This window comes from Lepisma saccharinum, chromosome 10 (assembly GCF_977018435.1).
Source record: "Lepisma saccharinum chromosome 10, izLepSacc3.1, whole genome shotgun sequence".
Taxonomy (NCBI): Eukaryota; Metazoa; Arthropoda; class Insecta; order Zygentoma; family Lepismatidae; genus Lepisma; species Lepisma saccharinum.
This window is the reverse complement of record NC_139238.1, coordinates 82,782,232-83,070,589: the sequence shown is the minus strand read 5'-3', so window position 1 is coordinate 83,070,589 and position 288,358 is coordinate 82,782,232. Positions and strand designations below refer to the sequence as shown.

At 38.7% G+C, this 288,358-nt stretch overlaps 3 protein-coding genes and 1 non-coding gene across 8 annotated transcripts; all 4 read left to right on the top strand.

Annotated features, from left to right (window-relative positions):
• Positions 1 to 22,536: 22,536 nt before the first annotated feature.
• On the top strand, positions 22,537 to 23,160 carry LOC145994167 (uncharacterized). Its single transcript, XM_083130261.1, has one exon. It carries the CDS (start codon positions 22,537 to 22,539, stop codon positions 23,158 to 23,160), a length of 624 nt encoding a protein of 207 aa, XP_082986387.1.
• An 8,650-nt stretch (positions 23,161 to 31,810) lies between these two features.
• Karybeta3 (karyopherin beta 3) lies at positions 31,811 to 112,333 on the top strand. Its single transcript, XM_083130035.1, has 23 exons — positions 31,811 to 31,923; positions 42,643 to 42,792; positions 47,625 to 47,854; positions 48,411 to 48,507; positions 52,313 to 52,417; positions 53,891 to 54,016; positions 55,360 to 55,571; positions 60,092 to 60,214; positions 68,412 to 68,520; positions 70,431 to 70,584; positions 77,598 to 77,707; positions 78,203 to 78,303; positions 84,135 to 84,252; positions 86,727 to 86,853; positions 88,719 to 88,892; positions 90,420 to 90,611; positions 92,851 to 92,963; positions 94,158 to 94,298; positions 96,586 to 96,735; positions 97,956 to 98,163; positions 100,575 to 100,737; positions 104,006 to 104,225; positions 110,839 to 112,333. The coding sequence occupies exons 1-23, from the start codon at positions 31,843 to 31,845 to the stop codon at positions 110,926 to 110,928; spliced, it is 3,294 nt and encodes a 1,097-aa protein (XP_082986161.1). The 5' UTR covers positions 31,811 to 31,842; the 3' UTR covers positions 110,929 to 112,333.
• A 16,621-nt stretch (positions 112,334 to 128,954) lies between these two features.
• TRNAR-UCU (transfer RNA arginine (anticodon UCU)) lies at positions 128,955 to 129,029 on the top strand. Its single transcript has one exon. It is a non-coding gene; the product is annotated as a tRNA-Arg (tRNA).
• Positions 129,030 to 131,258: 2,229 nt separating this feature from the next.
• On the top strand, positions 131,259 to 264,282 carry Pcyt2 (Phosphocholine cytidylyltransferase 2). 5 transcript variants are annotated; one of them, XM_083130029.1, is made up of 9 exons: positions 131,259 to 131,633; positions 174,843 to 174,970; positions 238,678 to 238,786; positions 246,182 to 246,298; positions 247,174 to 247,325; positions 250,208 to 250,429; positions 255,771 to 255,938; positions 257,446 to 257,564; positions 263,598 to 264,282. In XM_083130029.1, the coding sequence occupies exons 1-9, from the start codon at positions 131,543 to 131,545 to the stop codon at positions 263,704 to 263,706; spliced, it is 1,215 nt and encodes a 404-aa protein (XP_082986155.1). In that variant the 5' UTR covers positions 131,259 to 131,542; the 3' UTR covers positions 263,707 to 264,282. The 5 variants fall into 5 exon arrangements, with proteins under 5 accessions (XP_082986155.1, XP_082986158.1, XP_082986159.1 ...); XM_083130032.1 differs by lacking the exon at positions 131,259 to 131,633 and adding an exon at positions 167,645 to 167,892; XM_083130033.1 differs by lacking the exon at positions 131,259 to 131,633 and adding an exon at positions 167,655 to 167,773.
• The last annotated feature ends 24,076 nt before the right edge of the window (positions 264,283 to 288,358 follow it).

Genomic DNA, 288,358 nt, shown 5'->3' with positions numbered 1-288,358 from the left:
TCGAATGATCAGTGACCCCTTGATTTCAGAACACATCGTAATAAAGTAATTGCGATCTAACCGAACTAGAAAATGTACTTGAATGTTGTACTTGTCCCAATGGAAGTTTATAATGAAAAATGGAAATTTTACTCTTTACGATTTCGGTCGAAATGCGTCTACCGTACTACAAAAATCTAAGGGGGGCACAGGGGGGGCTTCAGCCCCCGCAGCCTGCCAGTAGAGCCGTCCCTGCTTGTAGTCAAGGGGTCCCGGGTTCCATACCCGGTGTAGCTACATAGTTGTTCGGATCCCACTTTAAACTGTAGGTCCAGTCCCAATTAGCCTTTCTGTGCAAAAAACACCAAGCAACACAAATATGAAATATTAAATCTAGTTTTTTTATTTTCATTTGGTTTATTTCACTTCACTTTTCTGCCACTTTTGGTTAATTGCGAAGATGGGGATGAGTCATGATGATAAAATTGATGAATGGACACTCACAAACATCCATACCCAGGCCTGGATTCGAACCTGGGACCCTTGGCGCCGTAGCGCGATGTACTAACCACTCTGCCACGGATGCCGACTATTAAATCTACGTGGAAAGAGTTTCTGCAGTATGTTTCAGTTGGGTCAAACAAATTTCATAATGTGTATTCTCGCGACATGTATTCAAATGTGTACTAATACAGGGCTATAGCCTACCTACCGACTGCCGGCCTTACTTCCACCTGCCGAGGTGGGAGATAATCCAACCTGTTACTAGATGAGTGTGGTCAGCACGACGACTCCCCACTCATGTTTGTAAGTTTCCATGACCGGATTACGCTACTCATTCGTAGCTCTCCAATTTCCTCAGAATGGTGGGTGGCCACCGGTCCCACATACAGTCTGAAACCTCAGAAGGAAAGTTGTTACGCTTCCCCTAGGAGACTCGAACCTGCGCGTTCCGTAGCCAGAGCTCAAAGCATGACGTCTTAGACCAAACGGCCACGGTGTGCAACTAAATATGCACGAAGTTTTAAAAGCAAAAGTACCTTCTGCGCGTTGTATCATGCCATGAATGAATATAGGGTTTAAGATTCACAATCTCGACCATTTATAATGGTGGTGTTAGTATCTCGTTCCGGGCCCCAAAATACTATTTTTTTTGACCCCTTGTGAACCTCAAAGCAGTTTTCATGCAAGGAAGTTGCTGAGAAATTCCCTCTCGAGACCAACCACCCTGGGAACAGAATCCTCGTCTTCTGCTTGACAGTCAGATTATTTACCAACTGAACCAACGCGGCTTTTTAAAGCCCATATAAAAGAAATTAAAGAACAATTTCTCAACAAACGCACATAAAGTAAAGTAACACAGCTCAATTGTTAATTATTGTTCGCTACCTACGAGATTTTCAAAGTAGTATTTTCGCGGGCGATGTTTCAACTCCAAAGCTAATAAAATCTTATCTTGCACTCAATATTCAATGAAGCAATACTTAGAAACTGAGTTCCGATTGTTTAATGGTCTTTGAAAGTTGCATACGTGATGATACGGAAGGCGAGTGTGAAAGTAAGCCCAGAGGCGCAACCAGGAATTTTTGTCTGGAGGGGGCAAGTACCAGAATAAACCCACCAATAATAATAATGATAATAATAACAACATTAATAATGACAATATTATTACTAGTGGTAGTAGTAGTAGTATCAAAGACGTTATTATCATCATAAATTACGCAAAAGGGGGCTAGATGTCTGTGCTAAAGCATTTGTTTGGAACAAACGATTTGAAATATTTTTTCAACACCATAAATTTTACATTAGCTAATAATTGAAAACAAGCACAAACTGTATTATTGAATGGCAGAAAATGAATGATAAATGCATGCCGAAGATATTGTTTTATACATATAACATGTATAACTTTCATGTACAACATATGTTTTACACATATGCAACATGGAGCGACATAAAATAAGAAAATACATATGCAAGATGCTAACACTAAGTTATGTACGTATTCAAAGTTTATTCAATACATATATACAAAACGTATTATTTACATACGTTACATTACAGAAAACAAATATATTGCGAGCGAAGGGAAAAAGAAAATTTTTAGATCCAATTTTTACAATTTAAAACAATATTGATTTTATAGGGAGCAAATAATATCACATGGCGCCAAGGCATTCCCTCTTTCACAACTTTTTTTAAAATTTAGATCATTTGGCGTCCATGGCCGACTCCCGCCGCCCCCTATCTACGGCTCTGAACTTGACGAGACTGAGAAATGCAGGCACTGCAAGCGAAGCGAGCAAGAAAATTTTACGAAATGTATTTTTATTTGTATAAAATTTGAAATAGAACGGGGCAATTGCTCCTCTGTGCCCCCTGCAGGTGCCTTTGGCTATCAATATTTGCCCCTCCTAGAATTGACTTCCGTCGAAGGTTGGGGGGGCAATGTCCCTGCCTCCACCTGTGGTTGCACCACTGAGTAAGTCCGAAATTTGGAGGAACAAATTGAATCAATCCTGCTACAGCAACTTGTTTTTTAGGAAGCAATGATCACTTAATTCCAGGAAATTTTCTTCTATTATTATTGCACGTGGCAAGAGCACAAACAGGCTGATTTTTATCTCATTCTACCGGCATTCAAAAAAGATGTGTATAAGTAAATAATCGACCCATTTATCTCAAGCTTCCGTATATGCTAACGAAGTAAGTTCCATTCTGTCCTCTTAATGACGTCATAGCGCGCACAGAATCATGGGAAAAAATCTCGGAACCTCGGGAATGGCATACCTTATAAAGGTACCTTGACTTCTAACAACCTTGGCTAGTACCATGTCGGAAAGTTTATCTTTTCAGTATTGTTCAGGTCTAAAAGGGTAAAAAAAGCAAAGTGCTCCCCTGTGCATAGCACCACGCCATGAAGGCGTATAGGGGGTGTGGGGGTAACGCCCCACACTTTCTTGATCCGGTCGTGAGTAGGGGTGATGTGATCAGCATCACGCTGTATCTTCAGCTAAGTTAAAAACAGCAATTGCTTATGTAATTGTGCGATAAACTCAAATAAAGACGCAATAAATAACGTGTAAGAAAGTGTATCGTAGAAAGAGTTGCTGGGGCTGCATCCCCTTTTCCAAATACATGAACTAATAAATAAATAAATAAATAAATAAAAACAGGGAATATATGTGGGATTTTCCTGGGTAAACAAAAAAAAATCGATCAGACAATTTTATCGAAGGTGAAAATAGAACTTCCGGTTTGACCAAATTCGAAATGTAACAAGTGGGATAAACATTATCTTGAAGCTAATTTTGTTATAAAAGACTATATACAGAATGTATAATTTGAAATTTTTAAGCAATATATAAAAACAAAAGTATCTGGAAAAGTTGGGAAGTTCTAGGGTTATTTCCATTAAAATTTAATTAACAATACCTAATGGTGATCATCTACCTCTCTCTCTCTCTCTCTCTCTCTCTCTCTCTCTCTCTCTCTATCTATGTATACATACGATAAAAACTTTCTCTTATTAAACAAGAAAGTTCTTTCGCTAATAAATTAACACTTTTTTATTAGAAAATAATTATCATATTAAATTTTTAATGGTAAAACGAAGATCAAATACACCAATGCAAAACAAGGATATTCTATATATTAGTTATAATGTGTACATTTCATTTGTCATTAATAAAACCAAAAAACATTTTTTCCATAATAAGTAGGTTCTAATTTATGTTTGGCCGTTTATCATTCTTTATAATTATGAAGTCCTAGGTATGTACACCAGTTGATTTGTAATTTCACAAAAATGAAAAAGCGAACAGGCGTTTCCACATATGCAGGTAGTTGGGGCCTCTCCGATGGCGCAGTGGTAGCGTACACACTTATCTACTTATATATATATATATATATATATATATATATATATATATATATATATATATATATATATATATATATATATTAAATGTGTCAATTACTAAATAATCAAATTATATATGAAAATATACAATAGATTATATATCAACTGTCCTTCATTCAAATTGTAATTGCAAATTGAAGATTTGGACGGGTTAAACTTACAGTGGTGTAAGTCACTTTTTTTTTAAAAAAAAAAAACTTATATAGATCTGGTTTCTGTGTCTAAGTCAATCTGTTAACAGAAAACGTGAAGTAAATTCATTCAACTGTCAACAGATGACAGTTTAAGGTCTATTGATAAAGGAAACAGCTGTTGTGTTGATCAGCAAAGTGCTGTGAGTCAAACTTTTTTTCTTTTTAAGAATGTGACTTACACCACCGTAATTTTAACCCGTCCACTTTAATGTACTACTGATGCTATGAACAATGATTTGCCTGAGGGGTACAAAAATTAAGGGACATTAAGAAGATAATAGTTTCCTCTATAAAATTAATATATAAATGCCATTACGTGTTTTATTAATATATTTATATACTTCGCAGTTGCTAACTAAAGGCGATGAGAGAAGAAATAACAAGTCGGTCTAATTTCTGTGTTCTGCGGATTGCTGGGTTTAGTGTTCTGCTTAGGCTCTTTGTTGTCTTGTTTTTTTTTGTTCTTTTTGTATGTTTTCGATATTATTTCAGTCAAGTATATTCGAGTATATTGTTGTTAAAAGAAAAACTCCCTCACCACCCCCGGAAGAGTTTGGTGGGAAATTTTGGGGGAAATTTCTGGACAAGATCGTTAGTGGGGCGGGAAATTAATCCCCTGTCCCCTCCGGGATTTCGCACCCTGGTTCTTGCCATGTAATCAAAAGGTCTCGGGTTCTCAGGTTAAGTCCCGATTAGTCTTACTGTGCATAAAGTGGACTTACAACACCAAATCAATCAATCAGTCAATATGCAGGTAGTTTGAAGATTCTGCAGGCTGAAATCAAGCTTATATTAATAATAAACATTCGAAACTTCGAGACCTCTCCGATGACGTGGCTGTAAAGTCGTTGCCTTGTAATCAAATGGTACCGGGTTCGACACCCGGTGGCAGCACATCGTGATCCGGATCCAACTTTAAACTATAGGTCCAGTCTCGATTGGCCTTACTGTGCATAAAGCGTACTTAAGAAAATAAGAAGCCTCAAATAATTCAAACTACAACAGAATGGATATTTTTTTCGACGTTGTGTAGCTACCTGAACACAACCCTCTGAAGTCCTAACTATTCTTTCTTAAACTGTTAATAACATGCATGATTGTAAACAGTTACATCTTTTAAATCTGTTATGCCAACATATGGGCGTTAAACAATTATAATTTTAACACACATAAAATTATTCATTGGGTTTATTTACCGGGGATGGAAGTGTTGGTTCCCAGTGCCGGTCATTTCGCTAAACTGCCCGAATCCGCTGATTTTACCGTATCGGGGCTGTCGGAAAACGATGCATAGATACTTGAGAGAATTATTCATTCCCGACCTCATGTTGAAACCAACAGCCATGCAATGCTTACCTTTACCTTTGAAATCCAAGTTATTTTTTCAAAACCAGAAGCTTTCTCGCCCGCGCCAAACACGAACGAAAGTGTAAACATCCAGTGAATAGCCCCCATACGTGACGTCACCGAAATACATATTATTGTGGAAACTACAAAATCATACACGATCATGCTCGCCTCCGGTAACTCAAGAATTTTGTAACTGGGACTACAAAGTGGAAGCCCGCTCTGTCCGACGACTGGACGCAGTCGAATTCCTTGTTTGTGACCACAACCTTCGACCGATTTCCTGTCATAAACTATTACCCCAGAGATTAAGGCGCCATAACGTGATTCTTTGTAGTAGCCGATACCCAAAATTTCAGGGTGCTCATGTTTGGCCTCCCGCATTTGGATTTTACGACATAGCAAAATTGATAATAGACGAAAAGAAGAGGTGAAGCATCTACTGAGATCAACATGCTCTCCGACGTGTGACCATGCTAAACTAAAAATATCGGTGGAAAAGATACATTATATTGTCCTTAAGGGGAAGTTATACAGAAACCATCAAATAAAACTCAGTGTGGGTCCCGGGTTCGAATCCTGGTCTGGACATGGATGTTTGTGAGTGTCCATTCATCAATTTCATCATATCGTCACTCATTCCCATCGTCTCAAATTAGCCGAAAGTGGCACAAGAAGCTAAATACAATAAAGGAAATCAATCAATTAATCAAACTCAGAGCGAGAAACTTAAAGAGAGTACAGGAAGCGAAATACCCTGGTATAACCAACCAAAGGTTGGGTATACATCCCCAATACATACAGGCAGCACTCCACTCCAACCAAAGTACAAGGCCAATTCAATTCAGGTAAAATTAATAGGAATAGACATTCCCAGATATGTTAAGATTAACAGAAATTAGGCCTAATTAGTAAAAGTATGATAAAACATCAAAATATTAAGTAAATAATAAGCCCCAGACCAAAATTCATTGGTTATCAAAAATACATCCCTTTTGTTGATAGGTAGAATTCAGAGAGCACATGTTACTTTTCATGCAAATTTTTTATTAATACAGATATTTCCAGGATAATATTTGTGCAAGCACAAAATAACTTGCTTTCCCTGAAAATAACTCCAAGTAACAATTATATGTGCAAACAAACCACAAAAACATCAAAAAATCGATGTTTTTGGACAAAAGACAATCGGTCTCACAGCACCAGAGCCATCTGGTGAGAGTCAGTGGAACTAGCCCTGACTAGACTGCCATCTATTGGGCTTCTCAAGGTACTTGATGAAGGCAAGTAACCCAAGGTGCTGTGGACCAATCAGATGGCCTCATGGGCGTGGCTACCAGACAATGAGTCTGTGATAGCTTTTAACATGTGAGGAAGCCATCTTGATTTCACTTCTTGCTAACAGTTGGTACAGTTAACATCGCTCCAAGTTTTGGGCCAGAGTAGGCCAGTGGAGAGAGGACAATGGTGTCACCAGTGTGTGAAATATCCAATAAGGGCTTGGGAATAGTCCTGTAGTGTATAATATGAACGAATTACAGCACTGGAAGTGTCTTAAAGTGCATGGAACCTATATCCATGAAAATTCTGAAATTCTCAAAAGCACATGGTGAGGACAATGAGCCTCCAGGAAGCCATGATGCTTTGTATCCAAAGACATCCATAATTAATCGGCACATCCTTTGTGATATAGCTCCCTGAAACCGTTCATTTGCAAGACAATACCCATATGTCTTAAGATACCGCTATATTTTTCGTGTAAATTCTCAGAAAATCTCCCCATTTATAGTTGGAGTGACATGTGCAACAAGGCCCAGGTGTGGTAAGGTGAATGCAGAATATGTAAGTACAGTGTTTTTATTACCCATTTTGTTGGGTCCAATTGTAAAAACAATCTTATAAGTTTGTGCAGTGCTTGTATATAGTTAAAATGTATTAGTACCCCGAATATTAAATGTGTCTTTCCAACATCTTGATTTATCAATTCATATTTGGGCGGGTAAGTCCGGGAAGCGTACCACTCGCTCCGGAATAACTAGGCTGAAAGTCCCTATGATACACCAGCAATCATTCCTCGGAATGGATGCTGGTCTACTGGGGACATCCTCCATGTTAATGGTCACTGGAGGACAGCGTAGAGCTGCATGGGGATGGGTGCGTCCAGGTTGCACAGCAGAGTAGTTTCATAGGTTCAATCAAGCCCAAAGTGGGTGAGTAGGTTAGGTTAACCTATCCTATTGTTCGGCAACGTAACCTGGAGGCACGTATCCCTGGACCAGCCGCGTAGACAAAGCCATTCAACTCCCGAACCCATCGTCTGTCTTTATGTCTTTGTCTTTTGTCTCTTGCGCGGATCGCAAGATTATGAGACTCAGTACCGGCACTCCCCAAATATGAATACCAGATCAAGGTCGTTGGAACGACCAGCAGGTCGTGGGTTCCCACCCAACGGTAGTGCAAGTACCAGTAGTAACCCCCAACTTGACCTCATTGTGGCAATGCTCCAGGAGCAAGCGAAAGTCTCTGAAAATGTTAGTCAGAAACTTGAAGCACAGGGTCAGAAACTTGATGCGCAGGGTCAGAAACTTGAGGCACAGGGTCAGAAACTTGAGGCACAGGGTCAGAAACTTGAGGCGAAAATTGATGTTCAGGGTAGGGAATTTGCCAAGGCATCGGCTGAAGTAAATAAGAAACTTGAAGCCGTAAGGACGGAATTCCAGGCCAGACTGGACTCCATCCACAATGCCACCACGAAGACCTCAGAATTGTTAACTAAACAAGTAGCGACCAACACCAATAGAATTAACCAAATAGAGATCCAATGTAATGACCTAGAGTTAAGATTAGGTAGGGATTTTACACAAGTGTCAGGCCAAATTTCGGAACTGAGGGAACTCGTTAGCGAAGTGCAAGGCGGTGACAATCAGACCACCACAGCTCAGATTCTAGGGAGGTTAGATGCCCTAGAAAACATATGCAGAGAGCTCACTTGCAGTGACCACATGGTCACGATCGAGAACAGGGTTCTCGAGCAAGTGAGGAAGGAAATGCCGAACTGTCAGGCGGAAGGCCGCAGCTCGCATGTATGCATTTCCGAGGGCCAAGTCACTGAGCAGCGCACCTCCTCACAACAAAGGGTTGGTGAGGAGCAGCTGCCAGCAGAACAAAGGTCTGACGATGCAAGCCTGATGAGGATTCTTGCTTGCCTGGAAGGGATGGAGAGACGAATAACTCAGTCCGCCCTTCCACTTACGTCAGCCACCATGCCCGTCTCACCTGCACGGAATGTGTCTGTTTACCATGCCTTGCACAAAACCAAACGAAGACCTAAGGGTTACGAAAGCTCTGACCAGAGCAGTGGCTATGTGTCTCCCCCTAACAAGTACCACCCACTTGGTAACTCCCCGGAATCCAATTCCGAAAGCTCGGATGCCGAAGTCCGCAGCCAAAGGAAGAGGAAGAATCGGAGGAGGAACAAGAGCAAACCTAGGGTTAGGTTTGCTGATCTCAAACAGCTCCCAACCTTTAACGGGCAGGGGAACAGGCTGGCCTCAGATTTTGTGCAGGAGTTTGAGAGAGATCTCACTCTCCTGGAGGTAGATTTGGCGGATGCCCTCCAAATAATCTCGTTCTGTCTACGGGACGAGGCAGGGCAGTGGTACGAGAGGAACGAACGAAAGTTCAAGTCCTACTCGGATTTCAAAAGGCAGTTCCTCTCATATTTCCAAGGGGATGGGTGGAGAGCTTCTTCCCTTGCGAAGGCTCTCAACGAAAGGTACAACCCATCCCAGCACAGATCAGTGCACAAATATTTCTGGCGACAAGTCAAAATGATTAGGCTTGCGTTGCCAGAAATCGCCGACAACCAGGTTTTCACCCATGTTGTGCAACAGCTGCCGCGCAGCTTGAAGGACCAGTTAATCCTGGCTCCCTTCGTCTCTCTTCAGGAGGTGGCCAACTCCATACTTCGGTATGAGAGTGTGCAAGTGCCACAATATCCTGAGAGGGAAGTTGCAAGGCCAGCACGACCCAATTACGGGAAAACTACGACTCGCATTAACCGGACCTATGTGAGTCGTGGTCAGGGTGAAGCGAGCGGTTCGTCCAAAAAGGAGGACGCTCACATGTGCAAATCTGCGAGGGGCTCCCGGCCTAAGGAGTACCCAAACAGAAAGGTAGACCGGAGAAAGGGTGGAACGTCCCAGCGTAAGAGTTCCGCCAGCTCACACGGGTCTTCCGAGCATCTCGCTGAGGTGCATCCAAATGTGCACAACCAGGGAAACTAGGTAGGCAACGTCCTGACGTGGGGAAGGGCGATGCCAAACCTAAACCTGTCCCACAATGTTCAGATTCATGCAAGCACACTCCACTGATAAATCAATATCAGGCAGTGGGTGATTCAATGTTGTCACGTCTTGCGCAAAGAAAATTCGGGTATCCTGTCCAAAGAGACAGTGATGGTAATTACCACATCGGACTTTGCATATCTGGACAAACCTCAGCGCAGTTGCTCAGTGCTTTGAGAAGGGAAAAGTGTGTCCATAAAAATGTGTTATTAATGGTATCCACAAATGATATGCTCCGAGGGAAGGACACCAACCAGGTGTTCCGGAACCTCCAGGATATCATTTACACCCTAAAGAGGAAAGGTGCTCAGAAGGTCATTGTTCTGACTCCTCCACCAGTTCCCAGGTTAGCCAATGAGAACCGACACAGGTTCTGGGCCATGTATGACTCACTAATTGCAAAAATATTATCCCTTGATGATAATAGCAAGGTGAGGGTTCTGGATTCCTCATCGAAATTTGTGCACAAGGGCCAAGAAATGAACATGTCGCTGTTCGAAGAAACCATGGGTTACGGTCAAAACATGAGACCCGACCTGGTTCACTTCAGCCCACGAGGTATGGATGCCATACTCAATGCACTCGATGAGGTAAAATGGTTCACCAAACCAGGTCACACACCCAAGGGTAAACAAATGGAATCTCAACAGAGTGAGATGAATGCCATTCTGCCCTATGAGCAACCCTCGGGAAACTAGCCTGTGCTATTCTCGCTGGGGGTGATGGTGGCCAGGGTGTAACAATTCCTACTCGGTTAGTAAGCATGGAATTTAATAGTGAGGAAACTCATTGATATATGTTTTGTACATTTTTCACTTCCCCAAAGAATCATAGTAGACAATGGTCCCCAGTTAGGGCCAAACAATTCACTCAGGAACTCAGTTATGGAACACTTTCATATTCCGACAGGTGAACAAACCGAATGGGATCAGCAATTGTTCATGGCTGTATCCCGGACGGCCGAAAGGCGAAACAAAGCCAACAGTAAGGTAAATAAGTCACAGCAAAACAGAACTGTGATCAAAGTGTACGACTTAGTTTTTCTTAAATCCCATCTCCAAAGCAAAGCTCTAGAGGGACAGACCCACAAATTGTTCCACACCTTCTTCGGTCCATTAGTTTGTAGTGATCAGGTGACGGATAACATATTTAATCTTGTTCATTGTGTTAGCGGTAAGAGCCTACCCAACCAACATGTCAATAACATGAAGTTGTGGAGGTGTAGCTATAAGGTGTATAGTCATTACATCGTATCATGCCCAAGGCATGACTCGAATCCGGGACCCCGGGCGCCATAGTCCGATAGCCTAATCATTTCATAAAAAGGGCCCGAGTATGAAAGAAGCTGGAAAGAGCTTCTTTCAAGCAAATGCCACCTGCGATCTTCAGCGGATGTAAAAATCCGCTGATACGAATTCTTCCGGAATCGCAGGAACAATACTGCAAACACAGCTTTACGCTGAAAGCACCGTTATTGAGAGACGCGGTCTCTCAACGGCCGAAGTTCGAATTTCGTTTAAATAGCTTGAGAGAATATTTCTCCCCCCAGTCGGTATCTGAAATCTATCGCGTTCACAGTTAGCGCCTCGGAATTATACAAGTTGTTGAACTAAGAAAGTTATGGCGTGATTAGTTGTTACCAAACGTTACAAAAGGAGTTACAGCGAGGAGTAGTACGCTATCGGAAAGGAGTTTTATTTCAGGAGAGTTTCATCAACGAACCAGAGAGTCGATCGTCACTTCCAGATCTACAGGTAACGAACGTTCCTCTATCCTTGTCTTTCATTCTCTCACACCCTTGCCAGACCAGTCAATTATAGTGTTTAAAGTTAATCGTGAGTGTTCTTATTTCACGGGGCTAGCCCCCTTGCTTGGTTAAGTGTAGACGTAGCTTTTCAGAGTAATACCCCCCTCTTACGATACACCTCTCGCAGCCAAATAACTTCGAATATCAGGCTTCACATAGCCTATCTACGATCCCTTAATATACACGAGCGGGACTTTGTACGACATTGAGAAGCTCAGACTACTACATCCGGTGTTAGCATCGAGAGTACCTCAAAGAAGTTAATTCAAGCCAAGGGGCCTCTGAATTCAACGAGGACTCAACCTCAATCCCGACGGGGTGCAGCCGTTTCCCTACGACTTGCTTTGTCTGTTGGTAAGACGAGTAACTGCGCACAAATGGCTCCACCCTCGTACCCTTGTGATACTTCCCCATGGAAACTGTAGATGTCTGCTCGTCAGCTCTACGTTTCTTCCTAAACCCGATATCAGTAGGACCTAGGAGAGAAGTACGCGACGGTACGGCTCCTGCGCTATAGTATTAGTCGCATAAGAGGTATTGGTATCCCTCTAGCGCATCCAGGGTAAGACGCACGGATAGGAGTGTACAACAGGTACAAGATGAGGAGAAAAAGCTACACATTTTTCGAACACTAGTATTAATATATGTTAAAGGTCAGAGGTTTTGTGGATGAGGTTCTGTCTGGTCTGTGACATTCACCCATTTGTACATAGGGTAGAAATTTTTTTTGTCAAGATCATGTGAGGGATTATTTTATCATTGTATGCAAAAGTCAATTTCAGTGTTGTATACCAGAGTATTTCATTGTTGCATACAAAAGCCTATTTCATTGTTGAGTGTAAGAGTCAATTTCATTGTTGTATACAAAAGTATTATTTCATTGTTGTATACAAAAGTATTACTTCAGTATTATATGCCAAGGCAATTTCATTGTGGTATAAAGGGTAATTTCATTGTTGTCTACCCAGACCATTTCTTTGTTGGACACAAAAGTGAGTCCAACCATCATATAGAGGTTTATTTCCCTATGAGTACAAATCTATGCTAGATCACTCACTACCAATCAAGCAAAATATTGCTTAGTAATCATTGGGTATTTGCACTACCGATGGGTTGGGTTCGACCAAACCAGGGTTAGCAGTAATGGAAATATGCGAGCACCCCCAAACATATAGGGTTGTTTATAAGGAACAACCCAAAAACCAACAAGGGTAAGGTCAAAGCCTGCGTGTGAAGTGGGGCCAGTGAGTACATCACTCCAACTCCCCCTCAGTGTCACCACAAAACCCCGGAGCAAACATACAAAAGTGCATGGTGTCATAGGCAGCAGCAGACCCCCAAGCATATTATACCAGGAACTAGAGACAATCTGTTCAGCGTTCCAACAATATGGGGAAGCAGGGAGTGTGTCAGGGGTTCGTAATCGAACAATGACATCCAGAAACGAACCACCATGACAATCCTACAGACTTCACAAAATGAGTGCATTCCACAGATTGTACACAATCCCAATGGACAGCCAGGTCGAAGCATTGTTCCGCTAAGCGAGCAACAAAAACATTTGATGGCAACGCAAAGTGCACAAAGCCAGGCGACAGCTATCTCCACCTAAGGAGATATTGAAGAACAATTGTGAGGTGATCAAATGTGGACAACATACCAAGGCGTATGGTGAACATTTTTTGAAGGTACTGCACCCTCAAGTGAATGAGGGGCAGAGACATTAGATACGTACCTAAAAACTACTAAGCAGTTCGAATACAAAAACTGTATTCAGTGCGGCAATAAGCAGATATAACATGAATGACTAAAATCATTTATTGAAAACTTTTAAGTGTGTTATATTAACCATGTATATACCGTCTAGGAAATCGTTCGATATATCGGACAGAACAATATCTCAAACATAGATCCGAGTGACGGGCAAGAATAATTGCAAATTTATTTTCTTTCATGTATATGTTCTTTTCGGACCAGCATGGTCTTAACAATTCAGTGTGTATATAAATATTTTGTGTATGTATTTGGGTATAGTGTAGTAAAGGGTAAAGAAAAATGATCCGCTTCACGTATCCTTTTTCTTTTCCCGAGGGCCCGGGATATGTATAACCAACCAAAGGTTGGGTATACATCCCCAATACATACAGGCAGCACTCCACTCCAACCAAAGTACAAGGCCAATTCAATTCAGGTAAAATTAATAGGAATAGACATTCCCAGATATGTTAAGATTAACAGAAATTAGGCCTAATTAGTAAAAGTATGATAAAACATCAAAATATTAAGTAAATAATAAGCCCCAGACCAAAATTCATTGGTTATCAAAAATACATCCCTTTTGTTGATAGGTAGAATTCAGAGAGCACATGTTACTTTTCATGCAAATTTTTTATTAATACAGATATTTCCAGGATAATATTTGTGCAAGCACAAAATAACTTGCTTTCCCTGAAAATAACTCCAAGTAACAATTATATGTGCAAACAAACCACAAAAACATCAAAAAATCGATGTTTTTGGACAAAAGACAATCGGTCTCACAGCACCAGAGCCATCTGGTGAGAGTCAGTGGAACTAGCCCTGACTAGACTGCCATCTATTGGGCTTCTCAAGGTACTTGATGAAGGCAAGTAACCCAAGGTGCTGTGGACCAATCAGATGGCCTCATGGGCGTGGCTACCAGACAATGAGTCTGTGATAGCTTTTAACATGTGAGGAAGCCATCTTGATTTCACTTCTTGCTAACAGTTGGTACAGTTAACATCGCTCCAAGTTTTGGGCCAGAGTAGGCCAGTGGAGAGAGGACAATGGTGTCACCAGTGTGTGAAATATCCAATAAGGGCTTGGGAATAGTCCTGTAGTGTATAATATGAACGAATTACAGCACTGGAAGTGTCTTAAAGTGCATGGAACCTATATCCATGAAAATTCTGAAATTCTCAAAAGCACATGGTGAGGACAATGAGCCTCCAGGAAGCCATGATGCTTTGTATCCAAAGACATCCATAATTAATCGGCACATCCTTTGTGATATAGCTCCCTGAAACCGTTCATTTGCAAGACAATACCCATATGTCTTAAGATACCGCTATATTTTTCGTGTAAATTCTCAGAAAATCTCCCCATTTATAGTTGGAGTGACATGTGCAACAAGGCCCAGGTGTGGTAAGGTGAATGCAGAATATGTAAGTACAGTGTTTTTATTACCCATTTTGTTGGGTCCAATTGTAAAAACAATCTTATAAGTTTGTGCAGTGCTTGTATATAGTTAAAATGTATTAGTACCCCGAATATTAAATGTGTCTTTCCAACATCTTGATTTATCAATTCATATTTGGGCGGGTAAGTCCGGGAAGCGTACCACTCGCTCCGGAATAACTAGGCTGAAAGTCCCTATGATACACCAGCAATCATTCCTCGGAATGGATGCTGGTCTACTGGGGACATCCTCCATGTTAATGGTCACTGGAGGACAGCGTAGAGCTGCATGGGGATGGGTGCGTCCAGGTTGCACAGCAGAGTAGTTTCATAGGTTCAATCAAGCCCAAAGTGGGTGAGTAGGTTAGGTTAACCTATCCTATTGTTCGGCAACGTAACCTGGAGGCACGTATCCCTGGACCAGCCGCGTAGACAAAGCCATTCAACTCCCGAACCCATCGTCTGTCTTTATGTCTTTGTCTTTTGTCTCTTGCGCGGATCGCACTGGTATTACTCTCCAAGAGAAAATGCATTTTACCGGACACAGCCCTGGCCACAACCCAGGCCGAAAGAACTATAAACAGCAAGTAGAGCCACATTGATCTCCCCGCACTATAATTTTCCACTATCACACATACACACATCAAAACTTATCACATTATCACAGGGTCGTTTCATACCATTTGAAAAAGCTGCAATAACCATAAAGAAAGAGCACTTATCTTTGAAGAAAATGTTTTTTGAATCATTACATTTGGAATTATAGAACAGAAAGGTCGTAAAGGTCTGAAAACGCTAAAATCACAGATGATTGAAAATGGCTGCCAGATCCAAACGCAAGCCTGAAAAAAATTCAATGTCGGTTTTGAGCACTTGAAAGATGTAGAGACAAGTGGTTAAATTATCAATATTTTCAAGAATGGTGAGGTGACAAATTATTTCAAAATTTGTCGAAATGGTATGGAATGACTATGAATACTATGGTTCGCCCTTACGGGCAAAGGAAACAGTAAATCAAGAAGAAGCTATAAGATCTCCACAAAGCAAAGCGATACTTACTGGTGCATTTAGAACAACATCTACTCTGGCTCTTCTAATAATTACAGGCCTACAGCCTATCGAAATAAACATGAAAGTTAGAGCATCAAAATATTACTCTAGAAATGACCCTGCTACAGTACCGGACATACACCACTACTTACTCAACGTCTGGCAACAAGAATGGACACAAGCTACTCAAGGCAGGAGACTTCATACCTTCCTGTCCAACGTAAAAGAGCGAATAGCAATGGACCACTTCCAAGCAGATCGACCAATGCTTGAGATGAAGGACGCACCGGAACATAAAGTCTTATTTTCACTGACGTGCGGTGACGTCGACACTTGGGGTAGCAATCAGTGACGTGCTCAAGGGGGCGGGGTGTGGCTCATACCCCTCCCCCTTCAGGGCCCAGTATTCCTAAAATTAGAACGTAAATAACAGGAAAAGATTGCAAATGATGAATCAGTACTAAAAAAGTACACGTAACCCCCACCCCCATTTGAAAATAAAAAAATATTTGATTTGACTACTAAGCGAGAGATCCTGGGTTCGAATCTCGGCTTGACATGGGTATTCTTTGAGTGTGTCCCTTCATCAATTATATTGTATTATCTTCGCGATTAGCCAAAAGTGGCGGAAAAGCGAAGTAAAATAAACCAAATCAAGCAATCAATCAATGATTTGACTTGATTTTTGTTACTTAGCTGTTTCTTTTCTCACATTTGGTTAATTGCCAAGATGATACGATAAATTCATGAAGGGACAAACACAAAGAACACACATGCCCAGGTCGGAGTTCGAACTCGGAACTCCTGGTGTCCTAGCGCGCTGTGATAGCCACTCCCCCACGGTTGGTTGATATGGTGTTTTAAGTCCACTTTATGCACAGAAACAAAACAGGTAACAAAACACACTTTTTTGTAGTTTCATCAATAATATTCATTTCGCTTCTTGAGTTCTGAGATACATTTTTCATTTCAAATTATTTCATTATTCACTGCAGAGTACAACACAGGAACAAGAATGCACGCTCATCACGGGTTCGAATCCCGGCCTGGATTGTTCGAGGTCCCTTCATTAATTTCATCACATCATCCTCATTTTCGCGATAACCAAATGTGACAGAAAAGCGAGTAAAATAAACCAAACCAACAACAATATGAATGCGCGTTCTCTTGCCCAAATAAATACATCCGTTGGAGGCCAAGAGATTAGTATATTAAAAAAAAACACTACTAAAACGAGAGCAAGAGAGAGCTTGAGCAAATATTTGTAATTTAATCATTATATATTCCATATTTGAAAAAAAAAATAATAAAGAAAGCATAACATTATTGTCTGCACATAACACGTTCCCATTTCATAAATAATAAAACTACATCCCATAATATACATACATGTTATACAACGTGTAAAATGTTGTGTAAATACAGAGAACATAAGTACTGCAGAAAATTTTCCCTTGAGTTCTTTAGAGGATTTAAAAAGGAATCGAAGGGAAACCAATCCCCTTTCTGTCCTATAGGAGATAGACTGAGGGACCTGAAAGCACGGGCTTTCAACCATTGCAGCGGGGGCCTGGGGGCAAGGGAGGTAGAGGCAGAAATCTTCCCTTTTCATTCGGAAACCCGTTTCTACCTGGAACTGCTAAGGCGGAAGAAGAGCGAGCTAGGCCAGTTTTGTCCTCGGATCACAACGAGGGACGAGAAGCACGTGAAAAAGAAAGTGTTGCATATGAACTGTGGCTTTAACAAGACAATAAATAGTGTGATTTGAAAATAATTATAGATGTGAGATTGATTAATCTATCTCTGCTAGACTAGGTACTCCTCAGTGCACGTCACTGCTTATTTTGCAACACTCCGGAGCGGACCGAAGCATTTCTCTCACATACACTGTCACGAAAGCATTTTCTGTTATCGCAGTGGAAACCCTTTCCAGGTGGTTGCCACCTCGGGCTGCAAGTGGCAATCTTCAGGACAATCTCGCGTCCCGGTATAACTGACGCCAGGGGCAGATACTGTGCCATGGTCCGGGTTGAGAAACTTTAGGGACTGCAGGTGCACAGCCTCAGCCTGGACATAGGAGTTCATTCTTGTGTGCTTTCATGGTTTCCATCTACATAATCATAAGTCATCCCAATTAGTCAAAAGTGAGAGGAGACCGATGCAAAATAATGAAAATTCAAAAAGTTTTCTTCCACGCTCTTGACAAAAACAGATAAAAAAGAACAAAAATCAAAAACAAAAAACGAACGAACGCATTGAACCCAAAAATACATACAGTGACGTAGATACTGAGCTCGGAGGAGAGATTTAATTTCTGTTTCTTAACTCTACAGAAAAGTTCGCTAACATAAAATTGGCGTTCGACAAAAGGTTTGAAATAATGATTTGGGATTAGACCTACATATTTCCAGCAGGGTTGTTAAATGTTCAGGAATTGTAAATACATTTAATTTCGGTCTGGAAGAGAAAGTCAGTAAGCGTATTGGTGTCGTGCGATGAGCGCACGACGCACTTAATCGTATTAGTGTTTGTTTTGTGGTGCGATTACGATTACGTGCGCCCTCCTGTTTTCGTGATTTTTCTATCAATGTGAAAGCGAATTTGGAGTTATTTTCGGTTGTGCAAAAATGCTGCATATGGGGAATTTCCATATAAATGAAACCGCATTTACACTAGTCTCTGTATGTGCTTTATGGAGAATGACACAAAATTTCCATATTTCATCCCTCCATGAGATTAATTCACTGCGTTAATACTTCACTAAGGGAGGTTTATGAATATGGCCCATGAGAGAAAAACAGCGTTGTCATTTCTTCCCTACAACTACTACCGCGGTGTGTGCCATTCCAATTTAAATCGAACTTGCGGATCCTTTTAGAATGTAACTTTAAATCGGTTCAGGCAGAGCAGATAAATCAATTCAGAATCCATATAGAACCTTAAGTAAAGTGGACCAGAACTTTTTTCCGGATCAACTCAAATATGGTCCAAGTTTGGTATTGAAAGAAGTCAATACGCAACTTGGACTGAATGTAAATTTTGCGGGTAAAAAGGTTCCGGTCTTATAACGAAACCCAATAGAACCCATTAGAATTTGTGTGTTCTTCCTGGACTTTTAACAACCCTGATTTTCGAAAGAGGGACATTTACGTATTAAAAAAAAAAAAATCAGTGTGATAACCTACGCTAGTTCATAATAAATCAATTGGCATTAAGTTGCTACATGTTTTATTTTTAATTAATTTGGAAACAGTAAACCCGAAAGTAAGATTCATAAACTTATTTTAAGATCGTCCAAACGAATCAAAACTTGTGTTAACTTACTCCCACCCCCCTTTTCTGCTACGATTTTTATAGAAGTAAACGACTTAACGACTTGAGCGCAAACAAAAATTGATTGGTTGATTGATTTGCTATATTTTACTTCACTTTTTGTGCCACTTTTGGCTAATTTGCGAAGATGGAGATGAGTGATGATATAATGAAATTGATGAATGGATATTCACAAACATACATTCCCAGGGTGGGATTCGAACCCAGGACCCCTGACGTCGTAGCGCGATGTGCTACGACAATGTAAACTCTTCTTTCCTCTCCCATTCGTGCCACATGGCCTACCCACCTAAGTCTTCTTGATTTAATTATTCTAATAATATCTGGACATGAATACAAATTATGTAGTTCTAAATTATGTAACCTTCTCCACTCATCTGTCTCCTCATCCCTTTTACGTCAAAATATTTTCCTAAGGACCTTATTTTCAAATACTCTCAATTTATGTTCCTCTTTCAATGTAAGGGACCAAGTTTCACACCCATATAATACTACACGCAAAATTACTGTTTTGTATATTTTAACTTTTAGTTTCTTAGATATTAAACGAGAAGACAAAAGTTTATGAAGAGAGAAGTAACATGCATTTCCTGAATTAAGACTACTTTTTACGAAATACATAACTTTCTTTCGTTAATAACATCGTATTAGAACTGTGAGTTCTAAGAAGTAGCAATGTTAAACATCAGGAAGACATCCCAATGGAATGTATGTATAACAGCGGCGTAGCAGCCCCCCCCCAACCCCCGCAATGCAGGGGGGGCCCGAGCTGTAGGGGCCCCGCTATGTTCTCTCTCTGTGATCCTGAAATTTTATATAATCCCAGAAATTCAGCAGTTAGTGTCGCTTATTTAAAAAATGGATTTACTAAACGGAAAGTTGGTTCCCAGTAACATATCATATGACGACTTCTGCGATAATAAGCTGTATGATAATGATGTGTTTATTTTAACTTTGAAATGTCACATCAAGAACACAGCGCTTTGCGCGCATAGCAACATGCATTTGTTTTATTTATACGTACGCCAGTAAGAACATGTCTATGGTAAGAACGTTGCGCCAGTCAGGCGAGAGCTCGCGAACAGTGTAGCTGCCCGGAAGTTTATGCAAAAGCAGCTCCGGTGTGCATTGCGATATACATACACCATAATATTTGTTATATGTAGTACTCGTGGTAGTGAATAAAACATCAAAAAACATAAACATATGGTCCTCCGGGCCGGATAGTGATGCGAATCAGTGCACAAACATTATCACGCGTATGTACAAGTTGTGCAACGATCATTCAGCAGACTTCAGTCATTACGCAGTTTCATCCAGCAGCGTTGCCGGATCGACCACCAGCGACACCCGGAAAGCATCGCTTCACACAGCATCGTAGAGCGCCGCAGAAAACACCTCAGCGACTTGGCAACAAGCAGGTCAGTTGCATACTCATTGTTTATGTCTGGCTCTTTTTACGTCAATTTCAATTCGTTGTTTTCTTTGTATCCCGTAATAAACACGCACAACAATGGAAGAATTACAAACGTTAGTAAAGCAAAGGGGAACTCAAAAGGGACAGATGACAAGAATGCAAACATTTATTGTGCTTTTGACATTGAGCATGGTAACGTAGAGGAAATATGCACCCGTTTACAGCATTTAGAAACAATATGGAATAAGATTCAAGACGTGCAGCAAGAGATAGACAACTTGTCTACTGATTCTTGTCAGGAAGAGGTATGGGAGCAAATAGAACAGCTGAATTTTTCGCTTAAGTCAACAATGAGAACAATTATTAAAGATCACGAACTCGATAACACAGCAAAGCTTCAAAACAATGTAACGTAGGCTTCGAGTTCACACTTGAAACTTCCAACCGTGCATTTACCTACATTTGAGGGCGATTATAAACATTGGCTGGTGTATGAAGACACGTTTCGTTCGCTTATTCACGACAACAAAGACATTCCGCAAATACAGAAGTTTCAGTATCTGCGCACTTCACTCAAGGAGGAAGCGTTGCGTCTCATTGAAAATCTTCAGATCAGCGAAGCAAATTACAAGGTTGCATGGGAGCTATTATTAAAAAGATATTCAAACGATAGGTTGATTGCAGCTTCGTACATTGATGAAATCCTTCATATTAAACCCGTGCATAAAGAAAATGCAACAGAACTCAGGGAATTTGTCAATACAGCGACGAGTAATTTGAATGCACTTCGAGCGATACAAACAGACGCGTCGTTAGAAGACATGATTCTTAAGCAACATTTCGTTTCAAAAGTAGACGTTGCAACTAGAAAGGCATGGGAATTACAATGCACAGAATCTTCGTTTCCCATTTTCAAAGACTTTTTGTCATTTTTAGAAAAAAGATGCCAAGCGTTAGAATCCATCAAAAATACTGTTAATTCAACTTCTGATAACAAGCAAGCAGGCAAAAAATCATATGTTAATGCAAAGCAAGACAAATTCACAAGAGCATACGTCACTACGTCGTCTCCAACGTGTCCATTTTGAAAACTGTCACATGCCATGTCACATGTAAAGACTTAATTAATGCAAATCAAGTGCAGAAATATCAATGTTTGTAATATCTGTACTAATTGTTTAAAGAAATAACATTTTTCAAGCGTATGTAAATCAAGCTCATCTAGAAAATGCCGAGAGAACCACAACACGTTATTGCACGTAGATCGCGCAACAGAAGCTTCAAAAAGATGGCAACAATCAGATACTCGTTCTGGTAACTCAGAGCCTTCTAACACAAGTCAGTACAGTCAGAATAAATTTGCTTCAAAACAAGCTTCGTATTGCACAATAAATGGAAAACCTCAGTCACAAGTTTTGCTAGCAACTGTGTTAGTTAAAGTGAAAGATCGAACAGGAAGATGGATAAAATGCAGAGGGTTATTAGACAGTGCCTCTCAATCGAATTTCGTAACTTCAGATATGGTTCAACAACTGGGGCTCGAGAAACAAAGAAGGGTCGTTCCAATAAGAGGAATAAATGGTGCCACATCAGAAACCAGATCAAGTGTTGAAGTATGTTTGCAATCCACAATAAACGATTATTCTACAACCATAGAATCTGCAGTGTTGCCAACCATCACGGGAAATTTACCTACAGAAAAGGTTTCGTATGAAGAATGGAACATTCCAAAAAATATCGCATTGGCAGATCCTATGTTTGCTATTCCAGGCAAAATACAGTTATTGTTAGGTGCAGATGTTTTCTTTCAAATTTTTAAGCCAGAACGTATGACTCACCCAAATAACTTTTCAGCACTTCAAGACACTGAATTGGGCTTCATTCTATCAGGACGCATCCCACAACAATGTAACTCCAGCACATCGATTACTTCATGTTTTACAATGACAGATGACAACCTTAATAGGCAGATAAGAGCCTTTTTGGAGCTTGAAGAATTAGGAACATCGGTGACAACAAGAGAAGAAATGGCATGCGAGCAGCACTTTGTAAACCACACCACTCGTGACCATACAGGGCATTTCACGGTACATTTGCCATTCAAGGAGGCTAAAGAAACATTAGGACAATCATACAACCTAGCTTCAATCAGGTTTCATCGACTTGAAACGAAATTGCAACGTGAACCAGAATTACGTCAAGAATACGTAAAATTTATGCATGAATATGAAGAACTTGGACACATGAAACAAGTTGAAGAGGAACGTCACACCTCAGAAGGAGTCACGTATTACATGCCTCATTACTCTGTAGTAAAACCTAGCAATTCTACAACAAGGGTACGTGTTGTATTCAACGCGTCAGCCAAGACAAACAACGGAAAATCATTGAATGATATTCTGATGATTGGACCAACCATTCAACCTGATTTGATGTCCATAGTCTTAAAATTTAGAACACATCCAATCGCTTTCACGGCAGACATCGAAAAAATTTATAGAATGATACAAGTGCATCAAGATGATACTCCGTTACAGGGAATGGGACAGCGCCAGCATCATTTTTAGCAACACGCTGTATGCAGCAGCTAGCACAAGAAGAAAGTTGTAATTATCCTCAAGCAACGAACATTTTAGCAGACAGCTTTTAGGTCGACAATTTAGCTAGTGGATCTCAAAACGTACAACAACCGGCACAATTGCAAGCCGAACTCATCCAGTTACTAGCTAAAGGAGGCTTTGTATTACGCAAATGGTGTTGTAATAACGCTGAGTTATTAAGATCAATTCCACCAGAATACAGAGAAGATAACTTTCCAGTCCAATTACATTCGCAAAAAGGAATAAACACACTAGAAATCTCTTGGAATCCTGTAGAAGACAAATTCATCGTTAGCAGTAAATTTACTTCTGGCTCTATAACTGTCAGCATTTCCACTAAGCGTCAAATAACAGGCGTCATTTCATCCATTTTCAATCCATTAGGGCTTGTTAGTCAAATACAAAATGTTTCTTCAACGTCTTTGGCAGAAAGAAGTTGAGTGGGATCAACAACTGTCACCAAAATTAATTACTGAATGGCAGAAACTGCAAGTGCAACTTGTACTTATCAATGAAATAAAAGTCGAAAGATTTGTACTACAAGAAGGTAACGTGACACAAATTCAATTGCATGGATTTTCAGATGCAAGTGAAAAATCGTATGGTGCATGCTTATATATTCGTTCCAGCAATCAGCAAGGTCAAATTTCAGCCAAACTTCTTTGTTCAAAGTCACGCGTAGCTCCAATAAAGAAAGTAACATTACCCAGACTAGAACTTTGTGCAGCATTACTTTTAGCAGAACTTATGCATAAGGCAATGCCCGCATTGCATTTGCAAATTGAAAGCACACATTTATGGACAGATTCTCAAATTGTTCTGTCCTGGATATAAGCCTCACCTGCAAAATGGAAAACATTCGTAGGAAACAGAGTTTCTAGAATTCAGGATTTAACAGAAATCAGTAATTGGAGACATGTATCTTCAAACGATAATCCAGCTGATTTAATATCAAGAGGTGTTGATGCAAGCATCATGAAACAGTGTCCATTATGGTGGCAAGGGCCCGAATGGTTGAAAGAGAATTCAGATTGCTGGCCTCACATCATTGACAAATTTTCAAAATTGTCTAAATTAATAAGTGTAGAAGCATATTGCCAATGGTTTATTTACAATCTCAAGAACTCTCATGAGAGACTGATTGGGCATCTCAAACAGAATGAAGTGCAACGTGCATTACACACATGTATAAAAATTGCACAACAAGCGTTCTATTCAAAGGAAATCGAAGAACTTAACTCGAACCAAGAACTTTCAAATAAAAGTTCTTTGAAAACATTGTATCCATTCTTAGACAAAGATCAGATGCTAAGAGTTGGAGGACGTCTGGAGAACAGTCAATTATCATCATTTGACAGCAAGCATCAGATGATATTAACACCAAAAAGTAACCTTACAAAATTGATTGTCGAAGCAGAGCACAAAATACTTCTACGTGGAGGACCACAGCTATTAGTAAGTTCTTTAAGAAACAAATATTGGATTCCACGTAGCAAACAAGTAGTTAAGAAAATACTACATAAATGCATAATCTGTTTTAAAGCACAACTTCGTCGCAATTGATGGGGCAATTACCTGCAGCTCGCGTTCAACCATCAAGACCATTTACCAATGTGGCTGTAGATTACGCTGGTCCAATACATGTCAAAACAGGAACCGTAAGAAGCAAAACAGTTACCAAATGCTACCTCGCAGTATTCATTTGTTTATCAACAAGAGCGATACATTTAGAAGCAGTCAGCAATCTCACCTCCGAGTCTTTTATTGCTACCCTTAGATGTTTCACATCACGAAGAGGAAAGAGTAGTAATATATACAGTGACAATGGTACCAATTTTGTTGGCGCGAACAATGAGTTACAAGAACTTTTACGACTATTTCAATCAGAAGCATTTAATAAGAAATGACAGGACTACTTATCACTAGAAGGTCTACAATGGCACTTCATGCCACTGTAACGTAACAGTGTGGTCAAACGCGATCGCACAAGGTAATTAATTGGAAACGACTGGGCTGCGATCGCGTACAAAGGTAAAAAAAACTTTAATGTCCACACTTCACGCTACAAGTTTTTATCTTCTTGTGTCGTACTTCCTGCACCGTACTGCGAGAGTTTACGGGCAGCAAGCACAAGAAGCACGAGACAAAAAAGAGGACCCTGAAATAAAGAAACTTGTGAATTACGCACACTTATGCAATAGTTTCGAAGGGTTCGTCAGTGGATAGCAATACTTGCCTTCTCCGCTGTAATCTAGGTTTAATGCTTATGTTCTCCCGACGTAATATCCTTTCTCCTTCCCCAACGTTGCCAAACGTTTAGTCTAACAGTTGTCCTTTAACGTTAACTTCAATTTGGGCTTTCGACCAATCCTTTTTTTTTTTGTTATGTAAATCTTACTGTTTAGTGCATGTAACCAATATAAATTAAATGATCTCCACAATTCAATTTAACAAATGTATATATATTCAAAGTTCCAAAATAATACACTTAACGAATACACACAATCCCCCAAAAGACTAGAGTTGGGAGCAATTTTAACAAGCAATGTGATATTAACAACAACCCGCGCGACCTGCGCGCTATTTTAATCTTCTCACATAAATTTTCATTTTTAATGTTAACAAACCACGAGCATGCACATAAAATGCAGTTTAATCACAACCTTGTTCTTTGCTGGGTGAGACACTAGAATAGTTGGCGTGCACAAATTTGTGTCTGTAAATTACCTTAAAAGTGCAGTTTATAAAAAAAAAAGCACCCCGCTATTATTATTTAAATCAAGAAATGCCTCTCTTTTATGCTTAATCAAATGCCTCTCTTTTATGCTTAATCAAAATGCCTCTCTTTTAGTTTTTAAATTACCTTACTTTTAGTTAAATTGCACCTGCTGCCTTTTATTTTTTTATTTATTTTTTTTTTTTTTATTGCATCGCTAGTGCGACCGAAATGCGGACAGGTAGGTTATTAAACTACGAGATAGTAAATTGGGACAAGACGGCAAGAGTCGCGATTTTCTACTGGTTTGACTATCAAGTGCGCACGTGCGTGCATTTAACTTCACTGACACAACTTTTGGGCGATCAAAAATGGTGTGCTTCACTGTCAATCTTTATGCGCTGCCTGTGCGTGGATAAACTTTATTAAATAGTTCAATTATGCAGCTAGTCACGTTTTGTGTAGGATTTTTGAGAATATCAGATTATAAAACGCGTCAGCAATATAGTACAAGTTCACGCGTGCGTACACACGCCTTCTTTCCTTTGCTCCTTTTTTTTGGTTAACGCGCGCTCACCAATACATGCATTGGTTTCAAACACTTATCAGAAAGTTCACCGAGAGAAACGAAAAAAGGCAAAAAGGGGGGGGGGGACAACTGAAGGAGAAACTACTGTTTGTTTTATAGAATTCGTTACTCAAGGTTCCATCAAAGTCAAAGCAAGTAATCGAATATTAGCAGCGAACGGCAAGATCGCAAGATGTAATCACCATTCCCATATCACGGTCAAAGAGATAGTTTTTTGTACATACCTCCACTAGCGTTCAATACACACAAAGGCCCACGCCATCCTTCCGCTATACTCATTCAACAGGCTTCTACTTGTTAACGGTTGGAATGGCAGGCTTCACTTCAGCAAGCTGTGGTGGAGTAGTATCTCTTGCCGACGAAGGATTAGACGTCGTGCCCAAGCACAGGCACCTGCCGTTCGGAGCGGGAGTAGGAAGTAGCTGCGAGAGGCGAAACGCACACGCCGACTAACTGGAGCAGCGTATTTTACGAGCTGACCAGTGCGGCAGAAATCGCCGCTAGAGGCAGCACCAGAAGTCATCGTGAGGTAAAACGACCTCCGATGGCTAAAAAAAAGGGAACGTCGCTTTTTCTTCACTTTTTTTTTGAATGTGTAAGGTTTGTAAAGCAAAAGTAAAGCAAACGTTACACCACCTGGATCACCACATTTTTCAGGACTCGCTGAGGCAGCAGTTAAATCAATGAAACATCATTTGGTAAGAATAATAGGCAACTCATCGATAACATTTGAGGAATTGACAACATTATTGTGCCAGATACAGTAGAAGCATGTTTAAATCTAAGACCCATTTCTGTAATCTCACAAGATCTAACAGATCCAACCCCACTTACACCTGGTCATTTCCTCATAGGTCATCCTTTATCCTCGTTACCCGAGCCAGACATCTCCGAATTGCCAGTCAACAGACTGACAAGATGGCAGAGAATTCATCAGTTTTACCAACAATTGTGGCATCGTTGGTCGAAAGAATATTTACATGGATTACAACAGAGATCCAAGTGGACTCGTCAGCAGAAGATTCAAGCAGGTACCGTTGTGATACTGAAGGATGAAAGACTTCCTCCCATTGTATGGAATCTCGGCATCATGAAGCAGTATATCCTGGAAAGGATGGACTTGTTCGCGTCGTCGACGTCAAGACTAAAGGAGGTGTATACAGAAGACCAGTCGTCAAGATTGTACCACTTCCCATCGAAGATGATTTTGAACAATAGTTTAGTGTTTAGTGCAGTTTAGTGTCAATATAACAATTTGCAGTTATAAAGTGATCAAGTTTAATCACGTCACAGTGAAGTACAGTATAATATTATTTTGGTCTATTGTACGACCAAGAGGGGGGGGGATGTATGATAATCATGTGTTTATTTTAACTTTGAAATGTCACATCAAGAACACAGCGCTTTGCGCGCAGAGCAACATGCATTTGTTTTATTTATACGCACGCCAGTAAGAACGTTGCGCCAGTCAGGCGAGAGCTCGCGAACAGTGTAGCTGCTCGGACGTTTATGCAAAAGCAGCTCCGGTGTGCATTGCGATATACATATAACATAATATTTGTTATATATAGTACTCGTGGTAGTGAATAAAACATCAAAAAACACAAACATAAGCAGTGGTGTGTTGTCTCAGCCAGAGGGGCTCGGGCAACTTGGCATTATGGGTCTCCTCCGAAATTCAGAATTAAGTTACTTATTCACAGATTACAATCGATAGGAAACTTCTCTCATCTCATACCTTTATAGCTACGTAATTTTCGGAAAGGTAGTGTAGTGAAGTGTAGTACAGTTGTGAATCGAGTAGAAAGATTCAGTTGCTCAACCGATAGATACCTTATACACAATACATAAACAAACAAACTTGACAATTTATGCCCTTTTTTATTACCAGCAATATTACGTGATATTTAAAATGTAACTTCCCACCAAATATTTTCAAAGGGGGCTCCAAGCCTCAGTACGAGATTGCAGTAAGATCTGAGATAAATTTCCCACATTGTCCACACCTATTACGTTTTACTTTAAAGGAACCCAAAAACTCAGGATGTTGAGTCCAGGGGCAATTTTTCCATTGCCCTTAGGTCCAGTAGCCCCAATTCCGCCACGCAGGGTATACAACGTATACAGTGCTCGAAGTGCTCCAATCCCTCCAATAGGCATTTCATTGAGTGACAAATTTTCGGTGAATAAAGTCACGTCGCTGCTTAATTTTCTATCTCTCACGACTTGAGTCCGCCTCTAATTCTTCGCAGCAGATTGCAATTGACCCTTTGATATTAGGTCACCATCGACAATGTAGAGGTCCAGTTCAACCCCCGTAACTGAAATGATAAGTTTGCTTGAGTATATAACTCCCAATTAGTATTAGAAGCGTAATGTGAGCGCTCTTACGTTGAATCTTGGTCTGACATAGCCAGAGGATGGCTTTGTGGGCTGAAGGTGCATCCACCTCTAAGTCCAAAAAAGACATGTTTATTATCCTCTTAAATAATTTCCCAAAACAGTATTTTTAAATATATGTGTATTATATGTCACGAACATAAACTGCATTGTTGTTGTTTGAGGTAGAGGATCATAGATGGCAGCATGCAAAAAGAACGACGCTTATATTTGATGATGAATAAAGCAGTTTAGAAAGTGGGCCAGAGATAGCACTCAAGAAAACGTCTACCATTGTAAAAAGAGAAAAAGGAAAGCGCTGATGTGGTGAAATAATGATTGTATATATTAATACTAATTATAATGAAAGAAATAAATGAACTTAGCTCAATAACAGGATATAAATAAGGTGGAAAGGGTAATTAATATTCAGTAATAGCATAAGTGATCATTATATAAAAGTAGAGAAGTCGAATTGTAATTACGATTCTGGGTCTATTCCGGTTCCCATGAACTGAGAGTTTTGTGCGGGTTTTGGGTTGGTTTCTCAGGTGTAGCGCCATTTCACGGCAGGCACCCAAGCACGTTTGGTAGGCGCATCTATTGCAGCTCCAAGTTAAGGTTAAGCGCCGGCCAGGCGACGATCTTTAACTAACCCCTTTCTCTTTGTTTGTCTGGGAGATCGATTTTCTTAATATCTTCGTTAATTTGGGTAAGGTAATGCCAAAGAAACGAGGGAAGAGAGGAGGCAGGAAAACGAGAGAATCTATTCTGGCAAGACGAAAAAGGGAAGGAGGAGAAATCATACAACCTCAAATCATCAACTATGATCCACTGGGTCTATTGCACGACGTTTCCAAACGAGAACATGCATATAAGCTGCAGAACCTAGATATACATACCCTTCCAGGAAGTATATACAAAGGGAAACGTATCTAATGATCCACGTACAAGTAAAAATCAATCCAGCCAGGATCTATATGGTTCATTAGCAAGACCAATGAACGAACCAAAAGATGTAAATAAAGAATAAGGAAAGGACTATGTTACATAGATGAAGAAACTTAAGTAGCATCAGGAATTTGTAAATAAGGATGTAAATATACAGTATGTAATAATTATAAGAAGAAGAAGCCTTGGTAATTATAAGAAGAAGAAGCATTAGTAATTACAAGAAGAAGCAGCCTTAGTAATTATAAGAAGAAGAAGCCTTAGTAATTATAAGAAGGAGAAGCCTTAGTAATCATAAGAAGAAAAAGCCTTAGTAATTACAAGAAGAAGCCCAAAGAAGAAGATTGGCTGCAATTAATAAGAAATAAAAATAAAAGATAAAATATTTTATGAAAAGATTTACAAAGTTATCTAGTATTTGTACATGTTATTCAAGAATATATTACGAATTGTACCCTCCGTAGTGGATTAAATCTATTGTTTCTTTCCATATATTCGTAGTGTTAGTCACTCTGATCTATGCTAAGCTGGCAGATGCTCACGTGAGAGGACGTGGCATATATGTAACCTACATTAAAAAGAAAACGTTTCGAACAAAAAAATACAAAGGATCTAGAACAAAATAGTTGGCTGTGTGAAGCCTCCACCCTCCTTAAAAAAATAATGCAGGCTGTGCTACCGCGTTGAATAACAGAAAATATTTCTAATTTCTTCATCCAGTTATTTATCAGAGATTCAGACCACCCTAATTTAGTTTCGACAAACTACTAAACTGTAGTCTAAGTCGATGACAAAAATTGGGAAGGAATGGTTCAAGTTAATTAATTTTACAACTGGAGGGGGGAGTTGCTAACTATTGTGTGTTCGTTCCACTCTGGCATCATCTCGATGTTTCTTTTTTCCACTGAAGGAGTCCCAGAGAACTGCGCTACGCCACTGATGTATAATATTGTATGTAAGGACCCGTTACGCAGTACATTTCCCAATGTCGAAATTCTCTTTAGAATGTATTTTGTCTTGATGGTAACAAACTGCAGCGGAGAAAGATCTTTCTCAAAAATGAAATTAGTGAAAAACAGACTTCGTGCTGCCATGGGATAGGATCGCTTATCCAATCTTTGTTTATTAAGCATTGAACATGAACTTCTTCGTGAATTGGACTTCGATGATAGAGTAGATGAATTTTCGGCGAGAAAGGCAAGAAAAGTGTGTCTACTATAAGTGTTACGCCCTTGGGAATTTTCTTGAAGAAAGTGTAGTTACTACAATTTCCACAATGAACCTGTCGGTAATTGTCCAGTAGATAGACCGTGCATATGTAGTGACATATTTACTCTTAATTGTAAATAATATAATTTATAATAAATTATGTGCGTAAGTACAGTCTACTGCTCAATTCTGTTTCCGTCTGAACCCCTTAATATTTACTATATATTGTAGTTACGGTGTTCACTCTTCATAATATACTGTAGCCATTTAGATGGAGAATTTTACTGCTGCTATAGCGCTACAATTTTCGTCCTGTAACTTTATTTTACTGCGCTATTCTCCCTGCAAACTTATCTGCGATATGTTCGATTGTAAATGACAACTGATTCTAAAATCAGGTCTACCATTTCAACTGCTGAAAATTGGTGGTTAACACATTGAGCTAATAAAGTTCCTAGTAAAAAATAATTTAAAAAATGGGGGTTTCACAAAACATTTTGTCCAGGTGCCTCCACAAACCTTGATACGGCCCTGAATATAGGATATAATTGTAAAGATTAGTGAGAATTCCAGCTAGGAATGTGTTCCGTATTTTTCACAGGGGGCAGTTGCCCCCCTTTAGCTACGGGCCTGTTTCGGACACAGCCAGCCTTGATTTCGTTTGCTTGCTCCAGAGATACCCAGGACATGCCCGAGACAGAGTATAGTATGCATCACTGTTCGCCCGATATACTTACCCAAGAAACCGCCGCAGATAACGCGGGAAACGAGCCGGTCATGCGCAGTTCTTTATAGTGTGGAAGACATGGCGTCAAGTGAAGAACAGTTTCGAGAGCTATTAGCCGGTCTTCTCAGTACGGACAATGTCATACGAAGTCAAGCTGAGGTATGTTTCAGTGTGGGATATTTGATTGTGTTATTCAATGAAAGTAAAAAGATGGTTGCTCTTCAACGAAAAGGGCAAGGCGTTGCTATTGCATAGTTCCCACACAAGGGCTACTTTGACCTGCCATGTATTGTCAAGGCGGCGGCATGGCCTTGGGCACACATCATATTATTGTCTTGTGCCTTTAAAGAAGATTATCTTTAAAAATAATGTTAATTGTATTACCAGAAGTAATTCATCCAATGATATAGTACAAATCGTCTATTCTCGAACAATTTGTTTCGCTGTCAGTATGCTGCAACAGTTCTTGCCATGTGATTTTCGTGTCGAGATAAATCTTCCACTGTATTTGTTTCCAGATGCAGTTTCATAATTCCTCATGGACAGAACTCTTGATTAGATATACCTAATTCTAATCAGTTCATCCTAAGAGATTATATGCTAATAGAAAATCATGTACTTTGATAATAGGGAATGATTAAATAAATTCAGTGGCAGGATAATTCGGTGATTTCGCGTGCAAAGCACTTCAGATACATTTGCCCGCCACTCCACTCGCACATGCTTGTGCATGTGGAATGCGTGACACTGGGATCTGGAGGGAAGAAGGAATCCGTATGTTACTTGAATTGTAGTTAAATTTTCGTGGGCGTAACAATTCGATGTAGTATAAGAGGTTGATATAATGCAAGAGAAAGATTGGCCGGCATATATGAGTTTTCCCCCGAATTTTCGGAATACCCCCCCCAACATAAAGTTTACTCAAATCCTCAATGTACTATTATAGTAGGGGGGTGACACCTATAAATCATAAATTTCACACTTTTTTACATTGCTAACGTACTATTTTGGAATGTGGAACATTTCCTAAGGTGAAATAATACATTTCTAACTAAGATAATGTCTATTTCTTACATTTACGAGTACTTACTGTTACTTGTTATTTCGATTCTGTAACACATTATGGCGACAGTGTACTGGTTCATCGCGCGTTGTGCGAGTGTTTTGTCGATTTATGCAGTGTTTCATCCTCGTTCACCGGAAAATACCTACTTTTGTGCCCGGATTTGAAATTATGCTAATACCTCACAAACCATTGACGTTAGCCCCAAAAACCATTTTCCGTAAGGTTAGGTTAGGCAAGCATAGTTAAAAAAAATAATTTAAAAATTAAAAATACTAGACAAGTCATGGGTAACACTTTACTATACCGGAGATGGATTTCTTCAAATTTACAGGAGAAAGTACTTACGCAAATCATTTTCTGTAGCGTTGTTGATGTTCGGGAATGTAGTTTTGATCCATTTTAATGTGAATGCATGTGGTTTTCTACGAAAATCTATTTGCGACGTGCTATTGCTGCTGCTGCCATTTGCTTTCTGCACGAGAGCACAATATGCGCTATTGCTGCTGCTACAACATGATGTGTCGAGGATGCGTCATGAAGTTGTTGGCGGGTGTGGAAGATGCCGTGGAATTTGTAATTCCGATGTCCGTATATATGAGCGAAAGGAGTGCTAATGGAACCTAACCTAACCTAGTAGGCATACCTCGTCCCAGTGATGGTTCGTGGGGCTATCGTATGTAAGAAATACATTATTATCGTTAGAAATCCATTATTTCACCTAAAGAAATGTTCTGCAATGCAGAATGGTACGTTATCAATGTAAAAAATTGCGAAATAAATCATTGATAGGTGTCTCCGGTATAGTAAAGTAGTACCAAGTCATGTTCTAGTGAAAACACGGCGAGTTTGAAACACTGACTACGGGGTTAGGTCATCTTATACACGGAACATTTTTCTGTCATGCAGAAAGCAAATGGCGGCAGCAGAAACAGCATGTCGAAGAGAGATTTTCGCAGAAAACTACATGTATTCGCATTAAAATAGATCAAAACTACATTCACGAACTTCCACAACGCTACAGAAAATGATTTCCGTAACTACTTTCTCCTTTAATTTATAAGAAATCCGTCACCCCTATAATGTTACCATCCTCAAATTTACATGTTGCCTTGTATTCTGTCCCTGCAGGTGAGCATTGTGTATCTATAAGTTTTCAGTCTGTTATGCCACATGATAACGTAACATACATAATTTACTTCACAATAACACATTTCCATGAGCTAAAAGCAACTGAAAACGTTCATAAACAACTTAATCTTCATAAACCATGCAAAAAGTTTAATTTGGGGGGAGGTACAGAAGGCCAATGGTACTGGGGGGGGGCAAGAGCCTCTTAGCTGATGTTCTTATGCAGAACACACAACAGCTGTTCCACACCATCATTTTTAGCAGGAACTAGCTAGTGTTAACGAACGACATAGAAAAGTTTTCAGATGTTCGAGTTGCCATGTCCAGGTTACATATTTGAACTTGTATTTAATGTAAACATTTTTTAAATAATATATGTTCATTTTATTAAGTTTATGCATGAACGTTGGGTGTACACATCCAAATTCTTATTTATTGACTAGAGAGTAGCAAGGGGCTCAAGTTCCTTTTGTTTTATTGTGATTTCATCATGCTACGTATGCATTTTTTACACCGTTAGATTTCGATTTGTCTGTTAACACATACTGCGAACTTTTAGCAATTACTTACTGCTTGTTTCCTTGACACTGATTTTTCACTTCTATATAATTCTGTACTTACCAATAGCCATTTGTTTACTTACTTGTCGCACAATGCGAGGCCAACCTTGCGTTCTGACGTCTGACAAAATGTGTACGTTATTAGGTTTGGTTTTCTTAGCATAAATACACTGTAAATGTATTAGGGGCTAAGAGAACTAAACCTAACAATCCTCACCTAAGAACTTGGGCCATAACAATAGAGTATTCCCCGGTGACGTTGAAACGCAAGGTTGTCACCGCGTTGTGTGATAAGCGAGACATGCTTCCGAAACCAGGAGTTTTGCGCAAGTTACCTCAAACATCTTTACCCATAAATTGGACTGTTTCAAAATGAAAACTGTGCTGTGTTTCAGAAAGGTTCCAATTTACTTCTACATTCATTCCCACTAGTCTACGATACTTACTGTCGCTTCTATTAATGGAGAATGTGTTGTACATGGAAAATGCACATGCTTGGGAAAGGTAATTTTTAGTTTTTTTTTTTCCAACAACTTTTTTTGTAAATCCAAGTGGTGCTAGTTACTTTAAGGAAGGTTCAAATTTCGAGTGACAATGATTGGCAAAATTCTACGATAATTGGTCTTTCTGCTAGGAGAATTTGAAATATCATGAAACAATGTGGAATTGTTACCTAGCCAACTTTTAGACTTCTTACTGAATGAAAAACACTCATGAATGATTTATATTTTATATCCCATAAAGTTAGAAACTATAAATTTGGTAGGGTAGAGCTGAATTCAATGTTGTAGATGCAGACATATTAGCCCTGTCTAGTCGGCTGCACTTTTTAACACTAGGTGCAGTGCAGGTGTATCCAGTGTCAGAGTGGTGCAAGGAAATTACGATCAACCGACTAGATGGAGAGCGGTGTTAGAGTTCAGAACTTCGGCATGATAGGGATTCAACAAATGCCTCTCTTTCTTTAAACGTTCATTTGATTAGTTAGCATGCACCATGTGACCATACACCGGTCCAAAAGGTAGTGCAGACACCAAATACACTACTTGACTAGACGACTCGGTGTTGCACCGTGCAACCAACTAGACGCTTTGGTGCAAAGAGAGTCAAAGCAAGTCAAAAAGTGCAGCCAACTAGACGGGGCTATTATTGCCACAGCAACAATGTTGGAAGAAGTGTAAAGTGAAAGGTAAAGTTACCGGTGCATATAGCACCATGCCGTGAAGGCACATTTAGGGGATGTAAGTGGTAGGGCCCAACACATTCTTGACCTCTGCCATTTTGGAGGTAATGTCATCAGCATGATGCTCTGCCCACCTTTACCCCACCCCCCTTCCCAGGCTCATTGATTTGAGGCTGGGTGAGTTCCAGAGCTGCTTTCATGAGGGAACAAGGCTGGAAAAATTCCAACCTTTGATCATCCACCCGGGAAATTACTCTGGTCTTCCGTGTCGAAGTCGGAAGCTTTATCGACTAGACAGCCATGGCTCTCATTTAAAGGAATGTTGTTCCTAATTTTGGCAGGGATTGAAAACTTTTGATCTACACACTCGAATAACGCTGAAAGAAGGCATAATAAATACACGACAACTTAGAGGTCATGTGGGAATGTGTAGCAAAATTAGCAGCAAAGAATCTGACCAGAATGTTTTCAGTGTCTTTTATAAGAATGATGATGATTGTGGCTCCAACTTGGACTTGTCAGAAATTGAATATCAGGATCCATCAGTTGACAAAACTGAGGTTTGCGTTTTTTATGTGAAATTCTTAGCTGGAGGCCACAGTCTTAAGAATATAGACTATCGCAGAATTGTGGCAATGATTGTCACACTAAATTTGAACCTTCCTGAAAGTAATTAGCACTGTTTGGATTTACGGAAACCAGTATTTGTGGTTGAAAAACTTTAAAATTGCCTTATGCAAGCATCCATGCTTCCTATTAATAAGGCATTCACTGTTCATAGAAGAAAGGGCAAGTATCGAAGACTAGTAAGGATGATTGTCAAATTAAATTGGAAGCTTCTTGAAAGTAATAGCACAGTTTGCTGTTTGGAAGTCAAATTTATAACCAAAGAAAAAAATGTAAGAGCTACCTTGCATTAACATCCCTGTTTCGCACCGATGAGGTATTCTACAGGCAAAACAGTTATTCACTAGCCTTGTTGTTAGGCTAAGTGTAGTATATTTATGCTATGATATTTAAACCTAACAAGCCTATCCTAGCCATGAAAGCATTCCATGCTAGCATCAGATGATGAAACATGTCACTTGGCCGAGATGTTTGACTTGCGTAAGTCATGCCCATAACTAAGACGACAGTAACCGAATACCTGGTGTCAAGTAAAGAATTATATTGGTGTACTTTATGTGACCTCCCTTGTTTGTAATCACATCATTGACACGTTTAAGCATGGATGACACTAAATTTGCACAAATGTTTTTAATTTCTTCATGGTACCACACGTAACAAGGGCACAAAGCATTTTCTCCTTGGTTGAACAATCCACTTTTGCAGATAGACCATAAATTTTCAATTGGATTTAAGTCAGGTGAGTTTCCTGGCCAGGAGAGTACTTGTACATTGTTATTTTGTCTGTCGACGATAACAGAATACTTCAACAATAGACTCCACTTCAGGTCTTCAACATTGAACTATTGAGTAAAAATGAATCGTTGCTCATAGCACAGGGCATTATCAAGAGAGAATGTGCAGTTATTTAAAAAAAAAAAAAAAAAAAGTGAAACTAAAGCTTAAAACTGCAACGTATTTTAAACTTATTGTATACCTAGAAAAGTATGCATCTTGTTTGGATTAATTCTTGCACAATTAACAAATTGTCATAGATTAATATATCCTGTAACATTTGTAACTTGTGTTTGTAGATTTATTTTGAGTCTGAGTATTTGTAAACTCTGTACCTTAAATTAAATATTGTAAATATATATACCGTTTAATTTAATTGAATTAGAATTTTTGGATAAATTGGAATCGCACAGACCCTGTAAATTAATATATTTGTGTGTGTGTGGTACAAGCTGGTAAGCTACCAGAAATTGTTGATGAATTTATAAAATATAAGTTGCATGTTCTGGCACTGCAAGAAATAAGATGGCCTGGGAGTGGTCAGATAGACAAGGGAAACTGTACAGTTTTGTACAGTGGTGCTGAAACCAGAGGACACAGTGGTACAGGCTTTATAATAAGTAAAGAAGCTAGGAAATCACTAATGGAATTTATACCAGTAAATGACAGACTGTGTAAAATTAGACTTAAAGGCAAGTTCTATAACATCTCCATCATCTCTGCTTACGCACCTAATGAGGATGCAGAAGAACTGGACAAGGAAAAATTTTATGAAGAGTTGGACTTGTTAAATGAAAGTACAAGTAGACATGATATACTACTTGTCATGGGTGACTTCAATGCAAAAATTGGAAGAGAATCTGAAGTCAAAGAAGTGGCAGGAAAGAATTCTTTACATTCAGTCACCAGTGAGAATGGTTGGAGATTAATACAGTACTGTATACAAAATAAAATGCTTGCAAAAAGTACCCAATTCCCCAGGAAAGATATTCATAAAGGCACCTGGAGAGCTGCCGGCGGAACATACACAAACCAGATAGATCATGTTCTGGTGAACAGCAGATATGCCACATCTGTTATAGACGTTAAAACACGCAGAGGGGCCAATTGTGACAGTGATCACTTCCTAGTCAAATCTATATTGCGGCAACGATTGTCTAATATAGGCAAAAACAGGGGAAAAAGGAGAACTGGTTGGGATATAGAAAAGTTAAAGAAAGACAGCGATAAGAGAGCTTTTCAGGAACAAATACACCAACAATTAAGTGATGAGAATGAAAATAATAGCATTGAGGAAATATGGAATGATATGAAGAAAACTCTTGACTGAAACATCAGAAGAGATATTAGGGCTAAGGAAGAGATCTAACAGAAAAGATTGGTATGATGAAGAGTGTAGAGTACTAATAGGGAAGAAAAATGAGTTACGGAAAAAGGTGATTCAAAGAGAAACAAGAGCATCGATGAATGCATATAAAGATGCTAGGAAGGAAACGACTAAAATCTGTAGGAGGAAAAAGACATATTGGATGGAGAAGCGAGTAAGGAAAATAGAGGAACATCAGACAGAGTGTAATACAAGACAAATGTACAAAGCTGTTAGAAATCTTAGTACTGGATATCAACCAAGGTTAAACGTATGTAAAGACAAAAATGGGAAGCTTATTACGGATCAAATGTCTGAATACGTATATTCTCAAGCGTTTAAATGCTTGTCATATTTTACAGGTAGCTTATGTTATATTTCGCAGACAATTGTTGTATATATTATGTTATATTTCACATACAATTGTTATGTACCAGAGTGGATGTATTGAGTAAGGTTTGATAGTATTGGATATTCATAAACCTTTAAGAAACATGTGCATGCAACTTGTATATACTTACTGACGTAATAGTACTCTTGTTTGTTTACTAACATTTGTCTTCTCAATCCAAGAAGTGATTTTGATTTGATTTTTATTAACAAAAGCACACTAAGTATATATTGAAATATATCAACTAGTAACTAACTAGTTTATCTATTTTAATTTGTTTACCCTTATGAAATAACTAGATTATAAAATAATGGAAATCAGGTCACTTTAAGCCTATTTATTATTATGTTTTCACGATGTCATTTTTAGAGATATTTGGCAGCCTGTAACATGAACATCGGTGTGAACCCCAAAATGAAATTCACAGGTTTTACTAAGTACTAGTAGGAGTATCCATGGCCAAAATTTCTAATTTTTGGCAGGTCCCCCTTTAGAGATATTTGACCTTGAAATTCACAAATTTTGGAAATTTTCGGATTTCGGAACTAAAAATCGGACAGAAGGGCTTACAACCCCGGATTTGTTTCACCATGGCTGAAAAGCCTTCCACTCATAGTTCTTGCAAAAATAATTCCATCCTGTGGTTTCAAGCCCTTTTGATTTTACAGATCTTTAAAATTGGCAAAATTTCCCCTTACGATGGTTATATTGAAACCCATTAAAGTCCCAGTTACTTAATTCTTACCTTACATATATATATACATTTTCTGAAAGGCCAGAATCTCTATTTTCAGGCAGTGAAAACTAGAACATTCCATCTGTAATAGAAATCACACAGCAACCTTTTTTCAAAACCCTTGTAAACGCTCATTTTTGCTTCACGCAGTGATGAAAAATGAGCAGAAATCCAAGATGGCGGAAGATTTTTTTAAAAAAAAATTCTTTTTGAGCAGGTCACTAGCAAGACCACCTATGGTGAAAATATAAAAAATTAACAAAATGGTCAAGCAACCACCTCTGGGTGATTGGACATGGAACGACTCAGAAGTAAAGTGTGCAATATCAAAATTAAATAATAATAAAGCACCTGGAGAAGATTTGCTCCCTGCGTAGATATTTAAAAAGGGTGGAGAAACACTTTGGAAGAAGGTTCATGAGTTTGCATGATATGGGATCAAGAGAAAATACCATGTAGTTGGAAATATGGAGTTATCTTCCCCATCCATAAAAAGGGTGATAAAAGGAATTGTGGCAACTACAGGGGAATAACACTATTAAATATTGAATACAAATATTTTCCAATATCCTATATATGAGAGCAGCTAACCAGGCAGAAGAAATCCTAGGGGAATATCAATGTGGATTCCGTCCAAATAGATCTACCATAGATCACATCTTCACCATATCTCAAATTATGGAAAAATTCTATGAGCAAATTATAGATCTACACTTTTTATTTATAGACTATCAACGAGCATTTGATAGCTTACACAGAGCTGGGATCATGAAAGTATTCAAGAAAGTAGGATTTCCAGATAAATTAATAAGATTGATAAAGGTAACCTTTGAAAATACAACAGCGGGAGTCATGGTACAGGGAGAAGTCTCACCAACCATTAACATAGAAACAGGAGTGAGACAAGGGGATGCTCTGTCCACCCTAATTTTCATTATTGTACTACATGATATTATCAGTCCACTGCAAAAAAGGGGGAGTATATTCTACAAAACAACACAGATACTTGCTTATGCTGACGATATTGTGATAATATCAAGGACACTTGCAGATCTTAAAAGCACGTTTTTAAAGATGGATAGTAAATCCAGAGAAATAGGACTATTAATTAATGAAACTAAAACAAGATATATATATATATATATGAGAATGTCCAGATCGCCAGCCGGACGAAACTCTCTGGCTTTGAATGTAGGTACATATCACTTTGAAGGAGTACCCACTTTTACTTACCTTGGAGCTCTTCTACATAACAACATAGAAGAAGAAGAGATTGTTAACCAAAGAATACAGGCTGGAAATAGACAGTATTATGCACATATAGAATTATTTAAGTCAAAAAACCTCTCTAGAAACACAAAATTAAGACTGTATAGGACACTTATTAGACCAGTTATAGCATACAGTGCAGAATCTTGGAAACTTACATCTAAAGCAGAAAGCAAGGTAATGTGTTTTGAAAGGAAGATATTACGTAAGATCTTTGGCCCCGTTAGGAATGAAGATGGATCCTATAGAATTAGGAATAGTATGGAGTTAGAAGGATTGATTCAATATGAACATGTGGTGAGATATATAAAATCTCAACGTTTAAGATTGGCAGGACATCTGATGAGAATGAAAGAGGATAGGCTACCATGCCTGGTATTCAATCAGAAATTGTGGGGAACAAGGCCAAAAGGAAGACCGAGGGGAAGATGGATTGATGCGGTTGAGGAAGATTTGAGAAGGATGAATATACGCAATTGGAAAAATGTAGCTCAAAATAGAACGAGGTGGACGTAGATTGTTTGGGATGCCAGAGCCCACCAAGGGCTGTAGAGCAAAAGAAGAAGTGTGTGTCTGTGAAAGGAGGTAATATGTAAGTCTGAAATAGAGAAACATCTGCTTGTACAGTCACGGACACTGCCAGCTTGTAACGATTCCATTGAACGTCAATGTATTCATTACAAGCAGTGTCCGTGACTGTACCAGTGGCGGCGATATACAAAAGGAAATATACTGTTTTAGCAATCCAGTTTTGGCACCTTGCCCCCCCCCCCCCCCCATGGGTTTTGAAACCCAATCGCCACCACTGGCTTGTACCCTTGAATTTTTGGAAAGTTTGCCTTTGAAAACTGGAAATTATACTTGAATTTTATCAAGGTCCTAGAATAGCCACCCCGAATTCATTTTTTCAGGAGAGGCCTTTAAAGTTTGACATGATATACTTATTGAACCTTTGTCACCATCGAGCTGAAAGTTTTTATCATTGCAAAGGCTGATAAGTTGAAGCCTCTAAAAAGAAGTTGTTTCGTTAGGTATTTATGCTGTAATTACTAATTGAAATTTTAGTTAGAACAATTCCATACAACTCTAGCTTTGATTTGAGAGTTCCAGTGTTCTATCTGCACTCGTAAACGAGGTGGAGATGAAACAATTTCATTATAAATTTGTCATTCGGTAGCAAAGTAAGGTAAATTATTCATGTTTCGGCAAATGAGGGAACTACTTTGATTCCACTATTATTCAAAATTTTTGTCCGTTAGAGGACCACTGCTATTGCTAAGCATTTCTCAGAAGTGACAGGTTAGAATGCAAGTGGTTCAACTCATACTCTGATGGCACTTGTGGTTGGTTGAGGAAATTGATTTTGAAATGATTTGAGTTTGCATTCACGTGGCTGCATCTAGATTCTGCACATGGACCAAAAAGACCCTTAATATATCAATATTGGATGCACGTAGGTATCAGACGATAGCAGAGATGAAACCATTGCATCCTAAATAGACCATAGCCAAAATATATCGATTTGTTTACAATTTGGAGATAAAACATTTGCATTCTCAGTGGACGAATTGCATGTAACTTCAAGAAACCAGTGGAACTTGAGCACATTGTAATCATGTTTCCACTAAAATATACTGTTAAATTATTGATGATTATTATTTAGAATTAACATCCACTATTATTTCTCTTACTTTGAATTATGAAAAGGAAGTTTATGTATACGAAAGATTTGTGTTCCATGAATTTGTTTGGGTGCTGAAATTTTGTTTTTCCCACAGGAAACTTACAACAACTTAGCAGTAGAATCAAGGGTATCATTTCTACTCAAATCACTCCGTAATGATTCTCTGGATGGAGGAGAGCGACAGATGGCAGCTGTGCTGCTTAGGCGGTTATTCTCAACGGAATTTATGGATTTTTATCCAAAGGTATGTATAGATGAATACCTCTATTGTCCCCTATTTCAAACTTGATCAGTTATTATGCCCCAATAGTTGACATCCTGATATTTTTTAAATCCAAAGTATGTGTTTATGCTATTACCATTATGTATGAACAGTTTTGTACAACAGTACAATATGTGTACACGTACAAGATGATGTTTGCCTTCCTCAGCCCGAGCCAATTTTCAAAAGGATCTTTTCATGATTCGTCAACAAGAAAGCTTCAAAACTGACGTCATTGATGTGTTATGTTAGTAAGCACTCGGTAGCATTGTAATTGTGAAACTAAGTAACGTGCGTACAGTGTCTGTTTAAATTACTTAAGAAAGCCTGCTCGCTGGCTGAGCTTGTTGTCAACCTTTGGTTGTACCACCACAGTTCCCTGGTATGAGTGCCTGGGTGCACATTGTGAAGTGTCCCTTCATCAATTCCATCGCATCTCTCCTGGCAGAAACGCTATGGGGAGGGGGGGAATAATAAGATGATTAGAATTGTTAGATTTGATAACCTGCATGACAATGTTACTCCAGTTGGGGAAGTAGGGTGGGTGAGTTAACGAGCAGCTAATGACAGCTATAGCAACTTGCAGATAAACTCACAGTGACTGTTATGTAGTGTTGGACATTATATTGTCCAGATGATATATCGTGATTGTATCGCTGATATATCACTAATATGGTATGGAAAAATATATCGTATCGTTTGCGACGATATATTGCAATATCAAATTTCAGATATTATTTATCCCTACTGTTATGACATCTTGTATTGTCTGCTAAGTAAGCTACATCAACTGCACTAGCAAGGAGAGGACACAGCTTGGGAAATTGAGTTTGGGACTGGACTTGGGGTAGTAGTAAGGTAGCTAGCTATCTTACAGATATTGATATGCAAGGTAGTAGTGTGCATTAGCCAGTCATTTCTGAGAAAGAGTGCTTAAAATTTTTGAAGATTTCCAAGCGCTCCTCATGAGACAAATCAGGCTGCCAGGTGGTAGCATATCAGCTTCACATGCCAAATGTTCTGGGTTTGATTCCCGTTTGGAAATGGCTGGCTAGTGCATGCTAGTACCTTCACATATCAATACCTATAGGGTACCCTACCGCTACACGAAGTCCCATCCCAAACTCAATTTTCTCTGTGTAAACCTAACCTGCATAACATATGCTCATGTTTATTTCTGTGCATGTGCGAGTGGGTTAGGCAGGTCAGGTTTGGTGCTCTTACTATATATAGTATGTATCTCAAAAGTAGTTAAAACTATTGCTACAGCACCTTGAATAACGTAGTGTGGAAAACGACCCAAGAAACTGGTTCCCCAGACGGATGAGAAACATAGATGGCAGTGCGATCAATCTTGGTCTAATTTTCTTATGAAAGTAATGCGGCTTTGTTAGTTTTTGGAATATATTATGTAGATTTGTTTGCCTTGAAAGGCGGTACGTGAATTGATGGAAACAGTTATATTTACGGAGTGATTTGCAGTCACGAAATGACATTAATTTGGAAAGAAAAGTAAAATAAAATTAATAAATAAATATCATGCGTAACACAAGAAGAAACATCGCAAAGTGATTCCGGGCGTCAGGAGTTGGATTGTGTACTAGAGTTTTATTTTTCTATGTTATTAGAATGTAAATAGTATCCTGAGAGAGATTTCATACCGAGGCGACAAACCACAAGTGTCGCTTGGAAGCAAGCAGTCCGTAATCAATGCAGCCTTTTGAACCGTAGGGACACAAGCTCTGACTGCACAGTTTCCTCAAGGAGATTTCACACAAAGTGACATGGGTCCTTTGGTCCAAAGCAACTTTCACACCGAAGCGACACATGTTGCTTGGAAACGAACCAATCAAGAGCAACAGTTCACATCGTAGCGACATGACTGGAAGCACAGGTCAGCATTCGGTTGGTGAAATCCTCAAGTGATAAGTGTCGCGTGCCCCTTGTCGCTTTGGTGCGCAATCTCCCTAAAGCAAGACACTCATTGCAAAGCGCGTGCGCGAACAACAAACCACGGCAACATGTTGCAAGCTATTGAGGAAATGGCCCAGTTTGAGCGACGCACAAGCAACAAAGCGACACGTGTGACTTATCGTGTCGCCTAGATCTGTTGTTGTAATGTGCAGTTTTTCGTGTCGCCTATCTGTTGTTCGCACAATTAGCAGCGAACGCTTGCCAATAGACTGAAGGCAACATGTCGCTTGTGACTTAGTTGGGAACTCCCCCTGTAGCATGTCGCTTCGGTCTGAGCACCCTTCCTTTAAGGAGCTTTCCGACCGAAGTAACAAGTAGCATGCGAATACGCCATATGAATGTGTCGTTTTCTGTTTGGACCCTCATGGGCAATAAATGCTATTTTACAGTCTGGAAGTGTGTCACTAGTGTGACAGTGTGAACATCCCTTGTTGCTTGTCCCATTGGTTTGAAAGTTGCCTTACACTCATGTCGATGGCACTAAGAAAGTTTTGTGGGGTTCCCCTTGTCGTTTCATGCAATCATCATTATCATCATCGCCGCGATTAGTTTAAAGCGGAAGAAAAGAGACAGTAAATTTCCAAAATACAAATGCTTCAGTGTGTATATCTTTAAAAGAAACGATGATGATGATAATAATGAACCTAATTCATACACAAAAATTTAGTTGCCAAGATCATTCCACGCGTATTGTTTCTCCCGTATTATTAACGAAAGTATGACGATAACAGGACGTGGTCGACTGTCTAGAATGTTCGTTAATATCTTCGCGACCACTGTACCAAATATCATAGCAATTATCACATTCATAGAAATGATTCATGTAAAAGAATCAGACGTTGAAGCGAAAACTCCATTTACTTCCATTATAAGCAGACGAATACCAAGCACCGGGTTCAACACCATCACCTCTAGCGGATCATTTTCGAGTGGAACCAGCCAGAGCGCGCAGAACTGTGCCGTTTTCCACACTACGTTATTCAAGGTGCTGTACTATTGCTAAGCACTGGGAATGAGTCTCACTCCAAAATTAAATTACACGTTGTGCACCATGCTAAAAAAAAAAAAAAAAAAAGAAAGACAAAAAGTCTATGAATATTGCAGTAGTTAGGCTTCCCGAAAGCTAACACCACTCTCATCTTCAGGGATTGAAGTGCAGAGATGTCAGGTTAAGGTTATATGTAGGAGGGGGTTTTGAGAAGTTTCCGGCCTCTGAAAGAAATAGTGGTGTCTATGGCAAATGAATGTCATTTGATTCAAGATAGTTCCCTTTCAGGTTGACACACTTGGCACAACCTTCTTGCAGCAATTATAACTCTTGGTAATAGAGCGGTTATGTCTTGACGTCACTGGTGTCCCTAAATTCAGTACGTTTGAGGTGCATTTTGAGTTTAGTGAAATGATAATAGCCTGAGGGGCCAGATGGGGAGAATAAGGTGGAGTATTGTTTCAGGGGAAGAAGATGTCTTTAGACAGTTTCCGTTGCCTCTTTCCCTTCACAGATGAATGTAATTTATCCAACAGGATCACATAACATTCAGCATTCAAGTTGGTGCAATTTTTTAGATATTTGCTGAGTATTATCCACTTGCAATCCCAAAAAAATTACACCTATTACTTTTCCTGCAGATTTCTTTCGGCGACACTTTTTGGCCCATGGCGATCCATTATGGCAGCACGGCATGGATTGATATTTTGTCTCAGGATGATACACAGTGCAGTGGAGTTTATCCCCTGTTGCTATTCGTTCAATAACACTGGCAGCACTACATCAGAAACGGCCCTTTTTTTCTGCTTGTGATCAGCTGTCAAGAGTTTGGGCATCCACTTGGCAGAAAGTTTTTAATTTTCATGCACAATGTAAGGCGCCAGCTCTACACTGATCCCTAGGGTGTCTGCTGTATATTGCAGAACAATCCTCCTGTCTGCAAGGATCAGGTCGTGGATACTATGAACAGTTTTCTCAGTCACTACTGGTTTTCCTGGCCATTCCTCATCTTCTGTTCTTATCCTGAAATCTGCATCCATGATATCACGGTGCTGCATGAAGGAAAGTCATTGGGCAGTGTTTGTGTCAGTTCAACGTATATTTCCTTGGCTTCAATGTTCTTCGAGAAGAGGTAATTTACGACAGCTCTCTTCTCCAACTTGGAAAACTGCACACGCTGCACTGCCATGGTCACTTCAAACCCATAACAGAAAGTATTGCTAGCGGTATCTGTCTGAAATTTTGACTCTCATCATACTAAAAGTATTTTCATGTATTCCAATGCTTCCCTGTCAGGCCGGAAACATATCGAAACCCTTCGTATTGATGTGGGAGAGTTCTGGTGTAGGTGCCGGGCCAATCAGGTGCCATCTCTCCAATGTCCGCACTTCGCTAGGGACGTCCAAAATCAAGTACATATAACCTTACCCTGACACATCTCTGCACTTCAATCGCTGAAGATGAGAGTGACGTTATCTCTCGGAAGCCTGTCTGGAAATTATCTGGTTGATATACTGAGAAAACCTCTTCATCATTTGCTGCCAGGAAAGCTTCAACAATTATTTAACTATGTAATAGATTCTAATATATGGTCGACTCTACCATATCACTGCAGATTTTAAAATGTAGCTAGCAACAGTGCAAAAAACACACAAACATTACTTGTTTAATAAATTAATAAAGGTAATGGCTGTCAAAATATTAAAAGGTTTTTTTTTAGCTGAATTTGAAAATTAAGGCACTAGGTGATAATTTTCAGGTACCCTGTATTTGTCTCGTGCTGCTTGTTCTTTGCTCTGGTACAAAATAGGACCATTTCAGATTTCCTTCTCATTGTGGTAATGTTTTTCAGCTGCCTCATGAGGAACAAGAACAGTTGAAGGAACAAGTATTGCTGGCCATACAGAATGTTCTTCTGAATGAGGCCATCTTGAAGAAGGTGTGCGATGTGGCAGCCGAAGTGGCACGGAATCTGATTGATGATGAAGGGAACAACCAGTGGCCCGAATTCCTTCAGTTTCTATTCAACAGTGCCAGTTCGCCAATACCTACACTCAGAGAGAGTGCACTTCGCATGTTTACGTGAGTTTCTTTCATGTTCAGAATTTTCTATACATTTTTAAAAATAATTACATAATGTGGGATTGTCCAACACTTTTGTGTGCAAGTGTTCATCCTTAAACCCGACCAGAATGATTTGTGAGAGTCGTCTTATCTTGTTAGTTCTGATTAGTCGGTGTACATTGTTTTCAATGTTGAAACGTGGCAAGTATATTGGCTTACCATTAATCACGAAATTCACTTTACTATATGATACTGCTGTAAAATTGTATATTTTACTAATTCTGCAAAAGTGCCACGTAGTATTGTGCAGAATCTGCAAATTAACAAAACTGAAAAAATGCAGTGAAACCCAGATTTTACATTTTCATGCATTGCAGATTCAATCTTGATGCTCGCAACATAGCAAAATGCTATAAGATTTTCTTCAATTTTAAATTTTCCCAAATTTAATTTTTTTAGCTTCGGTTCTCTGAAAAACATAAAAATAGAGGTTCCACTGTACTTCCCCATACTGATACTTTTGAGCCCTCAAAAAAGAAGTCTTTGTTCATTGTTAAATATATCTCAATTACAGTGCAGTTCCTGGTGTGTTTGGAAACCAGCAGTATCGCCATCTGGACCTCATAAAGCAAATGATGCTGCAGTCTCTTTTGGATGAGTCAGGCTATGAAGTAAGTATCTTTTCTACAATAGAGAACACATTTTGGTAATTGATTTTTCTATATACCCGACATTGCAACTTGAGTGGAAATGCAGCCATGTTCTTATAATTTTAAAGTGTCCTGTTTGTACATTCCTGTGCATTTCTTTGTTTATCGGTACCTGCGCTATAACTCTTCTTTTTCTGGAGGTTAGGGAGCCATTTCTCCCTTTGTTGTATGACATACTGGTCAAGAAAGAAGGGTAATTTACTTTTGTGGTTCAATGGAAGAGCAGATTAGTGAATGTCAAAGCTCCAGAACATAAAGTCAATAGCATAAAATTATTAGTAGAACTCAGAAGTTCAGGCATTTATTTTGGTTAAAATAGACATGCAAAAAGGCATTTATAATGTAGGAAGTAGGTAACAAAAGCAAAATGAAAATAGGCAAGTAATAGAAGTAAGAATTTTTACTTTCCTCTGCTGCCTTGATTGCACATAACTTTTTTCTTCTTTTATTTTAAGTAAATGGACCCTACATGAAACAGACTATTCTAATATTCTGATTTTTATGGTGCTTTGGATGAACGAAAAGATAAGGAAGAAGAAAATAATGCAGGAAAACCTTGTTAATACGATATTGGTTAATTTGAAGTACCCTTTAATCCGAAGTTCTTCCCATTCCCCAGCCGATAAGATAGGATATATAATGTATTTTAGTACGGATAAATCGAAATACAGATAATTTTTAATAGGAAGTTGTTTACAAGACCTTACAACACCCTTCGGCAAAACTGGTTTCGATTAATTTGAAGTAGACACCTGCGTAAGTCGACAAGAGAAGATCGAATGTGGAGATAGCTTGGATATTTTAACTTGACCTTGACATATTTCCTTGTCCTAAGAGCTGCTGACAACTCGAGGGAAGCACTCCGAAATGCCCGCTAGACTTGCATTCTTTGTCAATGTGCATGGCAGGTCGAGCTCTTTCACCACTCAATGCACCACCTTGGAAATATTCACCAGTGCCAGATGAGAAATGCGAGATAAGATCGCAGGAATGTTCCAAAATACAAGGTGCGTGGCACCTGGAAGTCTCGCCCATCTGTCTAGCTCTGAGCTCGAGATTCAGCAGTTTCCCGTGAGCAAGCAACTCTTGGCCTGGTAGCCGACAACTTCTGGTACCACTTCCATTAAAAACTTGTTCTTTGTGCCCTGTAGAACTTCATAAGGAAAGGAAACTGTTACAGATAAACAAAGCCACATAGGCCAACTAAAGATCGTCAACCTGCTTAATGCGTTGTCATCTAGGTTTCCGCAAAAGTTTACCTCGATCGTACGTATGTTGTAATTGCAGTTTGCTGCTTCATAAGTTTCCCAATTGTGTCGGTCATATTATTTGCCCCAAAAAAAGTGTTCTGTTGGCTGAGTGACTTCTCCCTCTTTTCCTATCAGCAAACGGGGGGGGGGGGGGGGGGGGGAGTTGATCATAATTGTTTCAGCCATGATTTCTTGTGCGCACACGGGCTGATTCCAGGTGAGGTTGGATCTCTCCTTTCCTTTGGCGTCTACTATGAAGCAACCAGTTCTGAATATGTTCTTCAAAATGAACAAAAACTGTAGGATAAGAAATAAAGTGACCCCTCCTCCTTTCTCCTACAACAGCTCATTCTCCGCCACTGGTGTGCATGGCAATGCTATAATTGCAGAATTCAGGTCCCTGTTTCTTGTTTGAATGCAGCTGTCGGGATAGGAAATATTGCCCGTATTATTGTCTGTTGCATTGTAAAACTTAAAGCAAGCATCATTTCTTTCTTTTTCACACTGCTGATAAATGTTCAGTATTCGAGAATTGCGTTGTTTTTAAAATGCGGAGGATTTTCCCTTCTGCCACCTGCTGTTCTAACTTCCAGCCGGTCTCATTGTGTTTACGCTGGAGCTGGCGCCAGTGTTTCGTCTAGCTTCTCCAAAGCTGTCACTGGCCAATGACTCATCCAGCATGAAGGAAAAAGCATAATTGTTTTGAATCTCGCAAAGCATTTTTGATTTGACGATAATGAAATTCGATCTCCAGAAAGAAAAACAAGAGTTAAAACAAAACAACTTCATGATGCACATAAACTTCGTGTATATGTACGTATAATCGCTGCTTTTCTTCAGAACCATTTGAGTGCTGTAAAAAAATAATAATAATCCCGCAATGCTCAATGTAGGAATTGACACAAAGACCAATAAAAAAAAGAAGTTATACAAGAGGATCTGAAAATTGCAAGTTTCGTAAAGCTTGTCTTTGAGTTCATTTTATGCTGAAGAGCTAATCGGGACTAAATATACAGTTTAAAGTGGAATCTAAACTAGAGTGATTATCTTTAATCTGTCCTAGGATACACATTTGGTGCAAACAGATCACAAATTGCATGTTTCCTTTTTCACAGCGGATTACAATGCAAGTTGAGGAAGAGTTTGGACTGCTCTCTTTAAAAGGAGAGGGGTCATATTGACTGAAGGAAAGAAAACTCGACTTTCTTTAAAATAGGTTTGACAGCCAAACCAGAATGAAATTTATAGCCCCGAATGTAGTTTTTCTCTCTCTCACTCTCTCTCTCTCTCTCTGGTGCCAAGAAAGGTTGTGTTGTCCCCCAAGGGAATCTTATTTTACCAGTTAATCCTGTAATGGACGATGTTCTAGTGAACTCACATAAAATCCAAATTCATTGTCCAATTATCTCCTGCCTTTTGCTCTTTCCAGTGTGGTTGATGTCAAGATTCTTCCGAGTTTCGCTTCTTGCAATAAATGAGAGATTGTTTTCCTTTCCATAGGTCTCCGTGCAAAAGGGTTTCTTATGAACTAGAATTGTAAGAATTTCGTGTAAGAGCAACAAATGTGCATAATTGAAAGAAAATACCATTTTTTAAAAGACTTTTTTGGTGAAAACTATTTCATGTTCTATTTTCCTTCCCACAACATGCATCCTGTGCATAACAGGTTGTATAACTATGCAGGATAAATGGGTTACTGTCTCCTTGGAATCTTTGTGTCTGCATAAGCTCCGTGTGCTCATTTTGTGGAACATTTTTTACACTTTATTTAAAACGTTATTATATAGTATATGTAAAGCTTATTTTCTGAGCTACTTCCAAGTATGAAACATCCGTGGTTTGGGGGGGGGGGGGGTAATTCATACCCTACTTTATTTACACCTGAAAAGTTTGGATAACTCAGTCGTTTAATTCTAAGTTGACATTTTTTGGTCCCTTGAACTTCGTATTAACAAGGTTTTCCTGTAATTAAAATGTATCACTGGCCAAATAATATGACATATTTGGAGTGTGTAAATGCCTTAATGGAAGAAATCTTTTGCTGCTAACTGCAAATTTGAAGGTCCTGAATGCACCTCCTATATATGTTACGTTAGTCATGGGAAAAGTATATAGTTTGAAGTTTTTTTAGAAAAAGTAGAGGTAAGTAGCAAAATTACATATAAAAGTTGAAAGGTCATGTCCCACAATTTTTCACATTGTAATGTAATGTTCTGCTACAGCAACAAAAGCAGTCCGTTCTGGTGGAATTCATGCATGCACCTCCTACAACTAAGAAAGCCATTTCTTGCACCTGAATTATACTGTGCATTATATACGAGATATAATTGTTTGTTACTTTTCCCTATCAAAAACCAGGGTGCGCATTATACACGCATAAATACGGTAATTCCAGTCCACTAAAATCACAAAACAACTTTCTCTAAACAATGGCACACAATATATTACACATTATACTGCGGTAACATGTTAAGAAGTGTCCTTGCCTTGATTAATGGTCTTTTTTTACTTGTTAGGTGCGTTTCCAAGCTGTGAGAGCCGTAACAGCATTTATTATGTTGCATGAGAAGGAGATGGTTATCCACAAGCACTTCTCAGATCTACTGCCTAGCATTGTTCAGGTGAGTTTTGTTTATGTAATTATTATGCAGATGGTAGGACTGAGCTGCAGATTTTTTACTGATCTGACATCTGCATGTCTGTAGCTTGCTTATATAATTAAATTTTGTGTGCGTATGTTTTAAGAAGTATCTAAAACAAGCAGTTTCCTTTCTAGCAATCTCCTTTAGGTATTTTGTTTAAAGATAACAAGGTTGAATGTATTGTTCAAAATTTGTACGAAATCTTAATTTGAGACCCAAGGTAAATAACTTTTATTATGCTGTTTCAGTTTTGTTTAAATAAACTCCTCTGAGGAGCTCTATATGAAATCATATCTCCACTTCTAATCCTTAGCAGTAAGGTAGAGTCACAAATCTTGAATTTAGTGACTTTAAAAACCAAATTCCTAAGAATCCGTCGTTTCCTCCCTCCTGTAAATTTGATAAATTGGAATTCTCAAGACAAAATGTTCCTGTCTTCATATTTATCTGGCCTGTACATTGTTAGATTCCTGAGGTCTGCACTCAGGATGGGTGATTTCAGTTGGGGTGACAATTTTCTGCCATGTCCTTGCGTAGGTGGCTGTTCAGTGTGTCCAGCTTCCAATGAATCTGGACCTCTGGGCACACCTGGTAGATGGTGATTGGAGGTAAAGGTGGTCGGAGCACAATGCTGATCACATCACCTCTTCTGTGGTAAATCTCGAGAATGTGTTAGTACAGTGGAACCCTGATTTTACGTTACCCAGTTTTTGCACTTTTCTGCATTATACATTCAATCTTGACAGGCCCAATATATCAAAATGTTATCAAATTTTACTTTGATTATATATTTTCCTGTATTTTAAGTTTTTTCAGCTTGGTGCCCTGAAAAACGTAAAATCAAGATTCTACTATGCTACCTGGGCAGTGAACAGGGGGGAGCTTCGCAATTAGGATAAGAGTTTTTACTGTAGTTCAGAATTTTTATAAAATAAGGTAATGCCCATGTCACCACACCAATGCCAAAAACATGATATTTTTCATCATGATTTTGACTTTTTCACCCAAGTGCAATTGCTGAGTCTCTTTTGTTGATGGATTCCTCTGCCAACTAAAATGAACTAATAAGCAACTATACATGGGTACACGTTTCCTTACGTCAACATTTATCTAAATGTAAAACTGTTTTTTTCCCAGGACCTTGAATGCTTTTTATCTCAAAAGTAAGATTAACACATTCATGGTTTTGGCATTTTTGGTGCAACAATCTGAAATAACCAGCATTTTAAAGTAGCTGTTATCTAATCACACAGTACTGGTGTAAAATTAATGAAAATTTGTATTATTTGTATTAGGTTATTTTGACTGTGAAAGTGTTGTGCAGTTTGCAGATATGCCTTGCAAGTTATCCAAACTTTGCAAAGTATCTGTCTTTGTCAATGCTTAAGTTACAACCAATACATCTGCCTTTGTTTTAGGAACTGATGTGCAATCTGGAATTCTTTATTGTAGGTGATGGCAGAAAGCATAGAGAAACAAGAGGACGACACCCTGCTAAAGTGCTTAATTGACCTGGCTGAGACGGCTCCTAAATTTCTCAGGCCTCACCTGGAGCCCATTATTGAACTTTGCATGAAGGTGAGTAATGCTTACATTACTTAGATCAACCTTGAGGCTGTGCTTATATTCTTGTAGGTTCCTCTGATACCGGTAAAAGCTCCCATGATGGTCGTACCTGCTTGATGCCAGGCATGTCAGATTTCTCATGGCAAAACTGATCATTTGGGACGTTCATACCAGATTCATTGTGTTTGGTTTGATTTTTCTTCTGGAACTACAACTTCATATATAAACAGCTTTCCTCCATTTTATTCTGTCCTGGAAGCACATTTTCCTGCGTTGTATAAAAATGAAACACAATGTATTGGTAGAGCCACATATCTATGGTGAATAAAAGATCAAGATTTTGGTACAAATAGCATATATCAGGATCAAAAGTGGTATATGAAATGGCATTTTGGTGTTAAAATGGTGAATAAAAACCTAAATTTGATTTAAAAAACAGTAGTTACTACACAAAATTTCACTTCTAATAGCTAGAGGCATGCATATTTAGTTTTTCACGAAAACACGAAATGTGAAATAACACATTCTAATGTTAATTTTTCATGTTTCTGAAAGGTGTGAGGTGCATTTTCCTAACCTGTTTTGTCACGAAATGATGCGAAATGAACTGCAAAATGCGAAACAGACTCTTAAGCACGAAATTTACCGTTTATATACCAACGCGACACTTTCTGAAGTCTGAAGTATCCTGTGAGTTATGCAATTCACGGAAAATTGATTTGAGAAGCAAAAATGGACCCCTTTTTACAGGAATAAACTTAATATTCTGGTAATGATTTAATGTGCTATTAGAAGTGATATGTTTAATTTGTGTAATAGTGCAGTTTTTAAATCAAATTTTGGATTATATTCACATTTTTAAAACCAAAATGTAATTTTATATGCCGCTTTTTCACGGCTATAACAGTGAAATTTCATTTTATTTACCGCTTTTGAACCGGAAATTGACTGTATAAAGGGGTCAATTTTTGCTTCTCAAATATTTAGAGCAGAATTAATCAATTTTCCGTGAATCGCATAACTCGCAGGATAATTCTGACTTCAGAAAGTGTTGTCGGTATATAAACGGTAAATTTCGTGTTTAAGAGTATATTTCTCATTTTGCAGTTCATTTCACATTATTTCGTGACAAGTGAGGTGCATTTTTCTTTGTCACCTTTCAAAAGCATGAGTAATTAACACTACAATGTGTTATTTCACATTTTGTTTTTTTCATCAAAATATGCCTGCCCCCCTATACGCCTTCATGGCGTGGTGCTATGCACAGGGGAATACTTTACCTTTTTTACCCTATGTATTCTTATTTCATTTTGAGATTTTTGCTGAAAATGACATTGTACAATGATTCCTTGCAGGTGTTTTCTGACACAGACATGCCGGACTCCTGGCGACACCTGACACTTGAAGTGTTGGTTACCCTCTCGGAAACTGCTCCGGCCATGATGCGGAAGGTTGGAGGGAGGTTCATCCCAATCTTTGTTCCCCAGGTACTTCAGATGATGACAGATCTGGATGATGGTCCTGAATGGAGTATTTCTGATGAAATAACGGAAGAAGACAGTGACAGGTTGGTAGAGCTGCATAATATTCAACCATTCATCCTAATCTTCTCAGTTAGACAAAAGTGACACAGAAACAAGGTAAATTAAGTCAGTCAATAACAGGAATTTTTTCCTGCACATGACAAAAAAACATACTTGAATAAAACAGACTACAGGAAAACCTCGTTAATACGAAGTTCAAGGGACCAAAAAATGTCAACTTCGTATTAAACGACTTCGAGTTATCCAAACTTTTCAAGATGGCGCCTGTTTTCAGGTGTAAATAAAGTAGAGTATAAATTACCCCCACAAAGGATATTTTGTACTGGTGGTAGCTCAGAAAATAAGCTTTATATGTACTATATAATAATATTGTACGTTTTAAAGAAAGTGTAAAAAATGTTACACAAAATGAGAACACGGAGCTTAACGCGGACACAAAGATTACAAGGCGTCGGTTAACACCATTTATCCTGCCTAGTTATACAACCGGTTATGCACGGGATGCATGTTGTGGCAAAAAGTCTTATAAAAAACAGTATTTTCTTTTAATTGTGCAAAGTTGTTGCTCTTCCACGAAATTATTACAATTTTAGTTCATAAGAAACCCGTTTCCACGGAGACCTACGGAAAAGAAAACAATCTCGTTTATTGCAAGAAGTGAAACTCGGAAGAATCTTGACAGTAGTCACACTGGCGCGAGCAAGAGACGGGAGATAGGGAGATAATCGGACAGAATGAATATTGGATTTTATGTGCGTTCACTATTACATTGTCCGTTACAGGATTAATTGGTAAGAGAAGATTCTCTTGGGAGAGAACACAACCTTTCCCTGGCAAAAAACAAAACAAAAAAATCGGGCCTGTAAATTTCGTTCTGATTGGGCTGTAAAAACACATCGTAAAAAAAGGCACGTATTCTTTGCTTCAGTTAACTTCATATTCGCCCCCCTCCCCTTTTTCAGGGAGCAGTCCAAACTCTTCCTCAACTTGCATTGTAATCCACTCTGAAAAAGTAAACACACAACTTGCGATGTTTGCACCCAATGTGTATCCTAGGTCACATTAAACAGTGCCGCACTTGATAATCACTCTGGTTTGGATCCCACTTTAAACTGTATATTTAGTCCCGCTTAGCTCATCAGCATAAAATGAACTAAAAACAAGCTTTAGGAAACTTGCGTATTTTCAGATTAATCGACAATTTATTGTAGGTATCAGGAGTATTATGGAGGTCAAACACTCGCTCCGCCAAAACTTTTCCTCTCGTATACCTACATTGAGCATTGCGGTTTTTTTTTCTTTTTAACAGCAGCACGCTAATGGTTCTGAAGAAAAGCGGGGATTATATGGCTTTGCGAGATTCAAAACAATGAAGCTTATTCCTTCGCACTGGATGAGTCATTGCAGTTATCAGCAAGCCAGAGCTTTCCAGACGCTAGACTAAACACTGGCGCCAGCTGCAGCGTAAACACAATGAGACCGGCTGGAAGTTAGAGCAGCAGGTGGCAGAAGGGAAATCGTCGGCATTTTAAAGATAATGAAGTTGTCGAAGACCGAACTTTTATTAGCAGTGTAAAAAAATCACATTACCATGCACACCAGTGGCGGATAATGAGCTGTAGAAGAAGGAAGGGGGTCACTTTTCTTTTACTTATCATGCGGTTTTTGTTCGTTTTAAAGAAGGTTTTCAGAACTGTTTGCTTTTTTTTTAGACTCCAAAGGAGCCCGTGCGCGCACACGAGCAAGAAGATCGTGGCCGAAACAATTAGCAACGCCCCCCCCCCCCCCCGTTTGCTGATAGATAAAGGGGAGAAGTCACTCAGACAACAAAACACTGTTTTGGCAAATTTTATGACCGGCACAGTTGGGGAACGTATGAAGCGGGAAACTGGAGTTGCAACATACATAAGATCGACGTCAACTTTTGCGGGAAACCTAGATGACAACGCATTAAGCGGGTTGACGATCTTTAGTTGACCTATGCGGGTTTGATTATCTGTAACTTCTTCTTCTTCTTCTTTTTTTTTTTTTTTTTTTTTTTTTTTTTTTTTTTTTTTTTTTTTTTTAGGAAGTTCTACAGGCACTAAGAACACGCTTTTAATGAAAGTGGTTACCGGAAGTTGTCGGCTACCAGGCCAAAAGTTGCTCGCTCACGGGAAATTGCTGTATCTCGAGCTCAGAGCTAGACAGATGGGTGAGACTTCCAGGCGCCACGCGTCTTGTATTTTGGAACATTCGTGCGATATTATCTCGCATTTCTCATCTGGCACTGGTGAATATTTCCAAGGTGGCGCATTCAGCGGGGAAGGAGCTTGACCTCCCATGCACATTGACAAAGAATGTTAATGTCCAGCGGGCATTTCGGGCTGCTTCCCTCGAGTTGTCAGCAGCTCTTAGGACAAGGAAACATGTCAAGGTCAAGTTAAAATAACATCCGAGCTCTCTCCACATTTCGATCTTCTCTTGTCGACTTACGCAGGTGTCTACTTCGAATTAAGCGTAACCAGTTTTGGGGAAGGGTCTTGTAAACAACTTCGTATTAAAAATTATCCGTATTTCGATTTATCCGTACTGAAATACATTATAAATCCTATCTTATCGGCTGGGGAATGGGAAGAACTTCGGATTAAAGGGTACTTCGTATTAAGCAATATCGTATTAACGAGGTTTTCCTGTAGTATCAGATATTAACATTTCAGAAAATTTTGAGGATACTAAAATATGAGATTTGGTCAATCATGGTATGACATCATACTATTATATATGAGACTGCCTGACCAACACAATCTTCCCTTTTTCTTTTTTAAGCATATTTGGTTATTTTTTAATCTTTTAGTTCCTGATACTGCTGAGGAAGGGTCTAGAAGTGTGTTCTGAGTGCAAAACATTCTACTGAAACAGAAGTATCCACTTGTAAATTCAACCCCACCCCTTTTTTTAATACTTTTTATGTCTTTCAAATTACCTACAGTTAATTTTGTGTAGACATTGCAAACTTTCAAGCAAGTACAGTAGAATCTCATCCAACATAAACGGGCTGGCAGAATGTCGGATAAGCGATAATGTCTGATAATCTGGAGGTGTTAAGAAAAAGCCTATTAAACTTCAAACTAATGTTATAATTTTACATATCACAAACCTAATACAGTAATCATGTTTTACAACACATGAGTCATAGTGTAGGCGGGCATGCCACGTGGTAGTCAGGATAAACTCAAAATAGACTACGCTCATGCTCGCAACTTGCAGTTCTTATTGCCGATTGATGATTTTTTTCCCCCGGATAAACGAGACACTACTGTACACCTGTATTTGATGAGCCTCTTGATGGGTTTCAGGATATACAATCATGGGTCACTTCTGAGGTGTAACAGCTCCATTGACTTCCAATGGTATCATTCCAGCAACAAATGCTTGTGACTGTACATGGTTTCTCTATATTGACAAGTGAAAGAGGAAACCCTAAACAGATATAGGAAAGCTCCAATTTTTTGTGGCCGCGAGTTTCATCTCCGTCCATGACGCTCAGTTCATTACCTTGTTTCTACACCTGAAGATGCCTCTCGTAGCAGCGAAAATTTGAATTTTTCCTATGTTTGGTGAGTGTTTCCTCTTTCACTTGTTATTTAGCCCTTGTGGCCTTCCTTCCTTTTATCCGTTTCTCTATATTACAAACTTATACCAATACCTAACCTATGACAATACCAAATACCAATACTACAACATGTTAACAAATTATAGCAGTTTGGAATATAAATATATAAGTATTCTATTAGAATTACACCATATAAATCTACCCGACGTTTACTTTAAAACATTTCTATGTTTATGTAAGAGATACTTTTATCCACACAGTATATACATAAAATGAGTAAAAATTGTACCCTTTGCTTAATTCCTAGAATATTTAGACTATGAAAGAAGTGTGCGGCATTTTGCAGACCCTGTGAGATGGGAAAGTATGAATGATAAAATTTAAACAGATGCATGAACTCAGTCCTTGAAGACTGACTGGATATTTTTGCAGATTCTTCAGGGTGCCGTGTGACACCCTTGAAATTAATATCCTGTAAATTATGCAAACTGCACACTTATAATTAGTTTCCCACAGACACTGGATTTCTATTTGAGTATTCTAATTGTTTTGTACCTGAACGTACGAATGTTTGAAAACATCATTTTGGTAGATCGATATATTATAGATGAAACTGAATGCCTTTTACATATCTATTCAAGTTATTTGTGAATATTGTGTATAATTTGAACTGTGTCTATATACTCATACTCAAAGCACATACTAAGTTACATTTTGGTGTTAGGCCATAATTTTGATTTGTTCCAGCCTGACCCTAAACCAATAACACTACATAGAACAAGTTGTTTAAAAGAGATCAAAAGAATTGTGCCTGTGGTTCAATATTTGCTTCATTATACATCTGAAGGCATGTTTGCAATATATGTATAAGTTGTTTTCTTATTAGTGTACATGTAACTCATTAAAGGGTAACATTTTTTTGTGTTAATATCTGTGTTTATTTTACAGTAACTCTGTGGTAGCCGAATCTGCCCTGGACAGGCTAGCGTGTGGTTTGGGAGGAAAGACAATGCTGCCCCAAATAGTGCAGAATATACCTCAGATGTTGAGCAACCCTGATTGGAAGTACAGGTACAGGATTCTTTCTTGTAGCAACTGTTTACTCTGTAGTTGTTCCTAGTCTGCATGATTAATATTTAACACGAACAAGGAAAAATAAATGTTTGTATCAAGAATTCAGTTTTAAGGCTGAATGTTTTTTTTTAGCTACTTGTAAAACACTATTTGTGTTGGATTGAATATTAGTGACATTAACAAGCAGTGTAATATAGAAGTTGGTTAGAATGATATGGTGGAACATAGATTGTAATTTTTTCAATCAAATGGAAGAATTGTACACCCATTCACCTGGAAAAGTCGTGGGATTTACTTTTTTTGGAAATCTCATGGAGGTTGACTGCTTATTGTAGTAGTGCACTAAAAATAGGTGTTTGAACAAAGAAAGAAAAGAGACGCAAGAAATTTTTAATTTGTTGTGGACACACTATACTTCAATTTGATATACTAAGTATTACCAGTAGTTAAATTAGAAGTTGTATACATGTATTAAACAACCTAGGAAAAGGCCATTTTGAACTATTTTTGAGTAGGAAACTACTGCAATAAGTGGCTATTGGAATTAATCGCTTTCTTGTTGTATTTTTTGGGTTGTGTTGGGTAGATATTAGGATTACTAGAATATTACTTAGTTTTAAAATAATCGTGTATTATTAGAGGCATGCAAATTTCGTTTTTGACGAAAACACGAAATATGAAATAACATGCTGTAATGTTCATTTTTCATGTTTCTGAGAGGTCTGAGGTGCATTTTTCAACCCTGTTTTGTCACGAAATAATGCGAAATGAACTGCAAAATGCGAAATTGACTTAAAACACGAAATTTACAGTTTATATACCGACACTACACTTTCTGAAGTCTGAAGTATCTTGTGAGTTATGCAATTCATGGAAAATTTATTAATTCTGCTGTAAATATTTGAGAAGTAAAAATGGATCCCTTTATGCAGGAATAAGCTTAATACTCTGGTAACTACATAAATGTGTATTAGAAGGGATAAGTTTATTTTGTGTAGTAACTGCAGTTTTTAAATAATATTTAGGATTATATTCACAATTTTAAAACCAAAATGTCATTTTATATAGCACTTTTGATGTGATTATTCACCGCTATAACACCGAAATTTTATTTTATTTACCGCTTTTGAACCCGAAATCGACTGTTTTTGTACCAATTTTTTTTTTTTTTTTACCAAAAATATGTGCCTCTGTATTATTTATGCTAAAATTGTTAAAAAAAAAAAAAAAGGTAAAGTGTTCCCCTGTGCATAGCACCACGCCATGAAGGCATATAGGGGGTGTGGGGGTAACGCCCCACACTTTCTTGATCCGGTCGTAAGTGGGGGTGATGTGATCAGCATCACGCCCCTGACCGCCTTTACCCCCCAGGGTTTCCCCCAGGTACCCATGTTATTCGACGCTGGGTGGGTGCCGGGGCCGCTTCCACCGTTAGAAAAGTTCCCGGATTTGAACCGGCCGGGGATCGAACCCGGGACCTTTAGCATGGTAGTCAGACGCGTTACCGACTGAGCCACCGCGGCCACTATATGCTAAAATTGTTATGATTTTATATTAAAAAATTATTCTTTGTTAACCCATCCGCATACCATTTAAATGTCACTTTTTTTGGCCATGAAATACCATTTAAATTTGGCTATCTCCTGTGGAGGTTGCACAGCAAGACAAGATGTCAAATATTGTTTAAAATATCCAAGCAATTTACGTGAAAATTTTATATATTGAAGTGGAAGTATAGTAATAAGTATGCACCTACAGTCAACTCTCGATTTTACGACCCCAGGTATAACGACCCTCTCCTAGTAACAACCCTTTTCCCGGGAACCGTGAAAAATTTAGAAAAAAATAGAAAAAATTGAAGAAAAAAAAAGTTGAAAAATTGAAGGAAATCAGCCGAAAAATTCGTTGTTTTTTCCTCCACTCATTCCCTTTACGAGCGCTCTACCGCTCACAATTAGGTCTGAACTAAAAATAGACACCACCACTAGGGTGATGACTTTTTTACAACCTCATTTCCCTGTATCATAATTTGATGAGCTTTCATTAAAGATTAGATAAAATCTTACTTTCAAGGTGATTAGATAAAAAATCCTCATGCACAAAATGATTTTAAAAATTTTATTTATCAGTTTTTTGCCCAATTTTTGAAGTCACTGGAAGCAGATATAAAATTGAACACAAGCTTTAGAGTCGCATACAACATTTTATAGGGTCATCAAACACATAAGGAAGTCAATTATTCACGATAATGTCATTGGACAGGATGAATCTCGGTGGGAGGTTGTCCTTGTTGCGGCAGGAGTTGTGCAAGTCTTGCATAACTTTGATCGCACGCTCACAGCACTGGTTGCTTCAGGCAATGTTGATTGGAGATGCATCTGTTTTCCAGTGGGTTTTCAAGCATTTGAGACCTGTTGGGTAGTCATTCATAACTGCAGATAGTTCATCAAAATCTTCAGCGTGGAACAATTGACTGCTGAACCAATGGTCAGCCCATGAGTAGGAAATGAATAAACAAATTTTACGCAGCCTGTTCCGGGTTTCAAGCATCAAAATAAACGCAAGAAGGGCTAGAATGGCACGAGAGTTCCATCGTGCATTGCTGATGTTTGGGATCTGTTAAAACTTCACGAAGGGGATCTCATTCCTGTCAGTGAAGTGACGGAAGACACGAGTGAGGTGGTAGAGAAACTTCATGTCGTCTCTCCAGCTGCCTGTTTCCTTAATCTCAGTTTTACCGTTGCTGAAGGCTGCTTTCAATTTATCATAATTGCTCATCAAATCCTGCACAAAGAAGTACTCGATGTTTGGTGATTTAGTCGAACCATGGAGCTCATCGTCCATGACAACGCGAAGAACGCGATCCAGCACATGGTGCTGGCAACTGATGAACTTGGGTTTGGGGTGACCTTTCTCTTCGAACATTTGCTGCAGCCGAACAACGCCTGTCTTGTCGGTATTCACGCTTGTTGTGTCGGCAACAATCATCACAATTGATCCCCACAGGTTGAACTCCTCTAACACATCCTGGAGTCCTTCTGCTATTATTTGAGCTTTCCCATCTTTCAATTTGAGTACAGACAACTTAATTTCTTTTGCTTCATTCTTGAGGACCACGGCCTGATATTCAAAGCCATCAATGTGTTTGCCGTCAAAGTGTATGCTCCAATTCTCCAGATGAAGCGTGCTCACCAAGTTCTTCTTCATCTGAGCAGCTCTCGTGTAGAAAGCCTTGTGGATTGCTGACTGACGTGGGGTTGAGATTTCAATGCCCTCATCAGAAAGCTGGCGGCACACCTTTGCTGCTCCGTGGGACGACAGCTTTGAGCTTGTAACAAGGCGTCTTGCAATGCCTGTTGGGTTATGCTTCCTTGTGCTCGTTGATACTTCATTCTCATCCTTCCAAGGACTGTCTTTGCTGTTGTCGGAGTCCGTGTAACTGTCGGAACAATCAGGTGGCGCTGAGCTGGTAAGTGTGAACACAGTCGCTTCCATTGCCTTCTTTCGCTTGGGTGGATGGTCTTTGCACTAGCACGTTTGCAACTGGAATAACCAACCTGGCCCTTGGTCTCAATTTGCAGTTTGTAGAGGTTCTCATCCTCTTTGCACATCCATTCGCCTTTCACCTTGGTCACGTCAAACAGTTCATTCAATGAATCAAAGTTTTGTTTCTTTCTGCATCGCTCATAGTCTTTCAGAAGGTTTGCTAGTTTTGCACAAATGGCTTGATCAGATACATGCGGGAAGTTCAATATTTTGCTCCATAGGGCTTTAAGCTCCACAGCAATTAGACTGATCCTCTCTCTCCGTTCTTTGGCAGTGGATTCAAGAAATTTAAAGCGTCCAATGACGTGGCTTTTCAGGGGCATGCGACTCCGTTCACTCAAGGGTGCATCATAAATTGACACGTTGCCTCTTCCTGATGGTGCTTGAAACTGGACTAAGTTCTTTGTCCAGGTTTCCTTGTTCTTCTCTGTGTTAGAAGAGCTCTTCTTGAACGACATGTTGTCTTCTACTCAGCAACTGAAATAGAAAAGGCCTTAACGTAAATATTAAATACGTAACAAATTAAAGAAACTGTTATTGAGTTTCCATATATTTTATTTAAAAATAAGTAAAACAAATTATAGAAAATAAAAAAAAAGACACTAATAATATATTAGATGCTCAATTATAATTAGCGAGAGAGTTCAATGTAGCTCACCAAATAATACAAGGATTTCTTTATAATATACTCTGGATGATGCGCAATTTCGCATTAAGCAATAGTTATAATAAGGCAATAATAATGTTGACACCTAATTAATCTAATTAAAACTCAACTACCCGCTTTGAACACCTCGCTTATATAGCAGTTTATACCACACTGCGAAACAGCTGAAGAAAATTTTAGTACTGTACAGAACCTTCCCGAGTAATTACATCACCGTGACGTCTCAGTCCGGCCGAACGGTGCACAGTGGTCTATGATTTTCTGGAATATTCCATACAATTCTCTGGTGCATAAATTATTGCACAACTCCGTTTGCTGAATTATATTATATATAAATATTGTTATTACAATTTTATGAAATGGTTAAATGGCATACATAAAATTTAAAAATGGTTTGTGCGTGACCTTTTTCAATATTTCAATGGAATATACCTCATTTTAGTCATTAATAGGCAAAAGTTCATCCATTTGTGCTACAAGAAATAATTTTTGAGAAAAAAAATTAAAAAGTCATCACCCTAACCACCACACCATGCTTGAGTGATATCCAATAGCACTTGACCTCTGCCCTCCCCTCCCTCAAGTGCACCAATGTTACCCCGCACCCGACTGCCGCTACCCAATGCGCCAGGTTTGGTTTGTCATGCTTGCTCTTGGATACGCGAGAAGAGAAGATTGAATGTGCTTGGATGTTATTTTAAATCGACTTGACTTGTTTCCTTGTCCTAAGAGCTGCTGAAAACTCGCGGGGGAGGGTGCGAGCAGCCCGAAATGACTGCTGGACTTGCAGTCTTTGCCAATGTGTATGGCAGGTCAAGCTCTTTCATCGATAAATACACCACCTTGAGAGATAAGATCGCAGGAATGTTCGAAAATACAGATGTGTGGCACCTGGAAGTCTGGCCCATCTGTCCAGCTCTGACCTAGAGTTCAGCAGGTTCGTGAGTGAGCAACTCTCGGCCTTGTGCCGACAACTTCCGGTAACCGCTTTCATTCAAAACGTGTTCTTTGTTCCCTGCAACACTTCATAAAAAAGCGAAACTGTTAGAGATAATCAAAACCACATAGGTGAACTAAAGATCGTCAACCCGCCGCTTAATGCGTTGTCATCCAGGTTTCCACAAAAGTTTACTTCGCTCTTACGTGCATCATAACTCCCGTTTCCCACTTCATACGTTTTCCTAATTGTGTCGATGTCGTAATTTCTGCCAAAAAATTGTTCCATTGTCTGACTGACTTCTCCCTTTTCCCCTGTCAGCAAACGTTGGGGGGGGGGGGGGGGGTGGAGGGCGATGCAGATTGTTTCAGCCACGATTTTCTTGCTGATGCGGGCTGATTACAGGCGAGGGTGGAAAAGGACCCACCCCTCTTCCTTTCCTTTGACGTCTGAAATGGGGCAACCAGTTCTGGTTATATTCTTGAAAGAGAACAAAAAACATAGAACAAGTAAAAAAAGTGACCTCTACCCTTTCCCCAGCTCATTCTCCGCCACTGGTGTGCACGGCAATGTTGATAATTGCAGAATTCAGTTGTTTTTTTAAATTTACTTATTATATATTTTTTTAATGCTGTTGTCTGCATAGGAAATATTGCCCGTATTATTGTCTGTTGCATGGTAAAAACGTAAAGCAAGGGTCATTTCTTTCTCCTTTACACTGCTGTTAAAAGTTCCCTCTTCGACAGTTGCGTTATCTTTAAAATGCTGGGACTTTTCTCTTCCGCCACCTGTTGCTCGAACTTCCAGCCGGTCTCCTTGTTTTTATGATGCAACTGGCACTAGTGTTTTGTCCAGCGTCTGCAAAGCTCTTGCTTGCCGATAACAGCGATGACTCATCCAGCGCCAAGAAAAAAGTTATTGTTTTGAATCTCGCAAAGCTGTTTTGATTTGACGATAATGAAAGTCGATCTCCAGAAAGCAAAACAAGAGTGTGCGCCTTCTGATAAGCAAAACTGTAAATTTAATTTACTTTTCTTCAGAACCATTCATGTGGAGGAAAAAAAAAGGTGTTCAATGTAGGAATGGTCGCTGAGACCGATTAAAAATACATTATTCAAATTATTCAAGGGGAAAGCGTTTGGAGGGGTGGGTGTTTGACATCGAGAATACTCCTAAATCCAACATTAAATCGTCGATTAATGTGAGAGTAAATAATGATCTACCATTTTGATATGTGAAATTGCGCTACCATTTTGATATGTGAAAATGCGCAGTTTCATAAAGCTTGTTTTCAGTTCATTTTATGCTGATTGGCTAATCAGGACTAAATATACAGTTTAAAGTGAAATTCAATTCCAAACCCGAATGATTATCAACTGCCACGTTGTTTAATGACCTGTCCTACAATACGCATTGGGTGAAAATAGATCGCAAGTTGCACGTTTCCTTTTTCACACTGGATTACAATGCAAGTCAAGGAAGGAGTTTGGACTGCTCCCTTGAATGCGGAAGGAGGGTGAAGCAAAGAAAAGTGACTTTTTCTTTACAATGTATTTTACACAGCCGAACCAGAACGAAAATTACAGCCCTGCCTTTATTTTTTTTGTCTGGTACCTAGAGAGGTTGTGTTGTTTCTCCTGAGAGATCTAATCTTACCAGTTAATCTTGTAACAGACAATGCTCCAGTAAACCCGTATAAAATCCAACATTCATTCTGCCCGATTATCTCCCGACTTTTGCTGGCACCAGTCTGACTGGTGTCAAGATTCTTCGAGTTTCGCTTGCAATAAGCGAGAGATTGTTTTCCTTTCCATTGGTCTCAGTGCAAACGGGTTTCTCATGAACTAGAATTGTAAGAATTTCCTGGAAAAGCAACGACTGTGCACAATTGAAACAAAGTAACATTATTTTAAATCCTCTTTTGTGAAAACTTTTTCATGTTCTATTTTCCTTCTCACAACACGCATCCTGTGCATAACAGGTTGTATAACTACCAGGATAAATGGTGTTACCATCTCCTAGGCATCTTTGTGTCCGTTTGAGCTCCCTTTAAGCTGAAAATTGGTGCAAATTCCAATAACGACCCCTTCGAAATAACGACCCTTTTCCCGGGAACTGTGAAAGGTCGTTTAATCGAGAGTTGACTGTATGCAGTTTACTTGAAAGATAATTAGAAACTCACCTAATAAATTTGATCACACACATCTTTGCATTCCATTTCCATTCCTCAACCTTTTATATTCTTCCTGCCACAGCTACCTCTTCCTCAGTTTCACTACATTCTTCAATTTCACTAACACAAAATGAACCCCAGTGTTCATCTCCACTTCCAAAATCCACATTTTCCTCTTCATCGCTATCAAAAAGCAACTTTTCAATCACAGAATCTTCTACAACATTCTTATGCAACATGTTTGCAAGACGTAACAAATGAAGGTTTGTTTACATGAGAAATTACTGAACAAAACATGCTTGAAATGGTATGAAAAACTTAGCAGCACAAACATACACGTCATAGATTTGAAAGATCATACAACCTCTGCCATCTATTGAATGAAAAAGGAACTACTTGATGAAAATCGGGAACCCGTCGATTCGACGACTAGGTATGGGAAGCGAATGTCCAGTCAGGCCATCGATTCGACAACTAGGTAAGCTGATGGGTTAACAAAAAATAATTCTTTGTTAACTTGTTAACCATAAGTCACTACGTGCAAGTATTACATAAAAGCTTACCCCTGATACCCCTTTACAACAGTCAATTTCTATTTAGTTTCTCTTCTCATTACTACTTTTGCATGTGAAGTGAATATTCTAGAAACTTGGTTAAATGAGATTCAGTGTGGTTTAGTTCTCAAACACATGTTTAAATACATGAATTGTCCTAATTTTGCTTCTTGTCTGGAAAACCTGGAAAAGTTGGGGAATTTTGTTTTTATGAAATTGTAGAGACTGTTTTTACATAAATTTTATTGCATATAATCTTGAAATATACTATGGTTTTTCCAGTGATATGATTTCCAAGTGTGTCTTCTTGTTTCCAGGCATGCTGCATTGATGGCAATCTCAGCTGTTGGGGAAGGCTGCCATAAGCAGATGGAGGCGATGCTTCCGCAAATCATGGAAGGTGTGCTTAATTTCTTGCAAGATCCAGTAAGTTTGTATTTTAGAAAATTATTGTTGGAGTAATTAAGGTTTGAATTTGTGAACATAATTTCCTTTCACAACTATTACTTCTGGATTTCTGCAGTCACTTCATTCGTCTCGCTTACATTCCTGTTATCTCACACCATGAGCAACACTGCCTTAAAAAAAATAATGCTTGGAAGTTGGAAAATGCTCACTAACATCAGTTCTTTCATCTTGGTTTTTAAATTATTTGTTTTGTTTAAAAAAATTAGAGCATTATTTCTGCATTTTGTTGAGGGGGAGGGGTACAATATGTCTTCCAAACATGATGGAGGCTGCTGATGAAAACATTAATTTGTTCAAACACAATACACAGCACAAATATAGGCACTGTAGTGACGAGATTCAGACTTCGTCCTGGAAATTTGTGATTGCAGATAGTACATAAGTGGTCCATAATTCAGTTTTGTTGAAGGTAACTGAAAGAAAAATTGAGGTAATGAAATGTAATGCAGTAATAAGTGCAATAACTACTGTTGTAGCGGTTGTCCACAGTACTGTGCCTGGCTGCAGAGTTCAGTTTCCTTCTGGAAGTATCATGGAAATTATATACTGGTGCGAGATTCATGAAATATATCTTGGAAATTATTTTCATCATACTATTTTTCCCCCTTAATTTCTGATATATCCTATGGCAGCTACCCTGGACAAATACATTTTAAAAAGGAGTAGTTCAGAGATGGGATAATGGCAAGAGAAAAACCGTGGACCAGATACATTGAGGCACCATAAGTTATTGCAGTGTTAAGTATCAATATTGGTGAGAATCTGCATCGGCAATACTGTATTTACGCATGTATAATGTGCAGCACACTGGTTTTTGATGGGAAAAAGTAGACATGGGCCGATATGAAATTTTGGCCGATACCAATAAAGTACAGATATAAAATTTATCGATAACTGATATTCTACCGATCCGATAAAAAATTAGATATGGTACTTGAAGGACATGAAATGTTCCTTGATCTCCTTAACAGATGTGTGTTTCGAGGTGACTGCAGTGCAAAAGAAGTTGAATATTTAGACAATTACTTTTTAGAAAGTAGGCATACTTTTTAGAAAGTAGGGCATCGAGATTGTCCATAAAAATTACAACAAAATGGCAGAATTTTGCACTAAATTATAAGATATTTATAGATATATCAGATCGGTAAAATAATCGGTAATTTTACTGATAAACTGATACACCGATATGCCTATATCGGCAGATACCAATAGAGTACCGATTAATTGGTCCCATCCCTAGGAAAAAGTGAGAAAAAAATTATATCTCATACATAATGGACAGTACAACTCAGGTTCAAGAAATGGCTTTCTTAGTTGTAGGTGGTAAAGTTGTTGCTATGTGGACCAAAATGAGAATATCGTCTTTTGTATACAATGAATCACCAACACATCCCCCTCTCCCTCCACTTTGCATCCCAAAGCTTTCACTTCTGTAACCATCTTGTCTATTCTGTAGAAGAAAGTGAGACTAAAATGTGAAAGAGCAAGTTGTACTGCAAGTTCTGAGGTATATCCAGGAAAGCGGAAACAGGGTTACACCAAGAATGGCACCACTTTACTCCAATACCAAGTGAAAAATCATGGAAAACAACTATTTCACAAAATTGTTATTACTAAAAAAGAAACACAACGTGGTCATTTATATTGGCACCTGTTGTTATATATGTGTTACATGCAGTAACATGTTGGCTGTCTCAATTATTCCATGCATATCACCACAGTTTTTGGGGGGGAAATTTTGGAAAAATGTGTTCATCATACGTGAGTAAATATTGTAGTTCATGGTTAAGGTGCATACATCAGGGGAAATTCAGTTCTTCATGATAATTCATTTTGTTGAATGTCTGTATTGCTTTCCTGTTTTTCAGCATCCTCGGGTAAGATATGCTGCTTGTAATGCCATAGGCCAAATGTCTACAGACTTTGCACCTTTCTTCGAGAAGAAGTTCCATGACAAGGTGATTCCTGGCCTTCTGATGGTCTTGGACGACAACGCGAATCCCCGCGTTCAGGCTCATGCTGGTAAGTGGCATACTTGGTACGCTAAATGTGATGTAATGTTAATTTTTCACGTTTTTGGAAGGTGAAGTGCATTTTGCTACCATGTTTTGTCACGAAATTATGACTTGCTGATTTTATTGAGGGATGAAGGAAGAAAGTAAAGGGGGGGGAGAAGAAAGAAAACTGCTAACCAATACCGATATATTGGTATTAGAAAGCATCAGTTTGATGTCACAACTAATACTCCATGCTACTCTTTCCAAGTCTTAATGCATGGTGCATAATTTTAATTAATATTATGGAAACCATAACTATTTTAAAGAAATACTCTGGTAGCTTGACATGGTATACTTGCAGTAAATGCTAACTAACTCTCTAGCCTTCTTAAACCCGAAGGTTCATGGCTGCAGCAACACAGGCCTTCCATCCGTCCCTATCTTGAGCAAGACCTATATACTCTTTTCCATCCCTACCGATTTCCTTTAGGTCCATCTCAACGTTGACCCTCCATCTTCGTCTTGGCCTTCCTACAGGTCTCTTACCATCAGGTTTCCCAACAAGAATCCTGTAAACTCCTCTTTCCTCTCCCATTCGTGCCACATAGCCTGCCCACCTAAGTCTTCTTGATTTAATCACTCTAACAATATCTGGACATGAATACAAATTATGTAGTTCTAAATTATGTAACCTCCACTCGCCTGTCTCCTCATCCCTTTTAGGTCCAAATATTTTCCTAAGGATCTTATTTTCAAACACTCTCAATTTATGTTCCTCTTTCAATGTAAGGGACCAAGTTTCACACCCATATAATACTACAGGCAAAATTACTGTTTTGTATATTTTCACTTTTAGTTTCTTAGATGTTAAACGAGAAGACAAAATTTATTGTGGTTGCGGTAAACGCGGTTTAAAATTACTTACGTGAAATTTAAAGGATTTCGTAATTCCGCGTTGCACAATTTAATGGTTCAATCCTATTAATTTCGAAGATCCACTGTCTTCATTCACAAAAGGGTACGGCGTTTGAAGCGGAGATGGTACCGCGTCAGTACATTGTTTGTTCCCGGGCGGCGGTGGTTGCGATTTTTCCCGTTCGGCAGCACTGGCGCGCGCATCTTGGTTTGCGTCGTCTGCTTCCTGTTGTCCGGTGGCGTTGCCAGTTGGGGGTTGGGGGGCTGGGCCGTGTTGCTCGTTCCTGTTCCCCGCGTGGCTGGAGTGGGGTCGAGTATGTGTATAGCATCTTTTCTTTTTCAGGTCGGGGATCTTTCTGAGGACAGGGTGCCAAGTTGGGTGTGCTTGTCCATTGTCCAGGTTTAGTGCTGGTTTCTGCTGGATGATAGCATGGGTTTCTTTGATGGTGTTTTCTATGACAGAGCCGGTTGGGTGAAGTATGGATATGGAGGAGATGGTGTGGTTAGTGGAGTGGAGGTGTTGGGAGAGGCCTGATTTAGGTGTGTCGTTTTTGGAATCTTTTACATGTTCGTTAATCCGTTCTTGGACGGTGCGGATGGTTCTGCCAATGTAGGTGTTGTGGCATTGGCATGTGGTCTTGTAGACACCGGGGGATGCAAGTTTGGGTAGGTAGTATCTCTTGAAGTTGGGTAGTGCCCTTCCGATTTGGGATATGGGTTTGTGTGCTACTCGGATGTTGAAGGGTTTGAGGGCCTTGGCAAATTTTCCAGATGTGGTGGGGTGGTATGGGAAGGCGATCCATTTGGGTTTAGGATTTTGGTTCGGGTTATCTCTGTTTTTTGGATGTCTGAACTGGGTTTCTGTTTTTGCGCACCACATGGATAGTTGGCGCTCGGTGTAACCGTTGTTTAGGCCTATTTCCGTTACGCACGCTATTTCATCTTGCAGGTCATCTTCTGTGCAGCTGTGTGTGAAGGCTCTTCTGTAAAAGTTCATCCATACTCCAGCTTTCTGTTTTGGTGGGTGGTTGGATTTTGCATGGATATACTGGGTGCCCGAACCTGGTTTCCTGTATACGGATGTGACGAACTTGTCTTGGAGTCGTCGGATGCTGAGGTCGAGAAAGTTGAGGCGGCCATTTTGTTCCCTTTCAACGGTGAAGTTTATGTTGGGATGTATGTTATTGAGGGCAGTTAGGAGAAGGGTTAGGTCCTCTTCCTGTTTGTAAATGACTATGGTGTCATCGGCATATCTTTTGTATCTTATATGAGCAAACTCTGGTTGGGTGAGAATTGACTTCTCGGCCACATGCAGCACTATGTTGGATAGGGGTGCAGAAAGGGGGTTGCCTTTTTGTAACCGTCAGAGTTTAGTTTTGCTTGCTTGCAAGGGTAATCAATACGTCATAATGGGAAAAGGCCAATACAGTGACAAAATGCAAGCAAAACTAAACTCTGACGGGTACAAAAAGCTGAAACGTGACCCCACAAGCAGATACAATACAGCCATCCGCCGAGCCATAGATAACTGTGCCCTCCTTCAAGATAGTGAAAAGAAGAAACTAAGGAACACCCACCCCAGCCTTCCCTGTGCATATGGCATACCAAAAACTCACAAACCAGGAACCCCCTTGAGAATCATAGTGGCCGGCTTCAATCAACCAAGTGTCCACCTAACCAAATGGCTCCTCCAGAAACTGACCGCCCACAATGACAAACTCACCTACTGCCTAAAAAACAGCCTCGAGGCAAAAGAATTTGTCACCTCTTTTGTCAAAGCCGACAACTGCAAACTAGCCAGCATAGACGTAGTGGACATGTAATCCTCCATCCCGATCAGCCTTGCACTTGACTCCACCAGAACTTGGCTACTCAGCAATAACACGCCTCCATTTGTAACTGATGAAATCTGCAACCTTCTACAAGCCTGCCTCACCCACAACTACTTCCAGTTCGAGGACAGTTTCTTCCACCAGACAGGGGGCCTAGCGATGGGCAACCCCCTTTCTGCACCCCTATCCAACATAGTGCTGCATGTGGCCGAGAAGTCAATTCTCACCCAACCAGAGTTTGCTCATATAAGATACAAAAGATATGCCGATGACACCATAGTCATTTACAAACAGGAAGAGGACCTAACCCTTCTCCTAACTGCCCTCAATAACATACATCCCAACATAAACTTCACCGTTGAAAGGGAACAAAATGGCCGCCTCAACTTTCTCGACCTCAGCATCCGACGACTCCAAGACAAGTTCGTCACATCCGTATACAGGAAACCAGGTTCGGGCACCCAGTATATCCATGCAAAATCCAACCACCCACCAAAACAGAAAGCTGGAGTATGGATGAACTTTTACAGAAGAGCCTTCACACACAGCTGCACAGAAGATGACCTGCAAGATGAAATAGCGTGCGTAACGGAAATAGGCCTAAACAACGGTTACACCGAGCGCCAACTATCCATGTGGTGCGCAAAAACAGAAACCCAGTTCAGACATCCAAAAAACAGAGATAACCCGAACCAAAATCCTAAACCCAAATGGATCGCCTTCCCATACCACCCCACCACATCTGGAAAATTTGCCAAGGCCCTCAAACCCTTCAACATCCGAGTAGCACACAAACCCATATCCCAAATCGGAAGGGCACTACCCAACTTCAAGAGATACTACCTACCCAAACTTGCATCCCCCGGTGTCTACAAGACCACATGCCAATGCCACAACACCTACATTGGCAGAACCATCCGCACCGTCCAAGAACGGATTAACGAACATGTAAAAGATTCCAAAAACGACACACCTAAATCAGGCCTCTCCCAACACCTCCACTCCACTAACCACACCATCTCCTCCATATCCATACTTCACCCAACCGGCTCTGTCATAGAAAACACCATCAAAGAAACCCATGCTATCATCCAGCAGAAACCAGCACTAAACCTGGACAATGGACAAGCACACCCAACTTGGCACCCTGTCCTCAGAAAGATCCCCGACCTGATAAAGAAAAGATGCTATACACATACTCGACCCCACTCCAGCCACGCGGGGAACAGGAACGAGCAACACGGCCCAGCCCCCCAACCCCCAACTGGCAACGCCACCGGACAACAGGAAGCAGACGACGCAAACCAAGATGCGCGTGCCAGTGCTGCCGAACGGGAAAAATCGCAACCACCGCCGCCCGGGAACAAACAATGTACTGATGCGGTACCATCTCCGCTTCAAACGCCGTACCCTTTTGTGAATGAAGACAGTGGATCTTCGAAATTAATAGGATTGAACTATTAAATTGTGCAACGCGGAATTACGAAATCTTTTAAATTTCACGTAAGTAAGAGAAGACAAAAGTTTATGAAGAGAGAAGTAACATGCATTTCCTGAATTAAGCCTACTTTTTATTTCCTCTTTAATATAATTTTCATTTGTTAATATTACTCCTAAGTATTTGAATTTGGAAACTGGTTCAAACGAGTTGTTATCAATAATTAGATTTTGATTATTACCTAACACTTGGTTTCGGCCTGTAAGCATATATTTAGTTTTCTCTTTGTTAACTTCCAAACCTATCTCTTTACCAGTTTTGAAAAATATTTTAGCATTATTCTTAATTGTATTTATATCATCCCCTAATAAGTCTACATCATCTGCATATGCTAACAATTGAGTCATACCATTTAATTTTAGTCCTTCTTTAGTTTCTTTTACCTTCCTAACAGCATATTCTAAGGCAAAATTAAAAAGCAATGGAGATAATGCATCTCCTTGTTTTAACCCATCATGAATTGTAAATTTGTCACACACATTAATACCCACACGAATTTTACTTTCGGTTTCACTGGTACATACTTTTATCATATTAACAAGCTTCTTAGGAATTCCAAACTCTACTAATATATTATATAATTTATCTCTTTTGACCAAATCATATGCTTTTTTGAAATCAATGAATAGCTGATGGACATTTTGATTATATTCCCACTTTTTTTCAAGTGTCTGTCTGATATGAAAAATTTGATCTGTAGTTGATCTGTTACGTTTAAATCCACATTGATAATCACCTATAATTTCATTAGCATATGGGGTTAGTCTTGTTAAAAGAATGTTAGATAATATTTTATATGTTGTTGAGAGTGGAGAAATTCCACTGTAATTATTGCAGTTCATTTTATCACCTTTCTTAAACACAGGAACAATTATGGATTCTTTCCACTGTTGAGGGATTTCTTCTTTATTCCATATTAAACAAATTAATTTATGAATTTGACATATTAACGAATTCCCACCATATTTAATTAACTCAGCTGGTATTAAATCAATGCCAGGTGCTTTGTTATTCTTTAGCCTTTTAATAGCATCTTTAACTTCAGTCAAGTTAGGTTCTGGAACTAAAGGTTCTGCTGTGTGTACTTCATTTACTTCTGATTTATTTATCTCCTACATGAACATTTAAAAGGTCATTAAAGTAGTTCTTCCATCTATTTATAATATCGCTTGGGTCAGCTAGAAAATCACCGTCTTTATCTTTTATCAAGTTTACTTTAGGTTGCCACCCCTTTCTAAATTCATTTACACCTTTATATAAATCTCTGATATATTTTTTTTTTTTTTTTTTTTTGTTTCAATTTCGTTAATTTTGCTTTTCAAGTAATCTGTTTTTTTACTTCTAAACGTGCGGTTAACTTCTCGCTTTATTCTATTATAATTGCTTAAATTTGTATCATCAGAGTTATTTAACCACCTAAGTCTAGCCTGATTTCTTATTTCTATTAGATTATGACATTCATTATCAAACCATGGCTTACTTTTTCTCGGTTTATGGTATCCTATACTTTCTTTAGCTGCTGATTCTATTGCATTACGTATGTGCTCCCAATTCTTATTTACGTCTGTTTCATTTATATTTTCATCATCATTTAAATCCTGCAAAACATCAAATCTATTTGACAGTTTAATTTGATAATCTTTCTTAATTCTTTCATCAGCAAATTTTCCTGTATTAAATTTTATAACTTTTAGATTTTGTTGCTTATGATTTATCACTGCGAGTCTTTCTCTTAATTTAGCAATTACTAAATAATGGTCACTGGCACAGTCAGCACCTCTATGTGTACGAACGTCAGTTATACTAGAATGCCTTCTCTTATCAATGAGAATATGATCTATCTGATTATGAGTTTTACCATCTGGAGAAGACCAGGTATATTTATGGATATCTTTATGTTTAAAAGTGGTACTTTTCACAATTAAATTCTTTGCGGTTGCAAAAGTAATCAATCTTATACCATTATCATTACTTAATTCATGAAGACTTTCTTTACCAATCGTGGGTTTAAATGTCTCTTCTTTGCCAATCTGTGCATTACAGTCACCTAACAGAATTTTCATATCATAAAATAAATTATTCTATATTAACTATGTATGAACTGATATGAAAATTTTACATGTTGCAATACAGCACTGATATAAAATCTATGGATATTATACTAATCAGATATAAAATTGCAAACTTTCTATGAACTGGATTGGGTTGTACATGTGAAAGAAGAAACTGCACATTTAGATTTTTACAAAATGGCTATTACGTAGTTAAATAGATAATTTCACTGATAGACCGATGTGCCAGGGTATATTGCCTGATACCAGTATGGTACTGATTAATCTGGCCCATCCCTAACATTTAACATTTCTGAATATTCTGAACAACTTTGAATAGTTGCAATGTTCAAGCATCTATTTGTAATGTGTAAAACTGTCCATAGTATCATTGAACAATAGGTAGTTCCTTAGCTAAAACATAACTATGGCAAAACTATAGAATCTTGTACATGGCTTGGTCTTTCAAAGTTTTAGTAATACAAAGGGTAATAACACAACATGGCACTGAATAGAACTCCACGGTACTATAATTCAGCTATGTTTACTTTAACTACGATCTTCATACAATTGAGTGCAGTATCACTTGAATGGTGTTGCCAATAGACTTCCATTCGATTGAGAAACAAGTTCAAATGTGTCATGTTGTGGTTTTCATATGTATTATTGTGTGTTAATTATTTTTCGCACTATAAATGCTTAAATTGTGCTCACAGGTGATAAAATATTTTTTAACTTTCAGGTGCTGCTTTAGTTAATTTTAGTGAAGACTGCCCCAAAAGCATTCTTACACAGTATTTGAATGCTATTATGGCCAAATTAGAAGCTATACTTTCAACCAAATTCAAAGAGGTATGTTTTCCTGTAATATTTTAAGCAATACATAACATTGTAGAGGAGGCTAAGATTTGATTGATACAATAGAAATGTAGAATTTGGTTTTACAATAGGAGTAGGAAACCTGATCAAGGTTTAAATTTAATTTACATGTACATATTTTTACTTCCAATATTATAAGTTTTCAAGCATTTTTTTTTGAAAGTTCTGATTAATGTCCACCTCACAGATAATATAACTTACTAGGGCCTCCCTGGTGGCATAGTGGTAACGCTCTCACGTTGCGCAGTGGTCCTGATCTCACTTTAAAACTGTAGGTCCAGTCCCATATTGAGTATAAAGGGGACTTGACAGACTGAATATAACTTACTGAAAAGCAATGGTAAATTGTGACTCAACCAAGGATCAGACTGATTTGGTTCTCCTAGCTACAGTGTCTCCCTATTTGTTACGAGTTTTGAAATGAAAGTCTGAATTATTACATGGTATCTTTTTGTGATTCTATTCCAGTTGGTTGAGAAAGGAAATAAATTGGTCCTTGAACAAGTTGTCACAACAATTGCTTCAGTGGCAGATACTTCAGAGGAGCAGTTTGTAGCTTATTATGACAGGTAATTTAAGTTTTAATTCAAATATGATATATTGGTTGCATTAAGTGTATTTCAATTTAGTAATCCTAAATGTCCGTGAAAGTTGATATTTTCAGTTGTCTGTGCTGTTCCATGACTTTCTTCTGGTTTTCCCAGAAGTTCAAAACCTTAAATATTAGTTAAAAAAATAGGGAGAAAAGTTAGAAACTTCTTTGATCCATTTGTAATGTTTGCAACTTGTGTAGAAAAGTTATGGAAGTGGGTCCAAAACAACAATATTTAGGGCCAAATCCACACTATGTAGTAAGGATGGGCCGATATGAAATGTTGGCCGATACCGATCAAGTACCAATATAAAATTTACCGATACCGATAATCGATATTCTACCGATCAGATATAAAATTAGAAATGGTCCTTGAAGAACCTGAAATGTCCATTGATCTCCTTAATAAATGTGTGTTTCGAGGTGATTGAAATGCAAAAGAAGTTGAATATTTAGACATTTACTTTTTCAGAGAGTAGGGCATGGAGATTATCCATAAAAATTACAACAAAATGGCAGAATTTTGCACTAAATTATAAGATATTTATAGATATATTTGATCGGTAAAATAATCGGTAATTTTACTGATACACCGATATGCCTATATCGGTCGATACCGATAGAGTACCGATTAATCGGTCCCTTCCCAACTATGTAGTATGTTGTTAATTTATTATTATGGAATGGTAGGTATGTGAGCAGTCAAGAAATTGTTTGCAACAATTTAAATCACATTTTTTTTATTTTGCTTGCATGTTTTTGGCACAGTACATGTAAATGTTTTATTTTATTTTATGTGAAAGGGGTTTTCTGATCAACATTTCCTTTCTATACTCTATAAAATATAGTCTGCACATCAAAAATAACTTTGTACAAAAGACTTCCTGTGTAGTTTCGTAGAAGTTACGGTGTTTTCTCGATCTGATGCTGTGTCAAAAGGTTAAAACGAATGTTCAAAATGTAATTAATTTTACAGTCTTCGTAGCTTTTTCTGGTGATAATTTTCAAAATATCAGCTGCCATGTGTATTAAGAGCTTAAGGATAATAACACTTTTTACAGTTTAACATGATTAGTATTTTGTATTTTATTTTACACAAAATATTTGCTTCTGTAGAAGTAGAGAATCTAGTTTGAATTTGATTGTAGATACTTGCTAGTGATTTTCTTAAGTTTTTGAGTGTCCTGTAAAAATAAAAGGCCTTAAACTGATTAAAAGTAACTTGAGAATTGTAGTTTGTAGAGTTTTCATAAGTTTTGCACCAGAATTATGGGGAAAATTAATTTCGTTATATCAGTGCAACCTCAGTTCTACATTTCCTACATTACTCATTCAATCTTCATGGTCCCAACATAGCAAAATGTAAAATTTAACAGGTTTTACAATTTCCTGCTTTTTAAGTTTTTCTACCTTGGTCCCTTGAAAAATATAAAAGCAAGGTTCCACAGTATTCTGAAATTAAGTACTCGCTCATCCCTGTAATTGACACTCATGTTGCTTGGTGGGCATCTTTTCCCGAAGCTCGAATTGAGTTTCTGTTCATGTTCTGGTTTTCTAATAGTCACTTACCTGGCTTACTGTAACATTTTTCTGCTTGCTTTTTTTTTATTTATTTTTTATTAATTTAAACAGTATGATGCATGTGAAATTTTATTATTTTTATTTTAGATGGATTAAAGGTGTCATGAAACTTTATTATAACTGAAAGTTTTTTAATTCTACAAGTAAAAAATCACTATTTTCTCATTTGAGCTGCTTACAGCTGGTTCATGAGTAGGAGACAGATTTACATGCACTAAAAAAGACCAAAATATGCATTAAAAACAGGCAAAATATGCACTATCAATTTTTGAAAAGTGTCCTAAAAATGGTGTTACAATCTATATATGATTTATGACTGCACCAATACTCTCCCACTTTCTAGGGACATGTCACTGCCCACACAATTCAAGTATTTGAAGCAATTCCTTTCTATAGGCCCATATTTATTGCATAGTTATCTAGTATAATTCAACAGACATAGTGAAAAATATGGCATTTCTGTCATTTATATTTGTACGGATCAAGACTGTTTACAAAGTAGGAAATTATGACTGGTTACTTTGGCTTAATTTAGGGTTTTGTTTCAAATACAGAATCATCATGCACTAGATATTAACAATTAAACAACGGTGAAAATACCCTCCACTACATGCAAAATTTACCTTCCATTACTTGCAAAATTTGTGAGAGAAATTAATAGAGTTGGACATATATACATAACTAGTCTTAAGAGTCAAAAATTATTGTTGAATACACTGTTGCACATGGTTTACAAAGCCGTGAAATATTGGCCCAAGCCCAAATGTAGATACGTTGCAGGTATGAAACTATTACATAAGATCATTAATGGAAACATAAGATGCAGCATCCCACTCCACGAACTCTCCCTCAGAGTGCCTAGACATAAAACACAGAGCAAGGAAACTTTCAACACTGGAACTCCCAGGCTTTCACTCATACAACGTTCATTATTCCATAGGCTACCGAAACAATTCAACAGCATCTCAAACCAAGTAGATACTCTGTGATCAGAAGTATCTGGACACCCACCTGAAAATAAAGAACAAGTGTGGGCAACGCTCCATCGGGAACACTGGCAGTCAATACAATGTTGGCCCACCCTTAGCCTTGATGATAGCGTTCACTCTCACAGGCAATCAGGTGCCGGAAGGTTTCCTGAGAAATGGCAGCCCATTCCTCGCAGAGCGCCAAAATGAAAAGAGGTATTAATGTGGATCGGTGTGGTCTAGCACGAAGTCGGCATTCCAAAACATCCCAGAGATGTTCTATGGGTTTCAAATCAGGACTCTGCGCAGGCCAGTCCATTAGTGGGACGTTGTTGTCGTCAAACCACTCCCCCACAAGCCCTGCAGTATGGACGGGTGCTCGGTCGTGTTGAAAGAGACAATGGTCATCCCCGAACTGGTCTTCGACGTTAGGCAGCATGAAAGCTGTTAAAATGTTAACGTAAGCTTGTGCCGTGACATTGCCATGTAAAGCAACAAGGGGCCAAGCCCCCTCCAGGAGAAACATGACCTCACTGTAACCCCGCCACCTCCGAATTTCACTGTCTGCACTATACAGGCTGATACATGTCGTTCACCAGGCATTCGCCACATCCACACCCTACCATCGGATCGCCACATTGTGTACTGTGATTCGTCACCCCACACAACGGTTTTCCACTGTTCTATGGTCCAGTTTCGACGCTCCTTGCACCACACGAGGCGGCATTTGGCATTTGTTTGTGTGATGTTTGACTTATGGGCAGCTGCTCGGCCATGGAAACCAAGTTGCCGCACCTTGCTCCAAACAGTAATGGTGCTTGGAGTAGATCCTGATGCAGTTCGGAATTCCTGTGAGATGGTGGCGATGGATGATTGACGATAATACTGTACGACCCTCTTCAACACTCGATGTTCTCTGGAGGTCAACATGGGAGGTTGGCCTGCAAGCTATTGGGTTATACACATCCCTCCACTATAACATCCGAAACAGTGGACAGAGGGATGTTTAGGAGGGTGGATATCTCACACACAGACTTCATACAAAAGTGGCACCCAACCAACTGACCAAGTTGGAAGGCTGCGAGTTCCTCAGACCATCCCATACTGCTGTCTCACACTGTCTGCAGACTACTGAGTTCGCTGACTATGTGTTCCATGCTGTAGATGGAAGTACTGTGTCGCCGTCTATGATAAACACACGTTTCGCGGTGTGTCCGGATACTTTTGATCACAGAGTATATTCAGTTCATATTAGTCTATTATCACCAACTTAGAAAAAAAATGTACATAAGTAATGCATTGTGAAAATAATATGTTTACCTTGGTACTGTCTGGGCTTGTTTATATTTATATTTTTTTTTATTTTATTTTATCTTGTTTTGTGTTCTTTTTAACGCTAGTGTACTGTTTTACTGTTGTTTCTTTCTGGTTTAAAGTGGCTTATGTTGTACTGGAAATTTCAATAAATAAATTAAAAGAACAAATTTCCCACAAAAGTATTTATATATATAGGGAATACATGGAAAGAAGTGGTAATAATCAAATAATTCATGAGGATAAATACTTTGAAAGCGTTGTACTTAGACTAGACTTAACGTTAAACAACTGTGGCATCAGTAGTAACCACATCGTCGTCTATTATTGTTAAATAAATTTTCTCTTCAATCTTTCGGCAGTAGCAGCAAATCGCTGTCAAAATATTGGGAGGGGAGCAGATTATTTTCTCTTGGTAGACAGGACACTGCTTAGCATTAAGAGACCACACAGGGTGGGGACAATACTAGCAAGAGGTTGGGGGTAACTGCCCCCCCTGTCTTTGTGTATTACAAATTTTTAACTATTGTCCGTCCCCAGTAAGCATGCAGTGGATATAAACAGTTGCACATAGACCGAGAGACATTTAATGATTATTTCAGATTGCTGCTGTTCCAAAGTATAAGAATGTAGAGCATTTGACAAAAGGAGTGCCATTTCCCTAAGCTCCTGTACTGAAGGAGGGTGGGTTATTTCACTTGCATTATCTAAAAATAAGCCAATGTCAGCATTATGGAATGAAGTCTGAAACTCACAAGTCACACTCTTGTATTTGCTTTGTTCTTACACTGGATGAAGAATATCACACACTGTAGTATTTTAAATATTTCAGAGTCTGTAGGGGAGGTTCTGGTAAATCCGAACAGTTGCAGCCAGGAGGGAAATGTATGCTTTATCCCTTCCTCAAACAAGTACCACTCATACACAGGCACCCACACAGATTTACGAAGATAGCGTATAAAGAGCAACCCAACAAATAATGCCACCCTCCTGTCACTGGTGCCTGGAACTATGACTCATTTCTCTTTTGTGTCTGTAATTGGTGGTTTTCTTTCTTTGCAACAACTAGTTTCCTCTTACTGGATGTCCTTGACCCAACTAGGTTGATTTAGGTTAATCTTGACACAAAGGACAAGAACTGAAGATGCAAACTTGAAATAAATTATTTAATTAAATTACTTCCAATATATGCAAACAAAATATGCCCAATAAAATTTTGCTAAATTGTTTCCAAACAAGTGAAATGAATGAATCCATTGAAAGCATATCAATTTTCCCCCAAGGCAAAAAATGTGCAGAAATCCACCCCCTATTCATGAGATACACAGCAGTGCAAAAGTTTTTCAAACTCCACTAAACGACAATATGTGAACTGTGTGTAATTTACCTAGTCATTATTCATCGCCTGTGTTGCAAGTAGTCTGAGGGAGTAACAATGCAATGTAAAATGAGATAAAACTGCATTCTTACTTTAACCAAGCTGAGAAGGGCATTATATTTATGCTAAATAATCAAATCATCATTCTTCTTTGACTCTTAGCAGTTTTACAGTGCTTATCATGTTCAAGTTTGCCGCGGAGCGGCGGCTAGCATGCCGGGAAGTAAGAGCGCATCTGCCGGCATTTAGACCCACAGCCGTATGCTGACCTTCGTACTGGATGCATCAGGTGTTTGTGATGTGTTAAGGTGTTAACCAGTGTTTTAGATGGTTTTGTTTCACTTTACATATTACTGGTGTTTTTCTGCAGTTTAATAATGCCATGCTATATGTACAATTAACTGTTGGCTGTTGAATGCACGCCATCTGTGGAAGTAAGGTGATTTTTTATTTGTAAATCAGCGAAGTACTTGAATAAAATTTTTGAAGAAATTAAAGTTTAAAATTTAAATCTTCACTGCATGGAGTTACTTTTTTAAAGTGATTTAACAATTTATTGTTTTGCAGGTTGATGCCATGTCTGAAGTATATAATCCAGAATGCCAATGCTGCGGATCATAAGTTATTGCGAGGCAAAACAATAGAATGTGTTAGTTTAATTGGACTTGCAGTTGGTTCGGAAAAGGTAATGTCCTGGAGGATGTTTGTAATTTTGTAGTATTTGCATGTGGTTGAGAGCTGACTCACAGGATATGTGTAGTTCTCTTGATGTGTTAAGGAGCTTTCATAAGAATCCTACATCACACATGGCACTTGTCACTTGGAAACGAACCATACAGAAATACATGCAACCTTTGTACTGGAGTGATATGACAAGCTGAACCTGTTGCCTCTGGTGTTAATGCATGTGCAGTGAATGCTTTATTACAGGCCCTTAATTGCTTGTCATTTCAGGCTGAAAGCTTCCTTAAGCCAAAATTGTGTTATGGAAAATTCACGAAATTTTGTTGAAGGTTTTGCACTTTTGTCAAGTGCTGTGTTGAATCCTCTCTATATTAGCAGGTTTCAACATTACCGATGTAAAATTTCCAGATACTGATAACATACTCAAATGATCCAATATAAAATTAGAAATGTTCATTGAGGAGCCTGAATGGTTCGTTCACTTCTTTGATGCATGTAATCAGGTCATTGCAATATTTCCTAGCTGAAACAATGGAAGTCCATATTTTGACATACTGTGGAAAACTGGCATACTAGTTACTCCGTCACCTTGTAATCAAGGGGTCTCAGGTTCAACACACAGTTGAGGGACGGACGTTCAAAAGTTGTTGTATGCAAATGTTTTATCTTTTACTGAAATAGTAGCAGACCCACAATCGCTGAACCTCAACCAACAGGAAATTTATTGTATGCAATTCGATATGTAGTCTGATTCTGGGTGAGGATATAAATTAAGATTATTCAAATCCCACTTAATTTACAATGAGAGTCAGAAGTCAATTACCATCTATGTATAAAAGTGAACTTCAAAACAAATTATTTATTGGTGATTCCTGCAGTGTATTTATTCCTTTAACCTTTACTGGCCCGATGATACCATATGGTATCATCAAAAGTAAGGTCGTACTGGCCAGATGATACCATATGGTATCATGGTGCTGATTACGAAATGGATGTGCTTTTTGGACCTTCATACTCCCTGTGTTTGGGTGGAAACTCGGACACAGGTCTGGAGCAAGCCTGGGAAATTCACATTGATGATCCCCCTCTCCCTCCTGTCTGCAACATATCCGTGCCACATTTCCGAACAGAGTTTCACATTTTGGCTCATTATTCAACTTGTATGGCACCCAGGAACATGAAACATGTTTCATTCTCTTGAGAAACATCCAATCTTTGAAAAGAATACTAAGGTTTGCACCTTCTCTCCAAAATAACAGGGGAAGAAGGGGCAAACTCCAGATTTTTTTTCCATTGAAATTTGGGGGTCGTGCCCCCCAAGCCCCCCTTCCTTGGTCCGGCATTCTGAATTGTACACGGTTGCATGCACTGATGTTTTAGCTGCAAAACAAAAGTTATCTGAAGTAGATTGCTCCCATAGTGCCAGAGTTATAACAATTTTCCTCCAAAGAGTGTTTGAATTTAAAATTCCCGCAGAGAAGCCTGGGCCAGAACGGGTTTACTTTCATAAACCTGCTCTGCCGTCTGAAGGTTAACATCAAACTACAAAGCATGTAGTGAATAAAAGATCAAGATTTCGGTGTTAAAATGGTGAATAAAAACTTAAATTTGGTTTAGAAACTATGCTTATTACATAAAATTAACATTTCACTTCTAATAGCACATTTATATAGTTATCAGAGTATTAAGCTTTTCTGTGTAAAGGATTCCATTATTGCTTCTCAAATATTCACAGGAGAATTAATCAGTTTTCTGGGATTTGTATAACTCTCAGGGTAATCCAAACCTCAGAAGATATCTAGTCTGTAAATAAACCATAAATTTCATTTTTAAGAGTTTATTTCGCGTTTTGCAGTTCACTTCATGACAAAACATGGTACCAAAATGCACCTCACAATTTTCAAATATAAGAAAAATTAACATTACAATGTCTGATTTCACATTTCGTGTTTTTGTCAATAATGAAATATGCATGCCCCTAGACATAATCAAATGAAGACCATTTAATTTAGTGTGTACATTTATCCACAAAGATACAGAAGCAATTGAATACCATCAGCCCAGAACTTTATTTGTATAGCCAGGACTGTAAGCTGGGTTTCCAGTGAGTGTCCACCGGCACTCTTTATGTTCAGCAGCATACAGACAAGCATTGTCTTAAAAAATAATCACTCCACTGGACATCAATGTTCAATACACAAATGCATTTTTGCAATGAATTTCAACTAGTTGATGCCATCATTTGAATTGTTGGTTATCATTAGCTGTGTTCAATAGATGCCTGCCACCTATACCCCCCTCACTACCTGGAACCAAAGTGTTCTTGATTGTGCTACATCATGTGATCTCATTTCAACAACAGTTGTCCACTAGATAGAGGTGAATGAGATTTACTTGATCACACCTCGTACTTTTACTGTCGTGTGAAATATTGCCAAGCTTATTCTTTTTCTTAATTGGTTTTGTATTTTTCAGTTCATGAGAGATGCAAGTGATGTGATGGATATGTTGCTCAAGTCCCAGACGGAAGGGGACCTGCCAGATGATGACCCGCAAACATCGTACCTGATTTCAGCATGGGCCAGAATATGCAAAATTCTTGGTTAGTACCAACCTATATTGTAGTTTTGAACTGTTGTTGTGTGGACAGAATTGTTTTTAAACTGTATTTTTTTAAAAAAATTAATCCTTGCTGTAAATTTCTGAAAGGCCTAAACAACAGCGAAGGTATGGATGTAAGAACACAAAAAAATAAATTTCCGATATTCATGGTTGTCAAGTTTCCCAATATTTTGTGCTTTTTCTCAATTCATTGCAGAGGTTTCAGTTTACCTGAAATTTCTGCTTAACACTTTAATGCAGGGTTGTTTTTGATGTTTGAGCTATTAGCCTCAACATTGGTGCTGTTTTGACATGTAATTTAATATCTTTTAAAGTGTTGATTGTAGTGTTCTGAATCATATCATATATATATATATATATATAAAAATCAAGTAAGGTAAAAGGAAACACTCACCGGACAGTAGGAAAATTCAAAATTTTCGCTAATTTATAGCATCATCGGTGTGAGAAGAAACAGAAGACGGAACCGGAAGCTTCCGGGGTCCTGCAGAGTTGCCAGGTCCCCATTGAAGAAGAAGCGGTGCGTAGAACGAAAAAAACACTGTTTCGTCACCAGGCTCGTCGTAAACTGTGAGTGTGTAGGATGAGTTGGGAGGGAGGGCGGGAGGGTGGGTGAGGGTTGGGCATTACTGGGTGGCCTTGTTCAGGCCAGGTGGAGTGGTTGCACTCATGGCCGATATATAGGCCCTCTCCCATCTTTTGCGAACAGAGGTGTTGGCTGGTTGGGGTAGGAGGTGGATGATCGCAACCCGGAAGCAGTCGTTGAAACTGATGTTGTGGTGGTTGGTGTGGACGGCGACAGTGAAGTCCAGGTTGTGGGTGGAGGAGCGGTGGTTATTGATGCGGAGGTTGAGGGCCGTTGATGTTTCCCCCAGGTAAAAATCACCACAGATGTTGCAGGTGAGGATGTAGATAAGGTTTGAGGCATGGCAGGTCCCTTTGGGATGGAGGGTAAATTTGCCAGTGGCCGTGTGCACCTGGAGGGTGTGAGAAGTGATGAGGATGGGACAGGTCTTGCACCTGGGTCGGTTGCATTTATGGGCAGGGGGGTGTTGGATGTGTGGTGAAGGAGTGTTGTGGACCAGGATGTTTTGGAGGTTAGGGGGGCGTTTGAAAACCACCCTGGGTTTGTCGGGAAATATGTTTTTGGTTTCGGGATCACTGTGGAGGATTGGGAGAAGAGAGTGCAGTGTGTGCCTGATTTTGTTGCGGTGGGGATGATATTGGGTGATGAGTGCAGGTGGGTTGGTGGCAGCAGGTTTCTTGGTGGCTGCCTCACATACCACTATTAGCGAAAATTTTGAATTTTCCTACTGTCCGGTGAGTGTTTCCTTTTACCTTATTTGATATATATATATATATATATATATATATATATATATATATATATATAGTTCATGCAAGCTCTGCCTCTGTAGTCTCTTTTTTTCAAAAGGGATTTTATAATGAAATAGGAGCTATTTTAATATTCCAGTTATCTCGTAAAAATATTTATAATAGTTCTGAACACAAGTTTGTTACAAATTATAATCAAGCATTGGTATCAGTGGAAACTGGTAATATTGTTGTTATGGGTTATCATATTCATTATAAAGCACTTTAACTTTATTTCTTGTTTTGGCAAAATTTCAACATTCAAATGTTCCTCTTTTTACCCTTGTAAATCTTTTACAAGTTACAAAGCTTGATAAAGTATTGTGCTCTTGTTTCCAAAATGGTGTTGAATGTAATTTGACTTTTGATTCAGTTGGAGTGCTAATGTTGTTTTGTACCAATTACAATATTTATATCAAATTCAGAAAGAAAAATGTGATGTATTTTAATCCTGTTCAACTCTTTTTCCAGGTAAGCAGTTCGAACAATATTTGCCTTTGGTAATGCCTGCTGTGATGAAAACAGCATCACTGAAGCCTGAGGTTGCCCTCTTAGATAATGACGACATGCAGAGTATAGATAATGATGTAGACTGGCAGTTTATCTCTCTCGGAGAGCAACAGAATTTCGGTATCAGGACATCAGGTATGCCACTTTCAATTCTGTGAAATTGTATTTTTCTTTTGATTGAAGGCTACAGGGGCAGATTCTACAGTGGAACCTCAATGTTACGTTTTTCAGGGTTCCAAGCTGAAAAAAAAAACTTGAAATGCGAGAAAATATAACATTTTGCTATTTGGGGACCATCAAGATTGATTGTATAATGTGAGAAAATGTAAAATCTAGGAGCAGAACTCAAAATTCCAAAATTTTGGGAAAAAATGGTCCCCCCTCCCCCCCAAGAAAAAAGTACATGACAGTGTCAACATGCACATGGAAATAATCGCTGACATGTAAGGAACGCAAAAATATTTACATTATCATCATATGACCAATGTAATGTGAGTTGTACCCCCAAAGGAATAGTCGGCACACCACTGATTCAAGCTTCAAAATGCAGCGGTACCTTGAAATGACTTTAGCTCAGAGACTATTTGCCCTGAAGATATGAACGATATACCGTTGTACGCAGAATGAATCACAGATTCAGACGATATATAATTTATGCACATTCGGCATACATATGGAGGGGGAAAGGGGGGAAATCCCATGAAAAACACTTTTTTTAAAAAAAAAAGGGTTTCTCCCCTTCCACCCCCGAAAAAAAGGATATGAAAAGTTCAAAATGCACATAGAAATTATCGCTGGCATTTAAGAAACAGAAAAAATATTTGCATCATTGTCATATGACCAATGTAACGCGAGTTGTACCCCTGAAAGGAAAGGCTTGTACACCACTGTCTCAAGCTTCGGAATTGAGCGAATTGCAGTTACATTGAAATGACTATAGCTCAGAAACTAAATGCCCTAGAGATATGAAAGATATACCGTTGTACACACAATGAATCACAGATTCAGACGAAATTCCATTCTCACAATGCAGATTCAACAACCAGTCTTCCCCCTCCCCCACCCCACTCCCTGCTTGCGCCCGCACGGAAAACTTTGATTTTGACATCGGATACTGATAAACAAGCTTCCTTCGAATGCAGTTACCAGGTGGGAGTGAAAAGCATTGCTTTAGAACAGCAAAACCGGTCTTCCTTTGTCGGCAAAAATTTGCCCTGGAAAAGACGCAAAAGAGAAGTCCCTTTTCCTGCCTTTTCCCCTCCATTTTCATGAAGAAAAAGAAGTTCAAGAAACATTTCTGTTAAATACATATGTTAGGAACAATATTAAAAAAAATTCTAGCCAAAAATAGAAAAGTTATAACGTAAAAACTACGACCTTGACACAGCATCTCGATGGAGATGCTTGGGAGCGCGAGGGTTACATTTGGGTATCTCTACAGAGATGCTTGGGGCCCAAAAGGTTAAAATATCTTGAAAATGCCACACAGCTTTTTGCAGTATCTGATGCTCTTGGTTAGCACTAGTATTGACTGATAGTGATACATAAGTATAGACATCAGTCCAACCCTAGTCTCTAGCTGTCTGCATGCATGATTCACTTTTTGGATCCCCAAGTTGGATATTATTGGATATTATAATTTTTTTGTTGTTCTTTCTTAAGGTTTGGAAGATAAAGCATCTGCGTGCGAGATGTTAGTGTGTTATGCAAGGGAGCTGAAGGAAGGTTTTGCCAACTATGCAGAGGAAGTTGTCAGACTCATGGTGCCTATGCTGAAATTCTACTTTCACGATGGTGTGAGAACAGCAGCTGCCGAAAGCCTACCATTTCTCCTTGATTGTGCCAAAATTAAAGGTGAGCATCTGTATGCTTCATTTTGATTCTTTACTATACTGAGCACAAGCCTAACCGGTGGCTGACCTACTTTTTGCTACGTAGCTCTATCTGGGCACCAATCGTCTTGGGAGTTTGTCTCACTAAGTGTTGACAACCTCAGTTGCAAACTAAAAGCTCTAGGAGTAATATCGCTCTCCCGTTACAATGTTGCCAAGTGCACGTCTGTTTTTGTCAGCTGTTTTTATTAGCTGGTTTGTACAGTGTTGTGTGTACTATTGTACAACTTTTATCCGGTAACAAGAGCTGATCAACTCTCTCCCTCCCCCATTTTACAGTACGTTTGGTAAGATGCTGTGTATCAGATGCTTATTTATTGCGGTGCCTTGTGGTTGGAAAATGCAGTCGATGTCAGTCAAGAGGATTCATCTGATCACTGATTCGTTGTTTCCCAGCTGCCAGTTGGAATTGCGAGCGGTATAACTGCTGGGAAAGAAAATGCAGCTTTGGAAGTATGGCCAGTGTTTGGCAACAGGCAACTGTAGGGGTGGATATTAACCGAAGCAATAGTGCTACATGTGTACCTTCCATTTGTTTTCCAAATTTTCAGATCCTTATTCAGAGCTGGAAAGGTATAAACTAGACATGTTAAGTAGAAGTAAGTGAGTTACTAACTTTTTCTGCGAAACTTACTTGTAGATATTCTATTAGTTGGCCACCCACTTGAACTTGTTCCTTTACAAACACATGGTCAGGCATACATTTGCACATGCTCGTTGACACCAAAGTCAAGGAGTTGCATGGAATTATGCATTTTCCACATGATCTGAATGTAACAGCGGTCAGGTGCATCACATTTGGCTCCCGATACTGCAACAACTTAAACCTAACTCATACAGCAGACAAAGTGGCTACAATGGAGCTCCTAGCAGCATTCAGGGAAACGACAGGAACTGGAAGCCAGCCCAGCAGTGAAGCAACGAGTTCCCATGTGGATGGTGGCAGAGGCCACCGAAATTAATAGAACTTCTACAATTAATTCATGCGGTAGACGCAGTTTAAGAATTACTCGCGTGAAATTTTGTATTTCCGCGTTGCACAATTTAATGGATCAGATTAATTTCGAGGACACTCTGTCTTCGTCCCCTGGTGTCTACAAGGCCACATGACAATGCCACAACAGCTACATTGGCAGAACCATCTGCACTGTTCGAGAACGGATTGATGAACACTTAAAAGATGCACCAAAATCAGGCCTTTCTCAACACCTCCCCATCCTTACTTCACCCAACCGGCTCTGTCATAGAAAACACCATCAAATAAACCCATGCTATCATCCAACAGAAACCAGCACTGAACCTGGACAATAGACAGGCACACCCGACGACACCCCATCCTCCAAAAGATCCCAGACCAGAAAAAGAAAAGATGCAGTGCACATACTCAACCCTCTGCCCCCCAATCCAGACACGTGAGGAACAGGAACTGCACCACACCGAGCAGCATGATCCAGCGGACAACCCAGCCCCCCCAACCACCACCTGGCAGCGCCACCTGATAACAGAAAGCACAGCAGACGATGCAAGCCAGGATACACACACCAGCACCACCAAATGGGAAAAAATTAAATACCGCCACCCGGGAACAAAGTAAGTAGTGAAGCGGTGCCATCTCCGCTCCAGATGCTGTACCCTTAGTGAATGAAGACAGTGTGTCTTCAAAATTAATCTGAAATATCCATTAAATTGTGCAACGCGGAAATACACAATTTCGCGTGAGTAATTCTACAATTAAGTTTTGCGGAAAAAGTTAGTAACTTGCTTATGTCTAATTACCGGTATTATCAACCGCATCTTTTATTCCCCAAATATGAATAAACATGTTAAAATGTCAAGACAAGAAAAAAAGGTTGGTTATCTTGATCTTTGGTATCAGCTTAGTTTCTGAAATAAACTATTTTGTATTCATGTTAATGGAACACCACAAGGAGTCAGGATGGTCCAGTTGGTAGTGTGCCAGATTGCTATGTGAGAAATGTAGTTTTGATTTTCAGGGTGGATCCCGTCAGGCTAAACAGGGTTAAATCACATCCATTGTTGCCAAGATAAGTGCCACAGAGTTCTGGAAATTTATTCTAAAATTGTCTGGAAAATCATGGAATTTGTTTTTGCCAAATAAGTGAAAACTTGAATTTGTATGTACTTTGTACTTTGAATTAATATTTTTTTATATATATAAATACATGCCCTTATATTTTCAGGACCAGATTATCTGCACGGAATGTGGGTCTTTATCTGCCCTGAGCTACTCAAAGCGATTGACACAGAACCTGAGAAAGAAGTGCTCTCAGAACATATGCATTCACTAGCAAAGGTATGCACTTATTTAAATTCATAAGGTAACAAATCATTTTTAAACCAACACTAAATCTGTGTTAACAATAATAATGGTAACTCAGAGTTTGTTGAGAAGCACCATGGTAGAAGTTGCTAAATTTCAGATGTCGCTACTTGCAGTACCTGATGATGATGACTCTGGGTTGAGGTCAAAAGCTCGGACTGACTTTGAAAGTATCTTTTTTATCATGCTGTTTATTTGTTTATTAGTAAAAAATTAAAAGTAAAGTGGTCTCCTGTGCTTGGCACCATGCCATGAAGGCGTACAGGGGGTGTGGAGTTAGGGCTCCACACTTCCTTGATCCAGGTCAAAGGTGGAGGTGATGTGACCAGCACCATGCCCCTGGCTGCCTTTACTCCCAAGAGTTTCCTCCAGGTACCCATTTTATACATTGCTGGATGGGTGCCGGAGCCACTTGAACAGGTGGAAAAAATCCCGGTTCTCCCCGACTGGGCAGATGCCAGATGCTCTAACGATTAAGCTACCGTGGCTCTTGTTTTAATTTTTAACAATAATTTGAGATGTTGTTTTCAAGCATTTTATAAAGCAATAATCCAATGTCAGTTACAAGTAATCTATAATATATTATTAAACCATTAAATACTAACAGTTAGATTTTCAAGTTGTAGTTGTAACTGATCTTGCATTTCATTCCTTTAATTCATGTCATGTTTCATAAAGGTTTCAGCAGAGCATACAATTTAAACACAAATCACTAAGGAATTCCAGCAGCTTAGTCTGTCACACCCGTCCCTTAAGTTTTAATTCTTAAGGCGTAGCTGGAACTTTGACCAATGCCAGTTTTCAAAATTTCCTCCTTTCGAAACACCACTATGATATTCTAAATTCTGAAAAATTACATGTGCTTAGAATTCCTTTTAGATCATTCATGTGAATCGTGTGGTAGGCTTCACTGTTTAGATATTCACAATAGTTTAATAAGCTTACGTAGACACAACACTATTGTGAGTAAGTAGACAATACTGAAAGCGAACTACAAGATGATTCACATGAATGGTCTAAATGGAATTCTAAGGAGATGTAATTTTTCAGAAATTGAAATATCATAGCAATTTTTCGAAGGGATTTCATCCAGGTGGATCATGGCGAAAGGTCCAGTGGAGCCTTAACTTGACACTACTGAAATGTTACTCACCTTTTCTCTTGCAGTGCATTGAAACTTTGGGCGAAGGATGCCTTGCAGAATCTGCAATGAAGGACCTCATTAAAATCTTGGACAAAATTCTAACAGACCACTTTGAACGAGCAGTTCAGAGGCAGGAAAAGAGGAAAGATGAAGATTACGATGAGGTAAGTTAGTACGTCTACTAAGTTAGTGGTGTGATGAAGCATGAAATATACCAATTCAGATGTACTTGTTGATAATTTTTTGGGCAATTCTGGATCCTAGTAGTTAACATATGTTGATATACAGTGATAGATTTTACTGTATTGGTTGATTGAAATTAAAGTGTCTGTGTCAGTACTTAGGCTATTTGCACCCGTCACATTATACTTGGTCCAACCCCATACCGTAAGTAAATTGAACTTTCATTTCTGAGATCTAAAAGCTTCGTACTTAAGTTAAAAGTACATATAAGGACAAAACACAGGGCAACACTCAGCCCTACAAAGGATTATACTGGCCGTAGGACCAGATGCCAGAGCCTTGTTAGCCTGCAACCTTACAGTTACAGAGGTGCCTTCTCAGATGTTAAACTGTAGGTCCAGTCCCGATTAGCCTTACTGTGCATAAAGTGGACTTAAACAACAAATCAATCAATCAAGCATCTGGGCACTTCCAAGGTGTGAATCACATGTTGAAAGATGTGTGGCTCCAACATCAAGCACTTGCCCACTGCATGTTCACACACATCTTTGTCTTGGAACTGCCTAATGACAGAATGTGGTCCATGTTCCAAAACAGGTGATATTGAAATGAGGGGTGTGGTTGATGAGGTTGAAGGGGTTAAGCTCTGAGGAAGATATGATTGCTGCCACCACAAGCGTGCACCATAAAAGCAGAAGCGGCTTTTGTGAGGGTGGGGGATGTATTTGAGCAACATCCATCCACTGTACCTGACCGATGGCATTTGTTGTACCAGGCAGTTAGAATTAAAGTTGCCCTACTCAGCATTCTGGAGCCTGTTCGAAGCAATGAATTGTGGCAAAACTTGGTATAGAGGCTATGCAAACCATGGGGAAGTGAATGTTGACGAAAAACGTTAACATTTTCACCCTTAGGAAAACAAGGCAGGTCCAAAATGTTGCAACCCTTGAAGTTGGATGTAACTAATAACTGATAGAGATTGTAGGGGGTGGGAAGCCAATGTTCTTGACATTTGTGTCTTGTCACAAATCTGCAATCTCGATTTCAATGTTTCTGATCTGTTTTGGAATATTTACATATCACTAAGGATTCCATTACTTTCAAGGTCCTAAAAATTTAATTTGTTCTTTTTTATTTTTGCTTGGTTACAAGAAGGAAGTGATTATATCAAAATCAGGGCCATACTCATTACTAGGAAGCGGAAATTGATGACCTAAAAAATATAGGTATATGACCTATAGTATGTCCTAAAAAGTGGGAAAAAATGACCATTAAATTTGTTAGTTTCAGGTTAAAAATTGAAATGAAAAGCAAATTAAACAAAATGCAATCTTGCTTTCAAAAAAAGGCACAAAATGATGCCACGTGCATATTCAATTAAAATATGCAACGAGGATTTCCAATGGAAACAACCGAATAATTTTAAAATAATTTTATGAAAAAATTTTATACACTGAATGAATTGGTGTAAAATGCATTAATTTCCCGCATCTTTGCCTGGTGTGGTGCATTTCTGTGGCACTGTAAAGAAAAATAAATTATCACGATCCACATAAGACATTTTTTGTTTAGAAATTTAACAAATTTTATAAAAAATAGGGAAACCAAAATCAGGGACGCATCTGGGAAAGGGTTCATAGACACCCCCACCCCACCCCCCCTCAGGAAAAAATACCTTGGAAAGTACACCTGGTAGTTTCCCCCGACACAACAAAGACTGTCACCAGTTCAGCATTTATTTTGCTCGTAAATTGCAATCCTCCGAGATATATATATATATAGACCTATGTTCACCTTGGTGAAAAGACTCAAGAACATTACCAAAATGAAAGAAGTGACAAAATATGACGAAACAATGCACCGAATATTGCGAAAAATTGCGGGAAAATGACGTAAAGCCTGAAAATGGGCAAAAAATGCACTTTAAAATTACCTTTTTTGGGTTCTAGACGAAGTGTAATACTTTGTATATTTAATGGGCATCGTGTGTGAGATGTCAAAAAAAAGATGACATTTCATCAACTTCCGCTCCCTACTCATTACATTAGTCTGTGCATAAAGTGGACTTAAAAGAAAAATTCAAATCCAAATACTAATTATTAGAATGCAGTTTAGTTCACCTGTTGCTTCTTATAATGGTATCTAGTCACTTTTGTGTTTTGTTGTAAAATGTGCTCTTTCTGTTTGTAAATAATATATTTCCCCACACATTGAGCAAGTATTGCTTTGCATAAACTTAATATTTACACTGCTTATCTTTTGTTTCAGGTTGTGGAGGAGCAGTTAGTAGATGAAAACAATGAAGACGTGTACATACTTAGCAAAGTAGGAGATATTATACATTCGTTATTTTCCACATATAGGCAGACTTTCTTTCCATATTTTGATCAATTAGTTCCACATTTTGTTAAACTGCTGGTAAGTTATATTCTTTTAATTTTTTAAAAAAACTTTTCTTTGAATCATTTGCTGATATATATACTAGGGATGACCATAAAATTCTGATAATGATATCCGGATGTCAAATTATCCGATATCTGTTTGGATGCAACATAATTCGGATATCTGGATAATTTGGATAATATAGATTTGATGAAGAATTTGTAGAAAATCTGTACAGTGAAATGAGAACATGACACATAAAAGAATATGTGGAAAGCCCATAAAACGGATAAACGATAAAACTGTCTGGATATTGCACACAAGAAAATTATCTATCAGTATAAAATTTTATCCAGATTTGGCCATCTCTAATTTATACCAATGCTGTTACTCATACTGATACAATACTTGAAAATTGCAACACTTTGGAGATTAAGTTTTCCATTCGAACTATACCATAGAAATTGCTAGAATTTTGCTGTAAAATATTGTTTCACATGTGATGATAATTTAATCTCAAAATCAATTTTTTCCCACAATGCAATTGCGGAAATAATGAAAATTATTCATTTTGCATCATTTCCAGAATATTTAGGCTTCAAAAGTGTGAGATCTCCAATATCAGTTCAACCCTAGTAATAATAAGTGCATAGTTTCAAAATCAAATTTGGGATTTTGTTAATATTAACACCAAAATTAAACTTTCATATACCATATTCACTGCATATTAATTGGGAGTTATACATAGGTTCTGCATGAATTACTTTCACAATTGTGAGAGAACAGCAAGTTTGTTCCAAACAGTTGCACTGAAATATATTTACAAAAAACAAAAGTAAGTTAATGTATGTTCATCATACCAATTTTATTGGTACATAGAAACAATCTTTTTCAATTAGCCATGTCTAAGATCTGGTAAACAAGGAAGTGATGTTATTTAAAAATATATATTTGATCTTTCATACAAATTGTACAAACTAATCTGAACCCTACAGTGCAGTCCAGGATGTTAAAAATTTAATTTCATTGCAAGAAATATTAAATTGTTTACCTTAAACTTTTAAAATGTTTTACAAATTTTCATGACATTGGAATGACCACGGAAATTTTGACCTAAATTTGGTCTGTTTTTGCACATCTTCTTTATTTTTATTTAACCACAAATATGCATATGTATCTGTAAATAAATTAGAATAATGTGCATTGTGTACAATGAAGGATAATTGGTATTAAGGATAGTTGTTCTTTTCATTTAGGCACCCGATCGGATGTGGTCGGATCACCAGTGGGGGTTGTGCGTGTTTGACGATGTCATTGAGTTTGGTGGGCCAGAATGTGTCAAGTACCAGGACCACTTCTTGCAGCCTCTGTTAACTTATATCAATGACAAATCTCCGGAGGTTCGGCAGGCAGCTGTCTTTGGTTTTGGAGTTCTAGGGCAATTCGGTGGTGGAGCTTTTGCAAGTAAGTTTCCAGCTTAATTTGACTTTAGTGTGCATAGGTGCACTAAAGTCAAAACAATGCAATTGTTTTTCCAAGCAAAGCAACCATAAACAGACTTAAGAAGGGGGGGGGGGAGAATTTTTGAACTGTATTTTATCCTCATTCTTTCCCAAATGTTGCAATTCATACTTATTGCTGTTTTAAAAGTAAATACAAAACAGTTACATCAACAAGTAGTTAACAAATTCTGTAAACATCATTAAAATATTCAAGCTTTATAATATATAAATATAATAATATTAATAATAATAATAACCCATGGTGCAACACAGCCCATTGAGAGCCCAGGCCTACCTATCGTTGACCGGCCTCACTCACCCAAGGTAGGAGATTGTCCAACCAGTTACAGGCTGGCGTGTGGTCAGCACGATGAACCTAAATGGTAGTTGTAGGTTTTCATGACCGGGTTATGCTATTCATCTGTGGCTCCCCAATTTCCTCACGATAATGGGTGGCCACCAATCCTATACACAGGCTGAAATCTCAAGATAAGTTGTTATGCTTTCCCAGGACACTCGAACCTACACATGTCCCGTAGCCGGAGCCTACAGCACGGCCGCTGTTGAAATGATAATGCTGCAACAACAGTCTTAATCATAACATCATTAATGGGGAGAAGTATATGTCATGACCCCAAATAATAGCCCAGCAGCCTGACTCCGCCCACAGTGATGTTCATAAAATGCAGGCTTTCTGCCAACCAGGAGTTACTGTGTTTCTGGAAAAGTAAACATCTTTCTGGTAGTGCACTAGAAGTAGGCTTTGAGCAAAGAAAAATTGGACAAGCAAGATGTATTTTACCACTCTGGAGCGTGCGCCATAGTGCTGGATACAGTTTTTGTTTTATATAACTCCTATATGATAACACACTTGCACATAAGCTGATGCATTAAACTCAGGTAGCCTGATGTGACAAAATGTTTCTGCTGCAAGCCAGCACATACCATATTGCATCAACATCACTCTCCCAGAGTTCTGTGCGAATCGAACAAATGAGAAGCACGTAGCACTTAATAGCCTTAAAACAAGAAATTTTAAATTTGTTGTGGACACCCTATATACTTCAGGTTGATATACAGAGTATTACCAGTAGAAATGTTAAATAATCTAGGAAAAGATGTCTGGTTTTGAATTGTTTTCATGTCGACTACAGTAATTGGCTATTGGAATTTACCAATTTCTTGCTGCAATTTAGTAAATTTTATGATAATGATGTGCTATTTATGCTATAATTGTTATGATTTAAATGGTGTGCTATTTATGCTATAATTGTTATGATTTGTCATTTTAAACAAAGGGTTGTCTATGTATTACTGAGGGGCATGCATATTTAGTTTTTGACGGAAACTTGAAATGTGAAATAACACGCTGTAATGTTCATTTCCCATGTTTCTGAAAGGTGTGAGGTGAATTTTCCTACCACAGTTTGTCACGAAATGATGCAAGTTAGCTGCAAAATGTGAAATAAAACCTTGAACATGAAATTTAATTTTTATGTGCCGTCACTGCACTTTCTGAGGTCTGAATTATTCTGGCAGTTAGCAGTTCACAGAAAGTTGATTAATTCTGCTGAAAATATTTAAGAACAAAAATTGACTTGTCTTGCACAGGACGAAAGTTGATACTATGATAACTACATAAATATACTATTAATAGGGAAATGTGTATGTTGTGTAATAAGTGTAGTTTTTAAATTAAAATTAGGGTTATATTCATCATTTTAACACCGAAATGCCATTTTGATCCTGAAATGTGCCCATTTTTTGTACCGAAATCTCAATTTTTTATGCACCAAAAAATATGTGGATCTACATATTACATAAACGATCACTCAGTACCCCAACACGCACAGTCAATTTTTGTTCTCATTGGAGCGAGTGTTTGAATAACTTAGTGTAGTGAAATTCTAAGTATGGTGTTTATCTAAAATATAGTGCCCTTATAAATATGATTAAATATACATTAATTACCTGAATGACTTTGGAAACCTGGATAAGTCAGGGAATTTTGTTTTTATGAAATATTAGACACCCTGAAAATGGCAGAATTTTACACTGAAATATAGGCTTTTCATAGAAGTAACACATGGGCAAAATAGCTTCTCCGATGGCATAGTGGTTGCGTCGTTGCCTTGTAATCTAGGGGTCCCTGGTTCGATGCCTGGTGGAGGCACATAGTGGTTCGGATCCCACTTTAAACTGTAGGTCCAGTCCCGATTAGCCTTACTGTGCATAAAGCGGACTTAAAACACCAACTCGATCAATCAAAACATGGGCAAAATTATCAGCAATCTAAGCTAAAACATTTCCAATATATCCAATATGCCACAAAAATACGCACTTAAATGAGAAATATTGTTTTGTGTCTTATAGATGCGTGTGCAGAGGCGGTGCCAAGACTGGTGAAGGTCATTGCAGATCCTGATGCAAGAACGGTAGAAAATATAAATGCTACAGAGAATGCAATATCTGCAGTAACTAAAATTATAAAATACAACAGCTCGGCAATTAACGTAGAAGAAATCCTTCCCCATTGGTAAGTTGAAAAATGTTAGATGTAGTTAGCAACATTGGAAGGACCAAAGAAAGAAAACTGCATTTATATCCTTTGGTTATCAGTTGCAAAATAACATAAGGTAGATGTTAGAATTAATAGAGATAACAAGTAATTTTTTTTTGCATTTACATTGGTGAATCAAAAAGTAAGTTACACCCGACCCGTCTTCCTGTACTAAGAGAGAGAAAATAAGCATGCTTGGTGGCAACACTGTCTGGAATGATTTCTTCACACACCAGAAGCAGCCGTGCTTCAGGTGGTTTAGTATGCGAGTAGTCAGTGTGAGTATGGCGCGTCATATAGAGGTGCACTCCGTCGTCAGATTTTTGTGGGCACAAAGGCATAATCTGAGTAAAATCCATTGCCAAATTGTCGAGGTGTATGGTGAGAATGCGATGTCACGCCCCATGATCGCAAAATGGTGCCAGATGTTCGAAGAGTGAAGATCGAACATGAACGAACCGCATGTCTGGCAGCCTGCAACTGTGAACACTATTAACAACGTAGAACGTGTGAATGCAATCATTGTTGCTAACAGCCACGTGAAAATTAAAGAGATTGCAAGTGAACTGAACATATCCTATGGTAGTGGGTCTATACTGATTCGTGATCAGATGGGTTATCGAAAACTGCTCTTGCTGGGTTCGGCGCTTGTTAACAGACTGGCACAAAAATCAACATTTTGATGCTGCGCTGTCATTTCTTTGGCATTATTGCATGGATGGTCTGCAGTTTCTGAGCAAAATCATCACAGGAGGTGAGTCCTGGGTGCACCAATACACTCCCAAGACAAAGAGGGCGTGCATGGAATGGAGACACAAGGATTTGCCACCATCAAGAAAAGCCAAAACCTGTCCAACGGTTCAAAAGGTCATGCTGACGATATTCTTGGATTCCGAAGGCATTGTTTACAGTGAGTTTGTGCCCCAAGGAACAACAATCAATGTCGCAACATACTGTGAGACTTTAAAGAAGCTGAGAAAAGCCATTAAAGATCGAAGGCCCGGAAGATTGAGGGATGGGGTTGTTCTTTTTCACGACAATGCTACCCCCCATACAGCAGCTGTCACACAGGATTTACTGCAAATTTCAAGTGGAAAGTGTGGTCTCACCATCCGTATAGCCTCGATTTGGCACCCTGTGACTACCTCCTTTTCGGTTTTCTCAAAGAAGACCTAGGGGGTCAGCGTTTCACGTCAGATGAGGAAGTGCAGGAAGCAGTCTCAAAGTGGTTCAAAGAAATTGGACGGAATTTTTACACACAAGGAATTGAAAAACTAGTCTCACGATACGAAAAGTGCTTGGAACACCTTGGTGACTGTCGAAAAAGTTAAATGTTCATCCGTTTTCGTCCAATAAATTTTTCTTTCTAATGTGTTTTGTTTGTTTTTTAAAGGGGGGGTGTAACTTGAATCACCATAGTATAAAAATTGGTTACGCGAACCTTTAAATAGAACTTGATCAGTGTTAGTAAATTTTTATAATGGTATGTGACTGGTGTTAGAATTTATTTCATATCTGTGCATCTCTAGCTATAAAGTCTGAATTGTGGATTCTGAATTTTTATATACAGTAGAACCTCAATTTTATGTTTTTCTGGGGACCTAGGTGAAAGAACTTAAAATGCAGGAAAATGTAAAACCAAGGGAAAGTAAAATCGGAATCCCACGGTACGTCACCTTGATTTTACGTTTGTCAGGGGACCAAGCTGAAAAAATGTTAAATGCAGGACAATATACAGGGTGTCAATTTAATGGCACCCATGGACCACGGAAACGTATAAAGGACATCAAAACAAACAACATTTCTCAGTAACATTTTTCTCGTTGGTGCGTCATTTCGGCGCTACAGTCGTTCAAAAAAGACTGTTTTGCCGCCTGAATGCTGGCAACCACACACAACATTTGATTGCATTTGTGACGTCATATCCCATCGTGGAGCGATGCGTTCCAGGGTTGCCAGGAACACTCATATTCTGTTAAAAATTTCATAGCTACAATCAGCCACATTATGTACCATAAAAGGAAACGAGAAAACACGTTCTTTAACCTAATAGGAAGTAAACAAACGATACGAAAAATGGTAGAAAGAAAATAGAATTCAAGTGGAAGTGCTCATATCGAATTTTGTCTCAGCTTACATGTCAAATATTTGCAAATCTAGTTACCAAGTTGGCATCTACAATTTAGTTTATCCACTTCGTCCTTCTGATACTAGTTGTCTGTGACACACTGAACAAATGACAAAGTAGAAATGAAAGGAACTCAAAATGCCAAAGGTAAGCAACACAATATAATTCAGGACATTATGAGGCAAGTGACAAAAATGATTGAAAATACAGGGATATAAGTAGTAGTAATACAAGCTATCTGACGACTGTGTTTATCTACTCACCGGATACACATGTAATAGTTTGCAACTGTGAACAGAGCAGTATATTAGCTACTGATTCATAATTAGATTGTTACTGTGGTTCTAGGTGTTTTAGCCGTAATGTAACAACGTGAACCTCGGATACATCCGTTATCAGCACAAAAGTACCACAGGGCATCTAGACACAAACCTGTAGATATCAACCTTGCACCGAGATGCGCAAATATGTAGCTGGGCGTAAACAGCCACATGTAAGCTGTAAGTTAAATAAAATGTATTCTCGTTGATATTTGACACATAGGCTGAGACTAAATTCGATATTGACACTTCATTTTGAATACGTTTTTACCATTTCTCATACCGTTCGTTCACTTCCTCCTTCCCCTGAGATGACTGCTGATCTTCTGGCTGGTAGGCTATGATGTTCGGTCTACTGGACGCATTTCTCGATTACTTTTACATCTAATCATGTGATTGGTAGTTTGTCAATTTTCACAAAATTTGTGTGTTCCTTGCAACCCTGCTGTGCGCTGTTTCGCTGCAGGAAATGACGTCACCGTTACGATCAAATGTTGTGTTGGGTTGCCAGCATCCAGGCGGCAAAATGGTCTTTTTTGAACGACTGTAGCGTCGAATCGACGCACCAACGAGAAAAATGTTACTGAGAAAAGTTGTTTGTTTTGATGTCCTCTATACGAATCTGTGGTCCATGGGCGCCATTAAAATGACACCCTGTATATATATTGATGAAAATATTATACCATTTTGCTATGTTCGGACCATCAAGATTGAATGTATAACGTGGAAAAATGTAAAATCCGGGAACATAGAATCGAGGTTCTAATGTATTAATTTGTTGCTTCTGTTTTACCAGGCTGCAGTGGCTACCTGTGTGGGAAGACGTAGATGAGGCTCCACATGTGTATGGCTATCTATGTGATCTGGTGGAATCTAATCATCCAGTAGTGTTGGGTCCGAACAATGCCAATCTCCCACGGCTAATTGCAATAATAGCTGAGGCCTTCGCTCGAGATGCAATGAGCTTGGATAATGACATTTCTAAAAGGATGCTGAATCTCGTTAGACACATCCAGGTGTGTATATTTAATATAGATGGGGCCGATTAATTGGTACCCTTATTGGTATTGGCTGATAACAGTATATCACCAATCCGATATATCTATAAATATCTTATGATCTGCAATACTATGCAATTTTGTTATAATTTTTATGGATTTATAAATATGTAATTTCTATAATTTTTTGAACAAAACTGAAAATTTGCAAATCCTTTTGCATTGCAGTCATCTTGTAACATACATTTATTAAGGAGGTCAACGAACCATTCTGGGTCGTCAAGGACCATTTGGAATTTTATATTTGATAAGTAGAATACCAGTGTCAGTAAATTTAATTTTGGTACTTTATTGGTATCAGCCAAAATTTTGTATTGTTATTGTTCCATCCCTAATATTTAACAAGAGTGGGAGAAATGAATTCATACCTAGAGACACATATTTTTGGCAAATAAAAAAGCAAAAAAACAGAATCAATTTCAGGTTCAAAAGCGATAAATAAATTAAAATTTTGCTGCTATAGCGGTGAAAAGGCGGTATATAAAATGACATTTTGGTTTTAAAATTTTGAATATAATCCCAGTATAAAGGGGTGCATTTTTGCTTTTCAAATATTTACAGCAGAATTAATCAATTTTCTGTGAATTGCATAACTCTCGGCATAATTCTGACTTCAGAAAGTGTCGCGTCAGTAAATAAACTCTAAAATTTCGTGTTTGATTCTTTCGCATTTTACAGTTCATTTCACATCATTTCGTAACAAAACAGGGTAGGAAATTGCACCTCACACCTTTCAGAAACATGAAAAAATAGCATTACAATGTGTTATTTCACATTTCATATTTTCGTCAAAAACTAAATATGCATGCCTCTATCCATACCATGTTGGCATCAGCATAATGCTAACTGATGTAGTAACAGGCACGTTATGGACTGTGTGTGTCAATTGATTACTAAGCCCTCAGGCAGAAATTTTCAACAATACTGGACACACTGATACCAGATGAATGCTTCACAATTTATTGCATTGTGCAGAAAAGATAAATAGATGAGAAACCTAAACATAAGGATACAGAAATGCTTTTTTCTTACAGAAAGTATTACACCAGTGTCCTCTGCAGAACAACACATGTTCCCGGAGTGGGTGTTCTAAGGTCTGAAATTTTTCAGCATAAAATTGCTCCGGGGCTCACCCAGCCTCAAATCAGTGGTTCGGTTGCCTAAGCATGGTGCTGATCACATCACCTTCAAAATGGCAGAGATTGATAATATGTGGAGCCATACCCCTACCTACATCACCTAAATATGCCTTCATGGTACAGGGCTATATGCAGGGGGAACTTTACCTTTACCTTACCTAAATGAGCATAAAAATAGATGATTTCCTATTTGCACTTTTGAATCAACACTTGTAGATTCCCAACATGCTGATGCTTGACCATAGTAACAATTGAAAGTTGTATGCATCAGTTATCATTAAGATTGCTGATAATTATAAATAACAGGTAATTTAGTGTAATTCAGCCATTTTGTTGTTTTATGAATTTATAAATGCATGATTTATATGCCCTAGTTTTGTGCAGTAAATTTCTAAATGGGTGGTCCCTTTTTCAAAGGGAGAAAACATTGCAGTCACATTCATTGTGCAGGTTAATGAACCCTTAATATTCTTAATGCAGCATTTGTAGTTTTATATCTGAACACTAGAATGCTAGTATCGGTATATTTTATCACTACGTAGTAAAAATTTCATGTGTCGACCGATAATAAATATTAATATACAAGTGCAGAGTGGATACTCACCGGGAATTATGCATGAATTATTGGCTCCGTGAATTATGCGTGAATTCTACTTGAATTTTTCTCCGTAGATGTGAGAATCCAATTCCTATTCACATTTTATGCAAATAAAAATTATTTGTGAAATTTTCTTAGTCTTATCAAGTTTATAATCATAGCTAGGGGGCGGCGGGAGTCTGCCCTGGGTGCCGAACTATCTGAATGGAAAAAATTGTAAAATTGATTCATTGATTTGTAGTTTTAAGTCTGTGTTACGCACAGAAAGGCTACTCGGGACTGGACCTACAGTTCAAAGTGGGATCCGTGCCATGTGCCTGCACCGGGTATCGAACCTGTGACCCCTTGATCACAAGGCGACAATGTTATCACTACACCATCGGGAGGCACAAAAGTTTTAAAAAGGAGAACGCATTGGCGTCCTGTGAAATTATTTGCACCCTATTAAATCAATATTGATTTCATCCTGCAAAAAATTAGATCCAAAAATTTTCTTGCTTGCTTCGCTCGCATTTTTTCTCCATAATGCATTGTATTGTGAATTATCAGACAGAGAAATAACACATCTCTTCATTGATTTTCTTTTAAATGCACAAACAATTGTTTTGAGGAAAGGGAGTGTGCACATTTCAGACAATTTGTCATTTTTGCTGTTGGTTTATTGCGAGATGGTTGAATTGGTTTGTATAATGTATTTAAATAATATATGTTGTATAAAATATGTATTAAAGAAACTTCGAATACATACACAATTTAGTATCCATGTTGCATATATGTGAAACATATATATATATATACCAGGTGGGCTGAAAAGTTCGTAGGCTGACTCATAAATGGCGTTACTAGAATTAAATCCATGTGATTTTTACTTAGTACTAACCTTCAAAAGATACGTGTATAAATTTCACAGCTGCCGGATAATTAGTTCGTGAGATATAGCATTGTGAGTGAAGCAGCTTTTGTTATTGTGAAAAAATGGATAAAAAAGAATTTCGTCTGTTAATAAAGCATTGCTTTTTGGCGAAAGAAAATACTGTTGAAGCCAAGGCTTGGCTTGATAAACATTATTCGGACTCTGCACCAGGAAAATCAACCGTTGAGAAGTGGTTTGCTAAATTTAAACGAGGCGAAATGAGCATCGAAGACGATGCACGCAGTGGATGCCCCAAAGAGGCTGTTACCGACGAAAACATCAAAAAAGTCCACAAAATAATTTTAAATGATCGTAAAGTGAAGTTGATCGAGATAGCTGAGACTTTACATAGCGTTGTTGGAGCGTTTAAAGGATGAAATCACGAAAAAACTGCCTCATTTGAAGAAGAAAAAAGTGCTGTTTCATCAAGACAATGCACCGTGTCACAAATCAATGAAAACGATGGCAAAATTATATGAATTAGACTACGAATTGCTTCCCCATCCACCATATTCTCCAGATCTGGCCCCCAGTGACTTTTTCCTGTTTGCAGACCTTAAAAGAATGCTCGCTGGAAAGAAATTTAGCGCTGAGGAAGAGGTAATCGCCGAAACTGAGGCCTATTTTGAGGCTAAAGAGAAATCGTACTATAAAAATGGCATCGAAAAATTGTATGACCGCTATAATCGTTGTATCGCCCTCGAAGGCAACTATATTGAATAATAAAATCGAATTTTGTCAAAAAAATATTTTTTACTATGTTAGCCTACGAACTTTTCAGCCCACCTGTTTATATATATATATATATATATATATATATATAAATCAAATAAGGTAAAAGGAAACACTCACCGGACAGTAGGAAAATTCAAAATTTTCGCTAATTTATAGCATCATCGGTGTGAGAAGAAACGGAAGACTGAACCGGAAGTTGGGGTCCTGCAGAGTTGCCAGGTCCCCATTGAAGAAGAAGCGGTGCATAGAACGAAAAAAACACTGTTTCGTCACCAGGCTCGTCGTAAACTGTGAGTGTGTAGGATGAGGCGGGAGGGTGGGTGAGGGTTGGGCATTACTGGGTGGCCTTGTTCAGGCCAGGTGGAGTGGTTGCACTCATGGCCGATATATAGGCCCTCTCCCATCTTTTGCGAACAGAGGTGTTGGCTGGTTGGGGTAGGAGGTGGATGATCGCTACCCGGAAGCAGTCGTTGAAACTGATGTTGTGGTGGTTGGTGTGGACGGCGACAGCCACCCACAACCTGGACTTCACTGTCGCCGTCCACACCAACCACCACAACATCAGTTTCAACGACTGCTTCCGGGTAGCGATCATCCACCTCCTACCCCAACCAGCCAACACCTCTGTTCGCAAAAGATGGGAGAGGGCCTATATATCGGCCATGAGTGCAACCACTCCACCTGGCCTGAACAAGGCCACCCAGTAATGCCCAACCCTCACCCACCCTCCCGCCCTCCCTCCCAACTCATCCTACACACTCACAGTTTACGACGAGCCTGGTGACGAAACAGTGTTTTTTTCGTTCTACGCACCGCTTCTTCTTCAATGGGGACCTGGCAACTCTGCAGGACCCCGGAAGCTTCCGGTTCCATCTTCTGTTTCTTCTCACACCGATGATGCTATAAATTAGCGAAAATTTTGAATTTTCCTACTGTCCGGTGAGTGTTTCCTTTTACCTTATTTGATTTTTAGTTAGCCCTTTTGGCCCTCCTTGCTTTTATCCATTATATATATATATATATATATATATATATATATATATATATATATATATATATATATATATATATATATATATATATATATATATATATATATATATATATATATATATATATATATATATATATATATATAGTGTATGAAAGTTATACATGTTAATGTAAAAAAGAATAATATTTGGAATGCATTTATCAAGCATTTTCTGTCTTTCAAAAATAGTTTGTGTGCTTGTTTTCCATTATTAATGTGAAATTGAACGTATTGAAATAAAATAATTCAAATAGTTTGTTCAAACACAAATGCTTTAGCACCAACTTCTACCCCCCCCTTTTTGCATAATTTACGAGGATAATAACGTCTTTGATACTACTACTACTACTACTACTAATAATAATAATAATAATAATAACAACAACAATGTTTGTCCAGGCAGGTTGGAATCCCGGCTTGGGCATTGATGTTTGTGACGCCTATTCATCAATTTCATCATATCACTCATCCCCATCTTTGCAAATTAGCCAAACGTGGCACTAGAAGCAAAGTAAAATAAAACAAATCAATAATAATAATAAGACTTATTATTAGTACGTTTATCCTGGCACTCTCTCCCCACCTGCCCAGACAAGAATTTGTGGTTGCTCATCTGATTGTAAATAGAAACTCAGCACCGTAAATTAAATATTTTAATTATATTACGTATACTGTTAAATTGAATTATAATTTTTGGATGTTGGAACCACATAGACCCTTTACATTATTAAGATATTTGTGTGTGGATGTTGAGAGACCGTAATACGTAAGGTTGAAATAGAGGAAACATCTCTTTCAATTTTTGGAAAGTTCGCCTTGAAAACCAGGAATTATACTTGAATTTTATCATGGTCCTAGAGTGGTCACCCTGAATTGCAATTATTCTCAATCAACAGGAGGAACTTTCCTTAACATGTTGACTGCCACAATAAAAACAAAAGTTTCCCTGAGCCCATGATGTTTTATTACAAGAATGTAATGTAAACGTTAAAAGCAGTATGTTTCTTCATTAGATGAAAATTTATTTTTTATTATTTTATGCGCATGACTCATATGCAACTCTTGCGGTGCTAGAATCAATTATTACGCTGCACACCATGCGAATTATATTTGGCTCACAGCATATTGCTTTTTTTTTTCCTGAGCATTGTTGTTTTTTATCTGGTCATTGAGTCTCTTGTTATTTGTAACGTGACTGCAGTATGCTATTGCATCAATATCGTTCGAGAAACTGGCCAGCAATAATTCAAGGCCAAATGCACAATCTGAAAAACCTGAAAACTTTAAGAGTGAAAATGTTTTTTTTTTTTTTTGTTAACTTGACAGATTTAAGTGAAATTTAAATGTAAAAATAAATATAAAAAGTTAAATGTTAATTTGATCCATGCTTTTTATATTGTTTGTATTAATTGTAACAATAACAACATCACTAAATAATATTTTCACGAACCATCTGCAAAATTTTGTCCACGGGACCACTCTTCACATAACATGTGTGTTATTGCATGGTAGCGTGAGTTCCTGTTCACCACGAGATAAGGAGACGTGCGAGTTAAATATGCTTCATGAGGTCCCAGGCGTAAAACTAGCATGAGGTAAATACAACTCCCATGGCAGTTAACTGGGTAAAATATATTTTAGCTACACATTGTTGGTGAATTTTACATAATTTCCAGAATATTTACTCTCTCCTAAAGTTCCACACAGGATCCTGCAAGATACCCTAAACTTTGGAAAGTATCTTTTGATTAAATTTGAACTGATACTTACACCACTATGAAATACTCAATATGTTAACCAAGGCAGGAATTTATTTTATTATAAAACATAAACTAAACTTAACATTTCAACCTTCTAGCAAGTTGAAGTTGTACTTGGTACAGAGTCTGAAGAAGACCTTGCTGGAAGGTTGAAACATTACGTTTAGTTTTATGTTTTATAATAAAATAAATTTCTACCTTGGTCAGCATATTGAGTTTTTCATATCATAGAAACAAGGCTTAATGATGTTATAATTACACCACTAGTGTTAGCTACATCTGCATCAGCTCAGCCATAATAAAGTTATCCAGGAAGACCGCAAGTTTTACATGAATTGTATCTGTTGTAGACCTCTCGATATTTTATCTAAGAGACACATTTTTGCATTACAGGGAAATGCAGAACTATTTCAGGCTTGCATTCAGCAGTTGTCGCCAGATCAACAGCGAGCCCTTCATGAAGTCTTGAGCGTGACTCAATGATGCGAGGAGGACGAGCAGCAGAAACTGCAGCTTATTTGAGATTAATTTATTACATGGTAAACATATGACTGAACTGCATTGACGAGCAGAGTTTTGAAAAGGAGAAAAACACCCACCCTCTCTTGGGAGTAAGTTAGTGAGACACACCAAACTGGGTTTACGAAAGACATAAAATTTGTGAATCAACTTTTTTCAAGAAACAATGCCACCTTGTTGTCAGGGTGCAGTAATTGAAACAAAATCTTGCTTTCCCCCTTTGCTTTCAATTGAAGGAAGTGCATGCGAATAGTGAAAAGGAAAATATACTGGTTTCACTAAAGAACGAGGCAACCAGTAACGTGATGTTAAAGAAAAAGTCATTATGAATGATTGTGTTTATACAGGTTGTTCTTGCTAATGGATGTGATAATTCTTTTCTTTTTTGTTTTTTTGTTGAAAGGTATTTCAACTCCCCCAGGCAGTTTTTTTTACATAGTATGGTGGTATTATGTTGCTTTTAGTAATTGGTGTATACCATCCTCAGCTGGTGACCAAATTTTTGACAGGGATAGTATATATGCCTACTTATTAATCTAAAGGTCTCCCCCCCCCCTCTCCCATTGTGAAACTTATACTACACATGTTTAATGCAACGTGCCACATACTCATCTGTGATAGAGGTGTCTTTATTTACAACTCGAAGATAATGACTACACTTGTAAACGATAACAATGAACACATGAAGGAGAATCCAGCCAATTTAACGTTTGGACATCACAAAAATATTGAACAACTTAACGAACATAGATGACTTCCAAATTATTATAGCCCAAGGCAAAAATTAGTGTTTCTATATTGTTAGAACACTCTGTACATATAATTGGTGAGAGATAGTGTCAAAAAAACTCACTCACCACATAAATGTTATTTTCTTAAGTATGAAGGTAAAGTATGATAGCATTTTTTTAAAAAATATATATATGTGAGATTAAATATATATATATAGAGGTATGTATAGAGATAAAAGAAGTGATGCTCAAAGTAGTGTTAATGCAGTATTTTCTAAATTTTGGAGGATTGTTGCGAAAAAAACAACTGTTGAAATGGTTTTTACCACATAGCATAATGTATGTAGATATTTAAAAAAAATGAACGGCTATGTATTGGGTGTGCCACAATGCATAGGGAAATTTATTTTGCATGACAAGCATTTGGTTCAAGCCATACACCATATAACAAGACTGGCCTAGAGATATATTTCTCTGTGCTGTGTTCCACAGAATGCAGTACTGGGTGTCGAAACTGGAGAAAACATTGTTAGTAATGATTGCTAGAACTTTGAGAGTTCACTATTGACTTTTTTAAATGTAAGTTGTCTTGTTATATATAAAATTATATGCAAGAAACATGAAAGTTTTGAGTTTTTGTCTTAGTGTACCACTTTCTTAAATGTAACTTGGTATCTAAAGATATCTGTTTGGTTTACTCTGATAAGTTTCTTTTAATTTTTTCGTGCAAATTTTCTTCGCGATCGATTTCGCCACCCATCTGGTAGGTGGTGCATGCCTGATGAAGTCACCAGATGGGTGACAAAATCGATCGCCAAGAAAATTTGCATGAAGAAAGGAAAAGTAAACTTGTAGAGTTTGTATAACTGACCATGTGAATTTGGTCCGAAACGTCAATGTTTCAAACCTGTTTCTGTAACCTTCACGAGTTTCTTCTTGATAATTAAAATATTAAAAATACCATGAGGTCGAAGATGTATTATGGGGGAGACCCAGATCTCCCATGAAGGTATGCTTTGTTAGCATTTGCTGCATAATAGAGTTACTGGTTTCTGCTGAACTTACTGAAAGGTAGGGATTACATTGGAACCGTACACCTCTCAATGTCGATACAAAAGAAGATTTATACATGAATTATAAGCTGCGGGAGTTGTGCATGATTTTTTCTCTGTAGATGTGAAAAATTGCAACTTATATTAATCCAAATTCCATATAATATATAAATATTTATAAAACCCCGAGGTAAGTTTTCTTGGTTTATCTTTTATTTTTATCGAAGAGGGAAAGAAAGCTGCATGGAAAGCAACAAAATTCTCTCAATCAATAGTGTCCTTTGCAGAACAATCTATCGTGACAAATGGAAGGTTATTGCAAGATAAGATATCTTGAAGTTGAATAGGCAAATTTAAATTTGAAATTCTTGTACAATTAACAATTTCATAGATTAGTATATCCTGTAACATTTGTGACTTGTGTTTGTAGATTGAGTATGTGATATGACAAATCTAAATTCCACACCGTAAATTAAATATTTTAAATATCCAGTCTGTAACAAAATAACTTCACCACCACTAAAAATGAGGGAAATATTGAAATATGTTTAAATTGCCATTGTAATAATGTGCAAAACAATGGCAAATTGCACCTGGGATTGTTCCTTGATTCTTTTTTGTTATTTTGCACTGCTGTATTTCATTCCACACTCTGCCAACAGGTGTGTCTGACGTCTGTGTGCAAATGGCTGCAGCCTGTTCCTGGCGTGCAGCCGTGTTTACTGGTGGAAATCATGTGAATAGTGGGTGGAAAATCTGGGTAATGGTTTCACTCTATCGCTAGATTACTAAAGTGTGTTCCAGTGGTGTCTGAGAGTTAGTCTGGACTATTCTCAGTTACTAAAGTGCAGTAACTGTGACCATTGTACAGTCATAGAGAAAATCCTAAGTGACACTTCACCATGCAAACAAGGCAAGATTATGGCTCTGAAATCCGCTGGTTTTTCATATATAGACACATAAAACACAAAAAAACAAGGCCCAGGATTAATCTAAAGTAAAATATAAGTGATAGGGATGGGACCGATTAATCGGTATCGGCCAATATAGGCATATCAGTTTATCGGTAAAATTACCGATTATTTTACCGATCCAATATATCGATAAATATCTTATAATTTAGTGCAAAATTCTGCCATTTTGTTGTAATTTTTATGGATAATCTCCATGCCCTACTTCCTGAAAAAGTAAATTTCTAAATATTCAACTTCTTTTGCATTGCAATCAGCTCGAAACACATATTTATTATGGAGATCAATGAACATTTCAGGGTCTTCAAGGACAAATTCTAATTTTATATCGGATCGGTAGAATATCGGTATCGGTAAATTTTATATCGGTACTGTATCTGTATCGATATCGACCCATCCCTAATAAGCGGTATAATTGTCTACATATCACCTAAAACACAGTTTTCATTCCATTGTGTTCAAGTGCTGCAGTTATTTTATTACAGACTGTGTGTACCATTTATTCATATTAGAGGGAATAAAGAAGGAGGTTGATAAATAGAAGACGTAACCAAGTACTAAAAAAGATTTCCGCGAAATTGGCTCCCGCTTTTGCAACAACTCAAACCTATCACATGCAGCAGAGGAACTGGTTCCACCAGCGCCCCTAGCGGTAAGCAAGGAAACAACAGGAACAGGAAGTCAACCCAACAGTGAAGCATCGAGCTTTCCCAAGTGGATGGTGGCAGAGGCGACCGAAATTAATAGAACATTTACAAGTAAGTTTCGCTGAAATCTTTTTAGTACTCTCTTACGTCTTCTAAATATGCCATTTAATTGAATTGAATTAGAATTTTTGGATACATTGGAATCACACAGATTCTTTATATTAAAGTGTGTGTTGGTGGTGTGACATAATACATAAGGTTGATGTAGAGAAAACATCTGTTTGTATCTTGAATTTTTGGAAACTGGGAATTATATTTGAATTTTATCACCATCCCAGAGTGGCCACAAATTATTGTAGAATAGGTAAATATGTACGAGCTCTTTGTAACTTTCGAAACAATTCGTAAAAAAAGCAGTTTCGACAGAAAGAACAATCAAATGAAAATACAAAGCTACTTTTGTACAAGGGAATATATTGGGTAACTTGCTATGTACAGGAAAGTAATTTTCTTGTCCATCAATGCCAAGTTTCTAGGTTCCTTGCCTAAGCCTAAAAGTGAAACAAAAATATGTAACTAGAAGGGTGGAGGTGGGGAAGAAACTCCAGCATCTTTTGATAAATAACAGGTCCCGTATTTTTTTTTCTGGTCTTCAGCCTGTTTTTCGACTTTGCAGTCAATTTTAGGTGGCTGTAAGCACTATGCATCTCATTGATTAGAAAATATGACCACATGAGCTACAAATTTTTTTTTCATGTTCAGAGATTGAAAATAGAGGAAGAATGATCAAGATCGGAGAAAATACCAAAATACGTTGTTTTATGAAACGTAAATTAGTAAATATGTAATATCTTGGCAAATACGTGAAAATATGTATCATAAAACTTTAGCAAAAGCATGTCAATTACATAATTCGTTGACATTTTCCTGTTCAAGGTATATATCTAGAAAGGAATATAATATGTAATTACATACAAGTTCGGGCTCTAGGTATAATAATATGCATAAAATATTAGTCAGGAACTTTACTTATCGTCAACTGGATCTAACATCATTTTTTGTTATTCAATTCATCCTTTTGACATTAATTTCCTTTGCAGGACAGTTATTTTTGTAGAATTTGACAATTTTAACTACACGTAAAGTAGATAATGGCTATTGTTATGCCATATTAATTTACATGTTATTAATACTTACGTGAAATTTTGAAATTTCGTATTTCCGCGTTGCACAATTTAATGGTTATATCGTATTAATTCATGTGGCCACGGTGGCTCAGTCGGTAACGCGTCTGACTACCATGCTAAAAGTCCCGGCCGGTTCAAATCCGGGAACTTTTCTAACTATGGAAGCGGCCCCGGTGCCCACCCAGCGTCGAATAACATGGGTACCTGGGAGAAACCCTGGGGGGGGGGGGGGTGGTAAAGGCAGTCAGGGTCGTGATGCTGATCACATCACCCCCACTCATGACCGGATCAAGAAAGTGTGGTGTGTTACCCCCACACCCCCTATACGCCTTCATGGCGTGGTGCTATGCACAGGGGAGCACTTTACTTTTTTTTATATCGTATTAATTTCGATGACTCTCTTATCTTCTTTCACTAGGGGTACGGCATCTGGAGCAAAATTAATAGGATATAATCATTAAATTGTGGAATGTGGAAGTACAAAATTTCACGCAAGTAATTTTAAACTGAGTTTACCGCATCAATCTTGTATATTATTAATACACCTATAAATTATATCAATGTATTAATTTAAAACATTTATTTTTCTGAAATGCTTGGTTTGGACCCTCCCCTGAAATATATTACATGTATCATAAAGGAAGGTTTTGGAAGCAGAACAGAAATGTTTAGTACCTTACACCACATGTTGGGAAAGAAAATTTAATGCACAACAACAAGAACCATGTGAACATTCAAATAACTTTGTAACTCATGCAGAAACGTTTGCCTTCATACAATACAACCAAATTGAAATTGAAAATCGTTTGACATCCACTTGAACATGCCAGTACCTGTTAGCGCAGATTGACTGTATCAACATCTTACTACTGACATAGCAAGTAGTGACAGTGGAGTTCTCTGCATTTCTCAACAAGCCCTGATGATCGAGTCAAAAGCTTGAACAGATTGTTCATTTGTTTTGCGAGGTGGTATATTAAATGACTACGTATGTCCTTACTTCATATTCTTGTAACAGTGTTATTGTGATGTGTATAGAATGTACGATGAAGATTTGTTGTAAATATCCCCATAAGGTAAAGTTCCCCATGCATATAGCACCGTTCCTTGAAGGTGCATTATGGAGATTGGGGGGGGGGGGGGGGGTAGGGCCCCTCACATTCTTGATCTCTGGGCCATGAAGCTAGGTGAGCCCCAGAGTTGCTTTATGTGGCCAGAAAAGTTCCAACCTTAGATCACCCACACTGGGAATCAAAGCTAGGTCTCCGCATGGCAGTCGGATGCCATACCAACCAGACCACCAGGGCTCTAAATATCCCCATTATTGTGATAATTAGGGACCTCAATTTAATTTTCTCACTTTTGCATTATTTTTCCAATATTCGCATTTGCAAAAAAAAAGCAAGCTGTACTCGGCATGAAAATTATTTAAAAGTTGAATCACTGATTATTATTAGCCCTTTGTAGTGGCTATGGAATCTGATTGACAGAATTCCCAAACAAATCAACATTTAACTAGTTTGGGACTTTAAATAAGGAATTAAAAAAATATTCTGCTTGTAGTGATTTACATTACTTGCGTAGCACTCGGTGAGAAAATGAGACATTTTTTTAAGTCATGTCAAATTTAGTGGCTATGCAAAAGACAGTGGACTGAAAATGTTTCGATTTGCAGTCACCATATATGAAAGCCGGAGCTTAACACAGTCTAAAGATTAGCACTCATAATGAAATCCTTATTCAGTGGTTGAGGTTCAGGAGGTGCTTTTCTCCAACCTAACACAATTATAAAATTAAAATGAAAAGACAACAAATATGTGTGGATAATCCATGTGTATATATGTGTGTGTGTGTGTGTCCAAGCAGAGCTAACATAAGCTGTCAATTTTTTTATTCAAAATAAAGTATTCAATAACTAGAATTCAATAAAAGCTTTAGCATTGATTCATGGTGGGTTTAATTTGTTTGGGTGTTATTGTGTGCTGGTTGAAAATCCATGTACTGAAAATTACTATTTTGAGGTGCTACTGCATCCACTCATGTGGAGTGTGAGTGTATTTTAATCCATGATTTCTGAATGGACAATGTGATTTAGTTACTTTAAGAATTTTGTATGTGAATGTGATATAATGTGTTTGTCTTCTGCTGGCTCATTGCTAGTGCATCTGGTTGAAACCCTAGACCACCGGTCTCCAAGCCATAGATCGCGAGCTACCCGTAGCTCACGTCGTGGTGTTATTTCCAGTAGCTTGCGAGGGGTTGTCTCCAATACTCTGTAGATAAGCACAGTAATATTGAGGCAAACCTTGACAACAACACATCTTCATGGAATGCACCCAGCCACTTCCTGCGGAGTTTCCTAAAACTTAGTCTCTGTAGTCTTGCTGTGGTTTCACGGTACATAGTTATGGCAAGTGTAAGTAAAAACGGATGATCTATCATTTTCATTTGGAATGGGAGAAGTATTGTGTGTCTGTGGGAAGAAAGGGAACATTAAAAAACGCTTCAAAACAGTTCATTCACAATTCGAAAAGAGCTCCCCATCGCAGTTTGAGATACTCCACTTTTTATTGGTCGAGATTTTGTATATGGTAGCATGACACTAGCCATTTGTAGTCTTTGGTGTTGTCCGTTTGCAAAGTATGAGTTGAATCATTTTATTGCTAACAGGCTGAAATTATAATATCAGAGTTTAGCTAGTTTTAGTACATTATCAAAGCTTTACGTAGTTCTGGGAGGACTTATTCTGTGCAATCTGTCCCTGATAAATTCCAAACTTTCAGTAGACTGGACACCTACGTGAAAAGAAGCTGCCGGTTCCAGTCTAGGTAGCTATATAACAGTGTGGATGAGCCAATCTTTACAGTACTGGATGTTTCATAATTAATTGAGGGGTTACAAAATATATTGCAAGTAAACTTTGAACTTATGTTAATGAAACCAGTCCAGAATGATCTACTATCAGTGACAAAAATATTGAGCCCTCGGTTTACGCACTTGTAAAATTGTACTCCGTGGGAGGAAAAAATTTAAATATACCTCATTGGAAAGCTTCAAGTATCTACTTTTTAATAAGCTTTATCAGAAAATTAATCTTAACTTTATCTTACTATAATAAAAAAAATCACTGAAAAGTATAGTTTTTCTTCCAATTTTCACGAACTGGGAACTTAACACCATACAGTTCATAATAGACTGACTGTACATATAATTTTAAGATTTTGTGTACTTGAAGTTTGATTATTTCTGCACCTCTGTAGAAAAATCAAATGCATATTTTTACTAGATGCTTCAAAAATTGGCGTTTTACGGAAACTTGCAAACTTGAAATGCATAATTACAAATTCAATGAAATTGCAAAATACTGTTGATATAACGCATATGATCAAATTCCAGAAGTTTGGCGTGTGTACCTCAAATATGGTTCCAGATATTAATTATTCTTTCGCACTCCTAATATGGTAAAGGGACGCATGACATGCCCGGGTGCATCAATCTCAGACTCCGCGGGCTGCAGGCGACTTCCACAGCATTGCCATTTCTCTGCACTTCGCTGCGAGAATCGCGCAAGTGCGTTCCGTCTAGCCGATCCAAAGTATTGTCGCAGCATAAAATAATGAATGAAATATTTCTTATTGCAAATGGAGTACTGCCGTACTGCAGGGTTTTTTTTGTGGGGGGGGAGGATTTCTTTAGCTGTTAACTTCATATGAACGTCGTCTTCTCATTCGATACCCGGTGGAGGTACATAGTGGTTCGGATCCCACTTTAAACTGTAAGTCCAGTCCCGATTAGCCTACCTGTGCATAAAGTGAACTTAAAGAAAGAAAACAACTCCACTCAGCTTTATATGAATGCCATTTGTCCAGTATTATTTTATGTCGCACATTTAAACACATATATTGAGTGCAATGATGTTCGATGAGAGATCCAGTCTTCTCTGTATACAATAAAAGCGCACCTGCTGTGCACAGAGATTTCATAAGCAAGGGAAACAGAGCTGGTGTGTACTAGCGATAGCAACACATAAAAATTATATTTAAAAAATTGCACATTTGAAGCCTTCACGCCAACTAACATTATAAAATATATTTCGAGCAAAAATGTATATAAATTGTGTTTATCTCGCAAAATTCACTTAAGCATTGTATCGAGTAGCGGTGGTGGTTTCAGCATTTAACGTGTTGCTATACATTCCACCTGAAACATTGCTTTTGTATTTTGGTCTCTTGCACAGCTGCAACTGCTGTAATAAGCAAGGAGTTGTGGGTTCATTTAGAGAGACAGGACTGAAAACTAATAAATTTTCAATAAATATAATGAGTGAAAGGTAAAAGTATAAAATGATGTTCATAATGGATTCTGTTGATGTGGATAATTAAAATAAAAGTCGTGTATCTTTCTTCTCGTAACATCTTGCAAAACTCGCCCAATAAAATATTGGGTCGATGCAAATTTTTGTTGTTCCCTTCTTCTTTACATACATTTTTCACTGTGCAGACAGACTACCTGGACAGAATGCGGGTAAGAATTATTATGGCTATGTGGGTGTTCAGGCAATATTCATGGCAGTAATGTAAACAAAATTGACAAAAGAAACATTCGGCATCTCTACAATGCTTTTCTTTGCATAACACATTGTTTCGGTGCGTTTTCTGTGTCAAAGCTGCTTGGACGCGGAGCTTATAGGACAAGCGGAAACATTTGGCAACAAAGCTCACTTGTTCTTAGCAACGATGTGAATCACGCGAGAACTGGTTGCCATGAAAAATAATTCTCTGTTGTTTTCAATTCGCACAGTGTGAAAGAATGAGATATGGAAATTTGATTTTTATTCCACGGCCATCTTTTTGATATGCATTTCCTGACCATTTCCGAGATTGCAACATCATAATTAATCATTAATTGTGCCTGTTCTACAAGTGATAGTACCATTATATTTGGTTGAGATATTTCCTCATAACCAAGCTTGAATCACAAAAAAAATCATATTTTTAAGACTGTTTTACATGAAGCTACACACAATTGAATTCAACTAATGTAAAAAATCACACGAAAAAGCTACAATTTTACAAAAAAAATTGTCTGAATAGAAAATGGACAGTTAAAATCACTTTGTCTTGCTTTTGTCTAAAACCAGACACTTGTAGCTTTCCAGTGAGGTATATTTGACTTTTTTCCTCCCAAGGAGTACAGTTTTAGAAGCATGCAATCAGAGGGCTCAATATTTTTGTCTCTGATAGTAGGAACGCAAATAGTTTGTGCATGTGAGGTTTGTTAAACTGAGAGGTTCATATCCCTGCCGCTAGGTGACACTCGAATCACCCACATCACTCTGCGCTTTGTGCATTGTTTGGTCCTAAGATCACTGGACCTTTCACCGTATGACTTCATCAGACAGGGTATTCGTCTCACCTATGCCGCGTGATATCGCAGCCTTAAGGGAGTGCATCATCACAGCGATAGACACTATCGACAGGCCTATGTTGGTGCGAGTGTGGCAAGAAGTAGACTATCGTGTCGATGTGTTCCTAGTCACCCATGGTGCATATTTAACATTTGTAGGTGTAAACAAAAAAAAACTTGAGTTCCTAGTTTCTTCTGGACTGGTTTCATTAAATAAGGTAAGTTGAATAGTTTACTTGCAATAAATTTTTGTAACCCCTCAATTATTTATGAAACACCTGGTATATTTAGCTTTATACAAGTAAACAAGCAAATTTGTTTTTTTCTAAACTTTGTACATATAAAAAAATGTTAATTTTGTTTTTGTTTGCCAAGAATAGGCAAAATCTATCCCCTTCCTTGCAGAAACCAGTGTGTACCACTGGGTATGGTCACTGGGTTGCCCAGCGGCATGTATATGAGAGGGGGTTGAAGAGACAAAGGTTAAAAAGAAAGGGATTGGACTGAATCTTTGCAGTCCTTGAAAATATATATATATACACAGGGTGACTGGTAATTAGAGGTATTCCCTGAAAGGGGTTAAAGTAGAGACAATTTGCAATAAATTTGACCATATGATACCCCGTCCGAAAATTAGTAGTTTTCGAGATAATCGAATTTCAACTGTTTTTTTTTTAAAATGACAATTTTCCACATAAAAAGATGAATTGAGAAAAAAACTGCTCATTGTATGGAACTTCTTTCAGCGTTTTCTGATAGCTAACAAATAAGTGGTTCGTTGAAAATTAAGTTTTTCCCAAATAACAATCACATGTAAGTAACGGGTGGGTCTAAACTTACAAGTGATGATAAAAAAATTCACTCTTAGTTTACTTGGCAACGTATTAATAACAAAAATGGTATGACACGAAGCGTACAAATTACTTAAATTACTTCCTTGTGACATCTGCTATCCAACAAGGTACAAATGTTCTTAACATTCACATTTGTGTACAAGAAATAATACTTCATTCATCTTCATGTGAATGGAATCAATGCACAATACAATTAAAGAACATTACACGTCTTGCTCAAAGTGGGCACCTCCGTTACGAATGCAGGCACGCAGGTTTTTACGGACATTTGTTCTCTTAACTCGTGATGTGATGGTGTCCTTGATGTGTTGACCAGCTGTAAAGATCCTGTCCCTGAGCTCTTCTTACGAGTTTACCGGTGTCTTGTCATGTGGCTCCAAATGTAAAAGTCGTAAGGCTTCAAATCGGGCGATCGAGCCGTCCAGGGAATCAAGCCGCCTCGGTCAATCCATTTCTTTGGGTGATTTTCATCCAGCCACAGTCGCACGCCCAAGCAGAAGTATGGATGGGCGTAATCAACAATCATTTGATTGGGCCATTTTTCCTGCCCCAAATCTTAAATGGCATCACTTATGAACATTTCTTGAGGAACGGGATGGCAATGTTGTTGGAGGATATGACTCTAGCTACAAGACGTGACATGATTTATCAGCATGATGACTGCCCAGCTCGATCCCCCGATCGATTTGAAGCCTTACAACTTTTACATTTGGAGCCACATGACAAGACACTGGTAAACTCGCAAGATGAGCTCAAGGAGAGGATCTTAACAGCTGGTCAGCACATCAAGGACACCATCACATCATGAGTTAAGAGAACAAATGTCCGTAAAAACCTGCGTGCCTGCATTCGTAACGGAGGTGCCCACTTTGAGCAAGACGTGTAATGTTCTTTAATTGTATTGTGCATTGATTCCATTCACATGAAAATGAATGAAGTATTATTTCTTGTACACAAATGTGAATGTTAACAACATTTGTACCTTGTTGGATAGCAGATGTCACAAGGAAGTAATTTAAGTAATTTGTACGCTTCGTGTCATACCATTTTTGTTATTAATACGTTGCCAAGTAAACTAAGAGTGAATTTTTTTATCATCACTTGTAAGTTTAGACCCACCCGTTACTTACATGTGATTGTTATTTGGAAAAAACTCAATTTTCAACGAACCACTTATTTGTTAGCTATCAGAAAACGCTGAAAGAAGTTCCATACAATGAGCAGTTTTTTCTCAATTCATCTATTTATGTGGAAAATTGTCATTTTTTAAAAAAAACAATTGAAATTCGATTATCTCGAACTACTAATTTTCGGACGGGGTATCATATGGTCAAATTTATTGCAAATTGTCTCTACTTTAACCACTTTCAGGGAATACATCTAATTACCAGTCACTCTGTATATATATATTATTACATATACAGGTTGTTTCTAAAGGTTGTTTACAACGCTTGGGAGGTGATTCTTCACACAAAAACAAGCAATAAGTGTGAGTTCCATTTTTACGACTGAGGCTTAGTTTCCGAGATAGGAGCCTCACAAAAGATGACAAAGTGAACATCACACCTAACTGGGACGAATACTATCACAGATAGAGAGACGGTTCCAAAGGGAATCATGAAGGAATTGTATGTGCTCAGTCCGGAAGTCACTATGAAAAGTTCACTGCACGCATGCGCAATGGAATCCTCAAAGGAATTTGGGATTTCCAGCAAGAACAATGCATGGAAAGGGTATGTAACGCAGCAAGAAGGACTGACAACGAGAAATGCGTTAAAGACAACACATCCCGACCTGAAACATCAAAACATGAGCACGGAACACAAATTCCGAAAGGTTGAGCACGGTTACATACCCCAGTTACATGCGAGGAATGAACGAATCATGTCATGTGGCATAGGAGAGACACATTACTCCACCAGGAAGAGGGAAAGAAAAACACAATATCAGATGATTGCGACAACGTGTATTTTTACACGCGACAACTACGTAATACCTCCGCCCCCCCCCCCCACACACACAACAAACAAGAAATGCTACAATGTCTTTTGCTCAGACAGTGCATGTCACTGTACACCAACTGAAGATGTCACTTTCACCACACAAAGGGAATGGGGAGCAATACGAAGAGTGTTCGCATGCGATCACTGCGACGTAAAAGAGACCAGTTTTGGAAGCTCTGAGCAGGCAAGTCTGGCTCTTGTAGTCTACGTTTGACCTTCATGACTGCTGTACCCGCAAGAAAAGCTCGAAGGGTTGGTTCTCTCCGGCAGTCGCCCAGTCGTGTTGCAGGTGCTGGGATGTGATCAGCAGTTCGCTCTAGGTTGTCATACGCATTGAAGAGTACTGGTATGTTGTATTGAAAGAAGTTGACGTGTTGGAGTGGGCAAGTGAAGTATCGCAACAATTGGTCTGTGGTGCTCGTATGGTGATACGGCCAATTTGTGCAAAGTGCCAGTGTTAAACAAAAACGATACTTTGAGTTCCAGCTCCCTATTACATAGTTGGCTGCGTATACGACCGAGCAGCTAACAGACATGCATCTATCTCATGTATGGGGAGGCACGTGGTAATAGCCGTGAGGCAAGGCATCTTTATGGAGAACGCTTTCCACATACACATTTACCTTCTTTCAGGTAGTGGACAGTCGACTGCGTGAAACAGGGTCAGTGTTACCACCACGGAAAGAAGTTGGAAGACCTCGAAGTGTACGCACACATCAGTTTGCAGAAGATGTGTTAACAGCGGTTGCAGAATATCCTGCCACCAGTACGCGCATGTTTGCTCGGGCACGAAATACGTCTCATGTGAATGTTTGGCGAGTGTTGTCAGAGGAAGGAATGCACCCTTTTAAACTGCAGAAAGTACAAGAACTGTTACCTCATGACTTTCGCCCTCGTATGGAGTTTTGCCAATGGTTGTTGCATCAGCTGGACACAAACCCTCACTTTGGGGCAAAGGTATTGTGGACAGATGAAGCCATTTTCACCAGGATGGATGTCTTCAATAGTAGAAACAGTCATGTCTGGGACTTTGACAACCCACATGCACTATTTGTGGCCCATCACCAGCACAGGTTTTCAGTGAATGTGTGGTGCGGGATAGTACATGATCATTTAATTGGACCATACATTCTCCCATTTTGCCTGAATGGTCGCACGTATCATGCATTTCTTAGTGAGGTTCTGCCTGAACTGTTGGAGACCGTACCTTTGGCACTGCGGCAAGAAATGTGGTACCAACACGATGGGGCACCAGCTCATTTCGATCGTAATGTACGACCTGCATGACGTGTTTCGTCAAAACTCATCTTAGGACGCCAAATAGGGCCATCTAAGTGCATATCAATATAAACTACTTCTCTACGGCACACCAAAATTTAAAAAATACAGACTAGGGATGAGCCTGTGCGTTGGCCACCGAGGTCGCCGGATCTCAACACACTCGATTTTTTCTTCTGGGGAGAAATGAAAACCATCGTATACGACACACCTGTCACATCAGCTGAGGACCTCGTTGCTTGCATCAACGTCGTCGCCGCGACGGTAGCAGATACACCTGGCTTGTTTGCTCGTACTCGACAATCCTTGATTCGTCGCTGTCATCTCTGTGTCGAAGTGAACGGCAGACATTTTGAAAACAGTCTGTGATTATCGCCCTCGGCAAATCCCAGTGAGAACACACTTGGTATTGCTCCCCATTCCCTTTGTGTGGTGAAAGTGACATCTTCAGTTGGTGTACAGTGACACGCACTGTCTGAGCGTAAGACACTGTAGCATTTGTTGTTTGTTGTGTGTGTGTGTGTGGGGGGATATTACGTAGTTGTCGCGTGTAAAAATACACGTCGCAATCATCTGATATTGTTTTTCTTTCCCTCCTCCTGATGGAGTAATGTGTCTCTCGTATGCCACATGGCATGATTTGTTCATTCCTCGCATGTAACTGGGGTATGCAACCGTGCTCAACCTTTCGGAATTTGTGTTCCGTGCTCATGTTTTGATGTTTGAGGTCGGGATGTGTCGTCTTTAACGCATTTCTCATTGTCACAGTCCTTCTTGCTGCGTTACATACCCTTTCCATGCATTGTTCTTGCTGGAAATCCCCATTTCATTTGAGGACTCCATTGCGCATCATGCGTGCAGTGAACTATTCATAGTGACTTCCAGATTGAGCACATACGATTCCCTTGGAACCGCCTCTCTATCTGTGATAGTATTCGTCCCAGTTAGGTGTGATGTTCACTTTGTCATCTTTTGCGAGGCTCCTATCTCGGAAACTAAGCCTCAGTCGTAAAAATGGAACTCTCACTTTTTGCTTGTTTTCGTGTGAGGAATCACCTCCCAAGCATTGTAAACGACCTTTAGAAACACCCTGTATATATATGTTCAAGGGAAGCATATTAACCTTCAGGCCCAGATAATGATATCACTTTTTTGTCATTTGTAGCTGTAATTTGTAATGTCTTTGGCCAGATGATTTGTTGTTGCATTACTCTGTCTAGGCAGACACGTCATTTTGTGCATTCATATTTTATTTCCGTGTGCACTGAATTCGTGTTGTATTTCTGTTTTGATTCTTCGGTAATTATTTTATTTGACGTAATTCATTTATTACTGTCACTATTCTGGCTAAATGAGCTTTGAAACCCTATTTTAGTTACAAATTAACAACTTCAGTTCAGAGCATGGCTTGCTGAACTGAGTGATGAGAAAAGGAGAAGACTTGGGTAGTGCGTTTGATTCCCAGGGCATTCATTGAAAAGCGATAATGATAAGAACTCTGATCAAACTCCTTATGAAGATGAGCCATTTTTAAGTTCTTTTCCCTCAATATATTTGTCAGGATGAAACTAGGAAGTAAAATGTACATCTCTTTTGTCAACAAGTAATAAATTATTTAATTTATTACTAATGTGCAAATTAGTCAACATCAAAAGTAAATTACAAATAAAATTACAAAAATTTTTGTGTATTTGGTGATAATTTGTCTCATATTAGGTCATCAGTGATATTGCAATAAAGTAATATAATTTTGATATTTTAACGTATAAGGAGAGGAAAAGAAAATTAAATGATATATGTTAGTCAATATACAGGGTGATTGCTAATTTGACCTATTCCTGGAAAGGGGTAATACTAGAGCACATTTGCAACAAATTTGATCCTTTGCACCGGGGGTCGGAAATCAATGGGTTTCGAGTTATTGCAGTTTGTAGATTTTCGTGACATATTCCGACTGGCGACCAAAAAACTACTACACCCTGGGCACTTAATTGACACGTTGCTAACAGCTGACAAATGAGTGACTACTGGGAAAAAAATTCATGCCCAAAATTCCCATACCCACAGAAAGAAACAGTCATTGGTGCACACGTCATGAAGAAATTTGGAAATTATCGTTTAAATCGAAGAGGATTACTCAAAAAATTGGTAACACACTTAGCGTAAAAATTACGGAAAAAACTTCCTCGTTTCATAAACTCTCCAAAAAGATACAACTGTTGTCAACTGGCACACGGCTTGGGGGAAAAATCTGAATATAAAGCGGAGAAGGCACGTTGTAGACCTCTTTGTAAAGTGAAAAGAAGTTGTCGGTTGTGAGAAATAAAGGAACGAAAATGAGTGAAATAATGTTATTTACCATTCACAATATTCCAGGTTGTCAGAATTAACTGTTACAAAAACTACAAATCCTGTTAAAATTGCCTCCCCCGGTTACGTATGCAAGCACGCAGCCTGCGGCGTACTTCAGACACAGTCACTCGCGTTGACACTCTGTCTCTTATGTCTCAATTCTTCTTGGGAATCCATTGGTGTACTGAAGACTAACTCTTTCATGTGACCCCAAATGTAAAATTCGCATGCTATTGAGGAGGGAGATCCTGTCAGAAGGATCGATTTTTGTCGATTTTTACTACATACCATCACTGAAGACGGACGAATCCAAATTCGACAGCAATGGTTTTACAAATTTTCATAATGCGCATTTTTTGGCCTCTAACGGTCATAACCCAAGAAAATCTAAAGAAAATGCTCACCAGAGAGAATTCTCACTAAATGTGTGGATGGGAATCATCCACAATCATGTGATCGGGCCATTCTTTCTGCCACAAAACCTAAACGGCATTAACTACGAAAACTTCGTAAGGGAAGAATTGACGACGCTGCTGGAGGATGTGCCGCTCGCCACAAGATGGGGTATGATTTACCAACTATTTCCGGGGTGTGCGACAGTGGCTGGACGACAATTATCCCATGCAATGGATTGGTTGAGACGGCCCAAAACCCTGGCCGGCGAGGAGTCCGGATTTGACGCCATGCGACTTTTGCATTTGGGGTCACATGAAAGAGTTACTCTACAGTACACCAGTGGATTCCCAAGAAGAGTTGGAGAGAGATAAGAGACAGAGTGTCAACGCGGGTGACTGTGTCTGAAGTACGCCGCAGGCTGCATGCTTGCATACGTAACCGGGGGAGGCAATTTTAACAGGATTTGTAGTTTTTGTAACAGTTAATTCTGACAACCTGGAATCATGTGAATGGTAAATAACATTATTTCACTCATTTTCGTTCCTTTATTTCTCACAACCGACAACTTCTTTTCACTTTACAAAGAGGTCTACAACGCGCATTCTCCGCTTTATATTCAGATTTTTCCCCCAACCCGTGTGCCAGTTGACAACATTTAGATCTTTTTGGAGAGCTTATGAAACGAGGAAGTTTTTTCCGTAATTTTTACGCTAAGTGTGTTACCAATTTTTTGAGTAATCCTCTTCGATTTAAACGATAATTTCCAAATTTCTTCATGACGTGTGCACCAATGACTGTTTCTTTCTGTGGGTATGGGAATTTTGGGCATGAATTTTTTTCCCAGTAGTCACTCATTCGTCAGTTGTTAGCAACGTGTCGTTTAAGTGTCCAGGGTGTAGTAATTTTTTTTTTCACAATTAGTAGTTTTTTGTCGCAAGTCGGAGTATGTCACGAAAATCTAGAAACTGTAATAACTCGAAACCCATTGATTTCCGACCCCCGGTTCATAGGGTCAAATTTGTTGCAAATGTGCTCTAGTATTACCCCTTTCCAGGAATAGGTCGAATTACCAATCACCCTGTATATTTCTAAACCATTTTGAATAAAATGAGGGCCTCCCCCATGGCGCAGTGGTAGCGTCATTGCCTTCTAATCAAGGGGTCCCGGGTTCGATACCCGGTGGAGGCACATAGTGCTTCGGATCCCACTTTAAACTGTAGGTCCAGTCCCGATTAGCCTTACTGTGCATTAAGTGAACTTAAAAACTTCAAATCAATCAGTCCATTTCGACACCTGGCCCCGACCTTTTGCCATAGTCTGATGATAAGCTCAGGTTGAAGCCCTACCAGTCCCGGCGCTAGTTATTTTGCCTGCTGATGCCACTCCCTTTCGAATGCCCCCCCCCCGACATTACGCACCAACGGGAAATAGAAAATCAATATATTCCTAAGTAAAACATCAAACTATAAAATAATGAGACTTGTTACGCTATTTTAATACTATTAAGCACAAAAGGGTATATTGCTCGACCACAGTTAAACTTTAAAAAAATGCGACACTAATTTTATATTATTATCATCTTTTATGAAAACTAACACACACACACACTCTCAAACGTTAAATGTAACAAATATTAGAAAATAAATGAAGGCTTGACTTCATATATTTACCGTTGTAGGTCTGCGATATATGATTGGATTTTTAAAATAATTACATGTAATATTCCCGGACCTCCCGCGTGGTGATCTAAGGTATCAATTCTTTCTTGCGTTGTCCCCGCATAAGGCGGCTCAAATTAATGGGTACTTGGGGGCAACCCTTGGAGGTAAAGGCGGCCGGAGAGTGGTGCTGATTACATCACCTCCAAAATTTTCCAGATCGAGAATATGTGTGGCCCTACCCCCACATCCCCTAAATGTGTTTTCATGACATGGTGCTATATGCACGGGGAACTTTGCATGTAATATTCTTTTTCGTATAATGCTATCTTGCGTAAAATGGAAACAAGCGTGTTTCAGACATGATTAACCGAAGATAGTATTTTTATTAGCCTTAATTTCCCTTTATCAGTTTAAGGTCTCCTTTGGTGTAATTGTTTTATTATAGCCGAAAGCACTTTTAGTTCATCATTTAAATTCAGTAGCCTTCATGTGTTAACATTCCGGGAAGTTTTCTACACTTTTCAGACAAAAGATCAGATGCCATGTATTTATGCTTCTAATATCATAAAAGAAATTGAAAATTCACTATGATGTTTAAGGTGCTCAAATCTTTCTCGTATAGATAAAATAATCGTCTAGGACCTGGTAAAAAAAAGGTAAAGTGTTCCCCTGTGCATAGCACCACGCCATGAAGGCGTATAGGGGGTGTGGGGGTAACGCACAGGTACTAGGACCTGGTAATAAAAATCAACTTTGTACCCTTTTTGTGGATCTTCAACAGTTTCGTCATACTGAGACTGCTTCTTCTTTCGATTTCGGCCCTGTACAATGTTGCTTATCTTTGGATCATCTATATCTAAATTCGATGTAAATTCTTTCTCTTCAACCTGGACTCTCACAGGTCGCCGGCCCCCCGACGCCTCCACGACTGGAGGGGGGAGGCCCTGCCAGGCTGTCAAGTGGCGTCTAAGAAACTTTGAAATTTTTCATCACTCCTGCTTTTTTCAAAGCGCTGATGTTTGCAATAAATCTTGTAATATCATCTAACACATCGTAGATTAATGTTTTGAAGACATTTGCTCATTTCATTACGTGGAGTAAAAAGTCATACCTGATAACTAGTGAGCAAAAGAATGTAAAGCCACACAACTGGTTTGCAATACACTGAGCCTCGTGTGCGACCATTCGGACAGTTTTATTGTCAATTATTTGAAGGCATCGAATCTGCTTTTCCACCTTGCGACACTCAGTGGTTTTCAAGTGAGACTACTGATATGTTCCTTCAAAACGGTGGGTTGGCATATATTAACTTCCAAGTTTTATAATATAATATAATAACTTTTCAATAGGCTTATTTTTTTCCCTTTTAAATTTTGCCGGTCTGGGCGGTAACACGGTTCGCCCCCCTTCCGCCGGCCCTGAGCCCTACCCACAATCCAGGCTTGGTTGTAGGCCTCCAGTGTGACACCGGCCTAACAGGTTTGCACTGACGTCAACTGTCGACAAGAAATCGACAGGCATGCGAATAGACTAAATAATTACTCACAATGTACACAGTTATCGCGCACTTTACCATAGCTCTTCATACAATCGATACGCAATTACATACAACGGAACCAATTGATATATCTAGATTCTTTAAGATCAATGCAATTACGCAGGGCCGGGGTGCTTTAATGATAAACGATGACGTAGACCGGAAATATTTGTGAGGTTCGTACGTAATCAGTTGAGTAATCCACAAGACGCTGAGCTTGCCTATCTTAGCCGTGCTGTTATGATAACTCCGTTTTCCGTCTTTTTCGTCGTTCTTGCACAGTCAGGTTTGTTTTTACTGCTGCAGTGTTTACCTGTTTGTCCTTCAAAGATTCTTGCCCGGGCTCTGTGCCATGCATGCAGTCAGTGGTTGCCTTCCGATCGGTGACGTCAAAAAAGCTGCTTCGTATTTTTAGCAGGAAGAAACACGCCTAAAAAGATTTGGCAGAACATAACGGTACGTTGCAGTGCGTGGAACAAGTGTTGGAAAAGAGGGTCACAAAAATGATCGCCGAAGAAACAGTGGTGAATATTCCTAGCGAAAATCCAAAGGAAGACACTAGTGCAGATGTAGAAATTCAACCGAGGCCTAAAGGTAAGCTAGTTTCAATGTAGCCATTACAACATAGCTATGTTCGAATAGCAGTACGTTTTATGCCACGTCTTGTATTAAAGTGCCGGTTTGTCAGTGTATTTTTCAGGCAGTGAACTTAGCTGAACTGGTTTGCGGAAGTTGAATTACTCCCCTTTAAAACTTGATAACATCTGAACTGCAGGCCATTTTAAGGAAAATAGCAATGTTAGTACAACTATGTGTGTTTTTGTGCTGAGGCCTTTTTTATCTTTACGTAAGACATTGAACCAATTCCATTAAATTCAAGGGTTTTTTCTTTCACGAATCTAGCTCGTGTGCAAGGTCATTGTTATTGAGGCTTATAAATTTGGGTTTGTCTTTCCGTGTTGACAAATCGGAGACTTGAGTTCGTATTCCTTGCAAGAGGAAAGGTTGGTTTTATTTCCCCTTTCATCAGTTTAATCTTCATAATAATCCAAAGGCGTAGTGAAAAGCGAAAGCTTGTTTGGATTGATTATTTTACGTCGCTTTTCTTCCACTTTTGGTTAATCGTGACCAGTGGCGGCGATTGGGTTCCAAAACTAGGAGGACACGGGCAGTTATTTCCCTTGGTACACTCAACGGCGAAAGAAACAGTAAGCAAATTGTCCACCACCATTTTCATTCGATCTGTATTACAAAATGCGATGATAATGAATTGAAATAATGACGTCAATAAGCAGAGAACAATGCCTGCTTCGAATCAACATAGTTTCATTCCTTAAAACAACACAGGATGTAGATTAAAAAGTAATGAAAATATTGGTGGACAATTTGCGTACCATTATATTTGCCGTTGACTGTACATAAGGTTTAACATAGTGCGGGGGCAAAAGTGGCAAAAAAATGGGTGGTGTGCAACTGCCCCCTGATCGCGACAATGAGTGGTGGTTTTTAGATGAACGTGGAGACAATCCCAAAAACACACAGATCCAGTGACGACTTTCGAGCAGGAAGCAGTGATTTTACCACACCCAAAATTGTTCGCAAGCCCAAATAATGATCATTTACTCTAATTTGTCACTAAATTGTAACCTTTAAACCCGCTAAGAAGACAGTACAGCCTCAGATGGAAAATTCTGTATAAACCTCTGGAGAGGAGAACCACACAAATATTTACTTAAATTAAGAATGCTCTAGCTAGATAAGTCTACAGTTTCAGAATTTCGAGTATTTTCGAAACGGGTCAAAGGTAGCAGGAGGGGCGGGTTGCTAAATTTCCAACAGAGAAAACTAGACAAGTAAATGCTATTTTTATGAATGCTCATTTTTGTTGGTGTTTGTCGCAAAATCACGTCGTCGATCATAATTATACATGAGAACATGTCGTTCAAAGGGTGACCTTCCATGAAGACATCCAAAATTCATTTGATTTGATTAATTTATTTTACTTCCAGTTTTGTGCCTCTTGGTTAATTTGCGAAGATGGGGATGAGTGATGAAATGATGAATGGACATTCACAAACAACCAAGCCCGACCGGGATTCGAACCCGGGACCCTTGGCGTCGCAGCGCGATGTGCTAACCACTCGGCCACAGGGTCGGGCACATCCAAAATTCAATCTGAATTCCAGGTAGTAACTACAATGTTGCGGGCTAACGAGGCTCTGGCGCCTGTACTTAGTGTAGCTCTGTGTAATTCCTGTCGTGTGCTGTCCATGTGTGTTTGTGGTTGTCCCTTCATCAATTCATCTTAGTGGCGTGCCCAATTGGGGTGGTGCACCCCCCCCCCTTCCTCTTTGTCTCAGCACCTCTAAAAGAAATAACTTTAAATACTGGAAAATACGGCAAAATATAGGGCACACTTAATGGCGTACAAGGACGTATTTGGGGATGGTGTCCGGACCCCCCGAAAGACTTACAAAGTACTAAAATTAAATAATGAAAATATAATTATTTTAGCCTTTGTTATATGGTTATTTTTTTCCTCTGAAGGCAAGGGATTGGAATCATACGGCTTTGAAGGAGAGCTCCAAAGATTTATGCACACTACTACTACTCATAATATGTATAAAATATTAATCAGGAATTCTACTTTTCATCAATTGAATCTAACTCCTTTTTGTTCTGCAATAAATATTCAATTTTTTATCTATATTTGACATTAATTTCCTTGCCAGGTACATGTTTTTATCCAAATGTTTGCGATCTTTACACGTAAGCTAAATAATGAATACGTTCTGTATTCTTATACCTTCTTTTTACCTACTCATATAATAATACAATACTAATTAATGTACATACTTATGTTATTAATATTATTTTAATTAAATTATTATTATTATTGAGACACTTGGTGGACTCCCCCCGTAATACATTTCTACATACGTGCCTGGCGGCGTATCCTGAAAATTTAGTCTGGTTTACCGCAACATTTCTTTTTTATTGTAAAAGAAATATATTTATATATACACATCCCCATCTAGATTAATTAGATACAATAAAAATAAAACACCAATGCAACTATAAAACAAACAGAAGTTCGACAACTTCAAATTTTTCGTCAATTTTGATTATTTCATAAAATTTCACCAAAAATTGGATCTGGATTTTTCTTCCATTCATGTGGCAACACTGTCTCTGCCAAGCGCGGCACAGAAACAAGGGAACAGGCAGTGTTTTCCCTCCAACGCTCTTTCCAGCGGTGGAACTGATCACACGCAGGCCATGTGTTTTTAAATAGCCATTCGCTTCGCCTCCCTCAACTCCGGAAACTCAGTCTTCAGATGGGTGCGATGAAGAATGATTAGTGGTATACATAAACCGGTCTTAATTCCACGTAGTACACCCAACAGCAAAAGAAATAGTAGGCGAATTGTCCACCGTAATTTTCATTCAGTCCGTGTTCCACAATGTTATGATCATGAATTGAAATAAAAACGTCAATAGAGAGGACAACATCTGCTTTGCATCAACAGAATTCCATTCCTTAAAACATCACAAAATATAGAATAAAAATTAATAAAAACCAAAACAGTGATGAACAATTTGCCTACTATTATATTTGCCGTTGACAGTACACCCTGGACTGCATTTTGCAGACTAACGAGGCTATGGCGTCTGGACCTATGGCCAGTATAATCATCTGTAGGGCTGTGTGTGTGTGTTGAACTGTGTTTTGTCCTTATGTGTGCTGAGTGCCCCTTTACAGCCTCAGATTTTAACGCAAGTAAGAATATTTTAGTCGTTAGATATTACACTTATGTTACATTAGTTTTATTATAGTTATGGTAAAGGGCTGGACTCTGCATAATGTGACGGGAGCAAAATAGCCTAAGTGTTGACGCACCCAAAATTCAATAAATCAATCAATCGAAACCCAGTCTTAAGTTTTTACAAATATAATTTACTTCAATTCTGGTTGAAAAGCTTATTTTAATAGTCTGCATAATATATAATGAGCGATTACCCATGTATTATAGCTACATGTAAGAAAAATAATATGAGAAAAGTCAGTTTACCGATGATAAACGCGATAACATAAAGAATACGCCACTGGGCAGACTACTAAAAAATGACATTTTTCGAAAATCCTAGACTCTCTCGCCAATGATTCATCTCCATCGTTGCGATGAGCCAAATGTGCCAGAAATTCGACGTTAAATAAACTAACCGGAAGGAGGAGGACCATTCCTGGAAAGTTAATGTCAATCTAAAAATTACATAAGGTACCTCAAACCAGGGGTGCCCATCCCCCCCCCCCAAGGCCAATGGCGCATCCTCCCAAATCATGTCATGTGCCCACCCCCCAAGCCATGTCATGAATCCCGATAATTATTACAACAGCGTGTGCCAGCCCCTGTGGCGGAGTGGTTAGCACATCGCGCTACGACGCTAGGAGACCCGGGTTCGAATCCTGACCTGGGCATGGATATTTGTGTGTCCATTCATCAATTTCATCATACCATCACTCATCCCCATCTTCGCAAATTAGCCGAAAGTGGTACAAAGGGAAGTAAAATAAAGCAAATAAAAAAAAAATAAACAACGAAAGTAACTTTTTTAAAAGCTGTACTCCACACTATACTTGATCTGCCCCCCCCCCCCTAAACATAGGTGCCAATCTTTCCCCACCCCAGACGTTGGACACATTATTCCCTGGAGTCGTTTATCATAATCCCCCCCCAAGAAAATGGATTAATACGCAAGAATTAATTTTTATTTGAATACAATAACCTGTTAAACTGTCGATGTTTTTTCAATTGTTCAAATTTTCTAAATAACGGAAACCTAGCACATTGATTGGTTAAGTGTTTAAGTGAATCTCAAATGCCATAAAGTAGCATAACAATAATTACATGGATTTTATCTTCAGTACAATTTTTTCCTGCTAAAAAATAATTCTTCACAATCACCTCATCAAGACGTAAACACGGATGTTTGTAACTCATGGTTGCGAGCGAAGCGAGCATGAAAATTTTTAAATCAATTTCTTTGAAGGCTTGCAAGGATATTAATTTAATGGGCTGCCAATAGGTACTTTCATAGGATCCCGCGATAATTACTCTTTTCCAGCTTCCATTTTCGCACGTTCGGCGCCGAAAACGTGTGCATCTCATATCGCTAAATATTAAAATATGGTTCCCAATACATAATGTTCTATCTCTCCCCCACTACAGAAATTCCTTAACAATCTACAATTTAACACTTTATCAAGAGCTTTATATCTTCCCCCTTGTCGTCGCTAATCAAGGGGTCCCGGGTTCGATACCCGGTGGAGGCACAAGTGCTTCGGAACCCACTTTAAACTGTAGGTCCAGTCCCGATTAGCCTTACTGTGCATAAAGTGGACTTAAAACAACAAATCAAATCAAATATCTTCCCCCTTAAATTTAATACTAAATATTTCCATACTCGATCATCCCTAAGTAAAATTTCCGTCATAATCTAAGACTTAACACAGATTATCAAGGGTTGGATATTGAAATAATATTATCCGTTACAATTCCTTTGGCAGCAATGGTGAATTGATAACGTAATTTAACTTCTGTCCAATGCTGTACTGTTCACTCAAATTTCCAACACAAGCCCCCCCCCCCTTCCCTCCCGAAATTTGGGAACGTGCGTCCAAAAATCCGAATGTGGTCATCTGCCCCTAAATACTTCATTTTCTTTACCTAATGGGTTAAATATGGTTCACTTAAGCTGTAAACTTTTCTACATATATTTTATAGAGAAATATATATATGTACATATACATGTTGAAATTTATATAATTTTAGGGAAACAATCTCCCCTGCCTGAAACCAATATGTCATACCTAAGGTTTACGAATGTTCTCTAATGGTGTACACAATAAGAAAGATACAAGTAGTGGAAAGATTCGAAAGAGGGAACATTTCTGACCATTTGCTGAAAATTGAAGCCAGTTCCAAATGATATGGGTGCAGTGAAGATTTTATTAACGTTTAGACCATGTTGGGTACATATGTGATATATTTCGTTCTTTCACACCAAAAGCAACATAAATTGTACAGAAAGTTATCACAATGTTACTTTTATAGATAGATAAGTATATTGACACACTGACATTTTATTTAGACAATGACATGAGATTATACAAAGAAATAACATCGTTTACAAACCAATAAATAAGGAAATGACGTGTCACAATTTGATGCCAGAAGACCATGGATTACACATCAGTCTGAGCAAATGAAAGTCCCTTATTATCCTTAACAAGTCCCACACACCTTAGGTGAACATAAGAGTAACAAATGTCACATTTGCGCATATCTTTCACGATATCTTACTATGTCGATTGTACCTTACAATGTTCATTTTTTTTTCCTTTTTTATAAACAGGACTTTAGACTAAAGTCTGAACCAAGTACATTGTTGGTAAGTGCAAATGATTAACTATCATAATATGGATTACAGAGGCCTCCCCGATGTGGTAGCGTCGTCGCCTTGTAATCAAGAGGTCCCGGTTCTATATCCGTGGAGGCGCATAGTCATTCGAATCCAACTTTAAACTGTAGGTCCAGTCCTGACCTACAGCAGCCTTTCTGTGCATAAAGTGGACTTAAAACAGCAATTCAATCAATCAATATGGACTAGAGCATTGGTTTCCCAAACTTTTTCGCATCACGGCCCAAGTCAGAATGTAGGCCTATTAAACACTTGTAACGATTAGTTGGTGTGGTTAGATTGCATGCCTTATGTCCAATTTAGAAATATTTTATGTGTATAAAGTACTAAATAAGAACATATTTGGAAAAATCGTATTAATATTCATAACATAAATCACATAACTTAGAAGTTAGAAGATACCAAGTAATAACTTGACTATGCAATATTAGATCACATAGAATAGAACACAATCCCGAGGTCCAACTATTTTGCCTCTTTATCCTCAAGTTACTACACTATAGGTGCAGCCAACAGGTCCAATCAAGTAATTTGGACAGTGTGAATGTCATACTAACGTCGTCTGTTGAATTCACCATGTACCTAACCTACTTGGAAATAGCAAATAGGCCATATTGGGTGCAGGTACCTTAGCTCACATGAAAACCGTCATAGGCATTGGCGGAGTTAGATGGAAGTATGTATGACCAAAGAGTGGTATGGCTAAGTACTATGAAAAGTGATTTTATCTTTATATCTCTTGGATTGCTTACAGCAGCAGCTTCAACATTTTACTCCCCCTACATGATCTGATTCTTCCTTACTATAGTATATGTACCTACTCCACCTGTGGCCTTCCCGATGGCGCAGTAGAAGCGTCGCCGCCTTTTAATCAAGCGGTCCCGGGTTCGATACACTGTAGAGGCACATTGTGGTTCGGATCCCACTTTGAACTGTAAGTCCAGTACCGATTAGCCTTACTGTGCGTAAAGTGGACTTAAAATGCCAACTCAATCAAGAAACAACTCCACCCACACCAGTTTCTTTTTTATTGCAGAAAATGTCCCGATTTCACGTTTTGAAAGTATTGTATGTTTACTTGACATGCTCGAGAGGGGACCAGGTGTTTATCTCAGTGGCAACTCGTGGAATTTTTGGGGGTGTGGGAAGCTAAGGTAAACAGACTGAGGAAAGTTTTCGAAAATGCGTTCAATTACACAGTGAAATGTGTCGCCTGTACCTTGGATTAGCCATTGGATTTGTAATGTTAGTTGCAGGCCCTCCCTGCCTGTGATGTGTGGATTAAGAACAGCTTTGCCAATACCAACCTCCTGATAAGAAAAGGTGCTGTTCCTAATCATAAATTACGCTATATGTCATAAAATTATGCTAGTGTTTATTATTATTATTATACAATTATTATAATTTTCTGATGACTGTAGTAGTTTTAAGTTCAATTTTATTTTGCTATTTTGAAGTTGTGAACTGCGTTATTGATTATTTATTGTAGTTAAGCAATAAGCAACAGTAGGAATTTCAACCATTCAATAAAATGGGTTTAGCATAGAGCTTGAAAAAAGTTGAAGAAAATTCCATGACTGGTAATGGCGTCCGTTTGTTTTATTTGTGACCTCAAACTCTTTCTACAGATTTCCTTTTATGAAATGTTCCTCCCTTGTTAAATCGGGGAGGATAACGAAATGATGAAAACAAGAGGATGGATCATGGCCTGTAAAAGCTTGTCACTTTGTCGGCATACTTCCTTTTGTTCGAAACAAGTCCGCTAGAGATGTACAAACAAGATCTGGAGATTTTCTTAAAAATAAATATTTCCTCAAAATATCTTCATTAGAATTCAATTGCTCTTTTTCCTTGGGACGCCCGTTTTTGAGATGATGCTGGATTTTCCATTATGCCAAACACTAGGCGCCGACTCCATGGGGCCCCCCCCAATGTTAACGATGTGGGATCAGAGCCCCCCAAATAATTTTGCTTAAGAGGATCTAATGTATTATTTTGCTTCTCTTGTAAAGTTTACTCTGAATTGTTCCACATGAACTTAACTTTAAATACATATTTGATGTTCTAGACCATCAACTTTGGGGGGCTATGACCAGAGACAGCAAGACACATGACTTATTACTATATACTAAGTATGGAATTATGAGTATTGTTAAAATTTTTACTAAAAAGAGTTTCAAAAGACGCTGTGCATGAACTAGGTAGTGTTGCTCACGGGACGGGACGGGTTTTGAAAAGTCTCGTCTCGTCTCGAATGTCTCGAAAAAATAAAAGCAAAATTTTTAATCAGTTGCAAATACTTGTTTGCTTGGAATAAAATATTTCAATTAGAAACGTTGATAAGCGTGTATTAAGTCAAAATAAGAATACTATTCCAGAGAGAGGCATGAATGAATACCTAAACTTATTTCCTATACTCTTTCGAAACACAGCGTTACTCCCCATTTAAAAAAAAAAAAATATATATTCCAGGTTAATAACTTTATGTTACGATAGTACTCCAGATACTAATACAATTCTGAATAACATCAAGTAAAAGGGCAGGTAGAGAAGGTGGAAGGAGGGGCCAAAAGATCGTGGAATGTCTGCGTCCGAGGTTTATCTTGTAAAAATAGTCTCAGATAAATGGACCGACAGTAGACCTAGTGTCCCGGTTCTAAGCCCTCAATTGGGGCTCGAATCATCATGTGGGGCTCGATCGCCTTAATGGATTTCTCTCGTAAGGCATGATCTCCACTTGATGGCGCAGTGTTGCCAACTTCTTACCCGAAAAAATCACCAAGGTTGTGGCGCTCGTCGTAGCCTTTTATGATGTATATTTTGAGAGCAGAGTTGGCAACACTGTGGGTTTACTGTAGCCTTTTATGAGGGGGGGGGTTTATTGCCCTCTGTTTACATCTGGCAACACTACCGTAGATTGACAGTGTTGTTAACCTACTGGGTTTTTTCACTGTAAATTTTTATTAAAGGACCTGAGGGGTCCATGTAATTTTTATGTCTGGCAATACTGTTGGGGGGCCTAGTGTTGGCGACACTGTGGGTTTTTACTGTAGCCTTTTATGAGGGGGGTCTATTGCCCCCTTTTTATATTTGGCAATTTTATTGGATGTTTTTTTGAGGCTTGGGTTTTGCCAACCCATCCGAAGAAAATTCCACTATGTGATCTTTTACTGGCTAAACTAACCTACAAATAGGAATTGGCAACACTGACGAGGCTCGAATTATTATTTGAGGCTCGAAATCATCATTTAATGCTCGTCGGTGTTGCCAACCCACTCTACAAAAATTCCACTATATGATATTTTGAAGCCTTTCACGGTGTATGTTAACCTCACAAGCAGTGTTGCCAACTTGGGGGCGAGGCGTAGCCTTTTATGGTGTATGTTAACCCTACCAGCAGTGTTTCCAACTCGTCGTAGCTTTTCACGGTGTATAATTTTTACACGCGCGCGCGTGTATTGTGACGAATGCACTCTCTCATCCTTGAAGGATGAATGCACCTTATCGTAATTTTCCAACTGTGGGACCAAATGTTTATATATCGTGACCTTTGTAAACCTCTTTCGGGAACAATGTGTCGCACACACACACGCGCGCGCGCGTGCCTGTATTGTGACGCAAGCAAACAAAAAAAACTTTGCCTGTTATTACAAAAAAAAACTTTGACCGTATTCTTAAATAACTAACAAGAACAATGAATCTTTTTGGCTTCCGCAAACAGATCAACATGGAGACTGCACCGCCAAATTTCAATAACCTCTTACCTTCCGTGTTATCTAAACTCAATGGTTTACTGATTGTTCATCTCAACAGCATTTGGACGAAACTGTATGACGATGTGGGCAAGATCTTTTATGTTTTTAATAACAATTTACATTTCTACGAAATTCCGATCGACGGGAAACTTCAAATCACCGTGAATCCGGAAAACGCAGGCGAAATCAAAATTTCTACCGGCAAGAATATTTTTCGAATCAAGCACGACAAGATGCTTTCTAACATTACGTACGATGTTTCTGCAGGAGATTATCTTTACATGGAACTTCTCGGAGATTACGACAAACTCATTCCTCTTTTTGTAGAATTACGAATCGTCTATCCTATTATAAATAACCGTTAACCAAAAATGCCTAACGACATTTTCGGCAACACCAAGCGTGTAGACCACGCAGAAGAGATTCTCATGTTGGACATTCGAGTTAAGAAGTTGAGGACCGATTTGATTGCTTTGCAGGAGACCTTAAACAAAAGTTTAGAGTCGGAAATCGCTACGCTCCAAACGCAATGTCTCGACCCCATTCTGAAAATCGATTCCGAACTGAAAACGCTCATAAAAAATTATGTCGACGTACCTTCTTACGACAGCGTTCAAAATATACAGTTGAGCGTGGATTCGCTTCAAAATGATTTGGCCAAATTACAGCAATTTCAATCGAAAAATGAAGATTTGGAAAAACTGAAACTCGAAATCGAAGAACGAACTTCCGCAATAGAAAAGAATTTCTCTGAACTTCAAACCGTCGTGAACGATATAGATGCAGAACGCTTACATGTCGTCGTTTCCAAATTACAAGAAGAATTCACCAGCACGTTGGAAGAAATTAAATCCAAGTTGCAGACTTTGGAAGATACAATGACGAACCTACCATCGTCGGACGAACTGCAGGTCATCGGTAAAAGCGTCGCGAACATAAAAATTCAATTGGAGGCCTATCAAGATTTCGAACACATTCAAACCACCATCGCCACGCTTCAGGCGTCCTTGGAATTGATCAACGAAGAAATTAAAAATATTCACGCTGAAGCAAGAGCGTTGACGAGCATTCAAGACACGTTAAGCACGGTTCAGCAGAAGATCGAATATTTAGAAAATTTGAACGTCGAAACGAATCTCGCTCATTTTCATCACGTACTCGACAACATACAGGGTGACTTGGAATCGTTACGGACGAGCGTGCCTTCGAGCGAAGATTTGGAAAAATTGAAAACGGCGGTGACGGCACTATCCGATTCGAACGACATCAAAAGTTCATTGAGCGATCTCGAGAGTAGGGTGGCCAATCTCCCCACCTCCAAAGAATTGCACGCTTTGAAAAGAAACATATCTCGAATGCTGAAACGACTAGAAACGGAAACGGCGAACGTGGAACAGATTCGAGACGAAATTAGTTCGCTGGTGTCGACGCTGCCCACTTCGCAGAGCGTCGCCGACCTTCACACGCAGTTTACAGAGATGCGAAGGATCGTGAACGATCTTACCGAGAAGAGCTCGAAATTGAATCAAGTCGAGAACCTTCAGAACATCGTCGTCAACATCAGAGATCAAGTCGGAGTGCTGGAATCCACGCAGGAATCGACGCTGGCCTCTTTCGGTGCCAAGTTGCAAGAACTCAACGAAAACTACAAGCAGTTGAACGTGGAAGTGAAAATCAAACCGTCGTTTTCTGCCGTAACGGATGCCATAATCGAGCATTTGCTGCCCATCGAAAATAAACTCGGACAAGTTCACAGTAATCTGCTCGGGGTCGACACTAAATTCGCCAAATTGTTCACCTTGCAAGCCATCGAAATCAACAGCATTCCCAATCAACAGAGAATCTCCACGTTCGTCGAAGGTAACAAACTGTACATGTTGCATCCTTATCATCCGTACTACAAGTTTCTCCTCGATGGCACGATTCAGATAAACGAATTTTCGTACTGGTCTCACGGTAGAAAAGCTAGCGTTCCCACCATGACTTTGATATCGAATCGTGGTGTCCAGAAAGCAGGAAACATTCCTCTGGCACGTTGGAACGAAACGCGCAACATATATGAAATACACGAAGACGAAGATCTTACCGTTTTCGACGTGAGTGCCGGCGATAAGCTGATCATTCAAAACACGAGCGAAGTGCCACCCTCTTTGAATCCCATCACGCTTGTGCTTCTCTTGAAACGTAATCTCTAAAAAAAAATGTCTAGGCAAGCCATCGTCGAAGAATTGCATAAACCTGCACGCCGCAACTACGAACGTTTGGCTGTGGTAACCAAGGGCATCGACGACCTCTGGCAAAGCGACCTCGTGGAGATGAGTAGCGGCAATTTGAAAAACGTACATAAATTGAACAAGGGCAACAAGTATCTTCTCACCGTCATAGACACATTTTCGAAATTCGCATGGGCTCTACCTTTGAAAGCCAAAACGGGAACATGCGTCACGGAAGCATTCAAGACAATTTTTCTCGAAAGCGGTGGCAGACGACCACGGTTTCTGCAAACAGACAAAGGGAAGGAATTTTATAACGCTGTATTCCAAAAGTTTATTCAAAAACATGACGTTCGACATTATTCGACCTTCAGTCACATCAAAGCCAGCATCGTGGAAAGATTCAATCGAACCTTGAAAACACACATGTGGAAACGATTCACGCTTCGGGGAAATTACAAATGGGTCGACATCCTGCCGGAACTCGTCGACACCTATAATGATACGGTACACAGAACAATAGGCATGAAGCCAGCCGACGTTACCAAGTCCGACGAGCAGCGTTTAATTTCTACAGTTTACTGTCCAAAGTACACACCCACGACAAAAAAAGCTAAATACAAAATTGGAGAACAGGTGAGGATCAGCAAATTCAAACGCACCTTCGAGAAGGGATTCACAAAAAATTGGAGCACGGAACTCTTTACGGTGGTTCGAGTTCTACCCGGAAACCGACACACGTATATAATAAAAGATAGTAGCGGCGAGATTTTGAAAGGAAGATTTTACGAAGAGGAACTCTTTAAAACAAAACACCCCGACACGTACCTCATCGAGAAAGTATTGCGTAGGAAAGGTGACAAACTGTTTGTCAAATGGCTGGGACTTCCGGAAAAGAGTTGGATCGACGCGGACGAAGTGATCTTGTGAGTACGTGGAACGTGGTGAAGCGTCTACCGGATCCGGAAAGTCAAACGAGAAAAAAAAAGAACGGCAAGTTGCTTCCCGACAGCATCCGCTGTCTGATCGTAGGTCCTTCGGGGTGTGGGAAAACGACACTGCTCGTGGACAATTTTCTCCTCGCACCGAATTGGTTAGATTGGAAGAACAGGCACCTGTACGTGTTCTCGAAAAGTTTGGAGCAATCCAAATACCAGCAACTGATGAAACTGTACGATGGTCTGGACATTGCAACGTTCGCCTCGGAAATAAAACCACTCGACGATTGTCGTGAAAATTCAGTCGTTGTGTTCGACGACGCCATCCTGGAAAATCAAAATGAAATTCGCAACTTTTTCACGCAAGGTCGTCACAAAGAAATGGATTGCTTTTACCTAGCTCAAACGTTTTCCAAAATTCCAAAACAGTTAGTACGCGACAACGCTAATTTCATATGTTTGTTTCGTCAAGATCACACCAACCTCAAGCACGCGTACGATGACTACGTAGGCGGAGACATGAACTACAATCAATTTTCGGAACGCTGCTGCTCTACTTGCTGGAACGGTGACGATTTCGGATTCGCGACGATCGACATGACGAGGAAACCCAACGACGGAAAATACAGAAACAAAATCAACGACTTTCTAAACGTTGCAACGTTGTGAGAAACGACGTGTATAAATAACGTCATGACGAAACGAAAAATCGAAGACGAAAATCTCAAGCTTCTCGATTACCTCGCGAAACGCTTCAAAGGTTGGAAATCCGAGAATCGCGGATTCTACGAAGAGAAGAAACGTCAGGATCAACCCGTGATCGATGCCATCAGCAGTCTAGGTAAAGAAATTAAAAGTGTCACGGAACAAAATAAAAATTTGATCAACGAACTCGTACCGCTCGCAGCTAAAAGTTACGCCGTACCCACACCCATTTCGAGCATTCCTTCGACGCCGTTCGAACTGAAGGATGCACCGGCACGACGTCGAGCCATAGGCAGCACGTCTTCGGATAAAATCGAGTTGGGACCTTTGGCACGAGACTACCTGAGCACGGGGAAATTCGACAAGGATGAAGTGTTCGGATTGTATCCCAGCATGGAAACCAGCGAAGGCGGCGGTGTGGTGTGGAAGATTGGGAAATCGAAGGTGACCTTCGAAGGCAACGATATTAAAGTTAATTTAGGCGACAAGGATAGTTGGAACAGGTATCCGGGTACGGTGGGACTGTGGGAACTCGTCGCCAAAAAACAGCCGAAAGATTACACCGACGAAGATTACCAAAGTTACAAGGAAATTCTGATCATGACGGATGCCTTGTACCAGAACAACGACGCCTCGCAGAATAGGGTGAAATCGAGCAGCGGCGAGAAGTACAGGAATCTCATCAAACCGATTTGGAACCAGGTCAAAACAGGCAGCGGCGTCAAACGCTACAACACGTTACCCAAAGAATTCGTTTGGGTGGACGACGTTAGGAAACTCGTGGACCGATTGTTGGTGATAGCCGGCGAAGAGAATGCGGGCAATCGTAATTTCTACAACGAGAAGGTTGGCATCGTGGACATGATCAGCACGAAACTTTCCAACTTCATCGTGAACGACGACAAGGGCATAGGTTACCTGATCAAAATCATCAACACGCTGCCTCCGAAATTTTGGAACGTGGCCGAAGGAAAGGGACTCGTGAACGACATCATCAACAAGTTACCTTTCGAGATGCATCTACCTGGCTACCAGTACTGCGGACCGGGTACCAAACTCGAGAAAAGATTGGAGAGAGGAGACAAGGGTGTGAATCCGTTGGACGCCGCATGCAAAGATCACGACATCGCTTACAACACCACGCAGACGGATCTGGATGCACGTCACGAAGCAGACAGAAAATTGGAACATGCAGCTTTCGAAAGGTTCGTGAGCAGAGACGCATCGCTGGGTGAACGGGTCGCCGCACTGGGTACCACCATCGCCATGAACACGAAACAAAAATTGGGGTGGGGTATATAAATAACATACCGTAAAAAAACTACACAAGAAAAAATCTCAGAATATATATATAAATAACATACCGTGAAAATAACACATAGAGCATCAACATGAAGCCCAAGGGTGTCGTGTACCAGATACCATACTCCAATCTTAAAAATCTAGGTGCCCTCGATGGGTTACTCACCAAGAAACAACGCGAGAAGAAACGTTCTTGCTTGTCGAAAGGACACGGAATGAAATTGCTGCTCAGCACACCTCAATTGAAAAGATTGCAGCGTTCGCGGAAACAGCAAAAGATCGGAGGTTTCATATTCAGCATCGCGGCCATCCTAGCAGCATTGGGGGCCGTTGGAAGTGCCGCCATCGCGAAAACCGTCATCGACTCGAAGAAGAACAAGGCCGAGTTGGAAGAACAGAAACGTCACAACCTGGCCATGGAGAAGAAAGGGGGGAAGGGCGTGATGAAGAAGTTTAAAAAAAAGAAACAACAGCACTCACCAACCGAGACATTGAATCTCTGATCGAACCGTTACAAATCAAACACTTCAGAGGAGTTTTCATGTCCGACTCGTTACCTTCAAGCGCTAAAAGAAGAGAATGCGGAGTAGTCAACTTGGACGGTCAAGAAAATCCAGGCACGCATTGGATATGTTACCACAAAAATGATGATAAAGCATTCGTTTTCGATTCTTTCGGAGGTGTTCCACCTACAAATTTAATTCATTATCTGAAAACAAACAAAACCTCTATATACTACAACGACGAACGCATTCAAAATTTCGGAGACGTGAACTGCGGTCATCTCTGCCTCTCCGTGCTCGCGTTTCTCTCTAAAATAAATAACCCTACGATCGAGGATTTCCAGAAAGCATTGTGGAACCTCAAACAGCATCACTAGGATGGGCGTGTTCCATCTCACGAGCGAATCTTCAATCTTGAAACTCACGCTGCACGACGACATCGTCTATCCTAAATCCGTGGCTCTGCGTGCATTCTACAGCATGTACCTCATACCTAACGTCACGCAGCACAACAACAAAATTAGCGTCGGAAACGAACACATCGTCGTCACGCCAGGACAATACAATCTTTCCACTTTGCAAGCTCAATTACCCAAAGGCACATACCTTTCTCAAAATTCGGTCACGCACAGAGTGGAAATCCTATCCGCGACGGAGACCGTGGACCTGGGCACCATGGGAGAACTTTTAGGTTTCGAGAACAACCACCCAAAACTCGAAGCTGGCATCAAGCACGTAGCAACCAACATTCCTAAATTCTTGGCCATAGAGACTCTGAACGTACACTGCAACGTGGCGGAAGGTATGATCACGAAATCTTCGGACGGATTATTAGGAAGTCACAAGCAGACGGGAATCATAGCCACTTTCAAACCAAGTTCCGAGTTCATGGAACCGATCATCTACACGCCCTCTTCGCCGATCTATTTTCCAGTATGTCGCAACCGCATAGACGACATAGAGTTGGTGGTGACGAACGAGAAAGGAGACGTGGTGGATTTCGCAGGTGCCACTACGACGGCCATCGTGGAGATCAACGTATAATAAATAACCATACATGTAAAATGGAGCAAATCGAAAGTTACGAATTACAATCTTTCCCTCCCAACCGTCGCACGTTCGCCAATCTGAACGAAGCGAACAGGGAGATCGAATACGACGTGGACGTAGGCGACGGGTTCATTCATCCTCACAGAGCGGACCTCTACCTTCAATTCGACGTGGTGAAGAAGGAAAGCGGAGACGCGTTTCCTGCAGCAGCAAACTTGATACTCGTGGACAACTTCGTGCCTCACCTGTTCTCGCAGGTGGAGGTGAGGAAACACAACACCGTCATCGACAGAATAGATTATCCAGGCATCACGTCGACGGCGGTGGGAACGTTGAAATTATCCAAAACGGACGCAGCGTACTACCAGGCCGGGGGATTCGAAGCCGGAACCAAAATATCGACGAAAAGTCACACGGTGCTCTTTCCCATGCGTCTGCTGCCTGGTTTCTTCTCGGACTACAAGGAGATCATGTGGAAGGGAGGACTGAGGATCACGTTTCGAAGAGCGGCCAACGACAACGACGCACTGATGCGATACGCTACTTTGGGTCCGGACGGCACCACGCCGATAGCCAACACTTTACCCGAAGCAGCGAAATGCGTCATCCGGAGCATGGAATTGAGAATTCCGGTGGTGGAATACGAAACGAACTACGCCCTCAAGTACAAAGCGGAGATCTTGAAAAGTCCGCAGGTGCCGATTCACTTTCACGGTTACCAGTGCGTGCAGAAGATGGCGTCGGGAAGTCACATGGAATTCGACGTGACGACGCAGTTCAACAACATACAGTTCGACATGCCAGATTTCGTCGTAGTGCTTTTTCAGACCGGACGCGATAACGATCAGGAAAAAGATTCCAGCAAGTTCGACGACTGCAAGATCAAGAACGTTTATCTGAAGAACGTTAGAAACGAAGTGTTCCCGCGCGAGAATTACAACCTCGACGTGACCAAAGACGATTACCTCAAACTTTACGAAGCTTACACGGCTTACAAACGCGTGACCGAGGGAAGCGTGGACGTGTACTACGCGCCCAGCGAATTCAAAGCACGGAGACCCATGACCGTCATCAACACATCTAAGAGGAAGCAAGTGGTGGTCAACGATCGTACCAACATCAAGATTGTATGCGAGTTCCACGATGCCTTGCCTGCAGATACTCTGTGCAGTGTCATTCTTATTGCAGAGAAAACATTTGTGTATGACGTCAAGAATGAAAGAGTAACTGAACAGTTTTAAATAAATAAAAAAAAATAGCACACAATAAGAAATGTGGAATTTTATATATATAAGTACAAATTGCAATTAGCAGTTTCCAGAAGTTTAATTTTGCTGTGCCATGCATGCATGTAATCGAGGAAGTGGAAGTAAATTAAAATTGTTTTTTTTTCGCATTGCCTATTACTTTTTGTTACACTCTGGGCAGGTCTTACTAGTTTGGAGGCGATAGTGGCCCCACGGAAGTGTATGGACCCCACATTCAAGAATACACCTCTTGTCGTCGTGTGCATCCAGAGCAACTTTCCTGACAATATTAGTTGTAAGCACATGATCGACGCTTTGGATACGATGCTCTTTTTGTAGAATGGGCGATTTTGTTCTGAGGCACTCGAGGTAATCCTCAAACTTGAGGTGCTCCCGAACCACTTGCCTGCTTACACCCTTTGCCTTTTTTGTTACAGAACCCTCAGCTCGGATCGCATAGGCTTTGGCACGAAGTCCAGCAAACTCCACAATCACATCCCCGTCTTTCTCGTCCTTGAGTTTGCCGGGTATTTTTTTGTTCCGGGGCAGAATTCCATACCGGTTTAGCTGGGGATAGCCCGATGTGTCGAAGAGCTTGACAAGAGCTGGAACTTTGGCTATATCACCATACGCATCGGCCGTGCGAACATGGTACACCAAGCTGTCTGTGTCTGTGTAGAGGAGCGAGATATTGTGGTTGTAGTGTGCACGTAGTATGCCGTAATATGTCTCGAACATGCACAACTTGCTCAGATCCAAAACTGCAGCTCCCACATAGATGGGCTTGTTGAGTAGCACCTTGCCCCGGTTCATGTGAATCAGAGACATCTGTTCGTTGTAAATTGTTCGAGACCCGAACAGCGGGCTTGCAACAAGTCGACGACACTGTGTTTTCTTCGTCACCAACCTCACATCAACGCGATTTCGCACATTCTCCATGGTCTTCCCAAATACCGCATTGTTCATTAATTTGAAAAAATCGCGATCAAGTTCCGAAGTGGCATCAGTGCGATGGTTGGTATTCAGTTCGATGTACGGCTTCAACCATGGAGACTGCCTGAACAAGAGCACGTGGTAAACTGCTTTGACCGAGACCCCTTGCTGCATTAACCACTGGCGGTTCCGGTAGTGTAGCACATAATGCTTTTTGGGCTCCAAGTCCATGACGAGCTTCGGTTGATCCGAGCCAGGTGGACACTTGACTTCCGGAGCAGGCGAGAGGTCACAGAATGTATCCTGCAGCTTCTCGGGGAAGTCAAGGTCCACCTCGGCAAAAAACCCAAACTCGTCGCACTCTTTTTCGATGTCGTGGTATAAAGGATCAACCCACTCAAACTGTCCTGTTGGGAGTGGCTGCATCATGGAGTGCCCGTAAAGATTATTCACGTCAGTGTACATGATGTAGCTTGATGGTTGGGAGGGGTCGTAACCAGTGGCCATGGGGTGATTGTTGGCGTGTGCGAAGCGTTGCGACACTTGGACCATGCCGCCCCGGATAGCTCTCTCGATGAAAAGCATGATATCATTATCGGAGATAAGTGAAAGTTTAACTTTAGTCAGCAGGAGCATGGCCGACCATGCCAGTCCAGGAAGGCTGTAAAAATATACAGGGTCCAGGTTGTAAATATTTATCGCAGTCGCCCGAAACGCCTGGAACACATCGGCAAGAAGCGTCACATCAAGCTTCAGGTATGCATCGTGGTAATCACCGAAAGTTCGGCAACCCAACTCGACCCACATAGACTGAGCATGCTTGTACTCCTCGTCGGTAATACCTGAACCTCTCAGCTGGCTGTAGAACTTATCCTGGGGAGGCAGCAACTCTTCTTCGAACTTGGAAGGGTCTGTGACGTATTCGTAGGGGTAGACCCCTTTACGCCTGATGAGTGCGACATCTAAGTTCGGGAAACTTGATGTGGTAATGGCTAGTTGGTCGTCTCTGAGCTTCCCAGCAAGAGCATCGAGGCTTGCCTGGAGGAACCTCAGAGAGTCGAGGAACCGAAGCTCGATGCTGCTGCTTGAGTCGGGGATCGCCACCCACTTGCTGATGCTAATATAACGCTCCTCGTTCTGTGCCAGGACATTGATTCTCGCATTGTCGTACCCTAGATGTGTGACCAAGTGATGGAAATCATATCCCGAGCCATTGTGAAAAAAGACCGGTATGAAGCGCGGGTCCCTGGCTCTCAAGTTACATCTGTTGCATCACGGGCCAATGTAGCTTCCGGTCCCATAATGGTCATGGTGGTGGACCTTTTTGTTATCGTCAGTGAAGACCGAGTTGCAAACAGGACAATTTAGAGCCATTTCGTGCTGATGCTTGTCTTCCGGAGACAGAGGCAGCATGGACTTCGGGGCCAACAGCACCTTCCCTATCTTGATGGCTTCCTGTTGCATTCTCTCCAGGAAGTGTTTGACCGGGTCGGGACCGCGATACACATAGGGCTCGGAGGCAATATGTTGGTCTCGCCACACCACAACATAGGAGTAACTCGAGGCCTCGTGGATTTGGAAAGGAATGGTAGAGGATGTTTCGGGGTTGGGCTCGCAGTTAGACAGAGGTTGAAGAAAGGCCTCGAAGTCTGCTACAATATAGGCAGGATGCTTCACCATAGCACTGTGCATGCGAAAGCACTCTACTGCACCAGGTTCGGGCAGGATAATTCGTGCAGGCTTGTTGGTACCACAATAGAGCATGTGGCGAGCTAGCTTCTCAGCAGCAATGTTGGGTCCTCTGATGTACCGGTAATCCTGCTGTTCTCGATTATAAAATATAGCCAAGCACCTGCGACACACCTCGACGTGGTGACTATCACTGCTTCGTTGGCTCGAAACAAGCCGAGAGAGGGAACGGATAAGGGTGTAATGGTGATGGGTCTCGTCCTTGATGAGCAGGAGGTTGATTTCTCGTACCTCGTTGTTGTTGCTCACGTTGCTCACCCGGATGGGGTGGACCTCATTTTCGTTCTCGGTGAGACCGTAAACATTGATGGCTAATTGCAGGCCCAACAAGTCACGAGCACGAACCTCAAACTTGCGAATATGCGAGACTTCTACAGGGTAGGCAATCCCGGCCATTGCATCCTCCAGTTCCGACTCATACTGCTTGTAGTGTGCAACACGGTACGAGTGGTTTTTCCAGTGAACAGGGTGCAATGCTGCCAGCACCGACCAGAGGAAGCATTTAGTGTCTTTGTTCTGAATATTGAGAACAGCTTTCCTTGCTTCAACCTCGGGTGGCAGGGCAATATAGCTAGACCCTGCCAGTGGCAGGGACTTGCTAAGTTTCAGACGAAGTTCGTGGGGGTCGCCACACAGCGAACCGCCCGAGCCTTCAGCCTGATGCTCCTCGTGCTTTGCCACAAACTCCTCGACAAACTTGTCGTAGATGCTGTCGAGGTCAGTGACATCTGCCTGATGCAGTGTTTTTGCTTTTGTGGCATGGAAGAATTTATATATTTCATTAGACGGTTTCTTATACTTGCAGCATAGCACATCATAGAATTTAGTGGAGTATGTAGCCAATGCATCGTTGAGGATGGATATTATCTTAGCTCGCTCGCTCTCCAGAAAACTACGCACATCGCAGAAGCTGTCTGATGTTATGTTAAAGTCTTCTAATAAATGCTCAAACGCAAATCGGTCTGCTTTCTTCGCCAGCTTGACGCGTTTGGCAGGTGGCGATGCATCGAGGGAGGTTACTTCTACCTTTCGCTTGGAAGGTTGCGGTAGAGATGTTCCAGTGCTCTTGCAAGTAAGCTGGTGTCGCTTGAAGTTGGCAATAGAAAAATTTATTCCACACTTAGAGCACAATTTGGTTGCACATATTCGCTTTCCCGGCACACAAGTACGACAGTGCCTTTGAAAATGTTTACTTGACACAGCAATTTGGCACGTAGGGCAATTTTTTTTAGAACGCATAATGCAGAGATTTTTTGGGGGTATGTTATTTAATACCTAATGCTGTGCAATGCAAAATATAATTGTTAATTTTTTTTAACTATTTTCTATGACCTTATTTGGTTTTTTTTTTTTCGCCAAATTATATGCTTCTAGTCTCCTATACAATACAATATACGAACAATATTTGTCAACAGTATCATATTTGAGCAGGTCGCTTGTCACCTAAACACTACAGCTCACAGGTTGGTAAAATCTGACATGAAAGCAGATAATACGCTTATGCCTTATTTATATGTAATTTTCACGGGCGTACAATATTTGTCAACAGTATCATATTTGAGCAGGTCGCTTGTCACCTAAACACTACAGCTCACAGGTTGGTAAAATCTGACATGAAAGCAGATAATACGCTTATGCCTTATTTATATATAATTTTCACGGGCGTACAATATTGTCAACAGTATCATATTTGAGCAGGTCGTTTGTCACCTAAACACTACAGCTCACAGGTTGGTAAAATCTGACATGAAAGCAGATAATACGCTTATGCCTTATTTATATGTAATTTTCACGGGCGTACAATATTGTCAACAGTATCATATTTGAGCAGGTCGCTTGTCACCTAAACACTACAGCTCACAGGTTGGGAAAATCTGACATGAAAGCAGATAATACGCTTATGCCTTATTTATATATAATTTTCACGGGCGTACAATATTGTCAACAGTATCATATTTGAGCAGGTCGTTTGTCACCTAAACACTACAGCTCACAGGTTGGTAAAATCTGACATGAAAGCAGATAATACGCTTATGCCTTATTTATATATAATTTTCACGGACGTACAATATTGTCAACAGTATCATATTTGAGCAGGTCGCTTGTCACCTAAACACTACAGCTCACAGGTTGGTAAAATCTGACATGAAAGCAGATAATACGCTTATGCCTTATTTATATATAATTTTCACGGGCGTACAATATTGTCAACAGTATCATATTTGAGCAGGTCGTTTGTCACCTAAACACTACAGCTCACAGGTTGGTAAAATCTGACATGAAAGCAGATAATACGCTTATGCCTTATTTATATGTAATTTTCACGGGCGTACAATATTTGTCAACAGTATCATATTTGAGCAGGTCGCTTGTCACCTAAACACTACAGCTCACAGGTTGGTAAAATCTGACATGAAAGCAGATAATACGCTTATGCCTTATTTATATATAATTTTCACGGGCGTACAATATTTGTCAACAGTATCATATTTGAGCAGGTCGCTTGTCACCTAAACACTACAGCTCACAGGTTGGGAAAATCTGACATGAAAGCAGATAATACGCTTATGCCTTATTTATATATAATTTTCACGGACGTACAATATTTGTCAACAGTATCATATTTGAGCAGGTCGCTTGTCACCTAAACACTACAGCTCACAGGTTGGGAAAATCTGACATGAAAGCAGATAATACGCTTATGCCTTATTTATATATAATTTTCACGGACGTACAATATTGTTAAGAGCACCAGTTTTTGTAGAGCTCTCTTTTTCCATCTTTCCTCTATACAGTGAAGCTGTAGAAGACACAATTAGCTAACCTAGCATACAACATACCTTCCTAATTAATATGGATATTGTCACACATTCCTCTTATTTTATACTGTTGTAAATGGAAAAGATTATGTACGGTAAATGTTTTGTACATTATAGGGAAAAAATGCAAAATATCCCCCAACTTTAATTCGATCCACCTCTGAATCGAATTTTTTACATATTTCACGCCGCCATATGTTGTTCTATTTGCTTCTTTTACTTGCCTTGCTTAATTAACTCTCGCTAATTAGCATTTTTTTGGAAGAAGTCAAATAGAACAACATATGGCGGTATGAGAAATATGCAAATCAAAGAACATTTTAGCAATATAAGGGCCCTAGCAATTAGCTTTGTCGACTAAGAGTACTCTTTTAAACGTCTTTTGCTGATCGTATTACTACGCGAGGACGTTTAAAATGTTTGGGTGTTGAAAAAGTTTGACCCTACTTTTTATTTCTATTGTTTGCTAATAGATGGCGCTAATAGTACCCCCTCCCCTCCCTCTCCCCTCTTCTCCTCTGCTGTATGACAAATAGCACAAACATAAAATCAAGATTTTGGAGAGCAAAACATAAAATTTGCATGCATCTGATGTCGAACCAGGAACTTTTATCTTTCGAGGAGTCAACATTATTTTTTTACTCAGTCGTCATATAACATGAACACACGCAAATATTCACATGTGCTTTTTATTATTTTGTGTTCGGTAAGTACAAGTATATTCTTACATAAATTATTGTTTAATTTAATAAATTGTAAACTCGGAGCCTGCTATACTAACACTCCTTCTGTCTATTGAAAGCGAATGTTGCGTGCATGCGGAAATAACACAGAAAAAAAGCGGATGGAAGCAATTTAAAATCAGTGGAGCAAGGTTAGTATTACGAGAGCGTAAAAACATGTGCTTTCATTCAACTTCGAAAAATAAGAATAAATGTGTGCATACAGAACACATATGCTTTCTTTTCACAGTTGTAAAATCATATAAATTGTACATGAAGTAAGTTACGGGAAGGCTCTCTCTTTTATGTCTGTGTATATGTTGTACAATTAGGTACAACTATTGTACAATTAGGTACAAATTGTTGTACAATTATTTTCCCCAGTTGTCCAGTTGGAGTTGGGGGCATAACACTGGTACTATTTGTAATCACAGTGCTTACTCATGTATTTTGTTTAATATTTTATTTCAAATTCACTGTCAGAAACTAGTGTTGCCAGTTCCTGGATGTAGGTTTACCTACTCTGTTGGTTGTCACTGTCAAGCTTCCAGTATTCGTACAGCATAAAAAGCTATAACCCCCCTCTCAAAATATATACATTGTATACGCCAAGATGCTCAATAGCCTAGCAACACATCATGAAAAAACATGCCAAGAGGACCCAGTGGGTTTATAAGTCAGTGCTGCCAACTCCTATTTGTAGGTTAGTTTAACCTGTGAAAAATCATATAGTAGAATTTTTGTAGAGTGGGTACGCAACACCGACGAGCCTCAAATAATAATTCGAGCCTCGTCAGTGTTGCCAATTCCTATTTGTAGGTTAGTTTAGCCAGTAAAAGATCACATAGTGGAATTTTCTTCGGATGGGTTGGCAAAACCCAAGCCTCAAAAAAAACATCCAATAAAATTGCCAAATATAAAAAGGGGACAATAGGTACCCCTCATAAAAGGCTACAGTAAAAACCCACAGTGTCGCCAACACTAGGCCCCCAACAGTATTGCCAGACATAAAAAATACATGGACCCCTCAGGTCCTTTGATGAAAATTTACAGTGAAAAAAAACCCAGTAGGTTAACAACACTGTCAATCTACGGTAGTGTTGCCAGATGTAAACAGAGGGCAATAGACCCCCCCCTCATAAAAGGCTACAGTAAACCCACAGTGTTGCCAACACTAGGCCCCCCAACAGTATTGCCAGACATAAAAAATACATGGACTCCTCAGGTCCTTTAATGAAAATTTACAGTGAAAAAACCCAGTAGGTTAACAACACTGTCAATCTACGGTAGTGTTGCCAGATGTAAACAGAGGGCAATAAACCCCCCCCCTCATAAAAGGCTACAGTAAACCCACAGTGTTGCCAACTCTGCTCTCAAAATATACATCATAAAAGGCTACGACGAGCGCCACAACCTTGGTGATTTTTTCGGGTAAGAAGTTGGCAACACTGCGCCATCAAGTGGAGATCATGCCTTACGAGAGAAATCCATTAAGGCGATCGAGCCCCACATGATGATTCGAGCCCCAATTGAGGGCTTAGAACCGGGACACTAGGTCTACTACCGACGGATAGGGTTTATTATTATTATTTATTTTTTACATCAAAGGGTGTACAGAAGTGAATGTTATTAGGAAGTAGGAAAAGCATTGTAGGAAACATGGCAGTACAAATTGATAAGGAGTTGTTGGGAAAGTTATTAAGGAGTCCAAGATATAAGCAAGACTAAGAGAAGGAGATAATTAGGGACAAATAATCTAGCATTATCCTACTCCGAACAGCTGAGAGCTAAAGAGGAGGAGAAAATACGGGAAATATGGAAAGAAATGATTTGGTGATTTTAGTGTTTACAGGGAACCACGACAAGATTTTACCACATGATTATTTGCACGGATTACGAAATTATTAGAATGTAATGGAAAATTCGGATATGTTTTTGTTGAGAAAATTCTTGTTGTTTCCCTCAGGCATTCTGCAGGTGGTTGGATTCGATTTTTTTACGTCCGTTGGAAAATTATTTCAAATGTTTTTTTTTTAATTCTTATTTAAGGAGAATACTATTCCTTGGATTGTAATAACGAAATACGGAGGCTGATATAGAATAGATTACAAATGAAGGAATTGCACTAAGTTCTGTATAATCGTCGTAGAAGGAAACTTTGTTCTATGAGGGGACTCCCCGGGTACAGTGGTATCATCGTCGCCTTGTAATCAAGGGGTCCCGGGTTCGATACCCGGTGAAGGCACATTGTGATTTGAACCCCATTTTAAACCGTGGGTCCAGTCCCGATTAGCCTTTCTGTAAATCAGATGAAGGAATGTTGTAGCTGTTCTTTTTATTCTGTAAATTTAGCCTTCAAGTTTATGAGCAAAATACATGCTACTGTCTACATTTTCACTCGTTATTAAACACATTTCACAAAGTAGTTTTATCGAACTTCAGAGGGAAGCTGACAGCAATGTCAGGGTGGCGGGAGATTGTTTACGACCAGGGTGTATTCCGAGACTATTTTTCGCCGTTCCCCACTGACAAAGGTTTCGCTTTGAACAATGGACACCGTTGCGTCAGGGGACAAACACCAAACATAGGGCGAGGTTGACCTGCAGTAGCGGGTACGTGCCATAAATCCAGGCCTAAAGTAGGAATGAAAGTTGATGCAAGGGAGGGGCAATAAAAAATCTGTAATTTTGTTTGCTTGCTGACAGGAAGTTTTGCAGGAAAAGCTGAAAAGGAAAACGGCAGACTTTGAATGAAAGAGGGACAGTGAACACAAGTCCTTTGTATTATTCGCCGACACACAAGCTTCCATTTCGAAGGTGAGGCTATCAGCAGCGAAGTTATTAGAGGGTTGGAAGCAGTGACGACGCCAGAGGGGGCAGGGGGATGCCCCATGTCAGACACTTCGCCCCCCCCCACCCGGGCCCCCCAACTGAAGTTAATTAAATATCGAATAATAAGAGAGTTCATTTATAAGAGTATGACGATTTTCACCTTTTCAAAGTGGTGTATTCTGCATGATATCACTTTCCTGCTTATAATACCAACTTGATTAACAAATATTAATTTGCTTAGTCCAAGATTCGAGCGCCGACCTGGGCATAGGTGATTTCTCATTCATTTATGTCCTGTAATAGCCGAGATTAACCTAAGTTTTAGCCAGTCTTAAGAACTGGGAAAAAGTGTTGAATCTGGATGATTTTAAAACATCACGAATATCACACAAGACATCATCTGTAGTACGGGCAAATTATTCTAATCGTGGTCGTTAGTGACAACGCTAAGTATTAAAATACATTCAAAGTTGATTCAAGATTTGGTTGGTTGGTTGATTTGGCGTTTGAAGTCCACTTTATGCACAATAAGGCTAATCGGGACTGGACTTATAGTTTAAAATGCCTCCACTGGGTATCGAACCCAGGACCAAAGGTGATCGGAGAAAAACCGACACTACATGTCAGTTATTGTGGATTCATCGCGGTTTCTTACTATGCAGGGACTTGAATTTCGAGGTGATGAGTCTGAGGCAAACCTTAACAAAGGGGATTTCTTCGATACTCTTGAAGCTAATGAGGGGATATTATTTGGAAATGTATTGAACGTGAACCTTAAAATGCAAATTACACTTAAAATTCGATTCAAAACATATCGCGGGCAGGTAAAAGAACGCTTATTAGGATTTGCCACTCTTCAATCATTAGATGCAGGTTCGCTCTTTCTCGTACATATCAAAATCGAAGAACTTCTTCCCACGAACTCCATACGTGCCTGTAATTGTGTAGCATAAACATACGATGGAGTGGTAGAGTAAGAGTAGGTATTGCCAGGGTCAGAATATTTCTTGAATTCTGAGATAACTGTAACCTTTGTCTGATTTTTTTATCCTGTGATAACATTTCCCTGAAAGGTGAAACACAAATTTTGCCCAAAACTCTTCAGCGTTACGAAGATGGTTGTCCTTAAAATCTTTGAAAAGGCTTGCTCGAAACAGGATGCTGGATGCAAACTGCCTCATTTGGCTGTTCATGCCATTGAGAAGAAATGTCAAGTCCTGGACGTACCAAGGGTGGGCAATGTTTTCTCCAAAGCACATAGAGCAGAATTCTCCTACAGGAGAATTGCACTTCACTAAGTGCCTCACATTGTTTCTAATACTTAAGAAGATTCATTTCTTCCAACGTAACGTTTATTTTCCAAGAAAATTAAACTCTTAGAAGAATTATTTTCGTCATTTATATTATTATCTTATAACTTAAATATTTATATCAGTAGTTTCATCTCAAGAAAGACGATGAATTATAAAATTATGAATGTCTTTCAATACTGAAATAGGCCACTAGAGACTTACCAATAAAAAAGAATTAATGTCTTTATTAAAACGAATCATGTGGAGATAAACTCGTAATCAAGAAGTAAATTTAGGCAGTAAACGTCCACTCTAAATAAAAGAGAAACACAAAACACCATACATGAATATAGTAACAATTATAATTATAATAATTATTATTACTATAAGTATTATTATATAAGTATATACATGTGTAGTGTTTTCGGGCGTTTTAATGTGACTGCCCCCTTACAATATTTTGTTGCACAGTGGTTCGGATCCCACTTTAAAACCGTAGGTCCAGTCCCGATTAGCCTTACTGTGCATAAAGTGGACTTAAAACACCAACTCAAAACAAAAAAAACCGTCACTGGTTGGAAGTAAATTTATTAGGACGGGGAAAGTAACATTAGCTGTTGGCAGTGTTGCACCAAAGGACGTGATATGTGCTACTGTTTGTATAAATGATAGGAAATTTAAACAAAAATTTATAATTGTTGAGACTTGAGAGTTGTTTCCTTCATTTGATCTTAGGAAGAGGTTTTCTGAGACAGAGTGGGATTGTTTTACACATACATGGGAAAGGGTGGTTGTTTAAAGATAGAAACGTATTTTGCACATACGAGAATTTAGCCTTACTGTTATGAAAAGAAATAACGCAGTACGGGGAAATAATAACTTCACATTTTTCGAACCTGGTGGGATGCAACACAAGAGTATTGCAGGAAGTCTATGAACGAGGATGAAGAAGGATATGTGAAATTTGACTTACCTGCGGGTGAATTAGTTTATTCTAATATTCTTAAGGTTGATATTGTTTTTTTGTTTTTTTTAAGTCCACTTCATTCGCAAATAGGCTAAATCGCGAACCGACCTACAGTTTAAAGTGCGATCCGATACACTTTGTGCCTCCATTGAGTATCGACGCGAGAACCCTTCATTACAAGACCTCGACGTTATTACTACGCCATCGGGGAGGCACCCAATCTACACAAATATGTTGATTCCAATAACACGTTATATGCATAATCTGATAATGATGCACTTTGGGTCCATCTAAACATATTTTTTTCAACTATAGCATGTCTAAAAGAATCATTGCAGTTGGGAGTTTTATAACTTTAGGAGGCACGGCTCTGTAAACGTGCGATATAAAATTAATGCAGGTTTGCCTTCCATACGTGGTGGTTTTGTCACGTTTCTCCGCTTCGTAAAACATACACTTTTGCAGGAACGGCTTCTTGGATCCTCCTGGGGCCTTGCTCTAGCTAACCAAAAAAATATATTTGTTTAGCATAATCGAGGGTTACTTATTCCTGCCGAACTTACTAGAAAACAAGGATTCTATTGGGATCATACTGCTTAGAATGACAGTATCAATGAAGTTTTATGTACGCTACTACTTATAATAATGAGCATAAAGTAATAATCAGGAACTTTATTTTTCAACTGGATGTAACATCTTTTTTTGTTATTCAGCAAATATTCAATTCGTCACATTTTTTGACATTAATTTTCTTGCCAGGACAGCTGTTTTTATGCAGATTTTGACGATCTTAACTACACGTAAGCTAGATATTAGCTAATATTTGTGCTGTTATATTACTATTCTTCTACCATCTTTGTAACATGTCATGCAATAACAATAATAGAATTGATTAATTTACATATTCAAGTGAATAGACCTATGAATTATATTAATGCATTAATTTAAACATTTGCTTAATTGTTGTCGTTAATGTTATTATTATCATTTTTTCTGAAACACTTGGCTCAGACACCCTCCCCCGACATATATTTCTAGATGCGTGCCTACCGAAGGATAAATTAAATCAAGTGGTGATGGTGCCGGACTTAGAGGCTAAACGGAAAACAAAGAAGTATGTGCGTCATAAGCTGAGCATAAGAAACAGCACAATATCACAAAGAAACACTTTTTGAAACTTATGTCATAGAAGATGTTTAACAATATTAAGAACAATAAATGCTTTCTATTTGTAATATACTAAATATTGAAATTTTAAATAGTCTTTTGTATTCGTACTACACATTTAAAAACTTTTTTGTTGCTCCCCAGCGCCAAGCTTAGAATTTAAAGAAAAAATGTACATTTCCATAGTGCACGGAAGTTCGACATTCAGAAAGAAAGAAGGTCTATTGGAAAACATTTCAAGACTTCCAAAAGGTATAGCAGTAATGAAAAAGAGCACTCACTTACAGTAGCGTGCCCAGGATTTTCGAAAGGGAGGGGTTATGTGTAGTTTTTCTTGGTAGTCAGCCCTCATTTTGTCATATTTGCCTACCTTTGACGTTCTTTCTTTTAGGAATTCTGGACCAAAGGGGGGGTTATAATCCCCACCCCCCCCCTTGGGCACGCCACTGCTCACTTATACCGTGTTTGTTACAACCTGTCCGGCTTCCCGCGGTAGCTGATCGCTGGCTATTCTAGCATAAACCAAGCGGTGTTGCTGCTGAAGACCGCCTGAACCCCGTGCTGGGGAAAGCCAAAGCCAGGCAGCAAATTAAAATACTCAGCGTGGCAACAACGTCTACGTAAGCTCCTCTCTTCTGGCTTCTATTCGCTCCTCGTTGCCCAGCAGACGACTTTTTTCTCGCTTCTCATTGGCACCAAAACTGTCGAGCGATCGCTAGCGCGGGAAACGAGACAGGTTCTAACAAACTTGGTATAAATGTACGATGGATAGACAGTTGTATGAAGCGAGAAAAGCCTCAAGGTAGATTTCATAAGATACCTAGCAATCAGTAACCAACAAACTGCATTTTTAATATTAATGTCCTCATGATTAACGAACCTTATTTATTCTCACCACGCAATGGATAAAATATTTGGAGCTTTATCCCACTTTCCGGAAAAAATATTTCGTGTTTCTGCTACTTTTGACTTTTGTTGGCATGATATCCCGGATCACTTTTACGAGACGAGACGAGACAGAACCCTTCGAGACGGGACAAACGAATATTTTCGAGACGAGACAGCATTTTCACGAGACGGGACGGGACAGACCAAAGTCTCGTCCCGTCTCGTCTCGTGGGCAACACTAGAACTAGGGTAGTTGATGGGACGTTCGGGCTACAAATGGCTCTCACATGACATTCAGAACGAGATCATTGATGTATTTGGGAGATCTGTTTTGCGCTCCGTGGTAGCAGATATTAAAAGTCGGGAATATTTTCCTATTATGGGTGACGAAACTTGTGACATATCCATCCGTGGACAATTAATATTCTGCATTCGAACTGTGAATAAAAATTTTGATATTTTTTAGGAATTCATGGGATTTTATGAGATTCCGAACACTGAGGCCAAAACTTTAAAAAGGGAGAGAGTGAGTCATTCATTAATTTATTTCAGTGAACAGAGCGCCCCCAATAATTTTGACAAGTCGGCGCCCCTGTGCTAGGTGCCAACGAAGTTCAAATTTTGCTACGTTTAGAACCATTATGCTAGAGTTGCCATCACTGTTGAGGAACCCACGGGACCTTCTTCGCGGACCGTATAACTCAGTGGTTTCCAACTTCAAAAGGTCCGAGGGCCAAAATTATATCCAGCAGTTGATAGGCGGGCCTCATTTTTTTTTTTGGGGGGGGGGATTAAAAATTACAAAAATTGTAAGTACTGAACTAAAAATGTAGTATTTTCGCATGACCTGAATTTCTAAAATGAGGCAATAAAACAATGAATTACAAATCAAAATTGTATAATTACAATTTATTTCACAAAAACCAAATACTTATTGATGAATTGAAAGAAATTAAAGACACACCATACAAATAAGAATCCTTCATAGTAAGTGTTCAATGTGAAAATTGAGCCCGATCTGCTTCTTTTATTGAAGTTGTATTTGAATTTCTGTATTTGAAAGTCTCAGAAGGTGAAGCAGTGAAGAATCTGCCAGTCTGCTTTTGTAGCGGTTCTTGATGAACTTCATTGAAGAAAAAACACTTTCACACGTGTATGTGCTGCCGAACATTGATGTCATTCTTTGCCCAGAACTACGAAGGTTTGGAAAGCGTTCTTTTGAAAGGTATTTGAAAAACTCTGGCAACTTTTCTTGCCTAGTTTGAAGGAACACATCGCCTTGCAAATCACGCAATTCAAGTTGGAGAGAAGCTATTTTAATTTTCAATCTTATGTTTTTTGGAGATATTGCTCATTTCGATATTTGCACAAACTTTAACAATTAGTCACAGTACAATCCCAGTTGGAACACTAGAAATTTCTTCGTACTTCGTGCGTAGTAAAAGAGATCTCTATAGCGCCTCTGTGCAGTTTATTTCTGAACGCAAAGAGTGAAGCCTTCGCGGAAGCAGGCGAGTTCATTCCACATAGCGAAGGGATGGAATGCATGGTGTGAAGTGAAAGTTACGTCACTTTAGATTCTGCTGATTATCATTATTGACTGCAAAATCAATTCTACCTGTGATATTGTCTTTCTTCACAGATCATCCGTTCCTTCAGTAAAAAAGAACGTATTTTAATAAAAATAAATAAAATTCATGTATTTTGCAAACTGCCTTCGCGGGCCGCAGAAAAAGACAACGGGGGCCGCATGCGGCCCGCGGGCCGCCAGTTGGAAACCCCTGGTATAACTGGTGCAACCCCCCGCCCTTCCTTGCATTGCCCCTCCTCCATCTACACGTAGGATGACGAGAAAGGTTCTTCTTCTTCAGCGGCAGGCAAAGACGGTCGTGTTTGAGCAGATCTGGAACGAGCGGGTGATAGCTATGCACATTGACTCTTGACAGTCGAGTAGCGAACATTGATTTCGCTCAAATTTTTATAACGCTCATTAAACTCTTAAAAAGTAGAAAACTGGAAATAAGTATAAATGGAACTGTAGGAAGTTCCTCACTTCCTACATGGAGGAATCGCCACTGGTTTATCCAGAGTTTTCCATGTGGGGGTTGTGTAAGGCCATCACGAAAGCCATGACCGAAGAGTGCAAATGCTCTGATAGTTACTCAGCTGAAAGTAAATTTAGGAGAATAGACAGACATAATGGGCCCGTTCCGAAAGTCGCACGAGTTTAACGCGTTAAACGAATTATGGCAACTGGCCGTTCCATAAGTGCATCCGTGCGTTTCGTGAGCAGCGTTGCCAGGTCAGATTTTTAAAAATCGGGAGATCGTCCACTCAAAAATCAGGAGATTTGCTTAAAAAATCAGAAGAACTAATAATAGCGGATTATCAACGTTCTGGGGGGGGGTAGAATGGGAAAAAATTTCCACTATCATTATTGAACGTTAATTAATAATTTTAGAAGTCAAAATATAAATTTATTACTGTTATGTTAATACAAATTTTATTATGAATTTACACTTCAAGGGGTACGATAACCCCACCCCCTTAATTCACCTAAGGTAAAGGTACAGTTTCCCCCAACCAGTGGCGATGATCGGGTGCCAAAACTGAGGGGGTGCAAGGATTGCCCCCCCCCTAATCGCCGGAACTGTCCCTACACATTGCAAAAGGCAGTGACATTACTGGAAAAAATCCGACCTCGATTTTCTGTTCATCTCTCACAAATATTCTAAAATAAGTTGTGACTGTGCGTGGATTTATGTACTTGGCGTTTAAAAGTTTATGGAAACATTTCGTGATTTTTGTATTAACTAGGACTAGAGCTTAAACCACTACGCATTCGGGGATATATTTTTTAAATATTCTATCAGATAACACTTTAGATTGCTTTTCTTTAAAACTAGCCAAAGTTACAGGATATAAGAAAGATCACACTTTTTTTAACAACACATTCAAAGCATACTCGCATTCATGGTAATGGAGAAGGGCTATCATGCCTGAACCCCCGAACGAAATATACCAGTCCCAGTCCGGGATTCGAACCCGGGGCCTAAAATCAGACAAGTCGCAGATTTTTTCTTCAACTTTTTTTCCCAGTTACTCCAGACAATGTAAATGTTAATTAAATCAGCTTTTTGCATTCGAGGATTACCTGGTATAACATCTGGAAAGAGAATTTGTACCGTCACAGTATTGACTGAGTATAAAGGGACATAAGACCAATTGTAATAGTAGTTACACTCAGAAATAGCTTAAGAAAAACAACGCTATAAAAACATGAACTATTATTTCTAAGTTAAGAGATGATTAAGGAAAAATAAAACTGCGACGTATAAGTCTGCAACAGCAGTCTAATAAGCCGACTTCCGTAGCTGAGTGGTTAGCAGAGAGCTATGACATCAGGGATCCCGTCTCGGGATCGAATCTCGGCCTGGGCATGGTTGTCCCTTCATCAATTTCATTATATCATCACTCATCCTTGTCTTCGCGATCAGCCAAAAGTGGCAGAAATGCGAAGTAAAATAAACCAAATCAATCAATCAACAGTTTGCTAAGAGCTTCTGTAACCATAACCTTTGACTGCATTCGTAATGTGGACTCTTTTTTTTTTAGCAGAGTTAAAAACCTGAACCTGTATCTAGCATTTGCAATAAACACTACCATAAAACTGAATACTTGGGTGGCAACATTGGTATTTAGTTGTAACCAGTTTCCTCCCCTTTGACAAAAACCTCAATGGGGAAAGTTAGGACACCCGCCTTGGAGTTCCCAATGCACAAAGGGCTCAAGAAGCCGCGGGTCTTTCCCAGTGTCATAAAACCTGGTATGACCCTCCTCCCCCCTCCCCACCCCCCCTCTCTCTCTCTCTCTCTGCGGAATATTCATGGGTCTTTGCATTCCATCAGCTGAATATGTACATTTTAAATCAACTTTCTATTTTTTTAAATATTTGTTCATTAGAAATATTTAAGGAAGCAAAAAATCAGGAGATTTCCACAAATTCCTGAAACTTGTCAGGAGATCAGTAGATCGTGCTGAAAATCAGGAAATCTCCTGCGAAATCAGTAGACCTGGCAACACTGTTCGTGAGGTTCATTATGCTGTCCCAAAAGTCGCATTCCGTGCGTCTCGTGCAAGAACGAGATTCACCAAACGCACGGGCCAAGAAGCTAGTTTGTTCAGTGAGAATCGTCTGCTGCCTGCAGACACCGCGGGTGCATGATGGCTTCAAACTGCACTAGTTCGGGAATTGTATTATAATTTTAACAGAGAGCGATATGAAGCAACATGCACAAGATGAGTGTGCCTCAACTGTTCTTACAATGTGATTAAAATTAGTAACAGTATCCGCAGTAGAGTTTATTTCTGCCAGAAGGAAATACCTTCCGCTGGACGCCATGCCGAAAATTTTTATAAACAAAACGCTGCGCCTGCGCTTTCGTCTAGAGCGTCCCATAAGTCTGTAAAATAACTGGTTTCACCAGGTTCACGAGCCCAGTTACTTTCGTTCGTTTCGTTATGACTTTCGGAACGCGCCCAATATTTCAAGAAGATGCTGTACCCGGGTCACGCCATTGATTATTTGGACAGACTGAAAATTAGAGCTCTGATATTTCATTGAGGGCTAATTAATATATATCAGTGTATGTATCATTCCTCTAGGGGACAGTTCCTAGATTGGGAGGGCGGGGGGGTGTCCGTTTTAATTCTGGCCCGAAAATTATTTCCTAGCTTTTCGGAATCATGAGCGGTTGAGAAATTACAAATGATCGATGACCGATTCTCGATGTTTTAATACAATAACAATCACTTGAGGGGGAAATGGTGTGTAGAATTTGCAGTTTTCACAGTGACGGGAAATTTCGAAGATTTCCAGACAGTCGACAGATGAAAAATTTTCCCGTCATCCCGTACACCCCTAGCATAGAAAAGTTATGCCCTTATGCCCCTACTTACCTTGGTTTGTAGTGAATAGTATTTGAGCTCTGTACGAATTCTACATTCATGATCTGGCAATACTGATTCCGTCTGCTTGATGCTAGTTGATAAAGCTTGATAAATTTGTTGTTCGTAATGTTCGTGGTAAGGCTGAATTTACTCTTGGAAAACAATTGTGGACTGGAATAGTGATTTAAATGTGTGAGGAAAATGTAAAATCAAAATTTCGGTGAGTTGTTCGTCTATAAATCGATTAAAATTTGTGAACAAATGCTTCATCCTGGGTAACATTTGCACCACTTGAGGACAGCGAGAACGTCGGCTGCGTCGTGTGTTCGGATGTACTAGGTATGCTATTTTATGTAAATAATTCCGAAAATAAGTTTTATCGCAATTTTCAATATTAAAAATATGGGGGCAAAAGTCCGTCTACTTTAAAAATACTGGCGGGGACTATAAACAGTGATCAATTATGTGCGTAAGAGACATTTTCTGTGATAAAGTTAAGAATCTTAAATTTGGCTGGAGTTGACGCCTCTAATTATCATTGGTAGTTAGATTTGCTGCAAATTGTGTGAATGACAGAAGTTGAGACATGCAGTTATGTCATCGGAAAACGGTATAATAAATATTTTTGTTGAGAGTTTGGAACGAAGGATAATATTTTACGATTCACCATAATATACATGAATTTATATAGGGTTAAAGGTTATTTGTATAACCTCACAATCAGAAATTTTGGGTGCGTTCTGTGTCTGTGTTTGTGTGTGTGTGAGAGAGAGGGGAGTAGAAAACAGGTATAACTACAGCGATAATCTTACTCTCACGGGAGAAAAGATATACATTTTTCATTTGTATCGTAATTATTTTTATAACCCATTTGACTCTTAATTGATTACATAAAAGTTAGTGGTAATACGTTTTAATCGTAATGAACATAAAATATGGACTAATTAGGACTGAGGATTGGAAAAAAAGTTTGAATAAACTTACATTTTGCCCTTGCAGCAGGAAATAGAAATGCCTTTTCATTGACTTATAAGTTCTTGTTATTTTTTTTTTTTGTGGCACTGATGAATATTTTTCAGTTTATTTTTAAGGAAATGTAAGTACATTCCATATGGTTAATTCGATAGTTAATGTTATTTAAGTTTGCAAATGTGCACAAAAAATGGTAACAGTTTCATACGTCGGAGACACATTTCTTCAATTTTACACAAGAAACTACTTACGGAAATGAGTTTCTCCAAGGTTTACAACGTTCGTCGAGGTATTTTCTTTCATCGTGGAATATATTTGACTGGGAAATCATGTATTTTTCAAGAGAAATATCTCACCGACGCACAATTGCCATTGCTTTCATTTGCCTGCCCTACGACAACCTGATGCTGCGTACGTTTGATGACGTAAGCCCCTGTCAGTGTTTCAACCCCCTATTTTTTTATTATGCTTGCCTAACGTAACCAAACCTAACCTAACCGTATCAAAAATGGTTCGTGGGGCTATCTGTGTATGGTTCGTGGGGCTATATGTCAGCTACCCGTGCATAATGTATAATTTCCACCAGTGACGAACGCGATAGGTATTTTTCGGTGAAGAAGGTTGAAACACTGCACACCCACAACGTGAGTAAAGGTGTGCTTGCCATAACGTGTGTTACGGAAGCGAAGAAAGGAATAAAAAAAAGCACTCAGAATGTGAAAAATTGCATTTTGTTTTCGTGTAAAAAGCATAATGGCACCTTGAACTATGTTCTGCAATACACAATTGGTAAGTACGAACCATGCGAAACACAAAATATCAGATTTTAATGTGTCTCCGATCTATGAAACTGTTACCCAAAAAATTGCTATTTCTCTGATATTTGCATATCCTGTCCATCATTCCGCAACCACAAAATCAATTGTTGAGTTTAACACAACTGTACTTCTAAGTATACAATATTATTTTGTATAATTGATTTGCAGTGGATAGGATTAAATGCTTAAATTTTCAATAGCAAAAATAATAATCTCCATAAGTGTTTGTTCCCATAGTATCTGGTGCATGCCAATAATGTAGGTGTTGGTGCACTTTATAATTTTACCATTGATGAATAGAATAGAATGGAATGCGTTATTGCCATTAAGCAACCTCAAGATGCAATAGACAGTGTCATACAAATATAATGTAATACAGGATACATTGTTAGTACAAAATAAATTTACACCATAGCTTAATAATATAATTTGTACAGTGAGTTACATTATATTACAAATTATCTCTTCAAATTCTTCTATACTATAAATACAATTATTTATTAGCCATTTCTTAATTTCGAAAACTATTTATAGAGTCAGTGACCTTATCTCCTAAGGAAGTTTGTTGTACAATTTCATACGAGTATATCTATATAGCTGTTTTGGAAGTTGCATAGTCTAAGAAATTCACAGTCAACATCATGTCTCCTAGTATTATAATTATGTACTGTGTTACATTCTGTAAACAGAGAGATGTTTTCTCTTATTAACGATACTACAGAATAAATATATAATTATTGAACTGTCATAATCTTAAGTTCCTTGAAAATAGTTTTACATGATGTCATGTTTGTTAGACCTTTGATACACCCTTATTGCTTTCTTTTGCCATTTAAATACCATGGAAGCTCCAGCCGAGTTTTCCCACAGTATTGTATCATTCTGTATATGGGAATGAAAGGAAGCATAGTATGCATCAATGATCTGGCTCTCGCTTACACACAATTTCAGTTTGCGGAGTCTGAATATCACAACATAATTAACTACATAGTTGTTCAGTGTGAACATTCCATGTAAGTTTTGGATCAAGATGAATACCTAACAATTTGACGGATTGCTTTTTATCACCTATTTTATAAAAGAAAAAAAAATATGGTTTGAGTTTTATTACTATTAAGTAAGAGTTCATTTTCATATAACCATTGAGTAGATATCCTTTTAATTTCATTATTCTTATTGTGTACTATATTGAGATCTCCAACAGTAATGCATGTTGTATTGTCTGCGTAGAGGATGGTTTTACATGGCAAGCAGCTGGGGATGTCATTCATATATATATAAGAAACAGTAAAGGCCCCTGGGGAAAACCACTTATGACTTCAAGCAAGTCAGATTGTTGTTTGGTGTCTTATTTGTGAGATATGATTTGATCAGAGCCAATTCAACACCCTTAATACCATGGTACTGTAGTTTGGTTACCAGTATTTCATGGGATACTGTGTCAAATTCTTTACTCAAGTCAATCAGTGTAGCACATGTTATTTCACGAGCTTCAGAGCTAGTTATTATTTCATTTTCCAGACTTTCAACTGCCTTTATTGTTGATTGAACTGGCCTGAAGCCAAACTGACTGTCAGATATTAGCTTATTACCTTTGAGGTAGTTACATAATTGCTCTTTTATGCAATGCTCGGTTATCTTTGAAAATATAGTTACTATTTATATAGGTCAATAATTGTTTGGAGATGTTAATTCACCACTTTCATGTAAAGATATTGTAACTGAAATTTTTAGATTATTTGGATAGGTACCCTCTGTTATCATAAAATTTATAAGGTAGGTCAGTGGTAATAATATTTCATGAATAATATTTTTAAGTATGTAATTAGAAAATCCATAATAATCCTCACTAATTTAGCCACTATCCTCAGTATACTGTGTTGGGACTGACATACATCCATTTAAAACTAGGGGGCTTACAAACCAGCAAATTTTTTTGTGCAAGAGGTTGCGCGTAATCGGTGTTAATTTTATCCTGTGTGGGCTGACTTTCCTTAATATTTTTCACACTGTTTATAAAGAAAAATGTTAAATTGTTGCACTGTTATGACTATTGTTGTCTTATGTGATTCCCTGCCAAGTTGTGAGTTGATAATATTCCACGCAGCCATGGGCATCCAGAAGGGTTGCCGTGGTCACCCCCTGGAAATTAATAATCACCCAAAAATTATATATTTTTCACATATAATTTCATTTCAGCCACAATAATATATGTTAATTATTGCATGAATATGATAAATTCAAATTTAAGCAATGCTTTTTGAGGAAACAACACTATTATTGGGGAAAATGTGCCTTGTTTGCCCCCCTGGGGAAAAATACCTTCCTTGCCCCTCCGTGCAGAAAATCCTGTGGACTTCCTTGCGCAGCTTTACATTTATTTCCAGAGTTATTTATGTAGTTGCCATTTGCATTTATTTTAGCCAGTTTTATTTCTGTTTTGTACATTTTCTTTATTCTCTTATATGCATCCTTATCTGTAGAACTCCGTTCTTTACTTTTATCGTACCAGACCATGACTAGGTTTGTGAGTGACTCCAGATGAATGGTAAACCAGCTTAGTCTGTTTTCCTTATTTTTAGGTTGTTTATCACTTATATTTTTGTTATTCTTGGGACACGTGTTGTTAAATATATCAGTTAGTATAGATACAAACATTTCCCAGGCATTCTCAATTGCATCACAATTTATCAGTAAATTTTCCCAGTTAATCTCACAGAATTTGAATATATCCTAAAATCCTACGTTCAAACAAAGTAAAAAAAGCAACTCTAATTAAAACACATACAACCAAAATAATAAAAGAAATAATTCCAATAAGCAAATCTAATATCATTTACTATTAAACTGGCTTTTAATAGGGAGATAGAGTTGTTGTTATTATTATTATTTCAATAGGGTTACAATTAAGCCATATAACATTTCATCTAGAATAATATTAATACAAATAATGACTTGATGCCCTATGTGGTTAAAAAATATACAAAAGTTAGGGCCTAACAATCTAATTTTCTTTATCTTTTTTGGTGCCCATTAATTTTGTATTAAATGCTACATTCAACCCGAGACCACAATTGTGTGACAATATTTTAAGTTTTCTTTATATATATATATCTGTAATTAAATTATCTAGACAGGATTGCCTTCTTGTAGGTTTATCATTGATGCAATACAGATTATAACATCTGAGCGTATCACAAAGTTGTTTTACACACTTAGTTGGATCCCTAATAGCTATGTTTGTATCCCCCATAATTATAATGTTAAGGTTTTTATTCCTACTGAGATGTATTATAACCTTTTCTATTTGTGCGATAAAGACAGAAATATCAGAATCTGGGGTACGATATATTGATAAAACTATACACTTAATATTGTTGATTATCACTTCTACTACCTCAAATATTTGCTCTATGCAGAATTTTTCAAGATCCAACACAACATAGTTAATATTTTAATTTGGTCTAATAAATATTGCTATCCCACCATACCCGATCTTTGTTCCATAATAAGTGTTAAGCAGATCATATTCACCAGGAATGTATAGTCTAGCTTCTTCTGTTTCTAACCAGTGCTCATTCACACAAATAACATGAAATGGATTAGTATTCAAAAGAAAAATTCTAATTCGCCAAGCTTATTATGAATGGATTGTATATTAATGTGGAAATTCTGTGAAAATTCTGTATAGACACTACCTTTTGCATCTGAATTTTCAAAAGTAACCCGATTACAGTTGGCAAATAATCTCTTATAATGGATTTGGGTTCGCCATCAAGTTTCCCTGTTCCATTTCATCATGCCAAGTTAGAGCTATTTTGCACTGTTTTTTTAAATTTATCAGCCTTGTCCTTTTTTACCATTTCACAGATACGTTCTGCTAATACCTCTTTGCCTAACTGATTTCGGTGCAGCCCATGTCTCGTGTGGAATTCCCTTGTCAAGTTGCTTACATCTAGTACTTTGACATTTCTATAGCATGTGCACAAGTTATGAATTTCTATGGTTGGTCACTGTTACAGCCTTATTCACACAGGAGTCTTCCATGAGATCGTATCTATTGGGAAAGGTCACAATTATAGCATTTTGGTTTCTAAGTTCATGCAGCTTACCTTTCAGTGTTTTCACAACATCTGTACCTTGGTTGCAAGCAGCATTGTTTGTACCCCCCCCCCCTCCTTATCACTATATACTTATTATTCACAGCCGTTACTTCTTGCATCTCGTTCGGCACAACATTTTCTATTTTTGCACAAGGTTTGACTATTGAAGTCACTGATACCACATCCATCTTTCTTGAAATTTCAGTAGCAAGACCCCTGCCATGACTGTCTGCAAAAATATCGATATATAACTCTTTAGTTCTCACTATCTTCTTTTCTTCCTTTTTCTTTCCATTGCTAGTTTTATGATCTGTCTTCCCTCTGTTCACAATTTCCTCTCCATTAATGTTCTGTAGTACATTGTAGATGTTTCGACTTTCAAGTGGTGAGTGTGTTGTAAACGATGTGTACTTGCATGTGTAGTAGATTTGGTCCTCCCAACAATTTTTGCCCATGTATTTTTCTTCTCATTCGCTTTCTTCTATTTTCTGCAGTCTCTCTCTGTTTTATTACCGTATTTTCTTCCTTTAGGTCCACTATTGTCCTGTTGTAGTATGCAAAGAATTTCATACATTGTGGCAGTTTTCTTCGCTGGATTGTCTTACGTCACTAGATTCCTTGCGATGTGTGCACCCGGGACAGAACCATTCTTGCGTATCTTTTAGTTTCTCTGTATTATCTACACCACCGCAGTTCAAATGTAGCCACTTATCACAAAGGATGCCATTACGAACTACTCTTTTGCACTAACACATTTATCATCCATTTTTATATGTATTTTTTCGGACTTGTACTGTACGCGTCATTCACGTTCAGCAGTAGCTCCCTAATTGTTCTTACAGTGCTAAGTCAGTCATGAAAGTCTGGTTCCACATGCGTTTGAACTCTAACTGATAATACAAATACAATAACCGGAGCTCCTTTACCCAAATGATGCCCTCCTTGTCTTTGGTGCAGACAGGCCTGGTGGGAGCTCTAATATTTCATATTGGTCCGTCATGGTGAGAACCATTGTGGAGCTAGTTGAAAGCAATAGTAGTGAATAGTGATGTGACTTGGTGATGATAACCACACATCACCCAACGAGGCCATTACAGTACGTACTCCTTTTCTGGTGGTACACCTTACCGGCAACTTTTTATAGGTGATTATTTAAAAACACCTTAAGTTCTTGTCATGAATACAACAATAAACCATCTCGAAGAGTACTGGAACATTCTTCCCAGACAAAAGAACACTGATTATGCTAACACACATATGTATAATTTTGTGGTTGTCTACAATCTTTTAGGGTAAAGATTGTAGCAACCCAAATTTTACTCTTATTCATATAATTAGCTTTTTCTTGCATTACAGATCTGTGCATTTTAGTTAGTTGTATTTTTTCTCTCTTCAGCATGTAGAAAGAAACATCGTGTAGTTGCAAAACCTGCACATACTCAAGCAATGTCAAGGAAGCGAACTCGGGAAGAAGCTACAGGAGTGAAAGCGTTGAAAGTTGAAACGAAGTGTTCCCAGATGGCGGTAAGTGTTGTATTTACAAACTTTATTATCTACCCTAATTCATTGAGCGATAGTTACTTTGCTCACTAAGTAACTTACCTGCATTTACCATTACTTTAAAAAGTAACTAAGTTTTTCTCTTTCATTGACAACCAGTACTTTTTTTCTGGAGGTACACCATACCAGCACCTTTTTATAGGCAAGAGTAAACTAATAACATTTTAACAAAATAAATGTGTGTGTAATATGGATGCGCAACCATTTATGAACATTCCACAATATTTTGAGTTGTTCTTATGATGAACACAATAGCAATAACAAGCATACCAGTACCTTTCTACCCAGAAAAAATGGAATGCTGATAACCATATAAAATTTACATTTTCTTGAAATCATAATTAACCTCATATATTTTTATATTGTACTTGAGAATGAAGGTTAGCATTTTTTAGCAAGATTTTTTTATACGTAAAAAAAAATACTTACATGAAGTTTTTAAGTTTTAGTTAGAACAGGTTTTCATGATAGAGTGTACAAAATTTGGATGGCAAATATAATTCTAAAGAATTGTTGTGAAGTCTATCTTTTATGGTTCCTATTTTTACATTTTTCATGGGTCACAATCCAATGTTTACAAATGCACCTTGTAATTTCAATTGTTTTTTTAAAGTTCACTTTATGCACATAATAGGCTAATTGGGACTGGACCTACAGTTTAAAGTGGGATCCAAACTACTGTGCATTGTGCCTTCCCGAGAATCGAACCTGGTACACCTTGATTATGAGGTGATAACGTTACCACTACATCATTGGGGAGGCCATCAAGTTCTTGCTAAAAACTCTGAGGCTATGGGTGTGTGAACAAATTTTGTCTCAAATCACTTCTACTGAAGGTTTCTCGTTCAAATCTACATATCTCCTTGTGACTTTACTTCATCTTCTTCCACCAGCTTCCCCCTTGGTACTGAGATCTATCCGCTAGGTGTGGTTTTGTAACATTTGCATTGAAAATATTGAATAATTTCTGAAGCAAAATATAATCTGAAGTGGCCAGGTTTTTCCCCCCTGGAGAAACTGGTTAATCTGCATTTTAGAAAATATAGTGTTTGTTTACATAATATATATGAAGTAAGTCTTGAAGCTTTCCTGGCGACGAATGATGAAAAGAGTATCTTTTCATAATATATACAATTTTATTGTTTTGAAATATTTGTTCTTGAACATAAAAAAAATCTTAAAGCTTTTATATTCCTATTTGAGCATATTTGATTATACTCCTAGCTCAATGCTTGGAAGCAAACTGTATGATGTAATCTCCCTTGGCTTATCTAAAGCTGAGGAAATGCTGCTGATTAAAATATATTGGCTGTTTGAGCAGAGTGTAATGGTGCTGCATTAACATTTTGTCTATTTCCTTTTATTTGGTTGCGTCTTTTTTGTTAACCTTTTGGGACGCATGCTTATTTCACTTACGTGAGCAGTTGCATGTTGTACTTTTCACAACATGTATAAATTAGCTGCTTTCACAAGCTGAATGTACTGTTCTGCTTGACTATGTTTGTTTTATGTTCATACTTTATTTTTTATTGTTTTGATTTATTTTTATTGAGTAAGATTATTTTATTAATTTTGGAGGCACATTGCACAGTGGTTTGGATCCAAATTTAAACTGTAGGTCCAGTCCCAATTAGCCTATTATGTGCATAAAGTGGCTTAAAACACCAATTCTAAGTTTCTAAGTTATTTTATTATTTTATATTGGTGACAAGGTTTTTCAAGAATACCAAAGACCTTAAGTTATGTAAGAGATTATTCATTAAAGTATTTTAATAATTCACTTGGACTTGCATGAAAGCAAATTAAAACAAATGCAAAATTGTCCTCCTCACCTGAAGATTCTTGAAGAAATCGTTATTTTTCACTTGTATCTTATCTGTGTGACACGTTGAATAAAACAAAATCACTCGCAAACAGTATGACAAACAAAAAATAAAATACTACACGAGAAGGCACGTTCTGTAAAAAGTACAAGATTCACTGATACTCATTGTTCAAAAACTTATTTGCCACTGACAAACCGTTAGGGGAGTTACATTAACTTATGGAAGTGGTTGACGAGAGTGAAAGCAAAGAATAGACGTGGGTGCCACTTTGCAACAATACCAAATGCCTTTGTTAGGAACAAATAGACAATGCTGTTGTAAAATTTACAACGGCGCATGTCCCAGACGATTAAACATGGTTGAAAAGTGCTGCCATGCCACCGATTTGCAATTTCTTTGTATCATCTGTATGAATGAGAGGTATGGCGGTTTTTCTGCATGTGAAACTTGGGGGGGGGGGGGTCTGGGCTCGAATCCCAGCCTGGGCGTGGATGTTCTTTGGGAGTGTCCCTTCATCAGTTTCATCATACCATCACTCATCCTCACCGTAATTATCCAAATGTGACAGAAAAGCAAAGTAAAATATACCCAATCAATCAACGACGACCAGTAGTATTTCAGTAAGCCGAGAGTTGGAGGAGGGTCTTGTCTAAGTCATGGTGTTGTGTTATGGGTGTTTCTATGCAGATTTTTACTGGTCATTTCGGCATTCATCTTCACCATTTTAATTAACCCAAGATGCGGAAAGGTGATGTGAAGTAATTAATAAAACAAAAAATATACTTCATTATAAAGTTTTATCTCGCTAATATTTCTCGCAATCATTATAGTTTCCATTGCAATCTTCATTGATTTATTTATTTTTACTTTCATATCTTGTTCGCTTCGCTTCCCCAGTGTCTCCATGGCCTTGCTATCATGTTTCACTGCAATTTGATGCTTCCATAGGGTTAACCACATGACTTTAAGGGAAAAGTAGGACATGCTATTAAAAAATATAGGACTTTTATCCAAAATGTAGGATACATATAATTCGCAGTAAATAATATACATTTTCAGATAATGATTTTTTCATGATTTCTTAAATATAAAATTCCCAAACTTGTAACCATATTTTTATAGCAAATTTTTACAGTCTATGAGAAATTTCTTTCTCCTATCTGTCCATTGTGCTGAAATTAATGTAAATACTCTCCCAACATTTGTGTTAGGACTCGAATGGCAAACAAATATTCAGGTATTAACATAAATTGAAATGAAGTGGTCGGAAATAGCACGCTACTGTAGCTAGCTACAAAATGTGTGGCTGTAGCGGTGCTACATTTTGAAAGCTGTAGTTGTAGCGAAAATTTTGCTACAGCTACATTTCTTCTCAGCATTTTGAGGTAAATTTTGAATGTGGCAGCATGGTTTATTTAGTAATTCTCTTGTCTAGAGTCGCTTTCTGCCACCTTTGGCTAATTGTGAGAATGAGGAAGAGTGATGAGCAGTGTGGGGAATGGAGCAGGAGGATCCCATTCTCTCAACTGGGGGTCTTTCTAAGTTTTTGTTTTGAGTCCACTTTATATGCACAGATAAGCTAGTCGAGACTGAATCCGAAACACTATTTGCAACTGCTGGGTATCGAACCTGGGGCTCATTGATTACAAGGCGACAAATTTCCACTGTGACTTCAGGGAAGCATTCTCAATGGGAAAACTTACTTAAAGCACCTCTCCACCTGCTTCTCAATTATAAATGAAGGCATCCTCAGCTATCCCCAAGGTTCGAGCCTCCTCCCCAACTAACTTTTATGTTATTTCCCTTTTGTACAATGTTATAGTTAATTTGGATAATGTGATAAAGTCCAATTTTTTTTTCTGAATAGTAGGCAGTGACAGAAATATTTTTGATATTGCTTAATGAGAACACACACACGTGTAAGAGCTAAGACCTCGTTTCATTAATCTTCCACGTGGGCAACAATATATTTTATGTGAAAAATTATTATTACAAAGCATTGTTTACTCTCCAATTACTACTCCTTTCTTCCATTATTTCATTATTTTACCTTAATGATGGATATCAGTCATATTTATCTATTCAGAAAATTTGGTTATCTATCATTGAATAAAAAAATATCTATATTCTTAATTTCAAACTATACCTAAGTAGGGGGGCGATTAAATAAATTTAAAAGAAAAAGTGAAGAATTTTTGATTTGTTATTTTGGTAGACACCCTGCTATGCTTCGAACGGGCTCTGAGTAGAGTAACTTTATGACAATCTTGTATAAAAGCAAGCGTTGATCACCTGCCCTAACTGACTAACTAACTCTTTACTCTTGCTAAACCCCAAGGTTTATGGCTGCAGCAACACAAGCCTTCCATCTGTCCCTATCCTGAGCAAGATCAATCTAATCTTTTCCATCCTTACCGATTTCTTTTAGTTCCATCTCAACGTTATCCCTCAATCTTCGTCTTGCTCTTCCTACAGGTCTCTTACCATCAGCTTTCCCAACAAAATCCTGTAAACTCTTCTTTCCTCTCCCATTTATGTTCGTCTTTTAATGTAAGGGACCAAGTTTCACATCCATATAACACTACATGCAAAATTACTGTTTTGTATATTTTAACTTTAGTTTCTTAGATATTATACAAGATGGTAAAAGTTTATGAAGAGAAAAGTAACACGCAGTTCCTGAAATAAGTCTGCTTTTTGTTTCCTCTTTAATATCATTTTCATTTATTACTCCAAAGTACTTGAATTTGGAAACTGATTCAAATGAGTTATCAATAATTAAATGTTGATTATTATCTAACATTTGGTTTCGGCCTGTTCACCTGCCCTTGGCCAACTAAATTGTTAGATCACCTCCGGAGACGAGAGCTAAAATTTCCCCCCCCCGAGAGAGGAAGTAGTTAATTCGCCACTGTGCCCAACGTATACGTACGGTTTCCACGAATGTATACGTATACTTTTTCCTTCTTGATAAGAAATTGCCCCCGTGGCGTACGAAGGTCTGACGGGAAGGTCGGGAGCATCACACGATAAGAGAGGACGAAATGGCAGGTTTCGGCCTCAGGATCATCTGCGGATAAAAAGCAGGAATTTGACTCCCATCATGTGTTGGTGCCAAAGGTTGAGGCTTATTTTGCGTCATGTCTGAAGGTTCCTTCGTATCGTGATGACCATTTTGTAGCTTCATTACTTTCGTTTTCTCTCATTTAGTTGATTGATTTATTTTCAGCCGACCTTCGTGGCGGAGTGGTTAGCACAGTGCGCTAGGACGCCAGGGGTCCCGGTTTCGGATTCTGGCCTAGGCATGGGTGTTTTTTGTGAGCGTGTCTTCATCAATTTCATCACTCATCCTTATCTTCGCGATTAGCCTAATGTGGTAGCAAAGCGAAGTAAAACTCCATGCAGTACACAAATATCCAAGAGACATCGAAGGATATCCACATATCCGTCCAGGAAGGATATGTTTTGGATTTTCTATGGATCATTTCTGGACATACTTTGGACATTCTATCGATGACTTTTGGACATGTTTCGGACATCAGTGCGACTTGGTTCACGTGATCGAGACGCTATCTGGATGCTTTTATTTCGCTGTGGATAATATCCCTAGATCTGATCTAAACATTGTAGGTATCCTATGATATACCTTGGAGATTTGTGTTGTATGAATAGAGCAGCAATTCAATATTAATTATTTACTTATTTTGTCTTCACTTTTCTGCCACTTTTGACTAATCGTAAAGATGAGAATGAATGGATAATCATAAACACATGAACAGCACTCAACGCAAGTCATACAGAGTACAGACGCCAGAGCCTCGCTAGTCTGCAAAGTGCAATCCAGGTCATAGTCGCAACCACGAATTTTTGTCTTGGGGGGGGAGAACCAGGATAAACGTACCAATAATAATAATTTTATTAATAATAATGTTATTATAACATTATTATTATTATTGATTTGCTTTATTTTACTTCACTTCTTGTGCCATTTTTGGCTAATTTGCGAAGATGGGATGAGTGATGGCATGATGAAAATGATGAATGGATACTCGCAAACATCCATGCCCAAGTCGGGATTCGAACCCAGGACCAAGATTATTATTACTATTAGTAGTGGTAGTATTACAGACGTTATTAGCCTCGTAAATTGCGCAAAAAGGGGGGAAGAAGTTTGTGCTAAAGCATCTGTGTTCGAACAAACGACTTGAATATTTTTTAACACGTTCAATTAAATATTATTAGCGGAAAACAAGCACATAAACTATTTTATATATATTTAAACTTTAAACTATAAACTTTTTTACATTAACATAACTTTCATGCACGATATATGTTTCACATATATGCAACGTGGAGTGACGTGGACACTAAATTGTGTACGTATTCAAAGTTTCTTTAATAAATATTATATCCAGCATATATTATTTAAATTCATTACACAACCAATTCAACCTTCTCACAATAAACCAACCGCAAAAATTACATATATTCTCTCTCAAATTTCCTCAAAACAATTTTCATGCATTTAAAACAAAATCAATTAAGACAAGTTTTACTTCTCTGTGTGGCAATTCACAATACATTTACAGAGAAGAAAGATGGATTGCGAGCGAAGCGAGCAAAAACATTTTTGGGCCCAATTTTTTTGTAGGCTGAAATCAATATTAATTTAATAGGGCCCAAACAATTTCACGGAACGTCATAGCATTATATCATTTGCAACTTTTGTGCCTCCCTGATGGTGTACTGGTAACATCGTCACCTTGTGATCAAGGGGTCCCAGGTTCGATACCCGGTGGAGGCACATAGTGGTTACGGAACCCACTTTAAACTATAGGCCCAGTCTCAATTAGCCTTTCTGTGCATAAAGTAGACTTAAAAAACACACAAATCAATCAATCAATTTTACAACTTTTTTCATTTAGATCGTTTGGCGCCCAGGCCGTCTGCCGCCGTCCCCTAGCTACGGTTCTTAACTTGACAAGACTAAGAAAAGCAGGGATTGCGAGCGAAGCGAGGAAGCAAATTTTACGAAAAGTATTTTTATTTGCATAAAATTTGAAGTTCTGGGCGATAATTGCCGCCCCCCCCCCCTGCGGGTACACTTGCCCGTCAATGTTTGCCTCCCCTTGCCCCCCTTGAACTCATTTCCGACCAAGGTTGGAGGGAGGGGGCAATGACCCTCTTGTGGTTGCGCCACTGATCCAGGTTGTACTACGTTGAAGAGAGGTTGACATTTGTGTGCCTTCGGAAAAGGTCAAGCTTTACACTCCTCTCTCAAAAAAAAAGTAAAGTGCTCCCCTGTGCATAGCACCACGCCATGAAGGCGTATAGGGGGTGTGGGGGTAACGCCCCACACTTTCTTGTTCCCGGTCGTGAGTGGGGGTGATGTGATCAGCATCACGCCCCTGACCGCCTTTACCCCCCAGGGTTTCCCCCAGGTACCCATGTTATTCGACGCCGGGGCCGCTTCCATCGTTAGAAAAGTTCCCGGATTTGAACCGGCCGGGGATCGAACCCGGGACCTTGAGCATGGTAGTCAGACGCGTTACCGACTGAGCCACCGCGGCCACTCTTTACACTCCTCTCTCATTTGAAAATTGTGTTTATTTTTTTTTCTGCGTGCGATCACTTTGTAAATACGAAGTAATGATTATGCAAAATAAAACATTGCCGAGCAATTATGGCGTAGTGACGCAGAAGCATTTATTTTTTTAGCTTTTGAAAACTCGTCATCGATGGTCGGGCGATGTCTAATGGTCAGGAAGGCACTGCGTATGTGCACCAAACAGAGTTCATTCATACACAGTGTGTCCCATAATTTTCTGGACTAGGTCGAGAAAACAGGAACCGCACAAACAAGAACACTGTTGGGTGTATATTATTCAAAATACATTCCTTGTGCTTTAGTACATTGAATACAGCGCTGAAACAGCTTATAAAAACAGTTCTGGAAGTTTTTTTCGGGAATATTGTTGAGATGCTCGGTCGAAGTTCTTTAAATGTCTGCAACAGCATTGAATTGGGTCCTTTTCAGCAGGATTTCAGTTTCAGGAAATGAGTAGACAGATCAGGAATATAGGGGGGATGATCAAGCAGAAAATCCCCTTGGAGGTCAAAAACTGATGGACAACCACAGACCGGTGACTTGGGGTGTATTGTCATTCAAAAGGGACCTTGTGCCCTGTTGTCGGTATTGTGGGCGTATCTGTCGTATTCGTTCCAACAGACGCTTCAAAACCTCACTTCCCTGTGATCGTCTGTCCATCGGGAACAAATTCTATATGAATGATGAGCATCGTATTTATGCCTACGGGACCTTTGCAGGTGAACTTTCTTGAGTTTTGGGGACCCTTGGCTCTTCTGCACCGAAGTCTGGCGCTTCACATTGGAAGCACCACTGTGTACAATTCCAAGGTACTTCGGACGACTACTTGAACTGCTTCGCATCCAACTGCATGTCGCCATTCTTCTTGGCTTCTGAGCCACGCCTTCTCAGTTTAGCCCTTGCTCTCATTCTTATTTCCCAGAAATGTATAAGAAGTGGAATGATGCAGTTACAACATTTTAGGACTTGTATGCTGCGCCCACGAAGTATTGTGAAGTCTGGACAAGAAACTTTTTTACTTCGGTGCCCAGAACAAGGATGCAAAAAGAAAGTAGTCAGCCCGGCGACAGGAATGCACTGAATAGCGGAAATTCAAGGGAAAGCGTGCATATGATGCGTTGGTTGCAGTTCGAGCTTTCTGTACTTATTTCCAACTTACGCAACGCAGACCCTGTCACACACTGCTAAGCCCACTCGCGGCAACAACACAAGGGGAAGCTTATATGAAAGCTATAGTGTGTACTGTTAAAAAGTATTAACAATTTGTTCACACTGAAAAGGAATGTATAGTGAAATATCTAATAATAATAATTAACTAATCAAACGGGAACGGTGCGTTACCATTTCTGACGAGACTGGCCGGGAAGGTTCCAGATAATCACGAACCGGAACGCAGTTTCGGTCCATTTGAGCCCTGGGTGCGTATCAATAGGTTTGTTCAAACTTTTGGCCCACCCTGTAGTAGTTAATAAATTATGAATCCTATTCGACACCCCCACCCCCGGTTGATAGAACAATCCCTATTGATTTTGTATTATGCTAATTCAAAGCTTTGGGATCATCATAAACCTTCTCAGTTTTGAATTTGCAATTTGACACTTGTCCATTATGAAATGTCGTGCCCGCGTGACGTATAATCCGTCTAATGGCGGTGTCAGATTTCATTCTGTGTTTAATGGACGTCGCTAATTGAATGACGGACACGTTGTTGTCAAAGCATCAAATTAATAGACTCAATAATTTTGTTCTGTTTTCTACGGTGGTGTCTTTGCAGTAGTTGGAAATATTTGTGTGTATTTTCTATGACTCACAAGGGTGTTCAAAAGTATTTCACAACTGTCAGCTCTTGGACAGGGGTGTAAGGGGTGACCATTTACTATAACATTCAAATGTCAACCTCCCTTCCATGTAGTACACCCTGGACTGCAGTTTGCACACTAGCGAGGGCCTGGCCAATATAATCCTCCATGGGGCTCGTGTTGTGTGCTGTTCTTGTGGGTTTCTGATTTTCCTTGCATCCGTTTCATCTTGTCATCCTCATTTTCACGATTAGCCAAAAGTGGCGGAAATGCGAAGATAAAAACAATCAATCAACTCTTTGATAATCTGGACAATTTTGGTATAGTTGCCACAATATTTGCACGCATACCATTACCATACGAAAAAGTAAGCGATATGTGTGAAAATGTATATTTCTTTTAGAGTGAGATTATTTCCGTAACAGCTCTGTCCGTTCTGCGTTTAGACCTTGGGAGCGAGTCATAACTCTCGACGCCTCCAATCAAGAAGTGAACCGCTGACGTCATCTCTACTCTGCGCCTATAGCTAACTCTTTTGCTCACGCTGTACACTGTTCGTATGCTCGCTGGCTAGGCTCGCGCAGTCAATTGGAGATGTTCCGAATGCACTCGGACTCCACTTTCTTTACAGTGCAACTCTTTCTCTGAGATACTCCCGGTGGAGGCACATAGTGGATCTCACTTTTAAACTGTAGGTTCAGTCCCGATTAGCCTTACTGTGCATAAAGTGGACTTAAAACACCAAATCAATCCAATCCACATTTCTCGGAGATATTTAACAACGAATCCTCTCGTCAGTTACTGTCCAGTGTTTTGGGTTCGAGTTCCGGTTAAATCTTTATTCTGTTTGACCATGAATTTTTGTCTGGCATGCTCCAAATTACGAATTGCCGTTACAATCCCTCATGTAAGTTTAGTAACGCGTTACTAGCAATTCTGGGATTTTCGTTGGTTGGTACGTAGTCAGTGAATCGCCGGAAATCTTTTCACAATCCTCAATTCTTGCACACAGTCAGAATTTTTTTCCCCAAAGGTGCTAGATACCAAATGCTTCATTAACCAGCAGTTTTTTTAATAAGTAAAAGTAATCTGGTCCACTTGCGTAAACAGGATTTTTTTTCGTACAGGCCTAGAATTGTAAGGATCGCTATTACATAGCTGCGTTCTAGGGGGGATACACAATACATTTTTTTCGCAATTACAATTTTTAACATTCGTTTTGGAAGTTGTTCAAAGACAGAAATGGTAATCGTGTTTACCACATTGGTTTTCCCAGAGTCCCCCCCCCCTCTTTTCATTTGAAAATTTGGATTTTCTAAAAATTTCTGTCATCTGTTGCCAGTTACCAAATAATTTAGTCAAAATTATCAATTTAAGAAAGCTTATCATGCAATTTTTTTTATTATGATTTCAAAAAAGGTAAATCAAACGTTTCTGATTGATTATTTTCCCTGTACCAACGTTTATCATTAATTCAAATGAGTCTTCTCTGTACAAACCACTGGCGTCCGCAGAATTTTTTTCGGGAAGGGCTGGATATGTAATGGTGGGGGTGCTTTCTGGGGGAGGGGGTTGCATACACAATACGATATTTCATATATTTTTTTGAATTTTCCTCTGAAAATAGTAACGGGGTTATTTTAAGGAAGCTTTGCATTTGCCACTCTGGTTCTTCGCCATTTTTATTTGAAAATGTTAATTTTCTCAAAATTTCAGAGGGAGCTGTAGCCCCTTCAGCCCCCTTTCTGCATACGCCAGCGGCAAACGTTTATGGTTAATTCAAACAAATTGGTATATTCTGTGTACTCTAGCCAGCTATCTAATTCATCCAGTCCATTTTTCAGATTCTCAAATGACAGAACTTGTTATTATTTACTCTTAACAATCGTTTTCAAACCAGTGTCTCCCCGTTTGCCCCCCCGCAAATGGTCACATTCAGTGCCCAACGTAGGATTTTTTTTCGGAGTGGGCTGGAATTGTAAAGGTGAATATTACATACCTGTGTTATAAGGGGGGATACACATTAGGGGGTTTGCATTTTCCACTTTGTTTTTTCCCAAATTTTTTACTGCTCTCTTTTCTTAAAATTTCTGCAGGGGCTGTACCACATGAGCTCCCCTCTGCGTACGTCAGTGGGCACGTTGTTTCCATTGGCGAGGCAGTACAAAGGACAATACTAGACGAATAGCTGTTATTATAGCACCCTCTATGTCAATAAAACATTGATATGCAAGAGACATTTTCGCTTAATGGCCCTGTGTCACAACATAACGGAGCTGATCAATATATAACACGTGCCTCCAGATAGACACACAGTGGAGACTTCTGGGAACCAAACGGTAGCCACAATGTTCCTCTCGTCACACACAGAATTCGCCAACAACATAGGAGTCAAGGACGTATTTAGGTGGGGGAGGGTCCAGGGGGTCCGGACCCCCCCCCCCGAAAGATTTATCAAGTACTAAGTATAAGTAAGTAATGAAAATATACTCGTTTAGCATTTGTTGTATAATTTCCTCTGAACTTATTGGAGGACAAGGATTATATTGGGATTAAAGGGGTTTCATCGACACGAAGGACGTATTTAGGGGGGGTCCAGGGGTCCGGACCCGCCGAAAGACTTGCCAAGTACTAAAATTAAGTAATGAAAATATTAGCATTTGTTGCATAATCGATGGTTATTAATTTTCTCTGACCTTTTTAGAAGGCTAGGATTATATTGGGATCATACGCCTTTGAATGACATTACAAAGATGATTTATGTACAATATTACTCAAAATAGTGTGCATAAAATTTTAATCAGAAACTTACTTTTCTCCAACTACATTTAACATCATTTTTGTTATTCGATAAGTATTCAATTATTCATCTATTTGACATTAATTTCATTGCCAGGACACTTGTTTTTATGTAAATTATTCCGATCTTAACTACAGGTATGCTACGTAATGAATATCTCTATTCTTATAGTCTTCTTACCTAACTAACTAACTCTCTAGCCTTCTTAAACCCAAAGGTTCATGGCTGCAGCAACACAGGCCTTCCATCTGTCCCTATCTTGAGCAAGATCTATATACTCTTTTTTTCATCCCTACCGATTTCCTTTAGGTCCATCTCAACGTTGTCCCTCCATCTTCGTCTTGGCCTTGCTACAGGTCTCTTACCACCAGTTTTCCAAACAAGAATCCTGTAAACTTCGCTTTCCTCTCCCATTCGTGCCACAAGGCCTGCCCATTTAAGTCTTCGTGATTTAATGATTCTAATAATATCTTGACATGAATACAAATTATGTAGTTCTAAATTATGTAACCTTCTCCACTCACCTGTCTCCTCATCCCCTTTAGGCCCAAATATTTTCCTAAGGATCTTTTTTTTAAATACTCTCAATTTATGTTCCTCTTTCAATGTAAGGGACCAAGTTTCACACCCATATAATACTACAGGCAAAATTACTGTTTTGTATATTTTAACTTTTAGTTTCTTATATATTAAACGAGAAGACAAAAGTTTATGAAGAGAGAAGTAACATGCATTTTCTGAATTAAGCCTACTTTTTATTTCCTCTTTAATATAATTTTCATTTGTTAATATTACTCCTAAGTATTTGAATTTGGAAACTGGTTCAAACGAGTTGTTATCAATAATTAGATTTTGATTATTACCTAACACTTGGTTTCGGCCTGTAAACATATATCTAGTTTTCTCTTTGTTAACTTCCAAACCTATCTCTTAGCAGTTTTGAAAAATATTTTAGCATTATTCTTAATTGTATTTATATCATCCTGTAATAAGTCTACATCATCTGCATATGCTAACAACTGAGTCATACAATTTAATTTTAGTCCTTCGTTAGTTTCTTTTACCTTCCTAACAGCATATTCTAAGGCAAATTTAAAGAGGAATGGAGATAATGCATCTGCTTGTTTTAACCCATCATGAATTGTAAATTTGTCAGACATATTAATACCCACACGAATTTTACTTTCTGTTTCACTGGTGCATACTTTTATCATACTAACAAGCTTCTTAGGTATTCCAAACTCTACTAATATATTATATAATTTATCTCTCTTGACCGAATCATATGCTTTTTTTAAATGAATGAATAGCTGATGGACATTTTTATTATATTCCCACTTTTTTTCAAGTGTCTGTCTGATGTGAAAAAGTCTTCTTACCTAATCGTGTAATAATAATATAATATTAATTTATGTATTGTAATTAGTATTAATTTGATTTAAAATAATTATTTTAATTTAAACATTATTATTATTCCTGAGACACTTTGTTTGGACCTCCCCGAAACATATTTCTAGATACGTGCCTGATAGGAGGATACCGCATAGGAGGGGGCGAAGGTAGAGACTTACTTCGTCAATCAATTGATCTCGCAATTAATACACTTGTCAACTCGCAATATAAGTTGCGAGTATACCAAGGTGTGATGTTGGGTAAACTTGCACGTTTATTTGAATGCTGTCGAAATGCAATCGAAACTGAACAGAACCGGACCCTTCTTATTACAAAAGATATTTACAAGTTTCGACACCTCGGTGCAATCTCGCCATGGAAGTTTGTGAATGAAGCGTTGTTCAAGGTCCCGGACCCTGTGGCCGAGTGGTTAGCACATCGCGCTGCGACGCCAAGGATCCCGGGTTCGAATCCCGCTCGGGCTTGGTTGTTTGTGAATGTCCATTCATCAATTTCCTCATTTCATCACTCATCCCCATCTTCGCAAATTAGCCAAGAGGCACAAAACGCGAAGTAAAATAAACTAAATCAGTCAACCATAAATTCTATTGGGTTCCGCAACAGGACCGGAACCTCTTTTCTCGCACAATTTAAATTCGGTTCAAGTTGCGTATTGTTTCATTGAAAAAAAGGTTCCTGGACCGTATTTAAATTAATCCAGAAAAAAGGTTTCTGGACCGAATTAAAATAGTTTAAACATAAAAATGTTATGTACGGTTCAGAACCCATTTACGCTTGCTGATTTGCTCTCCTGAACGGGAATTGAATTTATTTAAAATTCCTGGACCTTTTAGCAACCCTGCGTTCTTTGCGAGAGTCAGTTTCATCGAATCATAACTCATCTGCATGATCGCGATCTGCCAAAAAAGGCAGCGGAGCGAGCCAACAAAAGTACATGAACAAGTTCCAACAGTTGAGTTGCACGTGATTTAAATGCACTGACAAGAATAATTTTTACACTCGCTGAACATTCGATTTTTTCCACGTCATAATTCGGGGAAGTGGGACTGGCATTCCAAGCTTTCTCGGGCATGCAATATGCAAGAAATGTTGGTGAGCTCGCCCGTGTGTGGAAGTGATCGCTTGAAAGGTAGACTGCTCCAGAGGTGAACAACCGGGCGTGTCCTTGTGTGTTTATGTCCCATTCTCAAGGACGGGGGAAAGGATGCTATTGCAGCCTGAGGCAGCGATATATATTACGCCATCAAAGGTGGTCCAAACTCAGAATCTTCTGGGAAATCAAGGGGTCTGGAGTAGTTTCTCCCACCACCGATCTTGTATCAGATTCACTTCTGTTTCGACCACTTGTGTGCCATAGAAATTTTACGCCCTTGTCGTGTTAAGATGCCTTTAGTGTTTGGAAATTTCTCTTGCAGGGTCTTTGGTCAGGGCTAGAAACTCCATGTTAAAATTATTTTCATAGCAGGCCCGTACAAAGTTTTTTTGGGGGGTGGGAAACAGATCTGATTGTTTGAAAAAGAGAATATCCGAAATGCTGTTAGAGTATTATGACCTCAAACTCTATCATAGTATTAGAGCTATTGTAGAGTTGCAATAATTTTCCAAATTAACGAAAATATCCAACTCGCCGATAGTCCTCCCCCATCGATCCGACAATCGGCAACACAGTCGCTAACAAAGGCTGTCATAGGGCGTAGTTAAAACTTGGTGCTTATTCTTTACATCGAATTCTCAGAAGTATTCGAATAGTACTGTATTTTGCAAATGAACAATGTTTTGAAATTTCTTTTAATTTTCTTATACCAGCACCATTTAACAGCCATGTTTAGAAAGTAATATATTTGTAAAATAAATTGTACGTATTAGCAGTTATTCTTCAAGAATATGTCTGAATGTGAGTTAACAAAGAAAACCCAGGACATTTTCTAATCACAAAAGTCCGTGATTAATAAGAAAGTACTCTTGACGAAACCGGGACGTCCGGTAACCTTGTATATGCTTGATTATAAAACTAACATTACGAAATATTGTTGACTGCAGACTTTTGAAGCCTGCCTCTGCCCATAAACAACCCATTCATTCATCCAAAGACAAATAGAAATCTTTCCAAAATCTGAAAAGTCGTCAATGTTATTTTCGTAGTTTTTTTGAAGATTCACATTAAATATTTCATGGGTATGGGCATGGCCCCCTTTTTCCCTCCCCTCCTTGGGTACCAGCCTGCTTCATAGTTTTGAGTTTTAATATTATTTCAGATGCGAAACTGTGTTTCCGATTGATTGATTTGCTTTATATTACGTACTTCGCTTTTTGTGCCACTTTTGGCTAATTTGGAGATGAGTGATGTTATGATGAAATTGATGAATGGACACTCCTTACAAATATCCAAGCCCAGGCCGGAATTCGAACCCGGGACCCCTGACGGTTCCTCCGAGTAGTGATTTATTTACACACCCCAATTGTTCCCTAAATTCCCTAAATTTTCACAACACCCCCTAAAATTTTTCACAAAGGTCCAATATTTGCTCATAACTGGCTCAAATTTACCCTTACACCCCTAAATACGAACTTACACCCTCCAATAACATTCTGGATAAACTCAAAGCACGCAACGTCCAGCGGTCGCTTATATGAAGGTCCATGAATTCTCGTGCTAAGCTAATAACCTTTTTTGTTATCATCCGTGTGTTGTAAGCGGAAGGGAGATACTGAAGGTCGTCGAAGTTCAAGAGTACGATAGGTACGCCCTCCTCTAACGATTTTGATGCGCAGACTCTTGCCGTGGGAATATCTTCAGTCACGAAACGACAATGGATGAATCCGTGCATTGCAGACACAGAGAACAACGTAACGTCATGTTCCCCGAAGGAAAGAATGACGCTTCCCCGCCAGCTGTTTCGATCCCGACCACATGATCCGTCTGCTGTCGTTGACGTGTTCGGGTCCACGTGGATGTGACGTCATGCGACGCGTGTTTTTGTGGGCGGAGCGTGAGGAGAGATTTCCCACAAGCGGAAGCGACAAATTTCCCTTTTTCTAGAAAATATCCCTCTCTGTAGGTGATTTACAAACAATGCATAATAAAATGATTGTGGAGGTCGGAGTTTAAACGACATTCATTGTCACTACAGTCCATTCTGCTCGCATATTAAGAATTAAAATACAATAGCAGGTTGATCGTGGATTTGTGCACCCACACTCTCTCTACCGATAATTCCAGGTTCGAGTCCTGACCTGGCACAGATATTAATTTGTCAGTGTCCCTACATCGATTTCATGTAATCACAATTTCATCCTCATAGTCGTGATTTACCAGAAGGGCAGAAATACACACTCGGGACCGGACCTACACATGGACGTACGCAGGATTTTTTTTCTGGCAGGGGCAAGCAAGTTTTTTTTCATGGAGGGGGCAAAGGAGGCATATTTTCCCCCCATAATCGTGATGCTCCCTCAAAAAACACTGCTTCAGTGTGAAATTATCATGTTCCTTCAACACCCTTATAATAATTAACATAAATTACTGTGACTGAAATGAAGTTAGGTGGGCCTTCATCTTCCAGAGGTACCGTGCCCTCCCTTCCAGACGTCCACGGACCTACAGTTTAAAGTGGTATCAGATCTAATATGTGCCCTCACCGACCCCAGTACCCCTTGATTACAAGGCGACGACGTTTCCACTACGCCATCGGGGAAACACCTGTCCTTTTACAATGCACAGTAAATTTACTACACTTACGCATTTATAAAAAATATATACGAATTTTATTAAAATTTCATACACAAGTTTCCCCGCACACACCTGGAAAAATAGGGAATTTGAAGAAAATAAAAGTCTGGGAGATTCCTCCAATTGATCAAGTCCCAATGAAGCACATCTGAAGGACTAGAATTTGTTCATACCTTCTGGTAATATTACTAAAGCTAGTTTGAGAGGGATTTACCTCCCACCAATGATGTTCTTCTAAAAAAGCCCCGTCAAACATTTCCAGGAGAGGGGGCAGCCCCATAGCTAGATATTTTGGCGCCCCCATCCTCCGCACACAAAAGCACCTACATTTTATGTACGTTCTTGGACATTTTCTTCATTGTTTGTGATACATCCTACAAATTTTGAAATGAGGAAACAAAGAAAAAGTTATTAAAAATTATATAGGTTATTTAAAGATTAATAGTTTCAGGGTGGCTACTCACCGGGTCCTTGAATTTCGGGAATTATGCGTGCCTTGAATTTCTGGAATTATGCGTGAATTCTACGTGAATTTAATCTCCGTAGACGTGAAAAATTGCAAATTTCATGAATTCAAATCTCAATTTATACATATTTATTAATGCCCTGAGGCAAGTTTTTCAGTTGTTTTTTTTACCGAAGAAGAAAAAGAAAAGAGAGCTGCATGGAAATTAAATCTGAATTCTCCAAGTTCGTTTGCTTTGTTAGTATCCTTTGCAGAACAATCTATATGACAGACTGGAGATTATTGCAAGATATCTTGAAGTTGTAGGTAAATTTGAGTTTGAAATTCTTATACAAATAACAATTTTTCATAGATGACTATATCGCGGAAGTCCATAACATTTGTGACTTGTGTTTGTAGATGTATTTCAAGTCTGAGTATGTGGAATGGCAAATGTAAACCCCGCACCTTAAATTAAATATTTTAAATAGTATATACACAGTTTAATTGAATTGAATTAGAATTTTTGGATACACAGACCCTTTATATTGTTAATATATTCGTGTGTGTGGGTGGTGAGAGGCGGTAATACGTAAGGTTGAAATAGAGAAAACTTCTGCTTGTACCCTTGACTTTTTGGAAAGTTCGCCTTGATAACCGGGAATTATGCTTCAATTTGATCAAGGTCCTAGAGTAGCCACCCTGAGTTTGCATTTATGATTAAAAAAGTGTAGCAAATTTAAGAATTTTTCAGTTGCGTCTTAGTCTCTGAAGAACATCTTTTAAAACGTACTATTACTATTACTACTGTGAGGAGCAGAAAATTGAAGCAGTGGATTACCACAATATGCCCCTGCCAAGTATAAATTTCTCTGCCGCATTTTCTGACTTTGTTGCCTGAACGAAAAAAAAGCGCCCTAGGGTTCGACTCCCCTAGCCTACCCCTCGCTACGGGCCTTGGGGGTGGGGGGTGTTATATAGGGTTTTCCAATAAGGGCGGGTCGATGTTGAAATGGAATAAAACAAGCTGTGTGTGAGGTATGAACAAAATTCTTTTTTTATTTGAAAGGCCCATGTATGCCATTATGTATGGAATATACCATCGTTCAAATGTCCGCCGCGGCTTCTCACGGTGGCACTTATCAGAGTGGTCCAATTTTCAATGACACTGCCGCATAGATCCGGCTGAATTTGAGCGATGGCCTGGGTGATGTTGACTTTAAGGGCATCGGTCGATTGCGGTTTATTGGCATAGACCTGCGACTTCAGGAAACCCCACAAGAAAAAGTCTAGCGGGGTCAAATCGCACGATCTTGGTGGCCAATTCACGTCACCTCTGCGAGAGATAACCATACCTTCAAATCGTTCATGCAGAATGTCCATCGTGGCATCCGCTGTGTGGCACGTAGCGCCGTCCTGCTGGAACCACATGTCGTCTATGTCCATATCGTTCAATTTGGGCCAAAAGAAATCGGTTATCATCGTTCTGTAGCGCTCGCCGTTGACGGTGATGGCCTCACCAACGTCGTTTTAAAAAAAGTACGGACCAATGATGCCGTCGGCCCAAAATCCGCACCAAACGGTAACTTTTTGTGGATGCAATGCCACCTGGTGAACCTCGTGTGGGTTGGAGTCGTCCCATATACGGCAATTTTGCTTATTAACACAGCCATTCATCCAAAAATGCACCTCGTCGCTAAAGATGATTTTTCGGCCAAAATTGGGGTCCTCTTCCAAACGCTCCGAAGCCCAGTCAGCGAACAAACGGCGTTGTCTATGGTCATTAACTTTGAGCTCCTGGGTCAGTTGGATCTTGTACGGGTGTAGGCCCAAGTCCCGATGCAAAATTCGCCAAGTTGAAGTCTGCGAAAGGCCGAGTTCTTGTGCACGGCAAGGAATTGACTGCCTCGGGTTCTCCTGCACACTTTCACAGACCGCGGCGATGTTCTCAGCCGATCTGGCGTTCCTTTCACGTACGGGTGTTGGCTGATTGTTTACCGAACCGGTCGTCTCGAATTTGGCCACCAAACGTTGGAGAGTCGACTTTGAAGGGCCACCGCATCTGGCGTAAAATGGGCGCAACGCGCGCAACGTTTGCACTAACGAACACTTATTTTGATAATAAAGTTTTATCATTTGGACACGATGCTCAATCGTGTAACTTGCCATGGTGATTTGGCATCAGTGCCTGAAAAGGAAACAACAGATTAGATAGACGCCACCAAAACAACATGGCCGCCACAGGCTGCCAACATCGACCCGCCCTTATTGGAAAACCCTTTACAACAAAGATAAGCAATTACTTTTGACTTCAGATACACTTTACAAAGGATATCAGAAACACTCGCAAAGAACGAAGGATAATGTCTGTCTCTCTGTGTGTGCGAGTGTTGCATGCTTTCTCTCTTTTTCGAGAGACCATCAACAGATCTACACGAATAAAAATATATACACAATATAACCACAATGCAAGACAAATATAAGTATGAAATCTAATTTATTTAAATTAATTGATTGATTTTTACTTAACTTTTCTGCCACTTTTGGCTAATTGCGAAGAGATAGAGGATATACAGTATAGGCTATGAGTCCAGACGCCATAGCCTCGCTAGTCTGCAAAATGGGTGTACTGCGTGGGTTCATGGAGCAACGTTTTGAATAGTTGTTATTACTAGACAATTAGTTTTCTTCCAGTTTCTTTGAATTATTTTTTTTTTGTTGGTTTTAGGGGATTAATTATATCTAGTCTGCAAAATGGGTGTACTGCATGGAAGAGAGGTTGGCATTTAGCTGTCTGAAGCAAATTATAATTAAAATCTCGTACACAACAAAACCATTTCAACTATTTTGAAATGTATTGACATGAATTCATTTTTATATATTTCAGTATTATGTAGTTTTGATTGACTTGAGTTTGTGTTTTAATTTTATGTCCATTTTATACACAGTAAGGCTAATCGGGACTGGACCGAGTGTGTGTGTATGTGTGAGAGAGTTGAGTTGGTGTTTTAAGTCCACTTTATGCACAGTAAGGCTAATCGGGATGGACCTACAGTTTAAAGTGGGATCCGAACCACTTGTGCCTCCACCGGGTATCGAACCCGGGACCCCTTGATTACAAGGCGGTGACGCTACCACTGCGCCATCGGGGAGGCCCTTTTATGTGTGTGAGAGAGAGAGAGAGAGAGAGAAAATTAAAATCTTCCTCCCCCAACCAGTGTTGGTGATTTAGCATCCTGGTGCAGCGTTTCTTTTTTAAGCCAACATAAAATGAATCTACTTCGAGTGATGAACATTTAAATAACGAGGGAAATATAATTATTTGTTGAGTCACCACATACAGATATGCCCCATGACTTGTTCCGTGTTGTAGAACTCTCGATGAAATTTCCCGCTTTCCCACTCCGCGTGGGAAAATTTCCCTCCAGCTACTCGCACGAGCGTTTGGCGGGGCGCCAGTGTTAGGGCCATAGTCCGTGTGTATGTGCCATGCTGGTGAGGTGACAGTGCTCTGCGTAAATGTGTTGCAAGTGTCTGCATTCGTTCTCTGGACAGCCAACAACATGCAGCGGACCTCCAGAAGCAGGAAGCGAGAGATGAATGGGAATGGGAGTACCTCCTCTCTACCAGTAAGTTACTACCGCGTGATTTTTTTTTCTGTCATGGAATTGCCTGATGAAGATGTTGCAGTTCAGGGATGAACGCTCCCCCTTTTATTTACACGTGACTATACCTCTAATCAGATGGTGAACGTAGTTTTCCTGCTATTTCCACCGCTCCTATCATTCGTCACTGTGTGAGCCTTTTCAAACCTCACCAGGGAGGATTTAAACAATATGAGGCCCTAGGCTATCCTTTGTTTTAGCTCCTGCCAACATTATTATTATTTGTCGGCCCCCGTGGCGGAGTGGTTACAGCGCGCTACGACTCCAGGGGTCCCGGGTTCGAATCCCGGCATGTGTGTTTGTGAGTGTCCCTTATCAATTTCATATCATCAAAAGCGAAGTAAAATAAACTAATTCAATCAATATTATTATTATTATTATTATGTTTTGTTATCATGGCACTTCACTTCCACTAATTCCATGCTCTGTATTAATAAGTATTAACACTTGAAAAGTTTAAATTATATACAAATCTGATTAAGAACTATTAATTTACAGTGTTGAAAATAGGGTTATGATGTAAGAAGTTATTTAAGACGCTAGAAACTCCTTCCTCTATCTTTTTTCATGAAATAAGCAAGTAAAAGTGCTTGGCATGTTGTTTTATTTTGCTATTGTCACAATATTAAGGAATTTTAATAGTCGATGGTTTTTGCCACTTCCTCCCCTTCAGCGTCTCATTTTTTGTGTGCCCCCTGGACGTGCGAGTAGCAAATCCCTCCCCTTTGAACCTCACTTCCACATAGTACACCCTGAACTGCATTGTTGCAGACTAACGAGGCTTTGGCGTCTGGACTTGCAGCCAGTATAAATCCTCTGTGAGATTTGTGTTGTGTTTTTCTGATTACGCCCTCATCAATTTCACCTTGTAACCAAAAGCGAAAATCGAAGAAAAATCAATCAACATTCGTTACTGTGTGGAGATTTCTTGTATAAACATACACCTTCTCTTTCAATATGCGTATTTCTTTAATTTTGAACTGCTTGCTGGATAATTGGTTAGGTTCTGTGCCGCTCTCTAGAGAAACTGAAATTCCGATAGAGTGTACCTGAGGTGGTTAAGGTAGAAGCTTTTCTTTCACTTAATAATACTAATCATTATTTTTCCGTATTCCATGGTTAGTATGAGTGATTTAACTTATAAAAGATGACAATGTGAAATATAATAGCACAAGTATGTAACTGCAAAAATACTGGATAAAATAGCTCCCTCTGTTGGTCTCATCGCCTTGCATGGGCGTCGTCAGAAATTTTTGTACGGAGCTCAACCTTAGCACCTTGAATAAATAATAATCATACAATTATAATAGTTGATAATAATAAATCAATTTTCATCCTGCTCGATTCACAGGATGAGTGATTATCTTTTTACATTTCCTACCGGCAGTGTACTGAAATGCATAGTTACATTGTTATTAACTTTTACACACCTCGTCCAATGAAAAGCTTTCAACCCTGTTTTTTTTTAAAAAATAAAGCTTGTTCTTTGATCTCTATTTTTTGGGATTAAATGGTAGAATATGAAAACACATCCAGGTTCCTGTATTATACACTTATTTATTTAGATCTAACCGAACTTGATTTCTGTTATTAACTATAAAAATAAAAAGCTTTCTGCTTTTTTGTGACTTGTAATAAGTTATGGCGTTTCTGGGAAAGGGGGGATGGACCGGATCGGCCTCCCCTCCCGGCGCGCATGCGACCTGGTGACAGAAGTTCCACCCTTTTTTGAAGCTAGTGTACGCGCACTCGTTACACCGGTCCAGGTAGTTAATCTAATAAGGAGCGCACCGTTACGTTTCTCCGATTGAATATTGTTCCACGTACCAGATGGTATGCAAGCAAGACTTTACCGCAGCTAAGGCTCACAACTAGATAAAAAGCCTGCAGATTTTTCTACTTTTCCGTTCTGACGTTTGGGCACATCTCTTAAAATTACAGCGATATAAATAGCATATTTTTGTTCATATGAATTACATTATTTTCAAAACGCATTACATTTTATTCGTTCCATCTCCGCGGTGAAGTGGTTAGCACATCGCGCTACGACGCCAGGGGTCCCGGATTCGAATCTCGGCCTGCGCATGCGTGTTTTTTGTGAGTGTCCATTCCTAACTTTCATCATATCACTGATCCTCATCTTCGCGAGCCGCCCTCCGTGGCAGAGTGGTTAGCACATTGCACTGCGCCGCCAGGTGTCCTGTGTTCGAATCCCAGCCTGGGCATGGTTGTTTGTGAGTGTCCATTCATAATATCATCATTCATCCCTATCTTCGCAATTAGCCAGAAGTGGCAGAAAAGCAAAGCAAAATGAAATAGAAGTCGAAATGCAGTTCTTGACTAAGAAGGTGTTTACGTTTTGTGCGATAAGTAGATCCCTTTCTACTCCTGCCCTGCACCCGCGAGTACGATGCACAGGACACGCGGTTCTGCAATTCCTTTCGCCTGTGGTCCTACTATAACTATAAGTTTTCAGATCATAGCGAAAGTAGCAAGATTATGCAAAATTGTAATTTATAGGCACTGCGTGAATGCATTATCACTAGGGATGATAATGATGATGAAATGTCATCTTTTTTTGTGACATCTCGGACACGATGCCCATTAAATATACACAATATTACACTTCGTCTAGAACCCAAAAGAGGTAATTTTAAAGTGCATTTTTTTTGCATTTTTTGCCAATTTTCAGGTTTTAGGTCATTTTCCCCGATTTTCGGCATTTTTCGCAATATTTGGTGTATTGTTTCATCATATTTTGTAACTTCTTTCATTTTGGTAATATTCTTGAGTCTATTCACCAAGGTGAAATATATATATCTCGTAGGATTGCAATTTACGAGCAAAAGAAATGCTGAACTGGTGACAGTCTTTGTGGTGGGGTGGGGGAAACCACCAGGTGTCCGTCTGGGGCAAATTCAAATTTAAGATCAGATTTTGTTTAATTTCCTTTTTATGTAAATTTTTAACCCGAAAGTAACAAATTTAATGGTCATTTTTTGCATTTTTACGTCATTTTTTCCATTTTTTAGGACATTCTATAGGTCATATACCTATATTTTTAGGTCATCAACTTCCGCTCCCTAATTATCACAATCGAAGGAACATGCATGATGTTGTATTCGTTGTTTAGCGTCTCTTTTATGCCACCTTTGACCAATCGCCACGATGCGGATGAGCGATGATTAGATGGAATTGATGTAACATCCATGTCTAGGTCGGGATTCGAACCCGGAAGCTTCGAGAGTCGACCACAGAAGCAACTTGAAACACACTGAAAGCGTTTAAAAGGAATAAGTTATCCAATTTTCAATTGCATTGTAATTTTGCAAAGGTGCGAAAATTATCATGTCATTTAGCATATTGTACCATCTGTGTTACAATAAATTGTAAAAAAATATGTGAAAATTGGAATTAATAATAATGCCACTGATTGATCTCTAGCGGGAAATATTTTGTGCCACGTAGGAAAGGAAAAAAATAAAGGCTTTTTGCCTCATCTCATTAATCTTGAACCTAATGTGAAACAGGTGTGCGAAAATTTGATACCTTTTCATAAGATTTCCCAGTTTACAGTGATTGGGCGCTTGCCGATGCGTTCATTTCATTTCTGCAGGTTCTCAAAATCGGGAACAGCCCTCGACATCAGCCACTGTCCTCGGGGGTGGGGGATATCACACTTCCCGGGGAGGGGTGTCACAGGCAACAAATTATAATACTAATATTTTAAAATTGCACCTTACCTCCAATACGTAGTTAAATTAAGTGTAAATTTCGATAAGACTGCACATGCACGTCACTACCATTCCTCAGCAAACTGTTGACTGACTAAATGTAATTTGCTGCAAGATGTTGAAATTTCTTACAACAGTAGAAGCTTACATTACACCAGCCCTGCCGCTTTACACGTGTCTATTGTTGAGTTTCAATGAAACTGAATTTTATTAGGAGCCTTCATTGGCGGCAATTAGGGCGGTAGAGGCCCCCAGTTTTGCCCCCGTACTATGCTAAACCTTATCTACAAAGGGAAATCTACTGTCTTTCCCCCCTAGTTTTGGCATCTTGCCCCCCCCCCCCCCCCCGGTTTTGGAACCCAATCGCTGCCACTGGGGGCCTGTATTACTAGTTAGCAGTTATCAAAATGGACTGAAACGGTGCTTATTATTACGAAAAAACCAGAAAAAACAACATATTTGCCGGTGTGAAGACACACTTTTTCCTTTTAAAAACCGGTCTGAAAAACAGCGTGCGTCTTGTACGCCGATACTCAGTTTTTGATAACCTTAATTTCTGAAAATTTTCTCCGTTCTGCGTTACACTATTTCTTTCTTGATTCCTTGCGGTGTGTGACGAAGAAGATAAAAATGTATTATTTTGTAGTTAGATTAGTTATTTGTTGAAAGTGTACGAGATAGGGGGTGCGTCTTATACGCTGGCAAATACGGTACGTTCTACGTTAAATTATGTGAATTAAAAAATGCAAAGTGAACATGGTTGCCAAATTTCTTAGTTATTGTCCGAATGTTCCGCCAGGTTATTGAAATTTTCGGGAGGGAGTCTTCAATTTAAGGGGGTCACCCCCTGACTTCATCTCTGCTCGACATTGACGGGATACATTTTCTTGGCAACTTCCTGCTCATCGCGCACAAGGAATGCCTTCCCGACAGCTATGACTGGAATTCAGGTTAAGAATTCTCTTTTTTCCATTTTAACTTTCATTCCTTCCAAGTGTCAGTTTCACGCATATTCGTGGAAAGGTCGGTGATCTCGGGAAGTTGAAGACTGGATTTGTTTTACACTTCTTCAGGGTTCACATTAACCTGGAAAAATCTTTGAAATCAAGTTAGGACTGACATGAAAAAGTCAGTTGAATTTCAAAACGTGTAAAGGACATCAAAATTAATAGGCGTATTATTTTAGGATTGGAAACAGAAGCCACAATTCACTTCAGCTAAGCTGAAGACAACATTTGTTGGTGTGTGAAATCATTACAGAACGGTCTTTAAGAGAGATTTCAGACCGAAGCGACATGTGTCGTTTCGAAGGGAACCCTCAGTTCCGAACCAAAGCGGCACGAGACGCGTGTGTATCGCACAGACTGGGTCGTTTTCTCAATGCCGTGCATCTTGTTGCCTTGGTCTGTTGTTCGCGCATGGCGATGGATGTTTTGGTTTTGGGAGATTTCAGTCCGAAGCGACAAGCAACAAGGAACACTTGTCAGTTGAAAAAAAAATAACAACGTCGGAAACAAATACAACCTTCTGAACTGAAGCGACACGACAAACTGCTCGTGACGCTTGTCGCTTGGACGTGGCTGTTTTCTCAATACCGTGCATCGTGTCGTTTCGGTCTGATGTTTGCGTATGCGCTGTGAATGCTTTGCTTTACACTGAAGGAGCCCCTGTTGCTTGTTGCTCGCTGCTTCGGTGTGAAGTCGTCTGCCGCTTGTCTGAAAGCTCAGGGAAATTTCAGACGGAAGCGACGCGCGACAAATGCCGCTTGGGAACGAGCCAATCAGTAGCAACGTTTCACGCCGTATTCGTGACAGGCCACACAAGCCTGCTTTCGATTGGTGAAATCTTCAAGCGACATGTGTCGATTGTTGCTTCGGTATGTAAACTCCCTGAAAGCACTGTATGTTAAGATGGGGGTGTTGGAAGCAAAAACTGAAGTATGAAAAATTTTAAGATCAACTGCTGTGATTTGACCATAACGTTCCCACCTCAAATTTTTCGAGAATCATGTATTGCCTGCTTTGAGGGTTTTGTTTAAATAATGATTGCCAGAAAGCGAGTGGCAAAAGGTAAAATCAGGGTGCGAAATCCTGGGGGGACGGGGGGGATTTCCCCCCACCAACAATCTTGGCCTCAAAAATCCCCCCACCAAAATGGTCCAGGGGGGGAGAGCTTTTGCTATAACAAGCAAAAGATGAGCAATTACTTTTAATTTCAAATATACTTTACTAAGAATAATATCGAAAACACACAGAAAGTAGTGTGGTTGCGAGTGTTGAATGCTTTCTCTCTCTCAACTGATCATTAACAAATCTACGTCCATACGCACAATAAAAGTAAAACAAGAATGCAAGACAAAAATAACTATAAAGTCTGATTGATTTATACTAACATAAAGCAATAACTAAATAAAAACATCTACATAATAAAACCACTTCATCTATTTCATAATTTATTAACATCTTTACCTAGTGGTAAAGGAATTAGTTTTCTACTTTATTATATCTTTTATATATATATATATATATATATATATATATAATAAACACCGTAATTAATTTCTATGTAATTAATTATATATTTTTAATTTAGTAATTTATTTTTACTTTTATTAACATTATAAATATGTATGTCGTGTAATTTATGAATATGTTTGTGGGGGGTGTTGTAGATTAAGATCTTTCTCCCCCCACCAGTCTTCAATGATTTCGCACCCTGGGTAAAATACTTTACTACAGTCTAGGGGACAGACGTCTGAGAGAGGAAAGGTGAGAGCAAATACACGTCGCAGGATGACGAAACATTCGAGATAATTTATATGATTCGTAAACATCACCCTACCAGTAAGAGCTGCAGATGTTGTGTGTTAAAGTCCACACTGCTAAGATTTTATTTTAGTTTTTTTATGGCAGACGCAATCATCCGCAGGCGCTCTTTCGAAACCGCACAATAACAAAGTACCCATAAAAATTCTTGGATACGTAGAACATAAGAAACACATGTGGAATATATTTTGAATCAATATTTTCAGAAAACAACGAACATTTCTCGTCATACGGAACGACTCTTCCTTCTTCCCATTTAGCAAAAAGTTACAAAACTTATGACAGTATTAATAAGTCTAGGAGTTATCATTATTACACACGAGGGTAAAATAATGGCATAAAATGTAGTATAGTGTCAGTTTATCATTATGTGCCTTATTTCTGGTTAGAACCACATACACATACCACAACGATTATTTAAAAGCATTAACTTGCAGAACAATCAATGCAAGATTTATAGGATAATGACAAAGATTGTTTATTACAGCTGATGGAATGTAAAGTTCCTGGTTATGATTTGACGCATGGAGTTACATTTAATGATATTGTTATTAATCATTTTACTATTAATTAATATTCATAGACATTGTCGATATAAAACTTATTCTCCTCAATCTTTGGCAGAAATAAAGAGGTAAACATATTTTCAACAAGTGGCATACTACAGGCTGTCTACTAGTCTGGAAATCCTGGAAAAGTCATGGAAGTGGCTTTTTCCTGGAAATGTCAGGGGAAATTTACTGTGTTTCTGGAAAAATCAATATTTTGTGAAAGTGCACTAAAAGAAGGTTTTTGAACAAAGAAGAAAAGGACAAGCAAGATATCTTGAATTTGTTGTCCTCCAATTGTACTTCAGTTTGAGATACTGAGTATTACAGGTAGTTACAGAAATATTAAATACTCTAGAAATGTCATATTTTGAACTATTTTCAACTAGAAATTACTACAATTGTGCATTTACCACTTTCTTGTTACATTTGGTTGATATTAGGATTAATGCATTTATTATTAAATTTTACTATAAATATGTATTATTTGTGCTATAGTTGTTATGCTATTTTATAAAAATCAATTATTTGTTTACCATTAGTCAATACGTGGTGACTTAAAAGCTCACCGCTGATGCTAATAGTCAATTTCTGTTCAGTTTCTCTAATTATACTTTTAACTTGGTTATGTGCGATTCTGTGTGGTGTTTAACTAAAATGAAGTGACCTTTTTACACACATGTGCAAATACATGAATTTTCCCTGACTATTTGGTCTAGAAAATTTTGGTTCTTGGTCTGGAAAAGTCAGGGAATTTTGTTTGTACAAAATTGTAGAGACCCTAATACAAGTATTTTGCATATTATTTTTTTTCTTGGCAAGTCTTTCAAGCGGGATGGCTTCTCTCCGTCGTCATTATGCCAAGCCGGTTTTGTACTCTGAAGGACGAGGAATGCTCGGTTAAGCATCAAACTGGCGACTAACAGCTGAAGTGTTGCGTGTTTTCATACCGTAGCATTATTTCACGGCCTGTTAATTCTTATAAATAGGTTGTTAATATGGCTAATAGTGCATTGATAAACAGACGAGCAAAGACAAACCCGTGTAAGTTGGTTACCCTTTCAAAGGCACTCAACTCCTTATACACCTACTACATCCTGGAAACTACGGGCTAAGGAGGCTCTGGCGCCTCCAACTACAGCCACGATAATCATATGTGGAGCTGTAGTGCCTGTGTTTTACCCTTGCTACACCGAATGCTCCCACAGGTCTCTGATTTTGTAATTGACATGGGAATTTTAATTGTACTCCTCATGAACTTCCATTTCCTTTATTGATAAGGATTTCGTCTTACCATGTTTAATTTTAAATCAACATGCTAAGGCGAGTTTCATTGTTAATATGAATACTATTCCTAGGCCTGCACAGGGTTGGATTTTGGTCAGTAAAAGTCAGTTTTTGTTTGTTAGTAAAGTCAGTATTTTTTATGTTGATGACTGCAGTTTGTGCTTCTTTTGTTATTGTTGTTGCAGTTATGGGGCTTCATGATAACTTTCCAGTAAGATTACAGATTTTTTTTACTTTAAGGATAACGCATTTTTTATATAATTTTTCATAACTTAATAATAACTAGTGCACGCGGCCCATTTGCATGAGGCCAAACCATCCTCAAAGAGGCGTGTCGGCGGTGGAACTTTGAGAGATCCTAATTTCAGCCCATCCATTACAGGGTTTCCTTTATCGCACAACGTGACACTAACTTCGTGTTCTGAAGTCGGAAGCGTAACAATGAAAGCATTCCGCGGTGACATCAGAACGCAAGATTACTCTCGCGTTGTGCGGAAAAGAAGACCACCAATACAAACAATCTATTAAACCCCTCCCCCCTTTCCGGGTATTACTTATCGCTCACAGTAGCCTATTGTCTACTGGCGTCACGATAAATGTTCTCGGTGTTAGGTTAGGTATGTTAGATTTAGGGCGCTTCATAAATAATATCTTTTTGGTCAAATCCTGAAAATTTGCGTGTATTTATCGTGTATTTATGCCAAGAGTCCTAAACCTAACATGCCCACCTTAATAACGAAAGCAATCCGCGCTGACGTACTCAAAATCACTGCAGATTGTTTGGGGGGAAGGAGCAGACACACACACACACACATATACACACATATATACACTATAGATATATACGTATATATAATGTCATTAAATATGTCAATTATTAAATAATCAAATTATATTATAAAATATACAATATATTATATCGACTCTCTTTCATTCAAAATGTAATTGCAAATTGAATATTTTCATGTACTACTGATGCTATGAACAATGAGGAGTGACAAGAATTAGACATAACAGCTTCCTGTGTAAAATTCACATATAAATGCTATTACATGTTTTATTAATATATTTACATACTTCGCGGTTGCTAACGAAAGGCGATGACAAGTGGAGAAGAAATAACAAGTCTGTCTAATTTCTGTGTTCTGGGGATTGCTGGGTTCAGTGTCCTAAGAGATGAGACTCTTTGTTGTCCGTTGTTTTTGTAGGTTTTCGATATTATTCCAGTCAAGCATATTAGAATACCAAACTAATTGTTTGTTTCTTGTTAAAACAAAAACTCTCCCCCCCGGGATAGCTTCACACCATCCACCGACCGTGGATAGCATCACTAATCTGCTATCGGACATCTTGGACTGCATAGCGGAAAAATGACAGATGGCGAAGAATGACACCGTGAGAAGATAAACAGTTCTATCGATCTTTTTGAGGTGTGAACGATTATAGAAATTCTCTCTCTCTTCTGCTTGGAAAGCGATGGATGTAGGTTCGACCAGGACTCAAACCAGAGTCTCTCGCGCATTGGGTATTGATCTACCAACTGAACTACCGAGCCAGTCTCTTACTTTTCTACATAACGGCCATTTTAAAAAAGTGGTTATCACATCGAACCATACAATGCCAGGTGTCCCGGGTTCGAATCCCGGCTTGGGCATGGGTGTTCTTTGTGATTTTCCCGTCATCAATTTCATCGTATCATCACACACCCTTCTCTTCGTGATTAGCCAAAAGTGGCAGAAAAGCGAAGTAACTTAAACTAAATCAACCCAACTCATTGGAGAGGATATCAATATATAGATGTGTGGCTTAGAAGTTGATAACCTAAAAATTCACAAATAATAACCTTTGTTTAAGAAAAAAGTTGCAAACATTTCAAAGTGACTTGTGTCTGATTCATTGAATTGTTTTAAGTCCACTTTATGAACAGGTAGGCCAATCAGGACTGGATCTACAGTTTAAAGTGGGATCCGAACCAATATGTGCCTCCACCAGGTACCGGACTCTGAACCCCTTGATTACGAAAGTGACTTATGTAAGTTACATATTAAAATGTAACCGTTTTTATTTCACACATTAGAAAAGTTCTACTTGAATAATTCGACACAGGCGAATGAATATTTGATGGTTTCAGGACTTAATCCAAGGAAGACGCCTCTCTCTCTCTCTTTTTTAAGTAAAGATGGATAATTTGGGGAATTATGGGAGCAATAATATACTAAAATGCACAAAAGAGACCGTGAAGGTGCGAAATACAGGTGAAGAAACGTCAGAATGATAAAATTGATATTTAAAGAACTGGAATAGTATTGAACTTACTGCTGTTGCTACTCTACTGACATCTATACACTCTGATTCCAGTGGTTGCTGCGCAAGGGCGATTTACGAAAGCATGATAATACATTTCTGCGAAGTTTATCCCTTCGGGAAGTTCCCGAACGTCAATTTTGAAGGGGGAAAACCGGAAATGTTTCTACGCCCTCACTTTACACTAAAACTGAAGATTTTAAAAAATCACTACATTTACATTGTACACCGAACATATTAAATCAATGCAATTAATTTCTAGGCCTCGCTTGCCCGTATTTTTCCCCCAGACACCGTCCATTCCTGTGGTCCTCTCCTCGTTATCGGTCACCTCTCCACTGGCGGTTCCAGAAGTTACAACTGGGAGGGGTGTAACTCCTCACCGAGAATCAATTCTAACCTACGCTTTCACTGTTTTATGTAAGTAAGATGTAGTACTGTAAACAGGAACCAAGCCGACTTCCATGTTCTAGATTTTTTTTAAAAAATAGGGTCAGAATATGGTTATTATCGTATGTCTTTATCATAATTCCTTCTGTTGCAACTGTAAACTGGACAATCAGATATGAGGAGTAAAGTGAATGAACAAACAAAAACCTCTTATCTCAAGGGATTTCAGATGGGATCCACTTTTGAGGCATGCTGAAGAGGGATTCGGATCCAAATTTAAACTGTAGGTCCAGCTATGATTAACCTATCACGATCATAAAGTGGATTTCAATCAAAGTAAAAGACATTCTCGAGCCTGTTCAACTTGATGATAAAAGACAGAACATTTGAATCTCCAAAAATATTTGGCATAACAATATGTCCAAAAACATGGCAGTTGGGGGAGCGATCGCCCCTATCGCCCTCCCCGTGGATCCACGCCTGCAACTCCTTATATCTATATCTCATTCAGGCACGTATCTAGAACTATATTTCGGGGGGGGGGGGTCCGAAGCAAGTTTCTCACATGTAATAATAAGAAAAACAATGTTTATAAAAGTTTCTAATCAATAGGTTAATAATATTAAAATAGGCAAATTAATCATCATTATTGTTATTACATGAACAGGTAAAGAGAAGCATGTATTAATTTTCTGGCTTATGTGCAGTTAAAATCTCTACATTTGTATAAAAATATCTGTCCTACGAAAGAAATTAATGTCAAAAATTTTTGAATCGGGTCCAACTGATGAAAAGTAGTTATTGATCATTATTTGTGTGTATTATTAGTGGCAGTGATACACATAAATTTTCACAGATATTGTTATGTAATCTATTCACAATCTAATCCTTTCGTCGTACCTCTGTGTAAGTTCTGTGTGTATCTTCGTATTATACAACAGCAACAAATATTTTGCTTATTTAATTTGGAAGTGGTTAGACTTCCGGGGGGTCTGGACCTCCTGGATGTTTCCTTAAATAGTTCTTGATCTCATTCTCTTCTCTTTCTCATCTCGATCTGATCTCCAAGTAATGTATATGTCTCGGATATACTAAGTCTTCGTTCGCGTCTCGAAGTTTAGAAGGTGATCTCTGTATTACCCCTTCATATGCACGCGCAAGGAGAAGCAGGACAGTTTCGTAATGCTTCGCATAAGAGTGCTAATGTATATTTAATTGGAAAGGTATTTTGCTAGCTGAACTGTGGGAGTCTGGTGTTAATTCGTGTAAACCCACGCTAGGTTAATGTCAGCGCTATCCGGTAAATTGTCTGTGGAGATGTCTTGTCGTAGTAACGTTCCCGTAGCACTGACAAAGCATAAGAACGCTCAGTTGGTTTTAACTTCGCTTTTTCTTCCACTTTTGTCTAATCGCGAGGATGAGCATGACTGATGAAATTGGTGAAGGCACACTCACAGAGAACACCCATGCTTGGGCCGGGATTCGAACCCTGGACCCCTGCCGCCGTCGCGCAGTGTTAACCACTCCGCCGCCATGAGTTTGGATAGAAGAACACTCATGTTATATGTTTTGTCAAATCGCTTGATAGTATAGGAGTTTCAATTAAACAGTCGTTTTTAAACGCAAGAAAAGAGACCCGTTTAATGAGTTAACATTGAAACAGCAATTGTAACCTCACATAGCGTTCCCAGGATTTTCGAAAGGGGTGCGTGTACTTTTTTCAGTAGTCCGCCCTCATTTGCCATCTTTCCTCCCTTTGACGTTTTTTTTTTTAAAAAAAATACTGGATCAAAGGGGGGAGTTATGACTCCCACCAACCCCCCTTGGACACGCCACTGATGACAAGACACCGGAATATTTTAAACAAGCATAATAGGGGACTGGAGATAAAAACCTGGGATAGGGAAGATTTCAGGTAAACTCTTGTGAGGCAAAGGCTCAGCTAGGAACTCTACTGCCAATAACAAGGTTCTTGTATATTGCCATTTGTAAAGTAACATTACGTAACAGTGGCGGAGGGCTTAGCACAGCGCGCTACGACACCGAAGGTCCCGGTTTGGAATTCAGTACTGAACATGGTTGTTCTTTTTGAATGTCCATCAATTTCATCATATCATCACTCATCTTCACATTCACAACCAGACATAAGTGGCAGAAAAGCGAAGTAAAGTAAATCAAATCAATCAATTAATCAATTCTCAGACAACCTGAGGAGATCACACATTCTATCTCAATGGGAATGTTGCTGATTTCCATAAGGATGTAGTTTATCTGTGTGGCTGCCTTCCAAACACCTTGCTTTTCCGGTGATCCACACAGGAAGTAATCAGAAACAATTAAGTTATGACTTATCAGCGACCGCAGAATTACTATTTTTTTTAATAAAAATTCTGTAAAAGCAGCTGTATGTTTCAACAAATGACATAGCTTGTTAAAGCATTTTCCTTAACATTTATGCCATGAGCAAAAAGCTACCGTGTAAAGTGAGAAATGTTATGGCATTTCAGATTCCATGGCATATTTCATGGCATTTCCCGTCCTATTTCCGTAACATTTTTCGTAGCATAACCAATCAGAGGCGACCTCTAGGTCACGAGTGAAGAAGAAATGGCGGCAGCTTGAGATGTAAACAATGTATCACTTCACATTTTTAAAAGCCTATAACTATTAAACCGAGAGGAATGTCGTTTCGTACAAAACGTTATTGGGTATAAAACGATGGCGCTGCTAAGTACATATTTTACAACGTTTACTGTACACGTATGGAAGAATATTTTTGTTGTTTCAAATGTAAACACCGTGTACTCAGCATAGATGGTGTAATTCGATGTGCCTTTCATACTGTATATATTATACATTGTAATCGTAAAAGCTAACTGAAAAGTTACATGAAATGCTTCCGTGAAAAGTACTATCTGCTATAAGATTTTTTTTGAAGCATTTACATAGCATTTATGCTAGCAAAAATGTTAAAGGAAATGCTATCGTCTAAAGCCGGCGTAACAAAATAACGAGAGAACGTTTCTACCCGAGACATTATAATCATATTGACTGCCGTAAATACGTGCAGTGAAAAAATTCAACCCCCTCCTCAGGTGATTGTTATTTTATGAAATTTCAGACACTTATAGTGCGGGAAATACCAAGAATGAACTGATTTTAAATACAAGTCTTTGGAATTTCTCGACTGTTCGGGATCCCGAAAAGTTGGGAAATCATTTCCCGAAATCGGGATCTGACTATGGCAATTCACGCGCCGTCATTTTTTTTTTTTTTTACGCGTGAAGAGGCAGATTACGTGGTCTGATATATATTTATGCATCGTGAAAAAGTAAAAAGGAAAAAAACATTCATAAACAATTTATAGATGTTTATGGAAAGGAAACAAGGCGACAAATTAAATAGTGCACTCAAGTCTGAACTTGTCCTCAACGCCCAAGTATTTTCAATACAATTTCACTTTATGATTTGTAAAATAATAATAATTAGAGCCCGGAAGTTTGGCAAAATGCCTCTTTTTATCTACTGCATATATTGATAAAATTTTTCCGGGTGTTTGTTTCTTATGTTGTTTCGAATGTTTTAGAAGCCTTTTCATTTTGCCTATTTTGCCTATTTGGGACCCCACTGTCTATTTTTAATTATAATGCCTTTTTTTGCCTTTTTCAATGAAATTTGACCCTTTTTTTAAAAAAAAAAAAGTGAATAATTTTCGCCTTATTTAAGTAATATTGAACTCGTGCATGTTTCAACATTGCTGAAGGAGAAAAGTGTGAGAAAAATGTTGAGTTGAGTTGGTGTTTTAAGTCCACTTTATGCACAGTAAGGCTAATCGGGACTGGACCTACAGTTTAAAGTGGGATCCGAACCACTTGTGAGAAAAATGTATTTCATGCTCAGTTAGGATATTGCCTTTCGGTTAATATTTCCTTGTGCATGATTGACTGCTGAAGTGGACAGGTTGATTTCGAAAACAAAGAAGATATTTCTGAAATCTCCTTCTCGAACCCTAAAATTTCAGGAAGTTGCGATTGAGCTTAGTTTACCTCAGCAACCAATCTTGACGAGATGGGGAACCTGCATATCAGCAGCTATATATTATGCTAACAACCTTGAAAAAATCAGTGAGATGATCGATGCTCTTCCAGAAAATGAAGCGGCTTCAATTCATGAAGTGAAAAAACTCCTGTGCTATTCAAGTTTATTTTTTGCACATTATGGTGCATTGCCAGAGACAATTACAATTATAGCATCCATGAAAATCTTCGAGGAATCTATGCAGCAGATGATGGAAGTGCCAGGAGAAAAGGAGTCAGCTGTTGCGGAAAAGTGTAGACTGGTAGTAATTGCAAATGAGGACCTGAAACAATTTAAAACAATTTGTGATATTCTAAAAGGTGAAAATGCTGTTACCAAAATGAGTCCAGCTATATTAGCTTGTTTTATGTATGCTCCAATAACTTCTGTCAAAGTAGAAATATTATTTTCTATTATGAAAAACATTCTCTCTGACAGACGACTATCAATGAATGTTGAGAACTTAAAAAAACACCTTGTTGTTATGTGCAATCAAGACGGAGAAAATTGAAATGCTCTTCCCAATGTAGATTTTAACATGTTGCCAGAAATTATAGATAAAAGTAAGCGACCTCCAAATGTGCCTTTTTTCGGTTTATTTTGCCTTTTTTTTAATTTTTAGTGCCTATTTTCCACATTATAAATGCCTTTTTGCCTGCCTATTTTAACGAAAATAAATGCCTGAACTTCCGGGCTCTAATAATAATAAACGGTAAAATAGAAGTTTCTATGACTGAAGGGCAAGATGTAAAATCTTACTCTGCCCTCTCCCCAGAGAAATCCCGCGGGCACCCTTGGACCTTACTATTCGCGATTAAAATTACCACCTGAGCGCTAGTGTCGCTTCCAATATGGCCGCTCTACGTAGGATAGATCTTTGTTTACATTCAGTAGTAGTACGTAATAGCAGCGTGTTGTCATTGCTGGTATGAAAGAAACGTTTAAATTACGCGTTATATTTAAATATTGCGAATGCGATGTGAATTCCAGGAATTAAAACAAAGGTGAAGCTGTGCTGAAAGCGAAGCATTTAATTATGATAATAAAAATAACACGGGAAACGCACACGAAACTAATGTATAGGCTACGCACTGGTTTTTCAAAGCAGTGCTGTTTCATCTGCACTGCACCTCGGTTGTAACTGCCTAACTGGGGCTCTCACAGATGATTTGAAAATAAAGCAATTCACCTGTATTGCAAAGCTTGGGAGGAAATAAATGAAAACATGCTGTTGGAGTTTTTTTCCCCAAAGAGGCAGGCTGGTTTAATAACAACACCGGATAATGATAATAACAATAACAACAATTTCATTGAGGCTATTTTCAGTCTTCACTGAAAATTAACATACTGAATGAAACAGCAAAATTAGCATGTCAATTATGTTTTTCTGACTTACCTTTATGATTACGGACATTAATTAATTCTGAAACTATTTTCATCTTTGCACTTAATCGACTTGCACCTGCTCCAAATTACATACATAATCCATTGTTTTCGAAAAAAATGTTATATTCATAAAGAACAATTTAAAACTTACTTTCATGGCAATAAAATCATCTTTCCGAAAGATTATTTCGGAAAATAGAGTGATCAGACTCGTACATTCTTCGTAATTTCCTTGCCGCATTTCAGTTATGCCAATCTTGTCAATCAGTTGTTTTCTCTGATTTATTTAAACATTTCATTTTGTTGATTCCACGGGGTGGAAAACACATGTAAGCTTTTCACTTGTCCTGAACCACAAAACTATTTAGAGCAAAAAACTGAATAGTATATGCTACTTTTTCGCATGTTCCCCATGCTTTGAACGGCTTCAATACGGCGAAGTGCAGCGAGGTGTCCTACGTGGAGTGGTTCCTGAAAATCTCACCAGATGGCATATCGGATAATTTTAATCGCGAATACTAAACCTACTTTGTATGAAATGGCATATTTTTCAGCGAACTATAGATCGCATCCCTCATGATAAGCTCCACACTCTAGATTCAATATTCTGTGACGCTTATGCTTGAGGTGGATTTTACTCGGGTGACCGACCTACGTACATAACATATCTGAAATGACCAAGTGCCACTAGACCTTAAAATCGCCTGTCAGATTTTAATTTTAATAAAGTTTGTCAACACGTTAAGGAGGACGGCGATAATCGGTACTTTTCCATTTACGTCAGTTAACGCGACAAGTGATAAAACACCCAATCTAAGAGCTAGAGAGTGCGATAACTTGCACTGTAAAACTCTATAGTTATTTTCAAATGGCATTGAAACGTTTATAATGGCGTATACTCGAAAGCGAGCACATACCAGTGCGCATGCGTGACGTTACCATCCACTTATTAACCATACCTACTCTTTTTATTAAACATCGCTGGACCATTTGAGATGCTGTTAATCGTGCCAGAGATAAAATCCAACAACAATAGCTTTTAAGTGTCGTGGTCGTGATTAAAAAAAAACAAAAAAACAGTCGTCAGTTTGGAAATCAGTTACATGACCACAAAACTGTTTCGATTTGCTGACACTGGGAATGTTTTCTTAGCTAAGAGACGATTTCTTGCACGACACGTGGAAACAATGGCTGTAGGGTCGTTAAACAAGTCATAACCTATTTTATGTTTCATGATGTGTTCGTTGTAATTTGATTTTGAAAATAACTTTAACTTGCCGCGGTCAATTGTTCGGGTTTACATCCTTAAGCCGCCCAAATACTAACGTGCAAATACGCGACGTAAATCCGCTGGTTATTTACGCAAGTACGTTACGCCAGATTGCCGAGACACACTTGGACGTACATTTTCAACCGTACACCCTTCCCTCGGTGCCCAGTTCTTCCAGCACTAAGCTCAGGTAGTCCCGTACTACCTGCTTTCTACAAAGGGGGTCCCCAGGGACCGACCCTTTCAGCAGTAGTACCTTAGGGATTATCCTTGTTCACGATAGCTGGGTCTTGTCCGAGGGAAGATCAGGACAATTATCTCAGCTGGTTTCTTCCAGTCCCAACCTGCCGTTTCATCCCCAGCCGCCTTTACGCACACGTGTACGCAGAAAAGTTAAAACCTCCTAAACTTTTGGGCCGTACGAAAATTGCGGTGCTTACCATCCGCAGGTCCCCAGATACTGTCGGATTTCTACGTTGCGTGCAAATTAATGACCTCGACGGGTGACATTTTCTTCGCCCTATATGTGAATTTGATAGTATACTGGAGATTACTTTTAATTTTAGATAGTCATACACACGCTTTTAGTAAAATACAGTTACTTTTTGAAGTAGCATTAGCTCTTGAGTTAGGCCCGTTTTAGACAAAAGCGTTTTTCTTGACATTTCTGCTATGATCGATTTCTGCCGTGTAAAGTGAGGAAATCTTGTAAATCTTGTCATTTTTCACAGATAGAATCGATCCTCATTTCCCTAGCATTTCGCGTAGCATAATCAAACAGAAGCGAGCTCTAGGTCACAAGTGCAGATGTAATGTCGACCGAGTGAAAGATAAAGAATGTATCACTTCACATTTTTAAAAGCCAAGAACTCTTGAACCGAGAGGAATAACGTTTCCTAAACGTGTTACGTACAAATCAATAGCGCTACTTAAATACGTGCTTTATAGCGCATACAGTACGCGTATGGAGGGATACATTAGCTGTTTCAATTGTAAACACAGAGCACTGGCTCATGGACAGAAATATCTTACTACATGGGTGAGATTGATGGCCACTTATCCTTAAATAAACAATGTGTAGAGTTTAAGTTTGTTTACACGATATCTCGTGAATTAAATAGCCATTTTCTCTTTTGAATTACGTATCTTTCTCTTTAAATTGAGCCGGCCCCCGTGGCGGAGTGGTTAGCACATCGCTCTACGACGCTAGGGGTCCCGGGTTCGAATCTCGGCCTGGGCGTGGTTCCCATGCCAGAACCTCGCCATAAATGAACACTAGCGATGGTACCGGGACGATACAAAACTTACAGAAGTCTCGTTTCAATCATGTCTGTCTCGCTTTGACCCTTGAAATGATAGATACAAACATTTGTTTTTGTTTCTTATCTAGTAGATTTCTGTATGTATGGTTGCACACGTTTGCTGCATTTTAGCACAGACCTATTGCTGATCTACATATATTATCAAGCTTGAGTTAGTCCTTATATACCTCAAGAAGAATAAGTCTTTGCGGTCCACGTGCAGTCACTTATGGGCTACTGGGAAAAACCTTTCCGCCCATCTGCCTGCGAACTGACGCCATTGTCGAACTTTCTCCTCCATTAGTAAACTTGCTGGTATGGTAAGCATGCACAGAGACATTGAATTTTCATTTGCCGAGATATTTCTGTAAGTTTTAGGCTGACAGAGGGCAAGAAATCAGTACTCTTCCTTTATTGGTGCAAGTGTGTAGAGGAGGCTCCATCTTGAAAATGACAAAAATGACCTTTTGAAGATCACTTGATTAGTATTGCAGCCCAGCCTTGAGGTCGTTTTGTAAATAACATTTGACACCTCATGTAAATTTGAGCTGTATACAGTCTGCCCTACAATGATTATTAGACTTTTAAGGTTTTCATTTCACTCCCCCTCATTAAAGCTCATTACAACAAACTTGGGAACACGTTTTTGAACATTATCTATTAATAATCAGAAAATCACCCTCTTTGGTATTTGTAAGACTGCTGCATTTTCAGTGTGAAACGGAACAGGTTTATAAACGCGACGAATCAGTTGGAGTAAGGGAAAATGGATCATAGGAACAGAATGAGGCCTGATCATCACTCTACTTTTCTTCATGCCTTCGATTTCTCCACACATGGTTCCAGTTTTGAGTTCTGGCACCAGTTCCATCTAATCATCATTCATCCTCATCGTGAAGATTATCCTAAACTAAGAAGAAAAGTAACGTAAAATGCGAGAAGAGGAATGAATTTCCATTCTTTTGTTTCCTGTTCCGGTGAATCTTCGTCTGTAAACTCTCCACGAACTGTGAAATCATGAAGTTCATAAAACCACGTAGAAATTGTTGTTGTGATTTGGCTAACCACCTGCAGTTCATGGAACTGTAAGAGAATCATCAGGCGCCATTTTAAAAATGTGATCTGCGACTTCCCCACCCCCTGCCTTCAGTTGACTAAAAACTGTAGGCAGGGAATTCTACAATCAGTGCCAAGCTAGAATTGGTGGAAATTTTCTGCAGTCAACCTGAACAATATACTCGTACTTGAAGCCACCAAACGTTGTCTGCAGTCTGCGTAAACCAAATATGGAGGAAAGCGAACTACATCTTCAGTCTTAATTGTGATACGGTCATTACATTACCACTAAATCTAGATACTAGGAACCAACTGAATAAAAAAGGAAAACTTAATAGAAAGTAACGACAACAAATGAAGTCTCTCTTCTTTACAATTTGCATTATAAAAGTATACATATTTTTATAAATAATGATAAAAATTTAAATACATTTTTCTGAACGTCAGTACCATATTTTGTCAAATAACGCAGTAACTATGCAAACAATCGCGGATATGAGGATGAGGTGATAAGGTGAAATGTATGCAGGGACAGAACACAACACAAACCCCCACAAAAGATTATACTGGCTGTGAGTTGAGATACCAAAGCCTCGTTAGTATGCAAAATGCCAAAGCTAGATTAACATCCCTACTAGTACTTTGCAAAGTATTTGAATAAATTATCTTCCATAGCGTATGTACTTATTTTATCTCGATTTTTTTTTTTAACATCAGTACCGTATTTTGTAAAATTACGCAAAAACTATATGCATTCCATATGAAGAAGGGATGCTTATAAATGGAGACGAGACAGGAATTTACAACTCGAGATAAGTTTTCAAGAGACAGCAAAATCTCGTCTCATCTCGATACCATCCTTAATTACGTGTTCGTATATCCTCGCTCCAAACTACTAATGTTCTAAATATGTTCAAGGTATCGAGAAAAAAATCAGGTTTTACATGTGGATAAGTTTATTTGTCATCCGTAAGATATGCACCTACTTCTGGCTCTTTATTAGGTGATATACGTAAGTATAGGAATCTATCAACAAAAAGTAGCCTGATACTTCACTAGATGAAAAAGTCAAAATTTGCAGATTTTGGTTGGGACATCGTACAGTGGGCCAGAATTCTGAAAATGGGGACTAAAACAGAAATTCTTACTTAAAGCAAAGCCTTTGAACCATTAGTTCCATGTAGAACAATGACGGGGCTGCCTCAAGACGCAAATAGTTCCATCCAGGTGTTAACGTAAATGAAGATTTAAGTTGGTCAAAACCCATGCATTTGCCAAATGCCACTTCACAAACGTCTCGCGCACAGTTTCTCCCATTGAGACTGATGTTGTATTATCAGAACGTTATCTGTCTTGGCGTCTGTTGAACATATTCTACATATCGTGAAAGTGTGCACTTTCTGTGGGTAAAGTGTGAATTGATTGGCTGAATTGTCGGCATTGTTATGCAAACATGTTCATACGCTGCCGTTTTTGGCTGAGTTGCAATGATGTGTGTTTCTTCCTTTTGAGTTTCAAAATTTGTGGGACGAGGTAGGATGAAGATGTTTATACCGAATGATTCAATGGGTCTCATAAATGCAACCAAGAGAAAACTGGCTGCTAACTCGTGCTAATTCGTAGTTACGAAATAGAAAAAGAATTTGCATACGGTTTCACACTGCCAAATAAGCCATTGAAATAGAATTGCATTGGAAGGCAGTATTCAACGTAAACCGAGCAGAATCAGAATAAAATTGAGACCAAATACAGCATTTCAGTCCTACATAACCTCTCATCTAGCATTCGGGAAGATCTGACAGTTTTTCACACATTAGTTTGCAACAAAGTTAGCGGTACATCATCTTCTCAGGTGTATTACATTTGTGGCAGTTGGCTAACAGAAATGAACACTTTTGACAAGATCACTCAAACAACTGCTCAGTTCTGACTGGTAATCCTACGTGCATGGATTTGATTCTTGAGTTCTTCCTTCACATGTATCGACTCGAATTGAAGAGGAGCAAGCTCGTGGAGAAGACAAAGCAAAAACGTAAGTCCCAAAACTGAACACCCAGAAGAAATTCAAACGCTTCATGGACATTGTCGTTGACAAGCTTAAGCAAGAGTGGCACCTCCAATGATGGCAAGACGACAGATCTTGGTGCACGGTCCAGATGCCATAGCAGCAGCTGTTCTTCCAGTCGGCAGCTCTCTGAAGAGGCTCAAGAAGCAGAGTCAAGAATATTAAGAGAGTGACTTTCCCGCGAGATCTCCAGAATTTCTACAAACAAAGATCATCATCTGCTTAGCTCGTCTTATCCACTAATATCAAGCTTTCGGCTTTTGCTTGCTAAGAAATCATGTACGCTATCAGAAGACGTTACTCGCTTGCTCGATATCACGGAATGTCGGATGAATCGCAACAATCTGCCTGACCAATGAAATGTATCCATCCAATGCTAACAGTGAAAGTTAAGTTTTATCTCGGTGAGTATGTGAGCACATTGCACTTTAAAATTTATTTCATTGTGTAATGAAGGTGAAATTCACCGTGAGCACTTCACTGTGCCATGAGGGGATATAGGGGAATGTGGAGACTCCACATATTCACGATCTGGGCCATTTGTGGAGATAATGCGATCAGAGTCATGCTGCCCCTCCCCTCCTGAGTTGCGTTCCGGTACCCATTTATTACATGCTGTGTAAACCTCGGAGCCGCTTTTATGCAGGATCAAGTCCAGAAGGAAATCTGAGCATAGGTCACCCACCCTGAGAATCGAACTCCAGTCCCAGCTTGGCAGTCAGATGCTCTACCGACTGGACCACCGAATCTTCATTTGGTAGTGTTTTCACGTCAAGAACCACAGGATGTAACTCATTTTATGTGATGTTGCAAACTGCAGTTTTTCTCAGTAGCTACATGAGCACAGGAAATTCTTTGTACGCAAAGACGTTAGTTTATTATTTTGCATTGTGAATAACCACAAATTTTCAATCGTGTTATGTTTTCCCGAACGAGATGGAAATCTCGAAAGTAATGCTTGATCACACGAGGCTACATTTCCTTCTGGATTTTCCAGTTGGACTTGGACTGGTTGTGTGGTACCGACTCATCTGCTAGATTTCGCCTAACGCGATACTTGTTACCCTACTTGTCGGCATACTTTTGTTCCCACAAAGCATTGCACAGAGTACATAAGTTAAAGAGATGGACGAGCGATTTGAAGAACGTTGTAGGAGAATAGTTACTGCTGTTATTAAAAATTAAAAGAAAAGTATAGGCTAGAAATTGCCTCGAAAGGGAATATGGTAATCATAGTGTACTCAACAAACTTTTTAATGAACTCTGGTATATAGAGATATGAGATTCTCAGGATTCATCCATAAAAAATATGTTTTTCAACTATGTAAAACATGTAATACAACTGGTAATAATAAAGATTTTCATTATCGCCTAATCACATTTTGTCGTGTACAAATCTCATCCCTTCGGATAAATTCCTAAATATTAATCAACACGAATGCACATCTCTGTTCTTTCTTTTCTTTCATCTAGCAGCGGCCAGCCAGCAAAACAACCAACATTTGGAAACCACAGCCAAAATACTTTCCCTTGCTTCTCGCAGATTATCTTCACATGACCAAACTTTCGCTCTGATTGGCTATTTCAAAGAATCTAACAGAGAAAGCCAGTTGCAATTAGAACACGGTCAAGTCGTCAAAACTAGTCTAGCAGTCAGCCTGACAGCCATTTCCAGCCAGGTAGCCAGTTCAGCGCCAACTAGGGCATTCCTACTGGAAATGCATTTCCTTGTGATTCAGCCTTTAGTCTCGATTTTGTGGGTGCGTTCTCGTCTCTATTTTCAAACGCTTTTCTCTGTCTCGGCTCTACCTAGAAGAGTGTGGAATGTAGTTCATGACACGCACCAACTTGTTTGCGTGGCCTTTCCTTGAAGATGGTGATTCAATGAGTTCGAAGCGGGTTACTGGCGTTCTTCCACCGGCTGTCAAAAGGTTATCCGCTTCCCAGAAGTGATGATGCTCCGTGTCCAAAGTCCTCTTATTTTGAGTGAACCAACTGGTCTGATAGTGGCCAGAGGTTACGTACGCAATGTTATTTTTCCTCGAGTCGTTCATGTTCATCATCTCTTGCAATTTTAAAGCTGACCGAGCAGCTCCAACGGCCTTTCTGGGTTTGTTGGTTGATTGGCCAATCGCGACGATGGGGATTCATGGCGATAAGATGAAAATAGATAAAGGGACAATCACAAACTTACATGGACAACACAACACAAGGATTTTACTAGCTTAGAGTTCAGACGCTAGAACCTCCTTGGCCTACAACATTGCAGTCATCGGGTGATAGTTTTTCTTTTATTATTTCATTACTATGGAGCGACCACAAACAAAAGAATCTTCGACTAAAATCGTTCGCGCACCTTCCCCTAGATCCGTTCAGCTCTGGTACAGCTCGGGCCGTAAGGAAACATGGTTCACCCTGTCTCTCTCCTCCTCGCGGGAGGACAGGTACACATCACAGTAGTCGCGGGTCTGCGCAGCCTTATTTGGCTGTGGTTCCACTATACGTTCGGTTGCCTTCAACGAAAGTCACCCATTACACCCTTTTCTGGTTTTGTAAACTTATGAATCTTCGAATTTACAACTAGGACCATATTTTTATGTCAATACATATTTGTTTTCCCTTAATGTGTAGCCAAGCAAAAAAAAACAATTTCTTTTACGCATTTTGAGTTACGTTGCATATTTAGAGTACAGATCTTTACATATAATGTCACATTTGCTCCATTTATGTGCTTTTCATTACGTAATGCAACATACTGTTGAACAAACATTTAAAATATGATTTCTGTAAACTTCCGGTAATTTTTTTTTATTGTGGCAGGTCAGTCGCCGTGCTTTCACTAACACAGGAATATAGTTTGTAGTAATGCCTTCTCAAAAATGGGTGAACCGACCTACTTGACAGAGTGGTTAGCACAGCGCGCTATGAAACCAGGGATCCCGGGTTCGAATCCCGGCATGGGTGTTCTTTGTGAATGTCCCTTCATCACATCAGTTTCACATAATCTTCTCGATTAGCCAAAAGTGGCATAAAAGCGAAGAAAAATAAACCAAATCGATCAATCTATCAACCAAAACTGGTTGAACACTACAGAGGTAAAATGGTAAAAGCTAAAGCAGCCGCTTTTGCATTGCACCGTACAAGGAAAGCACATAGATGTTGAGGTTTAGGGGTGTGCATATACTGGATCTCGGCCAGAATTGAGCCGGCCCCCGGAGCGGAGTGGTTAGCACGTCGCGCTACGACGCCAAGGGTCCCGGGTTCGAATCCTGGCCTGGGCATGGATGTTTGTGAGTGTCCATTCATCAATTTCATCATATCATCCCCATCTTCGCAAATTAGCCAAAAGTGGCACAAAAGGCGAAGTAAAAAATAAAGCAAATCAAAATCGGCCAGAATTGAGATAATATGATCAACACAGTTCTCCGGTGGTCTTTACCCCCAAGTGTACCCGCTTGCGAGAGGCTGTGCTTCCCCAGAGGAGCTTATGCAGGAACATTGACGAGAAAATTCTGATCTGAGAATCGAACCTTGGCTCCTGCCTGCTAGCCAGGCAAAAAAATTAAAAGTATCGATAATGAATAATATTGAAAGAAAAAAAAAGAAAAATCAGATTAGTTGCCTAATTGGAAGTACCACCGTCCTATAAACTCGTAATAAAGCGTATATACCATTGGTTCCCAAAGTGTGCGGCGCCCTGGTGCGCCGTGACTGGCTTACAGGGGCGCCGCGAAATGTTCAATTATTTTCACTGAAATGGTATGATTGTTCCAGATATTTGCGTATTTAGTAGAGGAAAAGGTCTAAATATGGGCCCCCCCTTTTTATGTTATCATTTTCGGAGGGAAAAAAATAATATATCAAGCACCTGCCTTTAAAATGCATATCTATGAAATATATATTTAAATGTAATAGCATGCTAAAGTATAGAAGGTCTCCATTTTTTTTTTATAAAAAAAAGCAATTTCCAAAAAATGGTAAAATGATGTATTTCAAAATTGTGGTCTAAATATGGGCTACTAGTGGTAATATCACAAAAAGCAATTAAAATAAAAAAACAGTCATTTATCGCTAAAACATTATAAAATTCATATTTATGAATAATCTGTTGTTTTGAAAATCACGCGGAATGGGAAAAATCGAAATTAAGAAACATCCAAATATTTGTTAAAAATTTGATCTCAACATTAGACCTCATGTCATAGCCCATATTTAGAGCATCACGCTATTTTTCTTCTTCAATTTATTTTCGCTCTTTGTGGTACATATTTAACAAACAAATCAGGGCATTATAAAAGCCCACATTTGTTTTATGTACCGCTAATATCATAAGCTATACAAAGCAGATGAGAAATCGGAAAACGCCGAGTTAGAACATACCTGCAAAAAGTTTTCGGAGGTCGCAATTCTATAACAGCGTCCAAGGCCGAAACTAACCACCACTTTATCTTGAGAATTGGCGCCGCAACCTTTGTCTTTGACAGATAACCAGTTCCCATAGCCTCTGCCAGGCTGCAGCACCCGGGAGCGCTGATAACTCCAAATCCCATATTTAAACCTTCGCCCATATTTAGACCACCTCTACTTTTTACATGTAAAATGTTTCGGAATTTGAAATGTGTGTACATTTTTTAACTAAGGCAAGCAACCTAAACACACTAACTGAGCGTTGCAAGTGTTAATAGGCCTACATTCTGGCAAAAAAAATTTGAGACACTAAGGGCGCCGGGTAACGAAAAAGTTTCGGAACGTCTGGCGTACACAATTATTTTTATCCGGCGCAGGGCTTCAAGAGTGTGCCTGAGTTGCCCTTCCCTAGGGCTGGCTCTGCAAGCACCTTTCCCCTTAATCCCCGCTGTTAGCATTAGTATGTTATCCTTATCGGTAAAGAATACACACAAAAAATGTTTGTTTATTTCGATTTCTTTGTAAATTCTTGACTTATTCATGAGACACGACCAGAATAACAGCGCCCAGCTGGGGAAGTAATCATTTAATGCGGAAAGTCCTCTTCTTCCAACGTCTGGTCACGAAACGGGATATGCAAGCAAAGCATGGGCGTAGGACTAACATTTGAAGTAAATGTCAGGGAACTCGGTGGTGGCAGGGATCGATCGCGATACCTTAAAGTGGACGGGTAAACTCGGCAGACACCCTTTCAGCCTGTTTGGGCCACTTGACATGTTGGAGCTCCGCTCGCGGCGCCAGGAAAACCGGACAACCGAGACTTCCCATGAAGGTGAAGGTGGATCGTAAGGATGTTTATGATTGTCGATTGGTTGCGTTGAGCTGACTGACTGAAGGACCAATCGGAGCAGTTTTTGTTTTTAGAGAGAAAAAGTGAGAAAATAAATAGAAGGGGAGAGATAACACCACCCTAGGGGCCTCCCCCATGGCGCAGTGGTAGCGTCATTGCCTTGTAATCAAGGGGTCCCGGGTTCGATACCCGGTGGAGGTACAAGTGGTTCGGATCCCACTTTAAACTGTAGGTCCAGTCCCGATTAGCCTTACTGTGCATAAAGTGGACTTAAAACACCAACTCAAACCAAACCAATAACACCACCCTACATAGATGACTCGCAGATGACTATTGTCTCTGAATAATTTCAGCATGCTGATTACAAAAATGAAATCCATTTTTACCCATCACGTCTAGCTTTTTCTTAAAATAGCAATATATGTACTGCCTTAATTTCACAATAAAATGTGTAGTTCCATCATTTCCCCAATAGATGGCTCTGTTAGATGGTGGTAAAATATTGGTTTTCTACAATACAAATCCTCCAATTTTGAACTATAAATGCACATAGAATAGTAAGCATTTATCTTCACAAGACACATTGACATGAAAATTGTAAACTGATTACGTAAGTTCCATTTTCGAAATCCCTCATGAAAATTTCATTCACAAAATGTCCAAAATCCAATGTTGTAATGTACTGGGTTGATTGAACTTAATGACGTGGAGAAAAATCCTGATGTAGGAAAAATTCTGACGTTTTGGGAAGAAATTTGTGATATCTGTCATCAGCATTCAAAATACTTCCAGAATCACCTATTGGTTTTGTAAACAACAGAAATTTCCTTTGTTTAAGTGTATTTTATTGCGTTCTGTAATAGGCGTTAAGGAATGACAAATATGAGAATTTTGTTTATGAAAAATCCTGACGTGATGGGGGGGAAATGGATGTCATGTGCGTGATCAGCAATCAAAAAACTTCAGAATCACCTGTTGATTTGAAATCCGAATATTTTTCCCAAAATGCAGGGTGATGTAATCAGAGAAAGAGAGAATAGAGGGTAGAGCTAGAGAGGTAAAGAGAAAGGGGCCGAGAAAGGGTGAGAGAAGAAGATAAGAAATAATTTTTGATTTTGAATTAGTAATTTTGGGTGCGTTAGCACTTAGGCTATTTTGCCCCGTCACATTATACGGGCTCCAGCTCCTTAATATAACTAACATAACATAACTGTAATGTAGGACTAAAATATTCTTACTTTGGTTAAACGCTGAGGATGTAAAGGGGCACTAACTCAGCACACGCAAGGACAAACACAGAACAACACACACACAGTCCTACAAGGATTATACTGGCTATAGATCCAGACGCCAGAACCTCGTTAGTCGGCAAAATGCAGTCCAGGGTGTACTACGTGGAAGTGAGGTTGACAATTCGGTGTACTACGTGGAAGTGAGGTTGACAATTGGGTGTACTACGTGGAATTGAGGTTGACAATTGGGTGTACTACGTGGAAGCGAGGATGACAATTGGGTGTACTACGTGGAAGCGAGGATGACAATTGGGTGTACTACGTGGAAGCGAGGTTGACAATTGGGTGTACTACGTGGAAGCGAGGTTGACAATTGGGTGTACTACGTGGAAGCGAGGTTGACAATTGGGTGTACTACGTGGAAGTGAGGTTGACAATTGGGTGTACTACGTGGAAGTGAGGTTGACAATTGGGTGTACTACGTGGAAGTGAGGTTGACAATTGGGTGTACTACGTGGAAGTGAGGTTGACAATTGGGTGTACTACGTGGAAGCGAGGTTGACAATTGGGTGCACTACGTGGAAGGATCACCCCTTACACCCCATGAGAAGAAAGGAAAAATGGAGAGAGATGAGATAAAGGAAGAGTAGAGAGAGAGAGAGAAGAGAAACAAAAATAGACGGAAGAAAGACTAGAGAGAACAGAGAGAGAGAGCGCGAAGAAAAAAAGAGTAGAGAGAGGGGGGCGAGATTGAGAAAGGAAGAGAGAAGAGAAAGAAAGGGGAGATAGAGAAAGCAAGATATAGAAATGGAGATAGACGGGGAAGGAAAAATAGTGAAGACAGAGAAAGAAGAATAAAAGAGGAGAGAAAACAAGGTAGGAGAAGGGAAGATGGAAACCGTGAAGAATATAACTTTGCCGTTCGGCTTTGTCGACCGGCTTGGTGGGGATGCGCCTTCATGTTGAACAGAATGTTTTACATTTCATGCAGCCTACCAATGCCAAAACTGAAAGGCCGGCCCCCGTGGCGGAGTGGTTAGCACATCGCGCTGCGACGCCAGGGGTCCCGGGTTCGAATACTGGCCTGGGCACGGATGTCCATTCATCAATTTCATCATACCATCACTCATACTCATCTTCGCAAATTAGCCAAAAGTGGCACAAAAGGCGAAGTAAAATAAAGCAAATGAATCAATCAAACCAAAACTGAAGGAATATATATTTTTAAAATATCTGTTCAATCTATTGTTCCTATACTGTTCGTGGTTCTGGAGCGCACTCAAGTATTTCTTTTGTTTGTTTTACGTATGCACTATTTTTGGCACGTTTTTTAAAAATGTCATATTTATTATTGTTTATCATTTGCAGTAGGGCTACACTTAAGGTTTAATGCTAATTGAGATTCGAGGTTCTAATCGTAGGTCAGGCATAAACATTCCATTGTGTCTGTTCCTTCACATCATCTTCATCGTCACGATTCCTGTGGGCCTCGTCGATGGCGTAGTGGTAACGTCGCCGCCTTGTAATCAAGGGGCCCTGGGTTTGATACCCGGTGGAGGCACATGGGTTTGGTTCCCACTTTTTTAAACTATAGATCCAATCCCGATTAGCTTTTCAGTGCATACAGTGAACTTAAAACAACAGTTCAATCAATCAATTCAACGATTAACCTGTAGACAGTTAGACGGGGCGTAATATAAACGAAAAATACAAATGTAAGTCTAATAAATAGTATTGTATGTGCACTACACCCTTCTTTGCATATTATGTGTAGGATAGGCAATTGTGTGTTTTTACCAGAGAGTGTGTAAAATGGGAAGCTTGTTTGTTCCGATTATGCCGTGTCGAAATACTCTTCCCATTATCGACTTTCGTGAGGGCGAAGATGCGAATGAAGTAATCTCTGGTAGAAATGTTAATATTGATCGTGGAGCATGTACGCGTTGTGCACAAACTTTTCCTGAAACGGGATTTTCCCCTCATTGAACAAGTCTCCCCGTTTCCTTCGACAGAGTTTTATGGTATGTTTTTAGGATTTCGTTATTGTTTTGCATCAGGGTGGCTACTCACCGGAAATTCCTTGAATTCAGGGAATTCTGCCTGAATTGAATTATGCATGAATTCTGCGTGAAGTTTTCTTCATAGACAAGAAAAATTGCAAATTTTATTAATACAAATCCCATTGATTTTACGTATACGTATTTAAATGCTCTGATGCAAGTTTTTCACAGTTTATTTTTTATTTTTATCGAGGAAGGAAAAAGGAAGGTGTGTGGAAAATAAAACAGAATTATCTCAATCCGTTTACTCTTTAGTGACCTTTGTAGAACAATCTATCAAGACAGACGGAAGATTATTGCGAGATAATACCGTGCGTCCATTTCGATCTTCAGCCGAGAGATCGGGAGAAGCGTGGCGGGCGGCGCTGACGGAGATGCCGACATTTGCGGCCTGTAATGCCCGCTTATTTTCATGGACATATGCAGACATTTATGTAAATATTGCAAAACGAGCACTAACCTGTGTTATAACACGCAAAAGTTCTTCTGTAATTCATTCAAGTTCTGCTCTTATATACACAAATAAATACGCTATAGAAACGATGTTAAGAGCCACAGATAATAAAGCATTTTAATCATAGCTTAAGTTTATATCCTTGAAAGAGTTTTGTGGCGATGGGAATCGTTTGGAGGTTTCGAATGTGCAACACTGTATCAAGATTACGCTGCAGACGAAACCGTTAAAAGTGAATGGTTTTCGTGAGCTTCCTTGCAACCCGAAATCTCCGAGCTCGAGTTTTTTTGTTCCTTCGCGACTAGATGAAGACAGAGCTGTGAATATAGTGGCGAGCAGATGTAAACCAAGAGCGTGTTAATTTCGTACTGTGCCCAAGAGTGTTATTCTTGGTTACTTGCAGTTACTTCTTTGTGTTATTGCAGTGTGTATGTGTGTTGTGTCAGTGAGACGATTGGAATGCCAGCCGCAAGGTTCACGTTAGAACAGAGATTTTTTATGTATGACACGTACGTGAAAACAGACTCGTGTCGAGACGTGTGTAGGCAATTTGTACAGAAATTCCCATGCGTTTCACCTCTACATAGAGATACGGTTAGACATCTTGTCCTTAAATTACGAGAAACTGGATCGATAAATTTTAAAACACCTAAGCAAAAACGACGGATTCTAACCGAAGCAAAACTCGATGATATTGGTGCAGCGTTAGAACGTTCTCCAAACAAACCTCTACGCCGTGTTTCACAAGAGGTGGGCGTGTCAAAATCATCGGCACATACAGCCACTAAGCTACTAAAATTAAAACCGTACTCTTATAACACAGGTTAGTGCTCGTTTTGCAATATTTTATAAATGTCTGCATATGTCCATACAAATAAGCGGGCATTACAGGCCGCAAATGTCGGCATCTCCGTCAGCGCCGCCCACCACGCTTCTCCCGATCTCTCGGCTGAAGATCGAAATGGACGCACTGTATATCTTAAAGTTCGTTAGGTAAATTTGACTTTGAAATTCTTGTACAATTAACAACTTTTCATAGATAAGTATATCTCTTAACATTTGTGACTTGCAAGTAATTAAGTCCAGTTATGGCATGCACTTAATATTGTTCTGAATTTTTGAATGGTTTCTTCGATTACAGTGTCATTAATGCTTCACATTAATTTTCATAGAGAAGTTAATTACTTAGTGAAATGATGACATGTGGTGCAAGTAACATGACTTTACTTACATGTACTTATTTACATACTTAAATACATCTACAAACACAGCCTAATTTGCGACCTGTGTTTGTAGATGGATTTCGAGTCTTGAGTATGTGAAATGGCAAATGTAAACTCCTCTCCTTAAATATTTTAAATATATACCGTTTAATTGAATTAGAATTTTTGGATGCATTGAAATAGCACATACACTTTATATCGTTAATGTATTTTTTGTGTGTATGTGTGTGGGTGGTGAGAGGCGACCAGAGGCGTGGCGTGCATGTAACCGGTGTTACCGCAGGTAACAGCAAAATGTAAAGAATTAAAAAGTTGTTTCAATAAAATGACAACATTGTTAAAAAACGTTAACCAACAGCGTTGCCGTCGAGTAAATATTGCATAGGACTTGCATTGACATTGCAATGAAACAGACAGATGAAGAATTGACAAGGGTCGACCACTATTCATTGGATTTTCGTGGTAACTGTTTCATGAGTGGTAGTTCTTCCTAGGAGTGTTCGTGGTTAATATCTTTGCGGATTGCAAAAAAAGAACGAAATGAACAAAAATCTAGATGGAAGACATGTTATTGTTGCCAACAACTTCTTGGAAAAAGCAGGAAATTACTTTGGTAAAATGTAGGTCTCGTAGTATCGATACGAGATGAGACTTGCAAGTATCTCTGTTGCGAGGAATTTGTCTCCATGGGTGTCGAACTGGTCCCTTGAATTCCTTTCCCCATAAACTGACGTTGAATGTGTTTGAAGTAGTCAAGCAGCCACCTCCAGGGTATGTCTGAAAGCCGCACAGTAAAGCAATTCAAGTGACCTTTTCATGTGCCCCCCTGGGGGAGAGATCTTAATTTACACACACACACACACACACACACATATACAAATATACATATGTTTTATGTTACATCTAAAAGTAAATTACTACGTATTTAATATATATGTATATATGTGTGTATATATATATATAAAATATATATTATGTATAATTAAATCGTATCACATACATAGAAAGTGGCAAACAAATTTATTTACTAACTGGCTAAAAATGTCAATAAATTACAAAATTGTTGAATTTTTTAATATGTTTTAGTTTTAATTTAATTTTTGCTTTCTATTGATATAAATCGATTAGATTTCATACTTTTGTTTGTCTCGCATTGTTGTTTTCCCTTTATTGTGCATATTTTGTCATTGGTGCAACACTCACGAACACACACAGACACAGACATTATCCTGCGTTCTTTTTATGTGTTTTTTAGTGGAGTATGTATGAACTAATTGTTTGTCTTCGTTCTTATAACAAATAGTCTCCCCACTGGAAATTTTTGGTGGGGTATTTTTTAAGACAAGATTGTTGATGGTGGCCTTTTTCTCCCCTTCCCCTCCCTTCAGGATTTCACACCCTACCTTTCATTCGACTTGAGAAAGTCTCGATTTTTAGAAGGTTCCTTCTGCACCATCTCAACGGAACGCAGTTCCTGTCGTAAGTATACATTTTCTTGAAGAAAAAAAGCGTGTTTACCGTGTACTTATGCTTGTAACGCTCCGTTTGCCACGTTTCCAGTGTTGGCCAACTTTTACTGCGGTTTGATAGCAGGAAGGAAGCGCTGACCAGAGAATGGTGCACATACAATTTTCTGTTCCGCAATAGTTAAAGAGCCAGGAAGTCTGATTGATGCGTTCCGGAAACCGGCTTGGCAGGAGCTTTGTTCACAATACGTGCCTATCTTTGTCTTTTCTGCGCTTGTCACTCTTAGTAACCCCTAGACCCAACCGAAGGTGCAAGTGATGTAGAGACGATTGTCAATGAGGACACGACTGTACAGAGCCAATAGGCAATAGATGTTGATTTTCATTGGTCGAGTGGTAGCGTCGTCGCATTGTAATCAAGGGGCCCCGGGTTCGATACCCGGTGGAGGCACTTAGTGGTTCGGATCCCACTTTAAACTGTAGGTCCAGTCCCGATTAGCCTTACTGTGCGTAAAGTGGACTTAAAACACCAACTCAATCAATAAAATCGCTCGAGTAACCGTGCGTTTAAGGTAAATGGCTGGGTACCTGTTCTCATTGCAAGTTGGAGTAGTTAGTCACTTCCCACAGCCGACCCCCGTGGCGGTACGACGCCAGGGGTCCCGGGTTCGAATCCCGGCCTGGGCATGGATGTTTTCGAGTGTCCATTCATCAATTTCATAATATCATCTCTCATCCCCATCTTCGCAAATTAGCCAAAAAGTGGCACAAGAAGCGAAGTAAAATAAAGCAAATCAATCGATCACTTCTCACAGATGGGATGGTATCGAGACGAGACTTCGACTCGTCTCGAGTTTGAACTACATGTCTCGGTCTCGTCTCGAATATTATAAACATCATATAGGCTACAACTTGTCACCGCAGAAACTTACACAGCTTATATATGTCATGAAGGGAAGCAATTTTTGTATTGCTATTGTTTGACGAATACAGATTTTATCCTCAATATACAGGGTATTCATAAAGTCCCGGTACCATTACAAATGTAATGCACATTGTAATGGTGCCGGGACTTTATGAACACCCTGTATAGATGTAATGTGGTGTGTTTGTTCGGGCCGATGTATCGGTATTGGCAAGTATCGGTTGGAATGTATTTGCCGATACCTGCCGATACTTTTCCGGCATCCAAAATGCCGTGAGACACGTTCAAGGATTGTAATTGTCCTGGAAATTATTCAAAATTGGAAATTTATTTTTATTTTGTCTAAAGACGCTTAATTTTGTGATATCGTAACACGTAATTTAATATTCTGATGTGCCGGACCCAGTGGCTGAGTGGTTAGCACATCGCGCTGCGACGCCAGGGGTCCTGGGTTCGAATCCCGCTCGAGCATGGGTGTTTGTGAATGTCCATTCATGAATTTCATCACTCATCCCCATCTTCGCAAATTAGTCAAGAGGCACAAAACGCCAAGTAAAATAAAATCAATTAATCAATATTCTGATGTAATTCTTAAATATTTAAGGCAAAAATCTTGTATAAAATTAGAGTGGAAGAATTAAACACTAATATTAATCTATGTTTTGAACAACTCTTAATTATTACAATTTTCAAGCATCGGTATCGGTAGGAACCGCTGAATGTATCGGCTTCGATATCGGTTTTAAGTGGTATCGGCTCAGCCCTAATACACTATGTGGAAGAAATTCATTGGACACCACATGTCAGCGGATACCATCAGTTTTCTTGCAATCAATAGGAGGTCGGTCAGCCTTTGGCAGCGATAACAGCAGCCACTCGTCGTGGTAAACTGGCCACAAGGTCGTGTAGTACACCAAGTGGGATATTCCGCCATTTCTCCTGCAGTACAGTCACCAACCCTGGAAGTGTAGAAGGGCGAGGCGATAGCGAACTCAATCGGCGCTTCAGTTCGTCCCATAAATGTTCGAATGGGTTGAGGTCAGGGCTCTGAGCAGGCCAATCCAGTCGGGTGACATTATTTTCTGCATACCACTCCATGGTAGCCCTGAAAACATGACAAGTCGCATTATCCTGGAACACACACTCTTAGTTTCCATATAAACCCCACAACGTGCGGAGCATGGAGTTGTCGAGAATATTTCGGTAGGACGCAGACGTCATGTGGCCATAACACCGGTACCAGTGGACCCACGCCATGCCATCTCAAACGACCCCAGAACTTGATGCCGCCACCACCATATTTCACTGTGGGCACTACACACTCGGGTATCAGACGTTCTCCGGGTAATCGCCATACCCACACTCTCCCATCTGATCGAAACAGTGTGAAGCGATTCATCGCTCCATAGGACCTTCCGCCATTGCTCCACCGTCCAGTTTCTCCGCTCTTTACACCAGCGTAGTCTCTGCTGTTTATTGTTTTATGTTATCAGGGATTTGTGGGCAGCGGCTCGACCATGATAACCGAGCGCATGGGCCTCCTTGCGAAGTGTCTTGGTCGAAATAGTCAGATTGGTCGCACTTTGAAATTCTTCTGCAATCGAATGCATCGGACGGGTCCCGTTTTTCCGAATCTCCCTCTTCAGCACTCCCCTGTCCCGGTTGTCCAATTCCATGGGTCCTACACTTTGTGGTGCATTGCTGCAGTGTCCCTTTTCCTTTCACTTCTTGATGACAAAGGCTACAGTTGATTTAGGGACCTGTCGGGCATCAGCTATGCTACGTATACTCATGCCTCATATGGAGCAGCCTACTATGATCCCTCTTTCAAACATGCTGAAATCTTTCCTGTACGTCATTTTATCAGCGAATGATCTGAGAAGCCTCCTGCTGCCGTATATATACCCGTCTGTACTCTCTTTTCAGTGAGGATTTCGTTTCAGAGTTGAAACCGGGGTGTCCAATGACTTCCTTCCACATTGTGTGTGTGTGTGTGTGTGTGTGTGTGTGTGTGTGTGTGTGTGTGTGTGTGTGTGTGTGTGTGTGTGTGTGTGTATATATGCAAACACGCATCACAGACTCAACATCACCACTGATTGATTGACGTCGCAACTACTATAAAAAAATGCACGACTTATCTATATATGACCAGTGACCACATATATATCCGCTGCGTTTGTGTGAAGAAGTCTCAGTAAATTTCGTAAGTTCGTTAGGCAAATTTTACTGAGAAAATTTATTTATTGAGAAAATTTCAGATACAGCACGTAGCCATTTTACACTGAAATCAGTAACAATGAAAAGAACAAAAAAGAAAAATAACAAAATAAGACAAAATATTAATATAAATAAGTCAAGATAGCACAATTAAATATAATTTAGCAACATATGTTCTGATGGTTGACCGAAAGGCGTACTCTGTGCAAAATATAACTTGATGGGAGGTCGTTATATTGAGTGGGAAGTCTGTGGAAGAGCGATTTTTTTAATTTCCAGTCTAGGCTATTTTGTGTAAAATAGATTTGTGTTGCGTGTTGAGCGCATAGGCACTCGAATGTGGAATTCCTGGAGGAGCGTGTTGCAACGGATTTTGCCATTCACAATTTTGTAAAGATACCTAAAATCATTCAGTAAACGGCGCTGATAGGGAGTCTGTAAGTTTAGAAAGGACAGGAGATGTGGTGTTGAAAAATTGCGTAATGCGGGAACCCTGTAACGAACTATAGCAAGGAAAAAGTTAAGAACAGAATCGATTCTGGAGAGCTGAGTGGGACATGCCATGGACCAGACGGGAGAGCAGTATTCTATTATTGGGGAAATGAATGATTTGAAGTACAAGGTGAGGGCTGAGATCTCACTAATTTCGGTGAAACTATACAGTAAACCTAACGCATAGCCTTTTTTGTTGTGCCTGTAATATGTTCTTCAAATGTGAGTTTTTGGTCGAAAACAATGCCTAGGTCTTTATGAGAGGATACTGCTTTGATGTTATTGCCAAAGATGGAGTACGATGACTTGAACAGGTTCATTTTGAGAGAGATGATGGTGAGAGTAGTACATTTTTCAGGATTTAATGTAAGTTTCCATGTCATGCACCATGAAAAAAAACGTTGTCATTCTGGAGAAGATGAGTATCGTTGAAAGTGGAGATTTCTCTGAAAATCTTACAGTTCAAAGCCATGCGAAAGTCTGCTATAGGCACCATCCCTATGGAGTGCCCCCCTGCCCCATTGCCCCCCCCCACTCGCTCACAAACACCACTGCTTACTTGACCAATGGAAGAAACTGCTTCCCGACAGTAGAGTAGACTTCATGAATGTAGACGCCTCTTATCAGTCATAGGCGCCTCCAAATCTTCTGCGTAATTTGTGGATCTGTAAACGACATGAATGTGACAGGATAACACATTAAAGAGAGAAATAAATGAAACCGTGCATCAGAGTTCAGATGGAGAACCGGCTCTAATGCTTATGGACATTGCAGAAGATAAAAGTTACTTAATTTCATTCAATACACAACCGTCAAGATATTATTTTTTTTACGCGAAATGGACGTCAATTTCCACAAAAGGATTCTTTCCCGAAGCGTGTTTGTTTCTGTTCACTCCATGCACTGGTGTACTCCCCCGGGTTCGACATGCGATGGAGACACAAAGTGTTCAACTTTAAACTGTAGATCCAGTCCCGGTTAGTCAATCTGTCCACAAAGCGCACTTGCACTTTGGCAGGATCTGTGTACATACATAAGGTTGTTCTCGATATATCCGAATGACTTACAAGATGTACTTACCTCATGAAATGCTATGCCGCCACCACCGGTCGTGTTCTATCGGACCACCAGCATTGTGGACTATCGCCCTACATAGGAGTTTCCATTGTAGCAAACTACGATGGAGATCAGGCTCTCTGCATGCTTGTTTCCCGCTGCATCTTCTAATAAAAGCGAAGGGATCTTCGGGTGGTATGGCTTCAGGTCTTGTCCATATGAATACCTACCTGTTGAGTGGTCTCTCCTTGCAAAGAGCGTCAATTCATAATACATGACTTCACATTTCTGTCCACCCTACGCATAGGCAATACGTCTTACTACTGTAACCTACAGTTTAGTGTGCGATCCAAATGACTATGCAGTGATTTATCCACATTCCCTAATACGCCCACCTATTTTTTTCTATCAAAGGACCAGTTTATGACCATTTTTCGCTCTAAATTTAGCCTTGCACCTCCCCCCCCCCAGATAAATTCTGTATAAACCCCTGTGTGTCTCCACAGGGTATGGAACGCGGACAACTTGATTACAAGACGACGATGTTATCCCTACGCCATGGGGGAAGCCCTACAGTTTTAGAGAGTGAATGTTTTTTGGGGGAAGGTTGAACCTCCAAAACATCCCCAACCCACGTCTTTGTCCACATGTAAATTCACACACTGTCATGAAAACGTTCTACGATATGCGATTTGGAAGGTTTGGTGAATATTACGGTACGCTTCGCAGCTTTGTAGGTCTGATATAATTGGCACCAAGTTGTGTCTTTAATGCGTGAAGTATGAAGCGTGCTTCTGGGTTTGATATTCGAGTAAACGAATAGCAGCGGCAAAAACATCAACAATTATTTTCACAAGGCCCACTTTTACGTTCCATATGTTGTTATTGATGGACCAAAGCCTCTATTTTCGCGGAGGAGTTTGTTCTGACCAGTAATCGACTTTTCCGCATAAGCAGCGAGACTCAACAAGTACACTCCGTCCCAGGAATCTCTGGAGCAAGCGAACAAAAACAAGTGTCTGCGCAAGTGGTGACTCGAGAAGGCTCGACCAGTGAACGCGTGAGAAGTGAGTGCGACTACCAACTGTTTGCAGCAGCGTGCTCTGCTTTCTCCCCTTTTCCGTTATGCGCGGCCTTGATTCCAGGGGCAGAGTGCACGTATAGAGAATATACACTACTGATACGTAAACAACGAAATATACAGGGTGATTCAAACATTTTATCTGCTAATTACAAGTTACGTGACATTACTTCATGAAGTAAGCGGTTTAATTAAAATGCGACGTAAGCACCGGCTTTTGCAACACATCTCCAAACGGCGCTTAACGTGCCCCATTCGCACTTTGTCACCCTCACCCGACATACACCCAAAACAAAATACAGAACAGAAAATTAAAGCCGCAAATAACCATCAATAATCGAATTTTGGTATTTTTACTAGAACTAAATCTGCCAAAGAAGTAAGTGATATTTTTAAAAAAATTCACTGATACGTCTAAATTTTTATCTTTAATAGCAGGTGTTTCATCTAAAGATGTCTGTGGATGTACACTATCCATAAAATATATAGTTTCATCTTTACACAAATTGCCTTTTAATAAACTATATTGCAATTTGAACACTTCTTGCTTTCAAAAGATATTCCATCACATTGATCCAAAATAGAATTAGGTAGTAATATTAATTGTGGCCCATAAGTTACTTTTTCTTGTAAACACAAGATATATATATGTATTAGGTAGGTATACAGGGTGGTCCAAGAACTTTAGAACTTTGTAAGTGTATAAGAATTTATTCAGAAAAGTTACATAACTGGTTGTGGTGTCATTTTGTAAGGAAATACATCAAGTTATGATATTCTTACGAGCAATCGATGACACAAGTGTTCAATAGTGCAATGATGTACCTGATAAGACATCACCTGATCCATATGCATTGTTGTGCATATTGATACTTGAGCATTTCGATAAGATGGAAGATAAGATTTCAGCCGCTTGAGAGTTTTTTTTTAAAAAAAAAAAAACAAACGAAAACAACATCTAGGAACATCAAACTCTTACAGTTACATTTTCACATTGTTCTTTCCCATTGAGATTGGATTTCCCGCCAGAATTTTTAATCATTTTTTGCTACCAGATAAACCAATCAGGAGTAGCAGTTAAGTGGGCAGCTCATCTGAAACTTTGGTTAGCGCTCTCATCTTTAGTGCGAACGGTCCCGGGATCGATCGCCGGGAGCCTGAAAATTTCTGTGTTGAGAAGTGGTAGACTCCAGTGTAGAAAGCTAGGTATAACTGCGACGATGATCTGTGTATGAGTGATAGTCTGGGAAAAGTTTCCTTGTTCCATGTTTTATGCCCAGGCACTCTCGAGGGAAAGTTCGTGGAGTGAGATGCTACATCTTCCGTAGTAGAATAATTTCATATCTCCAATGTATCTACAAGATTCTGTAGGCTAGTCTATCTTTGATATCTACAATATTAGCACATCTACGAGTACTATGAAACCTGAGTGCAAGTGTTAAGGTTTCAAGCAGATCACTAAGGATCTCAGGGCTAAATATCTATGTTAATTTTTAAACTGAAGATTAGGTAGCGAAAAATACCATCAACCTCTTGACCATTATTTTACTTTAAGATTTGCCACGCTCAGATGTTCTATGTAGAAATTCTTGCGTAAAATATAGGCTTGACCAGGACTCGAAGCTGGGTCGCCAACTTCACGTATAAGTACACATTTTGTGTATATTTACATATATAAAGTATTGCTTATGCGGATCTTGCCCCTCCAAAATGTATCTTAATTTGGAGCCTCTGGTCTCTAGTAGACTTGCCATCCCTTCTGAAATGGTCGGAAGTATCCCAAAATCGAACTCCTCTCCCGGTCTCTCGGCCAAACTTTGTTATGTCCCAGAATGACGAGATTTAGTATTATATATTATTTTAGATTTCTTATTATCTTATTTTCGTGTGGTATGCTGAGTGAAGAAATTTGTTACTGCAACGAAATTAAACTTCACAATATTATTTTGAAAAATTAGTAGTTATTGTTTAAGTAAATGGGAGGAGGGAATCATTGGAAGTTTAAACACATTGTTGTGCCAAGGCATCCAAACAAGACCTACAGAAAACAAAAACAAAGGCATTTTTGCATCAGTCTCGAGACTTATTTATTTCCCTTCACTGAATTTTGCTTCCATTAACTATATAAATGTAGTTTTGTTTACCTACATATTGTGGTTCCTAGGTTGTTTTGATGAAGTTGATTCAATTTTGTATTTACGGTAGGAAGACCACAAATAGATAACACCTGTTATTCAGGACATTAGTCTTCCAGAACATTTTAATTTAAAAGATTTGAAGGCTGTAAAGAAATCTCCAGGAATTTTATTATTTAAAGTTGGCAAGCCTAGTCTCTGGCATACCATACCATTGCTATACCAACTGACCTACGGAGACAATTTCACACAAGTAAAACAATGACTGCGAGAAATTGGGTGAAACTAAGGCTGACTCAGTAGCTCAGTTGGTAGAGCAATGGCACGGTATACCAAGTCCTGGCCGAGTTTGCATTTTATGCTGGAATTTCTACATTGACAAATAATATTTATCCATCTATAGTTATTTTTAAATGTTTGGTGTAGAATGAAAAATTTGCACTTGTAACAATCCTGTAATCTTGCCAATATGCTGTGTTTTGTGCTTACTCTTCACTGTTACGAGATAATTAATTGAAACCGTGCTTATTTCTTGTAATTGCAGTCCATATTCCAACCAGCCCCTTTCAGTGATGAGCATGCAGCAATTAATGAGAGAGAACGATGCGACTATTCAATACGTATTTCCATTCAAATGGCGAAGTCTGGTAAAGGTGAGCAGGCCCGTAGCCAGGAATTCTTTGTAGGGGGGGCGAAGTCAATTCTAGAGGGGGCAAATTTTTAATATAATGTATCGCATTGGCAGATATGGTAGGGTACACAGAGGCACTTGCCATCCTCCCCCAAAAGCTATAAGTAACAGAAAAGGGATGGTATCTTGAAACTGCAACGAAAAAAAAAAAACCTTCGATCAACATCAAATAGCAATATTTCGATAATGACCTTTCAAGGTTGCCAAAGAATATAAAGTTTAACATAAATAGGCTAGTAGGGACTGTACCTACTGGATATTGTAATTGATTGATTTGGTGTTTTAAATCCACTTTATGCACACTAAGGCTAATTGGGACTGGACCTACAGTTTAAAGTGTGATCAGAACCATTATGTGCCTCCACCCTACTAGATATTTACAGGTTGATAATGTTAATTGATGACTAACAACAGCTTTGGGCCTCTCTGTAGAACTGATTAAGGGAGCCCTTTATAAATCATGCTTCATAATGATTCCCTCTAGTTTCCAGTATGCAAGATTTTTACGCACAAAGGAATCTATCGAGAATCCAACAGTACCATGTGTTGTGTTGTACAAGCAAAATCGGATTAATAACATAATAATGGTTACATATTGTCTGCACTTTGATGAATTGTGGAAAAAAATGTAATACTTTTTTTGACCTTGCTAAATCATTAAAACATGGGTCCCTTAGTCCACCACGGATTATATTTCCTTCAAAGGGGAGACTCTTGTATCACTACAGACAATGTTTGCCTACTGGTTACGTTAACCATTTTGCAAAATTATTGTATGAATTGTATTATATTATAGTTGAAATACATGTTTCGACACCTGACAAAAAAAATAGGAATCCTTTGATTGATCAATGACTTCTTGGATTACAGTGTCATCATTAATATTTGATATTAAGTTTCATAGAAAGAAATTGTTTTAATAGGGCGCAAATAATTTTACGGGAGCTCCCAGGGCCGACTCCCGCTGCCCCATATAGCTATGGTTCTGAACTTGGACTATAAGAATAGGAGAAATTGCGAGCGAAGCGAGCAAGAAAATTTTACGAAATATATTTTTATTTGTAAAAATTTTAAATCTAAGGGGCCAATTGCCCCTCTGTGCCCCTTGCAAGTACCCTTGGCCGTCTGGAAGAAAAATGCAAGGAACACGTCCTCCCCGATGGCGCAGTGGTAGCGTCATCGCCTTGAAATCAAGGGTTCTCGGGTTCGATACGCGGTGGAGGCACAAAGTGGTTCGGTTTCCGCTTTAAACTGTAGGTTCAGTCCCAATTAACCTTACTGTGCATAAAGTGGACTTAGAATACCAAATCATCCAATCCAAGGAACACGTAAAAACTAATTCCATCATGAGTATCCAATTGCCCTGCTATTCTTCCTAGACTTGTTTTTTTACTTCAACCTTTGCTTCCCCTACAATGAACTTCTATCCAAGGTCGGGAGGGAGAGATATGGCCCCTGCCACCTGTGGTTGCGGCACTGTCTGTGAGTGTCTCTTCATCAATTTCAAATCATCATTCATAATTGAAATTAGCTAGAAGTGGCAGAAAAACAATGCTAAGTAACAAGATTCAAATATCCACTTCCTCTCTCTACCACATGAATCACTATTATCAAAAAGTAGACTTGGGAAACAAAAATTTAAGCAGTTCCAAGTTCATAGCATCACATCCAAGAAAAAAACATCGGAACACATTCGGCACCATTAATACAAGACTACTCAAAATGTCACAACTGTTCTAGATACTGAAAATTATGAAATCATTTCCCGAAGTTTGAATCTGGAAAGGAATTTGCCCCCCCCCCCCAATCCTGATACCACATTATACAGAATCCCATACACCCTAATAAATCACCAAATTAATTAGTGTCTTTGTTATGTTGCTAGAGTAACACATGATATAATTTTAAACATTAGTGAGAATTTCAATTTCAGGTAGGAATGTGTTCTGTATTTTTCCCAGGGGGGGCAAAGGATGCTCTCAGGGGGGGCAGTTGCCCCCCTGCCCCCCCCCCCCTCTAGCTACGGGCCTGAAGGTGAGTCTCCCCAAGGCTCTATATTGCACCAGGTGCCATGTTTAACGTATCATGCAAAGGTTTTTTGACTAACAATGTTGTAAAATGAGGATGCACGCCTTGCATCTGTATAGAAAACACTATTTATCCTCGTAAGTATGCAACATGTTATGCTCAGTCACTGTCCTGATATTTGATTGATTGAATTCTGTTATTTTACATCACTTTTGGCTCATCAATGAGGATGAGTGATGATATGATGAAATCGATGAAGGGACACTCACAAAGAACATCCATGCCCAAGCTTGAATTTTAACCCTGGACCCATTGTGTTGTGTCATGCTGCACTTGCTAACCACTCAGCCATGGAGGTCGAGACTGCTCTGATAAGTGTCTGTGAGAATGGTATAGAGGGCAGAGATCATGTCATGGTGCTTGTTGTTGGGAAAAAAATAATGATAATAAAAAATAACAGGAAATAGGTTTTCATCTACTATAATTCGCTATGTTGCAATCAGAACTGTTCAAGGACACAGTTTCCGGAAGAATCTGACACACAAATCAACTTCCCTTTTATTTTGAAATTACATCTGATACCGGTTATGGAATGATTGAAAGAAGTATTATTATTTATGCTTGTGAAATGCAGCATTTAAACCTCTACTGCAAGGTACATTACTAAAAAAACATTTTATCCACTTTCTTCCATCAAACTCAAGGTGCACTGCTTATTCCAATTCAGAAGGTGCTGGAATAAATTAGGCAGTAAGTTAATGATATGTATGTTCTCTACAACCTCTGTAGAGTGATTCAAAAGTCATGCAATTCTAATTTATTATTGAACTGGGTTTGTGATATTGTAAAACCTCTTCCATTCAGGTATTTTTCTTAAATTGATTACTTTTATTGGCAAACCCAGAAATGTCTAGAAATCAATTGATAATTGTCAAAGTGTAATTTTTATTCCAAAATGCACACATTGCGAGTACACTACTGAGATGTTAATTATTAATTGATTAATGAGGTTGCATTGAAAGCCATAATTTTGATGTTTACACATATACATAATGTTATTATGGCTTGATAACCAAAATGCACAAATTGCGAGTACACTACTGAGATGTTAATTATTAATTTATTAATGAGGTTGCGTTGAATTGAATCATAAGAAATATTGAGTGAATTTAAACAGATTGCATTTTTCAATAATTACAATAATATAGGTTACAATATAAAAGTACAGGTAACAAATAATAATTTGTCTAATTTTCTGACAAAGTGCTTTCCCGTTCTGTGTATTTTTTTCTGAGTTTGCGTAGTATTATTTTTTAAATAGATACTGCTTCAGCACAATTCATCCGAGTATCATGTTTCATACGTCTTTCTCTTCAGAATAGAACAGGCTTTCAAATGCTACCACGCACATGTGTACATCAAGTATGAGGAAAGGGAAATCCGGGATAATTCGGGAAATTTCTCCGAAAAATCCCTTTTGGTAAATTTGGGGCCCTCTGGACCGGCCCTGGATATAGGTACCCGATTATAATCTACCTTGAAAAATACTATGGAATATACATAATGTGTCCGCTAAGTTTCATTGCAATATCTTCAATAGGTATGAGGGGAAAAAATATTTCACAATCCTGTTTGACAATACTATTAGATACTATTAGAAACTCAAAAACCAACAATAAATCATCAACAGTTCAAATAACGCAACACCAAAAAAATGTACATGAAGCAACTGACTAAACGCGGCACACAAATGAACTCATGTTTACACAAAAACAGTTTACTTTCCTCTGAACTACTACTTCTTCTTTGTCAGCACTGAAAATCATGACTAAATAAAAGGTGGTTGTTTTTTCATGTTTCACCAACAAAAAAACGTATTATTCCATTCAACACAGATTACTTCAGTCAGAGATGTTCGTGGGCATAATATTACGCCCAACACAGAATAAGCTATAGTGACCAAGAGCATAATATTACGCTGAACACAGGGAAGGGGTTAAAAATGCTTTGCACAAATAACATACAAATATCAAATAGGCAAGACATACAGAGAAAGGGAAAAGGTTAGCATTTAATCTTGCTATTACAAAAACCATGCAACCTACTCCTCATAGTTCTATTATGTGATATCTGATTCACATATTTCCACTATTTGATTGATTTCATTTGACTCTGTGCCACTATATATTTCGAAATTTCACCATGTTCCCATTACTTTCAGCATCTTACAACTGGTTTGATGATTTTGTGTTCAAGGAACAGTACAATCTGAGTCTTCTTTGCAACCACTTTTCTTCCTATGTTGACATTTATGATATTTCTGAGGGCTTCCCCAATGGCGCAGTGGTAGCGTCGTCGCCTTGTAATCAAGGGGTCCTGGGTTCGATACCCGGTGGAGGCACAAGTGGTTCAGATCCCACTTTAAACTGTAGGTTCAGTCCCGATTAGCCTTACTGTGCATAAAGTGGACTTAAAACAACAAATCAATCCAATCCATGATATTTCTGAATTATGTATGTATTGCTTGCGTTGTAGAATAATTTTTCTCATGTAGTATATGATTTAAATGCTTGTAACAACCGGAAACTACATGAAAAATATTTCAGTACTACAATTTCTAATATCACATAGGGCTGAAGTTTAATACATGTCCTGGACATGGTGTGTATCACAAAATGTATCATCTCCTCTCCGATAGTGTATAGTGATAACTCAATCACATTGTAATCAAGGGGTCCCAGATTTAATACGCAGTTGAGGTGCATAGTGGTTTGGATCCCACTTTAAATTGAAGGGCTCGTGTGTCAAACATGGTGACATTTTGGTTATTTCTGAGTAACAAAGTACATCGTGTAGTCCATGGTAAATGGAGTCGAATCGTACTCGTAGTGTTTCGTTACTGAAATGCAACGTGTCTCAAAGTTTCAGAGTATTTAGGCCACAACAAAGATAAGAACGAGTTAGAAAGTGTATATGAGTCCCATAAAGACCTGGAATATGTACCATCCATCGAAAAAGAATGAGGACAATGAAGAGGTTACTAATGCAGATGGGATTAAAACTGTTTATGGCCATGTATATTCTATTTCATGTAAAATGTGGTATCTACTGTAGATACCATTGTTTACATGCAACAGTGCTCATAATGGCAGTTTCAAAATAAATTTTACTCTTGTACCTGGATGTGAACTGCAATTTAGTAGACAAGCATATACTTTTGTTCTACTAGATATAAGTAACTGTAGTCACATAGCAATTTGTTTGATTTTCAATTGAGTATGTGCATTTAAAGCTGCTTTAAGATACGTACTATGCTTTACATGCAAAGTCAAAAATTTATTACACTTGAAGAATATGTGATATGATCTAAATCATATCAATTATTTGGAACTATTTAGTTTATTTATCAAATATTTCTTTCATAAATCTGTAATGCGTATTTTAAAAGTTATGATACTTTTATGGTGGACCAATTGTAATTTAATTAACTTTTGTATTTATGACTTTGATGAAAGCAAATCATTTTATTGTTGATGTTGCAAATATGTGTTCTTCTTGGTTAGAAATTTAACTATTTTAATCCATAGCTAAATTTCAGTGAAAATTATTAAAAACTTAGACCCTATGTACATTTGAAATCATTCTTTACAAATATGTCAAGTTAAAGAAAAATATAACAGAAAGCTACAAGGGGCATAATTGTTGTCTTTAAGATAGAGATTTAAACCTTATGTATAAATTGCTTATTGAATCACAAAAATATATGTAATATTGCCATTGCACGCAATTTGGATTGTCTACGTAATACAGCTTTGTATCGAGAGGTTTGTGAATCGCATTCTGCTTGGCATGTTGAGGTAATAAATAGAGCCTCTATCTCTCTGTGTGTGTGTGAGGTAGATATGTGAAGTTTAAAAACTGTTCATACAAAAACATATTTTCCAGAATATTAATCTCCAAATAGAGATAAGAAAGTTATTTTTAATCAGAACCATTTTTTTTAAAAAAAAATACTAACTTAATAAAACGAATAAATATATTTTTCTAATGGTGTTCATTTCAGTCATAGACAAAGCAAAATATCGTGACAGAGGAAAACAAAATCTTGTTACAACAAGTAGCTCATGTTATTGTTCATTGAATAAAATGATTAATGGCTTTCATTTTCGTATTACAAATTGTTACGGTTATTACGAAAAGTCTAATGTCAAAATATTATTAAACTGACATCATAAGTCAGCTTGAATAAAACTGTATCGATTCACTCATTTTGGTAATATCGTTGCATGTAAAGCATCGTAACTACAGCAATTCCTTCACCAACCTTCAGACAAATTGCATGTAGCACAACAGAAAAAAAATAATTAGGATGAAATATTGTGTTTGTATGCACCCCCTATACACCTTCATGGCATGGTGCTATGCACAGGGGAACACTTTACCTTTTTTTTACCTTTTTTTTAATAGTAAACATACAAGTGAATCACATTTGCTGTAAATAGTTTAGAAATTTATTTTAATTTGAAATGTCAACTTTCAGTATCTCGAAACCTGCATTTTGTCACTTACCATGTTTTATACCCGAACCTTTCAATTGTAGGGTCCAGTCCCGATTAGCCTATCTGGGCATAAAGTTGACTTTAAAAAAGGACTTTAAAAAAATAGACAAATCAAATTCTATACAATTTCTATACTAAAGAAGTGTCTAGTATGGATAGATAATTGTCCAGTTCAAGGTGATTTGATAAAAACTTTAAAAGTGTGATAACGCTTTCTCCAGCACTTGTAAGTCAAAATTAAAGTTTTTACTGTGCAAGAGAGCTGATAAAAATTTAAGTATTAAATTTGAAGATATTACAATGCAAAATAATATGAAATAAAAGAATGTAAAAAGTAAGAAAAGGTAAAATGCTCCCCTGTGCTTTGCACCATGCCATGAAGGCATATAGGGGGTGTGGGGTTAGGATCCCACACTTTCTTGTTCTCAGCCGAGCTGTGGGTGATGTGATCAGCACCACACCCTTGGCTGTCTTTTCCCCCCAGAGTTTCCTCCAGCTACCAACTTTATACGATGGTGGGTGGGCACCAGAGCCGCTTAAGGATGGAAAAAGAAGAAACATCGAAACTAATCTGTAGCCATGTGGCAACCGACTGTGTGCCTTTTTTTTTTTTTTTTTTTGCACATTCACCAGATGAAAACTCTTTGAAATGTTATGTGCCAAAAATACAATTGAAACACAGAAAGAGTTTTTATACTGCATGTTTAATGCAATTTTAAGTAAAATAGTGTTACCGTAACATAACGCTAACAATAATTGAATTCTTCCAGCACACCGTCCAGTCCGAGTATATGCTGATGGAATCTACGACCTTTTCCATCAAGGCCATGCGAGACAGCTCATGCAGGCAAAGAATCTTTTTCCCAATGTCTATTTAATTGTAGGTGGTAAGTATTACTAAGTTTTATTTCCTTCTTAGTTCTTAACGAGTTATTAGTTAATTAATAATGTCGTTCCAAGTTTGTTACAAGCATGGGCATTGGGAGGGGTAGGGGTTGAATGGGTCCATCGATGCCCCCCCCCCCCCCCGGCGATTAACAACATTCATTTTAAGTTACAAAATAGCAGAAGACTTGTTTTATTCTTAATAATATAAATAAAATTCATTTAGTTAGCATTTGAAAATAATAACCAAAGTAAAAACTGCATTACGTGGAAAGTATTTAGTGTAAAATCCAGAAACCACATTATTGTTTTCGTATTCTACCATTTAGCCCAGAGAATAAATGGTTCCGTAGTTTCCAAAATTCAAAAAAATATAATTTTATATAAGAAGTCACAACAAACTTTATGAGTAAAATATCTCCACAACTCTTAAATCCTTTTCTTGAACGAGGTGTGTAAAAGTTTACAACAAAATATAATAACTATGAATTTCATGCACTAATTCTATGAACTGTAAAAGATAATGGAAATCAGTTGGCTGGATATTCACTCTGGTAGATCACATAGCTAAGTCTTCCCATTTATGTAATAATAATAATAATCAAATTGAATAAACTGGTTATTTTAAAATAACAATTATATATATTTTTTTCTTTTTTTCTAGAAAAAAATTCTTAGTCCATCTTGATACGATTCTTGTATTAACTATCCTGCAAAATACTGCAGAAAGTGCATAGTGGAGTATACTTAGATCATAGTGAAGGATTTTCCATCAATATATGTCATTGATGAAAATTGAGAGGTGAATAGAAAGTGAACAAAGTGTGGCTACTTGCATTTAAGCAATAAGAAGTTACATATTTTTTCCTCCTCTTAGTTTGCAGTGATGACATGACTCACCAAAACAAAGGCCGAACTGTCATGGATGAAGAAGAAAGGTATGAAGCTGTGCGTCACTGTCGTTACGTTGATGAGGTGGTTCGAGATGCCCCATGGTCGTTGGACGACGATTTCCTAAATTACCACAAGGTTTGTGCAAATTTTAAATAAACAATTTATATGTTAATGAGTTTATTAATTCGTGTTTGTCTTTTCATAAAAGGAACCTAATGTGATATATGTAGAATGCATTAAAATTACCGAAATCATAATATGCAAGTGAAATTCAATGTCAATTTACTATTTGCTAGAATAAAATAAATGTGCATATTATGAATATGCAAGTGCAGTTATTGCATTGTTAATTATGAAATTCATTCTTAAATTCTTTCAGCAATTAATGCTGAGGGTTTTAATTTTGATGACAAAATAAAAGGCTCCAAAATATTTACAAAATATTGTTGTCCGAATAAATTAAATATTCGGATTTGTATGCCACAAGAGAGCATACATCACTTCAGCTGTTGTGTCAATGGTTTGACTTGTCAATTGGCTACCAAAAGCTTTGGATTTGAATCCTGCTTGAGCATGGGTGTTCCTTTGAGTGTTCCTTCATCAATTTGAGCTAATCATTATTCACCCTCATCGTTGCTGATAGAACATAGCAGTCAAAAGGGAAAGACAAAGGTGGATTCAAGATGCATGTATGAATATTCTCACGTAGCTCTATGCATTGTTCATTGATTCAAACCATATCAGATGGCAACAAACACATGAAAGTGACATAGGGTATTTTATGCCAGAAACTGTGTTCTTATTCTTAAATGAAAGACAGTGACCAAATATTTTTAGAAGTATTTCACTGCTATGCTTTTGCTTTTGACAGCATGAATATATTCTTGGACAGTAATGAAACCCCTTTAAGTCAAGATGTTAGGACCTGTTGTTTATTTATATTAACTAGGGCTGAGTTGATAGTGATGCTGATATGCTTATCAATTTCTGCTGATGCCAATGTTTGAATAATTAGAAGTTGTTAAGAAGAATCGGTAATGTTATTATATAAGCATTTCATTGCAACTGGTCAACGTTACTTTACAAGAGTTTTACTTCAGCATATCTAAGAATTACATCAGATAGTAAAATAGCAGTTATGTAATCACAAAAAAATGGAAATTTCTAATTTTGCATAATTATCAGGATAATTGTACTGTGAAAGTGTCATATGGCATTTTTGCAGATCCTGTAAAATATCCTGACTCCAAAAGAGTATTGATTATACGATACATTACAGCCAATCCATTTATCATGGGTGTTATATTTTCCCTGCATTTTTTAACTGTGAAGTTAGTGTGACTTACTTTCTTTCCCAATTATAACAGAAAAGAAGGGCAGGAGGTCTACCAGTCTGGAAATCCTGGAAAGCCAGAGAATTTACTTTTTTCTGGAAAAGTCATGGAAATGTCTGAGGAATGTGTACTGTTTTTCTTGAAAAATCAACATTTTTGTAATATTGCACTAAAAGTATGTTTTTGAACAAAGAAATATAGGACAAGCAAGAAATGTTAAATTTGTTGTGGACAAACTATACTTCAGTTTGATATACTGAGTATTACTGGTAGTTACAGTAGAAATTGTATGTTAAATACTCTAGGGGAAGGAGTCATGTTTTGAAGTATTTTCAAATCTAACTCTGTTACAAAAAGTTGCTATTGGAATTTGCCACTTTCTTGTTGCAATTTTTGAGTTGTTTGGTAGGTTCATATTTACTGAATTTTACTATAATAATTTTTTTATGCCATAATTGTTATGATTTTTTACATAAAAAAACCTTTGTTAACCATTAGCCAACACATGGAAAGTATTACCTAAAAGTTCACGTCAGATACCCCTCTCAAACAGTCAATTTCTGTTTTATTGTTTCTACATTTGAAGTGAATATTCTAAAAACTTGGTTAGGTGTGATTGTAAGTGGGGTGTTTAGCTAAAATATATTTACACACATGTTTTAATACATAATTTGCCCTAATGACTTGGCACGGAAAATTTTGGTTCTTGGTCTGAAAAAACTGTAGTTATATGTTTCCATATTTTCTATAGAAAAGCCAATTTTCAAAATTGTAGACACCCTGAGTAATACATAACCCAAACTCACATCATCTAAAATAAAACCTTGTTAGAGAAATTGAAGGAAATATGTTGTCACAGGTTTTACTAAATTTGTGACCTGTCTTTGCAGATGGAAACCTTGAAATAAAAAACTCCAGTCTCTGAATGAATCTTATGCATGGAAATGTATATTGTGTTATGTATAAAGAACAAAGTAAATCCTCAATGTTTTCTTTTTTAAAATGTTTTTAAATTCAATATTAAAAAACAAAAAAATCCTGTGTCATGGGTGTTACACTTGCTTTGTTAGAAATGATCTGCAAATTCATGTTCAATACCAAATAGACATTCTAAAGACACAAAAGTGAAACAATAAACTCGTTGGATCCAGACAATTTATCTTTTAAAGGTGTTAAACTAAAGACAATGGGTTCTTAAGGGAAAAATAGGTTTTCCCATAATCCAACTTTTAGAAGATGTGTTCACTGATAGAGGCATGCACTGTAATGAACTGCAAAATGCGATATAAACAGTTAAACACAAAATTTAGAGCTTATGTACGGACACAACATTTCCTGAAGTCTGAATTATCCTGCAAGTTATACAAAATAACGGAAAATTAATTTTGCTGTAAATATTTGAGAAGGAAATAATGGATTATTTACGCAGGAATAAAGTTAATACACGGATAACTACATAAATGTGCTATTACAAGGGAAATGTTTGTGTACTAAGTGTAGTTTTTAAAATTAAATGTAGGCTTATATTCATTATTTTAACACCAAAATGCCATTTTATATACTGCTTTTGATACCAAATGTGCCCAGTTTTTGTACCGAAATCTTGGTCTTTTATTCACCATAAATAGGTGGCTCTACTCATTGGTATCAGCTCAGCACTGATATTAACCTGTGTGCTTGCAGATAGACCTTGTGGCGCATGACGAGGAGCCTTACACCACGGGTACAGGAACCGATGTCTATGCTCCCCTGAAAGCCAAAGGGATGTTCGTGGCTACAAATAGGACTGAGGGTGTTTCAACGTCAGACATCGTGGCTAGAATTGTCAGGGATTATGATATATACGTGAGGCGGAACCTTGCAAGAGGGTACAGTGCAAAGGAGTTAAACGTTTCTTTCCTAAATGTAAGTTTACAGTGTACTTCTATTTTGTGTTAATTGGTATGTGGTGTGCAGCATACTAAAAGAGTGGATATGTTAATACTCTCTCTCCCTCTTTTTCTCTTCCCCCCAAAGTAGAATACAGGCCAATGTGTTCCATTTTGGCTTACCAACCTCCTGGAATGACTGGGAATCTCCAGGAATTGAACTCATTCTCCCAGACAAACGTTGTTACCTCCAAAAATTTACTATTATTTTTTATTATTATATTGTTATTTTCATTTCGTATGCAATTGCCAAGCAAAGACATTTGTTATTGCAAACCAAACAAATCTAACTTCACAATAGCATTTTGAAGACTCTTCAAAAATGAGTCATTGTTTAAGTCAGTGGGAAGAGAGCGAATAATAGAAAGTTTAAAGTTGTTCCAATGCTTCTACACAAGAGCTGCAGAAAAAAAAGGCATTGTTGCATGAAAGTCTAGAAACTTCTTTATTTCCCTCCACCTAATTTTACGTTTCTATGTTCATATTGTCATGGCCAGTTTGGAGTCGTAAGAAAAGAAAGTCTCATATTTGAGGCATGTGTGACTTACTCATGTTATGAACATTAAAAGTATAATATAAAAATATATACACTATGAAATACTTACATTTCGTGAGTATCTGTTTTGCGAAAAAACAACAAGAAAAGGGTGTACAGTATCAAATGTGTATGTAATAAAGAATATATTGGACAGACCTGAAGAAACATGATAATTAGATGGGGAGAACATGATAAGGACATCAGGGAAGGGATGCCGAGAACGGGGTTGTCCGAGCACGTAATTGAAGAAGGACACAAAATTAGAAAAAGAGAGAGAGTTAAGATTGATAATAAACTGATGAGCAGGAACATATGTGAAGCGGCATCTATTTGTAAGGATAGGAGCTATAAGTTAAACAGAGATGACGGGAATGTCGATGAATTGTGGATTAGAATGTTTAAGATGGGATGTAAGTAAGGAAAAGATTGGTTTCCAAGTCACTCCGGCCGTGATCTTTAACCCTCGAGGTTAAAGATTTCGAAATAGGTATGATGTAGTATGATCGACCAGAGGGGGGGAGGGAAATGTGGGAGAGGGCAAGAGCTGACCAAATACCGGCATTCCACGAGAAACCATATCAGTTCGATGCATTCGTAACAGTGAGCATTGCAATGTAAAGGGTTTTTTTAACGTGTTTCGTGTGTAAATGGGTTTTTACAGACTTTTTTAGATTTGGGGTTTTTAAAATTAGGTTTGGTTTGGTTTGAGTTGGTGTTTTAAGTCCACTTTATGCACAGTAAGGCTAATCGGGACTGGACCTACAGTTTAAAGTGGGATCCGAACCACTATGCGCCTCCACCGGGTATCGAACCCGGGATCCCTTGGTTACAAGGTGACGACGCTACCACTGCGCCATCGGGGAAGCCCTTAAAATTAGGATTAGAGCATGAAGGTTCATGCGGTCAGTTGATATTATGTCAACTTTTTATCCTTTTTAACCTGTTTTACCTGCCACCACAATCCTTGCCTCAATTGACGCTGCTATGTAATGATCATTCTGGCATAGACGAAAACCTGAAGAAGGGAGCAGTAGGATCCCGAAATTTTTTCTCAAAACAGATACTCACGAAACCTAAGTATTTAATGGTGTATATATTTTTATATTATACTTTTAATAAAGAAAAGAAAATGTTACTTACTTTTGATTCAATTCACAGTAGTAAGACCACAAACAGATAACAGTTTATATTCAGGATATTAGTATTCGAGAAAATTTTAATCTAAACGATTTGAAGGCTGCAAAGAAATCTCCCAGAAATTTATTCTTCAAAGTTGACAAACCTAGTTCCATTAAGAATTAAAGTTACCCAGTGGTGGAGCAACAACTTTCTCCTTTCCTTTGTATGTTTTTTTTTTCTCTAATTGATTTTCATTGGGTGTATTGTTAGTTTTAGATTCATCATGGAGGGTGACAACAGGGTTGTTAAAGGTCCAGGAACCCATAAATTCTATTGGGTTCCGGTGCAGGACCGGAACCTTTTTTCTTGCACAATTTAAATTCGGTACAATTTGCATATTGTTTCATTGAAAAAAGGTTAATGGACCGTTTTTTAATTGTTCCTGGACTGTATTGAAATTGATGCAGGAGAAAAGGTTCCTGGACCGAATTGAAATTCTTTCAGGAAAAAGGTTCTGGGACCGAATTGAAATTCATTCTGGAAAAAAGGTTCCTTGACCGAATTTAAATTCATCCGGAAAAAAGGTTCCTAAACCATATTTAAATTGATCCGGAAAAAGGTTCCTGGACCGAATTGAAATGCTTTAAATATGAAAAGGTTATACACTGTCTAGAACACGTTTACGTTTGCTGATTTTCTCTCCTAGTCCGGGATTGAATTTATTTACAATTCTTGCACCAGGGTTGACCGATTGAAAGTTGCCTTCTAAAAATGTCCGCAAGTATATTTTACATTAGAATGTCACACTGTGGTTGTAGAAAACATAGCACAGGGAATAAATCTCTCATGGGCCAGGTTCAAAAACTCCCTTGTTGAAAAGCTACTGTACATAATGCAATGAACTATATTAGTGTGGCGTCACATTGAGTTCAAACAAACCCGTCACGTGTTGCTCCGGCATCCGATCCAGGAAACACAGCCAATACAAGTCGTCGATGAGGTAACGTGAGGCTGCTGTGTTCCCAGCAGATATCACAACAGGGAAGGGCAGTGTTGTGACGCGCGCAAGAGAATGGGGCTACATGGAGAGAGGGTAACGTGACTGCAGCATTTGCATTTTGCCCATTTCTACCTTGTACCTTAGATTCTAGAGACAGTCAGCACCTGGATTAGTCTCTCATGCTCACAAGTGGATAATTGTTTATAGTCAGGTCCGTATTCGATCCAAGTTGTGTATTGTTTCATTTCAATATGGAACTTGGACCCTATATAAACTGATTCGGAAAAAAATGTTCCTGGACCGTATTTAAATTGATCCTGGAATAAACGTTCCTGGACCGAATTTAAATTGGTTTGGAAAAAAGGTTCCTGGACTGTATGAAAATTCATCTGGAAAAATGGTTCCTGGATCGTATTTAGATTGATCGGGAAAGAAGGTTCCTGAACCGAATTGAAATACTCACAGATAAAAAGGTTCTTTACAGTCCAGAACCCATTTACGCTCACTGATTTTCTCTCCTGGACCGGAATTGAATTTATTTAAAATTCCTGGACCTTGAACAACCCTGGGCGATAATCTAAATTTGTTACATTCAGATGTTGGGGGGTGGGGGTGATACTCCTCTGCCCCACATAATCCCCTTGTAGCATAAACCATCAAACAGGTCCTATTTATTGTAAAGGCATTATTGCATGTAATTATATGAATTATATCTTTACATAAATAGTTGTTTTTTTAACATCCACAGTTTTGTGATTTTGCTGCTCTCTATCAGGTATACCATTTTTATAAATACAGTGAGAACTCTATTTTATGTTCCAAGTTCCCAAATTTTACATTTCACTGCATTATGCATTCAATCCTTATAGTCCCAGTAGAGATTAATGTTATAAAATATTCTGGATTTTGTTTTCTTGAATTTAAAGTTTCTTCACCTTGGTCACCTGTCAAGATTCCATTGTACATGGAATGTTTTCTGTTACGCAACGTCAATCGGAGTTGCATGTCACATGCATTCATTAAAGAACGTTCTCTATAATTCAGATTCTGAACTAAATGTTTATAATCATAATTGGGAAAAGAGACACGCAGTAGTATATAAATACAGAGAAACCAGTACTCACTTTTATTCACGAAGCTGTTATTTCTTTTCAATTAATTTCAGTGGCCACTGGCACCATCCTCGTTGGAACTTGCTGTACTGTTGCTTGGTGTGACTTGGCAAGTTCCAACGAGAATGGGGCAGTGGCCACTGAAATTAATCGAAAAAGAAAAAACCGCTTCGCGGATAAAAGTGAGTACTAGGTTCTCCGTATTTTAAATGTTTATAATATAAAAAAATAAATATTAAATGAAAATAAATATTTTATTTTGACCTTTTGCACAAAGGTTTGCACAAAAACAATATATTTATAAACAGCACTTCTCACAAATTTCTCCTTTTCATCATTAACTCAAATGAAATAGGAAGAAAACCTTGTATTGTAGCAAACTATGGAATTCACAATCAGTGACGTGTCCAGAATTTTTGAAAGGGGGTGGGGTTCATACACTTTTTTTAGTAGTCAGCCCTCATTTTGCCATCTTTTTCTTCCTTTTATGTTATTTTCTTAGAAATACTGGGCCAAGGGTGGTGGGTGGGGGAGGGAGTTATGATTACACCATCACCATCCCCATGGGCACGCCACTGTCCATGATACAAGTATTTTTTCCTTCCAACTTCATTGGATCTGATGATACAAAGAAGTGTGGATAATAGTATGCTTCATTTTGATATTTTTCAAAATGAAGTAATTCTTCAAGGAACACTGAATTAGAAGTGTAATATGTGTAGTTTAAAATAGGTTTCACTAAAGTAGGGATGGAAAAGAGTATATAGATCTTGCTCAAGATAGGGAAAGATGGAAGGCCTATGTTGCTGCAGCCATGAACCTTCGGGTTTAAGAAGGCTAGAGAGTTAAAGTATAAATCACCAACCCTGAGACCTTCTGTAAACAAACAGTTTCACCGATTCGATGTATCACTCCGTGTCAGCTGATTCATGACCACTGACTACCGCATAGAACTCGCCATGTTAAAAGTGGCACTACTTGCTTGCTGTTCACATGATTATTTTTAGAAAATAACCAATGTTATAAAATATCATTATGTACACAAATCTCTAAGCTCATTGAAAGTTACAATGCATATTCCTACAAAATGTTCACACTTATCTTGCCTTGCCATATCACCAAGTTATTTTACGAAGTGCACTATATTTGGCGGAACAAAAATCGTTATTAGGATGCTTGTCAAAGTTTTCACAATTCGCATGCAAGAAAGAAGCCAAATTTATGGGAAATGATTACTGGTGCAAAGAGTTAACCATAAAGGTGAAGCAATAAGTACAAAAGAACGAGCATTGGGTTTAAAGTGAAACGTCATTTGCGGCAGCATATCCCAAACTACAAATTGGCCGTTGTTTTACCTTACGTAATGAATCCTGTAACAACGCTGGATTTTTGTGTGGATTATTTTACTTCTACGAGTTTGCAATGCTTTCTGCATGCAGGTGGTTTTGTTTACAGAAGGTCTCAGGGTTGGTGATTTGAACTTTAGGTACCATCCATTGCCCTACAAATGTAACCATGGTAGTCAAGTATGCATTTTTTTAATTTCCAGGAAAAGAAGTTCAGGTTACAGAACAAAATGGATGAGCTAAAAGACCGAGGAAAGCGGGTAATAGAGAACATTGGGGAGAAGAAAGTGGATATGATCCAGAAGTGGGAGGAGAAATCCCGTGACTTCATAGATGCCTTCCTGTTGTTGTTTGGTCGAGAAGGACGTTTGGTAGGTACAAGATACAAATGGTTTCACATGGGTTATTTGAAAGGCAATTTGGAAACCATTGGTAATTTGTGATTTATAGTTATGTCGAGGATTGATGAAAATAAGAGTAATTTGAAACCAGATTGTTAGTTTGTAAACCCTTGGTAGTTTCCTCGTGGCTCCATGAATCAAGTTAGTGTACTAATCGTGTTCATCAATGATTTAGTTTGTTTGAGACAAAGTAATTCCATTTTTAACCTTATTATGTACATATTGCTTTCATTATAGAATTATTTTTTTTGTAGTTTACGGTTGATACAAGCACAAAGTTTCAGGAGAACACATGCTTCATTCACCAGACATTTATTCTTAGTTTGATTACAGTGGTACCAATTGTAATTGTTATCACTCTAACATTAATCAAACAAGAATAAATGTCTGATAAAGCAAGTGGGTTTTCTCCCAAAACATTACATCAAAAATTGTGTTTTTTGTGCTTGTAAGAACCTTAAACTAAAGAGGAATAAAGTCATTTTCTAGGTTATGTGCAAGAATTCAATACAAAATTAGGCCTCCCCGATGGCACAGTGGTAGCGTTGTCGCCTTGTAATCAAGGGGTCCTGGTTCGATACCCGGTGGACGCACATAGTGGTTCGGATCTCACTTTAGACTGTAGGTCCAGTCCTGATTAGACCTAATGTACAAAATTGCAGCATTGATTGTTCAGAGTCAATTGAAGGCACTGTGTGGAGGTTTTGAGTTTTTGCTTTAAGTCCACATTTTGCACAGATAGGCTAGTCAGGACTGGACCTACAGTTTAAACTGGGATCTGAACCACTGCGTACCTCAAACCCAGGGCCCCTTGATCACTGTGTGGAATTTGCGGAAGAAACATTCTTATACTTAATAGCAAATTTGAGATGCAGGTTGAATTTTTAAATGCCATAATAAAAAGATAATAAAAAGAGTGAAATAAATGTTATTGTATGAATTGGTGGTTATTAGAAGCAGCGATGAAACTTCTGCTATGAAAGTACAAGACTGGTAATGGCATTCATTTAAAAAAAATCATCTTTTCTTTCAAAATCTAGGCGCTGGATACTCTATTTAATTGCATGCAACTTAGGCACACCTTTCAGACTGAATCAGCAGTAGGCGACAAATGCCACTTGAAAACGTACCTTCAGGAATAAATGCAACTGTTCATACTGGAGTGAAACGATGTGCTGTACATGTTGCTTGTCAGTTGGGTGCCACTTGGACTCGTGTTGCCTTGTCCTGTTTGTTGCGCATGTGCAGTGATTGCTTTGTACAGACTGGAGGAGTCCATGTCACTTGCTGCTCTGGTGTGAAACGTCTATGCTGCATGTTGCTTCAGTCTGAAAGTTGTTTTAAGTTTGCCATTTTTTTTTCACAAAACCTTCACCAAGCACCTAATAATTAATAACTAATTCCAGCTTTTAGCAATATAATTTCCGTTCCTTTTTATCAGTTTTCTTCTAAGAGCAGCTAAATCTTGCTATTGCAGTCCCACATATGGAACGAAAGCAAAGGCCGGATTATGCAGGCCTTGTCACCACCTGCCAGTCCACACCGCGACGACAGCGCCTCCTCATCAAGCAGCAATGAAAGAGATGAAACTGCCAGGTAATCTAAACTGTGGTTTCATACAAGAATAAGATATTAAATTAGGCACACACAGGAGATGTACTAAGTAGAATTGTCAGCAAAAAATGCAGGCTAGACCAGGACTCGAACCTGGGTCTCTGGCATACTGTGCCATTGTTCTACCACTGAGCTACCGAGCCAGCCTGGCTTTGCCTGAATTTTCGCTGCCACTGTTTTACCTGTGTGGAATTGCCTCTGCTAGTGCTGCCGCAACAGGATCTGTTGCCTTTGAAACACTGTAGACGTAGACGTTACCTGGTTCCTCCCAGCGTAGAGATGTTAATTTATTAAATTAGGCGCACACACGAGACTGATGACTGGATGCCTCAACGTTCTGTCAGATCCCGTTGCAGGAACCAGAACAGACGATTCCACACATGTTAAACAGCAGCAGCGAAAAATCAGGCAAAGCCAGGCTGGCTCGGTAGTTCAGTGGTAGAGCAATGACACGGTATGCCAGAGACCTGGGTTTGAGTCCTGGTCGAGCCTGCATTTTTCGCTGAAAATTCTATGAAGAATAAAATAGCTGTATTTGGTGCATATTAGGGCTGTCTTTCAGTTGAATGGAAGAGTTGTTTGTTTGAAATATAATGTTAAAATCGGTGAATAAATTAGCGAAGCTACAAAATTCCTGTAGTTGCTTACTTTTGCAAGAGACTCAAAAAGACAAAGTCCATTACATGCAAATACAGATAATCTAGATTATAAATACCTCTATATCGCAGATTATAAATATCTGCATAATTTATTTCATTAGCATCTGAATAATTCTAATATCCAGATAACTAACTGGCATATATGAATATATTCCGGCTAATAGCCATTTATTTTAGCTGCATCACTATTTTGGGGAGAATCATGCCTCATTTGCTACACCGCCAGGAAAAAATGCCCCGTTTATGCCACCCCTGGAACAAATCCTGTGGATATCGATGGCGTAAGAGACAGCAAAATATCGATAATTACTGTGTAAAACCCAACTTACAGTGCAAGAACAGGCAATCCATTTTCTACTAATCTGACAAAGCAATAGTGCCAGCAATCAATGATTTAGTTCCTTAACAGCATTGATCATTGTCAGTGTATAGGATCACAATGGCAAGAAATTATTGTTACAAGAACGATAGTGTTTCTGGAATTACAATTATTTTGGTCATAATGATTGTTCGCAAATTTCAAAATTACAATATATTTAGAACACTCGGGTTTACTCATCAGTTTCCTCAATATATTTTTATCATATTGTAAAAAGAACGTACAAGTTATTGACTTTCCTGCAGAAATGACATTTTTTTTTTGTTAAAATACACAATTTTCAAATTTATGTATTTTTCCTACTTTTGCGTCCCTTTTCTGTAACTTTCTCTAATCATGGCAATGAGGATGCATTATTTATTTAGTTATTTCTTATCTATAGCTGTTTTCTGCCACTTTTGGCTATTTTGAGAATGGGGAAGAATGATTAGCAGAGTGGGGAATGGAGGAGCAGGAGGATCCCATCTTCCCAACTATAGTGGAACCACAAGCAAAACAACCTGCACAGACCCGCGACTCCTGTGCACCATACTCCGGCGAGGAGGGGAGGGGGAGAAAGGACCATGCTTCCTTATGGCTTGTGTTGAAGGGAAGAAGGGAAAGCTGCGCGGGGACTTTTCGTCCAAGGTTTTTTTCCTTGTGGTCGATCTATAGGAGTCTTTCCTAGTGTTTGTTTTGAGTCCACTTTATGCACAAATCAGCTGATTGAGACTGATATGAACCACCACGTGCCTTCTGCCGGGAATCGAACTTGGGGCCCTTTGAATACAAGGTGGCAATTACAATTTCCACTGTGTCTTTGGGGAAACATTTCCAACAGAAAAACTTACGTAAAGCATTGTTCCAACTGTTTCTCATTTATACCATTAGAAGCATCTCCCAGCTATCCTCAAGGTTCGAGCAAATATCCGCCATCCCCCAAATAACATTCTGTTTAAGTTAAGAAGATTAAATTGCTAAATATCACATGTTTATCTTATTCCCATTTTGTGCAACATGTTCTAGTTCATTTCGATACATGTGATATTCTTCCAATTAATTTTAAAAAGAAGTCTGTCACATAAATATTTTTTTTCAAATGACAATAAGAACATCACGGATACGTGTAAGAAATAGTTTTTTTGAATTGATATGCCACTTACAAAGGTATTTTATTCTCAAACACTTTATTAAAAATATGTATTAACTGAAGTAACACTGCTATAAAAATTATAGAATGAAGGGAATCATGGTAATAAATAACAGAATCTATTTTTTAGTAAGTAAAACTATCATACTAGGGCTTCTTTTGAATAGCCATATAGTTGTTTAAGTTATTAATACAGAAGTAGTGCAAAAGTAGCGAGTAGCGAACAGGAGTAGCGTAGCGAGCTACTTTTTGGTAAATGTAGCTGTAACGAAGCTACATTTTGGAAGAGTAGCTGTAGTTGTAGCGAAGCTACTTATAAAATGTAGCGTTCTGATCACTGGTTGTTTCCAACAAATAGTTGGATGAACATGATTTTCCAGAAAGTTACTGTAATACTCACTGTTAATGGTAACTCACTTAGGTACTGTTTGACAAAGGAAAATTGCTTAATAGTCGAATGCAACAAGGATGTTGGTTTAATGTTACTGGGTGCTTGTTAGATCTTTCAGAGTCTTGGTGAATCTTTATGGTGAACCACTTAACCAATGTTGTTCGATAAGAAGTGTCTCATCACCACAAGGTTGCACAAGTTCTCTGTGACACTTAACAGCATTTCTTTCATGTTCGACTTTAATTTTGATGAACGCAATTTGTTCTTTTCCTGAGAATATCATCTTAGAGTGCAAAACTCAATATGGCTAGTCAGCACAATTCTGCCACCACATGTCAATCTGTGGAACTATGACATGTCGCGTGTAGAGGCGAGAATAAAGCTATTATCTGAATCCATGATTGTTTTGCTACCAAACAAACAGTGAACATATTGTTGAGTAGTCACTTTTTTAAATGTGCAAGACTAAATCTGTAAATGAAAAAAAAATAGTAGAAAACGTTTAGTAGTGCTATGGGGAGATTAAGTAAAATATACCAATAACCATTAGCACATATTTTTAAATTGCATTGTATACTTTGCATATTGTGCTAGAAATACCTTTTAATTGTAGCATAAACCACAATATTGACAGTGCAATTGGTGACATTTCACGAATTTGTCATCTGTTTCTTCAGATCTAACTACATCTTTTATAAAATAATTTTCATAGTTGCCAGATGTTCTTGTTATATTTTTTGTGTCACTCGGTGATACTATGTGGGCCAGTCAAATATAAACTGGAATTTGTTCTGTAAAGTTGCACCAGCAAGGGTATCCACTTAGGGCCAATCAGAGGTCAAAGTGGTCATGTCTGAGACTCGTTCTGTTGTGCACAGTTTAATTTTGAAACATTCAATCAGTAGCAAGCACAATGAGTGACCAAGCAGTGCCAGTCTTAGTTGCACAACTTATTGTTAAATTTCTCAATAACACACTAAAAATTCTGACCAAGGCAGAAATTTGTTTTTAAAAAACACACTATACACGTGACATTTCAACCTTGTAGCAAGGTCTTCTTCAGAATGCAGGTTCCGAGTCTCAAGAAGACCTTGCTACAAGGTTGAAACGTCACGTGCATAGTGTGCATTTTAAAATAAATTTCTGCCTTGATCAGCATTTTTAGTGTGTTATTAAGCATGGAAACAAGGCTTAACAGTGTTATTTAATTTCTCGCCAAAATAGGCATAAAGCTGAGTGAAATTTTGTGAAAATTAAAGCAGCAGTTCGGTAGAGAAACCTTATCAAAAGCAGAAACATTTGCATGGCATAAAAAGTTTGTGAGTGCATGTGAACATATGAAGAATATGACTCACGTATGGCTGCTCACAATTGTGAAAATTCGCTGTACTGTGCTGAACCATCCTCCCAATAGCCCCGATCTCTCACCATGTGGTTATCATTTCTTTGGACTACTTATGGAGTCATTGGGAGGTTGGTTTGAGAACGATGAGGAGGTGGAGCGCTTCTCATGTAATTGGCTTTGGCACTAACCACTGTCTTTTCTATACCACAGCCATTAAAAATTGTGATGAAAAGAATAACATCTTTCAATTATGAAAATCACATGCTTTGCCTCAAATCAATAAGCAACCATCTTGAAAATGATTCATTGCATATGAACGAGGATCATCCAGAGAAAAAGGAATGTTTTGGTGTTAAACAAAATCAACAAATGATGTGTGCAAGACATTTATGGTACAGAAAGTACATACTTCACTCTACTTTTCCACATATTTGCCATAACCATTCAAGCACTTATCATAGCGTGATACCAGTTAGTTGATACCATCATTGTACTCGGTTTCAACCATCATATTCAACCATGCCATGGCAGGAGCATCTTTGAGTTCATCAGCCATGGCAAAGTGCTTTCCGGGGAACATTCAACTGTAGAACACAACACTTCACCTATGCCCCCTCAGTTTGAGCCAAGCAACGAGACAGTGCAGTCGTGTACAGTATGGAGCTGTGAGCCCTGATCATGTGCAACAAAATTGAGAATCCTGCTTAGTGGGAGGTGCATTGTGTGATAAGGTTTCTGAATGCTAGAGAAGTTCGTGCCAGTGAAATTCATAAGCTAATAATGGAGCGTACGGTAATGACGTGATGAATGCAACTTTGCCACGGCTGATGAACTCAAAGATTTTGTCACTATATTGCTGGCAACCGAGTACAATGATTGTATCAACAAAGTGGTATCACGCTATTATAAGTGATTGAATGGTTATGGCAAATATGTGGAAAAGTAGAGTCAAGTATGTACTTTCTGTACCATAAAGTTCTTGCACACATCATTTGTCATTTGTGTTTTACACCAAAATGTTCCTTTTTTTTCTGGATGACCCTCGTACTTTGGTTTCTTGGTTTTTCTTGTATCTAGATTGGGTCCGAAGATATAAACAAGAAGCCACCTTGGCCCAATTCACAATCTGAAATACTGAAGGTTATGGGTTTGATCCCCAGCATGGGTATCAGTATTCTTTGTGAGTGTCCCTTTATGAATTTCATCTAATCACCACTTATGTTGATTGTCAACCCAAAAGTGGTAGAAAAGTGACATACACTAGTACAAAATCCTAATACCAGTAATAATAGATGTTGGGCTCAGTGCTATCAACCTATAAAAATGCTTTTTATGCAGCATTCAACACTCGCGCAGATGTTAGTGGATGGGCTATTAACATCATTGAAAGATATGTATGTATCTACCATTTTAATATAATTCAGCTAATGTAAAGCAAGATGGTGGTAACAACATAATGCCATTTGTAATTCAATAATAGAACACTGTTCAATTCGTCTTATTATTTTTAAAATCACATCGGGTAAATACCTGCCATACCGTATTGTACAAGTCGACAAGCAAAATGATCCATTACAGACACCAGCATCACGGGAGGAATTGGCTGAACTTCTTCCATATTTGTTCTCCTCAGGATCTCGAAGTTAGGATACGTTTTGCAAAAGCTCATCTCTCGAGCTACCCCCAGAGAAAGAAATTGTATGTAGTCACGATCAAGCAGGTCATGCTATATCCCGACACGTAAGATGATGCTGCCTGTGAACACATTGTGTGAAGTTGCCTTCGTCTTGAGCAGTATGTGCAGTTGCTCTGTCTTGTTGGAAATAAACTACAAACATCCATGTTGTGTCTCGTTCTGGTACTCTTTCATGTCTCCCAATGTTAAACTGCGGTTTAGAGCTACCACACAATGATTATTTTTAAAATACACCTCTACTACATAAGCACGGTGTTCAGGGGTCCAACCCCATTGCTACAGATATTGCATCTCTTGTGCTTTTACCTAGCATGCTCGGTTTCATCCCTACTGTGGGACTGTAGGGAATACCAACCTTTGAAAATGGTAGATGTATATTGCCAGACCCTATAGTTTGTTTTACTTCTTCTTTATAGTCCGCCTTTGAAAGCTGGAAGGTTTGAACTGTCGCCATCCTCATCGAACACCAGGTTCACAACTGGAAATGACTACTCTGATGAAGAAGATGAGGTTCAGTCTAAGTGAGAGGGTCAAATAATACTCGTGTAGTAGGTGTCGCAGATGGTGTAAATACATTAACAAGATACATAGTGAAAGAGACGTGACTCATCTGGGTCGCAGGTGTGCCTCAGTGCTAAAAATAACTTATAGAGTTGATAAGACTTGAAATAAACAAAAAAAAATTGTTTAGGAACTACAGGTAATGCTTCATTGCAGTGCCAAATAAACTTTTTTTTCATCAGGAGTTCTTCAAATGAGAGAATAGAGGAAACTTAGCGCCATGCACAAACGATCATACTACTTTAATTTTTAAATTGGTTTAAGAAAAGTTACTCTTGACTTTTTTGTTTTCTTCTACCTTTTTGTTTTGGAGATCTCAGTTCACATTTGGGAAATTGTTTGTCAGTCAGCCTTTTATGTTCCTATGATGCATATGTATTTTTTATATTATTGTATACAAAGGCCAAATTGTTACTTTGGCCACTAAAACATTCCTTTGTAATTGTATCTGTGGCCAAAGGTATGAAGTGAAGTATGTGTATTTATTATATTGCTGCTTGTAATGATTTTATTATGAAGCATAATAAATCATGGAAATTATTTATCATATTGATAATTGTTTGTAGACAAAGCATCGCTTTGTGACTGTGGTTGCACTGAGAATCTTAAGATCCAAACTTTAAATATCGACCTTCCATTTAAGTAAGTAATATTATTTGAGAGCAAATGGACAAGTAATGTCAGACTCATAAGATACACTCCGCGGCAAAAAAGAATCGCCCCTTTGTGAAAAAATCTTATATTTTTTTCAAGCGGTGTGTTTTATTTTTTTTATAATTATTTTGGCAATGGTACATACTGTATGTAATTTTAACATTTTCTGATATTTTACTTACTCTAACAATGAAGGTAATAATCAAGAAATCAACAAAGAAAGTGGCTAGTTGATTAAATTGTTAAACTTTATGGCCTTTATTACCTTCCGTTATTAAGTTATTTCTTGAAACATGTAATATACTCTACATTTGCAATAAAAAATATAATAAAGAATTATCCTAATTTGGGTCACAATATTAATAATGTGCAAAAATGTAGGATAAGAACTCCCTCCTTCATCTACATATTATGTACAGAGTGAGGCAGTGAAACGGGAAGATTTAAAAAAATCACAAGAAAGAGAGAGAGCAAATATTATGTATTTTTTTGAACATGATTGTACTCTACATGAGTGGAAATTGCTAGCGTACCTGGAAAATGTTCATTTTCCTTGGTGTTGCACACATTGTCGGAGTCTCAGAGTAAATCTGCCCAGACATTGCGTAGCATCTCCAACGGAATATTGTGGATCTCTTGCCGAATTCGCTCCTTCAAATCATCCCTGGTTCTTAGAGGAATGTTTTTGAATACTTTGAATGTGAGGTAACCCCAAAGGAGCCACCAAGTCGGGTGAATGGAGAGGCCACGGAATATCGCCGAATGTGCTGATGAGACAACCAAGAAATGCGAGTCTAAGGACATCCATAGACACTCGGCCAGTATGGCTAGTTGCACAATCTTGCTGGAAGAGTGTCTCTTCATCTGGGTCATAGTCATCGAGGGCAGGCAGGAAAAAGGTTATCAACATGTCAGCATAACGTACAGCATTTACAGTCACAGTGTTACTGTTTTTCTGAATGCAGAGGTGTTTCATGGATAGTCTCTCTCGCAACGTCATGGGCGGATTTACTCGGAGACTCCGACAATGTGTGCAAAACCAAGAACTCCATCTTACTGACATCATATTCAAAAAATGAACATTTTTCAGGTACACTAGTAATTTCCACTCATGTACAGTACATTCATGTTCAAAAAAATACATAATATTTGTTCTCTATTTTTTGTGATTTTTTTAAAAATCTTCCCGTTTCACTGCCTCACCCTGTACTTTAAAATATCACACACTTACTGTTGTAAATATTACATGGTTGAAATAAATCCACAAATGAAGAAATACTGCTTCAAAGAAAATGTTTACACTTTATTACTAGGGGGGCGATTCTTTTTTGCAGAGTAGTGTAGAAGGCACAGACATAAAGATTCTAAACTGATACGATTATTTATTGATCCGGCGTATCAGTGTAATGTATGATTGACAAATGTGTCAATAATATTTATTTTCTGGTACAGATGCTTGTAGCACTTTCAGAATTCTGAATGATATATAAATAAAAGTAACATGTGGAGCGGACAAAAATACCATATTTTTGATTTAAATTTAATTCCTTTGATTTCAATCCATGCTTCTTGATGTCTTTAAGATATATTGTAATACAATTTTAGTGCTACTAAATGAACCACTTACTGTTTTGGGGATGTTTTAATAATTTGTTAGCCTACAATATACGCATGTCCTGCACCGTGCTCGTGCAGTCTAAGGCAGTGTTCTGCAACCGGTGTGCCACGGCACACTAGTGTGTTGTCACAAGGTGAAAGGTGTGACACGAAATTTTACCTAATATTGTAAGAAATTAATTGTCGATTTTAAGTAAGAAGGTGCTTGTTTATTCTTGCTGATAACTTTTATGTTTTCATAGAAATTAAATGTAATTTATTTACTCAATATTGTTATGGTTTGCTCATCTTATATGTATTCTCGCCTGTAATATTGGGCCGGTTTGATGGGTTACAGGCGGCAAGCTTTGTGTGCCTTTTAGCGGCCCGCACCAATCATACAATAGAGCTATTCAAGCGAGTTCTGTGTTTGTAATACTGCATCTTTTGTGTACGACTGGCTGTTTTGTGCCTGTTTGTCGGCGCTTCTTAAACTTTATTGCCCTTTTCCTTCGCCGAAGGACCCACACATTGTCAGACAACAATTACAGTATTTCAGTTCAGTTCTATCACATCTGTGCTCTGCATATGCAGATTTATTTGCAGATGATGAATGGGTATCTAAGTTGGCATATCTTTCCGATATTTTCGTACACTTGAATGAACTAAACAGAAAAATGCAAGGTAGAAACGAAAATATTCTGACTAGTATGGATAAGATTCAAGGATTTATTAATAAGTTGAACTTGTGGATACAGACAATTGAAAATGGATCGTGTGAGATGTTCCAAACTGTATGGCCCCTTGCTGATGATAACAAGGTGTTGATGGACTTAATTAAAAAACATTTAGTACTCTTGCAGCAGACTTTCAAAAAATATTTTGGAGAGAGCGTTGAAGATTTTGACTGGGTTCGTGATCCATTCAGTATGTATTCCAAATATCTTCCGAAAAATTTACGATCACAAGAGGAACTGGCAGATTTGAAAGCAAACAGAACATTGAAATTAAAATTTTTCGAAGTGCCTTTGGATACATTTTGGTTGTCAATAAGCAGTGAAATCCCGGCTATCTCAGAGATGGCAGTTAATGTGTTATTACCATTTTCAACTACTTATTTGTGTGAAATGGGCTTCTCGACGTTGACTGCAATTAAAACCTCAAAGAGAGAGAAACTCAAATCCATCGATGAAGAAATGAGGTTTGCTTTGTCAACGATTCCGCCACGAATCAGCCGTCTGTGTGCAGCTAAGCAGGCTCAAGTATCACATTGAAGGTATGAGTAGAGTTATTTACTTTAAAATTCGTATTAGAAATGTTAATAAATTTTTAATAAATGCATAAGTCTATTCATGTTTTATAATAATAATAATAACAACAATGATGATAATAATAATAATTGATTACATAACGACGTAATATTTCGTAATTATATTAAGATTCATATGATTTTGAGGGGACAGACATTTTGGTGTGCCGTGTTGAGTCTAGGCCCGTCTGTGGTGTGCCGTGAGTAAAAAAAGGTTGCGGAACACTGGTCTAAGGTGTCATACTTTGGGCTCCGGCTACAGGATGCATGCAGGTTCGAGTCTCCTGGAGAAAGTGTTAACAACTTTTCTCCTGAGATTTCGGCCTGTGTATGGGACTGGTGGCCACCTACCCATCGGGAGGAAATTGGGGAGCTACGAATGAGTAGCGTAACCCGGTCAGGGAAACCTACAAGAATGACTGGGGGTTCGTCATGCTGACCACACATCACACCATAACTGGTTGGATGATTTTCCACCTCAGCTGAGGCATGTGAGAGCGAGACCGACAGTCAGTAGGTAAGCCCTGGCACCACAGGTTATTATTAAAATATACACATAATTTAATTTTTGCAATCTAGCAGTATTAATTGTTTCATCAAGAAGGTAAGGTTGTTTTTGTTATTATTGTTGATGTACTTTTCTACAGTACATAGACTATAACAATTGTAGTGAAGCAATTCCTATCGATGCTGTTGTGTGGCATTCTACCCTCATGTTTGTAAGTGAACACCAAAATTTGATCTTAACTGAGGATCGACCTCAACACCGTTTACACCAAAGGCTGTAACATTACTCATTAGTGGTGATCTCGAGATTTTGTTTTCGGTTTTGTTTTTTACAGAATTCACATTTTTATTTTAGCACACTTTTCTGGCAAGTGTACGTAAAATTATTCCTTTGTTGTGCTTTTAAAGTAGTATTTTAAATTTATGGCCTTACGCATGTTCATGGCAGTTTCTTATGTTGGATGTGATTTTTCAGGAAGTTATTATCCACTATTTCTCATGCAACAAATACCAATCTTCAGTGTGATGATTTGCAAGTGACCACTCACCTCTGCCAAAATCATGCCACTTTCACCGATAATGCAAAACATTCTGATAAAATCCTAGGTGAAAATTTTGTATGAAACATCTATTTACACATGCTTTCACGAACCTGTTGCAATTATTTTATGTAACATAATGATGGATTTTCATGGTACTTTTTATTTTTTAAGCATAAAATGTATTGAAATTTGCGAAAATGGCCACAATTTTCATTTTGTGCCAAATTCATGTTATTGTGCAATTTCAAAAAAAATGAAAAATGTGTTCAGAACATGTCACTCCAGATACATAAACAATTTTTTGCAATAATTAACATTTTTCGCTGTTATTGCATTTGCAAAAAATGTAAGTTCTTGCCCATTAGTCTATGGGGAATCCATTAGATGTAAGCCAGTGTTAATTGAAGCAAGTCCATTATTTTTTAAAGTAGTCTTCCATTTTCTTTGTAAGGTCGCAAGCAGAAACAGGGCTTGAACAATTTCACCAGGCACCCCAGGCCCATAGCGATAATTGTTCTCCATGAGGGGCTCACAGCTTTGTAATCAAAGTCCAGTTTTCAACAGTTTAACAGTATTTAACCCAGTATTAAAGGAGGGTAAATGGGGGGCATTATATTATTATAAAAACATAAAATTTAGAAATATCATGCAAATACTAGTTTTTTCTTTATCTTCTAAAACATCTATTGAAGTGTTAATTGACTGCTACTGACACCATCCCTTAATACATACTCTATACTATTTTTTTGACTTATATCATACAAGTAAAAATGTACAATATTCACTTCAATCATAGTGCCTACCGTACCCCGGTCGAAGCAATAAAACTTCTCTTTGTTTCCAAAACTATGGATCTGTTGGCATTTGATGCAGCTGTGGAAGGAATGTGGATGATGACGTCCCAGATATTTGTCAAACGAGAGGCTGCAAAAGGGCAGGGAAGTAACAGATAAAGAAGCTCCCATATGAAAGGACTTTCTGAAGTCTAGAGAATCTTCTAAACACTTGCCGCTATTTAGACTTCTGCTCACAAACAAGATGAACAAATCTAATATCTGCTGTTTATGTTCTGTGAATTTATCCCTCGCCAACTTGTGAACATAATAATATATGCTGTCTACATTTTCACTCTTCACCTCCAAAAAAATAGAATACAAAATAGTTTTACCTAATATCAAGGGGGCTGGCGGCAATACCAGGAGGGGTGGCAGCCCTGGCCCTTGCCTGGCTACGGGCCTGCAGGCACCTAAATTTTTAAAATCAGTTAATTTTTTTTTTAATTTAATATTTTGAGCGCTCTAACAGAAATATCCATTACATTTTTTTTAATAATGAGTCCAGTATGTTTTGTGTGTTCAACACGATGGCGCCCCCGTGCATTTCGACCGGGGAGCCAGGGCCATACTCAACGATATTTTCGGCGATCGTTGGATTGGCAGGGGTGGACCTTTACCGTGGCCACCTCGCTCCCTCGACCTCGCAGCACTGGATTTCTTTGTGTGGGGAGAAATGAAAAGGCTCGTGTATGAATCCCCTGTGTAAAGTGCTGAGGATCTCGTTGCTCGTGTTAGTGCCGCTGCTGGGACAATTGGTGACATGCCAGAGCTATTTGCACGTACCAATCAGTGTTTCACCGATGCCATCTTTGTCTTGAGGTCAATGACGAACATTTTCAACAACGTCTCTGAGTATTCCGGTGTTTGTGAGCCCCTATCAGCACCACATAGTGTCCTTTAGTGAATGATGTGAGTGAAGATGCTGGAGATCGCTGTACAGTGGGAATCATTTGTATGCCCAGACAGTGGGGAAGTTTTCCCCTCCAGGCAGTTAGGATGCTGTCGCTGGGTATGAGCCAAGTGGTGTCTGCAATGAACACCTGGCATGCTTGAAATCCCAGGCAAGCTGCAGAACCGGTTTTGCGTGCTCAGAACACTCCTCTAACAGCATTCACCGAAGGGAATATATATCTCTTAACAGCATTCACCGAAGGAAATATATGGAGTAAAACACAATTGCATGGATTTCGAGAGGAATGAAGGATTTATTACTTTCAAAGCACATGTGATTATATATTTTAAAATAATATGATTGTAACTCAGTACTACAATGCAGAATGTCAAGGCAAGATTGATAACTCGTCTGCCAGTAGACCAGAAGGGTGTTCGTTCGTGAGTTTGAATCCTGTGAAAATGATCATTTTTATTCAATATCATCAATTTGTCTGTATGTTTAGAAAGGAAAGTTCATAGATTACACAACCCAGCAGGCGCGTCGCGTGATAATGTTCGCATGAGCACGTGAACACTCATGTATATGTTTTAAATTACGTACATATTAAATGCACACACACACACATATATTTAATTGAAAAAAATACTTTTTTGATGTTCGAATATACACACACAATTTACTCGGAGTTGACGTCTTTCACGTCTGATAACTTTTTTAGATAGTTGGTAACACTGACTCCTGTGTTGCACGGTTGCGATGAACACAATTGCTGTGTTGTGTGTTGTGAACTGGCAGCTAACGGGCTGTTGGCCACTATACTGCGGAAGTGTTCACTGGTCTGTGCGAACATATGGTGCTGGGAGCCCGGATTTTCAAGCGGCAATACTTCTTGCATTCGGCACCAGAGTGCAGCATATACAAGGCATGCCTAGGGGGACTCGAGACGGGCTGCACTACATAGTTGCAAACTTTAGTGTGAAGTCGCTAAACCTTGCGGATTTTAAATTCCAGTGGGCGCTAAAGTTCACGGAATAGTGACAGAGCGACTTTTCTTTAGAAACTAGTCTGCAGGAGTTACATATCTTTCAAGGTTTATATGATTTGCGCATGTGCGGCTAAGGGCCATTCAGACTGTGCAACTTTTTTTTAGTAATCGACGTTTTTAATGCAAAAAAAAAAGAAGAACTCTCACCGAATTAAATTGCAAAGGAAAGTGCCGACTACATTTACATCAATTGAACGTGCATTTTTATGGTAACTATACTCAGAATAGTATGGAGTCCTAGGCCTAAATAGCTGTTACCGTAAAAAAATTTAATTGATGTTAGTAAATTATTTTTACTATTCTCTACGTTATTGGAATATGCTTATTGTGAAGAACAAAATATAACTTTCAGAATACTAGAGATGCATTTTTGCTACACATAATATTTTCTTCCTTGAAGTTAGAAAGTTAAAATGAAATATGCATAAATTCTCATTTGAAATTAAGTATTTTTTTTAATGTACATATAAACGCACAAACATTGAAATTTAATTTATTGGTTGGAATAAACCTGATGTAAGTTGTTCTTTACAGCACTTTTTAAAAATATATTTTGCATTTTTCACCAGTAAATTTGATTCAGCAACTTTTAGCGCATGTTGAAGATTTAGCAACTTCTGCGTTTCAGTTGTTGGCAACACTGTTGCTGTGGGAGACCTGCAAGGGACATGTTAATTTTGGAAAGGTCAAGTTCCCTTCCTTTTGCGGGGCAATAAAAAAGCCTATGCTCTTTGTCGGCAACCGGCAAAACGCGGTTAGAGTGGTGTCGACTGTTGGAGAGCGCGATATCTATTGGCAAGCGGTTGGGTGACCTTATGTGCATTGGCTTTCAGACGTGCGTGCGTGTGTGTAGTGTAGTGTTGTGTTTTGTACACTATGAATACTGTTAGGAGTTTGAAAGAAACTCCATTTTCGCGAATGAGCGAAGCAGAACGAACTGAAGTAAAAAGGATGGGCCCTCACCAGCCGGACCTCTACATTGTACAAGAGGTAGAATACAAGTAAAATTCACCACAGTGGTTGCAACAGAAATTACTAAAGGAACTGTATCCTCTATAAAGGTAAGTGCCAGCATAATGTAGAATTTAGTTTCTCTTGATATCATTATTAAGTGCATTGTGCGTGGGTGTGTGGCGTTCAATTACTCGACCCACAGTGAGAATTTTATTTTTTTCTGTGTAATATCTAGAGCTCAATTATAGGCTTCGGCCGGTTATCCTTCAGGAGGGAGTTCAAGTGCAAATGTATAATTGAAAGTGCATATTTAGAGTGTGTTCTTTGGCCACTTATTCGGACAAATCAGTAAGTAGTCTTGTTTGTAGTAGATACATTTAAAAAATATTTTAATATATCTAAAAGAGAATTGTTATTCTTTTTTCATCGGACAGTTCTTGTAATTGAACAATTCACTCGAAGCATGGATGGGCAAAGGACACATTCTGGGCGTTTGTTACCATTTGCACATAGCAATGCATAAGATCAAGGATGGTAAATATGTTTGATTGATTTTTTTGGTGTTTTAAGTCCAATTTATGCTCAGTAAGACTAATCGGGACTGGACCTACAGTTTTAAGTGGGATTCGAATAACTAAGTTCCTCCACGGGTATCGAACCGAGGACCCCTCGATTAGAAGGCAACGACGGGTAAATATGTTAATAATAAGAGTGTGCCGCGGCATCCTGAGGGGCGCAGGGGCGCTGCGAAATGTTCCAATATTTTCACTGAATTGTTAGTCAGTGCTATGGATGTTTCAAATATGTGCTTATTTAGTACATTTTTACATATGAAATGTTTCTGAATTTGAAATACGTGTTTAATTTTTAACTTAAGGCATGCAATCTTACAAGTAACTGACTGATGCAAGTGTTAGAGAGGGCTACATTCTGGGCGCCGCGGAAAAATCTTGAAACGCTAAGGGCCCCGTGAAGCAAAGAAATTTGAGAACCCTTGCATTAAATGGTCAAAAATCAATCTCTCTGAACCATGGCAAAATGATGCTAGGAGGGAAAATACGAAACACGAGGGAAGAAGGAACATATGGAATGTCACATTGACTGATACGTCAATCATAAGCATCCCAACCGAGTTATTGTGGGCGGGGCGAGGTCATTCTGTATAATTCCCAAATATCTTACATACAAAATATTTTTTTTCTGGACTGGACGCGTCCTCCCCTCTGTCCCGCTAACGATGCACGTGCTTTCAATGCTGAATGAATGTGGTTGGTTAACATATGGTCGGTGTAATAGAAAGTAGATTGCGAAGTATGGTAGTCTTGCATTGTACATACCTGAGATTGCATGTTATACTAATTAGTTTGCACTAACCATTACTAATTGTAAATTGCGTAATTAAAAGGGTGTTAATTGAATAAAAAAATGTATTACTTCAAATATAGCGTGATTTTTGTGGGAAATAGTTGAAAATAAGTTGAACTGTTATTCCTACTTTTTCAATTGAAGATGAAGTTACAAGGGAGAGGAGTAAATCTCCATTCAGTATAAAAAAAATATTGTGAACACCCGTATGTGAACAGCACGCGACGCCACTGCAACCCAGTATTTCAACAAAATCACCAGGCGGCAACCTGAGAAGCGCTTGTTAATTTCCATCATTTTTCCAAAGTATTTTATTATAAATAGTTAAAATACAAAGCTAGGAGAGTATACATGAAGCATATGCACGTAATGTAACAGATCAACTTTGTTAAAGGCAAAATACTATAGTATCTTCAGCTAATAAAATAACGATTCTCCCTGGACGAGTATTTTTACTTTAGTGAACTATTTTCCAACATGTAACAAATGAAAATGAATTATTGAAAACTAAGTTGAAGTTTTTGAAACAACGTATCCTTTCCAGCGTACAGACAGATGAAAGATTGTGTGCTTGTTGATTTCAAACTTTGTAAAGTTACTTCGTAAAAGTAAGCCAGTTGTAGTATTTTGCCCAAAAAGGGACTAAGACAGTTACTTGTTTATGGAATTTAACTGATTTCTAGAGTTTACCGTTACTTTTTAAAGAGTAACGACGTTATTTGTGATAAGCTAAACCTCGTAGAACGTGTAACATGCTTGAACTGAAGGCAAGCTTTCCTTGACTTTATCCTCAAAAGTGAACATTCATTTTCAATAAATTATTATAAACGCCCATGAAAATAGACATAAAATTCAAAGTGAACCTGAATAACCACATCATCCAAGAATCCACGTTGCAAAAACGTATACGCATAACTATTAACTTTTTTAAAAAAAACTTTGAGCAAATCATAGTTTTGTTTTTTTATTAATGAACTCCTTACCATGGTCGTCACTAGAATTTTTTGTGAATGGAAGGGGGCGTCACAGGCAGTCTATAGTAGAAATAATATAGAATTGAACTGTTTGATTGAATTGTTGCTTTAATTCCACTTTATACACAGAATGGCTAATCGGGACCAGATCTACAGTTTGGGATGCGAACCACTAAATGCCTCCACCGTGAATCGCAGCCCAGACCCCTTGATTACAAGTCAATGATGCAGCCACTAAGCAATCTGCGGTGCCCAGAAATATTAATAATAACGATCATCATGGTTATGATTATTACACAATATCTGTTAAATACTAATAAAAATAGGTATACCAATTTTATTCCAAAATTATTAATAAGTATCATTGGCGTGACTTATCTACTTGATTTACCAGATGAGTAAATATCCAGCACAACTAACTTCATTATCTTTTTATATTTTCTACAGTTCGTGCACTGAAATGTACAAAAACACTAAGTTGCTGACCAAGGCAGATTTATTAGTTATTATTTTAGTTTGGTTCTTCGTCTGAGGAAGACCCTGATACAGGGTTGAAACTTTACTTGTTAAGTGTTTATATTTCTTAATAAATCTGCCTTGGTCAGCAACTTAGTGTTTTTAATATGGAAACAAGGCTTAATTATATTACTATTGAAATCAGTGGCATGACGTGACTTTTTAAAAAGTGTTACCGGCTATCAGTACAACAATTATGCCTGCAAGACGTTATTACAACCCTCCACCCCCTTTCGGTAAAGAAAACATGTCTTCGAGCTAGATATTTGTTCATTTCGTTCTTGTTTTGCAATCAGCACAGTGATTTAGCCACAAACACTCCTAGAAAGAACTACCATTCATGAGACAGTTACCACGAAAATCCAATGAATGGTGATAGACCCTTGTCAATTCTTCAATTCTTCATCTGTCTCAGTTTCTTTGCAATGAGCTGCGAAGGGGAAGAACCACACTTTTTCCGGGCCAGTTTGACGTTTGTGTGGTGAGCACTGAGCAGACGACAGAACTCCGCTCCTTCGTGGAAGGGAAACCCAGCTGTACGTACTACTGTTGCCAACTTGGTATTTTGGAGCAAGGTTTGTCCAAATCACGAATCACACCAAGGAACTATATTTTCGTCTATTACCTAACTGGTCTCAGTTGTAGTTCAATCCAGCCTTGGCTTTGCAGTCTACTTTGGTTGCTTCACAGAAATTGTATTCCTATTTTAGGCGGGATTTAGATCTTTTCTGTCAATCCGATGTGACAACACTGGCTGCTCCGGTGGGTCTGAACGGCAACAGGGCCCCTTAACAGGCATATGAATAATATACGAAAGTCCTTCCCCGCTCTTTCCTTGCATTGGCGCCATCTTCTCCCTTGCTGCCTCTTCAGGGTAGCGGAACGGCCTCCATCTTCGCTTCTGTCGGCTGCAGAAAAAATGTCCTAGGCAATATCTACTCGACGGGAACGGTGTTCATTAACGTATTTAACAATGTTGTCATTTTTATTGAAACAACTTTTTAATTCTTTACATTTTGCTGTTACCTGCGGTAACACCAGCTACCTCTGATTGAAATGTACAGTTATGCGTTCTTATCATTTACATACCTCGTTCAAGAGAAAGCTTTAAAAGTTAATGGATATTTAACTAATACACTGTCTATTGTTTGCCTTTCACATAATGCTCTAAGTTTTGGAAGGATAGTGTGGAACCATTTATTCTTAGTATAAAAAAGGTATGAAAAACATAACCTGGTTACTGCAGGTGCTTCACCAGGACGTAACCCTTTTCCTTTTCAAAACCCAATGTTTTCGATCTAATGCCTCTTTTTCTTTTATTATTCTGTTCGAATACTAACTAACTGAACTTTATTTCTGTCATTTACAATAGAAAATAGCAAAGTTCATGCAACTTTGTGTGACTGAAACGACCAACAAACCTGCACACATACTCACCTATAAATTTTGGTCAGTTTGGACATTTTCAGTCACTGCCTAGATTAGATTATTGGGGAGCATAGAGACAGAGACTCTCAAGTGTGTTAGATTATGGAATTAAAAGAAACTCAAATATTATGCATAGTTTAGATGAGGCGCGTGACGCTATGACGTCACCAGTTTTGTGTTCACGATAACTGCAACAAGTGTAGATCCTTTTATCTGGAATTGTTATAGCAGTTTATACTCCGAAGGATGGTTAGCTATTGGAACACTTTAAAGCATAACTAACATAATTTTGGAATATACACTTCGCGCGTTTGATGCACAGAAAATGTATATTTGTCAATTAATTGCTTTGCCGCATCAAGGCCCAGACACAGCGACAAATCTTTCTACGCTGTTGGTATCCAAGCACCGGTGATACGCTGGAATTAGTGCATTACTGTAGAGGAGGATGACATGAGAAATAAAAGTATTTGCTATTCGTCCAAATGTGTTCCGTTATTCTGAAAAATCAAAACTCCAGGCTTGACTTGAATACCTCTCATAATATCATTTATTTGAAGAAATGTAGAGGAAATAGAATTCAGTCTGTTCTTATTCTTATATGTATTATTCTAATAAATAAAATTTATGATGCAAAATTTTTATGCTTTCTACACTAATAGAAAAGACAGATTTCAGTTTGCAATAATCAATCATGTTTCACCTAATCAATCACAATCTATAATGTCATTATATGTACAGGGTGGCTCAATAAGTCACTTAACACCCCCAGTACAAGGCCACTGTGGCATGGAACGTGAAAATGGCGATGACCAATCATTGCCTGGCCAAGGGGGAACCACATTGACGTCACCCACATGGTCGGCAGCCATCTTGATGTCCGCCATTTTGAAATCAACTTCAGAAATATAAATGGGAAGGGGGTCGTGCAACATATCAAAATGGGCTAGAATTTCACCAGGAAAACAACAGTGACATTTGTTTTCACCTAACTTTAATTGTTGCAGAGTTAACAATACCACAAAGTTATAACACATGCTCAATATGTCGTCCCTCTTGCGCAACACACGCGTGTAATCATCTCTCCCATGACCTTACCACATTCTGAAGAACCTCAGGAGTTATTGCAGTACAGGCATCCACAATGCGTGTGGGCAAATGGGCCACATTCCTGATTTACGTAGCATACACCATGGCTTCAGTGGCGTATGCTGGTTCTAACGAGTGGGTAATCTCAGACCATTGATCCTCAAACTCCAAAAGTTTCCGTGCAATTTATGTCAGGATCCATATTGGATTTAGGAATATTGTGTCGGAATGTTTGTCTTATTGCTACGACCACAATCAATTAATTCTCGTTATTGCAGTTTAATATACGTGTAGAATTTCAAATAATAAAACAAGACAGTATTATAAAGCTATAAAAAACAACCTGTGAAATATAAAATGAAAGACGTGCACTAGTGAAATAAAAACCCGCAATATTAATTTAAGTGAAAAATTCAAATTAATCCAGGATCCGATTACTTGTGCCGTACCACATCCAAAGCACGCTGTTTGTCCAGTTGCATGTCAATACGTGTCTGTGCGAAAGATTGCAGCTTAACAAAGGAAGTTATGTGACTTTCGGATTTTTCATGTTTGGCACAAGCGTTGCAAAGATAGTTTAGTTTACAGTATCCGCCACGCATCCATACATTCTTTTCAGCCCCGAAAAGTAAGCACGACCAACAAAAAAGCAAAGCTTATTAACACTTATACTTCCTGTCAACCATGGTGTTTTGTCATAATTTGCTTGCGAAAATGCCTCACATATTCCCAATTTTTGTCTTTGTGTGTAGAAATAAGTTCAAGCGATGGTACTGGCCTACCTGTATTAACAATTTGCAACTTCTCCTGAAAAGATCTTGTTCCAAAAGGTTTCACCAGCAAATCTCGTATCACATCCATTACCCTTTAACACAGCACTATCACGACAAACACTAACACCTAAATAAATAATAAACATGAAGCACAGCATGAAGCCAACGACTACACGCATTCAGTTTCATGCGCCAAACTTCTGTTGTTGTGTTCCTGGCTCAGAATGAAATTCCCTATGAATGATAAAAAAAATCCCTTTCCGAGCTCAAAATGACAGGTTTTAAAAGTTCGAATTATTGCAGGCCAGAGCCAGAATTTTATTTCGGGATGGGGATCATCCCTTATTAGCAGCCGCCACATAAAGTTGAAACAGTGGGATTAGAAGTCCTGAAGATGAATCTCAGATTATTACAACGTATTATGCAAGGTGTTTAATCGTGCTAATGAAGTAAAATTAATTACCACTATACACTTTTTAAATTAGATATTTGTAGGATTTCGGGAAGGGGGGTTTCAGCCCCCCGAGTCCTCCACCTGGCTACGTGCCTGATGTGTTTTTTCGTTTTATGTTTAATTCGTTCATCTTCATCACTATTAATCTATAGAGGCGGAATATAGCAACTTAAATGAACTGATAGTATATATATATATAATTTATTTTTGATATCTTTCCCTTTAAAAAATATTCAGTTCCGTGAAAGAAGTATTCTCGCTGCTTTTGAAGATTAGAGAGGAGAAACAATCACTATTTTTGTAATACAATGAGGGGGGAGTCAGCATGTAGGTGCTTTAATTGCTTAAGCTTTGAATTTTAATTTAGTTTGCTTCATCTTCAATATTTAAGCTTTTTTCTTTTGATAAATTTATGTTCAAGTAAGTAGTTGTATTTACGGTGGGATAAACCCGAGAAAGTATGAACCCCCCCTCAAGCAGATTTGCTATACTTAAAACTAGCTCAACATGCATACATGAGCTTTTTGCTCAAGTGTGGAACCCCCGTATAATCCAAGATTTTTGTAAAAAAGCCCTCATGGATTCCATGAGAAAGTATGACCCCCTCAGATTGATGAGGCTACACTTATAAAAGGTACTTCTGAGAGATAAATTTGTTAAAAATATGCCCCTCTTGTGGCCACACTTAAAACTAGGCCACACACACACACACACACACACACACACACACACATATTTACTTTTGGTTTAAGTTCAATTGAGCACCAGCCTCAATTTGTTTATCTAATATTAAAACAATGTAATTCTTCTAGAATTGCTCCGTGACTCTCTCATTTCTTACATCATAAACATATGATTTTTCACCTATGAGAATGACGCTACAAATGGTGTCGTCGGGTAATGCCTCGTGGAATTCACAGATAATTTTAATGTTTGTTCTGTCATTAACCACAACCTGTTTTCTTTTTGAAGTGTTAATTACAAACATGGGTCTCCGTGCTTTGAATTCATCTGGTGCGTAATACATGTCAGTATTGCCTGTAGTGACCCTCTTGAAAGCCGAAAAAGCCTCATATAATTTGAGAAAATCATCCTTGGACATGTCTAAATTATAATTTTCTCTAGGAAAGACCTCATTTCTGCCATTTTTAAGATATATGTTCTTGATGTTGCAGCTATCAAATTTACTTGAATTTTTTTCCTGATTGTTGTGTCTTCCAGTCTGAAACAGTACCACCACAAAATCCGGCATGTCATATTGTATACTGGAGAATGAATTTGTAGCATCAAATTCATAATATGTGCCAGATGCGGGCTTCTGTACACATTGATATGTATAAAATTGCAGAGGAACCTGTGGATTTTTTACTATATCTGCTTTGTATTTAAGAGCATAACTGGCTTCATATTCAACAACTGGGATTCTTAGCTCCATAGTCTGAATAATGCATTTGCCTTCATCAGGTAGGGTATTGGGCAGAGCTTCTCCTGTAGGGTTTAATGTGCTGTACCTCATCAAAGCATTATTATCATTGGCAGCTCTTCTAAATGTAATTCTTAACCCACCCTTCCACATAATATCTTTGTAATCCGAGAAGAATCCTGGCAACAGGCGCATGGGGAACAGCACTGTATGGTTCTTGGTTAATATTTTATCACCAGCCTCAAATCCACCTATTTGGTAGTATGAAGCCTCGGTTTTGGATAATTTTAGTGTGGCCAAAGCTGTGGAGGTAATGCCGGGATAATCTATTCTGTTTATAACAACACCATGCTTTCTGATCTCAATTTCAGAGAACAGATGCGGCACAAAATTGTCTACAAGTCTTATATTTGAATTTGCCGGATAATCTGTTCCATCGAGCTTTACAACATCAAATTTGATGTATAGATCTGCTCTGTGGGGGTGTATAAAGCCATCCCCTACATCAAGATCAACCTCAATCTCTGTGTTGGGTTGATTTAAATTTGCAAATGTCCTCCTGTTTGGAGGGAATGATTGTAGCTCATAACTCTCAATATTTTCCATTGTATGTATTTTTATTTAAATGTTAATCTCTATGATAGCAGTTGTTGTGGCTCCAGCAAAATCAACTAATTCTTCTTTTTCATTAGTGACCATCAACTCAATGTTATCTATTCTGTTATGACACACAGGAAAATATAATGTTGGGGATGGAGTGTAGATGATTGGCTCCATAAATTCAGAATTAGGTTTGAATGTTGCAATGATGCCAGTTTGTTTGTGAGTGCCTATGCCATTTGATTTGGTGATCATACCCTCAGCCACATTACAGTGAATATTCAGTGTCTCTATGGCTAAGAATTTGGGTATATTCATAGCAGTGTGTTTGATGGCCGCTTCAAGTTTTGTGTTGTTCTCAAAGCCTAACAGCTCTCCTATAGTACCCAGATCCACTGTTTCTGTGGCAGATACAATCTCTACTCTGTGAGTGACAGAATTTTGACTTAACACTACACCTCTGGGTAATTGAGCATTTAGAGTGGACAGATTATATTGCCCTGGAGTGATGACAATTTTTTGATCCCCTATTGCAATTGTGTTGTTGTGGTGCGTAATATTAGGGATCAAGTACATGCCGTAAAATGCTCTGAGAGCTATTGTTTTGGGATACACAATGTCATCATGTAATTTGAGTTTCAATATTGAATTTTGGCTGGTGAGATGGAATACCCCCATGATGTTTCAGATACCACAAGGCTTTTTGAAAATTTTCAATTGATGGTTTATTTATTTGAGACATATATCTAAGAACAGATAAACACAAATGTCCGCAATTAACATCTTTGAAGTTTTGAAGACGGGCATTATTGTAATAAAGATTAGCTGATTTTAGATATTTTACTAAATTTTCAGGAGGAATACCTCCAAATGAATCAAACACAAATGCCTCATTGTTTAAATATTTAAGATAACAGATCCAGTGAGTGCCCTGATTTTTGTACTCATCCAAATTAACAATGCCACACTCTTTGTTGAGTGGTTGTTCTGGTAAAGAATCAGACATGTACACACCTCTAAAATTTTTGATGCCCAGTGGCTTGATTAAAGCTTCAATATCTTGGTTTGTAAGCGGCTCTTGTTTTTTTTAAACTTATTCATGGCTCTCTTAACACCTTTGCCTTTTTTCTCCATGGCCAGGTTATGGCGCCTCTGCTCATCTAATTCTGCCCTATTTTTCTTGGCATCTATTACTGTTTTTGCTATGGCGGCTGATCCCCCAGCCAAGCTCCCAACAGCCCCGAGAGCAGCTAAGATGGCCGGGATAGTAAATATGAAACCCCCTGTATGTGATTTTTTTCTAGATTGCTGTAATTTTTTTAATTGGGGGGTACTAAGCAACAATTTCATACCATGTCCCTTTGCAAGACAAGAGCTTTTTTTCTTGCGCTGCTTTTTGGTCAAGAGACTGTCAATAGTTTTAAGAGATTTGAGACCTGCATAAGGTATTTGATACATAACACCCTTGGCCTTCATTCTAGGTTTATTATATACATATTCACAGCCCCCACCCCAGTTTTTGTTTGGTGCTCATAGCTATGGTGGTTCCCAATGCTGCTATTCTCTCACTCAAAGAAGCATCTTTGCTTACAAATCTACCAAATGCAGCCTCTTCTAATTTCTTGTCTGCAACATGTCTCTTGTCAAGATCAGAATGTGTGTTGTATGCTATGTCATGGTCTCTACAAGCAGCATCTAGGGGATTTACACCAGGATCACCTCTGTTTAATCTATGATCCAATTTTGTACCGGGACCACAATACTGATAGCCTGGAATGTGTAGTTCAAATGGCAGCTTGTTTATAATGTCATTAACCAACCCCCGGCCCTCAGAGACATTCCAAAATTTGGGGGGTAGAGTATTAATAATTTTTATGAGATATCCAATCCCCTTAGGGTCATTCACTATAAAATTAGACAATTTTGTGCTTATCATGTCCATAATTCCAACCTTTTCATTGTAAAAATTGTGGTTGCCAGCATTTTCCTCCCCAGCTATCACCAATAACCTATCTACAAGTTTCCTGACATCATCAACCCACACAAATTCTTTGGGCAGGGTGTTGTATTGTTTGATTCCACTACCTGTCTTGATCTGTGACCATATGGGCTTGATTAAATTATTGTATTTTGCCCCACTGCTAGACTTGACTCTTTTTTGTGTGGGATCATTGTTCTGGTATAGAGCATCTGATTTTATTAATATTTCTTTGTAATGCTCATAATCTTGATCTGTATAGCTGCCAGGCCTTTTCCTAGTCATCAGTTCCCACAATCCAGGTGTTCCGGGGTACTTAACAAAAGCACCTTTTTCTCCGAGACGAGATTCTGAATAAACAATTATATCATCCCCCATAAATGTTACTCTGAAATTGCCAATTCTATGAATGATGCTCCCATCAAGCTCTGTGTCAGCATATAAGCCAAAGACCTCATCTTTGTTGTCTTTAGGTGTAGTTAAATATTTTTGAGCAAGAAGACCCAATTCAATAGGATCCTGAGTAGCTTCAATTCTTCGAGGAGCAACAGGACTAGGTGTATGAATACTGGAAAGTGGGGTGAATGGATAATCTAATATGTTCCTTGCAGCTACAGGTACAAGCTCCGTGATCAAATCTTGATTCTGCTCTGTAACAGTTTTGATATTCTTACCTAAATTATTAATAGCATCAATTACAGGCTGTTCTGTTTGTTTGTGTTTTTCATAAATTCCTCGGTTCTCTGATTTCCATCCCTTAAATCTTTTTACAAGATAATCTCTTAACTTAAGATCGTCAATGACTGGTCGTTTCATGGTTATTTATATATGTTTCAACGTCTAGAAAATCGTTGATTTTATTTCTGTATTTGCCGCTATTGGGTGTTCTTGTCATATCAATAGTGACAAACCCATAACTGTCCTGGTTCCAGCACCTGCTGCAAAACTTGGAAAAATCATTGTAGCTCAAGTCCCCACCTACATATTCATCATGTATGTGTTTGAGGTTGGTATGATCTTGATGAAACACACATATAAAATTGCTGTTGTCTCGGATCAGCTGCTTCGGTATTTTTGAAAAAGTCTGTGCCAGGTAGAAGCAATCAATGTTTTTGTGTCGGCCCTGTGTAAAGAAATTTCTAACCTTGTTTTGATTATCCAGTATAACATCATCAAACACAACAACAGAATTATCGAGACATTCGTGAAGTGGCTTAACATCTGGTTCAAAAGTAGCAATATCCAATCCATCATATAGCTTCATCAGCTGCTGATATTTTAATTGTTCCAAGCTCTTAGAGAAGACATACAAGTGCCTGTTTTTCCAGTCTAACCAGTTGGGTGCCAATTCAACCATTAGTGTAGTTTTACCACAAGCTGATGGCCCAACAATAAGACACCTAATATTTTCAGGCAGCAACTTGCCATTTCTCTTATTCTGCTGTTCAGGTTCTGGCAGCCTTTTTATAACATCCCAGGTGCTCATATTATCACTTTGTCTGCATCGATCCAGCTGTTTTCCGGATGACCCAGCCATTTGACAAATAACTTGTTGCCTTTTCTGCGGATTATTTTTTCTATGAGATATGTGTCAGGCTGTTTAGTTTTGCTGAGTTCTTGTTCATAGAATCTGCCTTTGAGAATTTCTCCTCGGTGATCCTTTATTATATATGTATTAAGGGTCCCGGGTTTAACTTGAACCACTGTAAATAATTCGGTGCTCCAGTTTCTTGTAAAGCCTCTTTTGAATAAGTGCTTATATTTGCTGATTCTTACTTGATCACCCACCCTGTATTTGGCCTTTCTTGTTGTTGGCTGGTATCTAGGATAATAAACAGTCCTGATCAATTTTTGCTCATCAGATGAAGTTACTTCGGAGGGTTTCATGTTGATTGTGGAATGGACAGAATTGTTATATTTATGTAGAAGTTCTGGAAGAATATTAATCCATTTATAATTACCTTGGAGGGTAAATTGTTTATACATAAGATTTTTTAAGGTTCTGTTGAATCTCTCTACAATTGAGGCCTTGAGATCACTGTAACTCGAGTAATGTTTTATTGCCTGGCTTTTAATAAATTGTTGAAACACTGAATTATAAAATTCTTTGCCATTATCTGTTTGCAAATAGCGCGGTGATCTTCCACTCTGATTGATGATTGTCCCGATGGCTTCTGTAACACATTTTCCAGTCTTGGATTTGAGTGGCACAGCCCAGGCAAATTTTGAAAATGTATCTATTACAGTGAGTAGATACTTGTAGCCCTTGTTGATTTTGTCTAAGTTTTTCAACTGTCCACTTGACAACTCAATCAAGTCGCTCTGCCATAAATCATCTATGCCCTTTGTGACTACTGGGAGTCTCTTAAAATGATGTCTGGCTTGTCTGTGTAATTCATCAACGATAATTTGTCTAGACATGGTATGAAAACAAGAATATTGCAACTATGGGGTGTTCAGCAGCTGATACTACAGGATTTTCTAAATATAATTTGTCCCCTATTTGTATTTTAAATTCCAGAGAGCCATCATCTTCAGTATAGGCTGTTTCTAATGTATTGGGGTCTGTAAAATCCTCTAATTCTACACTGGTGATTTTCACTTTGTTCTCAGCATTTGTTATTGATAAGGTAGGGTAGTGGTGTGCCTGTGGCTGATGCCAATATTTGATCTTGATTGGTCTCAATGTGCCCCCAACAAAAAACTGGTAATAAAATTGTGCAGGGGACAGCATATATATTTTGCCACCTGGTGTAAATGGTGAATCATATTCTTTGTTGGGGATGCTGTACAATTCAAGAATTACTGTATGTTTTGGATTCTCGATTATGCCTGTTATTTCCTTTTCTGCTGTGAGCAATCTGCTTGTTACAGATTCAAGGTGCTCATTGATGGTCCTAACAACATCATCGTGGCCTGGCTTGATTTTTATGTCCACAATAAGTTTCTTGTATTGTTGCACAATCTCTTGAAGCTGGGTGGCAAAAACAGACAGAGCATTTGCTTGATTGGATTCCATGGTTCCTAGCTGTTGCTTGATATTAGCTACAATTTGTTGCAAATTTTCAACAACTGCCAATTTTGAATTTTGAGCAGTAAGATCATGGACCTGTCTTCTGATATCCTCAAACAGGGCATGCAGTTCATTAATATGTTGATTGGTTGGTAGAGTGGCAACTGTCTGAGTGAGATGTTTGATCTCTGTCTGGATATTCTTGATATCTTCTGATTTCAATATCCTATTCACTGCCCTCTTAATATTTTTAAGTTCCTGTGATGTGGGAAGATTTGATACTGTATTTTGCAAATATTCAAGTGCCAATTTCACATTGTTTAATTCAGATGCATCAGCCACATTTTGCATAGCATTTTGGAGCAGGGCTATATCTGCCTGAGAGGGTGTTGATTGTTGTAAAATTTCAAGCTTTGTTTGGATATCATCGATCAAGTGATGAAAATGAGATAGTTCAGATTCAGTGTTGAGGTTTTCAAGCTTTGTGATTTGGTGCTGGACACTGACAAGTGTATCTACAATCCCAGGCAGGCGAGATTCTTGTACATTTGCCAAATCACTTTGCACTGCTGCTATTGTACCTTCAAGATGGGTTATGGTACTTTGAATTTTTCCAAAATCTTCATATGTTTCGAGTTGCAGCTTAATGTTTGCAACACTCCGAGTTATTGCATTCAAAGCATCAGAAGATGGCAAATTGTTCATAAAATTTTCAAGTGTCTCAATTTTTTCTTTAACCTCGGCTATGGCATTGTTCAAGGGGTCCAGATTAGGTATCTGGAGTGATTGAATCTGTTCCTTTAGAGTGGAAATCACTAGATCAAAATCTTCTTGTGATTTTATGCTTTTGACAATTGTTTGGAGCTGTGTCTGGACATTATTAATCTGCTCCTCCAATTGCTGTTTCAATTGCTCAGAGTTGTTAGCCTGGGTCTTAAATTTGGCTTGAAGAGCTGCTACAGCTTCTTCTAAACTTTGAAAATTATCTAATGTTGCCAGATCAGTATATTTCTGAAGCAACAGTTTGAGTTCGGAATCAATTTTAAGAAGAGGGTCCATGCATTGTGATTGCAAATTTGTAATTTCTAATTGAAGACTGGCATTGAGTGTGGTTTGCAAAGCTTGTAAATCACTTCTTAATTTCTTGACTCTGACATCAAGCATCAGAATCTCATCACTGTGATCTTCATGTCTTGTATGGCCAAATATATCATTAGGCATTTTGTTTTAGTGGTTATTTATTATAGAGTATCTGATTCTTAATTCTATAAAAAAGGGTATAAGCTTGTCATAAGATCCAGGGACCTCAATATATAAGCAGTCACCAGCAGAAACAGTATAAACAGTGCCAGAAACCATGTTTGAGTGCTTAATTCTGTAAATATTTCTCCCTACTGAAATCTTGACATCACCCTCAGGGGTTGTAATAAATTGCAATTGCCCACCTACAGGTAATTGGTAATGATTTAAATTATTGTTAAATATGTACAATGTTTTACCTGTTTCTTCATCATTATCTGTAAATATGCTGTTCAGATGAATAATTAACAAGCCACTCAGTTTAGACAGTATATCAGGAGAGGGTTGTGGTGTGGGCAGGTCCATAATTTTGAACCCAAATAAGTTCATAGGCATGTTTATTTATTTCAAATCATGCTCTGTAATTGGGCATTGTTTCCCACTTTTCAAATCACAATGCCCCCAAGGTAAAGTATGTATGTCACATGATAAAATACATCTCTTATCATCATGTGGGTCCAGGGCCACTTTTCTTACAATATTGCTAGTCAATAAGTGATCCTCACTCTGAATTCTATTTTCTGATGTTCTGATTGAATTCTGGGACTTGATGCAATTTTTATAATCTTCAAATTCAAGATCTTTTTCCACAGTAACTCTGCCAACGCCCTTGGCCTTTTTGACAACAGCACTACATGTTTTAAAACTGTACACCTTGGCACTTAACCCAGCAAATTCCACAATAACATCACCAAGTGTCTCATCTTTTAACTTGCCAGGCACCTTTTTGTTGTGGGGTTGAACTAATGTATGTTCACTGGTATCAAAGTATTGAAACAATTCAGGCTGTGACATATCTTGATAAACATCTTCTGTTTGAATATCAAGAATAAAACTATCCGTGTCCATGTACAATAATTTTACACGATCACCATAAAAAGGTTTCAGCACATCATAATACAATATTAACATATGTAATTTGGACAATTCCAATATCACAGCCCCTACATAAATAGGTTTATCAAATTTGATCTTTGTTTTCATCATGTTGAAAAGTGCCATGTGCTCATCATAAATTCTTCTGTAATTGAAGTTGGGCTTTGCAACCAATTTTTTGCTCCGGCTGGGGTCAGTAATTATTTTAACATCGGTATGTTTCCTGACATTTTCAATTGTTTTGCCATACACTGAATTCACCATCAATTTAAACAAGCCCTTATCAAATTGGCTCTTTGCAGATGTTCGAAGCTCTGTATTTGTATCAATATATGGTTTCAACCATTCTGAGTGCCTGAACCTCAAGACTTTGCCAACTTTAGTTACTTGAACACCATGTTTCATCAGGAACTGGAGGTTTTTGTAATATATGACATATCCTTGTTTCGGCTCCAGAGTCATCATGAGCTTCTTCTGTTTAGAGCCAGGT

Coding starts and splice junctions, on each gene's coding strand:
- Pcyt2 (XM_083130029.1), top strand. CDS start 131,543: ATGATCGCCGAAGAAACAGTGGTGAATATTCCTAGCGAAAATCCAAAG. Junction 238,787..246,181: donor AATGGCGAAGTCTGGTAAAG/GTGAGCAGGCCC, acceptor GAATTCTTCCAG/CACACCGTCCAGTCCGAGTA. Junction 247,326..250,207: donor ATTTCCTAAATTACCACAAG/GTTTGTGCAAAT, acceptor GTGTGCTTGCAG/ATAGACCTTGTGGCGCATGA.
- Karybeta3 (XM_083130035.1), top strand. CDS start 31,843: ATGGCGTCAAGTGAAGAACAGTTTCGAGAGCTATTAGCCGGTCTTCTC. Junction 68,521..70,430: donor TTAATTTCTTGCAAGATCCA/GTAAGTTTGTAT, acceptor CCTGTTTTTCAG/CATCCTCGGGTAAGATATGC. Junction 88,893..90,419: donor TTTCGGTATCAGGACATCAG/GTATGCCACTTT, acceptor TTCTTTCTTAAG/GTTTGGAAGATAAAGCATCT.
- LOC145994167 (XM_083130261.1), top strand. CDS start 22,537: ATGACAGATGACAACCTTAATAGGCAGATAAGAGCCTTTTTGGAGCTT.